The sequence below is a fragment of the Canis aureus genome, chromosome 38 (genome assembly GCF_053574225.1).
Source record: "Canis aureus isolate CA01 chromosome 38, VMU_Caureus_v.1.0, whole genome shotgun sequence".
NCBI lineage: Eukaryota > Metazoa > Chordata > Mammalia > Carnivora > Canidae > Canis > Canis aureus.
The window spans coordinates 24,183,442-24,471,799 of NC_135648.1; positions in this window are offsets into that span (position 1 = coordinate 24,183,442).

Below are 288,358 nucleotides of genomic sequence, written 5' to 3' on the forward strand. Positions count from 1 at the left end.
AATTGAATCAAATCGAAAAGAATCCAATCGAATCGAAAAGAATCGAACTGAATGGAATCAAATCGAAAAGAATCGAATCGAATCGAAAAGAATCGAATCAAATTTAATGGAATCGAAAAGAATCGAATTGAATCGAAAAGAATCGAAATGAAACAAATCAGATCAAATGGAAAAGCATCAAATCGAATTGAAATGAATCGAATCGAATCGAAATGAATCGAATCAAAAAGACTCGAATCGAAAAGAATCGAATCGAATCGAAAAGACTCGAATCGAATTAAAAATATCAAATCGAATCGAATCGAAAAGAATCGAATTGAAAAGACTCGAATTGAAACGAATCGATTTGAAACGAAAAGAATCGAATCTAATCGAATCGAATGAAAGAATTGAATTGAATAGAAAAAAATCGAATAGAAAAGAATCGAACCGAAAAGTAAAGAATCAAATTGAATCAGTCGATTAAATTCTAGTCGAATCGAATCAAAAAGCATGAAATCGAGTCGAATCGAATCGAAAAGAATCGAATCGAATCGAAAAGATTCGAATTGTATCTAATCAAAAAGAATCGAATCGTATCGACTCGAATCGAAAAGAATCCAATTGCATCATCGAATGGAAAGTAATCGAATTGAATAGAATAGAAAAGAATCGAATCGAATCAAATCGAAAACAATCAAATTGAATTGATCGAAAAGAATCGAATTGAATCAAATCGAATCGAAATGAAAAGAATCGAATCGATTCAAGTGGAAAAGAATCGAATCAAAAGAATCAAATCGACACGAAAAGAATCGAATCGAATCAAAAAGTATCGAATTGATTCGAAAACATTCGAATCGAAAAGAATCGAATTGAAATGAATCCGATCGAAATGAAAAGAATCTACTCGATTCGAATCCAAAAGAATCGAATCCAAAAGAATCGAATCGAATCCAAAAGAATCGAATTGATTTGAATCAAAAGAAGTGAATTGAATTGAATCCAAAAGGAACTAATCGAATCAAATCGAAAAAACTCGAATAGAATCAAATCGAATCAAAAAGAATCGAATAGATTCGAATCAAAAAGAATCGAATTGAGGGATCCCTGGGTGGCGCAGCGGTTTAGCGCCTGCCTTTGGCCCAGGGCGCGATCCTGGAGACCCGGGATCGAATCCCACATCGGGCTCCTGGTGCATGGAGCCTGCTTCTCCCTCTGCCTGTGTCTCTGCCTCTCTGTCTCTCTCTGTGACTATCATAAAAAAAAGAATCGAATTGAATCGTGTTGAAAAAAATCATAAAGAATCAAATCGAAAAGAATCGAATTCCATGTAACGAAAAGATTCGAATTGAAAAGAATCGAATCGAAACAAAAGAATCGAATCGAATCGACATGAATCAAAAAGAATCGAATCAAAACGAATCGAAAAGAAACAAATCAAGTAGAATCTAAAAGAATCGAATCGAATCCAATCGAAAAAATTCGAATAGAATTGAATCGAAAAGAATCAAAACGAATCGAACCGAAGAGAATCGATTCGAATCAAAATAAAAAGTATCGTATCAAATCGAATCGAAAAGAATCATATCAAATAGAATCGAAAGAATGGAATCAAATCTAAAACAATCGAATGGAATCGAAAAGAATCGCATTGAATGGAATAGAATCGAAAAGAATAGAATAGAATCGAAAGAAATCGAATAGAATCAAATCAAATCAAAAAGAATCGAATTGAATTGATCCTAACCAAAAGAAGCGAAATGAATCGACTCGAACCGAAAAAAACAAATCGAAAAGAATCTAATCTCAACGAAAATCATCGAAATGAATAGAATCGAAAAGAATCGAATTGAATCAAATCGAAAAGAATCGAATGGAATCCAATCGAAAAGAATCAAATTGAGTCGAATCGAAACAAATTGAATCCAATCGAAAAGAATCTAATTGAATCGAATCGAAAAGAATCGAATTCAATCAAAACGAATCGATTCGAATGGAATAGAAAAGAATAGAATCGAATCGAATCGAAAAGAATCAAATCGAATCGAAAAGAATCGAATCAAAACGAATTGAATCGAATCGAAAAGAAACGAATCGAACCGAATCAAAAAGAAAACAATCGAATCGAATCAAATACAAAAGAATCGCTTTGAATAGCATAGAATTGAAAAGAATCGAATCAATCGAATTGAAAACAATTGAATCGAAAAGAATCGAATCAAAAAAAGTCGAATCGAAACGAAAACAATCGAATCGAATCGAATCTAAAAGAATCGTATTGAATTGAATCGAGTCGAAAAGACTCGAATCAAAAAGACTCGAATCGAATTGAATCAAATCGAAAAGAATCTAATAGAAACCACTCGAACAGAATCAAATCGAAATGATTCAAATGAATCGAATAGAATAGAATCGAAAAAAATCGAATAGAATCGAAACGAACCGAAACGAAATGAATCGAAGAGAATCGATTAGAATCGAAATGAAAAGAATCGTATTGAATCGAATCGAAAAGAATCAAATCAAATCGAATCGAAAGAATTGAATCAAATCGAAAAGAATCCAATCGAATCGAAAAGAATCGAACTGAATGGAATCAAATCGAAAAGAATCGAAACGAATCGAAAAGAATCGAATCAAATTTAATGGAATCGAAAAGAATCGAATTGAATCGAAAAGAATCGAAATGAAACAAATCAGATCAAATGGAAAAGCATCAAATCGAATTGAAAAGAATCGAATTGAATCGAAATGAATCGAATCAAAAAGACTCGAATCGAAAAGAATCGAATCGAATCGAAAAGACTCGAATCGAATTAAAAATATCAAATCGAATCTAATTGAAAAAAATCGAAAAATCGAATTGAAAAGACTCGAATTGAAACGAATCGATTTGAAACGAAAAGAATCGAATCTAATCGAATCGAATGAAAGAATTGAATTGAATAGAAAAAAATCGAATAGAAAAGAATCGAACCGAAAAGTAAAGAATCAAATTGAATCAGTCGATTAAATTCTAGTCGAATCGAATCAAAAAGCATGAAATCGAGTCGAATCGAATCGAAAAGAATCGAATCGAAACGAAAAGATTCGAATTGTATCTAATCAAAAAGAATCGAATCGTATCGACTCGAATCGAAAAGAATCCAATTGCATCATCGAATGGAAAGTAATCGAATTGAATAGAATAGAAAAGAATCGAATCGAATCAAATCGAAAACAATCAAATTGAATTGATCGAAAAGAATCGAATTGAATCAAATCGAATCGAAATGAAAAGAATCGAATCGATTCAAGTGGAAAAGAATCGAATCAAAAGAATCAAATCGACACGAAAAGAATCGAATCGAATCAAAAAGTATCGAATTGATTCGAAAACATTCGAATCGAAAAGAATCGAATTGAAATGAATCCGATCGAAATGAAAAGAATCTACTCGATTCGAATCCAAAAGAATCGAATCCAAAAGAATCAAATCGAATCCAAAAGAATCGAATTGATTTGAATCAAAAGAAGTGAATTGAATTGAATCCAAAAGGAACTAATCGAATCAAATCGAAAAAACTCGAATAGAATCAAATCGAATCAAAAAGAATCGAATAGATTCGAATCAAAAAGAATCGAATTGAGGGATCCCTGGGTGGCGCAGCGGTTTAGCGCCTGCCTTTGGCCCAGGGCGCGATCCTGGAGACCCGGGATCGAATCCCACATCGGGCTCCTGGTGCATGGAGCCTGCTTCTCCCTCTGCCTGTGTCTCTGCCTCTCTGTCTCTCTCTGTGACTATCATAAAAAAAAGAATCGAATTGAATCGTGTTGAAAAAAATCATAAAGAATCAAATCGAAAAGAATCGAATTCCATGTAACGAAAAGATTCGAATTGAAAAGAATCGAATCGAAACAAAAGAATCGAATCGAATCGACATGAATCAAAAAGAATCGAATCAAAACGAATCGAAAAGAAACAAATCAAGTAGAATCTAAAAGAATCGAATCGAATCCAATCGAAAAAATTCGAATAGAATTGAATCGAAAAGAATCAAAACGAATCGAACCGAAGAGAATCGATTCGAATCAAAATAAAAAGTATCGTATCAAATCGAATCGAAAAGAATCATATCAAATAGAATCGAAAGAATGGAATCAAATCTAAAACAATCGAATGGAATCGAAAAGAATCGCATTGAATGGAATAGAATCGAAAAGAATAGAATAGAATCGAAAGAAATCGAATAGAATCAAATCAAACCAAAAAGAATCGAATTGAATTGATCCTAACCAAAAGAAGCGAAATGAATCGACTCGAACCGAAAAAAACAAATCGAAAAGAATCTAATCTCAACGAAAATCATCGAAATGAATAGAATCGAAAAGAATCGAATTGAATCAAATCGAAAAGAATCGAATGGAATCCAATCGAAAAGAATCAAATTGAGTCGAATCGAAACAAATTGAATCCAATCGAAAAGAATCTAATTGAATCGAATCGAAAAGAATCGAATTCAATCAAAACGAATCGATTCGAATGGAATAGAAAAGAATAGAATAGAATCGAATCGAAAAGAATCAAATCGAATCGAAAAGAATCGAATCAAAACGAATTGAATCGAATCGAAAAGAAACGAATCGAACCGAATCAAAAAGAAAACAATCGAATCGAATCAAATACAAAAGAATCGCTTTGAATAGCATAGAATTGAAAAGAATCGAATCAATCGAATTGAAAACAATTGAATCGAAAAGAATCGAATCAAAAAAAGTCGAATCGAAACGAAAACAATCGAATCGAATCGAATCTAAAAGAATCGTATTGAATTGAATCGAGTCGAAAAGACTCGAATCAAAAAGACTCGAATCGAATTGAATCAAATCGAAAAGAATCTAATAGAAACCACTCGAACAGAATCAAATCGAAATGATTCAAATGAATCGAATAGAATAGAATCGAAAAAAATCGAAACGAATCGAAACGAACCGAAACGAAATGAATCGAAGAGAATCGATTAGAATCGAAATGAAAAGAATCGTATTGAATCGAATCGAAAAGAATCAAATCAAATCGAATCGAAAGAATTGAATCAAATCGAAAAGAATCCAATCGAATCGAAAAGAATCGAACTGAATGGAATCAAATCGAAAAGAATCGAATCGAATCGAAAAGAATCGAATCAAATTTAATGGAATCGAAAAGAATCGAATGGAATCGAAAAGAATCAAAATGAAACAAATCACATCAAATGGAAAAGCATCAAATCGAATTGAAAAGAATCGAATCGAATCGAAAAGACTCGAATCGAATAAATATATCAAATCGAATCGAATCGGAAAGAATCGAATTGAAAAGACTCGAATTGAAACGAATCGATTTGAAACGAAAAGAATAGAATCTAATCGAATCGAATTGAAAGAATCGAATTGAATAGAAAAAAATCGAATAGAAAAGAATCGAACCGAAAAGTAAAGAATCAAATTGAATCAGTCGATTAAATTCTAGTCGAATCGAATCAAAAAGCATGAAATCGAGTCGAATCGAATCGAAAAGAATCGAATCGAATCGAAAAGATTCGAATTGTATCTAATCAAAAAGAATCGAATCGTATCGACTCGAATCGAAAAGAATCCAATTGCATCATCGAATGGAAACTAATCGAATTGAATAGAATAGAAAAGAATCGAATCGAATCAAATCGAAAACAATCAAATTGAATTGATCGAAAAGAATCGAATTGAATCAAATCGAATCGAAATGAAAAGAATCGAATCGATTCAAATGGAAAAGAATCGAATCGAAAAGAATCAAATCGACACGAAAAGAATCGAATCGAATCAAAAAGTATCGAATTGATTCGAAAACATTCGAATCGAAAAGAATCGAATTGAAATGAATCCGATCGAAATGAAAAGAATCTACTTGATTCGAATCCAAAAGAATCGAATCCAAAAGAATCGAATCGAATCCAAAAGAATCGAATTGATTTGAATCAAAAGAAGTGAATTGAATTGAATCCAAAAGGAACTAATCGAATCAAATCGAAAAAACTCGAATAGAATCAAATCGAATCAAAAAGAATCGAATAGATTCGAATCAAAAAGAATCGAATTGAGGGATCCCTGGGTGGCGCAGCGGTTTAGCGCCTGCCTTTGGCCCAGGGCGCGATCCTGGAGACCCGGGATCGAATCCCACATCGGGCTCCTGGTGCATGGAGCCTGCTTCTCCCTCTGCCTGTGTCTCTGCCTCTCTGTCTCTCTCTGTGACTATCATAAAAAAAAGAATCGAATTGAATCGTGTTGAAAAAAATCATAAAGAATCAAATCGAAAAGAATCGAATTCCATGTAACGAAAAGATTCGAATTGAAAAGAATCGAATCGAAACAAAAGAATCGAATCGAATCGACATGAATCAAAAAGAATCGAATCAAAACGAATCGAAAAGAAACAAATCAAGTAGAATCTAAAAGAATCGAATCGAATCCAATCGAAAAAATTCGAATAGAATTGAATCGAAAAGAATCAAAACGAATCGAACCGAAGAGAATCGATTCGAATCAAAATAAAAAGTATCGTATCAAATCGAATCGAAAAGAATCATATCAAATAGAATCGAAAGAATGGAATCAAATCTAAAACAATCGAATCGAATCGAAAAGAATCGCATTGAATGGAATAGAATCGAAAAGAATAGAATAGAATAGAAAGAAATCGAATAGAATCAAATCAAATCAAAAAGAATCGAATTGAATTGATCCTAACCAAAAGAAGCGAAATGAATCGACTCGAACCGAAAAAAACAAATCGAAAAGAATCTAATCTCAACGAAAATCATCGAAATGAATAGAATCGAAAAGAATCGAATTGAATCAAATCGAAAAGAATCGAATGGAATCCAATCGAAAAGAATCAAATTGATTCGAATCGAAACAAATTGAATCCAATCGAAAAGAATCTAATTGAATCGAATCGAAAAGAATCGAATTCAATCAAAACGAATCGATTCGAATGGAATAGAAAAGAATAGAATAGAATCGAATCGAAAAGAATCAAATCGAATCGAAAAGAATCGAATCAAAACGAATTGAATCGAATCGAAAAGAAACGAATCGAACCGAATCAAAAAGAAAACAATCGAATCGAATCAAATACAAAAGAATCGCTTTGAATAGCATAGAATTGAAAAGAATCGAATCAATCGAATTGAAAACAATCGAATCGAAAAGAATCGAATCAAAAAAAGTCGAATCGAAACGAAAACAATCGAATCGAATCGAATCTAAAAGAATCGTATTGAATTGAATCGAGTCGAAAAGACGCGAATCAAAAAGACTCGAATCGAATTGAAACAAATCGAAAAGAATCTAATAGAAACCACTCGAACAGAATCAAATCGAAATGATTCAAAATGAATCGAATAGAATAGAATCGAAAAAAATCGAAACGAATCGAAACGAAATGAATCGAAGAGAATCGATTAGAATCGAAATGAAAAGAATCGTATTGAATCGAATCGAAAGAATCAAATCAAATTGAATCGAAAGAATTGAATCAAATCGAAAAGAATCCAATCGAATCGAAAAGAATCGAACTGAATGGAATCAAATCGAAAAGAATCGAATCGAATCGAAAAGAATCGAATCAAATTTAATGGAATCGAAAAGAATCGAATGGAATCGAAAAGAATCGAAATGAAACAAATCAGATCATATGGAAAAGCATCAAATCGAATTGAAAAGAATCGAATCGAATCGAAATGAATCGAATCAAAAAGACTCGAATCGAAAAGAATCGTATTGAAAAGAATCGAATCGAATCGAAAAGACTCGAATCGAATTAAAAATATCAAATCGAATCGAATCGAAAAGAATCGAATTGAAAAGACTCGAATTGAAACGAATCGATTTGAAACGAAAAGAATCGAATCGAATCGAATCGAATTGAAAGAATCGAATTGAATAGAAAAAAATCGAATAGAAAAGAATCGAACCGAAAAGAAAAGAATCAAATTGAATCAGTCGATTAAATTCTAGTCGAATCGAATCAAAAAGAATGAAATCGAGTCGAATCGAATCGAAAAGAATCGAATCGAATCGAAAAGAATCGAATTGTATCTAATCAAAAAGAATCGAATCGTATCGACTCGAATCGAAAAGAATCCAATTGCATCATCGAATGGAAACTAATCCAATTGAATACAATCGAAAAGAATCGAATCGAATCAAATCGAAATCAATCAAATTGAATTGATCGAAAAGAATCGAATTGAATCAAATCGAATCGAAATGAAAAGAATCGAATCGATTCAAATAGAAAAGAATCGAATCGAAACGAATCAAATCGACACGAAAAGAATCGAATCGAATCAAAAAGTATCGAATTGATTCGAAAACATTCGCATCGAAAAGAATCGAATTGAAATGAATCCGATCGAAATGAAAAGAATCTACTCGATTCGAATCCAAAAGAATCGAATCCAAAAGAATCGAATTGAATTGAATCAAAAGAAATGAATTGAATTGAATCAAAAAGGAACTAATCGCATCAAATCGAAAAAACTCGAATAGAATCAAATCGAATCAAAAAGAATCGAATAGATTCGAATCAAAAAGAATCGAATTGAGGGATCCCTGGGTGGCGCAGCGGTTTAGCGCCTGCCTTTGGCCCAGGGCGCGATCCTGGAGACACGGGATCGAATCCCACATCGGGCTCCTGGTGCATGGAGCCTGCTTCTCCCTCTGCCTGTGTCTCTGCCTATCTGTCTCTCTCTGTGACTATCATAAAAAAAAAGAATCGAATTGAATCGTGTTGAAAAAAATCATAAAGAATCAAATCGAAAAGAATCGAATTCCATGTAACGAAAAGATTCGAATTGAAAAGAATCGAATCGAAACAAAAGAATCGAATCGACATGAATCAAAAAGAATCGAAACAAAACGAATCGAAAAGAAACAAATCAAGTAGAATCTAAAAGAATCGAATCGAATCAAGTCGAAAAAATTCAAATAGAATTGAATCGAAAAGAATCAAAACGAATCGAACCGAAGAGAATCGATTCGAATCAAAATAAAAAGTATCGTAACAAATCGAATCGAAAAGAATCATATCAAATAGAATCGAAAGAATGGAATCAAATCTAAAACAATCGAATCGAATCGAAAAGAATCGAATTGAACGGAATGGAATCGAAAAGAATACAATGGAATAGAATCGAAAGAAATCGAATAGAATCAAATCAAACCAAAAAGAATCGAATTGAATTGATCCTAACCAAAATAAGCGAAATGAATCGACTCGAACCGAAAAAAACAAATCGAAAAGAATCTAATCTCAACGAAAATCATCGAAATGAATAGAATCGAAAAGAATCGAATTGAATCAAATCGAAAAGAATCGAATGGAATCCAATCGAAAAGAATCAAATTGAGTCGAATCGAAACAAATTGAATCCAATCGAAAAGAATCTAATTGAATCGAATCGAAAAGAATCGAATTCAATCAAAACGAATCGATTCGAATGGAATAGAAAAGAATAGAATCGAATCGAATCGAAAAGAATCAAATCGAATCGAAAAGAATCGAATCAAAACGAATTGAATCGAATCGAAAAGAAACGAATCGAACCGAATCAAAAAGAAAACAATCGAATCGAATCAAATACAAAAGAATCGCTTTGAATAGCATAGAATGGAAAAGAATCGAATCAATCGAATTGGAAACAATCGAATCGAAAAGAATCGAATCAAAAAAAGTCGAATCGAAACGAAAACAATCGAATCGAATCGAATCTAAAAGAATCGTATTGAATTGAATCGAGTCGAAAAGACGCGAATCAAAAAGACTCGAATCGAATTGAAACAAATCGAAAAGAATCTAATAGAAACCACTCGAACAGAATCAAATCGAAATGATTCAAAATGAATCGAATAGAATAGAATCGAAAAAAATCGAAACGAATCGAAACGAAATGAATCGAAGAGAATCGATTAGAATCGAAATGAAAAGAATCATATTGAATCGAATCGAAAGAATCAAATCAAATTGAATCGAAAGAATTGAATCAAATCGAAAAGAATCCAATCGAATCGAAAAGAATCGAACTGAATGGAATCAAATCGAAAAGAATCGAATCGAATCGAAAAGAATCGAATCAAATTTAATGGAATCGAAAAGAATCGAATGGAATCGAAAAGAATCGAAATGAAACAAATCAGATCATATGGAAAAGCATCAAATCGAATTGAAAAGAATCGAATCGAATCGAAATGAATCGAATCAAAAAGACTCGAATCGAAAAGAATCGTATTGAAAAGAATCGAATCGAATCGAAAAGACTCGAATCGAATTAAAAATATCAAATCGAATCGAATCGAAAAGAATCGAATTGAAAAGACTCGAATTGAAACGAATCGATTTGAAACGAAAAGAATCGAATCGAATCGAATCGAATTGAAAGAATCGAATTGAATAGAAAAAAATCGAATAGAAAAGAATCGAACCGAAAAGAAAAGAATCAAATTGAATCAGTCGATTAAATTCTAGTCGAATCGAATCAAAAAGAATGAAATCGAGTCGAATCGAATCGAAAAGAATCGAATCGAATCGAAAAGAATCGAATTGTATCTAATCAAAAAGAATCGAATCGTATCGACTCGAATCGAAAAGAATCCAATTGCATCATCGAATGGAAACTAATCCAATTGAATATAATCGAAAAGAATCGAATCGAATCAAATTGAAATCAATCAAATTGAATTGATCGAAAAGAATCGAATTGAATCAAATCGAATCGAAATGAAAAGAATCGAATCGATTCAAATGGAAAAGAATCGAATCGAAAAGAATCAAATCGACACGAAAAGAATCGAATCGAATCAAAAAGTATCGAATTGATTCGAAAAATTTTGCATCGAAAAGAATCGAATTGAAATGAATCCGATCGAAATGAAAAGAATCTACTCGATTCGAATCCAAAAGAATCGAATCCCAAAGAATCGAATCGAATCCAAAAGAATCGAATTGATTTGAATCAAAAGAAGTGAATTGAATTGAATCCAAAAGGAACTAATCGAATCAAATCGAAGAAACTCGAATAGAATCAAATCGAATCAAAAAGAATCGAATAGATTCGAATCAAAAAGAATCGAATTGAGGGATCCCTGGGTGGCGCAGCGGTTTAGCGCCTGCCTTTGGCCCAGGGCGCGATCCTGGAGACCCGGGATCGAATCCCACATCGGGCTCCTGGTGCATGGAGCCTGCTTCTCCCTCTGCCTGTGTCTCTGCCTCTCTGTCTCTCTCTGTGACTATCATTAAAAAAAGAATCGAATTGAATCGCGTTGAAAAAAATCATAAAGAATCAAATCGAAAAGAATCGAATTCCATGTAACGAAAAGATTCGAATTGAAAAGAATCGAATCGAAACAAAAGAATCGAATCGAATCGACATGAATCAAAAAGAATCGAATCAAAACGAATCGAAAAGAAACAAATCAAGTAGAATCTAAAAGAATCGAATCGAATCCAATCGAAAAAATTCGAATAGAATTGAATCGAAAAGAATCAAAACGAATCGAACCGAAGAGAATCGATTCGAATCAAAATAAAAAGTATCGTATCAAATCGAATCGAAAAGAATCATATCAAATAGAATCGAAAGAATGGAATCAAATCTAAAACAATCGAATCGAATCGAAAAGAATCGCATTGAATGGAATAGAATCGAAAAGAATAGAATAGAATCGAAAGAAATCGAATAGAATCAAATCAAATCAAAAAGAATCGAATTGAATTGATCCTAACCAAAAGAAGCGAAATGAATCGACTCGAACCGAAAAAAACAAATCGAAAAGAATCTAATCTCAACGAAAATCATCGAAATGAATAGAATCGAAAAGAATCGAATTGAATCAAATCGAAAAGATCGAATGGAATCCAATCGAAAAGAATCAAATTGAGTCGAATCGAAACAAATTGAATCCAATCGAAAAGAATCTAATTGAATCGAATCGAAAAGAATCGAATTCAATCAAAACGAATCGATTCGAATGGAATAGAAAAGAATAGAATAGAATCGAATCGAAAAGAATCAAATCGAATCGAAAAGAATCGAATCAAAACGAATTGAATCGAATCGAAAAGAAACGAATCGAACCGAATCAAAAAGAAAACAATCGAATCGAATCAAATACAAAAGAATCGCTTTGAATAGCATAGAATTGAAAAGAATCGAATCAATCGAATTGAAAACAATCGAATCGAAAAGAATCGAATCAAAAAAAGTCGAATCGAAACGAAAACAATCGAATCGAATCGAATCTAAAAGAATCGTATTGAATTGAATCGAGTCGAAAAGACGCGAATCAAAAAGACTCGAATCGAATTGAAACAAATCGAAAAGAATCTAATAGAAACCACTCGAACAGAATCAAATCGAAATGATTCAAAATGAATCGAATAGAATAGAATCGAAAAAAATCGAAACGAATCGAAACGAAATGAATCGAAGAGAATCGATTAGAATCGAAATGAAAAGAATCGTATTGAATCGAATCGAAAGAATCAAATCAAATTGAATCGAAAGAATTGAATCAAATCGAAAAGAATCCAATCGAATCGAAAAGAATCGAACTGAATGGAATCAAATCGAAAAGAATCGAATCGAATCGAAAAGAATCGAATCAAATTTAATGGAATCGAAAAGAATCGAATGGAATCGAAAAGAATCGAAATGAAACAAATCAGATCATATGGAAAAGCATCAAATCGAATTGAAAAGAATCGAATCGAATCGAAATGAATCGAATCAAAAAGACTCGAATCGAAAAGAATCGTATTGAAAAGAATCGAATCGAATCGAAAAGACTCGAATCGAATTAAAAATATCAAATCGAATCGAATCGAAAAGAATCGAATTGAAAAGACTCGAATTGAAACGAATCGATTTGAAACGAAAAGAATCGAATCGAATCGAATTGAAAGAATCGAATTGAATAGAAAAAAATCGAATAGAAAAGAATCGAACCGAAAAGAAAAGAATCAAATTGAATCAGTCGATTAAATTCTAGTCGAATCGAATCAAAAAGAATGAAATCGAGTCGAATCGAATCGAAAAGAATCGAATCGAATCGAAAAGAATCGAATTGTATCTAATCAAAAAGAATCGAATCGTATCGACTCGAATCGAAAAGAATCCAATTGCATCATCGAATGGAAACTAATCCAATTGAATACAATCGAAAAGAATCGAATCGAATCAAATCGAAATCAATCAAATTGAATTGATCGAAAAGAATCGAATTGAATCAAATCGAATCGAAATGAAAAGAATCGAATCGATTCAAATAGAAAAGAATCGAATCGAAACGAATCAAATCGACACGAAAAGAATCGAATCGAATCAAAAAGTATCGAATTGATTCGAAAACATTCGCATCGAAAAGAATCGAATTGAAATGAATCCGATCGAAATGAAAAGAATCTACTCGATTCGAATCCAAAAGAATCGAATCCCAAAGAATCGAATCCAAAAGAATCGAATTGATTTGAATCAAAAGAAGTGAATTGAATTGAATCCAAAAGGAACTAATCGAATCAAATCGAAGAAACTCGAATAGAATCAAATCGAATCAAAAAGAATCGAATAGATTCGAATCAAAAAGAATCGAATTGAGGGATCCCTGGGTGGCGCAGCGGTTTAGCGCCTGCCTTTGGCCCAGGGCGCGATCCTGGAGACCCGGGATCGAATCCCACATCGGGCTCCTGGTGCATGGAGCCTGCTTCTCCCTCTGCCTGTGTCTCTGCCTCTCTGTCTCTCTCTGTGACTATCATTAAAAAAAGAATCGAATTGAATCGCGTTGAAAAAAATCATAAAGAATCAAATCGAAAAGAATCGAATTCCATGTAACGAAAAGATTCGAATTGAAAAGAATCGAATCGAAACAAAAGAATCGAATCGAATCGACATGAATCAAAAAGAATCGAATCAAAACGAATCGAAAAGAAACAAATCAAGTAGAATCTAAAAGAATCGAATCGAATCCAATCGAAAAAATTCGAATAGAATTGAATCGAAAAGAATCAAAATGAATCGAACCGAAGAGAATCGATTCGAATCAAAATAAAAAGTATCGTATCAAATCGAATCGAAAAGAATCATATCAAATAGAATCGAAAGAATGGAATCAAATCTAAAACAATCGAATCGAATCGAAAAGAATCGCATTGAATGGAATAGAATCGAAAAGAATAGAATAGAATCGAAAGAAATCGAATAGAATCAAATCAAATCAAAAAGAATCGAATTGAATTGATCCTAACCAAAAGAAGCGAAATGAATCGACTCGAACCGAAAAAAACAAATCGAAAAGAATCTAATCTCAACGAAAATCATCGAAATGAATAGAATCGAAAAGAATCGAATTGAATCAAATCGAAAAGATCGAATGGAATCCAATCGAAAAGAATCAAATTGAGTCGAATCGAAACAAATTGAATCCAATCGAAAAGAATCTAATTGAATCGAATCGAAAAGAATCGAATTCAATCAAAACGAATCGATTCGAATGGAATAGAAAAGAATAGAATAGAATCGAATCGAAAAGAATCAAATCGAATCGAAAAGAATCGAATCAAAACGAATTGAATCGAATCGAAAAGAAACGAATCGAACCGAATCTAAAAGAAAACAATCGAATCGAATCAAATACAAAAGAATCGCTTTGAATAGCATAGAATTGAAAAGAATCGAATCAATCGAATTGAAAACAATCGAATCGAAAAGAATCGAATCAAAAAAAGTCGAATCGAAACGAAAACAATCGAATCGAATCGAATCTAAAAGAATCGTATTGAATTGAATCGAGTCGAAAAGACGCGAATCAAAAAGACTCGAATCGAATTGAAACAAATCGAAAAGAATCTAATAGAAACCACTCGAACAGAATCAAATCGAAATGATTCAAAATGAATCGAATAGAATAGAATCGAAAAAAATCGAAACGAATCGAAACGAAATGAATCGAAGAGAATCGATTAGAATCGAAATGAAAAGAATCGTATTGAATCGAATCGAAAGAATCAAATCAAATTGAATCGAAAGAATTGAATCAAATCGAAAAGAATCCAATCGAATCGAAAAGAATCGAACTGAATGGAATCAAATCGAAAAGAATCGAATCGAATCGAAAAGAATCGAATCAAATTTAATGGAATCGAAAAGAATCGAATGGAATCGAAAAGAATCGAAATGAAACAAATCAGATCATATGGAAAAGCATCAAATCGAATTGAAAAGAATCGAATCGAATCGAAATGAATCGAATCAAAAAGACTCGAATCGAAAAGAATCGTATTGAAAAGAATCGAATCGAATCGAAAAGACTCGAATCGAATTAAAAATATCAAATCGAATCGAATCGAAAAGAATCGAATTGAAAAGACTCGAATTGAAACGAATCGATTTGAAACGAAAAGAATCGAATCGAATCGAATCGAATTGAAAGAATCGAATTGAATAGAAAAAAATCGAATAGAAAAGAATCGAACCGAAAAGAAAAGAATCAAATTGAATCAGTCGATTAAATTCTAGTCGAATCGAATCAAAAAGAATGAAATCGAGTCGAATCGAATCGAAAAGAATCGAATCGAATCGAAAAGAATCGAATTGTATCTAATCAAAAAGAATCGAATCGTATCGACTCGAATCGAAAAGAATCCAATTGCATCATCGAATGGAAACTAATCCAATTGAATACAATCGAAAAGAATCGAATCGAATCAAATCGAAATCAATCAAATTGAATTGATCGAAAAGAATCGAATTGAATCAAATCGAATCGAAATGAAAAGAATCGAATCGATTCAAATAGAAAAGAATCGAATCGAAACGAATCAAATCGACACGAAAAGAATCTAATCGAATCAAAAAGTATCGAATTGATTCGAAAACATTCGCATCGAAAAGAATCGAATTGAAATGAATCCGATCGAAATGAAAAGAATCTACTCGATTCGAATCCAAAAGAATCGAATCCCAAAGAATCGAATCCAAAAGAATCGAATTGATTTGAATCAAAAGAAGTGAATTGAATTGAATCCAAAAGGAACTAATCGAATCAAATCGAAGAAACTCGAATAGAATCAAATCGAATCAAAAAGAATCGAATAGATTCGAATCAAAAAGAATCGAATTGAGGGATCCCTGGGTGGCGCAGCGGTTTAGCGCCTGCCTTTGGCCCAGGGCGCGATCCTGGAGACCCGGGATCGAATCCCACATCGGGCTCCTGGTGCATGGAGCCTGCTTCTCCCTCTGCCTGTGTCTCTGCCTCTCTGTCTCTCTCTGTGACTATCATTAAAAAAAGAATCGAATTGAATCGCGTTGAAAAAAATCATAAAGAATCAAATCGAAAAGAATCGAATTCCATGTAACGAAAAGATTCGAATTGAAAAGAATCGAATCGAAACAAAAGAATCGAATCGAATCGACATGAATCAAAAAGAATCGAATCAAAACGAATCGAAAAGAAACAAATCAAGTAGAATCTAAAAGAATCGAATCGAATCCAATCGAAAAAATTCGAATAGAATTGAATCGAAAAGAATCAAAACGAATCGAACCGAAGAGAATCGATTCGAATCAAAATAAAAAGTATCGTATCAAATCGAATCGAAAAGAATCATATCAAATAGAATCGAAAGAATGGAATCAAATCTAAAACAATCGAATCGAATCGAAAAGAATCGCATTGAATGGAATAGAATCGAAAAGAATAGAATAGAATCGAAAGAAATCGAATAGAATCAAATCAAATCAAAAAGAATCGAATTGAATTGATCCTAACCAAAAGAAGCGAAATGAATCGACTCGAACCGAAAAAAACAAATCGAAAAGAATCTAATCTCAACGAAAATCATCGAAATGAATAGAATCGAAAAGAATCGAATTGAATCAAATCGAAAAGAATCGAATGGAATCCAATTGAAAAGAATCAAATTGAGTCGAATCGAAACAAATTGAATCCAATCGAAAAGAATCTAATTGAATCGAATCGAAAAGAATCGAATTCAATCAAAACGAATCGATTCGAATGGAATAGAAAAGAATAGAATAGAATCGAATCGAAAAGAATCAAATCGAATCGAAAAGAATCGAATCAAAACGAATTGAATCGAATCGAAAAGAAATGAATCGAACCGAATCAAAAAGAAAACAATCGAATCGAATCAAATACAAAAGAATCGCTTTGAATAGCATAGAATTGAAAAGAATCGAATCAATCGAATTGGAAACAATCGAATCGAAAAGAATCGAATCAAAAAAAGTCGAATCGAAACGAAAACAATCGAATCGAATCGAATCTAAAAGAATCGTATTGAATTGAATCGAGTCGAAAAGACGCGAATCAAAAAGACTCGAATCGAATTGAAACAAATCGAAAAGAATCTAATAGAAACCACTCGAACAGAATCAAATCAAATGATTCAAAATGAATCGAATAGAATAGAATCGAAAAAAATCGAAACGAATCGAAACGAAATGAATCGAAGAGAATCGATTAGAATCGAAATGAAAAGAATCGTATTGAATCGAATCGAAAGAATCAAATCAAATTGAATCGAAAGAATTGAATCAAATCGAAAAGAATCCAATCGAATCGAAAAGAATCGAACTGAATGGAATCAAATCGAAAAGAATCGAATCGAATCGAAAAGAATCGAAACAAATTTAATGGAATCGAAAAGAATCGAATGGAATCGAAAAGAATCGAAATGAAACAAATCAGATCATATGGAAAAGCATCAAATCGAATTGAAAAGAATCGAATCGAATCGAAATGAATCGAATCAAAAAGACTCGAATCGAAAAGAATCGTATTGAAAAGAATCGAATCGAATCGAAAAGACTCGAATCGAATTAAAAATATCAAATCGAATCGAATCGAAAAGAATCGAATTGAAAAGACTCGAATTGAAACGAATCGATTTGAAACGAAAAGAATCGAATCGAATCGAATCGAATTGAAAGAATCGAATTGAATAGAAAAAAATCGAATAGAAAAGAATCGAACCGAAAAGAAAAGAATCAAATTGAATCAGTCGATTAAATTCTAGTCGAATCGAATCAAAAAGAATGAAATCGAGTCGAATCGAATCGAAAAGAATCGAATCGAAAAGAATCGAATTGTATCTAATCAAAAAGAATCGAATCGTATCGACTCGAATCGAAAAGAATCCAATTGCATCATCGAATGGAAACTAATCCAATTGAATACAATCGAAAAGAATCGAATCGAATCAAATTGAAATCAATCAAATTGAATTGATCGAAAAGAATCGAATTGAATCAAATCGAATCGAAATGAAAAGAATCGAATCGATTCAAATAGAAAAGAATCGAATCGAAAAGAATCAAATCGACACGAAAAGAATCGAATCGAATCAAAAAGTATCGAATTGATTCGAAAACATTTGCATCGAAAAGAATCGAATTGAAATGAATCCGATCGAAATGAAAAGAATCTACTCGATTCGAATCCAAAAGAATCGAATCCAAAAGAATCGAATCGAATCCAAAAGAATCGAATTGATTTGAATCAAAAGAAGTGAATTGAATTGAATCCAAAAGGAACTAATCGAATCAAATCGAAAAAACTCGAATAGAATCAAATCGAATCAAAAAGAATCGAATAGATTCGAATCAAAAAGAATCGGATTGAGGGATCCCTGGGTGGCGCAGCGGTTTAGCGCCTGCCTTTGGCCCAGGGCGCGATCCTGGAGACCCGGGATCGAATCCCACATCGGGCTCCTGGTGCATGGAGCCTGCTTCTCCCTCTGCCTGTGTCTCTGCCTCTCTGTCTCTCTCTGTGACTATCATAAAAAAAGAATCGAATTGAATCGCGTTGAAAAAAATCATAAAGAATCAAATCGAAAAGAATCGAATTCCATGTAACGAAAAGATTCGAATTGAAAAGAATCGAATCGAAACAAAAGAATCGAATCGAATCGACATGAATCAAAAAGAATCGAATCAAAACGAATCGAAAAGAAACAAATCAAGTAGAATCTAAAAGAATCGAATCGAATCCAATTGAAAAAATTCGAATAGAATTGAATCGAAAAGAATCAAAACGAATCGAACTGAAGAGAATCGATTCGAATCAAAATAAAAAGTATCGTATCAAATCGAATCGAAAAGAATCATATCAAAGAGAATCGAAAGAATGGAATCAAATCTAAAACAATCGAATCGAATTGAAAAGAATCGCATTGAATGGAATAGAATCGAAAAGAATAGAATAGAATCGAAAGAAATCGAATAGAATCAAATCAAATCAAAAAGAATCGAATTGAATTGATCCTAACCAAAAGAAGCGAAATGAATCGACTCGAACCGAAAAAAACAAATCGAAAAGAATCTAATCTCAACGAAAATCATCGAAATGAATAGAATCGAAAAGAATCGAATTGAATCAAATCGAAAAGAATCGAATGGAATCCAATCGAAAAGAATCAAATTGAGTCGAATCGAAACAAATTGAATCCAATCGGAAAGAATCTAATTGAATTGAATCGAAAAGAATCGAATTCAGTCAAAACGAATCGATTCAAATGGAATAGAAAAGAATAGAATAGAATCGAATCGAAAAGAATGAAATCGAATCGAAAAGAATCGAATCAAAACGAATTTAATCGAATCGAAAAGAAACGAATCGAACCGAATCAAAAAGAAAACAATTGAATCGAATCAAATACAAAAGAATCGCTTTGAATAGCATAGAATTGAAAAGAATCGAATCAATCGAATTGAAAACAATCGAATCGAAAAGAATCGAATCAAAAAAAGTCGAATCGAAACGAAAACAATCTAATCGAATCGAATCTAAAAGAATCGTATTGAATTGCATCGAGTCGAAAAGACTCGAATCAAAAAGACTCGAATCGAAGTGAATCAAATCGAAAAGAATCTAATAGAAACCACTCGAACAGAATCAAATCGAAATGATTCAAATGAATCGAATAGAATAGAATCGAAAAAAATCGAAACGAATCGAAATGAACCGAAACGAAATGAATCGAAGAGAATCGATTAGAATCGAAATGAAAAGAATCGTATTGAATCGAATCGAAAAGAATCAAATCAAATCGAATCGAAAGAATTGAATCAAATCGAAAAGAATCCAATCGAATCGAAAAGAATCGAACTGAATGGAATCAAATCGAAAAGAATCGAAACGAATCGAAAAGAATCGAATCAAATTTAATGGAATCGAAAAGAATCGATTTGAATCGAAAGGAATCGAAATGAAACAAATCAGATCAAATGGAAAAGCATCAAATCGAATTGAAAAGAATCGAATCGAATCGAAATGAATCGAATCAAAAAGACTCGAATCGAAAAGAATCGAATCGAATCGCAAAGACTCGAATCGAATTAAAAATATCAAATCGAATCGAATCGAAAAGAATCGAATTGAAAAGACTCGAATTAAAACGAATCGATTTGAAACGAAAAGAATCGAATCTAATCGAATCGAATTGAAAGAATCGAATTGAATAGAAAAAAATCGAATAGAAAAGAATCGAACCGAAAAGAAAAGAATCAAATTGAATCAGTCGATTAAATTCTAGTCGAATCGAATCAAAAAGCATGAAATCGAGTCGAATCGAATAGAAAAGAATCGAATCGAATCGAAAAGATTCGAATTGTATCTAATCAAAAAGAATCGAATCGTATCGACTCGAATCGAAAAGAATCCAATTGCATCATCGAATGGAAAGTAATCGAATTGAATAGAATCGAAAAGAATCGAATCGTATCAAATCGAAAACAATCAAATTGAATTGATCGAAAAGAATCGAATTGAATCAAATCGAATCGAAATGAAAAGAATCGAATCGATTCAAATAGAAAAGAATCGAATCGAAAAAAATCAAATCGACACGAAAAGAACCGAATCGAATCAAAAAGTATCGAATTGATTCGAAAACATTCGCATCGAAAAGAATCGAATTGAAATGAATCCGATCGAAATGAAAAGAATCTACTCGATTCGAATCCAAAAGAATCGAATCCAAAAGAATCGAATTGAATTGAATCAAAAGAAATGAATTGAATTGAATCAAAAAGGAACTAATCGCATCAAATCGAAAAAACTCGAAGAGAATCAAATCGAATCAAAAAGAATCGAATAGATTCGAATAAAAAAGAATCGAATTGAGGGATCCCTGGGTGGCGCAGCGGTTTAGCGCCTGCCTTTGGCCCAGGGCGCGATCCTGGAGACACGGGATCGAATCCCACATCGGGCTCCTGGTGCATGGAGCCTGCTTCTCCCTCTGCCTGTGTCTCTGCCTCTCTGTCTCTCTCTGTGACTATCATAAAAAAAAGAATCGAATTGAATCGTGTTGAAAAAAATCATAAAGAATCAAATCGAAAAGAATCGAATTCCATGTAACGAAAAGATTCGAATTGAAAAGAATCGAATCGAAACAAAAGAATCGAATCGACATGAATCAAAAAGAATCGAAACAAAACGAATCGAAAAGAAACAAATCAAGTAGAATCTAAAAGAATCGAATCGAATCAAATCGAAAAAATTCAAACAGAATTGAATCGAAAAGAATCAAAACGAATCGAACCGAAGAGAATCGATTCGAATCAAAATAAAAAGTATCGTAACAAATCGAATCGAAAAGAATCATATCAAATAGAATCGAAAGAATGGAATCAAATCTAAAACAATCGAATCGAATCGAAAAGAATCTCATTGAATGGAATGGAATCGAAAAGAATACAATGGAATAGAATCGAAAGAAATCGAATAGAATCAAATCAAACCAAAAAGAATCGAATTGAATTGATCCTAACCAAAATAAGCGAAATGAATCGACTCGAACCGAAAAAAACAAATCGAAAAGAATCTAATCTCAACGAAAATCATCGAAATGAATAGAATCGAAAAGAATCGAATTGAATCAAATCGAAAAGAATCGAATGGAATCCAATCGAAAAGAATCAAATTGAGTCGAATCGAAACAAATTGAATCCAATCGAAAAGAATCTAATTGAATCGAATCGAAAAGAATCGAATTCAATCAAAACGAATCGATTCGAATGGAATAGAAAAGAATAGAATAGAATCGAATCGAAAAGAATCAAATCGAATCGAAAAGAATCGAATCAAAACGAATTGAATCGAATCGAAAAGAAACGAATCGAACCGAATCAAAAAGAAAACAATCGAATCGAATCAAATACAAAAGAATCGCTTTGAAATGCATAGAATTGAAAAGAATCGAATCAATCAAATTGAAAACAATCGAATCGAAAAGAATCGAATCAAAAAAAGTCGAATCGAAACGAAAACAATCGAATCGAATCGAATATAAAAGAATCGTATTGAATTGAATCGAGTCGAAAAGACTCGAATCAAAAAGACTCGAATCGAATTGAATCAAATCGAAAAGAATCTAATAGAAACCACTCGAACAGAATCAAATCGAAATGATTCAAAATGAATCGAATAGAATAGAATCGAAAAAAATCGAAACGAATCGAAAAAAACCGAAACGAAATGAATCGAAGAGAATCGATTAGAATCGAAATGAAAAGAATCGTATTGAATCGAATCGAAAAGAATCAAATCAAATCGAATCGAAAGAATTGAATCAAATCGAAAAGAATCCAATCGAATCGAAAAGAATCGAACTGAATGGAATCAAATCGAAAAGAATCGAATCGAATCGAAAAGAATCGAATCAAATTTAATGGAATCGAAAAGAATCGAATTGAATCGAAAAGAATCGAAATGAAACAAATCAGATCAAATGGAAAAGCATCAAATCGAATTGAAAAGAATCGAATCGAATCGAAATGAATCGAATCAAAAAGACTCGAATCGAAAAGAATCGAATCGAATCGAAAAGACTCGAATCGAATTAAAAATATCAAATCGAATCGAATCGAAAAGAATCGAATTGAAAAGACTCGAATTGAAACGAATCGATTTGAAACGAAAAGAATCGAATCTAATCGAATCGAATTGAAAGAATCGAATTGAATAGAAAAAAATCGAATAGAAAAGAATCGAACCGAAAAGAAAAGAATCAAATTGAATCAGTCGATTAAATTCTAGTCGAATCGAATCAAAAAGCATGAAATCGAGTCGAATCGAATCGAAAAGAATCGAATCGAATCCAAAAGAATCGAATCGAATCCAAAAGAATCGAATTGATTTGAATCAAAAGAGGTGAGTTGAATTGAATCCAAAAGGAACTAATCGAATCAAATCGAAAAAACTCGAATAGAATCAAATCGAATCAAAAACAATCGAATAGATTCGAATAAAAAAGAATCGAATTGAGGGATCCCTGGGTGGCGCACCGGTTTAGCGCCTGCCTTTGGCCCAGGGCGCGATCCTGGAGACCCGGGATCGAATCCCACATCGGGCTCCTGGTGCATGGAGCCTGCTTCTCCCTCTGCCTGTGTCTCTGCCTCTCTGTCTCTCTCTGTGACTATCATAAAAAAAAGAATCGAATTGAATCGCGTTGAAAAAATCATAAAGAATCAAATCGAAAAGAATCGAATTCCATGTAACGAAAAGATTCGAATTGAAAAGAATCGAATCGAAACAAAAGAATCGAATCGAATCGACATGAATCAAAAAGAATCGAATCAAAACAAATCGAAAAGAAACAAATCAAGTAGAATCTAAAAGAATCGAATCGAATCCAATCGAAAAAATTCGAATAGAATTGAATCGAAAAGAATCAAAACGAATCGAACCGAAGAGAATCGATTCGAATCAAAATAAAAAGTATCGTATCAAATCGAATCGAAAAGAATCATATCAAATAGAATCGAAAGAATGGAATCAAATCTAAAACAATCGAATCGAATCGAAAAGAATCGCATTGAATGGAATAGAATCGAAAAGAATAGAATAGAATCGAAAGAAATCGAATAGAATCAAATCAAATCAAAAAGAATCGAATTGAATTGATCCTAACCAAAAGAAGCGAAATGAATCGACTCGAACCGAAAAAAACAAATCGAAAAGAATCTAATCTCAACGAAAATCATCGAAATGAATAGAATCGACAAGAATCGAATTGAATCAAATCGAAAAGAATCGAATGGAATCCAATCGAAAAGAATCAAATTGAGTCGAATCGAAACAAATTGAATCCAATCGAAAAGAATCTAATTGAATCGAATCGAAAAGAATCGAATTCAATCAAAACGAATCGATTCGAATGGAATAGAAAAGAATAGAATAGAATCGAATCGAAAAGAATCAAATCGAATCGAAAAGAATCGAATCAAAACGAATTGAATCGAATCGAAAAGAAACGAATCGAACCGAATCAAAAAGAAAACAATCGAATCGAATCAAATACAAAAGAATCGCTTTGAATAGCATAGAATGGAAAAGAATCGAATCAATCGAATTGGAAACAATCGAATCGAAAAGAATCGAATCAAAAAAAGTCGAATCGAAACGAAAACAATCGAATCGAATCGAATCTAAAAGAATCGTATTGAATTGAATCGAGTCGAAAAGACGCGAATCAAAAAGACTCGAATCGAATTGAAACAAATCGAAAAGAATCTAATAGAAACCACTCGAACAGAATCAAATCGAAATGATTCAAAATGAATCGAATAGAATAGAATCGAAAAAAATCGAAACGAATCGAAACGAAATGAATCGAAGAGAATCGATTAGAATCGAAATGAAAAGAATCGTATTGAATCGAATCGAAAGAATCAAATCAAATTGAATCGAAAGAATTGAATCAAATCGAAAAGAATCCAATCGAATCGAAAAGAATCGAACTGAATGGAATCAAATCGAAAAGAATCGAATCGAATCGAAAAGAATCGAATCAAATTTAATGGAATCGAAAAGAATCGAATGGAATCGAAAAGAATCGAAATGAAACAAATCAGATCATATGGAAAAGCATCAAATCGAATTGAAAAGAATCGAATCGAATCGAAATGAATCGAATCAAAAAGACTCGAATCGAAAAGAATCGTATTGAAAAGAATCGAATCGAATCGAAAAGACTCGAATCGAATTAAAAATATCAAATCGAATCGAATCGAAAAGAATCGAATTGAAAAGACTCGAATTGAAACGAATCGATTTGAAACGAAAAGAATCGAATCGAATCGAATCGAATTGAAAGAATCGAATTGAATAGAAAAAAATCGAATAGAAAAGAATCGAACCGAAAAGAAAAGAATCAAATTGAATCAGTCGATTAAATTCTAGTCGAATCGAATCAAAAAGAATGAAATCGAGTCGAATCGAATCGAAAAGAATCGAATCGAATCGAAAAGAATCGAATTGTATCTAACCAAAAAGAATCGAATCGTATCGACTCGAATCGAAAAGAATCCAATTGCATCATCGAATGGAAACTAATCCAATTGAATACAATCGAAAAGAATCGAATCGAATCAAATCGAAATCAATCAAATTGAATTGATCGAAAAGAATCGAATTGAATCAAATCGAATCGAAATGAAAAGAATCGAATCGATTCAAATAGAAAAGAATCGAATCGAAACGAATCAAATCGACACGAAAAGAATCGAATCGAATCAAAAAGTATCGAATTGATTCGAAAACATTCGCATCGAAAAGAATCGAATTGAAATGAATCCGATCGAAATGAAAAGAATCTACTCGATTCGAATCCAAAAGAATCGAATCCAAAAGAATCGAATTGAATTGAATCAAAAGAAATGAATTGAATTGAATCAAAAAGGAACTAATCGCATCAAATCGAAAAAACTCGAATAGAATCAAATCGAATCAAAAAGAATCGAATAGATTCGAATAAAAAAGAATCGAATTGAGGGATCCCTGGGTGGCGCAGCGGTTTAGCGCCTGCCTTTGGCCCAGGGCGCGATCCTGGAGACACGGGATCGAATCCCACATCGGGCTCCTGGTGCATGGAGCCTGCTTCTCCCTCTGCCTGTGTCTCTGCCTATCTGTCTCTCTCTGTGACTATCATAAAAAAAGAATCGAATTGAATCGTGTTGAAAAAAATCATAAAGAATCAAATCGAAAAGAATCGAATTCCATGTAACGAAAAGATTCGAATTGAAAAGAATCGAATCGAAACAAAAGAATCGAATCGACATGAATCAAAAAGAATCGAAACAAAACGAATCGAAAAGAAACAAATCAAGTAGAATCTAAAAGAACCGAATCGAATCAAATCGAAAAAATTCAAACAGAATTGAATCGAAAAGAATCAAAACGAATCGAACCGAAGAGAATCGATTCGATTCAAAATAAAAAGTATCGTAACAAATCGAATCGAAAAGAATCATATCAAATAGAATCGAAAGAATGGAATCAAATCTAAAACAATCGAATCGAATCGAAAAGAATCTCATTGAATGGAATGGAATCGAAAAGAATACAATGGAATAGAATCGAAAGAAATCGAATAGAATCAAATCAAACCAAAAAGAATCGAATTGAATTGATCCTAACCAAAATAAGCGAAATGAATCGACTCGAACCGAAAAAAACAAATCGAAAAGAATCTAATCTCAACGAAAATCATCGAAATGAATAGAATCGAAAAGAATCGAATTGAATCAAATCGAAAAGAATCGAATGGAATCCAATCGAAAAGAATCAAATTGAGTCGAATCGAAACAAATTGAATCCAATCGAAAAGAATCTAATTGAATCGAATCGAAAAGAATCGAATTCAATCAAAACGAATCGATTCGAATGGAATAGAAAAGAATAGAATAGAATCGAATCGAAAAGAATCAAATCGAATCGAAAAGAATCGAATCAAAACGAATTGAATCGAATCGAAAAGAAACGAATCGAACCGAATCAAAAAGAAAACAATCGAATCGAATCAAATACAAAAGAATCGCTTTGAAATGCATAGAATTGAAAAGAATCGAATCAATCAAATTGAAAACAATCGAATCGAAAAGAATCGAATCAAAAAAAGTCGAATCGAAACGAAAACAATCGAATCGAATCGAATCTAAAAGAATCGTATTGAATTGAATCGAGTCGAAAAGACTCGAATCAAAAAGACTCGAATCGAATTGAATCAAATCGAAAAGAATCTAATAGAAACCACTCGAACAGAATCAAATCGAAATGATTCAAAATGAATCGAATAGAATAGAATCGAAAAAAATCGAAACGAATCGAAAAAAACCGAAACGAAATGAATCGAAGAGAATCGATTAGAATCGAAATGAAAAGAATCGTATTGAATCGAATCGAAAAGAATCAAATCAAATCGAATCGAAAGAATTGAATCAAATCGAAAAGAATCCAATCGAATCGAAAAGAATCGAACTGAATGGAATCAAATCGAAAAGAATCGAATCGAATCGAAAAGAATCGAATCAAATTTAATGGAATCGAAAAGAATCGAATGGAATCGAAAAGAATCGAAATGAAACAAATCAGATGAAATGGAAAAGCATCAAATCGAATTGAAAAGAATCGAACCGAATCGAAATGAATCGAATCAAAAAGACTCGAATCGAAAAGAATCGAATCGAATCGAAAAGACTCGAATCGAATTAAAAATATCAAATCGAATCGAATCGAAAAGAATCGAATTGAAAAGACTCGAATTGAAACGAATCGATTTGAAACGAAAAGAATCGAATCGAATCGAATCGAATTGAAAGAATCGAATTGAATAGAAAAAAATCGAATAGAAAAGAATCGAACCGAAAAGAAAAGAATCAAATTGAATCAGTCGATTAAATTCTAGTCGAATCGAATCAAAAAGCATGAAATCGAGTCGAATCGAATCGAAAAGAATCGAATCGAATCCAAAAGAATCGAATCGAATCCAAAAGAATCGAATTGATTTGAATCAAAAGAGGTGAGTTGAATTGAATCCAAAAGGAACTAATCGAATCAAATCGAAAAAACTCGAATAGAATCAAATCGAATCAAAAAGAATCGAATAGATTCGAATCAAAAAGAATCGAATTGAGGGATCCCTGGGTGGCGCAGCGGTTTAGCGCCTGCCTTTGGCCCAGGGCGCGATCCTGGAGACCCGGGATCGAATCCCACATCGGGCTCCTGGTGCATGGAGCCTGCTTCTCCCTCTGCCTGTGTCTCTGCCTCTCTGTCTCTCTCTGTGACTATCATTAAAAAAAGAATCGAATTGAATCGCGTTGAAAAAATCATAAAGAATCAAATCGAAAAGAATCGAATTCCATGTAACGAAAAGATTCGAATTGAAAAGAATCGAATCGAAACAAAAGAATCGAATCGAATCGACATGAATCAAAAAGAATCGAATCAAAACGAATCGAAAAGAAACAAATCAAGTAGAATCTAAAAGAATCGAATCGAATCCAATCGAAAACATTCGAATAGAATTGAATCGAAAAGAATCAAAACGAATCGAACCGAAGAGAATCGATTCGAATCAAAATAAAAAGTATCGTATCAAATCGAATCGAAAAGAATCATATCAAATAGAATCGAAAGAATGGAATCAAATCTAAAACAATCGAATCGAATCGAAAAGAATCGCATTGAATGGAATAGAATCGAAAAGAATAGAATAGAATCGAAAGAAATCGAATAGAATCAAATCAAATCAAAAAGAATCGAATTGAATTGATCCTAACCAAAAGAAGCGAAATGAATCGACTCGAACCGAAAAAAACAAATCGAAAAGAATCTAATCTCAACGAAAATCATCGAAATGAATAGAATCGACAAGAATCGAATTGAATCAAATCGAAAAGAATCGAATGGAATCCAATCGAAAAGAATCAAATTGAGTCGAATCGAAACAAATTGAATCCAATCGAAAAGAATCTAATTGAATCGAATCGAAAAGAATCGAATTCAATCAAAACGAATCGATTCGAATGGAATAGAAAAGAATAGAATCGAATCGAATCGAAAAGAATCAAATCGAATCGAAAAGAATCGAATCAAAACGAATTGAATCGAATCGAAAAGAAACGAATCGAACCGAATCAAAAAGAAAACAATCGAATCGAATCAAATACAAAAGAATCGCTTTGAATAGCATAGAATTGAAAAGAATCGAATCAATCGAATTGAAAACAATCGAATCGAAAAGAATCGAATCAAAAAAAGTCGAATCGAAACGAAAACAATCGAATCGAATCGAATCTAAAAGAATCGTATTGAATTGAATCGAGTCGAAAAGACGCGAATCAAAAAGACTCGAATCGAATTGAAACAAATCGAAAAGAATCTAATAGAAACCACTCGAACAGAATCAAATCGAAATGATTCAAAATGAATCGAATAGAATAGAATCGAAAAAAATCGAAACGAATCGAAAAAAACCGAAACGAAATGAATCGAAGAGAATCGATTAGAATCGAAATGAAAAGAATCGTATTGAATCGAATCGAAAAGAATCAAATCAAATCGAATCGAAAGAATTGAATCAAATCGAAAAGAATCCAATCGAATCGAAAAGAATCGAACTGAATGGAATCAAATCGAAAAGAATCGAATCGAATCGAAAAGAATCGAATCAAATTTAATGGAATCGAAAAGAATCGAATTGAATCGAAAAGAATCGAAATGAAACAAATCAGATCAAATGGAAAAGCATCAAATCGAATTGAAAAGAATCGAATCGAATCGAAATGAATCGAATCAAAAAGACTCGAATCGAAAAGAATCGAATCGAATCGAAAAGACTCGAATCGAATTAAAAATATCAAATCGAATCGAATCGAAAAGAATCGAATTGAAAAGACTCGAATTGAAACGAATCGATTTGAAACGAAAAGAATCGAATCTAATCGAATCGAATTGAAAGAATCGAATTGAATAGAAAAAAATCGAATAGAAAAGAATCGAACCGAAAAGAAAAGAATCAAATTGAATCAGTCGATTAAATTCTAGTCGAATCGAATCAAAAAGCATGAAATCGAGTCGAATCGAATCGAAAAGAATCGAATCGAATCCAAAAGAATCGAATCGAATCCAAAAGAATCGAATTGATTTGAATCAAAAGAGGTGAGTTGAATTGAATCCAAAAGGAACTAATCGAATCAAATCGAAAAAACTCGAATAGAATCAAATCGAATCAAAAACAATCGAATAGATTCGAATAAAAAAGAATCGAATTGAGGGATCCCTGGGTGGCGCACCGGTTTAGCGCCTGCCTTTGGCCCAGGGCGCGATCCTGGAGACCCGGGATCGAATCCCACATCGGGCTCCTGGTGCATGGAGCCTGCTTCTCCCTCTGCCTGTGTCTCTGCCTCTCTGTCTCTCTCTGTGACTATCATAAAAAAAAGAATCGAATTGAATCGCGTTGAAAAAATCATAAAGAATCAAATCGAAAAGAATCGAATTCCATGTAACGAAAAGATTCGAATTGAAAAGAATCGAATCGAAACAAAAGAATCGAATCGAATCGACATGAATCAAAAAGAATCGAATCAAAACAAATCGAAAAGAAACAAATCAAGTAGAATCTAAAAGAATCGAATCGAATCCAATCGAAAAAATTCGAATAGAATTGAATCGAAAAGAATCAAAACGAATCGAACCGAAGAGAATCGATTCGAATCAAAATAAAAAGTATCGTATCAAATCGAATCGAAAAGAATCATATCAAATAGAATCGAAAGAATGGAATCAAATCTAAAACAATCGAATCGAATCGAAAAGAATCGCATTGAATGGAATAGAATCGAAAAGAATAGAATAGAATCGAAAGAAATCGAATAGAATCAAATCAAATCAAAAAGAATCGAATTGAATTGATCCTAACCAAAAGAAGCGAAATGAATCGACTCGAACCGAAAAAAACAAATCGAAAAGAATCTAATCTCAACGAAAATCATCGAAATGAATAGAATCGACAAGAATCGAATTGAATCAAATCGAAAAGAATCGAATGGAATCCAATCGAAAAGAATCAAATTGAGTCGAATCGAAACAAATTGAATCCAATCGAAAAGAATCTAATTGAATCGAATCGAAAAGAATCGAATTCAATCAAAACGAATCGATTCGAATGGAATAGAAAAGAATAGAATAGAATCGAATCGAAAAGAATCAAATCGAATCGAAAAGAATCGAATCAAAACGAATTGAATCGAATCGAAAAGAAACGAATCGAACCGAATCAAAAAGAAAACAATCGAATCGAATCAAATACAAAAGAATCGCTTTGAATAGCATAGAATGGAAAAGAATCGAATCAATCGAATTGGAAACAATCGAATCGAAAAGAATCGAATCAAAAAAAGTCGAATCGAAACGAAAACAATCGAATCGAATCGAATCTAAAAGAATCGTATTGAATTGAATCGAGTCGAAAAGACGCGAATCAAAAAGACTCGAATCGAATTGAAACAAATCGAAAAGAATCTAATAGAAACCACTCGAACAGAATCAAATCGAAATGATTCAAAATGAATCGAATAGAATAGAATCGAAAAAAATCGAAACGAATCGAAACGAAATGAATCGAAGAGAATCGATTAGAATCGAAATGAAAAGAATCGTATTGAATCGAATCGAAAGAATCAAATCAAATTGAATCGAAAGAATTGAATCAAATCGAAAAGAATCCAATCGAATCGAAAAGAATCGAACTGAATGGAATCAAATCGAAAAGAATCGAATCGAATCGAAAAGAATCGAATCAAATTTAATGGAATCGAAAAGAATCGAATGGAATCGAAAAGAATCGAAATGAAACAAATCAGATCATATGGAAAAGCATCAAATCGAATTGAAAAGAATCGAATCGAATCGAAATGAATCGAATCAAAAAGACTCGAATCGAAAAGAATCGTATTGAAAAGAATCGAATCGAATCGAAAAGACTCGAATCGAATTAAAAATATCAAATCGAATCGAATCGAAAAGAATCGAATTGAAAAGACTCGAATTGAAACGAATCGATTTGAAACGAAAAGAATCGAATCGAATCGAATCGAATTGAAAGAATCGAATTGAATAGAAAAAAATCGAATAGAAAAGAATCGAACCGAAAAGAAAAGAATCAAATTGAATCAGTCGATTAAATTCTAGTCGAATCGAATCAAAAAGAATGAAATCGAGTCGAATCGAATCGAAAAGAATCGAATCGAATCGAAAAGAATCGAATTGTATCTAACCAAAAAGAATCGAATCGTATCGACTCGAATCGAAAAGAATCCAATTGCATCATCGAATGGAAACTAATCCAATTGAATACAATCGAAAAGAATCGAATCGAATCAAATCGAAATCAATCAAATTGAATTGATCGAAAAGAATCGAATTGAATCAAATCGAATCGAAATGAAAAGAATCGAATCGATTCAAATAGAAAAGAATCGAATCGAAACGAATCAAATCGACACGAAAAGAATCGAATCGAATCAAAAAGTATCGAATTGATTCGAAAACATTCGCATCGAAAAGAATCGAATTGAAATGAATCCGATCGAAATGAAAAGAATCTACTCGATTCGAATCCAAAAGAATCGAATCCAAAAGAATCGAATTGAATTGAATCAAAAGAAATGAATTGAATTGAATCAAAAAGGAACTAATCGCATCAAATCGAAAAAACTCGAATAGAATCAAATCGAATCAAAAAGAATCGAATAGATTCGAATAAAAAAGAATCGAATTGAGGGATCCCTGGGTGGCGCAGCGGTTTAGCGCCTGCCTTTGGCCCAGGGCGCGATCCTGGAGACACGGGATCGAATCCCACATCGGGCTCCTGGTGCATGGAGCCTGCTTCTCCCTCTGCCTGTGTCTCTGCCTATCTGTCTCTCTCTGTGACTATCATAAAAAAAGAATCGAATTGAATCGTGTTGAAAAAAATCATAAAGAATCAAATCGAAAAGAATCGAATTCCATGTAACGAAAAGATTCGAATTGAAAAGAATCGAATCGAAACAAAAGAATCGAATCGACATGAATCAAAAAGAATCGAAACAAAACGAATCGAAAAGAAACAAATCAAGTAGAATCTAAAAGAACCGAATCGAATCAAATCGAAAAAATTCAAACAGAATTGAATCGAAAAGAATCAAAACGAATCGAACCGAAGAGAATCGATTCGATTCAAAATAAAAAGTATCGTAACAAATCGAATCGAAAAGAATCATATCAAATAGAATCGAAAGAATGGAATCAAATCTAAAACAATCGAATCGAATCGAAAAGAATCTCATTGAATGGAATGGAATCGAAAAGAATACAATGGAATAGAATCGAAAGAAATCGAATAGAATCAAATCAAACCAAAAAGAATCGAATTGAATTGATCCTAACCAAAATAAGCGAAATGAATCGACTCGAACCGAAAAAAACAAATCGAAAAGAATCTAATCTCAACGAAAATCATCGAAATGAATAGAATCGAAAAGAATCGAATTGAATCAAATCGAAAAGAATCGAATGGAATCCAATCGAAAAGAATCAAATTGAGTCGAATCGAAACAAATTGAATCCAATCGAAAAGAATCTAATTGAATCGAATCGAAAAGAATCGAATTCAATCAAAACGAATCGATTCGAATGGAATAGAAAAGAATAGAATAGAATCGAATCGAAAAGAATCAAATCGAATCGAAAAGAATCGAATCAAAACGAATTGAATCGAATCGAAAAGAAACGAATCGAACCGAATCAAAAAGAAAACAATCGAATCGAATCAAATACAAAAGAATCGCTTTGAAATGCATAGAATTGAAAAGAATCGAATCAATCAAATTGAAAACAATCGAATCGAAAAGAATCGAATCAAAAAAAGTCGAATCGAAACGAAAACAATCGAATCGAATCGAATCTAAAAGAATCGTATTGAATTGAATCGAGTCGAAAAGACTCGAATCAAAAAGACTCGAATCGAATTGAATCAAATCGAAAAGAATCTAATAGAAACCACTCGAACAGAATCAAATCGAAATGATTCAAAATGAATCGAATAGAATAGAATCGAAAAAAATCGAAACGAATCGAAAAAAACCGAAACGAAATGAATCGAAGAGAATCGATTAGAATCGAAATGAAAAGAATCGTATTGAATCGAATCGAAAAGAATCAAATCAAATCGAATCGAAAGAATTGAATCAAATCGAAAAGAATCCAATCGAATCGAAAAGAATCGAACTGAATGGAATCAAATCGAAAAGAATCGAATCGAATCGAAAAGAATCGAATCAAATTTAATGGAATCGAAAAGAATCGAATGGAATCGAAAAGAATCGAAATGAAACAAATCAGATGAAATGGAAAAGCATCAAATCGAATTGAAAAGAATCGAACCGAATCGAAATGAATCGAATCAAAAAGACTCGAATCGAAAAGAATCGAATCGAATCGAAAAGACTCGAATCGAATTAAAAATATCAAATCGAATCGAATCGAAAAGAATCGAATTGAAAAGACTCGAATTGAAACGAATCGATTTGAAACGAAAAGAATCGAATCGAATCGAATCGAATTGAAAGAATCGAATTGAATAGAAAAAAATCGAATAGAAAAGAATCGAACCGAAAAGAAAAGAATCAAATTGAATCAGTCGATTAAATTCTAGTCGAATCGAATCAAAAAGCATGAAATCGAGTCGAATCGAATCGAAAAGAATCGAATCGAATCCAAAAGAATCGAATCGAATCCAAAAGAATCGAATTGATTTGAATCAAAAGAGGTGAGTTGAATTGAATCCAAAAGGAACTAATCGAATCAAATCGAAAAAACTCGAATAGAATCAAATCGAATCAAAAAGAATCGAATAGATTCGAATCAAAAAGAATCGAATTGAGGGATCCCTGGGTGGCGCAGCGGTTTAGCGCCTGCCTTTGGCCCAGGGCGCGATCCTGGAGACCCGGGATCGAATCCCACATCGGGCTCCTGGTGCATGGAGCCTGCTTCTCCCTCTGCCTGTGTCTCTGCCTCTCTGTCTCTCTCTGTGACTATCATTAAAAAAAGAATCGAATTGAATCGCGTTGAAAAAATCATAAAGAATCAAATCGAAAAGAATCGAATTCCATGTAACGAAAAGATTCGAATTGAAAAGAATCGAATCGAAACAAAAGAATCGAATCGAATCGACATGAATCAAAAAGAATCGAATCAAAACGAATCGAAAAGAAACAAATCAAGTAGAATCTAAAAGAATCGAATCGAATCCAATCGAAAACATTCGAATAGAATTGAATCGAAAAGAATCAAAACGAATCGAACCGAAGAGAATCGATTCGAATCAAAATAAAAAGTATCGTATCAAATCGAATCGAAAAGAATCATATCAAATAGAATCGAAAGAATGGAATCAAATCTAAAACAATCGAATCGAATCGAAAAGAATCGCATTGAATGGAATAGAATCGAAAAGAATAGAATAGAATCGAAAGAAATCGAATAGAATCAAATCAAATCAAAAAGAATCGAATTGAATTGATCCTAACCAAAAGAAGCGAAATGAATCGACTCGAACCGAAAAAAACAAATCGAAAAGAATCTAATCTCAACGAAAATCATCGAAATGAATAGAATCGACAAGAATCGAATTGAATCAAATCGAAAAGAATCGAATGGAATCCAATCGAAAAGAATCAAATTGAGTCGAATCGAAACAAATTGAATCCAATCGAAAAGAATCTAATTGAATCGAATCGAAAAGAATCGAATTCAATCAAAACGAATCGATTCGAATGGAATAGAAAAGAATAGAATCGAATCGAATCGAAAAGAATCAAATCGAATCGAAAAGAATCGAATCAAAACGAATTGAATCGAATCGAAAAGAAACGAATCGAACCGAATCAAAAAGAAAACAATCGAATCGAATCAAATACAAAAGAATCGCTTTGAATAGCATAGAATTGAAAAGAATCGAATCAATCGAATTGAAAACAATCGAATCGAAAAGAATCGAATCAAAAAAAGTCGAATCGAAACGAAAACAATCGAATCGAATCGAATCTAAAAGAATCGTATTGAATTGAATCGAGTCGAAAAGACGCGAATCAAAAAGACTCGAATCGAATTGAAACAAATCGAAAAGAATCTAATAGAAACCACTCGAACAGAATCAAATCGAAATGATTCAAAATGAATCGAATAGAATAGAATCGAAAAAAATCGAAACGAATCGAAACGAAATGAATCGAAGAGAATCGATTAGAATCGAAATGAAAAGAATCGTATTGAATCGAATCGAAAGAATCAAATCAAATTGAATCGAAAGAATTGAATCAAATCGAAAAGAATCCAATCGAATCGAAAAGAATCGAACTGAATGGAATCAAATCGAAAAGAATCGAATCGAATCGAAAAGAATCGAATCAAATTTAATGGAATCGAAAAGAATCGAATGGAATCGAAAAGAATCGAAATGAAACAAATCAGATCATATGGAAAAGCATCAAATCGAATTGAAAAGAATCGAATCGAATCGAAATGAATCGAATCAAAAAGACTCGAATCGAAAAGAATCGTATTGAAAAGAATCGAATCGAATCGAAAAGACTCGAATCGAATTAAAAATATCAAATCGAATCGAATCGAAAAGAATCGAATTGAAAAGACTCGAATTGAAACGAATCGATTTGAAACGAAAAGAATCGAATCGAATCGAATCGAATTGAAAGAATCGAATTGAATAGAAAAAAATCGAATAGAAAAGAATCGAACCGAAAAGAAAAGAATCAAATTGAATCAGTCGATTAAATTCTAGTCGAATCGAATCAAAAAGCATGAAATCGAGTCGAATCGAATCGAAAAGAATCGAATCGAATCGAAAAGAATCGAATTGTATCTAATCAAAAAGAATCGAATCGTATCGACTCGAATCGAAAAGAATCCAATTGCATCATCGAATGGAAACTAATCCAATTGAATACAATCGAAAAGAATCGAATCGAATCAAATCGAAAACAATCAAATTGAATTGATCGAAAAGAATCGAATTGAATCAAATCGAATCGAAATGAAAAGAATCGAATCGATTCAAATAGAAAAGAATCGAATCGAAACGAATCAAATCGACACGAAAAGAATCGAATCGAATCAAAAAGTATCGAATTGATTCGAAAACATTCGCATCGAAAAGAATCGAATTGAAATGAATCCGATCGAAATGAAAAGAATCTACTCGATTCGAATCCAAAAGAATCGAATCCAAAAGAATCGAATTGAATTGAATCAAAAGAAATGAATTGAATTGAATCAAAAAGGAACTAATCGCATCAAATCGAAAAAACTCGAATAGAATCAAATCGAATCAAAAAGAATCGAATAGATTCGAATAAAAAAGAATTGAATTGAGGGATCCCTGGGTGGCGCAGCGGTTTAGCGCCTGCCTTTGGCCCAGGGCGCGATCCTGGAGACACGGGATCGAATCCCACATCGGGCTCCTGGTGCATGGAGCCTGCTTCTCCCTCTGCCTGTGTCTCTGCCTATCTGTCTCTCTCTGTGACTATCATAAAAAAAAGAATCGAATTGAATCGTGTTGAAAAAAATCATAAAGAATCAAATCGAAAAGAATCGAATTCCATGTAACGAAAAGATTCGAATTGAAAAGAATCGAATCGAAACAAAAGAATCGAATCGACATGAATCAAAAAGAATCGAAACAAAACGAATCGAAAAGAAACAAATCAAGTAGAATCTAAAAGAATCGAATCGAATCAAATCGAAAAAATTCAAACAGAATTGAATCGAAAAGAATCAAAACGAATCGAACCGAAGAGAATCGATTCGAATCAAAATAAAAAGTATCGTAACAAATCGAATCGAAAAGAATCATATCAAATAGAATCGAAAGAATGGAATCAAATCTAAAACAATCGAATCGAATCGAAAAGAATCTCATTGAATGGAATGGAATCGAAAAGAATACAATGGAATAGAATCGAAAGAAATCGAATAGAATCAAATCAAACCAAAAAGAATCGAATTGAATTGATCCTAACCAAAAGAAGCGAAATGAATCGACTCGAACCGAAAAAAACAAATCGAAAAGAATCTAATCTCAACGAAAATCATCGAAATGAATAGAATCGAAAAGAATCGAATTGAATCAAATCAAAAAGAATCGAATGGAATCCAATCGAAAAGAATCAAATTGAGTCGAATCGAAACAAATTGAATCCAATCGAAAAGAATCTAATTGAATCGAATCGAAGAGAATCGAATTCAATCAAAACGAATCGATTCGAATGGAATAGAAAAGAATAGAATAGAATCGAATCGAAAAGAATCAAATCGAATCGAAAAGAATCGAATCAAAACGAATTGAATCGAATCGAAAAGAAACGAATCGAACTGAATCAAAAAGAAAACAATCGAATCGAATCAAATACAAAAGAATCGCTTTGAAATGCATAGAATTGAAAAGAATCGAATCAATCGAATTGAAAACAATCGAATCGAAAAGAATCGAATCAAAAAAAGTCGAATCGAAACGAAAACAATCGAATCGAATCGAATCTAAAAGAATCGTATTGAATTGAATCGAGTCGAAAAGACTCGAATCAAAAAGACTCGAATCGAATTGAATCAAATCGAAAAGAATCTAATAGAAACCACTCGAACAGAATCAAATCGAAATGATTCAAAATGAATCGAATAGAATAGAATCGAAAAAAATCGAAACGAATCGAAAAAAACCGAAACGAAATGAATCGAAGAGAATCGATTAGAATCGAAATGAAAAGAATCGTATTGAATCGAATCGAAAAGAATCAAATCAAATCGAATCGAAAGAATTGAATCAAATCGAAAAGAATCCAATCGAATCGAAAAGAATCGAACTGAATGGAATCAAATCGAAAAGAATCGAATCGAATCGAAAAGAATCGAATCAAATTTAATGGAATCGAAAAGAATCGAATTGAATCGAAAAGAATCGAAATGAAACAAATCAGATCAAATGGAAAAGCATCAAATCGAATTGAAAAGAATCGAATCGAATCGAAATGAATCGAATCAAAAAGACTCGAATCGAAAAGAATCGAATCGAATCGAAAAGACTCGAATCGAATTAAAAATATCAAATCGAATCGAATCGAAAAGAATCGAATTGAAAAGACTCGAATTGAAACGAATCGATTTGAAACGAAAAGAATCGAATCGAATCAAATCGAATTGAAAGAATCGAATTGAATAGAAAAAAATCGAATAGAAAAGAATCGAACCGAAAAGAAAAGAATCAAATTGAATCAGTCGATTAAATTCTAGTCGAATCGAATCAAAAAGCATGAAATCGAGTCGAATAGAATCGAAAAGAATCGAATCGAATCCAAAAGAATCGAATCGAATCCAAAAGAATCGAATTGATTTGAATCAAAAGAGGTGAGTTGAATTGAATCCAAAAGGAACTAATCGAATCAAATCGAAAAAACTCGAATAGAATCAAGTCGAATCAAAAAGAATCGAATAGATTCGAATCAAAAAGAATCGAATTGAGGGATCCCTGGGTGGCGCAGCGGTTTAGCGCCTGCCTTTGGCCCAGGGCGCGATCCTGGAGACCCGGGATCGAATCCCACATCGGGCTCCTGGTGCATGGAGCCTGCTTCTCCCTCTGCCTGTGTCTCTGCCTCTCTGTCTCTCTCTGTGACTATCATTAAAAAAAGAATCGAATTGAATCGCGTTGAAAAAATCATAAAGAATCAAATCGAAAAGAATCGAATTCCATGTAACGAAAAGATTCGAATTGAAAAGAATCGAATCGAAACAAAAGAATCGAATCGAATCGACATGAATCAAAAAGAATCGAATCAAAACGAATCGAAAAGAAACAAATCAAGTAGAATCTAAAAGAATCGAATCGAATCCAATCGAAAACATTCGAATAGAATTGAATCGAAAAGAATCAAAACGAATCGAACCGAAGAGAATCGATTCGAATCAAAATAAAAAGTATCGTATCAAATCGAATCGAAAAGAATCATATCAAATAGAATCGAAAGAATGGAATCAAATCTAAAACAATCGAATCGAATCGAAAAGAATCGCATTGAATGGAATAGAATCGAAAAGAATAGAATAGAATCGAAAGAAATCGAATAGAATCAAATCAAATCAAAAAGAATCGAATTGAATTGATCCTAACCAAAAGAAGCGAAATGAATCGACTCGAACCGAAAAAAACAAATCGAAAAGAATCTAATCTCAACGAAAATCATCGAAATGAATAGAATCGACAAGAATCGAATTGAATCAAATCGAAAAGAATCGAATGGAATCCAATCGAAAAGAATCAAATTGAGTCGAATCGAAACAAATTGAATCCAATCGAAAAGAATCTAATTGAATCGAATCGAAAAGAATCGAATTCAATCAAAACGAATCGATTCGAATGGAATAGAAAAGAATAGAATAGAATCGAATCGAAAAGAATCAAATCGAATCGAAAAGAATCGAATCAAAACGAATTGAATCGAATCGAAAAGAAACGAATCGAACCGAATCAAAAAGAAAACAATCGAATCGAATCAAATACAAAAGAATCGCTTTGAATAGCATATAATTGAAAAGAATCGAATCAATCGAATTGGAAACAATCGAATCGAAAAGAATCGAATCAAAAAATGTCGAATCGAAACGAAAACAATCGAATCGAATCGAATCTAAAAGAATCGTATTGAATTGAATCCAGTCGAAAAGACGCGAATCAAAAAGACTCGAATCGAATTGAAACAAATCGAAAAGAATCTAATAGAAACCACTCGAACAGAATCAAATCGAAATGATTCAAAATGAATCGAATAGAATAGAATCGAAAAAAATCGAAACGAATCGAAACGAAATGAATCGAAGAGAATCGATTAGAATCGAAATGAAAAGAATCGTATTGAATCGAATCGAAAGAATCAAATCAAATTGAATCGAAAGAATTGAATCAAATCGAAAAGAATCCAATCGAATCGAAAAGAATCGAACTGAATGGAATCAAATCGAAAAGAATCGAATCGAATCGAAAAGAATCGAATCAAATTTAATGGAATCGAAAAGAATCGAATGGAATCGAAAAGAATCGAAATGAAACAAATCAGATCATATGGAAAAGCATCAAATCGAATTGAAAAGAATCGAATCGAATCGAAATGAATCGAATCAAAAAGACTCGAATCGAAAAGAATCGTATTGAAAAGAATCGAATCGAATCGAAAAGACTCGAATCGAATTAAAAATATCAAATCGAATCGAATCGAAAAGAATCGAATTGAAAAGACTCGAATTGAAACGAATCGATTTGAAACGAAAAGAATCGAATCGAATCGAATCGAATTGAAAGAATCGAATTGAATAGAAAAAAATCGAATAGAAAAGAATCGAACCGAAGAGAAAAGAATCAAATTGAATCAGTCGATTAAATTCTAGTCGAATCGAATCAAAAAGAATGAAATCGAGTCGAATCGAATCGAAAAGAATCGAATCGAATCGAAAAGAATCGAATTGTATCTAATCAAAAAGAATCGAATCGTATCGACTCGAATCGAAAAGAATCCAATTGCATCATCGAATGGAAACTAATCCAATTGAATACAATCGAAAAGAATCGAATCGAATCAAATCGAAATCAATCAAATTGAATTGATCGAAAAGAATCGAATTGAATCAAATCGAATCGAAATGAAAAGAATCGAATCGATTCAAATAGAAAAGAATCGAATCGAAACGAATCAAATCGACACGAAAAGAATCGAATCGAATCAAAAAGTATCGAATTGATTCGAAAACATTCGCATCGAAAAGAATCGAATTGAAATGAATCCGATCGAAATGAAAAGAATTTACTCGATTCGAATCCAAAAGAATCGAATCCAAAAGAATCGAATCGAATCCAAAAGAATCGAATTGAATTGAATCAAAAGAAATGAATTGAATTGAATCAAAAAGGAACTAATCGCATCAAATCGAAAAAACTCGAATAGAATCAAATCGAATCAAAAAGAATCGAATAGATTCGAATCAAAAAGAATCGAATTGAGGGATCCCTGGGTGGCGCAGCGGTTTAGCGCCTGCCTTTGGCCCAGGGCGCGATCCTGGAGACCCGGGATCGAATCCCACATCGGGCTCCTGGTGCATGGAGCCTGCTTCTCCCTCTGCCTGTGTCTCTGCCTCTCTGTCTCTCTCTGTGACTATCATAAAAAAAAGAATCGAATGGAATCGTGTTGAAAAAAATCATAAAGAATCAAATCGAAAAGAATCGAATTCCATGTAACGAAAAGATTCGAATTGAAAAGAATCGAATCGAAAGAAAAGAATCGAATCGACATGAATCAAAAAGAATCGAAACAAAATGAATCGAAAAGAAACAAATCAAGTAGAATCTAAAAGAATCGAATCGAATCAAATCGAAAAAATTCAAATAGAATTGAATCGAAAAGAATCAAAACGAATCGAACCGAAGAGAATCGATTCGAATCAAAATAAAAAGTATCGTAACAAATCGAATCGAAAAGAATCATATCAAATAGAATCGAAAGAATGGAATCAAATCTAAAACAATCGAATCGAATCGAAAAGAATCGAATTGAACGGAATGGAATCTAAAAGAATCCAATGGAATAGAATCGAAAGAAATCGAATAGAATCAAATCAAACCAAAAAGAATCGAATTGAATTGATCCTAACCAAAAGAAGCGAAATGAATCGACTCGAACCGAAAAAAACAAATCGAAAAGAATCTAATCTCAACGAAAATCATCGAAATGAATAGAATCGAAAAGAATCGAATTGAATCAAATCGAAAAGAATCGAATGGAATCCAATCGAAAAGAATCAAATTGAGTCGAATCGAAACAAATTGAATCCAATCGAAAAGAATCTAATTGAATCGAATCGAAAAGAATCGAATTCAATCAAAACGAATCGATTCGAATGGAATAGAAAAGAATAGAATAGAATAGAATCGAAAAGAATCAAATCGAATCGAAAAGAATCGAATCAAAACGAATTGAATCGAATCGAAAAGAAACGAATCGAACCGAATCAAAAAGAAAACAATCGAATCGAATCAAATACAAAAGAATCGCTTTGAATAGCATAGAATTGAAAAGAATCGAATCAATCGAATTGAAAACAATCGAATCGAAAAGAATCGAATCAAAAAAAGTCGAATCGAAACGAAAACAATCGAATCGAATCGAATCTAAAAGAATCGTATTGAATTGAATCGAGTCGAAAAGACTCGAATCAAAAAGACTCGAATCGAATTGAATCAAATCGAAAAGAATCTAATAGAAACCACTCGAACAGAATCAAATCGAAATGATTCAAATGAATCGAATAGAATAGAATCGAAAAAAATCGAATAGAATCGAAACGAACCGAAACGAAATGAATCGAAGAGAATCGATTAGAATCGAAATGAAAAGAATCGTATTGAATCGAATCGAAAAGAATCAAATCAAATCGAATCGAAAGAATTGAATCAAATCGAAAAGAATCCAATCGAATCGAAAAGAATCGAACTGAATGGAATCAAATCGAAAAGAATCGAATCGAATCGAAAAGAATCGAATCAAATTTAATGGAATCGAAAAGAATCGAATGGAATCGAAAAGAATCAAAATGAAACAAATCACATCAAATGGAAAAGCATCAAATCGAATTGAAAAGAATCGAATCGAATCGAAATGAATCGAATCAAAAAGACTCGAATCGAAAAGAATCGAATCGAATCGAAAAGACTCGAATCGAATTAAAAATATCAAATCGAATCGAATCGAAAGAATCGAATTGAAAAGACTCGAATTGAAACGAATCGATTTGAAACGAAAAGAAACGAATCTAATCGAATCGAATTGAAAGAATCGAATTGAATAGAAAATAATCGAATAGAAAAGAATCGAACCGAAAAGTAAAGAATCAAATTGAATCAGTCGATTAAATTCTAGTCGAATCGAATCAAAAAGAATGAAATCGAGTCGAATCGAATCGAAAAGAATCGAATCGAATCGAAAAGATTCGAATTGTATCTAATCAAAAAGAATCGAATCGTATCGACTCGAATCGAAAAGAATCCAATTGCATCATGGAATGGAAAGTAATCGAATTGAATAGAATAGAAAAGAATCGAATCGAATCAAATCGAAAACAATCAAATTGAATTGATCGAAAAGAATCTAATTGAATCAAATCGAATCGAAATGAAAAGAATCGAATCGATTCAAATAGAAAAGAATCGAATCGAAAAGAATCAAATCGACACGAAAAGAATCGAATCGAATCAAAAAGTATCGAATTGATTCGAAAACATTCGAATCGAAAAGAATCGAATTGAAATGAATCCGATCGAAATGAAAAGAATCTACTCGATTCGAATCCAGAAGAATCGAATCCAAAAGAATCGAATCGAATCCAAAAGAATCGAATTGATTTGAATCAAAAGAAGTGAATTGAATTGAATCCAAAAGGAACTAATCGAATCAAATCGAAAAAACTCGAATAGAATCAAATCGAATCAAAAAGAATCGAATAGATTCGAATCAAAAAGAATCGAATTGAGGGATCCCTGGGTGGCGCAGCGGTTTAGCGCCTGCCTTTGGCCCAGGGCGCGATCCTGGAGACACGGGATCGAATCCCACATCGGGCTCCTGGTGCATGGAGCCTGCTTCTCCCTCTGCCTGTGTCTCTGCCTCTCTGTCTCTCTCTGTGACTATCATAAAAAAAAGAATCGAATTGAATCGTGTTGAAAAAAATCATAAAGAATCAAATCGAAAAGAATCGAATTCCATGTAACGAACAGATTCGAATTGAAAAGAATCGAATCGAAACAAAAGAATCGAATCGAATCGACATGAATCAAAAAGAATCGAATCAAAACGAATCGAAAAGAAACAAATCAAGTAGAATCTAAAAGAATCGAATCGAATCCAATCGAAAAAATTCGAATAGAATTGAATCGAAAAGAATCAAAACGAATCGAACCGAAGAGAATCGATTCGAATCAAAATAAAAAGTATCGTATCAAATCGAATCGAAAAGAATCATATCAAATAGAATCGAAAGAATGGAATCAAATCTAAAACAATCGAATCGAATCGAAAAGAATCGCATTGAATGGAATAGAATCGAAAAGAATAGAATAGAATCGAAAGAAATCGAATAGAATCAAATCAAATCAAAAAGAATCGAATTGAATTGATCCTAACCAAAATAAGCGAAATGAATCGACTCGAACCGAAAAAAACAAATCGAAAAGAATCTAATCTCAACGAAAATCATCGAAATGAATAGAATCGAAAAGAATCGAATTGAATCAAATCGAAAAGAATCGAATGGAATCCAATCGAAAAGAATCAAATTGAATCGAATCGAAACAAATTGAATCCAATCGAAAAGAATCTAATTGAATCGAATCGAAAAGAATCGAATTCAATCAAAACGAATCGATTCGAATGGAATAGAAAAGAATAGAATAGAATCGAATCGAAAAGAATCAAATCGAATCGAAAAGAATCGAATCAAAACGAATTTAATCGAATCGAAAAGAAACGAATCGAACCGAATCAAAAAGAAAACAATCGAATCGAATCAAATATAAAAGAATCGCTTTGAATAGCATAGAATTGAAAAGAATCGAATCAATCGAATTGAAAACAATCGAATCGAAAAGAATCGAATCAAAAAAAGTCGAATCGAAACGAAAACAATCGAATCGAATCGAATCTAAAAGAATCGTATTGAATTGAATCGAGTTGAAAAGACGCGAATCAAAAAGACTCGAATCGAATTGAAACAAAACGAAAAGAATCTAATAGAAACCACTCGAACAGAATCAAATCGAAATGATTCAAAATGAATCGAATAGAATAGAATCGAAAAAAATCGAAACGAATCGAAACGAAATGAATCGAAGAGAATCGATTAGAATCGAAATGAAAAGAATCGTATTGAATCGAATCGAAAGAATCAAATCAAATTGAATCGAAAGAATTGAATCAAATCGAAAAGAATCCAATCGAATCGAAAAGAATCGAACTGAATGGAATCAAATCGAAAAGAATCGAATCGAATCGAAAAGAATCGAATCAAATTTAATGGAATCGAAAAGAATCGAATGGAATCGAAAAGAATCGAAATGAAACAAATCAGATCATATGGAAAAGCATCAAATCGAATTGAAAAGAATCGAATCGAATCGAAATGAATCGAATCAAAAAGACTCGAATCGAAAAGAATCGTATTGAAAAGAATCGAATCGAATCGAAAAGACTCGAATCGAATTAAAAATATCAAATCGAATCGAATCGAAAAGAATCGAATTGAAAAGACTCGAATTGAAACGAATCGATTTGAAACGAAAAGAATCGAATCGAATCGAATCGAATTGAAAGAATCGAATTGAATAGAAAAAAATCGAATAGAAAAGAATCGAACCGAAAAGAAAAGAATCAAATTGAATCAGTCGATTAAATTCTAGTCGAATCGAATCAAAAAGAATGAAATCGAGTCGAATCGAATCGAAAAGAATCGAATCGAATCGAAAAGAATCGAATTGTATCTAATCAAAAAGAATCGAATCGTATCGACTCGAATCAAAAGAATCCAATTGCATCATCGAATGGAAACTAATCCAATTGAATACAATCGAAAAGAATCGAATCGAATCAAATCGAAATCAATCAAATTGAATTGATCGAAAAGAATCGAATTGAATCAAATCGAATCGAAATGAAAAGAATCGAATCGATTCAAATAGAAAAGAATCGAATCGAAAAGAATCAAATCGACACGAAAAGAATCGAATCGAATCAAAAAGTATCGAATTGATTCGAAAACATTCGCATCGAAAAGAATCGAATTGAAATGAATCCGATCGAAATGAAAAGAATCTACTCGATTCGAATCCAAAAGAATCGAATCCAAAAGAATCGAATTGAATTGAATCAAAAGAAATGAATTGAATTGAATCAAAAAGGAACTAATCGCATCAAATCGAAAAAACTCGAATAGAATCAAATCGAATCAAAAAGAATCGAATAGATTCGAATCAAAAAGAATCGAATTGAGGGATCCCTGGGTGGCGCAGCGGTTTAGCGCCTGCCTTTGGCCCAGGGCGCGATCCTGGAGACCCGGGATCGAATCCCACATCGGGCTCCTGGTGCATGGAGCCTGCTTCTCCCTCTGCCTGTGTCTCTGCCTATCTGTCTCTCTCTGTGACTATCATAAAAAAAAGAATCGAATTGAATCGTGTTGAAAAAAATCATAAAGAATCAAATCGAAAAGAATCGAATTCCATGTAACGAAAAGATTCGAATTGAAAAGAATCGAATCGAAAGAAAAGAATCGAATCGACATGAATCAAAAAGAATCGAAACAAAATGAATCGAAAAGAAACAAATCAAGTAGAATCTAAAAGAATCGAATCGAATCAAATCGAAAAAATTCAAATAGAATTGAATCGAAAAGAATCAAAACGAATCGAACCGAAGAGAATCGATTCGAATCAAAATAAAAAGTATCGTAACAAATCGAATCGAAAAGAATCATATCAAATAGAATCGAAAGAATGGAATCAAATCTAAAACAATCGAATCGAATCGAAAAGAATCGAATTGAACGGAATGGAATCGAAAAGAATCCAATGGAATAGAATCGAAAGAAATCGAATAGAATCAAATCAAACCAAAAAGAATCGAATTGAATTGATCCTAACCAAAAGAAGCGAAATGAATCGACTCGAACCGAAAAAAACAAATCGAAAAGAATCTAATCTCAACGAAAATCATCGAAATGAATAGAATCGAAAAGAATCGAATTGAATCAAATCGAAAAGAATCGAATGGAATCCAATCGAAAAGAATCAAATTGAGTCGAATCGAAACAAATTGAATCCAATCGAAAAGAATCTAATTGAATCGAATCGAAAAGAATCGAATTCAATCAAAACGAATCGATTCGAATGGAATAGAAAAGAATAGAATAGAATCGAAAAGAATCAAATCGAATCGAAAAGAATCGAATCGAAAAGTATTGAATCGAATCGAAAAGAAACGAATCGACCCGAATCAAAAAGAAAACAATCGAATCGAATCAAATACAAAAGAATTGCTTTGAATAGCATAGAATTGAAAAGAATCGAATCAATCGAATTGAAAACAATCGAATCGAAACGAATCGAATCAAAAAAAGTCGAATCGAAACGAAAACAATCGAATCGAATCGAATCTAAAAGAATCGTATTGAATTGAATCGAGTCGAAAAGACTCGAATCAAAAAGACTCGAATCGAATTGAATCAAATCGAAAAGAATCTAATAGAAACCACTCTAACAGAATCAAATCGAAATGATTCAAAATGAATCGAATAGAATAGAATCGAAAAAAATCGAAACGAATCGAAACGAACCGAAACGAAATGAATCGAAGAGAATCGATTAGAATCGAAATGAAAAGAATCGTATTGAATCGAATCGAAAGAATCAAATCAAATTGAATCGAAAGAATTGAATCAAATCGAAAAGAATCCAACCGAATCGAAAAGAATCGAACTGAATGGAATCAAATCGAAAAGAATCGAATCGAATCGAAAAGAATCGAATCAAATTTAATGGAATCGAAAAGAATCGAATGGAATCGAAAAGAATCGAAATGAAACAAATCAGAACATATGGAAAAGCATCAAATCGAATTGAAAAGAATCGAATCGAATCGAAATGAATCGAATCAAAAAGACTCGAATCGAAAAGAATCGAATCGAATCGAAAAGACTCGAATCGAATTAAAAATATCAAATCGAATCGAATCGAAAAGAATCGAATTGAAAAGACTCGAATTGAAACGAATCGATTTGAAACGAAAAGAATCGAATCGAATCGAATCGAATTGAAAGAATCGAATTGAATAGAAAAAAATCGAATAGAAAAGAATCGAACCGAAAAGAAAAGAATCAAATTGAATCAGTCGATTAAATTCTAGTCGAATCGAATCAAAAAGAATGAAATCGAGTCGAATCGAATCGAAAAGAATCGAATCGAATCGAAAAGATTCGAATTGTATCTAATCAAAAAGAATCGAATCGTATCGACTCGAATCGAAAAGAATCCAATTGCATCATCGAATGGAAAGTAATCGAATTGAATAGAATAGAAAAGAATCGAATCGAATCAAATCGAAAACAATCAAATTGAATTGATCGAAAAGAATCGAATTGAATCAAATCGAATCGAAATGAAAAGAATCGAATCGATTCAAATGGAAAAGAATCGAATCGAAAAGAATCAAATCGACACGAAAAGAATCGAATCGAATCAAAAAGTATCGAATTGATTCGAAAACATTCGAATCGAAAAGAATCGAATTGAAATGAATCCGATCGAAATGAAAAGAATCTACTCGATTCGAATCCAAAAGAATCGAATCCAAAAGAATCGAATCCAATCCAAAAGAATCGAATTGAATTGAATCAAAAGAAATGAATTGAATTGAATCCAAAAGGAACTAATCGAATCAAATCGAAAAAACTCGAATAGAATCAAATCGAATCAAAAAGAATCGAATAGATTCGAATCAAAAAGAATCGAATTGAGGGATCCCTGGGTGTCGCAGCGGTTTAGCGCCTGCCTTTGGCCCAGGGCGCGATTTTGGAGACACGGGATCGAATCCCACATCGGGCTCCTGGTGCATGGAGCCTGCTTCTCCCTCTGCCTGTGTCTCTGCCTCTCTGTCTCTCTCTGTGACTATCATAAAAAAAAGAATCGAATTGAATCGTGTTGAAAAAAATCATAAAGAATCAAATCGAAAAGAATCGAATTCCATGTAACGAAAAGATTCGAATTGAAAAGAATCGAATCGAAACAAAAGAATCGAATCGAATCGACATGAATCAAAAAGAATCGAATCAAAACGAATCGAAAAGAAACAAATCAAGTAGAATGTAAAACAATCGAATCGAATCCAATCGAAAAAATTCGAATAGAATTGATTCGAAAAGAATCAAAACGAATCGAACCGAAGAGAATCGATTCGAATCAAAATAAAAAGTATCGTATCAAATCGAATCGAAAAGAATCATATCAAATAGAATCGAAAGAATGGAATCAAATCTAAAACAATCGAATCGAATCGAAAAGAATCGCATTGAATGGAATAGAATCGAAAAGAATAGAATAGAATCGAAAGAAATCGAATAGAATCAAATCAAATCAAAAAGAATCGAATTGAATTGATCCTAACCAAAAGAAGCGAAATGAATCGACTCGAACCGAAAAAAACAAATCGAAAAGAATCTAATCTCAACGAAAATCATCGAAATGAATAGAATCGAAAAGAATCGAATTGAATCAAATCGAAAAGAATCAAATGGAATCCAATCGAAAAGAATCAAATTGAGTCGAATCGAAACAAATTGAATCCAATCGAAAAGAATCTAATTGAATCGAATCGAAAAGAATCGAATTCAATCAAAACGAATCGATTCGAATGGAATAGAAAAGAATAGAATAGAATCGAATCGAAAAGAATCAAATCGAATCGAAAAGAATCGAATCAAAACGAATTGAATCGAATCGAAAAGAAAGGAATCGAACCGAATCAAAAAGAAAACAATCGAATCGAAACAAATACAAAAGAATCGCTTTGAATAGCATAGAATTGAAAAGAATCGAATCAATCGAATTGAAAACAATCGAATCGAAAAGAATCGAATCAAAAAAAGTCGAATCGAAACGAAAACAATCGAATCGAATCGAATCTAAAAGAATCGTATTGAATTGAATCGAGTCGAAAAGACTGGAATCAAAAAGACTCGAATCGAATTGAATCAAATCGAAAAGAATCTAATAGAAACCACTCAAATAGAATCAAATCGAAATGATTCAAATGAATCGAATAGAATAGAATCGAAAAAAATCGAATAGAATCGAAACGAACCGAAACGAAATGAATCGAAGAGAATCGATTAGAATCGAAATGAAAAGAATCGTATTGAATCGAATCGAAAAGAATCAAATCAAATCGAATCGAAAGAATTGAATCAAATCGAAAAGAATCCAATCGAATCGAAAAGAATCGAACTGAATGGAATCAAATCGAAAAGAATCAAATCGAATCGAAAAGAATCGAATCAAATTTAATGGAATCGAAAAGAATCGAATGGAATCGTAAAGAATCAAAATGAAACAAATCACATCAAATGGAAAAGCATCAAATCGAATTGAAAAGAATCGAATCGAATCGAAATGAATCGAATCAAAAAGACTCGAATCGAAAAGAATCGAATCGAATCGAAAAGACTCGAATCGAATTAAAAATATCAAATCGAATCGAATCGAAAGAATCGAATTGAAAAGACTCGAATTGAAACGAATCGATTTGAAACGAAAAGAAACGAATCTAATCGAATCGAATTGAAAGAATCGAATTGAATAGAAAATAATCGAATAGAAAAGAATTGAACCGAAAAGTAAAGAATCAAATTGAATCAGTCGATTAAATTCTAGTCGAATCGAATCAAAAAGCATGAAATCGAGTCGAATCGAATCGAAAAGAATCGAATCGAATCGAAAAGATTCGAATTGTATCTAATCAAAAAGAATCGAATCGTATCGACTCGAATCGAAAAGAATCCAATTGCATCATCGAATGGAAAGTAATCGAATTGAATAGAATAGAAAAGAATCGAATCGAATGAAATCGAAAACAATCAAATTGAATTGATCGAAAAGAATCTAATTGAATCAAATCGAATCGAAATGAAAAGAATCGAATCGATTCAAATAGAAAAGAATCGAATCGAAAAGAATCAAATCGACACGAAAAGAATCGAATCGAATCAAAAAGTATCGAATTGATTCGAAAACATTCGAATCGAAAAGAATCGAATTGAAATGAATCCGATCGAAATGAAAAGAATCTACTCGATTCGAATCCAGAAGAATCGAATCCAAAAGAATCGAATCGAATCCAAAAGAATCGAATTGATTTGAATCAAAAGAAGTGAATTGAATTGAATCCAAAAGGAACTAATCGAATCAAATCGAAAAAACTCGAATAGAATCAAATCGAATCAAAAAGAATCGAATAGATTCGAATCAAAAAGAATCGAATTGAGGGATCCCTGGGTGGCGCAGCGGTTTAGCGCCTGCCTTTGGCCCAGGGCGCGATCCTGGAGACCCGGGATCGAATCCCACATCGGGCTCCTGGTGCATGGAGCCTGCTTCTCCCTCTGCCTGTGTCTCTGCCTCTCTGTCTCTCTCTGTGACTATCATAAAAAAAAGAATCGAATTGAATCGTGTTGAAAAAAATCATAAAGAATCAAATCGAAAAGAATCGAATTCCATGTAACGAAAAGATTCGAATTGAAAAGAATCGAATCGAAACAAAAGAATCGAATCGAATCGACATGAATCAAAAAGAATCGAATCAAAACGAATCGAAAAGAAACAAATCAAGTAGAATCTAAAAGAATCGAATCGAATCCAATCGAAAAAATTCGAATAGAATTGAATCGAAAAGAATCAAAACGAATCGAACCGAAGAGAATCGATTCGAATCAAAATAAAAAGTATCGTATCAAATCGAATCGAAAAGAATCATATCAAATAGAATCGAAAGAATGGAATCAAATCTAAAACAATCGAATGGAATCGAAAAGAATCGCATTGAATGGAATAGAATCGAAAAGAATAGAATAGAATCGAAAGAAATCGAATAGAATCAAATCAAATCAAAAAGAATCGAATTGAATTGATCCTAACCAAAAGAAGCGAAATGAATCGACTCGAACCGAAAAAAACAAATCGAAAAGAATCTAATCTCAACGAAAATCATCGAAATGAATAGAATCGAAAAGAATCGAATTGAATCAAATCGAAAAGAATCGAATGGAATCCAATCGAAAAGAATCAAATTGAGTCGAATCGAAACAAATTGAATCCAATCGAAAAGAATCTAATTGAATCGAATCGAAAAGAATCGAATTCAATCAAAACGAATCGATTCGAATGGAATAGAAAAGAATAGAATAGAATCGAATCGAAAAGAATCAAATCGAATCGAAAAGAATCGAATCAAAAAGAATTGAATCGAATCGAAAAGAAACGAATCGAACCGAATCAAAAAGAAAACAATCGAATCGAATCAAATACAAAAGAATCGCTTTGAATAGCATAGAATTGAAAAGAATCGAATCAATCGAATTGAAAACAATCGAATCGAAAAGAATCGAATCAAAAAAAGTCGAATCGAAACGAAAACAATCGAATCGAATCGAATCTAAAAGAATCGTATTGAATTGAATCGAGTCGAAAAGACGCGAATCAAAAAGACTCGAATCGAATTGAAACAAATCGAAAAGAATCTAATAGAAACCACTCGAACAGAATCAAATCGAAATGATTCAAAATGAATCGAATAGAATAGAATCGAAAAAAATCGAAACGAACCGAAACGAAATGAATCGAAGAGAATCGATTAGAATCGAAATGAAAAGAATCGTATTGAATCGAATCGAAAGAATCAAATCAAATCGAATCGAAAGAATTGAATCAAGTCGAAAAGAATCCAATCGAATCGAAAGAATCGAACTGAATGGAATCAAATCGAAAAGAATCGAATCGAATCGAAAAGAATCGAATCAAATTTAATGGAATCGAAAAGAATCGAATGGAATCGAAAAGAATCGAAATGAAACAAATCAGATCATATGGAAAAGCATCAAATCGAATTGAAAAGAATCGAATCGAATCGAAATGAATCGAATCAAAAAGACTCGAATCGAAAAGAATCGTATTGAAAAGAATCGAATCGAATCGAAAAGACTCGAATCGAATTAAAAATATCAAATCGAATCGAATCGAAAAGAATCGAATTGAAAAGACTCGAATTGAAACGAATCGATTTGAAACGAAAAGAATCGAATCGAATCGAATCGAATTGAAAGAATCGAATTGAATAGAAAAAAATCGAATAGAAAAGAATCGAACCGAAAAGAAAAGAATCAAATTGAATCAGTCGATTAAATTCTAGTCGAATCGAATCAAAAAGAATGAAATCGAGTCGAATCGAATCGAAAAGAATCGAATCGAATCGAAAAGAATCGAATTGTATCTAATCAAAAAGAATCGAATCGTATCGACTCGAATCGAAAAGAATCCAATTGCATCATCGAATGGAAACTAATCCAATTGAATACAATCGAAAAGAATCGAATCGAATGAAATCGAAAACAATCAAATTGAATTGATCGAAAAGAATCGAATTGAATCAAATCGAATCGAAATGAAAAGAATCGAATCGATTCAAATAGAAAAGAATCGAATCGAAAAGAATCAAATCGACACGAAAAGAATCGAATCGAATCAAAAAGTATCGAATTGATTCGAAAACATTCGCATCGAAAAGAATCGAATTGAAATGAATCCGATCGAAATGAAAAGAATCTACTCGATTCGAATCCAAAAGAATCGAATCCAAAAGAATCGAATCGAATCCAAAAGAATCGAATTGATTTGAATCAAAAGAGGTGAATTGAATTGAATCCAAAAGGAACTAATCGAATCAAATCGAAAAAACTCGAATAGAATCAAATCGAATCAAAAAGAATCGAATAGATTCGAATCAAAAAGAATCGAATTGAGGGATCCCTGGGTGGCGCAGCGGTTTAGCGCCTGCCTTTGGCCCAGGGCGCGATCCTGGAGACCCGGGATCGAATCCCACATCGGGCTCCTGGTGCATGGAGCCTGCTTCTCCCTCTGCCTGTGTCTCTGCCTCTCTGTCTCTCTCTGTGACTATCATAAAAAAAAGAATCGAATTGAATCGTGTTGAAAAAAATCATAAAGAATCAAATCGAAAAGAATCGAATTCCATGTAACGAAAAGATTCGAATTGAAAAGAATCGAATCGAAACAAAAGAATCGAATCGAATCGACATGAATCAAAAAGAATCGAATCAAAACGAATCGAAAAGAAACAAATCAAGTAGAATCTAAAAGAATCGAATCGAATCCAATCGAAAAAATTCGAATAGAATTGAATCGAAAAGAATCAAAACGAATCGAACCGAAGAGAATCGATTCGAATCAAAATAAAAAGTATCGTATCAAATCGAATCGAAAAGAATCATATCAAATAGAATCGAAAGAATGGAATCAAATCTAAAACAATCGAATCGAATCGAAAAGAATCGCATTGAATGGAATAGAATCGAAAAGAATAGAATAGAATCGAAAGAAATCGAATAGAATCAAATCAAATCAAAAAGAATCGAATTGAATTGATCCTAACCAAAAGAAGCGGAATGAATCGACTCGAACCGAAAAAAACAAATCGAAAAGAATCTAATCTCAACGAAAATCATCGAAATGAATAGAATCGAAAAGAATCGAATTGAATCAAATCAAAAAGAATCGAATGGAATCCAATCGAAAAGAATCAAATTGAGTCGAATCGAAACAAATTGAATCCAATCGAAAAGAATCTAATTGAATCGAATCGAAAAGAATCGAATTCAATCAAAACGAATCGATTCGAATGGAATAGAAAAGAATAGAATAGAATCGAATCGAAAAGAATCAAATCGAATCGAAAAGAATCGAATCAAAACGAATTGAATCGAATCGAAAAGAAACGAATCGAACCGAATCAAAAAGAAAACAATCGAATCGAATCAAATACAAAAGAATCGCTTTGAATAGCATAGAATTGAAAAGAATCGAATCAATCGAATTGAAAACAATCGAATCGAAAAGAATCGAATCAAAAAAAGTCGAATCGAAACGAAAACAATCGAATCGAATCGAATCTAAAAGAATCGTATTGAATTGAATCGAGTCGAAAAGACTCGAATCAAAAAGACTCGAATCGAATTGAATCAAATCGAAAAGAATCTAATAGAAACCACTCGAACAGAATCAAATCGAAATGATTCAAATGAATCGAATAGAATAGAATCGAAAAAAATCGAATAGAATCGAAACGAACCGAAACGAAATGAATCGAAGAGAATCGATTAGAATCGAAATGAAAAGAATCGTATTGAATCGAATCGAAAAGAATCAAATCAAATCGAATCGAAAGAATTGAATCAAATCGAAAAGAATCCAATCGAATCGAAAAGAATCGAACTGAATGGAATCAAATCGAAAAGAATCGAATCGAATCGAAAAAAATCGAATCAAATTTAATGGAATCGAAAAGAATCGAATGGAATCGAAAAGAATCGAAATGAAACAAATCACATCAAATGGAAAAGCATCAAATCGAATAGAAAAGAATCGAATCGAATCGAAATGAATCGAATCAAAAAGACTCGAATCGAAAAGAATCGAATTGAAAAGAATCGAATCGAATCGAAAAGAATCGAATCAAATTTAATGGAATCGAAAAGAATCGAATGGAATCGAAAAGAATCGAAATGAAACAAATCACATCAAATGGAAAAGCATCAAATCGAATTGAAAAGAATCGAATCGAATCGAAATGAATCGAATCAAAAAGACTCGAATCGAAAAGAATCGAATCGAATCGAAAAGACTCGAATCGAATTAAAAATATCAAATCGAATCGAATCGAAAGAATCGAATTGAAAAGACTCGAATTGAAACGAATCGATTTGAAACGAAAAGAAACGAATCTAATCGAATCGAATTGAAAGAATCGAATTGAATAGAAAATAATCGAATAGAAAAGAATCGAACCGAAAAGTAAAGAATCAAATTGAATCAGTCGATTAAATTCTAGTCGAATCGAATCAAAACGCATGAAATCGAGTCGAATCGAATCGAAAAGAATCGAATTGAATCGAAAAGATTCGAATTGTATCTAATCAAAAAGAATCGAATCGTATCGACTCGAATCGAAAAGAATCCAATTGCATCATCGAATGGAAACTAATCCAATTGAATACAATCGAAAAGAATCGAATCGAATCAAATCGAAAACAATCAAATTGAATTGATCGAAAAGAATCTAATTGAATCAAATCGAATCGAAATGAAAAGAATCGAATCGATTCAAATAGAAAAGAATCGAATCGAAAAGAATCAAATCGACACGAAAAGAATCGAATCGAATCAAAAAGTATCGAATTGATTCGAAAACATTCGAATCGAAAAGAATCGAATTGAAATGAATCCGATCGAAATGAAAAGAATCTACTCGATTCGAATCCAGAAGAATCGAATCCAAAAGAATCGAATCGAATCCAAAAGAATCGAATTGATTTGAATCAAAAGAGGTGAATTGAATTGAATCCAAAAGGAACTAATCGAATCAAATCGAAAAAACTCGAATAGAATCAAATCGAATCAAAAAGAATCGAATAGATTCGAATCAAAAAGAATCGAATTGAGGGATCCCTGGGTGGCGCAGCGGTTTAGCGCCTGCCTTTGGCCCAGGGCGCGATCCTGGAGACCCGGGATCGAATCCCACATCGGGCTCCTGGTGCATGGAGCCTGCTTCTCCCTCTGCCTGTGTCTCTGCCTCTCTGTCTCTCTCTGTGACTATCATAAAAAAAAGAATCGAATTGAATCGTGTTGAAAAAAATCATAAAGAATCAAATCGAAAAGAATCGAATTCCATGTAACGAAAAGATTCGAATTGAAAAGAATCGAATCGAAACAAAAGAATCGAATCGAATCGACATGAATCAAAAAGAATCGAATCAAAACGAATCGAAAAGAAACAAATCAAGTAGAATCTAAAAGAATCGAATCGAATCCAATCGAAAAAATTCGAATAGAATTGAATCGAAAAGAATCAAAACGAATCGAACCGAAGAGAATCGATTCGAATCAAAATAAAAAGTATCGTATCAAATCGAATCGAAAAGAATCATATCAAATAGAATCGAAAGAATGGAATCAAATCTAAAACAATCGAATGGAATCGAAAAGAATCGCATTGAATGGAATAGAATCGAAAAGAATAGAATAGAATCGAAAGAAATCGAATAGAATCAAATCAAATCAAAAAGAATCGAATTGAATTGATCCTAACCAAAAGAAGCGAAATGAATCGACTCGAACCGAAAAAAACAAATCGAAAAGAATCTAATCTCAACGAAAATCATCGAAATGAATAGAATCGAAAAGAATCGAATTGAATCAAATCGAAAAGAATCGAATGGAATCCAATCGAAAAGAATCAAATTGAGTCGAATCGAAACAAATTGAATCCAATCGAAAAGAATCTAATTGAATCGAATCGAAAAGAATCGAATTCAATCAAAACGAATCGATTCGAATGGAATAGAAAAGAATAGAATAGAATCGAATCGAAAAGAATCAAATCGAATCGAAAAGAATCGAATCAAAAAGAATTGAATCGAATCGAAAAGAAACGAATCGAACCGAATCAAAAAGAAAACAATCGAATCGAATCAAATACAAAAGAATCGCTTTGAATAGCATAGAATTGAAAAGAATCGAATCAATCGAATTGAAAACAATCGAATCGAAAAGAATCGAATCAAAAAAAGTCGAATCGAAACGAAAACAATCGAATCGAATCGAATCTAAAAGAATCGTATTGAATTGAATCGAGTCGAAAAGACTCGAATCAAAAAGACTCGAATCGAATTGAATCAAATCGAAAAGAATCTAATAGAAACCACTCGAACAGAATCAAATCGAAATGATTCAAAATGAATCGAATAGAATAGAATCGAAAAAAATCGAAACGAACCGAAACGAAATGAATCGAAGAGAATCGATTAGAATCGAAATGAAAAGAATCGTATTGAATCGAATCGAAAGAATCAAATCAAATCGAATCGAAAGAATTGAATCAAGTCGAAAAGAATCCAATCGAATCGAAAAGAATCGAACTGAATGGAATCAAATCGAAAAGAATCGAATCGAATCGAAAAGAATCGAATCAAATTTAATGGAATCGAAAAGAATCGAATGGAATCGAAAAGAATCGAAATGAAACAAATCAGATCATATGGAAAAGCATCAAATCGAATTGAAAAGAATCGAATCGAATCGAAATGAATCGAATCAAAAAGACTCGAATCGAAAAGAATCGTATTGAAAAGAATCGAATCGAATCGAAAAGACTCGAATCGAATTAAAAATATCAAATCGAATCGAATCGAAAAGAATCGAATTGAAAAGACTCGAATTGAAACGAATCGATTTGAAACGAAAAGAATCGAATCGAATCGAATCGAATTGAAAGAATCGAATTGAATAGAAAAAAATCGAATAGAAAAGAATCGAACCGAAAAGAAAAGAATCAAATTGAATCAGTCGATTAAATTCTAGTCGAATCGAATCAAAAAGAATGAAATCGAGTCGAATCGAATCGAAAAGAATCGAATCGAATCGAAAAGAATCGAATTGTATCTAATCAAAAAGAATCGAATCGTATCGACTCGAATCGAAAAGAATCCAATTGCATCATCGAATGGAAACTAATCCAATTGAATACAATCGAAAAGAATCGAATCGAATCAAATCGAAAACAATCAAATTGAATTGATCGAAAAGAATCGAATTGAATCAAATCGAATCGAAATGAAAAGAATCGAATCGATTCAAATAGAAAAGAATCGAATCGAAAAGAATCAAATCGACACGAAAAGAATCGAATCGAATCAAAAAGTATCGAATTGATTCGAAAACATTCGCATCGAAAAGAATCGAATTGAAATGAATCCGATCGAAATGAAAAGAATCTACTCGATTCGAATCCAAAAGAATCGAATCCAAAAGAATCGAATTGAATTGAATCAAAAGAAATGAATTGAATTGAATCAAAAAGGAACTAATCGCATCAAATCGAAAAAACTCGAATAGAATCAAATCGAATCAAATAGATTCGAATCAAAAAGAATCGAATTGAGGGATCCCTGGGTGGCGCAGCGGTTTAGCGCCTGCCTTTGGCCCAGGGCGCGATCCTGGAGACACGGGATCGAATCCCACATCGGGCTCCTGGTGCATGGAGCCTGCTTCTCCCTCTGCCTGTGTCTCTGCCTCTCTGTCTCTCTCTGTGACTATCATAAAAAAAAGAATCGAATTGAATCGCGTTGAAAAAAATCATAAAGAATCAAATCGAAAAGAATCGAATTCCATGTAACGAAAAGATTCGAATTGAAAAGAATCGAATCGAAAGAAAAGAATCGAATCGAATCGACATGAATCAAAAAGAATCGAATCAAAACGAATCGAAAAGAAACAAATCAAGTAGAATCTAAAAGAATCGAATCATATCCAATCGAAAAAAATTCGAATAGAATTGAATCGAAAAGAATCAAAACGAATCGAACCGAAGAGAATCGATTCGAATCAAAATAAAAAGTATCGTATCAAATCGAATCGAAAAGAATCATATCAAATAGAATCGAAAGAATGGAATCAAATCTAAAACAATCGAATCGAATCGAAAAGAATCGCATTGAATGGAATAGAATCGAAAAGAATAGAATAGAATCGAAAGAAATCGAATAGAATCAAATCAAATCAAAAAGAATCGAATTGAATTGATCCTAACCAAAAGAAGCGAAATGAATCGACTCGAACCGAAAAAAACAAATCGAAAAGAATCTAATCTCAACGAAAATCATCGAAATGAATAGAATCGAAAAGAATCGAATTGAATCAAATCGAAAAGAATCGAATGGAATCCAATCGAAAAGAATCAAATTGAGTCGAATCGAAACAAATTGAATCCAATCGAAAAGAATCTAATTGAATCGAATCGAAAAGAATCGAATTCAATCAAAACGAATCGATTCGAATGGAATAGAAAAGAATAGAATAGAATCGAATCGAAAAGAATCAAATCGAATCGAAAAGAATCGAATCAAAACGAATTGAATCGAATCGAATCAAATACAAAAGAAGCGCTTTGAATAGCATAGAATTGAAAAGAATCGAATCAATCGAATTGAAAACAATCGAATCGAAAAGATTCGAATAAAAAAAAGTCGAATTGAAACGAAAACAATCGAATCGAATCGAATCTAAAAGAATCGTATTGAATTGAATCGAGTCGAAAAGACTCGAATCAAAAAGACTCGAATCGAATTGAATCAAATCGAAAAGAATCTAATAGAAACCACTCGAACAGAATCAAATCGAAATGATTCAAAATGAATCGAATAGAATAGAATCGAAAAAAATCGAAACGAATCGAAATGAAATGAATCGAAGAGAATCGATTAGAATCGAAATGAAAAGAATCGAATTGAATCGAATCGAAAGAATCCAATCAAATCGAATCGAAAGAATTGAATCAAATCGAAAAGAATCCAATAGAATCGAAAAGAATCGAACTGAATGGAATCAAATCGAAAAGAATCGAATCGAATCGAAAAGAATCGAATCAAATTTAATGGAATCGAAAAGAATCGAATTGAATCGAATGAATCAAAATGAAACAAATCACATCAAATGGAAAAGCATCAAATCGAATTGAAAAGAATCGAATCGAATCGAAATGAATCGAATCAAAAAGACTCGAATCGAAAAGAATCGAATCGAATCGAAAAGACTCGAATCGAATTAAAAATATCAAATCGAATCGAATCGAAAAGAATCGAATTGAAAAGACTCGAATTGAAACGAATCGATTTGAAACGAAAAGAATCGAATCGAATCGAATCGAATGGAAAGAATCGAATTGAATAGAAAAAAATCGAATAGAAAAGAATCGAACCGAAAAGTAAAGAATCAAATTGAATCAGTCGATTTAATTCTAGTCGAATCGAATCAAAAAGCATGAAATCGAGTCGAATCGAATCGAAAAGAATCGAATCGAATCGAAAAGATTCGAATTGTATCTAATCAAAAAGAATCGAATCGTATCGACTCGAATCGAAAAGAATCCAATTGCATCATCGAATGGAAAGTAATCGAATTGAATAGAATAGAAAAGAATCGAATCGAATCAAATCGAAATCAATCAAATTGAATTGATCGAAAAGAATCGAATTGAATCAAATCGAATCGAAATGAAAAGAATCGAATCGATTCAAATAGAAAAGAATCGAATCGAAAAGAATCAAATCGACACGAAAAGAATCGAATCGAATCAAAAAGTATCGAATTGATTCGAAAACATTCGCATCGAAAAGAATCGAATTGAAATGAATCCGATCGAAATGAAAAGAATCTACTCGATTCGAATCCAAAAGAATCGAATCCAAAAGAATCGAATTGAATTGAATCAAAAGAAATGAATTGAATTGAATCAAAAAGGAACTAATCGCATCAAATCGAAAAAACTCGAATAGAATCAAATCGAATCAAAAAGAATCGAATAGATTCGAATCAAAAAGAATCGAATTGAGGGATCCCTGGGTGGCGCAGCGGTTTAGCGCCTGCCTTTGGCCCAGGGCGCGATCCTGGAGACCCGGGATCGAATCCCACATCGGGCTCCTGGTGCATGGAGCCTGCTTCTCCCTCTGCCTGTGTCTCTGCCTCTCTGTCTCTCTCTGTGACTATCATAAAAAAAAGAATCGAATTGAATCGTGTTGAAAAAAATCATAAAGAATCAAATCGAAAAGAATCGAATTCCATGTAACGAAAAGATTCGAATTGAAAAGAATCGAATCGAAACAAATGAATCGAATCGAATCGACATGAATCAAAAAGAATCGAATCAAAACGAATCGAAAAGAAACAAATCAAGTAGAATCTAAAAGAATCGAATCGAATCCAATCGAAAAAATTCGAATAGAATTGAATCGAAAAGAATCAAAACGAATCGAACCGAAGAGAATCGATTCGAATCAAAATAAAAAGTATCGTATCAATTCGAATCGAAAAGAATCATATCAAATAGAATCGAAAGAATGGAATCAAATCTAAAACAATCGAATGGAATCGAAAAGAATCGCATTGAATGGAATAGAATCGAAAAGAATAGAATAGAATCGAAAGAAATCGAATAGAATCAAATCAAATCAAAAAGAATCGAATTGAATTGATCCTAACCAAATAAGCGAAATGAATCGACTCGAAGCGAAAAAAACAAATCGAAAAGAATCTAATCTCAACGAAAATCATCGAAATGAATAGAATCGAAAAGAATCGAATTGAATCAAATCGAAAAGAATCGAATGGAACCCAATCGAAAAGAATCAAATTGATTCGAATCGAAACAAATTGAATCCAATCGAAAAGAATCTAATTGAATCGAATCAAAAAGAATCGAATTCGATCAAAACGAATCGATTCGAATGGAATAGAAAAGAATAGGATAGAATCGAATCGAAAAGAATCGAATCGAATCGAAAAGAATCGAATTGTATCTAATCAAAAAGAATCGAATCGTATCGACTCGAATCAAAAAGAATCCAATTGCATCATCGAATGGAAACTAATCGAATTGAATAGAATCGAAAAGAATCGAATCGAATCAAATCGAAATCAATCAAATTGAATTGATCGAAAAGAATCGAATTGAATCAAATCGAATCGAAATGAAAAGAATCGAATCGATTCAAATACAAAAGAATCGAATCGAAAAGAATCAACTCGACACGAAAAGAATCGAATCGAATCAAAAAGTATCGAATTGATTCGAAAACATTCGCATCGAAAAGAATCGAATTGAAATGAATCCGATCGAAATGAAAAGAATCTACTCGATTCGAATCCAAAAGAATCGAATCCAAAAGAATCGAATCGAATCCAAAAGAATCGAATTGATTTGAATCAAAAGAAATGAATTGAATTGAATCCAAAAGGAACTAATCGCATCAAATCGAAAAAACTCGAATAGAATCAAATCGAATCAAAAACAATCGAATAGATTCGACTAAAAAAGAATCGAATTGAGGGATCCCTGGGTGGCGCAGCGGTTTAGCGCCTGCCTTTGGCCCAGGGCGCGATCCTGGAGACCCGGGATCGAATCCCACATCGGGCTCCTGGTGCATGGAGCCTGCTTCTCCCTCTGCCTGTGTCTCTGCCTCTCTGTCTCTCTCTGTGACTATCATAAAAAAAAGAATCGAATTGAATCGTGTTGAAAAAAATCATAAAGAATCAAATCGAAAAGAATCGAATTCCATGTAACGAAAAGATTCGAATTGAAAAGAATCGAATCGAAACAAAAGAATCGAATCGAATCGACATGAATCAAAAAGAATCGAATCAAAACGAATCGAAAAGAAACAAATCAAGTAGAATCTAAAAGAATCGAATCGAATCCAATCGAAAAAATTCGAATAGAATTGAATCGAAAAGAATCAAAACGAATCGAACCGAAGAGAATCGATTCGAATCAAAATAAAAAGTATCGTATCAAATCGAATCGAAAAGAATCATATCAAATAGAATCGAAAGAATGGAATCAAATCTAAAACAATCGAATCGAATCGAAAAGAATCGCATTGAATGGAATAGAATCGAAAAGAATAGAATAGAATCGAAAGAAATCGAATAGAATCAAATCAAATCAAAAAGAATCGAATTGAATTGATCCTAACCAAAATAAGCGAAATGAATCGACTCGAACCGAAAAAAACAAATCGAAAAGAATCTAATCTCAACGAAAATCATCGAAATGAATAGAATCGAAAAGAATCGAATTGAATCAAATCGAAAAGAATCGAATGGAATCCAATCGAAAAGAATCAAATTGAGTCGAATCGAAACAAATTGAATCCAATCGAAAAGAATCTAATTGAATCGAATCGAAAAGAATCGAATTCAATCAAAACGAATCGATTCGAATGGAATAGAAAAGAATAGAATAGAATCGAATCGAAAAGAATCAAATCGAATCGAAAAGAATCGAATCAAAACGAATTTATTCGAATCGAAAAGAAACGAATCGAACCGAATCAAAAAGAAAAAAATCGAATCGAATCAAATACAAAAGAATCGCTTTGAGTAGCATAGAATTGAAAAGAATCGAATCAATCGAATTGAAAACAATCGAATCGAAAAGAATCGAATCAAAAAAAGTCGAATCGAAACGAAAACAATCGAATCGAATCGAATCTAAAAGAATCGTATTGAATTGAATCGAGTCGAAAAGACTCGAATCAAAAAGACTCGAATCGAATTGAATCAAATCGAAAAGAATCTAATAGAAACCACTCGAACAGAATCAAATCGAAATGATTCAAAATGAATCGAATAGAATAGAATCGAAAAAAATCGAAACGAATCGAAATGAAATGAATCGAAGAGAATCGATTAGAATCGAAATGAAAAGAATCGTATTGAATCGAATCGAAAGAATCCAATCAAATCGAATCGAAAGAATTGAATCAAATCGAAAAGAATACAATCGAATCGAAAAGAATCGAACTGAATGGAATCAAATCGAAAAGAATCGAATCGAATCGAAAAGAATCGAATCAAATTTAATGGAATCGAAAAGAATCGAATGGAATCGAAAAGAATCGAAATGAAACAAATCAGATCAAATGGAAAAGCATCAAATCGAATTGAAAAGAATCGAATCGAATCGAAATGAATCGAATCAAAAAGACTCGAATCGAAAAGTATCGAATTGAAAAGAATCGAATCGAATCGAAAAGACTCGAATCGAATTAAAAATATCAAATCGAATCGAATCGGAAAGAATCGAATTGAAAAGACTCGAATTGAAACGAATCGATTTGAAACGAAAAGAATCCAATCGAATTGAATCGAATTGAAAGAATCGAATTGAATAGAAAAAAATCGAATAGAAAAGAATCGAACCGAAAAGAAAAGAATCAAATTGAATCAGTCGATTAAATTCTAGTCGAATCGAATCAAAAAGCATGAAATCGAGTCGAATCGAATCGAAAAGAATCGAATCGAATCGAAAAGATTCGAATTGTATCTAATCAAAAAGAATCGAATCGTATCGACTCGAATCGAAAAGAATCCAATTGCATCATCGAATGGAAAGTAATCGAATTGAATAGAATAGAAAAGAATCGAATCGAATCAAATCGAAAACAATCAAATTGAATTGATCGAAAAGAATCGAATTGAATCAAATCGAATCGAAATGAAAAGAATCGAATCGATTCAAATAGAAAAGAATCGAATCGAAAAGAATCAAATCGACACGAAAAGAATCGAATCGAATCAAAAAGTATCGAATTGATACGAAACATTCGAATCGAAAAGAATCGAATTGAAATGAATCCGATCGAAATGAAAAGAATCTACTCGATTCGAATCCAAAAGAATCGAATCCAAAAGAATCAAATCGCATCCAAAAGAATCGAATTGAAATGAATCCGATCGAAATGAAAAGAATCTACTCGATTCGAATCCAAAAGAATCGAATCCAAAAGAATCGAATTGAATTGAATCAAAAGAAATGAATTGAATTGAATCAAAAAGGAACTAATCGCATCAAATCGAAAAAACTCGAATAGAATCAAATCGAATCAAAAAGAATTGAATAGATTCGAATAAAAAAGAATCGAATTGAGGGATCCCTGGGTGGCGCAGCGGTTTAGCGCCTGCCTTTGGCCCAGGGCGCGATCCTGGAGACACGGGATCGAATCCCACATCGGGCTCCTGGTGCATGGAGCCTGCTTCTCCCTCTGCCTGTGTCTCTGCCTCTCTGTCTCTCTCTGTGACTATCATAAAAAAAAGAATCGAATTGAATCGTGTTGAAAAAAATCATAAAGAATCAAATCGAAAAGAATCGAATTCCATGTAACGAAAAGATTCGAATTGAAAAGAATCGAATCGAAACAAAAGAATCGAATCGAATCGACATGAATCAAAAAGAATCGAATCAAAACGAATCGAAAAGAAACAAATCAAGTAGAATCTAAAAGAATCGAATCGAATCCAATCGAAAACATTCGAATAGAATTGAATCGAAAAGAATCAAAACGAATCGAACCGAAGAGAATCGATTCGAATCAAAATAAAAAGTATCGTATCAAATCGAATCGAAAAGAATCATATCAAATAGAATCGAAAGAATGGAATCAAATCTAAAACAATCGAATGGAATCGAAAAGAATCGCATTGAATGGAATAGAATCGAAAAGAATAGAATAGAATCGAAAGAAATCGAATAGAATCAAATCAAATCAAAAAGAATCGAATTGAATTGATCCTAACCAAAAGAAGCGAAATGAATCGACTCGAACCGAAAAAAACAAATCGAAAAGAATCTAATCTCAACGAAAATCATCGAAATGAATAGAATCGAAAAGAATCGAATTGAATCAAATCGAAAAGAATCGAATGGAACCCAATCGAAAAGAATCAAATTGATTCGAATCGAAACAAATTGAATCCAATCGAAAAGAATCTAATTGAATCGAATCAAAAAGAATCGAATTCGATCAAAACGAATCGATTCGAATGGAATAGAAAAGAATAGGATAGAATCGAATCGAAAAGAATCGAATCGAATCGAAAAGAATCGAATTGTATCTAATCAAAAAGAATCGAATCGTATCGACTCGAATCGAAAAGAATCCAATTGCATCATCGAATGGAAACTAATCGAATTGAATAGAATCGAAAAGAATCGAATCGAATCAAATCGAAATCAATCAAATTGAATTGATCGAAAAGAATCGAATTGAATCAAATCGAATCGAAATGAAAAGAATCGAATCGATTCAAATACAAAAGAATCGAATCGAAAAGAATCAACTCGACACGAAAAGAATCGAATCGAATCAAAAAGTATCGAATTGATTCGAAAACATTCGCATCGAAAAGAATCGAATTGAAATGAATCCGATCGAAATGAAAAGAATCTACTCGATTCGAATCCAAAAGAATCGAATCCAAAAGAATCGAATCGAATCCAAAAGAATCGAATTGATTTGAATCAAAAGAAATGAATTGAATTGAATCCAAAAGGAACTAATCGCATCAAATCGAAAAAACTCGAATAGAATCAAATCGAATCAAAAACAATCGAATAGATTCGACTAAAAAAGAATCGAATTGAGGGATCCCTGGGTGGCGCAGCGGTTTAGCGCCTGCCTTTGGCCCAGGGCGCGATCCTGGAGACACGGGATCGAATCCCACATCGGGCTCCTGGTGCATGGAGCCTGCTTCTCCCTCTGCCTGTGTCTCTGCCTCTCTGTCTCTCTCTGTGACTATCATAAAAAAAAGAATCGAATTGAATCGTGTTGAAAAAAATCATAAAGAATCAAATCGAAAAGAATCGAATTCCATGTAACGAAAAGATTCGAATTGAAAAGAATCGAATCGAAACAAAAGAATCGAATCGAATCGACATGAATCAAAAAGAATCGAATCAAAACGAAACGAAAAGAAACAAATCAAGTAGAATCTAAAAGAATCGAATCGAATCCAATCGAAAAAATTCGAATAGAATTGAATCGAAAAGAATCAAAACGAATCGAACCGAAGAGAATCGATTCGAATCAAAATAAAAAGTATCGTATCAAATCGAATCGAAAAGAATCATATCAAATAGAATCGAAAGAATGGAATCAAATCTAAAACAATCGAATCGAATCGAAAAGAATCGCATTGAATGGAATAGAATCGAAAAGAATAGAATAGAATCGAAAGAAATCGAATAGAATCAAATCAAATCAAAAAGAATCGAATTGAATTGATCCTAACCAAAATAAGCGAAATGAATCGACTCGAACCGAAAAAAACAAATCGAAAAGAATCTAATCTCAACGAAAATCATCGAAATGAATAGAATCGAAAAGAATCGAATTGAATCAAATCGAAAAGAATCGAATGGAATCCAATCGAAAAGAATCAAATTGAGTCGAATCGAAACAAATTGAATCCAATCGAAAAGAATCTAATTGAATCGAATCGAAAAGAATCGAATTCAATCAAAACGAATCGATTCGAATGGAATAGAAAAGAATAGAATAGAATCGAATCGAAAAGAATCAAATCGAATCGAAAAGAATCGAATCAAAACGAATTTATTCGAATCGAAAAGAAACGAATCGAACCGAATCAAAAAGAAAAAAATCGAATCGAATCAAATACAAAAGAATCGCTTTGAGTAGCATAGAATTGAAAAGAATCGAATCAATCGAATTGAAAACAATCGAATCGAAAAGAATCGAATCAAAAAAAGTCGAATCGAAACGAAAACAATCGAATCGAATCGAATCTAAAAGAATCGTATTGAATTGAATCGAGTCGAAAAGACTCGAATCAAAAAGACTCGAATCGAATTGAATCAAATCGAAAAGAATCTAATAGAAACCACTCGAACAGAATCAAATCGAAATGATTCAAAATGAATCGAATAGAATAGAATCGAAAAAAATCGAAACGAATCGAAATGAAATGAATCGAAGAGAATCGATTAGAATCGAAATGAAAAGAATCGTATTGAATCGAATCGAAAGAATCCAATCAAATCGAATCGAAAGAATTGAATCAAATCGAAAAGAATACAATCGAATCGAAAAGAATCGAACTGAATGGAATCAAATCGAAAAGAATCGAATCGAATCGAAAAGAATCGAATCAAATTTAATGGAATCGAAAAGAATCGAATGGAATCGAAAAGAATCGAAATGAAACAAATCAGATCAAATGGAAAAGCATCAAATCGAATTGAAAAGAATCGAATCGAATCGAAATGAATCGAATCAAAAAGACTCGAATCGAAAAGTATCGAATTGAAAAGAATCGAATCGAATCGAAAAGACTCGAATCGAATTAAAAATATCAAATCGAATCGAATCGGAAAGAATCGAATTGAAAAGACTCGAATTGAAACGAATCGATTTGAAACGAAAAGAATCCAATCGAATTGAATCGAATTGAAAGAATCGAATTGAATAGAAAAAAATCGAATAGAAAAGAATCGAACCGAAAAGAAAAGAATCAAATTGAATCAGTCGATTAAATTCTAGTCGAATCGAATCAAAAAGCATGAAATCGAGTCGAATCGAATCGAAAAGAATCGAATCGAATCGAAAAGATTCGAATTGTATCTAATCAAAAAGAATCGAATCGTATCGACTCGAATCGAAAAGAATCCAATTGCATCATCGAATGGAAAGTAATCGAATTGAATAGAATAGAAAAGAATCGAATCGAATCAAATCGAAAACAATCAAATTGAATTGATCGAAAAGAATCGAATTGAATCAAATCGAATCGAAATGAAAAGAATCGAATCGATTCAAATAGAAAAGAATCGAATCGAAAAGAATCAAATCGACACGAAAAGAATCGAATCGAATCAAAAAGTATCGAATTGATACGAAACATTCGAATCGAAAAGAATCGAATTGAAATGAATCCGATCGAAATGAAAAGAATCTACTCGATTCGAATCCAAAAGAATCGAATCCAAAAGAATCAAATCGCATCCAAAAGAATCGAATTGAAATGAATCCGATCGAAATGAAAAGAATCTACTCGATTCGAATCCAAAAGAATCGAATCCAAAAGAATCGAATTGAATTGAATCAAAAGAAATGAATTGAATTGAATCAAAAAGGAACTAATCGCATCAAATCGAAAAAACTCGAATAGAATCAAATCGAATCAAAAAGAATTGAATAGATTCGAATAAAAAAGAATCGAATTGAGGGATCCCTGGGTGGCGCAGCGGTTTAGCGCCTGCCTTTGGCCCAGGGCGCGATCCTGGAGACACGGGATCGAATCCCACATCGGGCTCCTGGTGCATGGAGCCTGCTTCTCCCTCTGCCTGTGTCTCTGCCTCTCTGTCTCTCTCTGTGACTATCATAAAAAAAAGAATCGAATTGAATCGTGTTGAAAAAAATCATAAAGAATCAAATCGAAAAGAATCGAATTCCATGTAACGAAAAGATTCGAATTGAAAAGAATCGAATCGAAACAAAAGAATCGAATCGAATCGACATGAATCAAAAAGAATCGAATCAAAACGAATCGAAAAGAAACAAATCAAGTAGAATCTAAAAGAATCGAATCGAATCCAATCGAAAACATTCGAATAGAATTGAATCGAAAAGAATCAAAACGAATCGAACCGAAGAGAATCGATTCGAATCAAAATAAAAAGTATCGTATCAAATCGAATCGAAAAGAATCATATCAAATAGAATCGAAAGAATGGAATCAAATCTAAAACAATCGAATGGAATCGAAAAGAATCGCATTGAATGGAATAGAATCGAAAAGAATAGAATAGAATCGAAAGAAATCGAATAGAATCAAATCAAATCAAAAAGAATCGAATTGAATTGATCCTAACCAAAAGAAGCGAAATGAATCGACTCGAACCGAAAAAAACAAATCGAAAAGAATCTAATCTCAACGAAAATCATCGAAATGAATAGAATCGAAAAGAATCGAATTGAATCAAATCGAAAAGAATCGAATGGAATCCAATCGAAAAGAATCAAATTGAGTCGAATCGAAACAAATTGAATCCAATCGAAAAGAATCTAATTGAATCGAATCAAAAAGAATCGAATTCGATCAAAACGAATCGATTCGAATGGAATAGAAAATAATAGAATAGAATCGAATCGAAAAGAATCGAATCGAATCGAAAAGAATCGAATTGTATCTAATCAAAAAGAATCGAATCGTATCGACTCGAATCGAAAAGAATCCAATTGCATCATCGAATGGAAACTAATCGAATTGAATAGAATCGAAAAGAATCGAATCGAATCAAATCGAAATCAATCAAATTGAATTGATCGAAAAGAATCGAATTGAATCAAATCGAATCGAAATGAAAAGAATCGAATCGATTCAAATACAAAAGAATCGAATCGAAAAGAATCAACTCGACACGAAAAGAATCGAATCGAATCAAAAAGTATCGAATTGATTCGAAAACATTCGCATCGAAAAGAATCGAATTGAAATGAATCCGATCGAAATGAAAAGAATCTACTCGATTCGAATCCAAAAGAATCGAATCCAAAAGAATCGAATCGAATCCAAAAGAATCGAATTGATTTGAATCAAAAGAAATGAATTGAATTGAATCCAAAAGGAACTAATCGCATCAAATCGAAAAAACTCGAATAGAATCAAATCGAATCAAAAACAATCGAATAGATTCGACTAAAAAAGAATCGAATTGAGGGATCCCTGGGTGGCGCAGCGGTTTAGCGCCTGCCTTTGGCCCAGGGCGCGATCCTGGAGACCCGGGATCGAATCCCACATCGGGCTCCTGGTGCATGGAGCCTGCTTCTCCCTCTGCCTGTGTCTCTGCCTCTCTGTCTCTCTCTGTGACTATCATAAAAAAAAGAATCGAATTGAATCGTGTTGAAAAAAATCATAAAGAATCAAATCGAAAAGAATCGAATTCCATGTAACGAAAAGATTCGAATTGAAAAGAATCGAATCGAAACAAAAGAATCGAATCGAATCGACATGAATCAAAAAGAATCGAATCAAAACGAATCGAAAAGAAACAAATCAAGTAGAATCTAAAAGAATCGAATCGAATCCAATCGAAAACATTCGAATAGAATTGAATCGAAAAGAATCAAAACGAATCGAACCGAAGAGAATCGATTCGAATCAAAATAAAAAGTATCGTATCAATTCGAATCGAAAAGAATCATATCAAATAGAATCGAAAGAATGGAATCAAATCTAAAACAATCGAATGGAATCGAAAAGAATCGCATTGAATGGAATAGAATCGAAAAGAATAGAATAGAATCGAAAGAAATCGAATAGAATCAAATCAAATCAAAAAGAATCGAATTGAATTGATCCTAACCAAATAAGCGAAATGAATCGACTCGAAGCGAAAAAAACAAATCGAAAAGAATCTAATCTCAACGAAAATCATCGAAATGAATAGAATCGAAAAGAATCGAATTGAATCAAATCGAAAAGAATCGAATGGAACCCAATCGAAAAGAATCAAATTGATTCGAATCGAAACAAATTGAATCCAATCGAAAAGAATCTAATTGAATCGAATCAAAAAGAATCGAATTCGATCAAAACGAATCGATTCGAATGGAATAGAAAAGAATAGGATAGAATCGAATCGAAAAGAATCGAATCGAATCGAAAAGAATCGAATTGTATCTAATCAAAAAGAATCGAATCGTATCGACTCGAATCAAAAAGAATCCAATTGCATCATCGAATGGAAACTAATCGAATTGAATAGAATCGAAAAGAATCGAATCGAATCAAATCGAAATCAATCAAATTGAATTGATCGAAAAGAATCGAATTGAATCAAATCGAATCGAAATGAAAAGAATCGAATCGATTCAAATACAAAAGAATCGAATCGAAAAGAATCAACTCGACACGAAAAGAATCGAATCGAATCAAAAAGTATCGAATTGATTCGAAAACATTCGCATCGAAAAGAATCGAATTGAAATGAATCCGATCGAAATGAAAAGAATCTACTCGATTCGAATCCAAAAGAATCGAATCCAAAAGAATCGAATCGAATCCAAAAGAATCGAATTGATTTGAATCAAAAGAAATGAATTGAATTGAATCCAAAAGGAACTAATCGCATCAAATCGAAAAAACTCGAATAGAATCAAATCGAATCAAAAACAATCGAATAGATTCGACTAAAAAAGAATCGAATTGAGGGATCCCTGGGTGGCGCAGCGGTTTAGCGCCTGCCTTTGGCCCAGGGCGCGATCCTGGAGACCCGGGATCGAATCCCACATCGGGCTCCTGGTGCATGGAGCCTGCTTCTCCCTCTGCCTGTGTCTCTGCCTCTCTGTCTCTCTCTGTGACTATCATAAAAAAAAGAATCGAATTGAATCGTGTTGAAAAAAATCATAAAGAATCAAATCGAAAAGAATCGAATTCCATGTAACGAAAAGATTCGAATTGAAAAGAATCGAATCGAAACAAAAGAATCGAATCGAATCGACATGAATCAAAAAGAATCGAATCAAAACGAATCGAAAAGAAACAAATCAAGTAGAATCTAAAAGAATCGAATCGAATCCAATCGAAAACATTCGAATAGAATTGAATCGAAAAGAATCAAAACGAATCGAACCGAAGAGAATCGATTCGAATCAAAATAAAAAGTATCGTATCAAATCGAATCGAAAAGAATCATATCAAATAGAATCGAAAGAATGGAATCAAATCTAAAACAATCGAATCGAATCGAAAAGAATCGCATTGAATGGAATAGAATCGAAAAGAATAGAATAGAATCGAAAGAAATCGAATAGAATCAAATCAAATCAAAAAGAATCGAATTGAATTGATCCTAACCAAAATAAGCGAAATGAATCGACTCGAACCGAAAAAAACAAATCGAAAAGAATCTAATCTCAACGAAAATCATCGAAATGAATAGAATCGAAAAGAATCGAATTGAATCAAATCGAAAAGAATCGAATGGAATCCAATCGAAAAGAATCAAATTGAGTCGAATCGAAACAAATTGAATCCAATCGAAAAGAATCTAATTGAATCGAATCGAAAAGAATCGAATTCAATCAAAACGAATCGATTCGAATGGAATAGAAAAGAATAGAATAGAATCGAATCGAAAAGAATCAAATCGAATCGAAAAGAATCGAATCAAAACGAATTTATTCGAATCGAAAAGAAACGAATCGAACCGAATCAAAAAGAAAAAAATCGAATCGAATCAAATACAAAAGAATCGCTTTGAGTAGCATAGAATTGAAAAGAATCGAATCAATCGAATTGAAAACAATCGAATCGAAAAGAATCGAATCAAAAAAAGTCGAATCGAAACGAAAACAATCGAATCGAATCGAATCTAAAAGAATCGTATTGAATTGAATCGAGTCGAAAAGACTCGAATCAAAAAGACTCGAATCGAATTGAATCAAATCGAAAAGAATCTAATAGAAACCACTCGAACAGAATCAAATCGAAATGATTCAAAATGAATCGAATAGAATAGAATCGAAAAAAATCGAAACGAATCGAAATGAAATGAATCGAAGAGAATCGATTAGAATCGAAATGAAAAGAATCGTATTGAATCGAATCGAAAGAATCCAATCAAATCGAATCGAAAGAATTGAATCAAATCGAAAAGAATACAATCGAATCGAAAAGAATCGAACTGAATGGAATCAAATCGAAAAGAATCGAATCGAATCGAAAAGAATCGAATCAAATTTAATGGAATCGAAAAGAATCGAATGGAATCGAAAAGAATCGAAATGAAACAAATCAGATCAAATGGAAAAGCATCAAATCGAATTGAAAAGAATCGAATCGAATCGAAATGAATCGAATCAAAAAGACTCGAATCGAAAAGTATCGAATTGAAAAGAATCGAATCGAATCGAAAAGACTCGAATCGAATTAAAAATATCAAATCGAATCGAATCGGAAAGAATCGAATTGAAAAGACTCGAATTGAAACGAATCGATTTGAAACGAAAAGAATCCAATCGAATTGAATCGAATTGAAAGAATCGAATTGAATAGAAAAAAATCGAATAGAAAAGAATCGAACCGAAAAGAAAAGAATCAAATTGAATCAGTCGATTAAATTCTAGTCGAATCGAATCAAAAAGCATGAAATCGAGTCGAATCGAATCGAAAAGAATCGAATCGAATCGAAAAGATTCGAATTGTATCTAATCAAAAAGAATCGAATCGTATCGACTCGAATCGAAAAGAATCCAATTGCATCATCGAATGGAAAGTAATCGAATTGAATAGAATAGAAAAGAATCGAATCGAATCAAATCGAAAACAATCAAATTGAATTGATCGAAAAGAATCGAATTGAATCAAATCGAATCGAAATGAAAAGAATCGAATCGATTCAAATAGAAAAGAATCGAATCGAAAAGAATCAAATCGACACGAAAAGAATCGAATCGAATCAAAAAGTATCGAATTGATACGAAACATTCGAATCGAAAAGAATCGAATTGAAATGAATCCGATCGAAATGAAAAGAATCTACTCGATTCGAATCCAAAAGAATCGAATCCAAAAGAATCAAATCGCATCCAAAAGAATCGAATTGAAATGAATCCGATCGAAATGAAAAGAATCTACTCGATTCGAATCCAAAAGAATCGAATCCAAAAGAATCGAATTGAATTGAATCAAAAGAAATGAATTGAATTGAATCAAAAAGGAACTAATCGCATCAAATCGAAAAAACTCGAATAGAATCAAATCGAATCAAAAAGAATTGAATAGATTCGAATAAAAAAGAATCGAATTGAGGGATCCCTGGGTGGCGCAGCGGTTTAGCGCCTGCCTTTGGCCCAGGGCGCGATCCTGGAGACACGGGATCGAATCCCACATCGGGCTCCTGGTGCATGGAGCCTGCTTCTCCCTCTGCCTGTGTCTCTGCCTCTCTGTCTCTCTCTGTGACTATCATAAAAAAAAGAATCGAATTGAATCGTGTTGAAAAAAATCATAAAGAATCAAATCGAAAAGAATCGAATTCCATGTAACGAAAAGATTCGAATTGAAAAGAATCGAATCGAAACAAAAGAATCGAATCGAATCGAAATGAATCAAAAAGAATCGAATCAAAACGAATCGAAAAGAAACAAATCAAGTAGAATCTAAAAGAATCGAATCGAATCCAATCGAAAACATTCGAATAGAATTGAATCGAAAAGAATCAAAACGAATCGAACCGAAGAGAATCGATTCGAATCAAAATAAAAAGTATCGTATCAAATCGAATCGAAAAGAATCATATCAAATAGAATCGAAAGAATGGAATCAAATCTAAAACAATCGAATGGAATCGAAAAGAATCGCATTGAATGGAATAGAATCGAAAAGAATAGAATAGAATCGAAAGAAATCGAATAGAATCAAATCAAATCAAAAAGAATCGAATTGAATTGATCCTAACCAAAAGAAGCGAAATGAATCGACTCGAACCGAAAAAAACAAATCGAAAAGAATCAAATCTCAACGAAAATCATCGAAATGAATAGAATCGAAAAGAATCGAATTGAATCAAATCGAAAAGAATCGAATGGAACCCAATCGAAAAGAATCAAATTGATTCGAATCGAAACAAATTGAATCCAATCGAAAAGAATCTAATTGAATCGAATCAAAAAGAATCGAATTCGATCAAAACGAATCGATTCGAATGGAATAGAAAAGAATAGGATAGAATCGAATCGAAAAGAATCGAATCGAATCGAAAAGAATCGAATTGTATCTAATCAAAAAGAATCGAATCGTATCGACTCGAATCAAAAAGAATCCAATTGCATCATCGAATGGAAACTAATCGAATTGAATAGAATCGAAAAGAATCGAATCGAATCAAATCGAAATCAATCAAATTGAATTGATCGAAAAGAATCGAATTGAATCAAATCGAATCGAAATGAAAAGAATCGAATCGATTCAAATACAAAAGAATCGAATCGAAAAGAATCAACTCGACACGAAAAGAATCGAATCGAATCAAAAAGTATCGAATTGATTCGAAAACATTCGCATCGAAAAGAATCGAATTGAAATGAATCCGATCGAAATGAAAAGAATCTACTCGATTCGAATCCAAAAGAATCGAATCCAAAAGAATCGAATCGAATCCAAAAGAATCGAATTGATTTGAATCAAAAGAAATGAATTGAATTGAATCCAAAAGGAACTAATCGCATCAAATCGAAAAAACTCGAATAGAATCAAATCGAATCAAAAACAATCGAATAGATTCGACTAAAAAAGAATCGAATTGAGGGATCCCTGGGTGGCGCAGCGGTTTAGCGCCTGCCTTTGGCCCAGGGCGCGATCCTGGAGACACGGGATCGAATCCCACATCGGGCTCCTGGTGCATGGAGCCTGCTTCTCCCTCTGCCTGTGTCTCTGCCTCTCTGTCTCTCTCTGTGACTATCATAAAAAAAAGAATCGAATTGAATCGTGTTGAAAAAAATCATAAAGAATCAAATCGAAAAGAATCGAATTCCATGTAACGAAAAGATTCGAATTGAAAAGAATCGAATCGAAACAAAAGAATCGAATCGAATCGACATGAATCAAAAAGAATCGAATCAAAACGAAACGAAAAGAAACAAATCAAGTAGAATCTAAAAGAATCGAATCGAATCCAATCGAAAAAATTCGAATAGAATTGAATCGAAAAGAATCAAAACGAATCGAACCGAAGAGAATCGATTCGAATCAAAATAAAAAGTATCGTATCAAATCGAATCGAAAAGAATCATATCAAATAGAATCGAAAGAATGGAATCAAATCTAAAACAATCGAATCGAATCGAAAAGAATCGCATTGAATGGAATAGAATCGAAAAGAATAGAATAGAATCGAAAGAAATCGAATAGAATCAAATCAAATCAAAAAGAATCGAATTGAATTGATCCTAACCAAAATAAGCGAAATGAATCGACTCGAACCGAAAAAAACAAATCGAAAAGAATCTAATCTCAACGAAAATCATCGAAATGAATAGAATCGAAAAGAATCGAATTGAATCAAATCGAAAAGAATCGAATGGAATCCAATCGAAAAGAATCAAATTGAGTCGAATCGAAACAAATTGAATCCAATCGAAAAGAATCTAATTGAATCGAATCGAAAAGAATCGAATTCAATCAAAACGAATCGATTCGAATGGAATAGAAAAGAATAGAATAGAATCGAATCGAAAAGAATCAAATCGAATCGAAAAGAATCGAATCAAAACGAATTGAATCGAATCGAAAAGAAACGAATCGAACCGAATCAAAAAGAAAAAAATCGAATCGAATCAAATACAAAAGAATCGCTTTGAGTAGCATAGAATTGAAAAGAATCGAATCAATCGAATTGAAAACAATCGAATCGAAAAGAATCGAATCAAAAAAAGTCGAATCGAAACGAAAACAATCGAATCGAATCGAATCTAAAAGAATCGTATTGAATTGAATCGAGTCGAAAAGACTCGAATCAAAAAGACTCGAATCGAATTGAATCAAATCGAAAAGAATCTAATAGAAACCACTCGAACAGAATCAAATCGAAATGATTCAAAATGAATCGAATAGAATAGAATCGAAAAAAATCGAAACGAATCGAAATGAAATGAATCGAAGAGAATCGATTAGAATCGAAATGAAAAGAATCGTATTGAATCGAATCGAAAGAATCCAATCAAATCGAATCGAAAGAATTGAATCAAATCGAAAAGAATACAATCGAATCGAAAAGAATCGAACTGAATGGAATCAAATCGAAAAGAATCGAATCGAATCGAAAAGAATCGAATCAAATTTAATGGAATCGAAAAGAATCGAATGGAATCGAAAAGAATCGAAATGAAACAAATCAGATCAAATGGAAAAGCATCAAATCGAATTGAAAAGAATCGAATCGAATCGAAATGAATCGAATCAAAAAGACTCGAATCGAAAAGTATCGAATTGAAAAGAATCGAATCGAATCGAAAAGACTCGAATCGAATTAAAAATATCAAATCGAATCGAATCGGAAAGAATCGAATTGAAAAGACTCGAATTGAAACGAATCGATTTGAAACGAAAAGAATCCAATCGAATTGAATCGAATTGAAAGAATCGAATTGAATAGAAAAAAATCGAATAGAAAAGAATCGAACCGAAAAGAAAAGAATCAAATTGAATCAGTCGATTAAATTCTAGTCGAATCGAATCAAAAAGCATGAAATCGAGTCGAATCGAATCGAAAAGAATCGAATCGAATCGAAAAGATTCGAATTGTATCTAATCAAAAAGAATCGAATCGTATCGACTCGAATCGAAAAGAATCCAATTGCATCATCGAATGGAAAGTAATCGAATTGAATAGAATAGAAAAGAATCGAATCGAATCAAATCGAAAACAATCAAATTGAATTGATCGAAAAGAATCGAATTGAATCAAATCGAATCGAAATGAAAAGAATCGAATCGATTCAAATAGAAAAGAATCGAATCGAAAAGAATCAAATCGACACGAAAAGAATCGAATCGAATCAAAAAGTATCGAATTGATACGAAACATTCGAATCGAAAAGAATCGAATTGAAATGAATCCGATCGAAATGAAAAGAATCTACTCGATTCGAATCCAAAAGAATCGAATCCAAAAGAATCAAATCGCATCCAAAAGAATCGAATTGAAATGAATCCGATCGAAATGAAAAGAATCTACTCGATTCGAATCCAAAAGAATCGAATCCAAAAGAATCGAATTGAATTGAATCAAAAGAAATGAATTGAATTGAATCAAAAAGGAACTAATCGCATCAAATCGAAAAAACTCGAATAGAATCAAATCGAATCAAAAAGAATTGAATAGATTCGAATAAAAAAGAATCGAATTGAGGGATCCCTGGGTGGCGCAGCGGTTTAGCGCCTGCCTTTGGCCCAGGGCGCGATCCTGGAGACACGGGATCGAATCCCACATCGGGCTCCTGGTGCATGGAGCCTGCTTCTCCCTCTGCCTGTGTCTCTGCCTCTCTGTCTCTCTCTGTGACTATCATAAAAAAAAGAATCGAATTGAATCGTGTTGAAAAAAATCATAAAGAATCAAATCGAAAAGAATCGAATTCCATGTAACGAAAAGATTCGAATTGAAAAGAATCGAATCGAAACAAAAGAATCGAATCGAATCGACATGAATCAAAAAGAATCGAATCAAAACGAATCGAAAAGAAACAAATCAAGTAGAATCTAAAAGAATCGAATCGAATCCAATCGAAAACATTCGAATAGAATTGAATCGAAAAGAATCAAAACGAATCGAACCGAAGAGAATCGATTCGAATCAAAATAAAAAGTATCGTATCAAATCGAATCGAAAAGAATCATATCAAATAGAATCGAAAGAATGGAATCAAATCTAAAACAATCGAATGGAATCGAAAAGAATCGCATTGAATGGAATAGAATCGAAAAGAATAGAATAGAATCGAAAGAAATCGAATAGAATCAAATCAAATCAAAAAGAATCGAATTGAATTGATCCTAACCAAAAGAAGCGAAATGAATCGACTCGAACCGAAAAAAACAAATCGAAAAGAATCTAATCTCAACGAAAATCATCGAAATGAATAGAATCGAAAAGAATCGAATTGAATCAAATCGAAAAGAATCGAATGGAATCCAATCGAAAAGAATCAAATTGAGTCGAATCGAAACAAATTGAATCCAATCGAAAAGAATCTAATTGAATCGAATCAAAAAGAATCGAATTCGATCAAAACGAATCGATTCGAATGGAATAGAAAATAATAGAATAGAATCGAATCGAAAAGAATCGAATCGAATCGAAAAGAATCGAATTGTATCTAATCAAAAAGAATCGAATCGTATCGACTCGAATCGAAAAGAATCCAATTGCATCATCGAATGGAAACTAATCGAATTGAATAGAATCGAAAAGAATCGAATCGAATCAAATCGAAATCAATCAAATTGAATTGATCGAAAAGAATCGAATTGAATCAAATCGAATCGAAATGAAAAGAATCGAATCGATTCAAATACAAAAGAATCGAATCGAAAAGAATCAACTCGACACGAAAAGAATCGAATCGAATCAAAAAGTATCGAATTGATTCGAAAACATTCGCATCGAAAAGAATCGAATTGAAATGAATCCGATCGAAATGAAAAGAATCTACTCGATTCGAATCCAAAAGAATCGAATCCAAAAGAATCGAATCGAATCCAAAAGAATCGAATTGATTTGAATCAAAAGAAATGAATTGAATTGAATCCAAAAGGAACTAATCGCATCAAATCGAAAAAACTCGAATAGAATCAAATCGAATCAAAAACAATCGAATAGATTCGACTAAAAAAGAATCGAATTGAGGGATCCCTGGGTGGCGCAGCGGTTTAGCGCCTGCCTTTGGCCCAGGGCGCGATCCTGGAGACCCGGGATCGAATCCCACATCGGGCTCCTGGTGCATGGAGCCTGCTTCTCCCTCTGCCTGTGTCTCTGCCTCTCTGTCTCTCTCTGTGACTATCATAAAAAAAAGAATCGAATTGAATCGTGTTGAAAAAAATCATAAAGAATCAAATCGAAAAGAATCGAATTCCATGTAACGAAAAGATTCGAATTGAAAAGAATCGAATCGAAACAAAAGAATCGAATCGAATCGACATGAATCAAAAAGAATCGAATCAAAACGAAACGAAAAGAAACAAATCAAGTAGAATCTAAAAGAATCGAATCGAATCCAATCGAAAAAATTCGAATAGAATTGAATCGAAAAGAATCAAAACGAATCGAACCGAAGAGAATCGATTCGAATCAAAATAAAAAGTATCGTATCAAATCGAATCGAAAAGAATCATATCAAATAGAATCGAAAGAATGGAATCAAATCTAAAACAATCGAATCGAATCGAAAAGAATCGCATTGAATGGAATAGAATCGAAAAGAATAGAATAGAATCGAAAGAAATCGAATAGAATCAAATCAAATCAAAAAGAATCGAATTGAATTGATCCTAACCAAAATAAGCGAAATGAATCGACTCGAACCGAAAAAAACAAATCGAAAAGAATCTAATCTCAACGAAAATCATCGAAATGAATAGAATCGAAAAGAATCGAATTGAATCAAATCGAAAAGAATCGAATGGAATCCAATCGAAAAGAATCAAATTGAGTCGAATCGAAACAAATTGAATCCAATCGAAAAGAATCTAATTGAATCGAATCGAAAAGAATCGAATTCAATCAAAATGAATCGATTCGAATGGAATAGAAAAGAATAGAATAGAATCGAATCGAAAAGAATCAAATCGAATCGAAAAGAATCGAATCAAAACGAATTGAATCGAATCGAAAAGAAACGAATCGAACCGAATCAAAAAGAAAAAAATCGAATCGAATCAAATACAAAAGAATCGCTTTGAGTAGCATAGAATTGAAAAGAATCGAATCAATCGAATTGAAAACAATCGAATCGAAAAGAATCGAATCAAAAAAAGTCGAATCGAAACGAAAACAATCGAATCGAATCGAATCTAAAAGAATCGTATTGAATTGAATCGAGTCGAAAAGACTCGAATCAAAAAGACTCGAATCGAATTGAATCAAATCGAAAAGAATCTAATAGAAACCACTCGAACAGAATCAAATCGAAATGATTCAAAATGAATCGAATAGAATAGAATCGAAAAAAATCGAAACGAATCGAAATGAAATGAATCGAAGAGAATCGATTAGAATCGAAATGAAAAGAATCGTATTGAATCGAATCGAAAGAATCCAATCAAATCGAATCGAAAGAATTGAATCAAATCGAAAAGAATACAATCGAATCGAAAAGAATCGAACTGAATGGAATCAAATCGAAAAGAATCGAATCGAATCGAAAAGAATCGAATCAAATTTAATGGAATCGAAAAGAATCGAATGGAATCGAAAAGAATCGAAATGAAACAAATCAGATCAAATGGAAAAGCATCAAATCGAATTGAAAAGAATCGAATCGAATCGAAATGAATCGAATCAAAAAGACTCGAATCGAAAAGTATCGAATTGAAAAGAATCGAATCGAATCGAAAAGACTCGAATCGAATTAAAAATATCAAATCGAATCGAATCGGAAAGAATCGAATTGAAAAGACTCGAATTGAAACGAATCGATTTGAAACGAAAAGAATCCAATCGAATTGAATCGAATTGAAAGAATCGAATTGAATAGAAAAAAATCGAATAGAAAAGAATCGAACCGAAAAGAAAAGAATCAAATTGAATCAGTCGATTAAATTCTAGTCGAATCGAATCAAAAAGCATGAAATCGAGTCGAATCGAATCGAAAAGAATCGAATCGAATCGAAAAGATTCGAATTGTATCTAATCAAAAAGAATCGAATCGTATCGACTCGAATCGAAAAGAATCCAATTGCATCATCGAATGGAAAGTAATCGAATTGAATAGAATAGAAAAGAATCGAATCGAATCAAATCGAAAACAATCAAATTGAATTGATCGAAAAGAATCGAATTGAATCAAATCGAATCGAAATGAAAAGAATCGAATCGATTCAAATAGAAAAGAATCGAATCGAAAAGAATCAAATCGACACGAAAAGAATCGAATCGAATCAAAAAGTATCGAATTGATTCGAAAACATTCGAATCGAAAAGAATCGAATTGAAATGAATCCGATCGAAATGAAAAGAATCTACTCGATTCGAATCCAAAAGAATCGAATCCAAAAGAATCAAATCGCATCCAAAAGAATCGAATTGAAATGAATCCGATCGAAATGAAAAGAATCTACTCGATTCGAATCCAAAAGAATCGAATCCAAAAGAATCGAATTGAATTGAATCAAAAGAAATGAATTGAATTGAATCAAAAAGGAACTAATCGAATCAAATCGAAAAAACTCGAATAGAATCAAATCGAATCAAAAAGAATTGAATAGATTCGAATAAAAAAGAATCGAATTGAGGGATCCCTGGGTGGCGCAGCGGTTTAGCGCCTGCCTTTGGCCCAGGGCGCGATCCTGGAGACACGGGATCGAATCCCACATCGGGCTCCTGGTGCATGGAGCCTGCTTCTCCCTCTGCCTGTGTCTCTGCCTCTCTGTCTCTCTCTGTGACTATCATAAAAAAAAGAATCGAATTGAATCGTGTTGAAAAAAATCATAAAGAATCAAATCGAAAAGAATCGAATTCCATGTAACGAAAAGATTCGAATTGAAAAGAATCGAATCGAAACAAAAGAATCGAATCGAATCGACATGAATCAAAAAGAATCGAATCAAAACGAATCGAAAAGAAACAAATCAAGTAGAATCTAAAAGAATCGAATCGAATCCAATCGAAAAAATTCGAATAGAATTGAATCGAAAAGAATCAAAACGAATCGAACCGAAGAGAATCGATTCGAATCAAAATAAAAAGTATCGTATCAAATCGAATCGAAAAGAATCATATCAAATAGAATCGAAAAAATGGAATCAAATCTAAAACAATCGAATGGAATCGAAAAGAATCGCATTGAATGGAATAGAATCGAAAAGAATAGAATAGAATCGAAAGAAATCGAATAGAATCAAATCAAATCAAAAAGAATCGAATTGAATTGATCCTAACCAAAAGAAGCGAAATGAATGGACTCGAACCGAAAAAAACAAATCGAAAAGAATCTAATCTCAACGAAAATCATCGAAATGAATAGAATCGAAAAGAATCGAATTGAATCAAATCGAAAAGAATCGAATGGAATCCAATCGAAAAGAATCAAATTGAGTCGAATCGAAACAAATTGAATCCAATCGAAAAGAATCTAATTGAATCGAATCGAAAAGAATCGAATTCAATCAAAACGAATCGATTCGAATGGAATAGAAAAGAATAGAATAGAATAGAATCGAAAAGAATTAAATCGAATCGAAAAGAATCGAATCAAAAAGAATTGAATCGAATCGAAAAGAAACGAATCGAACCGAATCAAAAAGAAAACAATCGAATCGAATCAAATACAAAAGAATCGCTTTGAATAGCATAGAATTGAAAAGAATCGAATCAATCGAATTGAAAACAATCGAATCGAAAAGAATCGAATCAAAAAAAGTCGAATCGAAACGAAAACAATCGAATCGAATCGAATCTAAAAGAATCGTATTGAATTGAATCGAGTCGAAAAGACGCGAATCAAAAAGACTCGAATCGAATTGAAACAAATCGAAAAGAATCTAATAGAAACCACTCGAACAGAATCAACTCGAAATGATTCAAAATGAATCGAATAGAATAGAATCGAAAAAAATCGAAACGAATCGAAACGAAATGAATCGAAGACAATCGATTAGAATCGAAATGAAAAGAATCGTATTGAATCGAATCGAAAGAATCAAATCAAATTGAATCGAAAGAATTGAATCAAATCGAAAACAATCCAATCGAATCGAAAAGAATCGAACTGAATGGAATCAAATCGAAAAGAATCGAATCGAATCGAAAAGAATCGAATCAAATTTAATGGAATCGAAAAGAATCGAATGGAATCGAAAAGAATCGAAATGAAACAAATCAGATCATATGGAAAAGCATCAAATCGAATTGAAAAGAATCGAATCGAATCGAAATGAATCGAATCAAAAAGACTCGAATCGAAAAGAATCGAATTGAAAAGAATCGAATCGAATCAAAAAGACTCGAATCGAATTAAAAATATCAAATCGAATCGAATCGAAAAGAATCGAATTGAAAAGACTCGAATTGAAACGAATCGATTTGAAACGAAAAGAATCGAATCGAATCGAATCGAATTGAAAGAATCGAATTGAATAGAAAAAAATCGAATAGAAAAGAATCGAACCGAAAAGAAAAGAATCAAATTGAATCAGTCGATTAAATTCTAGTCGAATCGAATCAAAAAGCATGAAATCGAGTCGAATCGAATCGAAAAGAATCGAATCGAATCGAAAAGATTCGAATTGTATCTAATCAAAAAGAATCGAATCGTATCGACTCGAATCGAAAAGAATCCAATTGCATCATCGAATGGAAAGTAATCGAATTGAATAGAATAGAAAAGAATCGAATCGAATCAAATCGAAAACAATCAAATTGAATTGATCGAAAAGAATCGAATTGAATCAAATCGAATCGAAATGAAAAGAATCGAATCGATTCAAGTGGAAAAGAATCGAATCAAAAGAATCAAATCGACACGAAAAGAATCGAATCGAATCAAAAAGTATCGAATTGATTCGAAAACATTCGCATCGAAAAGAATCGAATTGAAATGAATCCGATCGAAATGAAAAGAATCTACTCGATTCGAATCCAAAAGAATCGAATCCAAAAGAATCAAATCGAATCCAAAAGAATCGAATTGATTTGAATCAAAAGAAGTGAATTGAATTGAATCCAAAAGGAACTAATCGAATCAAATCGAAAAAACTCGAATAGAATCAAATCGAATCAAAAAGAATCGAATAGATTCGAATCAAAAAGAATCGAATTGAGGGATCCCTGGGTGGCGCAGCGGTTTAGCGCCTGCCATTGGCCCAGGGCGCGATCCTGGAGACACGGGATCGAATCCCACATCGGGCTCCTGGTGCATGGAGCCTGCTTCTCCCTCTGCCTGTGTCTCTGCCTCTCTGTCTCTCTCTGTGACTATCATTAAAAAAAGAATCGAATTGAATCGCGTTGAAAAAAATCATAAAGAATCAAATCGAAAAGAATCGAATTCCATGTAACGAAAAGATTCGAATTGAAAAGAATCGAATCGAAACAAAAGAATCGAATCGAATCGACATGAATCAAAAAGAATCGAATCAAAACGAATCGAAAAGAAACAAATCAAGTAGAATTTAAAAGAATCGAATCGAATCCAATCGAAAAAATTCGAATAGAATTGAATCGAAAAGAATCAAAACGAATCGAACCGAAGAGAATCGATTCGAATCAAAATAAAAAGTATCGTATCAAATCGAATCGAAAAGAATCATATCAAATAGAATCGAAAGAATGGAATCAAATCTAAAACAATCGAATCGAATCGAAAAGAATCGCATTGAATGGAATAGAATCGAAAAGAATAGAATAGAATCGAAAGAAATCGAATAGAATCAAATCAAATCAAAAAGAATCGAATTGAATTGATCCTAACCAAAAGAAGCGAAATGAATCGACTCGAACCGAAAAAAACAAATCGAAAAGAATCTAATCTCAACGAAAATCATCGAAATGAATAGAATCGAAAAGAATCGAATTGAATCAAATCGAAAAGAATCGAATGGAATCCAATCGAAAAGAATCAAATTGAGTCGAATCGAAACAAATTGAATCCAATCGAAAAGAATCTAATTGAATCGAATCGAAAAGAATCGAATTCAATCAAAACGAATCGATTCGAATGGAATAGAAAAGAATAGAATAGAATCGAATCGAAAAGAATTAAATCGAATCGAAAAGAATCGAATCAAAAAGAATTGAATCGAATCGAAAAGAAACGAATCTAACCGAATCAAAAAGAAAACAATCGAATCGAATCAAATACAAAAGAATCGCTTTGAATAGCATAGAATTGAAAAGAATCGAATCAATCGAATTGAAAACAATCGAATCGAAAAGAATCGAATCAAAAAAAGTCGAATCGAAACGAAAACAATCGAATCGAATCGAATCTAAAAGAATCGTATTGAATTGAATCGAGTCGAAAAGACTCGAATCAAAAAGACTCGAATCGAATTGAAACAAATCGAAAAGAATCTAATAGAAACCACTCGAACAGAATCAAATCGAAATGATTCAAAATGAATCGAATAGAATAGAATCGAAAAAAATCGAAACGAATCGAAACGAAATGAATCGAAGAGAATCGATTAGAATCGAAATGAAAAGAATCGTATTGAATCGAATCGAAAGAATCAAATCAAATTGAATCGAAAGAATTGAATCAAATCGAAAAGAATCCAATCGAATCGAAAAGAATCGAACTGAATGGAATCAAATCGAAAAGAATCGAATCGAATCGAAAAGAATCGAATCAAATTTAATGGAATCGAAAAGAATCGAATGGAATCGAAAAGAATCGAAATGAAACAAATCAGATCATATGGAAAAGCATCAAATCGAATTGAAAAGAATTGAATCGAATCGAAATGAATCGAATCAAAAAGACTCGAATCGAAAAGAATCGAATTGAAAAGAATCGAATCGAATCAAAAAGACTCGAATCGAATTAAAAATATCAAATCGAATCGAATCGAAAAGAATCGAATTGAAAAGACTCGAATTGAAACGAATCGATTTGAAACGAAAAGAATCGAATCGAATCGAATCGAATTGAAAGAATCGAATTGAATAGAAAAAAATCGAATAGAAAAGAATCGAACCGAAAAGAAAAGAATCAAATTGAATCAGTCGATTAAATTCTAGTCGAATCGAATCAAAAAGCATGAAATCGAGTCGAATCGAATCGAAAAGAATCGAATCGAATCGAAAAGATTCGAATTGTATCTAATCAAAAAGAATCGAATCGTATCGACTCGAATCGAAAAGAATCCAATTGCATCATCGAATGGAAAGTAATCGAATTGAATAGAATAGAAAAGAATCGAATCGAATCAAATCGAAAACAATCAAATTGAATTGATCGAAAAGAATCGAATTGAATCAAATCGAATCGAAATGAAAAGAATCGAATCGATTCATGTGGAAAAGAATCGAATCAAAAGAATCAAATCGACACGAAAAGAATCGAATCGAATCAAATAGTATCGAATTGATTCGAAAACATTCGAATCGAAAAGAATCGAATTGAAATGAATCCGATCGAAATGAAAAGAATCTACTCGATTCGAATCCAAAAGAATCGAATCCAAAAGAATCAAATCGCATCCAAAAGAATCGAATTGAAATGAATCCGATCGAAATGAAAAGAATCTACTCGATTCGAATCCAAAAGAATCGAATCCAAAAGAATCGAATTGAATTGAATCAAAAGAAATGAATTGAATTGAATCAAAAAGGAACTAATCGCATCAAATCGAAAAAACTCGAATAGAATCAAATCGAATCAAAAAGAATCGAATAGATTCGAATCAAAAAGAATCGAATTGAGGGATCCCTGGGTGGCGCAGCGGTTTATCGCCTGCCTTTGGCCCAGGGCGCGATCCTGGAGACACGGGATCGAATCCCACATCGGGCTCCTGGTGCATGGAGCCTGCTTCTCCCTCTGCCTGTGTCTCTGCCTCTCTGTCTCTCTCTGTGACTATCATAAAAAAAAGAATCGAATTGAATCGTGTTGAAAAAAATCATAAAGACTCAAATCGAAAAGAATCGAATTCCATGTAACGAAAAGATTCGAATTGAAAAGAATCGAATCGAAACAAAAGAATCGAATCGACATGAATCAAAAAGAATCGAAACAAAACGAATCGAAAAGAAACAAATCAAGTAGAATCTAAAAGAATCGAATCGAATCAAATCGAAAAAATTCAAATAGAATTGAATCGAAAAGAATCAAAACGAATCGAACCGAAGAGAATCGATTCGAATCAAAATAAAAAGTATCGTAACAAATCGAATCGAAAAGAATCATATCAAATAGAATCGAAAGAATGGAATCAAATCTAAAACAATCGAATCGAATCGAAAAGAATCGAATTGAACGGAATGGAATCGAAAAGAATCCAATGGAATAGAATCGAAAGAAATCGAATAGAATCAAATCAAACCAAAAAGAATCGAATTGAATTGATCCTAACCAAAAGAAGCGAAATGAATCGACTCGAACCGAAAAAAACAAATCGAAAAGAATCTAATCTCAACGAAAATCATCGAAATGAATAGAATCGAAAAGAATCGAATTGAATCAAATCGAAAAGGATCGAATGGAATCCAATCGAAAAGAATCAAATTGAGTCGAATCGAAACAAATTGAATCCAATCGAAAAGAATCTAATTGAATCGAATCGAAAAGAATCGAATTCAATCAAAACGAATCGATTCGAATGGAATAGAAAAGAATAGAATAGAATCGAATCGAAAAGAATCAAATCGAATCGAAAAGAATCGAATCAAAACGAATTTAATCGAATCGAAAAGAAACGAATCGAACCGAATCAAAAAGAAAACAATCGAATCGAATCAAATACAAAAGAAGCGCTTTGAATAGCATATAATTGAAAAGAATCGAATCAATCGAATTGAAAACAATCGAATCGAAAAGAATCGAATCAAAAAAAGTCGAATCGAAACGAAAACAATCGAATCGAATCGAATCTAAAAGAATCGTATTGAATTGAATCGAGTCGAAAAGACGCGAATCAAAAAGACTCGAATCGAATTGAAACAAATCGAAAAGAATCTAATAGAAACCACTCGAACAGAATCAAATCGAAATGATTCAAAATGAATCGAATAGAATAGAATCGAAAAAAATCGAAACGAATCGAAACGAAATGAATCGAAGAGAATCGATTAGAATCGAAATGAAAAGAATCGTATTGAATCGAATCGAAAGAATCAAATGAAATTGAATCGAAAGAATTGAATCAAGTCGAAAAGAATCCAATCGAATCGAAAAGAATCGAACTGAATGGAATCAAATCGAAAAGAATTGAATCGAATCGAAAAGAATCGAATCAAATTTAATGGAATCGAAAAGAATCGAATGGAATCGAAAAGAATCGAAATGAAACAAATCAGATCATATGGAAAAGCATCAAATCGAATTGAAAAGAATCGAATCGAATCGAAATGAATCGAATCAAAAAGACTCGAATCGAATTAAAAATATCAAATCGAATCGAATCGGAAAGAATCGAATTGAAAAGACTCGAATTGAAACGAATCGATTTGAAACGAAAAGAATCCAATCGAATCGAATCGAATTGAAAGAATCGAATTGAATAGAAAAAAATCGAATAGAAAAGAATCGAACCGAAAAGAAAAGAATCAAATTGAATCAGTCGATTAAATTCTAGTCGAATAGAATCAAAAAGAATGAAATCGAGTCGAATCGAATCGAAAAGAATCGAATCGAATCGAAAAGAATCGAATTGTATCTAATCAAAAAGAATCGGATCGTATCGACTCGAATCGAAAAGAATCCAATTGCATCATCGAATGGAAACTAATCCAATTGAATACAATCGAAAAGAATCGAATCGAATCAAATCGAAATCAATCAAATTGAATTGATCGAAAAGAATCGAATTGAATCAAATCGAATCGAAATGAAAAGAATCTACTCGATTCGAATCCAAAAGAATCGAATCCAAAAGAATCGAATTGAATTGAATCAAAAGAAATGAATTGAATTGAATCAAAAAGGAACTAATCGCATCAAATCGAAAAAACTCGAATAGAATCAAATCGAATCAAAAAGAATCGAATAGATTCGAATCAAAAAGAATCGAATTGAGGGATCCCTGGGTGGCGCAGCGGTTTAGCGCCTGCCTTTGGCCCAGGGCGCGATCCTGGAGACCCGGGATCGAATCCCACATCGGGCTCCTGGTGCATGGAGCCTGCTTCTCCCTCTGCCTGTGTCTCTGCCTCTCTGTCTCTCTCTGTGACTATCATAAAAAAAGAATCGAATTGAATCGCGTTAAAAAAATCATAAAGAATCAAATCGAAAAGAATCGAATAGAATTGAATCGAAAAGAATCAAAACGAATCGACCCGAAGAGAATCGATTCGAATCAAAATAAAAAGTATCGTATCAAATCCAATCGAAAAGAATCATATCAAATAGAATCGAAAGAATGGAATCAAATCTAAAACAATCGAATCGAATCGAAAAGAATCGAATTGAACGGAATGGAATCGAAAAGAATCCAATGGAATAGAATCGAAAGAAATCGAATAGAATCAAATCAAACCAAAAAGAATCGAATTGAATTGATCCTAACCAAAAGAAGCGAAATGAATCGACTCGAACCGAAAAAAACAAATCGAAAAGAATCTAATCTCAACGAAAATCATCGAAATGAATAGAATCGAAAAGAATCGAATTGAATCAAATCGAAAAGAATCGAATGGAATCCAATCGAAAAGAATCAAATTGAGTCGAATCGAAACAAAATGAATCCAATCGAAGAGAATCTAATTGAATCGAATCGAAAAGAATCGAATTCAATCAAAACGAATCGATTCGAATGGAATAGAATAGAATAGAATAGAATCGAAAAGAATCAAATCGAATCGAAAAGAATCGAATCAAAACGAATTTATTCGAATCGAAAAGAAACGAATCGAACCGAATCAAAAAGAAAACAATCGAATCGAATCAAATACAAAAGAATCGCTTTGAATAGCATAGAATTGAAAAGAATCGAATCAATCGAATTGAAAACAATCGAATCGAAACGAATCGAATCAAAAAAAGTCGAATCGAAACGAAAACAATCGAATCGAATCGAATCTAAAAGAATCGTATTGAATTGAATCGAGTCGAAAAGACTCGAATCAAAAAGACTCGAATCGAATTGAATCAAATCGAAAAGAATCTAATAGAAACCACTCGAACAGAATCAAATCGAAATGATTCAAAATGAATCGAATAGAATAGAATCGAAAAAAATCGAATAGAATCGAAACGAATCGAAACGAAATGAATCGAAGAGAATCGATTAGAATCGAAATGAAAAGAATCGTATTGAATCGAATCGAAAAGAATCCAATCAAATCGAATCGAAAGAATTGAATCAAATCGAAAAGAATCCAATCGAATCGAAAAGAATCGAACTGAATGGAATCAAATCGAAAAGAATCGAATCGAATCGAAAAGAATCGAATCAAATTTAATGGAATCGAAAAGAATCGAATGGAATCGTAAAGAATCGAAATGAAACAAATCAGATGAAATGGAAAAGCATCAAATCGAATTGAAAAGAATCGAATCGAAATGAATCGAATCAAAAAGACTCGAATCGAAAAGAATCGAATTGAAACAATCGAATCGAATCGAAAAGACTCGAATCGAATTAAAAATATCAAATCTAATCGAATCGAAAAGAATCGAATTGAAAAGACTCGAATTGAAACGAATCGATTTGAAACGAAAAGAATCGAATCGAATCGAATCGAATTGAAAGAATCGAATTGAATAGAAAAAAATCGAATAGAAAGAATCGAACCGAAAAGAAAAGAATCAAATTGAATCTGTCGATTAAATTCTAGTCGAATCGAATCAAAAAGAATGAAATCGAATCGAATCGAATCGAAAAGAATCGAATCGAATCGAAAAGAATCTAATTGTGTCTAATCAAAAAGAATCGAATCGTATCGACTCGAATCGAAAAGAATCCAATTGCATCATCGAATGGAAACTAATCGAATTGAATAGAATCGAAAAGAATCGAATCGAATCAAATCGAAAACAATCAAATTGAATTGATCGAAAAGAATCGAATTGAATCAAATCGAATCGAAATGAAAAGAATCGAATCGATTCAAATAGAAAAGAATCGAATCGAAAAGAATCAAATCGACACGAAAAGAATCGAATCGAATCAAAAAGTATCGAATTGATTCGAAAACATTCGAATCGAAAAGAATCGAATTGAAATGAATCCGATCGAAATGAAAAGAATCTACTCGATTCGAATCCAAAAGAAACGAATCCAAAAGAATCGAATCGAATCCAAAAGAATCGAATTGAATTGAATCAAAAGAAATGAATTGAATTGAATCCAAAAGGAACTAATCGAAAAAACTCGAATAGAATCAAATCGAATCAAAAAGAATCGAATAGATTCGAATAAAAAAGAATCGAATTGAGGGATCCCTGGGTGGACAGCGGTTTAGCGCCTGCCTTTGGCCCAGGGCGCGATCCTGGAGACACGGGATCGAATCCCACATCGGGCTCCTGGTGCATGGAGCCTGCTTCTCCCTCTGCCTGTGTCTCTGCCTCTCTATCTCTCTCTGTCACTATCATAAAAAAAGAATCGAATTGAATCGTGTTGAAAAAAATCATAAAGAATCAAATCGAAAAGAATCGAATAGAATTGAATTGAAAAGAATCAAAACGAATCGAACCGAAGAGAATCGATTCGAATCAAAATAAAAAGTATCGTAACAAATCGAATCGAAAAGAATCATATCAAATAGAATCGAAAGAATGGAATCAAATCTAAAACAATCGAATCGAATCGAAAATAATCGAATTGAACGGAATGGAATCGAAAAGAATCCAATGGAATAGAATCGAAAGAAATCGAATAGAATCAAATCAAACCAAAAAGAATCGAATTGAATTGATCCTAACCAAAAGAAGCGAAATGAATCGACTCGAACCGAAAAAAACAAATTGAAAAGAATCTAATCTCAACGAAAATCATCGAAATGAATAGAATCGAAAAGAATCGAATTGAATCAAATCGAAAAGAATCGAATGGAATCCAATCGAAAAGAATCAAATTGAGTCGAATCGAAACAAATTGAATCCAATCGAAAAGAATCTAATTGAATCGAATCGAAAAGAATCGAATTCAATCAAAACGAATCGATTCGAATGGAATAGAAAAGAATAGAATAGATTGGAAAGAATCAAATCGAATCGAAAAGAATGGAATGGAAAAGAATTGAATCGAATCGAAAAGAAACGAATCGACCCGAATCAAAAAGAAAACAATCGAATCGAATCAAATACAAAAGAATCGCTTTGAATAGCATAGAATTGAAAAGAATCGAATCAATCGAATTGAAAACAATCGAATCGAAACGAATCGAATCAAAAAAAGTCGAATCGAAACGAAAACAATCGAATCGAATCGAATCTAAAAGAATCGTATTGAATTGACTCGAATCGAAAAGACTCGAATCGAATTGAATCAAATCGAAAAGAATCTAATAGAAACCAATCGAACAGAATCAAATCGAAATGATTCAAAATGAATCGAATAGAATAGAATCGAAAAAAATCGAAACGAATCGAAATGAAATGAATCGAAGAGAATCGATTAGAATCGAAATGAAAAGAATCGTATTGAATCAAATCGAAAGAATCAAATCAAATCGAATGAAAGAATTGAATCAAATCGAAAAGAATCCAATCGAATCGAAAAGAATCGAACTGAATGGAATCAAATCGAAAAGAATCGAATCGAATCGAAAAGAATCGAATCAAATTTAATGGAATCGAATGGAATCGAAAAGAATCGAAATGAAACAAATCAGATCAAATGGAAAAGCATCAAATCGAATTGAAAAGAATCGAATCGAATCGAAATGAATCGAATCAAAAAGACTCGAATCGAAAAGAATCGAATTGAAAAGAATCGAATCGAATCGAAAAGACTCGAATCGAATTAAAAATATCAAATCGAATCGAATCGGAAAGAATCGAATTGAAAAGACTCGAATGGAAACGAATCGATTTGAAACGAAAAGAATCCAATCGAATCGAATCGAATTGAAAGAATCGAATTGAATAGAAAAAAATCGAATAGAAAAGAATCGAACCGAAAAGAAAAGAATCAAATTGAATCAGTCGATTAAATTCTAGTCGAATCGAATCAAAAAGAATGAAATCGAGTCGAATCGAATCGAAAAGAATCGAATCGAATCGAAAAGATTCGAATTGTATCTAATCAAAAAGAATCGGATCGTATCGACTCGAATCGAAAAGAATCCAATTGCATCATCGAATGGAAACTAATCCAATTGAATACAATCGAAAAGAATCGAATCGAATCAAATCGAAATCAATCAAATTGAATTGATCGAAAAGAATCGAATTGAATCAAATCGAATCGAAATGAAAAGAATCGAATCGATTCAAATAGAAAAGAATCGAATCGAAAAGAATCAAATCGACACGAAAAGAATCGAATCGAATCAAAAAGTATCGAATTGATTCGAAAACATTCGCATCGAAAAGAATCGAATTGAAATGAATCCGATCGAAATGAAAAGAATCTACTCGATTCGAATCCAAAAGAATCGAATCCAAAAGAATCGAATTGAATTGAATCAAAAGAAATGAATTGAATTGAATCCAAAAGGAACTAATCGCATCAAATCGAAAAAACTCGAATAGAATCAAATCGAATCAAAAAGAATCGAATAGATTCGAATCAAAAAGAATCGAATTGAGGGATCCCTGGGTGGCGCAGCGGTTTAGCGCCTGCCTTTGGCCCAGGGCGCGATCCTGGAGACACGGGATCGAATCCCACATCGGGCTCCTGGTGCATGGAGCCTGCTTCTCCCTCTGCCTGTGTCTCTGCCTCTCTGTCTCTCTCTGTGACTATCATAAAAAAAAGAATCGAATTGAATCGTGTTGAAAAAAATCATAAAGAATCAAATCGAAAAGAATCGAATTCCATGTAACGAAAAGATTCGAATTGAAAAGAATCGAATCGAAAGAAAAGAATCGAATCGACATGAATCAAAAAGAATCGAAACAAAACGAATCGAAAAGAAACAAATCAAGTAGAATCTAAAAGAATCGAATCGAATCAAATCGAAAAAATTCAAATAGAATTGAATCGAAAGGAATCAAAAAGAATCGAACCGAAGAGAATCGATTCGAATCAAAATAAAAAGTATCGTAACAAATCGAATCGAAAAGAATCATATCAAATAGAATCGAAAGAATGGAATCAAATCTAAAACAATCGAATCGAATCGAAAAGAATCGAATTGAACGGAATGGAATCGAAAAGAATACAATAGAATAGAATCGAAAGAAATCGAATAGAATCAAATCAAACCAAAAAGAATAGAATGGAATTGATCCTAACCAAAGTAAGCGAAATGAATCGACTCGAACCGAAAAAAACAAATCGAAAAGAATCTAATCTCAACGAAAATCATCGAAATGAATAGAATTGAAAAGAATCGAATTGAATCAAATCGAAAAGAATCGAATGGAATCCAATCGAAAAGAATCAAATTGAGTCGAATCGAAACAAATTGAATCCAATCGAAAAGAATCTAATTGAATCGAATCGAAAAGAATCGAATTCAATCAAAACGAATCGATTCGAATGGAATAGAAAAGAATAGAATAGAATCGAATCGAAAAGAATCAAATCGAATCGAAAAGAATCGAATCAAAACGAATTGAATCGAATCGAATCAAATACAAAAGAATCGCTTTGAATAGCATAGAATTGAAAAGAATCGAATCAATCGAATTGAAAACAATCGAATCGAAAAGAATCGAATCAAAAAAAGTCGAATCGAAACGAAAACAATCGAATCGAATCGAATCTAAAAGAATCGTATTGAATTGAATCGAGTCGAAAAGACTCGAATCAAAAAGACTCGAATCGAATTGAATCAAATCGAAAAGAATCTAATAGAAACCACTCGAACAGAATCAAATCGAAATGATTCAAAATGAACCGAATAGAATAGAATCGAAAAAAATCGAAACGAATCGAAATGAAATGAATCGAAGAGAATCGATTAGAATCGAAATGAAAAGAATCGAATTGAATCGAATCGAAAGAATCAAATCAAATCGAATCGAAAGAATTGAATCAAATCGAAAAGAATCCAATCGAATCGAAAAGAATCGAACTGAATGGAATCAAATCGAAAAGAATCGAATCGAATCGAAAAGAATCGAATCAAATTTAATGGAATCGAAAAGAATCGAATTGAATCGAATGAATCGAAATGAAACAAATCAGATCAAATGGAAAAGCATCAAATCGAATTGAAAAGAATCGAATCGAATCGAAATGAATCGAATCAAAAAGACTCGAATCGAAAAGAATCGAATTGAAAAGAATCGAATCGAATCGAAAAGACTCGAATCGAATTAAAAATATCAAATCGAATCGAATCGGAAAGAATCGAATTGAAAAGACTCGAATTGAAACGAATCGATTTGAAACGAAAAGAATCGAATCGAATCGAATCGAATTGAAAGAATCGAATTGAATAGAAAAAAATCGAATAGAAAAGAATCGAACCGAAAAGAATCAAATTGAATCAGTCGATTAAATTCTAGTCGAATCGAATCAAAAAGAATGAAATCGAGTCGAATCGAATCGAAAAGAATCGAATCGAATCGAAAAGAATCGAATTGTATCTAATCAAAAAGAATCGAATCGTATCGACTCGAATCGAAAAGAATCCAATTGCATCATCGAATGGAAACTAATCCAATTGAATACAATCGAAAAGAATCGAATCGAATCAAATCGAAATCAATCAAATTGAATTGATCGAAAAGAATCGAATTGAATCAAATCGAATCGAAATGAAAAGAATCGAATCGATTCAAATAGAAAAGAATCGAATCGAAAAGAATCAAATCGACACGAAAAGAATCGAATCGAATCAAAAAGTATCGAATTGATTCGAAAACATTCGCATCGAAAAGAATCGAATTGAAATGAATCCGATCGAAATGAAAAGAATCTACTCGATTCGAATCCAAAAGAATCGAATCCAAAAGAATCGAATCGAATCCAAAAGAATCGAATTGATTTGAATCAAAAGAAATGAATTGAATTGAATCCAAAAGGAACTAATCGAATCAAATCGAAAAAACTCGAATAGAATCAAATCGAATCAAAAAGAATCGCATAGATTCGACTAAAAAAGAATCGAATTGAGGGATCCCTGGGTGGAGCAGCGGTTTAGCGCCTGCCTTTGGCCCAGGGCGCGATCCTGGAGACCCGGGATCGAATCCCACATCGGGCTCCTGGTGCATGGAGCCTGCTTCTCCCTCTGCCTGTGTCTCTGCCTCTCTGTCTCTCTCTGTGACTATCATAAAAAAAAGAATCGAATTGAATCGTGTTGAAAAAAATCATAAAGAATCAAATCGAAAAGAATCGAATTCCATGTAACGAAAAGATTCGAATTGAAAAGAATCGAATCGAAACAAAAGAATCGAATCGAATCGACATGAATCAAAAAGAATCGAATCAAAACGAATCGAAAAGAAACAAATCAAGTAGAATCTAAAAGAATCGAATCGAATCCAATCGAAAACATTCGAATAGAATTGAATCGAAAAGAATCAAAACGAATCGAACCGAAGAGAATCGATTCGAATCAAAATAAAAAGTATCGTATCAAATCGAATCGAAAAGAATCATATCAAATAGAATCGAAAGAATGGAATCAAATCTAAAACAATCGAATGGAATCGAAAAGAATCGCATTGAATGGAATAGAATCGAAAAGAATAGAATAGAATCGAAAGAAATCGAATAGAATCAAATCAAATCAAAAAGAATCGAATTGAATTGATCCTAACCAAAAGAAGCGAAATGAATCGACTCGAACCGAAAAAAACAAATCGAAAAGAATCTAATCTCAACGAAAATCATCGAAATGAATAGAATCGAAAAGAATCGAATTGAATCAAATCGAAAAGAATCGAATGGAATCCAATCGAAAAGAATCAAATTGAGTCGAATCGAAACAAATTGAATCCAATCGAAAAGAATCTAATTGAATCGAATCGAAAAGAATCGAATTCAATCAAAACGAATCGATTCGAATGGAATAGAAAAGAATAGAATAGAATAGAATCGAAAAGAATCGAATCAAAACGAATTGAATCGAATCGAAAAGAAACGAATCGAACCGAATCAAAAAGAAAACAATCGAATCGAATCAAATACAAAAGAATCGCTTTGAATAGCATAGAATTGAAAAGAATCGAATCAATCGAATTGAAAACAATCGAATCGAAAAGAATCGAATCAAAAAAAGTCGAATCGAAACGAAAACAATCGAATCGAATCGAATCTAAAAGAATCGTATTGAATTGAATCGAGTCGAAAAGACTCGAATCAAAAAGACTCGAATCGAATTGAATCAAATCGAAAAGAATCTAATAGAAACCACTCGAACAGAATCAAATCGAAATGATTCAAAATGAATCGAATAGAATAGAATCGAAAAAAATCGAAACGAATCGAAACGAACCGAAACGAAATGAATCGAAGAGAATCGATTAGAATCGAAATGAAAAGAATCGTATTGAATCGAATCGAAAAGAATCAAATCAAATCGAATCGAAAGAATTGAATCAAATCGAAAAGAATCCAATCGAATCGAAAAGAATCGAACTGAATGGAATCAAATCGAAAAGAATCGAATCGACTCGAAAAGAATCGAATCAAATTTAATGGAATCGAAAAGAATCGAATTGAATCGAAAAGAATCGAAATGAAAACAATCAGATCAAATGGAAAAGCATCAAATCGAATTGAAAAGAATCGAACCGAATCGAAATGAATGAATCAAAAAGACTCGAATCGAAAAGAATCGAATCGAATCGAAAAGACACGAATCGAATTAAAAATATCAAATCGAATCGAATCGAAAGGAATCGAATTGAAAAGACTCGAATTGAAACGAATCGATTTGAAACGAAAAGAATCCAATCGAATCGAATCGAATTGAAAGAATCGAATTGAATAGAAAAAAATCGAATAGAAAAGAATCGAACCGAAAAGAAAAGAATCAAATTGAATCAGTCGATTAAATTCTAGTCGAATCGAATCAAAAAGCATGAAATCGAGTCGAATCGAATCGAAAAGAATCGAATCGAATCGAAAAGATTCGAATTGTATCTAATCAAAAAGAATCGAATCGTATCGACTCGAATCGAAAAGAATCCAATTGCATCATCGAATGGAAACTAATCGAATTGAATAGAATCGAAAAGAATCGAATCGAATCAAATCGAAATCAATCAAATTGAATTGATCGAAAAGAATCGAATTGAATCAAATCGAATCGAAATGAAAAGAATCGAATCGATTCAAATAGAAAAGAATCGAATCGAAAAGAATCAAATCGACACGAAAAGATTCGAATCGAATCAAAAAGTATCGAATTGATTCGAAAACATTCGCATCGAAAAGAATCGAATTGAAATGAATCCGATCGAAATGAAAAGAATCTACTCGATTCGAATCCAAAAAAATCGAATCCAAAAGATTCGAATTGAATTGAATCAAAAGAAATGAATTGAATTGAATCAAAAAGGAACTAATCGAATCAAATCGAAAAAACTCGAATAGAATCAAATCGAATCAAAAAGAATCGCATAGATTCGACTAAAAAAGAATCGATTTGAGGGATCCCTGGGTGGCGCAGCGGTTTAGCGCCTGCCTTTGTCCCAGGGCACGATCCTGGAGATCGAATCCCACATCGGGCTCCTGGTGCATGGAGCCTGCTTCTCCCTCTGCCTGTGTCTCTGCCTCTCTGTCTCTCTCTGTGACTATCATAAAAAAAAGAATCGAATTGAATCGTGTTGAAAAAAATCATAAAGAATCAAATCGAAAAGAATCGAATTCCATGTAACGAAAAGATTCGAATTGAAAAGAATCGAATCGAAACAAAAGAATCGAATCGAATCGACATGAATCAAAAAGAATCGAATCAAAACGAATCGAAAAGAAACAAATCAAGTAGAATCTAAAAGAATCGAATCGAATCCAATCGAAAACATTCGAATAGAATTGAATCGAAAAGAATCAAAACGAATCGAACCGAAGAGAATCGATTCGAATCAAAATAAAAAGTATCGTATCAAATCGAATCGAAAAGAATCATATCAAATAGAATCGAAAGAATGGAATCAAATCTAAAACAATCGAATCGAATCGAAAAGAATCGCATTGAATGGAATAGAATCGAAAAGAATAGAATAGAATCGAAAGAAATCGAATAGAATCAAATCAAATCAAAAAGAATCGAATTGAATTGATCCTAACCAAAAGAAGCGAAATGAATCGACTCGAACCGAAAAAAACAAATCGAAAAGAATCTAATCTCAACGAAAATCATCGAAATGAATAGAATCGAAAAGAATCGAATTGAATCAAATCGAAAAGAATCGAATGGAATCCAATCGAAAAGAATCAAATTGAGTCGAATCGAAACAAATTGAATCCAATCGAAAAGAATCTAATTGAATCGAATCGAAAAGAATCGAATTCAATCAAAACGAATCGAATCGAATGGAATAGAAAAGAATAGAATCGAATCGAATCGAAAAGAATTGAATCGAATCGAAAAGAATCGAATTGTATCTAATCAAAAAGAATCGAATCGTATCGACTCGAATCGAAAAGAATCCAATTGCATCATCGAATGGAAAGTAATCGAAATTAATAGAATCGAAAAGAATCGAATCGAATCAAATCGAAATCAATCAAATTGAATTGATCGAAAAGAATCGAATTGAATCAAATCGAATCGAAATGAAAAGAATCGAATCGATTGAAATAGAAAAGAATCGAATCGAAAAGAATCAAATCGACACGAAAAGATTCGAATCGAATCAAAAAGTATCGAATTGATTCAAAAACATTCGCATCGAAAAGAATCGAATTGAAATGAATCCGAACGAAATGAAAAGAATCTACTCGATTCGAATCCAAAAGAATCGAATCCAAAAGATTCGAATGAATTGAATCAAAAGAAATGAATTGAATTGAATCCAAAAGGAACTAATCGAATCAAATCGAAAAAACTCGAATAGAATCAAATCGAATCAAAAAGAATCGCATAGATTCGACTAAAAAAGAATCGAATTGAGGGATCCCTGGGTGGCGCAGCGGTTTAGCGCCTGCCTTTGGCCCAGGGCGCGATCCTGGAGACCCGGGATCGAATCCCACATCGGGCTCCTGGTGCATGGAGCTTGCTTCTCCCTCTGCCTGTGTCTCTGCCTCTCTGTCTCTCTCTGTGATTATCATAAAAAAAAGAATCGAATTGAATCGTGTTGAAAAAAATCATAAAGAATCAAATCGAAAAGAATCGAATTCCATGTAACGAAAAGATTCGAATTGAAAAGAATCGAATCGAAACAAAAGAATCGAATCGAATCGACATGAATCAAAAAGAATCGAATCAAAACGAATCGAAAAGAAACAAATCAAGTAGAATCTAAAAGAATCGAATCGAATCAAATCGAAAAAATTCGAATAGAATTGAATCGAAAATAATCAAAACGAATCGAACCGAAGAGAATCGATTCGAATCAAAATAAAAAGTATCGTATCAAATCGAATCGAAAAGAATCATATCAAATAGAATCGAAAGAATGGAATCAAATCTACAACAATCGAATCGAATCGAAAAGAATCGCATTGAATGGAATAGAATCGAAAAGAATAGAATAGAATCGAAAGAAATCGAATAGAATCAAATCAAATCAAAAAGAATCGAATTGAATTGATCCTAACCAAAATAAGCGAAATGAATCGACTCGAACCGAAAAAAACAAATTGAAAAGAATCTAATCTCAACGAAAATCATCGAAATGAATAGAATCGAAAAGAATCGAATTGAATCCAATCGAAAAGAATCGAATGGAATCCAATCGAAAAGAATCAAATTGAGTCGAATCGAAAGAAATTGAATCCAATCGAAAAGAATCTAATTGAATCGAATCGAAAAGAATCGATTTCAATCAAAACGAATCGATTCGAATGGAATAGAAAAGAATAGAATAGAATCGAATCGAAAAGAATCAAATCTAATCGAAAAGAATCGAATCAAAACGAATTTATTCGAATCGAAAAGAAACGAATCGAACCGAATCAAAAAGAAAACAATCGAATCGAATCAAATACAAAAGAATCGCTTTGAATAGCATAGAATTGAAAAGAATCGAATCAATCGAATTGAAAACAATCGAATCGAAAAGAATCGAATCAAAATGTCGAATCGAATCGAAAACAATCGAATCGAATCGAATCTAAAAGAATCGTATTGAATTGAATCGAGTCGAAAAGACTCGAATCAAAAAGACTCGAATCGAATTGAATCAAATCGAAAAGAATCTAATAGAAACCACTCGAACAGAATCAAATCGAAATGATTCAAAATGAATCGAATAGAATAGAATCGAAAAAAATCGAAACGAATCGAAACGAAATGAATCGAAGAGAATCGATTAGAATCGAAATGAAAAGAATCGTATTGAATCGAATCGAAAGAATCAAATCAAATCGAATCGAAAGAATTGAATCAAATCGAAAAGAATCCAATCGAATCGAAAAGAATCGAACTGAATGGAATCAAATCGAAAAGAATCGAATCGAATCGAAAAGAATCGAATCAAATTTAATGGAATCGAAAAGAATCGAATTGAATCGAAAAGAATCGAAATGAAACAAATCAGATCAAATGGAAAAGCATCAAATCGAATTGAAAAGAATCGAATCGAATCGAAATGAATCGAATCAAAAAGACTCGAATCGAAAAGAATCGAATTGAAAAGAATCGAATCGAATCGAAAAGACTCGAATCGAATTAAAAATATCAAATCGAATCGAATCGGAAAGAATCGAATTGAAAAGACTCGAATTGAAACGAATCGATTTGAAACGAAAAGAATCCAATCGAATCGAATCGAATTGAAAGAATCGAATTGAATAGAAAAAAATCGAATAGAAAAGAATCGAACCGAAAAGAAAAGAATCAAATTGAATCAGTCGATTAAATTCTAGTCGAATCGAATCAAAAACAATGAAATCGAGTCGAATCGAATCGAAAAGAATCGAATCGAATCGAAAATATCGAATTGTATCTAATCAAAAAGAATCGAATCGTATCGACTCGAATGGAAAAGAATCCAATTGCATCATCGAATGGAAACTAATCCAATTGAATACAATCGAAAAGAATCGAATCGAATCAAATCGAAATCAATCAAATTGAATTGATCGAAAAGAATCGAATTGAATCAAATCGAATCGAAATGAAAAGAATCGAATCGATTCAAATAGAAAAGAATCGAATCGAAAAGAATCAAATCGACACGAAAAGAATCGAATCGAATCAAAAAGTATCGAATTGATTCGAAAACATTCGCATCGAAAAGAATCGAATTGAAATGAATCCGATCGAAATGAAAAGAATCTACTCGATTCGAATCCAAAAGAATCGAATCCAAAAGAATCGAATCGAATCCAAAAGAATCGAATTGATTTGAATCAAAAGAAATGAATTGAATTGAATCCAAAAGGAACTAATCGCATCAAATCGAAAAAACTCGAATAGAATCAAATCGAATCAAAAAGAATCGAATAGATTCGACTAAAAAAGAATCGAATTGAGGGATCCCTGGGTGGCGCAGCGGTTTAGCGCCTGCCTTTGGCCCAGGGCGCGATCCTGGAGACCCGGGATCGAATCCCACATCGGGCTCCTGGTGCATGGAGCCTGCTTCTCCCTCTGCCTGTGTCTCTGCCTCTCTGTCTCTCTCTGTGACTATCATAAAAAAAAGAATCGAATTGAATCGTGTTGAAAAAAATCATAAAGAATCAAATCGAAAAGAATCGAATTCCATGTAACGAAAAGATTCGAATTGAAAAGAATCGAATCGAAACAAAAGAATCGAATCGAATCGACATGAATCAAAAAGAATCGAATCAAAACGAATCGAAAAGAAACAAATCAAGTAGAATCTAAAAGAATCGAATCGAATCAAATCGAAAAAATTCAAATAGAATTGAATCGAAAAGAATCAAAACGAATCGAACCGAAGAGAATCGATTCGAATCAAAATAAAAAGTATCGTATCAAATCGAATCGAAAAGAATCATATCAAAGAGAATCGAAAGAATGGAATCAAATCTAAAACAATCGAATGGAATCGAAAAGAATCGCATTGAATGGAATAGAATCGAAAAGAATAGAATAGAATCGAAAGAAATCGAATAGAATCAAATCAAATCAAAAAGAATCGAATTGAATTGATCCTAACCAAAATAAGCGAAATGAATCGACTCGAACCTAAAAAAACAAATCGAAAAGAATCTAATCTCAACGAAAATCATCGAAATGAATAGAATCGAAAAGAATCGAATTGAATCAAATCGAAAAGAATCGAATGGAATCCAATTGAAAAGAATCAAATTGAGTCGAATCGAAACAAATTGAATCCAATCGAAAAGAATCTAATTGAATCGAATCGAAAAGAATCGAATTCAATCAAAACGAATCGATTCGAATGGAATAGAAAAGAATAGAATCGAATCGAATCGAAAAGAATTGAATCGAATCGAAAAGAATCGAATTGTATCTAATCAAAAAGAATCGAATCGTATCGACTCGAATCGAAAAGAATCCAATTGCATCATCGAATGGAAAGTAATCGAAATTAATAATTAATAATCGCTTTGAATAGCATAGAATTGAAAAGAATCGAATCAATCGAATTGAAAACAATCGAATCGAAATGAATCGAATCAAAATGTCGAATCGAATCGAAAACAATCGAATCGAATCGAATCTAAAAGAATCGTATTGAATTGAATCGAGTCGAAAAGACTCGAATCAAAAAGACTCGAATCGAATTGAATCAAATCGAAAAGAATCTAATAGAAACCACTCGAACAGAATCAAATCGAAATGATTCAAAATGAATCGAATAGAATAGAATCGAAAAAAATCGAAACGAATCGAAACGAAATGAATCGAAGAGAATCGATTAGAATCGAAATGAAAAGAATCGTATTGAATCGAATCGAAAGAATCAAATCAAATCGAATCGAAAGAATTGAATCAAATCGAAAAGAATCCAATCGAATCGAAAAGAATCGAACTGAATGGAATCAAATCGAAAAGAATCGAATCGAATCGAAAAGAATCGAATCAAATTTAATGGAATCGAAAAGAATCGAATTGAATCGAAAAGAATCGAAATGAAACAAATCAGATCAAATGGAAAAGCATCAAATCGAATTGAAAAGAATCGAATCGAATCGAAATGAATCGAATCAAAAAGACTCGAATCGAAAAGAATCGAATTGAAAAGAATCGAATCGAATCGAAAAGACTCGAATCGAATTAAAAATATCAAATCGAATCGAATCGGAAAGAATCGAATTGAAAAGACTCGAATTGAAACGAATCGATTTGAAACGAAAAGAATCCAATCGAATCGAATCGAATTGAAAGAATCGAATTGAATAGAAAAAAATCGAATAGAAAAGAATCGAACCGAAAAGAATCAAATTGAATCAGTCGATTAAATTCTAGTCGAATCGAATCAAAAACAATGAAATCGAGTCGAATCGAATCGAAAAGAATCGAATCGAATCGAAAATATCGAATTGTATCTAATCAAAAAGAATCGAATCGTATCGACTCGAATGGAAAAGAATCCAATTGCATCATCGAATGGAAACTAATCCAATTGAATACAATCGAAAAGAATCGAATCGAATCAAATCGAAATCAATCAAATTGAATTGATCGAAAAGAATCGAATTGAATCAAATCGAATCGAAATGAAAAGAATCGAATCGATTCAAATAGAAAAGAATCGAATCGAAAAGAATCAAATCGACACGAAAAGAATCGAATCGAATCAAAAAGTATCCAATTGATTCGAAAACATTCGCATCGAAAAGAATCGAATTGAAATGAATCCGATCGAAATGAAAAGAATCTACTCGATTCGAATCCAAAAGAATCGAATCCAAAAGAATCGAATCGAATCCAAAAGAATCGAATTGATTTGAATCAAAAGAAATGAATTGAATTGAATCCAAAAGGAACTAATCGCATCAAATCGAAAAAACTCGAATAGAATCAAATCGAATCAAAAACAATCGAATAGATTCGACTAAAAAAGAATCGAATTGAGGGATCCCTGGGTGGCGCAGCGGTTTAGCGCCTGCCTTTGGCCCAGGGCGCGATCCTGGAGACCCGGGATCGAATCCCACATCGGGCTCCTGGTGCATGGAGCCTGCTTCTTCCTCTGCCTGTGTCTCTGCCTCTCTGTCTCTCTCTGTGACTATCATAAAAAAAAGAATCGAATTGAATCGTGTTGAAAAAAATCATAAAGAATCAAATCGAAAAGAATCGAATTCCATGTAACGAAAAGATTCGAATTGAAAAGAATCGAATCGAAACAAAAGAATCGAATCGAATCGACATGAATCAAAAAGAATCGAATCAAAACGAATCGAAAAGAAACAAATCAAGTAGAATCTAAAAGAATCGAATCGAATCCAATCGAAAAAATTCGAATAGAATTGAATCGAAAAGAATCAAAACGAATCGAACCGAAGAGAATCGATTCGAATCAAAATAAAAAGTATCGTATCAAATCGAATCGAAAAGAATCATATCAAATAGAATCGAAAGAATGGAATCAAATCTAAAACAATCGAATGGAATCGAAAAGAATCGCATTGAATGGAATAGAATCGAAAAGAATAGAATAGAATCGAAAGAAATCGAATAGAATCAAATCAAATAAAAAAGAATCGAATTGAATTGATCCTAACCAAAAGAAGCGAAATGAATCGACTCGAACCGAAAAAAACAAATCGAAAAGAATCTAATCTCAACGAAAATCATCGAAATGAATAGAATCGAAAAGAATCGAATTGAATCAAATCGAAAAGAATCGAATGGAATCCAATCGAAAAGAATCAAATTGAGTCGAATCGAAACAAATTGAATCCAATCGAAAAGAATCTAATTGAATCGAATCGAAAAGAATCGAATTCAATCAAAACGAATCGATTCGAATGGAATAGAAAAGAATAGAATACAATCGAAAAGAATCAAATCGAATCGAAAAGAATCGAATCAAAACGAATTGAATCGAATCGAAAAGAAACGAATAGAACCGAATCAAAAAGAAAACAATCGAATCGAATCAAATACAAAAGAATCGCTTTGAATAGCATAGAATTGAAAAGAATCGAATCAATCGAATTGAAAACAATCGAATCGAAAAGAATCGAATCAAAAAAAGTCGAATCGAAACGAAAACAATCGAATCGAATCGAATCTAAAAGAATCGTATTGAATTGAATCGAGTCGAAAAGACTCGAATCAAAAAGACTCGAATCGAATTGAAACAAATCGAAAAGAATCTAATAGAAACCACTCGAACAGAATCAAATCGAAATGATTCAAAATGAATCGAATAGAATAGAATCGAAAAAAATCGAAACGAATCGAAACGAACCGAAACGAAATGAATCGAAGAGAATCGATTAGAATCGAAATGAAAAGAATCGTATTGAATCGAATCGAAAAGAATCAAATCAAATCGAATCGAAAGAATTGAATCAAATCGAAAAGAATCCAATCGAATCGAAAAGAATCGAACTGAATGGAATCAAATAGAAAAGAATCGAATCGAATCGAATCGAAAAGAATCGAATCAAATTTAATGGAATCGAAAAGAATCGAATTGAATCGAATGAATCAAAATGAAACAAATCACATCAAATGGAAAAGCATCAAATCGAATTGAAAAGAATCGAATCGAATCGAAATGAATCGAATCAAAAAGACTCGAATCGAAAAGAATCGAATTGAAAAGAATCGAATCGAATCGAAAAGACTCGAATCGAATAAATATATCAAATCGAATCGAATCGGAAAGAATCGAATTGAAAAGACTCGAATTGAAACGAATCGATTTGAAACGAAAAGAATAGAATCTAATCGAATCGAATTGAAAGAATCGAATTGAATAGAAAAAAATCGAATAGAAAAGAATCGAACCGAAAAGTAAAGAATCAAATTGAATCACTCGATTAAATTCTAGTCGAATCGAATCAAAAAGCATGAAATCGAGTCGAATCGAATCGAAAAGAATCGAATCGAATCGAAAAGATTTGAATTGTATCTAATCAAAAAGAATCGAATCGTATCGACTCGAATCGAAAAGAATCCAATTGCATCATCGAATGGAAAGTAATCGAATTGAATAGAATAGAAAAGAATCGAATCGAATCAAATCGAAAACAATCAAATTGAATTGATCGAAAAGAATCGAATTGAATCAAATCGAATCAAAATGAAAAGAATCGAATCGATTCAAATGGAAAAGAATCGAATCGAAAAGAATCAAATCGACACGAAAAGAATCGAATCGAATCAAAAAGTATCGAATTGATTCGAAAACATTCGAATCGGAAAGAATCGAATTGAAATGAATCCGATCGAAATGAAAAGAATCTACTCGATTCGAATCCAAAAGAATCGAATCCCAAAGAATCGAATCGAATCCAAAAGAATCGAATTGATTTGAATCAAAAGAAGTGAATTGAATTGAATCCAAAAGGAACTAATCGAATCAAATCGAAGAAACTCGAATAGAATCAAATCGAATCAAAAAGAATCGAATAGATTCGACTAAAAAAGAATCGAATTGAGGGATCCCTGGGTGGCGCAGCGGTTTAGCGCCTGCCTTTGGCCCAGGGCGCGATCCTGGAGACCCGGGATCGAATCCCACATCGGGCTCCTGGTGCATGGAGCCTGCTTCTCACTCTGCCTGTGTCTCTGCCTCTCTGTCTCTCTCTGTGACTATCATAAAAAAAAGAATCGAATTGAATCGTGTTGAAAAAAATCATAAAGAATCAAATCGAAAAGAATCGAATTCCATGTAACGAAAAGATTCGAATTGAAAAGAATCGAATCGAAACAAAAGAATCGAATCGACATGAATCAAAAAGAATCGAAACAAAACGAATCGAAAAGAAACAAATCAAGTAGAATCTAAAAGAATCGAATCGAATCAAATCGAAAAAATTCAAATAGAATTGAATCGAAAAGAATCAAAACGAATCGAACCGAAGAGAATCGATTCGAATCAAAATAAAAAGTATCGTAACAAATCGAATCGAAAAGAATCATATCAAATAGAATCGAAAGAATGGAATCAAATCTAAAACAATCGAATCGAATCGAAAAGAATCGAATTGAACGGAATGGAATCGAAAAGAATACAATGGAATAGAATCGAAAGAAATCGAATAGAATCAAATCAAACCAAAAAGAATCGAATTGAATTGATCCTAACCAAAATAAGCGAAATGAATCGACTCGAAGCGAAAAAAACAAATCGAAAAGAATCTAATCTCAACGAAAATCATCGAAATGAATAGAATCGAAAAGAATCGAATTGAATCAAATCGAAAAGAATCGAATGGAATCCAATCGAAAAGAATCAAATTGAGTCGAATCGAAACAAATTGAATCCAATCGAAAAGAATCTAATTGAATCGAATCGAAAAGAATCGAATTCAATCAAAACGAATCGATTCGAATGGAATAGAAAAGAATAGAATAGAATCGAATCGAAAAGAATCAAATCGAATCGAAAAGAATCGAATCAAAACGAATTGAATCGAATCGAAAAGAAACGAATCGAACCGAATCAAAAAGAAAACAATCGAATCGAATCAAATACAAAAGAATCGCTTTGAATAGCATAGAATTGAAAAGAATCGAATCAATCGAATTGGAAACAATCGAATCGAAAAGAATCGAATCAAAAAAAGTCGAATCGAAACGAAAACAATCGAATCGAATCGAATCTAAAAGAATCGTATTGAATTGAATCGAGTCGAAAAGACTCGAATCAAAAAGACTCGAATCGAATTGAATCAAATCGAAAAGAATCTAATAGAAACCACTCGAACAGAATCAAATCGAAATGATTCAAAATGAATCGAATAGAATAGAATCGAAAAAAATCGAAACGAATCGAAAAAAACCGAAACCAAATGAATCGAAGAGAATCGATTAGAATCGAAATGAAAAGAATCGTATTGAATCGAATCGAAAAGAATCAAATCAAATCGAATCGAAAGAATTGAATCAAATCGAAAAGAATCCAATCGAATCGAAAAGAATCGAACTGAATGGAATCAAATCGAAAAGAATCGAATCGACTCGAAAAGAATCGAATCAAATTTAATGGAATCGAAAAGAATCGAATTGAATCGAAAAGAATCGAAATGAAACAAATCACATCAAATGGAGAAGCATCAAATCGAATTGAAAAGAATCGAATCGAATCGAAATGAATCGAATCAAAAAGACTCGAATCGAAAAGAATCGAATCGAATCGAAAAGACTCGAATCGAATTAAAAATATCAAATCGAATCGAATCGAAAAGAATCGAATTGAAAAGACTCGAATTGAAACGAATCGATTTGAAACGAAAAGAATCGAATCGAATCGAATCGAATTGAAAGAATCGAATTGAATAGAAAAAAGTCGAATAGAAAAGAATCGAACCGAAAAGAAAAGAATCAAATTGAATCAGTCGATTAAATTCTAGTCGAATCGAATCAAAAAGAATGAAATCGAGTCGAATCGAATCGAAAAGAATCGAATTGTATCTAATCAAAAAGAATCGAATCGTATCGACTCGAATCGAAAAGAATCCAATTGCATCATCGAATGGAAACTAATCCAATTGAATACAATCGAAAAGAATCGAATCGAATCAAATTGAAATCAATCAAATTGAATTGATCGAAAAGAATCGAATTGAATCAAATCGAATCGAAATGAAAAGAATCGAATCGATTCAAATGGAAAAGAATCGAATCGAAAAGAATCAAATCGACACGAAAAGAATCGAATCGAATCAAAAAGTATCGAATTGATTCGAAAACATTCGCATCGAAAAGAATCGAATTGAAATGAATCCGATCGAAATGAAAAGAATCTACTCGATTCGAATCCAAAAGAATCGAATCCAAAAGAATCGAATCGAATCCAAAAGAATCGAATTGATTTGAATCAAAAGAAGTGAATTGAATTGAATCCAAAAGGAACTAATCGAATCAAATCGTAGAAACTCGAATAGAATCAAATCGAATCAAAAACAATCGAATAGATTCGAATCAAAAAGAATCGAATTGAGGGATCCCTGGGTGGCGCAGCGGTTTAGCGCCTGCCTTTGGCCCAGGGCGCGATCCTGGAGACCCGGGATCGAATCCCACATCGGGCTCCTGGTGCATGGAGCCTGCTTCTCCCTCTGCCTGTGTCTCTGCCTCTCTGTCTCTCTCTGTGACTATCATAAAAAAAGAATCGAATTGAATCGCGTTGAAAAAAATCATAAAGACTCAAATCGAAAAGAATCGAATTCCATGTAACGAAAAGATTCGAATTGAAAAGAATCGAATCGAAACAAAAGAATCGAATCGAATCGACATGAATCAAAAAGAATCGAATCAAAACGAATCGAAAAGAAACAAATCAAGTAGAATCTAAAAGAATCGAATCGAATCCAATCGAAAAAATTCGAATAGAATTGAATCGAAAAGAATCAAAACGAATCGAACCGAAGAGAATCGATTCGAATCAAAATAAAAAGTATCGTATCAAATCGAATCAAAAAGAATCATATCAAATAGAATCGAAAGAATGGAATCAAATCTAAAACAATCGAATGGAATCGAAAAGAATCGCATTGAATGGAATAGAATCGAAAAGAATAGAATAGAATCGAAAGAAATCGAATAGAATCAAATCAAACCAAAAAGAATCGAATTGAATTGATCCTAACCAAAAGAAGCGAAATGAATCGACTCGAACCGAAAAAAACAAATCGAAAAGAATCTAATCTCAACGAAAATCATCGAAATGAATAGAATCGAAAAGAATCGAATTGAATCAAATCGAAAAGAATCGAATGGAATCCAATCGAAAAGAATCAAATTGAGTCGAATCGAAACAAATTGAATCCAATCGAAAAGAATCTAATTGAATCGAATCGAAAAGAATCGAATTCAATCAAAACGAATCGATTCGAATGGAATAGAAAAGAATAGAATAGAATCGAATCGAAAAGAATCAAATCGAATCGAAAAGAATCGAATCAAAACGAATTGAATCGAATCGAAAAGAAACGAATCGAACCGAATCAAAAAGAAAACAATCGAATCGAATCAAATACAAAAGAATCGCTTTGAATAGCATAGAATTGAAAAGAATCGAATCAATCGAATTGAAAACAATCGAATCGAAAAGAATCGAATCAAAAAAAGTCGAATCGAAACGAAAACAATCGAATCGAATCGAATCTAAAAGAATCGTATTGAATTGAATCGAGTCGAAAAGACGCGAATCAAAAAGACTCGAATCGAATTGAAACAAATCGAAAAGAATCTAATAGAAACCACTCGAACAGAATCAAATCGAAATGATTCAAAATGAATCGAATAGAATAGAATCGAAAAAAATCGAAATGAATCGAAAGGAAATGAATCGAAGAGAATCGATTAGAATCGAAATGAAAAGAATCGTATTGAATCGAATCGAAAGAATCAAATCAAATCGAATCGAAAGAATTGAATCAAGTCGAAAAGAATCCAATCGAATCGAAAAGAATCGAACTGAATGGAATCAAATCGAAAAGAATCGAATCGAATCGAAAAGAATCGAATCAAATTTAATGGAATCGAAAAGAATCGAATGGAATCGAAAAGAATCGAAATGAAACAAATCAGATCATATGGAAAAGCATCAAATCGAATTGAAAAGAATAGAATCGAATCAAAAAGACTCGAATCGAAAAGAATCGTATTGAAAAGAATCGAATCGAATCGAAAAGACTCGAATCGAATTAAAAATATCAAATCGAATCGAATCCAAAAGAATCGAATTGAAAAGACTCGAATTGAAACGAATCGATTTGAAACGAAAAGAATCGAATCGAATCGAATTGAAAGAATCGAATTGAATAGAAAAAAATCGAATAGAAAAGAATCGAACCGAAAAGTAAAGAATCAAATTGAATCAGTCGATTAAATTCTAGTCGAATCGAATCAAAAAGCATGAAATCGAGTCGAATCGAATCGAGAAGAATCGAAACGAATCGAAAAGATTCGAATTGTATCTAATCAAAAAGAATCGAATCGTATCGACTCGAATCGAAAAGAATCCAATTGCATCATCGAATGGAAACTAATCCAATTGAATACAATCGAAAAGAATCGAATCGAATCAAATCGAAAACAATCAAATTGAATTGATCGAAAAGAATCGAATTGAATCAAATCGAATCGAAATGAAAAGAATCGAATCGATTCAAATGGAAAAGAATCGAATCGAAAAGAATCAAATCGACACGAAAAGAATCGAATCGAATCAAAAAGTATCGAATTGATTCGAAAACATTCGCATCGAAAAGAATCGAATTGAAATGAATCCGATCGAAAGAAAAGAATCTACTCGATTCGAATCCAAAAGAATCGAATCCAAAAGAATCGAATCGAATCCAAAAGAATCGAATTGATTTGAATCAAAAGAAGTGAATTGAATTGAATCCAAAAGGAACTAATCGAATCAAATCGAAAAAACTCGAATAGAATCAAATCGAATCAAAAAGAATCGAATAGATTCGAATCAAAAAGAATCGAATTGAGGGATCCCTGGGTGGCGCAGCGGTTTAGCGCCTGCCTTTGGCCCAGGGCGCGATCCTGGAGACCCGGGATCGAATCCCACATCGGGCTCCTGGTGCATGGAGCCTGCTTCTCCCTCTGCCTGTGTCTCTGCCTCTCTGTCTCTCTCTGTGACTATCATAAAAAAAGAATCGAATTGAATCGCGTTGAAAAAAATCATAAAGAATCAAATCGAAAAGAATCGAATTCCATGTAACGAAAAGATTCGAATTGAAAAGAATCGAATCGAAACAAAAGAATCGAATCGAATCGACATGAATCAAAAAGAATCGAATCAAAACGAATCGAAAAGAAACAATTCAAGTAGAATCTAAAAGAATCGAATCGAATCCAATCGAAAAAATTCGAATAGAATTGAATCGAAAAGAATCAAAACGAATCGAACCGAAGAGAATCGATTCGAATCAAAATAAAAAGTATCGTATCAAATCGAATCGAAAAGAATCATATCAAATAGAATCGAAAGAATGGAATCAAATCTAAAACAATCGAATGGAATCGAAAAGAATCGCATTGAATGGAATAGAATCGAAAAGAATAGAATAGAATCGAAAGAAATCGAATAGAATCAAATCAAATCAAAAAGAATCGAATTGAATTGATCCTAACCAAAAGAAGCGAAATGAATCGACTCGAACCGAAAAAAACAAATCGAAAAGAATCTAATCTCAACGAAAATCATCGAAATGAATAGAATCGAAAAGAATCGAATTGAATCAAATCGAAAAGAATCGAATGGAATCCAATCGAAAAGAATCAAATTGAGTCGAATCGAAACAAACTGAATCCAATCGAAAAGAATCTAATTGAATCGAATCGAAAAGAATCGAATTCAATCAAAACGAATCGATTCGAATGGAATAGAAAAGAATAGAATAGAATCGAATCGAAAAGAATCAAATCGAATCGAAAAGAATCGAATCAAAAAGAATTTAATCGAATCGAAAAGAAACGAATCGAACCGAATCAAAAAGAAAACAATCGAATCGAATCAAATACAAAAGAATCGCTTTGAATAGCATAGAATTGAAAAGAATCGAATCAATCGAATTGAAAACAATCGAATCGAAAAGAATCGAATCAAAAAAAGTCGAATCGAAACGAAAACAATCGAATCGAATCGAATCTAAAAGAATCGTATTGAATTGAATCGAGTCGAAAAGACGCGAATCAAAAAGACTCGAATCGAATTGAAACAAATCGAAAAGAATCTAATAGAAACCACTCGAACAGAATCAAATCGAAATGATTCAAAATGAATCGAATAGAATAGAATCGAAAAAAATCGAAACGAATCGAAACGAAATGAATCGAAGAGAATCGATTAGAATCAAAATGAAAAGAATCGTATTGAATCGAATCGAAAGAATCAAATCAAATTGAATCGAAAGAATTGAATCAAATCGAAAAGAATCCAATCGAATCGAAAAGAATCGAACTGAATGGAATCAAATCGAAAAGAATCGAATCGAATCGAAAAGAATCGAATCAAATTTAATGGAATCGAAAAGAATCGAATGGAATCGAAAAGAATCGAAATGAAACAAATCAGATCATATGGAAAAGCATCAAATCGAATTGAAAAGAATAGAATCGAATCAAAAAGACTCGAATCGAAAAGAATCGAATTGAAAAGAATCGAATCGAATCGAAAAGACTCGAATCGAATTAAAAATATCAAATCGAATCGAATCGGAAAGAATCGAATTGAAAAGACTCGAATTGAAACGAATAGATTTGAAACGAAAAGAATCCAATCGAATCGAATCGAATTGAAAGAATCGAATTGAATAGAAAAAAATCGAATAGAAAAGAATCGAACCGAAAAGAATCAAATTGAATCAGTCGATTAAATTCTAGTCGAATCGAATCAAAAACAATGAAATCGAGTCGAATCGAATCGAAAAGAATCGAATCGAATCGAAAATATCGAATTGTATCTAATCAAAAAGAATCGAATCGTATCGACTCGAATGGAAAAGAATCCAATTGCATCATCGAATGGAAACTAATCCAATTGAATACAATCGAAAAGAATCGAATCGAATCAAATCGAAATCAATCAAATTGAATTGATCGAAAAGAATCGAATTGAATCAAATCGAATCGAAATGAAAAGAATCGAATCGATTCAAATAGAAAAGAATCGAATCGAAAAGAATCAAATCGACACGAAAAGAATCGAATCGAATCAAAAAGTATCGAATTGATTCGAAAACATTCGCATCGAAAAGAATCGAATTGAAATGAATCCGATCGAAATGAAAAGAATCTACTCGATTCGAATCCAAAAGAATCGAATCCAAAAGAATCGAATCGAATCCAAAAGAATCGAATTGATTTGAATCAAAAGAAATGAATTGAATTGAATCCAAAAGGAACTAATCGCATCAAATCGAAAAAACTCGAATAGAATCAAATCGAATCAAAAACAATCGAATAGATTCGACTAAAAAAGAATCGAATTGAGGGATCCCTGGGTGGCGCAGCGGTTTAGCGCCTGCCTTTGGCCCAGGGCGCGATCCTGGAGACCCGGGATCGAATCCCACATCGGGCTCCTGGTGCATGGAGCCTGCTTCTTCCTCTGCCTGTGTCTCTGCCTCTCTGTCTCTCTCTGTGACTATCATAAAAAAAAGAATCGAATTGAATCGTGTTGAAAAAAATCATAAAGAATCAAATCGAAAAGAATCGAATTCCATGTAACGAAAAGATTCGAATTGAAAAGAATCGAATCGAAACAAAAGAATCGAATCGAATCGACATGAATCAAAAAGAATCGAATCAAAACGAATCGAAAAGAAACAAATCAAGTAGAATCTAAAAGAATCGAATCGAATCCAATCGAAAAAATTCGAATAGAATTGAATCGAAAAGAATCAAAACGAATCGAACCGAAGAGAATCGATTCGAATCAAAATAAAAAGTATCGTATCAAATCGAATCGAAAAGAATCATATCAAATAGAATCGAAAGAATGGAATCAAATCTAAAACAATCGAATGGAATCGAAAAGAATCGCATTGAATGGAATAGAATCGAAAAGAATAGAATAGAATCGAAAGAAATCGAATAGAATCAAATCAAATCAAAAAGAATCGAATTGAATTGATCCTAACCAAAAGAAGCGAAATGAATCGACTCGAACCGAAAAAAACAAATCGAAAAGAATCTAATCTCAACGAAAATCATCGAAATGAATAGAATCGAAAAGAATCGAATTGAATCAAATCGAAAAGAATCGAATGGAATCCAATCGAAAAGAATCAAATTGAGTCGAATCGAAACAAATTGAATCCAATCGAAAAGAATCTAATTGAATCGAATCGAAAAGAATCGAATTCAATCAAAACGAATCGATTCGAATGGAATAGAAAAGAATAGAATAGAATCGAATCGAAAAGAATCAAATCGAATCGAAAAGAATCGAATCAAAACGAATTTAATCGAATCGAAAAGAAACGAATCGAACCGAATCAAAAAGAAACAATCGAATCGAATCAAATACAAAAGAATCGCTTTGAATAGCATAGAATTGAAAAGAATCGAATCAATCGAATTGAAAACAATCGAATCGAAAAGAATCGAATCAAAAAAAGTCGAATCGAAACGAAAACAATCGAATCGAATCGAATCTAAAAGAATCGTATTGAATTGAATCGAGTCGAAAAGACTCGAATCAAAAAGACTCGAATCGAATTGAATCAAATCGAAAAGAATCTAATAGAAACCACTCGAACAGAATCAAATCGAAATGATTCAAAATGAATCGAATAGAATAGAATCGAAAAAAATCGAAACGAATCGAAACGAACCGAAACGAAATGAATCGAAGAGAATCGATTAGAATCGAAATGAAAAGAATCGTATTGAATCGAATCGAAAAGAATCAAATCAAATCGAATCGAAAGAATTGAATCAAATCGAAAAGAATCCAATCGAATCGAAAAGAATCGAACTGAATGGAATCAAATAGAAAAGAATCGAATCGAATCGAATCGAAAAGAATCGAATCAAATTTAATGGAATCGAAAAGAATCGAATTGAATCGAATGAATCAAAATGAAACAAATCACATCAAATGGAAAAGCATCAAATCGAATTGAAAAGAATCGAATCGAATCGAAATGAATCGAATCAAAAAGACTCGAATCGAAAAGAATCGAATTGAAAAGAATCGAATCGAATCGAAAAGACTCGAATCGAATAAATATATCAAATCGAATCGAATCGGAAAGAATCGAATTGAAAAGACTCGAATTGAAACGAATCGATTTGAAACGAAAAGAATAGAATCTAATCGAATCGAATTGAAAGAATCGAATTGAATAGAAAAAAATCGAATAGAAAAGAATCGAACCGAAAAGTAAAGAATCAAATTGAATCACTCGATTAAATTCTAGTCGAATCGAATCAAAAAGCATGAAATCGAGTCGAATCGAATCGAAAAGAATCGAATCGAATCGAAAAGATTTGAATTGTATCTAATCAAAAAGAATCGAATCGTATCGACTCGAATCGAAAAGAATCCAATTGCATCATCGAATGGAAAGTAATCGAATTGAATAGAATAGAAAAGAATCGAATCGAATCAAATCGAAAACAATCAAATTGAATTGATCGAAAAGAATCGAATTGAATCAAATCGAATCAAAATGAAAAGAATCGAATCGATTCAAATGGAAAAGAATCGAATCGAAAAGAATCAAATCGACACGAAAAGAATCGAATCGAATCAAAAAGTATCGAATTGATTCGAAAACATTCGAATCGGAAAGAATCGAATTGAAATGAATCCGATCGAAATGAAAAGAATCTACTCGATTCGAATCCAAAAGAATCGAATCCCAAAGAATCGAATCGAATCCAAAAGAATCGAATTGATTTGAATCAAAAGAAGTGAATTGAATTGAATCCAAAAGGAACTAATCGAATCAAATCGAAGAAACTCGAATAGAATCAAATCGAATCAAAAAGAATCGAATAGATTCGACTAAAAAAGAATCGAATTGAGGGATCCCTGGGTGGCGCAGCGGTTTAGCGCCTGCCTTTGGCCCAGGGCGCGATCCTGGAGACCCGGGATCGAATCCCACATCGGGCTCCTGGTGCATGGAGCCTGCTTCTCCCTCTGCCTGTGTCTCTGCCTCTCTGTCTCTCTCTGTGACTATCATAAAAAAAAGAATCGAATTGAATCGTGTTGAAAAAAATCATAAAGAATCAAATCGAAAAGAATCGAATTCCATGTAACGAAAAGATTCGAATTGAAAAGAATCGAATCGAAACAAAAGAATCCAATCGACATGAATCAAAAAGAATCGAAACAAAACGAATCGAAAAGAAACAAATCAAGTAGAATCTAAAAGAATCGAATCGAATCAAATCGAAAAAATTCAAATAGAATTGAATCGAAAAGAATCAAAATGAATCGAACCGAAGAGAATCGATTCGAATCAAAATAAAAAGTATCGTAACAAATCGAATCGAAAAGAATCATATCAAATAGAATCGAAAGAATGGAATCAAATCTAAAACAATCGAATCGAATCGAAAAGAATCGAATTGAACAGAATGGAATCGAAAAGAATACAATGGAATAGAATCGAAAGAAATCGAATAGAATCAAATCAAACCAAAAAGAATCGAATTGAATTGATCCTAACCAAAATAAGCGAAATGAATCGACTCGAAGCGAAAAAAACAAATCGAAAAGAATCTAATCTCAACGAAAATCATCGAAATGAATAGAATCGAAAAGAATCGAATTGAATCAAATCGAAAAGAATCGAATGGAATCCAATCGAAAAGAATCAAATTGAGTCGAATCGAAACAAATTGAATCCAATCGAAAAGAATCTAATTGAATCGAATCGAAAAGAATCGAATTCAATCAAAACGAATCGATTCGAATGGAATAGAAAAGAATAGAATAGAATCGAATCGAAAAGAATCAAATCGAATCGAAAAGAATCGAATCAAAACGAATTGAATCGAATCGAAAAGAAACGAATCGAACCGAATCAAAAAGAAAACAATCGAATCGAATCAAATACAAAAGAATCGCTTTGAATAGCATAGAATTGAAAAGAATCGAATCAATCGAATTGGAAACAATCGAATCGAAAAGAATCGAATCAAAAAAAGTCGAATCGAAACGAAAACAATCGAATCGAATCGAATCTAAAAGAATCGTATTGAATTGAATCGAGTCGAAAAGACTCGAATCAAAAAGACTCGAATCGAATTGAATCAAATCGAAAAGAATCTAATAGAAACCACTCGAACAGAATCAAATCGAAATGATTCAAAATGAATCGAAAAGAATAGAATCGAAAAAAATCGAAACGAATCGAAAAAAACCGAAACCAAATGAATCGAAGAGAATCGATTAGAATCGAAATGAAAAGAATCGTATTGAATCGAATCGAAAAGAATCAAATCAAATCGAATCGAAAGAATTGAATCAAATCGAAAAGAATCCAATCGAATCGAAAAGAATCGAACTGAATGGAATCAAATCGAAAAGAATCGAATCGACTCGAAAAGAATCGAATCAAATTTAATGGAATCGAAAAGAATCGAATTGAATCGAAAAGAATCGAAATGAAACAAATCACATCAAATGGAGAAGCATCAAATCGAATTGAAAAGAATCGAATCGAATCGAAATGAATCGAATCAAAAAGACTCGAATCGAAAAGAATCGAATCGAATCGAAAAGACTCGAATCGAATTAAAAATATCAAATCGAATCGAATCGAAAAGAATCGAATTGAAAAGACTCGAATTGAAACGAATCGATTTGAAACGAAAAGAATCGAATCGAATCGAATCGAATTGAAAGAATCGAATTGAATAGAAAAAAGTCGAATAGAAAAGAATCGAACCGAAAAGAAAAGAATCAAATTGAATCAGTCGATTAAATTCTAGTCGAATCGAATCAAAAAGAATGAAATCGAGTCGAATCGAATCGAAAAGAATCGAATTGTATCTAATCAAAAAGAATCGAATCGTATCGACTCGAATCGAAAAGAATCCAATTGCATCATCGAATGGAAACTAATCCACTTGAATACAATCGAAAAGAATCGAATCGAATCAAATTGAAATCAATCAAATTGAATTGATCGAAAAGAATCGAATTGAATCAAATCGAATCGAAATGAAAAGAATCGAATCGATTCAAATGGAAAAGAATCGAATCGAAAAGAATCAAATCGACACGAAAAGAATCGAATCGAATCAAAAAGTATCGAATTGATTCGAAAACATTCGCATCGAAAAGAATCGAATTGAAATGAATCCGATCGAAATGAAAAGAATCTACTCGATTCGAATCCAAAAGAATCGAATCCAAAAGAATCGAATCGAATCCAAAAGAATCGAATTGATTTGAATCAAAAGAAGTGAATTGAATTGAATCCAAAAGGAACTAATCGAATCAAATCGTAGAAACTCGAATAGAATCAAATCGAATCAAAAACAATCGAATAGATTCGAATCAAAAAGAATCGAATTGAGGGATCCCTGGGTGGCGCAGCGGTTTAGCGCCTGCCTTTGGCCCAGGGCGCGATCCTGGAGACCCGGGATCGAATCCCACATCGGGCTCCTGGTGCATGGAGCCTGCTTCTCCCTCTGCCTGTGTCTCTGCCTCTCTGTCTCTCTCTGTGACTATCATAAAAAAAGAATCGAATTGAATCGCGTTGAAAAAAATCATAAAGACTCAAATCGAAAAGAATCGAATTCCATGTAACGAAAAGATTCGAATTGAAAAGAATCGAATCGAAACAAAAGAATCGAATCGAATCGACATGAATCAAAAAGAATCGAATCAAAACGAATCGAAAAGAAACAAATCAAGTAGAATCTAAAAGAATCGAATCGAATCCAATCGAAAAAATTCGAATAGAATTGAATCGAAAAGAATCAAAACGAATCGAACCGAAGAGAATCGATTCGAATCAAAATAAAAAGTATCGTATCAAATCGAATCAAAAAGAATCATACCAAATAGAATCGAAAGAATGGAATCAAATCTAAAACAATCGAATGGAATCGAAAAGAATCGCATTGAATGGAATAGAATCGAAAAGAATAGAATAGAATCGAAAGAAATCGAATAGAATCAAATCAAACCAAAAAGAATCGAATTGAATTGATCCTAACCAAAAGAAGCGAAATGAATCGACTCGAACCGAAAAAAACAAATCGAAAAGAATCTAATCTCAACGAAAATCATCGAAATGAATAGAATCGAAAAGAATCGAATTGAATCAAATCGAAAAGAATCGAATGGAATCCAATCGAAAAGAATCAAATTGAGTCGAATCGAAACAAATTGAATCCAATCGAAAAGAATCTAATTGAATCGAATCGAAAAGAATCGAATTCAATCAAAACGAATCGATTCGAATGGAATAGAAAAGAATAGAATAGAATCGAATCGAAAAGAATCAAATCGAATCGAAAAGAATCGAATCAAAACGAATTGAATCGAATCGAAAAGAAACGAATCGAACCGAATCAAAAAGAAAACAATCGAATCGAATCAAATACAAAAGAATCGCTTTGAATAGCATAGAATTGAAAAGAATCGAATCAATCGAATTGAAAACAATCGAATCGAAAAGAATCGAATCAAAAAAAGTCGAATCGAAACGAAAACAATCGAATCGAATCGAATCTAAAAGAATCGTATTGAATTGAATCGAGTCGAAAAGACGCGAATCAAAAAGACTCGAATCGAATTGAAACAAATCGAAAAGAATCTAATAGAAACCACTCGAACAGAATCAAATCGAAATGATTCAAAATGAATCGAATAGAATAGAATCGAAAAAAATCGAAATGAATCGAAAGGAAATGAATCGAAGAGAATCGATTAGAATCGAAATGAAAAGAATCGTATTGAATCGAATCGAAAGAATCAAATCAAATCGAATCGAAAGAATTGAATCAAGTCGAAAAGAATCCAATCGAATCGAAAAGAATCGAACTGAATGGAATCAAATCGAAAAGAATCGAATCGAATCGAAAAGAATCGAATCAAATTTAATGGAATCGAAAAGAATCGAATGGAATCGAAAAGAATCGAAATGAAACAAATCAGATCATATGGAAAAGCATCAAATCGAATTGAAAAGAATAGAATCGAATCAAAAAGACTCGAATCGAAAAGAATCGTATTGAAAAGAATCGAATCGAATCGAAAAGACTCGAATTGAATTAAAAATATCAAATCGAATCGAATCGAAAAGAATCGAATTGAAAAGACTCGAATTGAAACGAATCGATTTGAAACGAAAAGAATCGAATCGAATCGAATTGAAAGAATCGAATTGAATAGAAAAAAATCGAATAGAAAAGAATCGAACCGAAAAGTAAAGAATCAAATTGAATCAGTCGATTAAATTCTAGTCGAATCGAATCAAAAAGCATGAAATCGAGTCGAATCGAATCGAGAAGAATCGAAACGAATCGAAAAGATTCGAATTGTATCTAATCAAAAAGAATCGAATCGTATCGACTCGAATCGAAAAGAATCCAATTGCATCATCGAATGGAAACTAATCCAATTGAATACAATCGAAAAGAATCGAATCGAATCAAATCGAAAACAATCAAATTGAATTGATCGAAAAGAATCGAATTTAATCAAATCGAATCGAAATGAAAAGAATCGAATCGATTCAAATGGAAAAGAATCGAATCGAAAAGAATCAAATCGACACGAAAAGAATCGAATCGAATCAAAAAGTATCGAATTGATTCGAAAACATTCGAATCGAAAAGAATCGAATTGAAATGAATCCGATCGAAAGAAAAGAATCTACTCGATTCGAATCCAAAAGAATCGAATCCAAAAGAATCGAATCGAATCCAAAAGAATCGAATTGATTTGAATCAAAAGAAGTGAATTGAATTGAATCCAAAAGGAACTAATCGAATCAAATCGAAAAAACTCGAATAGAATCAAATCGAATCAAAAAGAATCGAATAGATTCGAATCAAAAAGAATCGAATTGAGGGATCCCTGGGTGGCGCAGCGGTTTAGCACCTGCCTTTGGCCCAGGGCGCGATCCTGGAGACCCGGGATCGAATCCCACATCGGGCTCCTGGTGCATGGAGCCTGCTTCTCCCTCTGCCTGTGTCTCTGCCTCTCTGTCTCTCTCTGTGACTATCATAAAAAAAGAATCGAATTGAATCGCGTTGAAAAAAATCATAAAGAATCAAATCGAAAAGAATCGAATTCCATGTAACGAAAAGATTCGAATTGAAAAGAATCGAATCGAAACAAAAGAATCGAATCGAATCGACATGAATCAAAAAGAATCGAATCAAAACGAATCGAAAAGAAACAATTCAAGTAGAATCTAAAAGAATCGAATCGAATCCAATCGAAAAAATTCGAATAGAATTGAATCGAAAAGAATCAAAACGAATCGAACCGAAGAGAATCGATTCGAATCAAAATAAAAAGTATCGTATCAAATCGAATCGAAAAGAATCATATCAAATAGAATCGAAAGAATGGAATCAAATCTAAAACAATCGAATGGAATCGAAAAGAATCGCATTGAATGGAATAGAATCGAAAAGAATAGAATAGAATCGAAAGAAATCGAATAGAATCAAATCAAATCAAAAAGAATCGAATTGAATTGATCCTAACCAAAAGAAGCGAAATGAATCGACTCGAACCGAAAAAAACAAATCGAAAAGAATCTAATCTCAACGAAAATCATCGAAATGAATAGAATCGAAAAGAATCGAATTGAATCAAATCGAAAAGAATCGAATGGAATCCAATCGAAAAGAATCAAATTGAGTCGAATCGAAACAAACTGAATCCAATCGAAAAGAATCTAATTGAATCGAATCGAAAAGAATCGAATTCAATCAAAACGAATCGATTCGAATGGAATAGAAAAGAATAGAATAGAATCGAATCGAAAAGAATCAAATCGAATCGAAAAGAATCGAATCAAACGAATTGAATCGAATCGAAAAGAAACGAATCGAACCGAATCAAAAAGAAAACAATCGAATCGAATCAAATACAAAAGAATCGCTTTGAATAGCATAGAATTGAAAAGAATCGAATCAATCGAATTGAAAACAATCGAATCGAAAAGAATCGAATCAAAAAAAGTCGAATCGAAACGAAAACAATCGAATCGAATCGAATCTAAAAGAATCGTATTGAATTGAATCGAGTCGAAAAGACGCGAATCAAAAAGACTCGAATCGAATTGAAACAAATCGAAAAGAATCTAATAGAAACCACTCGAACAGAATCAAATCGAAATGATTCAAAATGAATCGAATAGAATAGAATCGAAAAAAATCGAAACGAATCGAAACGAAATGAATCGAAGAGAATCGATTAGAATCAAAATGAAAAGAATCGTATTGAATCGAATCGAAAGAATCAAATCAAATTGAATCGAAAGAATTGAATCAAATCGAAAAGAATCCAATCGAATCGAAAAGAATCGAACTGAATGGAATCAAATCGAAAAGAATCGAATCGAATCGAAAAGAATCGAATCAAATTTAATGGAATCGAAAAGAATCGAATGGAATCGAAAAGAATCGAAATGAAACAAATCAGATCATATGGAAAAGCATCAAATCGAATTGAAAAGAATCGAATCGAATCGAAATGAATCGAATCAAAAAGACTCGAACCGAAAAGAATCGTATTGAAAAGAATCGAATCGAATCGAAAAGACTCGATTCGAATTAAAAATATCAAATCGAATCGAATCGAAAAGAATCGAATTGAAAAGACTCAAATTGAAACGAATCGATTTGAAACGAAAAGAATCGAATCGAATCGAATCGAATTGAAAGAATCGAATTGAATAGAAAAAAATCGAATACAAAAGAATCGAACCGAAAAGAAAAGAATCAAATTGAATCAGTCGATTAAATTCTAGTCGAATCGAATCAAAAAGAATGAAAACGAGTCGAATCGAATCGAAAAGAATCGAATCGAATCGAAAAGAATCGAATTGTATCTAATCAAAAAGAATCGAATCGTATCGACTCGAATCGAAAAGAATCCAATTGCATCATCGAATGGAAACTAATCCAATTGAATACAATCGAAAAGAATCGAATCGAATCAAATCGAAATCAATCAAATTGAATTGATCGAAAAGAATCGAATTGAATCAAATCGAATCGAAATGAAAAGAATCGAATCGATTCAAATAGAAAAGAATCGAATCGAAACGAATCAAATCGACACGAAAAGAATCGAATCGAATCAAAAAGTATCGAATTGATTCGAAAACATTTGCATCGAAAAGAATCGAATTGAAATGAATCCGATCGAAATGAAAAGAATCTACTCGATTCGAATCCAAAAGAATCGAATCCAAAAGAATCGAATTGAATTGAATCAAAAGAAATGAATTGAATTGAATCAAAAAGGAACTAATCGCATCAAATCGAAAAAACTCGAATAGAATCAAATCGAATCAAAAAGAATCGGATAGATTCGACTAAAAAAGAATCGAATTGAGGGATCCCTGGGTGGCGCAGCGGTTTAGCGCCTGCCTTTGGCCCAGGGCGCGATCCTGGAGACCCGGGATCGAATCCCACATCGGGCTCCTGGTGCATGGAGCCTGCTTCTCCCTCTGCCTGTGTCTCTGCCTATCTGTCTCTCTCTGTGACTATCATAAAAAAAAGAATCGAATTGAATCGTGTTGAAAAAAATCATAAAGAATCAAATCGAAAAGAATCGAATTCCATGTAACGAAAAGATTCGAATTGAAAAGAATCGAATCGAAACAAAAGAATCGAATCGACATGAATCAAAAAGAATCGAAACAAAACGAATCGAAAAGAAACAAATCATGTAGAATCTAAAAGAATCGAATCGAATCAAATCGAAAAAATTCAAATAGAATTGAATCGAAAAGAATCAAAACGAATCGAACCGAAGAGAATCGATTCGAATCAAAATAAAAAGTATCGTAACAAATCGAATCGAAAAGAATCATATCAAATAGAATCGAAAGAATGGAATCAAATCTAAAACAATCGAATCGAATCGAAAAGAATCGAATTGAACGGAATAGAATCGAAAAGAATACAATGGAATAGAATCGAAAGAAATCGAATAGAATCAAATCAAACCAAAAAGAATCGAATTGAATTGATCCTAACCAAAAGAAGCGAAATGAATCGACTCGAACCGAAAAAAACAAATCGAAAAGAATCTAATCTCAACGAAAATCATCGAAATGAATAGAATCGAAAAGAATCGAATTGAATCAAATCGAAAAGAATCGAATGGAATCCAATCGAAAAGAATCAAATTGAGTCGAATCGAAACAAATTGAATCCAATCGAAAAGAATCTAATTGAATCGAATCGAAAAGAATCGAATTCAATCAAAACGAATCGATTCGAATGGAATAGAAAAGAATAGAATGGAATCGAATCGAAAAGAATCAAACCGAATCGAAAAGAATCGAATCAAAAAGAATTGAATCGAATCGAAAAGAAACGAATCGAACCGAATCAAAAAGAAAACAATCGAATCGAATCAAATACAAAAGAATCGCTTTGAATAGCATAGAATTGAAAAGAATCGAATCAATCGAATTGAAAACAATCGAATCGAAAAGAATCGAATCAAAAAAAGTCGAATCGAAACGAAAACAATCGAATCGAATCGAATCTAAAAGAATCGTATTGAATTGAATCGAGTCGAAAAGACGCGAATCAAAAAGACTCGAATCGAATTGAAACAAATCGAAAAGAATCTAATAGAAACCACTCGAACAGAATCAAATCGAAATGATTCAAAATGAATCGAATAGAATAGAATCGAAAAAAATCGAAACGAATCGAAACGAAATGAATCGAAGAGAATCGATTAGAATCGAAATGAAAAGAATCGTATTGAATCGAATCGAAAGAATCAAATCAAATTGAATCGAAAGAATTGAATCAAATCGAAAAGAATCCAATCGAATCGAAAAGAATCGAACTGAATGGAATCAAATCGAAAAGAATCGAATCGAATCGAAAAGAATCGAATCAAATTTAATGGAATCGAAAAGAATCGAATGGAATCGAAAAGAATCGAAATGAAACAAATCAGATCATATGGAAAAGCATCAAATCGAATTGAAAAGAATCGAATCGAATCGAAATGAATCGAATCAAAAAGACTCGAATCGAAAAGAATCGTATTGAAAAGAATCGAATCGAATCGAAAAGACTCGAATCGAATTAAAAATATCAAATCGAATCGAATCGAAAAGAATCGAATTGAAAAGACTCGAATTGAAACGAATCGATTTGAAACGAAAAGAATCGAATCGAATCGAATCGAATTGAAAGAATCGAATTGAATAGAAAAAAATCGAATAGAAAAGAATCGAACCGAAAAGAAAAGAATCAAATTGAATCAGTCGATTAAATTCTAGTCGAATCGAATCAAAAAGAATGAAATCGAGTCGAATCGAATCGAAAAGAATCGAATCGAATCGAAAAGATTCGAATTGTATCTAATCAAAAAGAATCGAATCGTATCGACTCGAATCGAAAAGAATCCAATTGCATCATCGAATGGAAACTAATCCAATTGAATACAATCGAAAAGAATCGAATCGAATCAAATCGAAATCAATCAAATTGAATTGATCGAAAAGAATCGAATTGAATCAAATCGAATCGAAATGAAAAGAATCGAATCGATTCAAATAGAAAAGAATTGAATCGAAACGAATCAAATCGACACGAAAAGAATCGAATCGAATCAAAAAGTATCGAATTGATTCGAAAACATTCGCATCGAAAAGAATCGAATTGAAATGAATCCGATCGAAATGAAAAGAATCTACTCGATTCGAATCCAAAAGAATCGAATCCAAAAGAATCGAATTGAATTGAATCAAAAGAAATGAATTGAATTGAATCAAAAAGGAACTAATCGCATCAAATCGAAAAAACTCGAATAGAATCAAATCGAATCAAAAAGAATCGGATAGATTCGAATAAAAAAGAATCGAATTGAGGGATCCCTGGGTGGAGCAGCGGTTTAGCGCCTGCCTTTGGCCCAGGGCGCGATCCTGGAGACCCGGGATCGAATCCCACATCGGGCTCCTGGTGCATGGAGCCTGCTTCTCCCTCTGCCTGTGTCTCTGCCTATCTGTCTCTCTCTGTGACTATCATAAAAAAAGAATCGAATTGAATCGCGTTGAAAAAAATCATAAAGAATCAAATCGAAAAGAATCGAATTCCATGTAACGAAAAGATTCGAATTGAAAAGAATCGAATCGAAACAAAAGAATCGAATCGACATGAATCAAAAAGAATCGAAACAAAACGAATCGAAAAGAAACAAATCATGTAGAATCTAAAAGAATCGAATCGAATCAAATCGAAAAAATTCAAATAGAATTGAATCGAAAAGAATCAAAACGAATCGAACCGAAGAGAATCGATTCGAATCAAAATAAAAAGTATCGTAACAAATCGAATCGAAAAGAATCATATCAAATAGAATCGAAAGAATGGAATCAAATCTAAAACAATCGAATCGAATCGAAAAGAATCGAATTGTACGGAATGGAATCGAAAAGAATCCAATGGAATAGAATCGAAAGAAATCGAATAGAATCAAATCAAACCAAAAAGAATCGAATTGAATTGATCCTAACCAAAAGAAGCGAAATGAATCGACTCGAACCGAAAAAAACAAATCGAAAAGAATCTAATCTCAACGAAAATCATCGAAATGAATAGAATCGAAAAGAATCGAATTGAATCAAATCGAAAAGAATCGAATGGAATCCAATCGAAAAGAATCAAATTGAGTCGAATCGAAACAAATTGAATCCAATCGAAAAGAATCTAATTGAATCGAATCGAAAAGAATCGAATTCAATCAAAACGAATCGATTCGAATGGAATAGAAAAGAATAGAATAGAATTGAATCGAAAAGAATCAAATCGAATCGAAAAGAATCGAATCAAAACGAATTGAATCGAATCGAAAAGAAACGAATCGAACCGAATCAAAAAGAAAACAATCGAATCGAATCAAATACAAAAGAATCGCTTTGAATAGCATAGAATTGAAAAGAATCGAATCAATCGAATTGAAAACAATCGAATCGAAAAGAATCGAATCAAAAAAAGTCGAATCGAAACGAAAACAATCGAATCGAATCGAATCTAAAAGAATCGTATTGAATTGAATCGAGTCGAAAAGACTCGAATCAAAAAGACTCGAATCAAATTGAATCAAATGAAAACAATCTAATAGAAACCACTCGAACAGAATCAAATCGAAATGATTCAAATGAATCGAATAGAATAGAATCGAAAAAATTCGAATAGAATCGAAACGAACCGAAACGAAATGAATCGAAGAGAATCGATTAGAATCGAAATGAAAAGAATCGTATTGAATCGAATCGAAAAGAATCAAATCAAATCGAATCGAAAGAATTGAATCAAATCGAAAAGAATCCAATCGAATCGAAAAGAATCGAACTGAATGGAATCAAATCGAAAAGAATCGAATCGAATCGAAAAGAATCGAATCAAATTTAATGGAATCGAAAAGAATCGAATGGAATCGAAAAGAATCGAAATGAAACAAATCAGATCATATGGAAAAGCATCAAATCGAATTGAAAAGAATCGAATCGAATCGAAATGAATCGAATCAAAAAGACTCGAATCGAAAAGAATCGTATTGAAAAGAATCGAATCGAATCGAAAAGACTCGAATCGAATTAAAAATATCAAATCGAATCGAATCGAAAAGAATCGAATTGAAAAGACTCGAATTGAAACGAATCGATTTGAAACGAAAAGAATCGAATCGAATCGAATTGAAAGAATCGAATTGAATAGAAAAAAATCGAATAGAAAAGAATCGAACCGAAAAGAAAAGAATCAAATTGAATCAGTCGATTAAATTCTAGTCGAATCGAATCAAAAAGAATGAAATCGAGTCGAATCGAATCGAAAAGAATCGAATCGAATCGAAAAGATTCGAATTGTATCTAATCAAAAAGAATCGAATCGTATCGACTCGAATCGAAAAGAATCCAATTGCATCATCGAATGGAAACTAATCCAATTGAATACAATCGAAAAGAATCGAATCGAATCAAATCGAAATCAATCAAATTGAATTGATCGAAAAGAATCGAATTGAATCAAATCGAATCGAAATGAAAAGAATCGAATCGATTCAAATAGAAAAGAATCGAATCGAAAAGAATCAAATCGACACGAAAAGAATCGAATCGAATCAAAAAGTATCGAATTGATTTGAAAACATTCGCATCGAAAAGAATCGAATTCAAATGAATCCGATTGAAATGAAAAGAATCTACTCGATTCGAATCCAAAAGAATCGAATCCAAAAGAATCGAATTGAATTGAATCAAAAGAAATGAATTGAATTGAATCAAAAAGGAACTAATCGCATCAAATCGAAAAAACTCGAATAGAATCAAATCGAATCAAAAAGAATCGAATAGATTCGAATCAAAAAGAATCGAATTGAGGGATCCCTGGGTGGAGCAGCGGTTTAGCGCCTGCCTTTGGCCCAGGGCGCGATCCTGGAGACACGGGATCGAATCCCACATCGGGCTCCTGGTGCATGGAGCCTGCTTCTCCCTCTGCCTGTGTCTCTGCCTCTCTGTCTCTCTCTGTGACTATCATAAAAAAAGAATCGAATTGAATCGCGTTGAAAAAAATCATAAAGAATAAAATCGAAAAGAATCGAATAGAATTGAATCGAAAAGAATCAAAACGAATCGAACCGAAGAGAATCGATTCGAATCAAAATAAAAAGTATCGTATCAAATCGAATCGAAAAGAATCATATCAAATAGAATCGAAAGAATGGAATCAAATCTAAAACAATCGAATCGAATCGAAAAGAATCGCATTGAATGGAATAGAATCGAAAAGAATAGAATAGAATCGAAAGAAATCGAATAGAATAAAATCAAATCAAAAAGAATCGAATTGAATTGATCCTAACCAAAATAAGCGAAATGAATCGACTCGAACCGAAAAAAACAAATCGAAAAGAATCTAATCTCAACGAAAATCATCGAAATGAATAGAATCGAAAAGAATCGAATTGAATCAAATCGAAAAGAATCGAATGGAATCCAATCGAAAAGAATCAAATTGAGTCGATTCGAAACAAAATGAATCCAATCGAAGAGAATCTAATTGAATCGAATCGAAAAGAATCGAATTCAATCAAAACGAATCGATTCGAATGGAATAGAATAGAATAGAATAGAATAGAATCGAAAAGAATCAAATCGAATCGAAAAGAATCGAATCAAAAAGAATTGAATCGAATCGAAAAGAAACGAATCGAACCGAATCAAAAAGAAAACAATCGAATCAAATACAAAAGAATCGCTTTGAATAGCATAGAATTGAAAAGAATCGAATCAATCGAATTGAAAACAATCGAATCGAAACGAATCGAATCAAAAAAAGTCGTATCGAAACGAAAACAATCGAATCGAATCGAATCTAAAAGAATCGTATTGAATTGAATCGAGTCGAAAAGACTCGAATCAAAAAGACTCGAATCGAATTGAATCAAATCGAAAAGAATCTAATAGAAACCACTCGAACAGAATCAAATCGAAATGATTCAAAATGAATCGAATAGAATAGAATCGAAAAAAATCGAATAGAATCGAAACGAATCGAAACGAAATGAATCGAAGAGAATCGATTAGAATCGAAATGAAAAGAATCGTATTGAATCGAATCGAAAAGAATCCAATCAAATTGAATCGAAAGAATTGAATCAAATCGAAAAGAATCCAATCGAATCGAAAAGAATCGAACTGAATGGAATCAAATCGAAAAGAATCGAATCGAATCGAAAAGAATCGAATCAAATTTAATGGAATCGAAAAGAATCGAATGGAATCGTAAAGAATCGAAATGAAACAAATCAGATGAAATGGAAAAGCATCAAATCGAATTGAAAAGAATCGAATCGAATCGAAATGAATCGAATCAAAAAGACTCGAATCGAAAAGAATCGAATTGAAAAGAATCGAATCGAATCGAAAAGACTCGAATCGAATTAAAAATATCAAATCGAATCGAATCGGAAAGAATCGAATTGAAAAGACTCGAATTGAAACGATTCGATTTGAAACGAAAAGAATCGAATCGAATCGAATCGAATTGAAAGAATCGAATTGAATAGAAAAAAATCGAATAGAAAAGAATCGAACCGAAAAGAAAAGAATCAAATTGAATCAGTCGATTAAATTCTAGTCGAATCGAATCAAAAAGAATGAAATCGAGTCGAATCGAATCGAAAAGAATCGAATCGAATCGAAAAGAATCGAATTGTATCTAATCAAAAAGAATCGAATCGTATCGACTCGAATCGAAAAGAATCCAATTGCATCATCGAATGGAAACTAATCCAATTGAATACAATCGAAAAGAATCGAATCGAATCAAATCGAAATCAATCAAATTGAATTGATCGAAAAGAATCGAATTGAATCAAATCGAATCGAAATGAAAAGAATCGAATCGATTCAAATAGAAAAGAATCGAATCGAAAAGAATCAAATCGACACGAAAAGAATCGAATCGAATCAAAAAGTATCGAATTGATTCGAAAACATTCGCATCAAAAAGAATCGAATTGAAATGAATCCGATCGAAATGAAAAGAATCTACTCGATTCGAATCCAAAAGAATCGAATCCAAAAGAATCGAATTGAATTGAATCAAAAGAAATGAATTGAATTGAATCAAAAAGGAACTAATCGCATCAAATCAAAAAAACTCGAATAGAATCAAATCGAATCAAAAAGAATCGAATAGATTCGAATCAAAAAGAATCGAATTGAGGGATCCCTGGGTGGAGCAGCGGTTTAGCGCCTGCCTTTGGCCCAGGGCGCGATCCTGGAGACACGGGATCGAATCCCACATCGGGCTCCTGGTGCATGGAGCCTGCTTCTCCCTCTGCCTGTGTCTCTGCCTCTCTGTCTCTCTCTGTGACTATCATAAAAAAAGAATCGAATTGAATCGCGTTGAAAAAAATCATAAAGAATAAAATCGAAAAGAATCGAATAGAATTGAATCGAAAAGAATCAAAACGAATCGAACCGAAGAGAATCGATTCGAATCAAAATAAAAAGTATCGTATCAAATCGAATCGAAAAGAATCATATCAAATAGAATCGAAAGAATGGAATCAAATCTAAAACAATCGAATCGAATCGAAAAGAATCGCATTGAATGGAATAGAATCGAAAAGAATAGAATAGAATCGAAAGAAATCGAATAGAATAAAATCAAATCAAAAAGAATCGAATTGAATTGATCCTAACCAAAATAAGCGAAATGAATCGACTCGAACCGAAAAAAACAAATCGAAAAGAATTTAATCTCAACGAAAATCATCGAAATGAATAGAATCGAAAAGAATCGAATTGAATCCAATCGAAAAGAATCAAATTGAGTCGAATCGAAACAAAATGAATCCAATCGAAGAGAATCTAATTGAATCGAATCGAAAAGAATCGAAATCAATCAAAACGAATCGATTCGAATGGAATAGAATAGAATAGAATAGAATAGAATAGAATCGAAAAGAATCAAATCGAATCGAAAAGAATCGAATCAAAAAGAATTTAATCGAAACGAAAAGAAACGAATCGAACCGAATCAAAAAGAAAACAATCGAATCGAATCAAATACAAAAGAATCGCTTTGAATAGCATAGAATTGAAAAGAATCGAATCAATCGAATTGAAAACAATCGAATCGAAAAGAATCGAATCAAAAAAAGTCGAATCGAAACGAAAACAATCGAATCGAATCGAATCTAAAAGAATCGTATTGAATTGAATCGAGTCGAAAAGACTCGAATCAAAAAGACTCGAATCGAATTGAATCAAATCGAAAAGAATCTAATAGAAACCACTCGAACAGAATCAAATCGAAATGATTCAAATGAATCGAATAGAATAGAATCGAAAAAAATCGAATAGAATCGAAACGAACCGAAACGAAATGAATCGAAGAGAATCGATTAGAATCGAAATGAAAAGAATCGTATTGAATCGAATCGAAAAGAATCAAATCAAATCGAATCGAAAGAATTGAATCAAATCGAAAAGAATCCAATCGAATCGAAAAGAATCGAACTGAATGGAATCAAATCGAAAAGAATCGAATCGAATCGAAAAGAATCGAATCAAATTTAATGGAATCGAAAAGAATCGAATGGAATCGAAAAGAATCAAAATGAAACAAATCACATCAAATGGAAAAGCATCAAATCGAATTGAAAAGAATCGAATCGAATCGAAATGAATCGAATCAAAAAGACTCGAATCGAAAAGAATCGAATTGAAAAGAATCGAATCGAATCGAAGACTCGAATCGAATTAAAAATATCAAATCGAATCGAATCGGAAAGAATCGAATTGAAAAGACTCGAATTGAAACGATTCAATTTGAAACGAAAAGAATCCAATCCAATCGAATCGAATTGAAAGAACCGAATTGAATAGAAAAAAATCGAATAGAAAAGAATCGAACCGAAAAGAAAAGAATCAAATTGAATCTGTCGATTAAATTCTAGTCGAATCGAATCAAAAAGAATGAAATCGAATCGAATCGAAAAGAATCGAATCGAATCGAAAAGAATCGAATTGTGTCTAATCAAAAAGAATCGAATCGTATCGACTCGAATCGAAAAGAATCCAATTGCATCATCGAATGGAAACTAATCGAATTGAATAGAATCGAAAAGAATCGAATCGAATCAAATCGAAAACAATCAAATTGAATTGATCGAAAAGAATCGAATTGAATCAAATCGAATCGAAATGAAAAGAATCGAATCGATTCAAATAGAAAAGAATCGAATCGAAAAGAATCAAATCGACACGAAAAGAATCGAATCGAATCAAAAAGTATCGAATTGATTCGAAAACATTCGAATCGAAAAGAATCGAATTGAAATGAATCCGATCGAAATGAAAAGAATCTACTCGATTCGAATCCAAAAGAAACGAATCCAAAAGAATAGAATCGAATCCAAAAGAATCGAATTGAATTGAATCAAAAGAAATGAATTGAATTGAATCCAAAAGGAACTAATCGAATCAAATCGAAAAAACTCGAATAGAATCAAATCGAATCAAAAAGAATCGAATAGATTCGAATCAAAAAGAATCGAATTGAGGGATCCCTGGGTGGAGCAGCGGTTTAGCGCCTGCCTTTGGCCCAGGGCGCGATCCTGGTGACCCGGGATCGAATGCCACATCGGGCTCCTGGTGCATGGAGCCTGCTTCTCCCTCTGCCTGTGTCTCTGCCTCTCTGTCTCTCTCTGTCACTATCATAAAAAAAGAATCGAATTGAATCGTGTTGAAAAAAATCATAAAGAATCAAATCGAAAAGAATCGAATAGAATTGAATCGAAAAGAATCAAAACGAATCGAACCGAAGAGAATCGATTCGAATCAAAATAAAAAGTATCGTATCAAATCGAATCGAAAAGAATCATATCAAATAGAATCGAAAGAATGGAATCAAATCTAAAACAATCGAATCGAATCGAAAAGAATCGGATTGAATGGAATAGAATCGAAAAGAATAGAATAGAATCGAAAGAAATCGAATAGAATCAAATCAAATCAAAAAGAATCGAATTGAATTGATCCTAACCAAAAGAAGCGAAATGAATCGACTCGAACCGAAAAAAACAAATCGAAAAGAATCTAATCTCAACGAAAATCATCGAAATGAATAGAATCGAAAAGAATCGAATTGAATCAAATCGAAAAGAATCGAATGGAATCCAATCGAAAAGAATCAAATTGAGTCGAATCGAAACAAATTGAATCCAATCGAAAAGAATCTAATTGAATCGAATCGAAAAGAATCGAATTCAATCAAAACGAATCGATTCGAATGGAATAGAAAAGAATAGAATAGAATCGAAAAGAATCAAATCGAATCGAAAAGAATCGAATCGAAAAGAATTGAATCGAATCGAAAAGAAACGAATCGACCCGAATCAAAAAGAAAACAATCGAATCGAATCAAATACAAAAGAATCGCTTTGAATAGCATAGAATTGAAAAGAATCGAATCAATCGAATTGAAAACAATCGAATCGAAACGAATCGAATCAAAAAAAGTCGAATCGAAACGAAAACAATCGAATCGAATCGAATCTAAAAGAATCGTATTGAATTGACTCGAATCGAAAAGACTCGAATCGAATTGAATCAAATCGAAAAGAATCTAATAGAAACCACTCGAACAGAATCAAATCGAAATGATTCAAAATGAATCGAATAGAATAGAATCGAAAAAAATCGAAACGAATCGAAATGAAATGAATCGAAGAGAATCGATTAGAATCGAAATGAAAAGAATCGTATTGAATCAAATCGAAAGAATCAAATCAAATCGAATGAAAGAATTGAATCAAATCGAAAAGAATCCAATCGAATCGAAAAGAATCGAACTGAATGGAATCAAATCGAAAAGAATCGAATCGAATCGAAAAGAATCGAATCAAATTTAATGGAATCGAATGGAATCGAAAAGAATCGAAATGAAACAAATCAGATCAAATGGAAAAGCATCAAATCGAATTGAAAAGAATCGAATCGAATCGAAATGAATCGAATCAAAAAGACTCGAATCGAAAAGAATCGAATTGAAAAGAATCGAATCGAATCGAAAAGACTCGAATCGAATTAAAAATATCAAATCGAATCGAATCGAAAAGAATCGAATTGAAAAGACTCGAATTGAAACGAATCGATTTGAAACGAAAAGAATCCAATCCAATCGAATCGAATTGAAAGAATCGAATTGAATAGAAAAAAATCGAATAGAAAAGAATCGAACCGAAAAGAAAAGAATCAAATTGAATCAGTCGATTAAATTCTAGTCGAATCGAATCAAAAAGAATGAAATCGAGTCGAATCGAATCGAAAAGAATCGAATCGAATCGAAAAGATTCGAATTGTATCTAATCAAAAAGAATCGAATCGTATCGACTCGAATCGAAAAGAATCCAATTGCGTCATCGAATGGAAACTAATCCAATTGAATACAATCGAAAAGAATCGAATCGAATCAAATCGAAATCAATCAAATTGAATTGATCGAAAAGAATCGAATTGAATCAAATCGAATCGAAATGAAAAGAATCGAATCGATTCAAATAGAAAAGAATCGAATCGAAAAGAATCAAATCGACACGAAAAGAATCGAATCGAATCAAAAAGTATCGAATTGATTCGAAAACATTCGCATCGAAAAGAATCGAATTGAAATGAATCCGATCGAAATGAAAAGAATCTACTCGATTCGAATCCAAAAGAATCGAATCCAAAAGAATCGAATTGAATTGAATCAAAAGAAATGAATTGAATTGAATCAAAAAGGAACTAATCGCATCAAATCGAAAAAACTCGAATAGAATCAAATCGAATCAAAAAGAATCGAATAGATTCGAATCAAAAAGAATCGAATTGAGGGATCCCTGGGTGGCGCAGCGGTTTAGCGCCTGCCTTTGGCCCAGGGCGCGATCCTGGAGACACGGGATCGAATCCCACATCGGGCTCCTGGTGCATGGAGCCTGCTTCTCCCTCTGCCTGTGTCTCTGCCTCTCTGTCTCTCTCTGTGACTATCATAAAAAAAAGAATCGAATTGAATCGTGTTGAAAAAAATCATAAAGAATCAAATCGAAAAGAATCGAATTCCATGTAACGAAAAGATTCGAATTGAAAAGAATCGAATCGAAAGAAAAGAATCGAATCGACATGAATCAAAAAGAATCGAAACAAAATGAATCGAAAAGAAACAAATCAAGTAGAATCTAAAAGAATCGAATCGAATCAAATCGAAAAAATTCAAATAGAATTGAATCGAAAAGAATCAAAACGAATCGAACCGAAGAGAATCGATTCGAATCAAAATAAAAAGTATCGTAACAAATCGAATCGAAAAGAATCATATCAAATAGAATCGAAAGAATGGAATCAAATCTAAAACAATCGAATCGAATCGAAAAGAATCGAATTGAACGGAATGGAATCGAAAAGAATCCAATGGAATAGAATCGAAAGAAATCGAATAGAATCAAATCAAACCAAAAAGAATCGAATTGAATTGATCCTAACCAAAAGAAGCGAAATGAATCGACTCGAACCGAAAAAAACAAATCGAAAAGAATCTAATCTCAACGAAAATCATCGAAATGAATAGAATCGAAAAGAATCGAATTGAATCAAATCGAAAAGAATCGAATGGAATCCAATCGAAAAGAATCAAATTGAGTCGAATCGAAACAAATTGAATCCAATCGAAAGGAATCTAATTGAATCGAATCGAAAAGAATCGAATTCAATCAAAACGAATCGATTCGAATGGAATAGAAAAGAATAGAATAGAATCGAAAAGAATCAAATCGAATCGAAAAGAATCGAATCGAAAAGTATTGAATCGAATCGAAAAGAAACGAATCGACCCGAATCAAAAAGAAAACAATCGAATCGAATCAAATACAAAAGAATTGCTTTGAATAGCATAGAATTGAAAAGAATCGAATCAATCGAATTGAAAACAATCGAATCGAAACGAATCGAATCAAAAAAAGTCGAATCGAAACGAAAACAATCGAATCGAATCGAATCTAAAAGAATCGTATTGAATTGAATCGAGTCGAAAAGACTCGAATCAAAAAGACTCGAATCGAATTGAATCAAATCGAAAAGAATCTAATAGAAACCACTCTAACAGAATCAAATCGAAATGATTCAAAATGAATCGAATAGAATAGAATCGAAAAAAATCGAAACGAATCGAAACGAACCGAAACGAAATGAATCGAAGAGAATCGATTAGAATCGAAATGAAAAGAATCGTATTGAATCGAATCGAAAGAATCAAATCAAATTGAATCGAAAGAATTGAATCAAATCGAAAAGAATCCAATCGAATCGAAAAGAATCGAACTGAATGGAATCAAATCGAAAAGAATCGAATCGAATCGAAAAGAATCGAATCAAATTTAATGGAATCGAAAAGAATCGAATGGAATCGAAAAGAATCGAAATGAAACAAATCAGAACATATGGAAAAGCATCAAATCGAATTGAAAAGAATCGAATCGAATCGAAATGAATCGAATCAAAAAGACTCGAATCGAAAAGAATCGTATTGAAAAGAATCGAATCGAATCGAAAAGACTCGAATCGAATTAAAAATATCAAATCGAATCGAATCGAAAAGAATCGAATTGAAAAGACTCGAATTGAAACGAATCGATTTGAAACGAAAAGAAACGAATCTAATCGAATCGAATTGAAAGAATCGAATTGAATAGAAAAAAATCGAATAGAAAAGAATCGAACCGAAAAGAAAAGAATCAAATTGAATCAGTCGATTAAATTCTAGTCGAATCGAATCAAAAAGAATGAAATCGAGTCGAATCGAATCGAAAAGAATCGAATCGAATCGAAAAGATTCGAATTGTATCTAATCAAAAAGAATCGAATCGTATCGACTCGAATCGAAAAGAATCCAATTGCATCATCGAATGGAAAGTAATCGAATTGAATAGAATAGAAAAGAATCGAATCGAATGAAATCGAAAACAATCAAATTGAATTGATCGAAAAGAATCTAATTGAATCAAATCGAATCGAAATGAAAAGAATCGAATCGATTCAAATAGAAAAGAATCGAATCGAAAAGAATCAAATCGACACGAAAAGAATCGAATCGAATCAAAAAGTATCGAATTGATTCGAAAACATTCGAATCGAAAAGAATCGAATTGAAATGAATCCGATCGAAATGAAAAGAATCTACTCGATTCGAATCCAGAAGAATCGAATCCAAAAGAATCGAATCGAATCCAAAAGAATCGAATTGATTTGAATCAAAAGAAGTGAATTGAATTGAATCCAAAAGGAACTAATCGAATCAAATCGAAAAAACTCGAATAGAATCAAATCGAATCAAAAAGAATCGAATAGATTCGAATCAAAAAGAATCGAATTGAGGGATCCCTGGGTGGCGCAGCGGTTTAGCGCCTGCCTTTGGCCCAGGGCGCGATCCTGGAGACCCGGGATCGAATCCCACATCGGGCTCCTGGTGCATGGAGCCTGCTTCTCCCTCTGCCTGTGTCTCTGCCTCTCTGTCTCTCTCTGTGACTATCATAAAAAAAAGAATCGAATTGAATCGTGTTGAAAAAAATCATAAAGAATCAAATCGAAAAGAATCGAATTCCATGTAACGAAAAGATTCGAATTGAAAAGAATCGAATCGAAACAAAAGAATCGAATCGAATCGACATGAATCAAAAAGAATCGAATCAAAACGAATCGAAAAGAAACAAATCAAGTAGAATCTAAAAGAATCGAATCGAATCCAATCGAAAAAATTCGAATAGAATTGAATCGAAAAGAATCAAAACGAATCGAACCGAAGAGAATCGATTCGAATCAAAATAAAAAGTATCGTATCAAATCGAATCGAAAAGAATCATATCAAATAGAATCGAAAGAATGGAATCAAATCTAAAACAATCGAATGGAATCGAAAAGAATCGCATTGAATGGAATAGAATCGAAAAGAATAGAATAGAATCGAAAGAAATCGAATAGAATCAAATCAAATCAAAAAGAATCGAATTGAATTGATCCTAACCAAAAGAAGCGAAATGAATCGACTCGAACCGAAAAAAACAAATCGAAAAGAATCTAATCTCAACGAAAATCATCGAAATGAATAGAATCGAAAAGAATCGAATTGAATCAAATCGAAAAGAATCGAATGGAATCCAATCGAAAAGAATCAAATTGAGTCGAATCGAAACAAATTGAATCCAATCGAAAAGAATCTAATTGAATCGAATCGAAAAGAATCGAATTCAATCAAAACGAATCGATTCGAATGGAATAGAAAAGAATAGAATAGAATCGAATCGAAAAGAATCAAATCGAATCGAAAAGAATCGAATCAAAAAGAATTGAATCGAATCGAAAAGAAAGGAATCGAACCGAATCAAAAAGAAAACAATCGAATCGAAACAAATACAAAAGAATCGCTTTGAATAGCATAGAATTGAAAAGAATCGAATCAATCGAATTGAAAACAATCGAATCGAAAAGAATCGAATCAAAAAAAGTCGAATCGAAACGAAAACAATCGAATCGAATCGAATCTAAAAGAATCGTATTGAATTGAATCGAGTCGAAAAGACTCGAATCAAAAAGACTCGAATCGAATTGAATCAAATCGAAAAGAATCTAATAGAAACCACTCGAACAGAATCAAATCGAAATGATTCAAAATGAATCGAATAGAATAGAATCGAAAAAAATCGAAACGAATCGAAACGAAATGAATCGAAGAGAATCGATTAGAATCGAAATGAAAAGAATCGTATTGAATCGAATCGAAAGAATCAAATCAAATTGAATCGAAAGAATTGAATCAAATCGAAAAGAATCCAATCGAATCGAAAAGAATCGAACTGAATGGAATCAAATCGAAAAGAATCGAATCGAATCGAAAAGAATCGAATCAAATTTAATGGAATCGAAAAGAATCGAATGGAATCGAAAAGAATCGAAATGAAACAAATCAGAACATATGGAAAAGCATCAAATCGAATTGAAAAGAATCGAATCGAATCGAAATGAATCGAATCAAAAAGACTCGAATCGAAAAGAATCGTATTGAAAAGAATCGAATCGAATCGAAAAGACTCGAATCGAATTAAAAATATCAAATCGAATCGAATCGAAAAGAATCGAATTGAAAAGACTCGAATTGAAACGAATCGATTTGAAACGAAAAGAATCGAATCGAATCGAATCGAATTGAAAGAATCGAATTGAATAGAAAAAAATCGAATAGAAAAGAATCGAACCGAAAAGAAAAGAATCAAATTGAATCAGTCGATTAAATTCTAGTCGAATCGAATCAAAAAGAATGAAATCGAGTCGAATCGAATCGAAAAGGATCGAATCGAATCGAAAAGAATCGAATTGTATCTAATCAAAAAGAATCGAATCGTATCGACTCGAATCGAAAAGAATCCAATTGCATCATCGAATGGAAACTAATCCAATTGAATACAATCGAAAAGAATCGAATCGAATCAAATCGAAATCAATCAAATTGAATTGATCGAAAAGAATCGAATTGAATCAAATCGAATCGAAATGAAAAGAATCGAATCGATTCAAATAGAAAAGAATCGCATCGAAACGAATCAAATCGACACGAAAAGAATCGAATCGAATCAAAAAGTATCGAATTCATTCGAAAACATTCGCATCGAAAAGAATCGAATTGAAATGAATCCGATCGAAATGAAAAGAATCTACTCGATTCGAATCCAAAAGAATCGAATCCAAAAGAATCGAATTGAATTGAATCAAAAGAAATGAATTGAATTGAATCGAAAAGGAACTAATCGCATCAAATCGAAAAAACTCGAATAGAATCAAATCGAATCAAAAAGAATCGAATAGATTCGAATAAAAAAGAATCGAATTGAGGGATCCCTGGGTGGCGCAGCGGTTTAGCGCCTGCCTTTGGCCCAGGGCGCGATCCTGGAGACACGGGATCGAATCCCACATCGGGCTCCTGGTGCATGGAGCCTGCTTCTCCCTCTGCCTGTGTCTCTGCCTCTCTGTCTCTCTCTGTGACTATCATAAAAAAAAGAATCGAATTGAATCGTGTTGAAAAAAATCATAAAGAATCAAATCGAAAAGAATCGAATTCCATGTAACGAAAAGATTCGAATTGAAAAGAATCGAATCGAAACAAAAGAATCGAATCGAATCGACATGAATCAAAAAGAATCGAATCAAAACGAATCGAAAAGAAACAAATCAAGTAGAATGTAAAAGAATCGAATCGAATCCAATCGAAAAAATTCGAATAGAATTGATTCGAAAAGAATCAAAACGAATCGAACCGAAGAGAATCGATTCGAATCAAAATAAAAAGTATCGTATCAAATCGAATCGAAAAGAATCATATCAAATAGAATCGAAAGAATGGAATCAAATCTAAAACAATCGAATCGAATCGAAAAGAATCGCATTGAATGGAATAGAATCGAAAAGAATAGAATAGAATCGAAAGAAATCGAATAGAATCAAATCAAATCAAAAAGAATCGAATTGAATTGATCCTAACCAAAAGAAGCGAAATGAATCGACTCGAACCGAAAAAAACAAATCGAAAAGAATCTAATCTCAACGAAAATCATCGAAATGAATAGAATCGAAAAGAATCGAATTGAATCAAATCGAAAAGAATCGAATGGAATCCAATCGAAAAGAATCAAATTGAGTCGAATCGAAACAAATTGAATCCAATCGAAAAGAATCTAATTGAATCGAATCGAAAAGATTCGAATTCAATCAAAACGAATCGATTCGAATGGAATAGAAAAGAATAGAATAGAATCGAATCGAAAAGAATCAAATCGAATCGAAAAGAATCGAATCAAAAAGAATTGAATCGAATCGAAAAGAAAGGAATCGAACCGAATCAAAAAGAAAACAATCGAATCGAAACAAATACAAAAGAATCGCTTTGAATAGCATAGAATTGAAAAGAATCGAATCAATCGAATTGAAAACAATCGAATCGAAAAGAATCGAATCAAAAAAAGTCGAATCGAAACGAAAACAATCGAATCGAATCGAATCTAAAAGAATCGTATTGAATTGAATCGAGTCGAAAAGACTCGAATCAAAAAGACTCGAATCGAATTGAATCAAATCGAAAAGAATCTAATAGAAACCACTCGAACAGAATCAAATCGAAATGATTCAAATGAATCGAATAGAATAGAATCGAAAAAAATCGAATAGAATCGAAACGAACCGAAACGAAATGAATCGAAGAGAATCGATTAGAATCGAAATGAAAAGAATCGTATTGAATCGAATCGAAAAGAATCAAATCAAATCGAATCGAAAGAATTGAATCAAATCGAAAAGAATCCAATCGAATCGAAAAGAATCGAACTGAATGGAATCAAATCGAAAAGAATCAAATCGAATCGAAAAGAATCGAATCAAATTTAATGGAATCGAAAAGAATCGAATGGAATCGTAAAGAATCAAAATGAAACAAATCACATCAAATGGAAAAGCATCAAATCGAATTGAAAAGAATCGAATCGAATCGAAATGAATCGAATCAAAAAGACTCGAATCGAAAAGAATCGAATCGAATCGAAAAGACTCGAATCGAATTAAAAATATCAAATCGAATCGAATCGAAAGAATCGAATTGAAAAGACTCGAATTGAAACGAATCGATTTGAAACGAAAAGAAACGAATCTAATCGAATCGAATTGAAAGAATCGAATTGAATAGAAAATAATCGAATAGAAAAGAATCGAACCGAAAAGTAAAGAATCAAATTGAATCAGTCGATTAAATTCTAGTCGAATCGAATCAAAAAGCATGAAATCGAGTCGAATCGAATCGAAAAGAATCGAATCGAATCGAAAAGATTCGAATTGTATCTAATCAAAAAGAATCGAATCGTATCGACTCGAATCGAAAAGAATCCAATTGCATCATCGAATGGAAAGTAATCGAATTGAATAGAATAGAAAAGAATCGAATCGAATGAAATCGAAAACAATCAAATTGAATTGATCGAAAAGAATCGAATTGAATCAAAATGAATCGAAATGAAAAGAATCGAATCGATTCAAATAGAAAAGAATCGAATCGAAAAGAATCAAATCGACACGAAAAGAATCGAATCGAATCAAAAAGTATCGAATTGATTCGAAAACATTCGAATCGAAAAGAATCGAATTGAAATGAATCCGATCGAAATGAAAAGAATCTACTCGATTCGAATCCAGAAGAATCGAATCCAAAAGAATCGAATCGAATCCAAAAGAATCGAATTGATTTGAATCAAAAGAAGTGAATTGAATTGAATCCAAAAGGAACTAATCGAATCAAATCGAAAAAACTCGAATAGAATCAAATCGAATCAAAAAGAATCGAATAGATTCGAATCAAAAAGAATCGAATTGAGGGATCCCTGGGTGGCGCAGCGGTTTAGCGCCTGCCTTTGGCCCAGGGCGCGATCCTGGAGACCCGGGATCGAATCCCACATCGGGCTCCTGGTGCATGGAGCATGCTTCTCCCTCTGCCTGTGTCTCTGCCTCTCTGTCTCTCTCTGTGACTATCATAAAAAAAAAGAATCGAACTGAATCGTGTTGAAAAAAATCATAAAGAATCAAATCGAAAAGAATCGAATTCCATGTAACGAAAAGATTCGAATTGAAAAGAATCGAATCGAAACAAAAGAATCGAATCGAATCGACATGAATCAAAAAGAATCGAATCAAAACGAATCGAAAAGAAACAAATCAAGTAGAATCTAAAAGAATCGAATCGAATCCAATCGAAAAAATTCGAATAGAATTGAATCGAAAAGAATCAAAACGAATCGAACCGAAGAGAATCGATTCGAATCAAAATAAAAAGTATCGTATCAAATCGAATCGAAAAGAATCATATCAAATAGAATCGAAAGAATGGAATCAAATCTAAAACAATCGAATCGAATCGAAAAGAATCGCATTGAATGGAATAGAATCGAAAAGAATAGAATAGAATCGAAAGAAATCGAATAGAATCAAATCAAATCAAAAAGAATCGAATTGAATTGATCCTAACCAAAAGAAGCGAAATGAATCGACTCGAACCGAAAAAAACAAATCGAAAAGAATCTAATCTCAACGAAAATCATCGAAATGAATAGAATCGAAAAGAATCGAATTGAATCAAATCGAAAAGAATCGAATGGAATCCAATCGAAAAGAATCAAATTGAGTCGAATCGAAACAAATTGAATCCAATCGAAAAGAATCTAATTGAATCGAATCGAAAAGAATCGAATTCAATCAAAACGAATCGATTCGAATGGAATAGAAAAGAATAGAATAGAATCGAATCGAAAAGAATCAAATCGAATCGAAAAGAATCGAATCAAAAAGAATTGAATCGAATCGAAAAGAAACGAATCGAACCGAATCAAAAAGAAAACAATCGAATCGAATCAAATACAAAAGAATCGCTTTGAATAGCATAGAATTGAAAAGAATCGAATCAATCGAATTGAAAACAATCGAATCGAAAAGAATCGAATCAAAAAAAGTCGAATCGAAACGAAAACAATCGAATCGAATCGAATCTAAAAGAATCGTATTGAATTGAATCGAGTCGAAAAGACGCGAATCAAAAAGACTCGAATCGAATTGAAACAAATCGAAAAGAATCTAATAGAAACCACTCGAACAGAATCAAATCGAAATGATTCAAAATGAATCGAATAGAATAGAATCGAAAAAAATCGAAACGAATCGAAACGAAATGAATCGAAGAGAATCGATTAGAATCGAAATGAAAAGAATCGTATTGAATCGAATCGAAAGAATCAAATCAAATCGAATCGAAAGAATTGAATCAAGTCGAAAAGAATCCAATCGAATCGAAAAGAATCGAACTGAATGGAATCAAATCGAAAAGAATCGAATCGAATCGAAAAGAATCGAATCAAATTTAATGGAATCGAAAAGAATCGAATGGAATCGAAAAGAATCGAAATGAAACAAATCAGATCATATGGAAAAGCATCAAATCGAATTGAAAAGAATCGAATCGAATCGAAATGAATCGAATCAAAAAGACTCGAATCGAAAAGAATCGTATTGAAAAGAATCGAATCGAATCGAAAAGACTCGAATCGAATTAAAAATATCAAATCGAATCGAATCGAAAAGAATCGAATTGAAAAGACTCGAATTGAAACGAATCGATTTGAAACGAAAAGAATCGAATCGAATCGAATCGAATTGAAAGAATCGAATTGAATAGAAAAAGATCGAATAGAAAAGAATCGAACCGAAAAGAAAAGAATCAAATTGAATCAGTCGATTAAATTCTAGTCGAATCGAATCAAAAAGAATGAAATCGAGTCGAATCGAATCGAAAAGAATCGAATCGAATCGAAAAGAATCGAATTGTATCTAATCAAAAAGAATCGAATCGTATCGACTCGAATCGAAAAGAATCCAATTGCATCATCGAATGGAAACTAATCCAATTGAATACAATCGAAAAGAATCGAATCGAATCAAATCGAAATCAATCAAATTGAATTGATCGAAAAGAATCGAAATGAATCAAATCGAATCGAAATGAAAAGAATCGAATCGATTCAAATAGAAAAGAATCGAATCGAAAAGAATCAAATCGACACGAAAAGAATCGAATCGAACCAAAAAGTATCGAATTGATTCGAAAACATTCGCATCGAAAAGAATCGAATTGAAATGAATCCGATCGAAATGAAAAGAATCTACTCGATTCGAATCCAAAAGAATCGAATCCAAAAGAATCGAATTGAATTGAATCAAAAGAAATGAATTGAATTGAATCAAAAAGGAACTAATCGCATCAAATCGAAAAAACTCGAATAGAATCAAATCGAATCAAAAAGAATCGAATAGATTCGAATAAAAAAGAATCGAATTGAGGGATCCCTGGGTGGCGCAGCGGTTTAGCGCCTGCCTTTGGCCCAGGGCGCGATCCTGGAGACACGGGATCGAATCCCACATCGGGCTCCTGGTGCATGGAGCCTGCTTCTCCCTCTGCCTGTGTCTCTGCCTATCTGTCTCTTTCTGTGACTATCATAAAAAAAAGAATCGAATTGAATCGTGTTGAAAAAAATCATAAAGAATCAAATCGAAAAGAATCGAATTCCATGTAACGAAAAGATTCGAATTGAAAAGAATCGAATCGAAAGAAAAGAATCGAATCGACATGAATCAAAAAGAATCGAAACAAAATGAATCGAAAAGAAACAAATCAAGTAGAATCTAAAAGAATCGAATCGAATCAAATCGAAAAAATTCAAATAGAATTGAATCGAAAAGAATCAAAACGAATCGAACCGAAGAGAATCGATTCGAATCAAAATAAAAAGTATCGTAACAAATCGAATCGAAAAGAATCATATCAAATAGAATCGAAAGAATGGAATCAAATCTAAAACAATCGAATCGAAAAGAATCGAATTGAACGGAATGGAATCGAAAAGAATCCAATGGAATAGAATCGAAAGAAATCGAATAGAATCAAATCAAACCAAAAAGAATCGAATTGAATTGATCCTAACCAAAAGAAGCGAAATGAATCGACTCGAACCGAAAAAAACAAATCGAAAAGAATCTAATCTCAACGAAAATCATCGAAATGAATAGAATCGAAAAGAATCAAATTGAATCAAATCGAAAAGAATCGAATGGAATCCAATCGAAAAGAATCAAATTGAGTCGAATCGAAACAAATTGAATCCAATCGAAAAGAATCTAATTGAATCGAATCGAAAAGAATCGAATTCAATCAAAACGAATCGATTCGAATGGAATAGAAAAGAATATAATAGAATCGAAAAGAATCAAATCGAATCGAAAAGAATCGAATCGAAAAGTATTGAATCGAATCGAAAAGAAACGAATCGACCCGAATCAAAAAGAAAACAATCGAATCGAATCAAATACAAAAGAATTGCTTTGAATAGCATAGAATTGAAAAGAATCGAATCAATCGAATTGAAAACAATCGAATCGAAAAGAATCGAATCAAAAAAAGTCGAATCGAAACGAAAACAATCGAATCGAATCGAATCTAAAAGAATCGTATTGAATTGAATCGAGTCGAAAAGACTCGAATCAAAAAGACTCGAATCGAATTGAATCAAATCGAAAAGAATCTAATAGAAACCACTCGAACAGAATCAAATCGAAATGATTCAAAATGAATCGAATAGAATAGAATCGAAAAAAATCGAAACGAATCGAAACGAACCGAAACGAAATGAATCGAAGAGAATCGATTAGAATCGAAATGAAAAGAATCGTATTGAATCGAATCGAAAGAATCAAATCAAATTGAATCGAAAGAATTGAATCAAATCGAAAAGAATCCAATCGAATCGAAAAGAATCGAACTGAATGGAATCAAATCGAAAAGAATCGAATCGAATCGAAAAGAATCGAATCAAATTTAATGGAATCGAAAAGAATCGAATGGAATCGAAAAGAATCGAAATGAAACAAATCAGAACATATGGAAAAGCATCAAATCGAATTGAAAAGAATCGAATCGAATCGAAATGAATCGAATCAAAAAGACTCGAATCGAAAAGAATCGTATTGAAAAGAATCGAATCGAATCGAAAAGACTCGAATCGAATTAAAAATATCAAATCGAATCGAATCGGAAAGAATCGAATTGAAAAGACTCGAATTGAAACGAATCGATTTGAAATGAAAAGAATCCAATCCAATCGAATCGAATTGAAAGAATCGAATTGAATAGAAAAAAATCGAATAGAAAAGAATCGAACCGAAAAGAAAAGAATCAAATTGAATCAGTCGATTAAATTCTAGTCGAATCGAATCAAAAAGAATGAAATCGAGTCGAATCGAATCGAAAAGAATCGAATCGAATCGAAAAGATTCGAATTGTATCTAATCAAAAAGAATCGAATCGTATCGACTCGAATCGAAAAGAATCCAATTGCATCATCGAATGGAAAGTAATCGAATTGAATAGAATAGAAAAGAATCGAATCGAATCAAATCGAAAACACTCAAATTGAATTGATCGGAAAGAATCTAATTGAATCAAATCGAATCGAAATGAAAAGAATCGAATCGATTCAAATAGAAAAGAATCGAATCGAAAAGAATCAAATCGACACGAAAAGAATCGAATCGAATCAAAAAGTATCGAATTGATTCGAAAACATTCGCATCGAAAAGAATCGAATTGAAATGAATCCGATCGAAATGAAAAGAATCTACTCGATTCGAATCCAAAAGAATCGAATCCAAAAGAATCGAATCCAATCCAAAAGAATCGAATTGAATTGAATCAAAAGAAATGAATTGAATTGAATCCAAAAGGAACTAATCGAATCAAATCGAAAAAACTCGAATAGAATCAAATCGAATCAAAAACAATCGAATAGATTCGAATCAAAAAGAATCGAATTGAGGGATCCCTGGGTGGCGCAGCGGTTTAGCGCCTGCCTTTGGCCCAGGGCGCGATCCTGGAGACCCGGGATCGAATCCCACATCGGGCTCCTGGTGCATGGAGCCTGCTTCTCCCTCTGCCTGTGTCTCTGCCTCTCTGTCTCTCTCTGTGACTATCATTAAAAAAAGAATCGAATTGAATCGTGTTGAAAAAAATCATAAAGAATCAAATGGAAAAGAATCGAATTCCATGTAACGAAAAGATTCGAATTGAAAAGAATCGAATCGAAACAAAAGAATCGAATCGAATCGACATGAATCAAAAAGAATCGAATCAAAACGAATCGAAAAGAAACAAATCAAGTAGAATGTAAAAGAATCGAATCGAATCCAATCGAAAAAATTCGAATAGAATTGATTCGAAAAGAATCAAAACGAATCGAACCGAAGAGAATCGATTCGAATCAAAATAAAAAGTATCGTATCAAATCGAATCGAAAAGAATCATATCAAATAGAATCGAAAGAATGGAATCAAATCTAAAACAATCGAATCGAATCGAAAAGAATCGCATTGAATGGAATAGAATCGAAAAGAATAGAATAGAATCGAAAGAAATCGAATAGAATCAAATCAAATCAAAAAGAATCGAATTGAATTGATCCTAACCAAAAGAAGCGAAATGAATCGACTCGAACCGAAAAAAACAAATCGAAAAGAATCTAATCTCAACGAAAATCATCGAAATGAATAGAATCGAAAAGAATCGAATTGAATCAAATCGAAAAGAATCGAATGGAATCCAATCGAAAAGAATCAAATTGAGTCAAATCGAAACAAATTGAATCCAATCGAAAAGAATCTAATTGAATCGAATCGAAAAGAATCGAATTCAATCAAAACGAATCGATTCGAATGGAATAGAAAAGAATAGAATAGAATCGAATCGAAAAGAATCAAATCGAATCGAAAAGAATCGAATCAAAAAGAATTGAATCGAATCGAAAAGAAAGGAATCGAACCGAATCAAAAAGAAAACAATCGAATCGAAACAAATACAAAAGAATCGCTTTGAATAGCATAGAATTGAAAAGAATCGAATCAATCGAATTGAAAACAATCGAATCGAAAAGAATCGAATCATAAAAAGTCGAATCGAAACGAAAACAATCGAATCGAATCGAATCTAAAAGAATCGTATTGAATTGAATCGAGTCGAAAAGACTCGAATCAAAAAGACTCGAATCGAATTGAATCAAATCGAAAAGAATCTAATAGAAACCACTCGAACAGAATCAAATCGAAATGATTCAAATGAATCGAATAGAATAGAATCGAAAAAAATCGAATAGAATCGAAACGAACCGAAACGAAATGAATCGAAGAGAATCGATTAGAATCGAAATGAAAAGAATCGTATTGAATCGAATCGAAAAGAATCAAATCAAATCGAATCGAAAGAATTGAATCAAATCGAAAAGAATCCAATCGAATCGAAAAGAATCGAACTGAATGGAATCAAATCGAAAAGAATCGAATCGAATCGAAAAGAATCGAATCAAATTTAATGGAATCGAAAAGAATCGAATTGAATCGAAAAGAATCAAAATGAAACAAATCACATCAAATGGAAAAGCATCAAATCGAATTGAAAAGAATCGAATCGAATCGAAATGAATCGAATCAAAAAGACTCGAATCGAAAAGAATCGAATCGAATCGAAAAGACTCGAATCGAATTAAAAATATCAAATCGAATCGAATCGAAAGAATCGAATTGAAAAGACTCGAATTGAAACGAATCGATTTGAAACGAAAAGAAACGAATCTAATCGAATCGAATTGAAAGAATCGAATTGAATAGAAAATAATCGAATAGAAAAGAATCGAACCGAAAAGTAAAGAATCAAATTGAATCAGTCGATTAAATTCTAGTCGAATCGAATCAAAAAGCATGAAATCGAGTCGAATCGAATCGAAAAGAATCGAATCGAATCGAAAAGATTCGAATTGTATCTAATCAAAAAGAATCGAATCGTATCGACTCGAATCGAAAAGAATCCAATTGCATCATCGAATGGAAAGTAATCGAATTGAATAGAATAGAAAAGAATCGAATCGAATCAAATCGAAAACAATCAAATTGAATTGATCGAAAAGAATCTAATTGAATCAAATCGAATCGAAATGAAAAGAATCGAATCGATTCAAATAGAAAAGAATCGAATCGAAAAGAATCAAATCGACACGAAAGGAATCGAATCGAATCAAAAAGTATCGAATTGATTCGAAAACATTCGAATCGAAAAGAATCGAATTGAAATGAATCCGATCGAAATGAAAAGAATCTACTCGATTCGAATCCAGAAGAATCGAATCCAAAAGAATCGAATCGAATCCAAAAGAATCGAATTGATTTGAATCAAAAGAAGTGAATTGAATTGAATCCAAAAGGAACTAATCAAATCAAATCGAAAAAACTCGAATAGAATCAAATCGAATCAAAAAGAATCGAATAGATTCGACTAAAAAAGAATCGAATTGAGGGATCCCTGGGTGGCGCAGCGGTTTAGCGCCTGCCTTTGGCCCAGGGCGCGATCCTGGAGACCCGGGATCGAATCCCACATCGGGCTCCTGGTGCATGGAGCCTGCTTCTCCCTCTGCCTGTGTCTCTGCCTCTCTGTCTCTCTCTGTGACTATCATAAAAAAAAGAATCGAATTGAATCGCGTTGAAAAAAATCATAAAGAATCAAATCGAAAAGAATCGAATTCCATGTAACGAAAAGATTCGAATTGAAAAGAATCGAATCGAAACAAAAGAATCGAATCGAATCGACATGAATCAAAAAGAATCGAATCAAAACGAATCGAAAAGAAACAAATCAAGTAGAATCTAAAAGAATCGAATCGAATCCAATCGAAAAAATTCGAATAGAATTGAATCGAAAAGAATCAAAACGAATCGAACCGAAGAGAATCGATTCGAATCAAAATAAAAAGTATCGTATCAAATCGAATCGAAAAGAATCATATCAAATAGAATCGAAAGAATGGAATCAAATCTAAAACAATCGAATCCAATCGAAAAGAATCGCATTGAATGGAATAGAATCGAAAAGAATAGAATAGAATCGAAAGAAATCGAATAGAATCAAATCAAATCAAAAAGAATCGAATTGAATTGATCCTAACCAAAAGAAGCGAAATGAATCGACTCGAACCGAAAAAAACAAATCGAAAAGAATCTAATCTCAACGAAAATCATCGAAATGAATAGAATCGAAAAGAATCGAATTGAATCAAATCGAAAAGAATCGAATGGAATCCAATCGAAAAGAATCAAATTGAGTCGAATCGAAACAAATTGAATCCAATCGAAAAGAATCTAATTGAATCGAATCGAAAAGAATCGAATTCAATCAAAACGAATCGATTCGAATGGAATAGAAAAGAATAGAATAGAATCGAATCGAAAAGAATCAAATCGAATCGAAAAGAATCGAATCAAAACGAATTGAATCGAATCGAAAAGAAACGAATCGAACCGAATCAAAAAGAAAACAATCGAATCGAATCAAATACAAAAGAATCGCTTTGAATACCATAGAATTGAAAAGAATCGAATCAATCGAATTGAAAACAATCGAATCGAAAAGAATCGAATCAAAAAAAGTCGAATCGAAACGAAAACAATCGAATCGAATCGAATCTAAAAGAATCGTATTGAATTGAATCGAGTTGAAAAGACGCGAATCAAAAAGACTCGAATCGAATTGAAACAAAACGAAAAGAATCTAATAGAAACCACTCGAACAGAATCAAATCGAAATGATTCAAAATGAATCGAATAGAATAGAATCGAAAAAAATCGAAACGAATCGAAACGAAATGATTCGAAGAGAATCGATTAGAATCGAAATGAAAAGAATCGTATTGAATCGAATCGAAAGAATCAAATCAAATTGAATCGAAAGAATTGAATCAAATCGAAAAGAATCCAATCGAATCGAAAAGAATCGAACTGAATGGAATCAAATCGAAAAGAATCGAATCGAATCGAAAAGAATCGAATCAAATTTAATGGAATCGAAAAGAATCGAATGGAATCGAAAAGAATCGAAATGAAACAAATCAGATCATATGGAAAAGCATCAAATCGAATTGAAAAGAATCGAATCGAATCGAAATGAATCGAATCAAAAAGACTCGAATCGAAAAGAATCGTATTGAAAAGAATCGAATCGAATCGAAAAGACTCGAATCGAATTAAAAATATCAAATCGAATCGAATCGAAAAGAATCGAATTGAAAAGACTCGAATTGAAACGAATCGATTTGAAACGAAAAGAATCGAATCGAATCGAATCGAATTGAAAGAATCGAATTGAATAGAAAAAAATCGAATAGAAAAGAATCGAACCGAAAAGTAAAGAATCAAATTGAATCAGTCGATTAAATTCTAGTCGAATCGAATCAAAAAGAATGAAATCGAGTCGAATCGAATCGAAAAGAATCGAATCGAATCGAAAAGAATCGAATTGTATCTAATCAAAAAGAATCGAATCGTATCGACTCGAATCGAAAAGAATCCAATTGCATCATCGAATGGAAACTAATCCAATTGAATACAATCGAAAAGAATCGAATCGAATCAAATCGAAATCAATCAAATTGAATTGATCGAAAAGAATCGAATTGAATCAAATCGAATCGAAATGAAAAGAATCGAATCGATTCAAATAGAAAAGAATCGAATCGAAAAGAATCAAATCGACACGAAAAGAATCGAATCGAATCAAAAAGTATCGAATTGATTCGAAAACATTCGCATCGAAAAGAATCGAATTGAAATGAATCCGATCGAAATGAAAAGAATCTACTCGATTCGAATCCAAAAGAATCGAATCCAAAAGAATCGAATTGAATTGAATCAAAAGAAATGAATTGAATTGAATCAAAAAGGAACTAATCGCATCAAATCGAAAAAACTCGAATAGAATCAAATCGAATCAAAAAGAATCGAATAGATTCGAATCAAAAAGAATCGAATTGAGGGATCCATGGGTGGCGCAGCGGTTTAGCGCCTGCCTTTGGCCCAGGGCGCGATCCTGGAGACACGGGATCGAATCCCACATCGGGCTCCTGGTGCATGGAGCCTGCTTCTCCCTCTGCCTGTGTCTCTGCCTATCTGTCTCTCTCTGTGACTATCATAAAAAAAAGAATCGAATTGAATCGTGTTGAAAAAAATCATAAAGAATCAAATCGAAAAGAATCGAATTCCATGTAACGAAAAGATTCGAATTGAAAAGAATCGAATCGAAAGAAAAGAATCGAATCGACATGAATCAAAAAGAATCGAAACAAAATGAATCGAAAAGAAACAAATCAAGTAGAATCTAAAAGAATCGAATCGAATCAAATCGAAAAAATTCAAATAGAATTGAATCGAAAAGAATCAAAACGAATCGAACCGAAGAGAATTGATTCGAATCAAAATAAAAAGTATCGTAACAAATCGAATCGAAAAGAATCATTTCAAATAGAATCGAAAGAATGGAATCAAATCTAAAACAATCGAATCGAATCGAAAACAATCGAATTGAACGGAATGGAATCGAAAAGAATCCAATGGAATAGAATCGAAAGAAATCGAATAGAATCAAATCAAACCAAAAAGAATCGAATTGAATTGATCCTAACCAAAAGAAGCGAAATGAATCGACTCGAACCGAAAAAAACAAATCGAAAAGAATCTAATCTCAACGAAAATCATCGAAATGAATAGAATCGAAAAGAATCGAATTGAATCAAATCGAAAAGAATCGAATGGAATCCAATCGAAAAGAATCAAATTGAGTCGAATCGAAACAAATTGAATCCAATCGAAAAGAATCTAATTGAATCGAATCGAAAAGAATCGAATTCAATCAAAACGAATCGATTCGAATGGAATAGAAAAGAATAGAATAGAATCGAATCGAAAAGAATCAAATCGAATCGAAAAGAATCGAATCAAAAAGAATTGAATCGAATCGAAAAGAAACGAATCGAACCGAATCAAAAAGAAAACAATCGAATCGAATCAAATACAAAAGAATCGCTTTGAATAGCATAGAATTGAAAAGAATCGAATCAATCGAATTGAAAACAATCGAATCGAAAAGAATCGAATCAAAAAAAGTCGAATCGAAACGAAAACAATCGAATCGAATCGAATCTAAAAGAATCGTATTGAATTGAATCGAGTCGAAAAGACGCGAATCAAAAAGACTCGAATCGAATTGAAACAAATCGAAAAGAATCTAATAGAAACCACTCGAACAGAATCAAATCGAAATGATTCAAAATGAATCGAATAGAATAGAATCGAAAAAAATCGAATAGAATCGAAACGAATCGAAACGAAATGAATCGAAGAGAATCGATTAGAATCGAAATGAAAAGAATCTTATTGAATCGAATCGAAAAGAATCCAATCAAATCGAATCGAAAGAATTGAATCAAATCGAAAAGAATCCAATCGAATCGAAAAGAATCGAACTGAATGGAATCAAATCGAAAAGAATCGAATCGAATCGAAAAGAATCGAATCAAATTTAATGGAATCGAAAAGAATCGAATGGAATCGTAAAGAATCGAAATGAAACAAATCAGATGAAATGGAAAAGCATCAAATCGAATTGAAAAGAATCGAATCGAATCGAAATGAATCGAATCAAAAAGACTCGAATCGAAAAGAATCGAATTGAAAAGAATCGAATCGAATCGAAAAGACTCGAATCGAATTAAAAATATCAAATCGAATCGAATCGGAAAGAATCGAATTGAAAAGACTCGAATTGAAACGATTCGATTTGAAACGAAAAGAATCCAATCCAATCGAATCGAATTGAAAGAATCGAATTGAATAGAAAAAAATCGAATAGAAAAGAATCGAACCGAAAAGAAAAGAATCAAATTGAATCTGTCGATTAAATTCTAGTCGAATCGAATCAAAAAGAATGAAATCGAATCGAATCGAAAAGAATCGAATCGAATCGAAAAGAATCGAATTGTGTCTAATCAAAAAGAATCGAATCGTATCGACTCGAATCGAAAAGAATCCAATTGCATCATCGAATGGAAACTAATCGAATTGAATAGAATCGAAAAGAATCGAATCGAATCAAATCGAAATCAATCAAATTGAATTGATCGAAAAGAATCGAATTGAATCAAATCGAATCGAAATGAAAAGAATCGAATCGATTCAAATAGAAAAGAATCGAATCGAAAAGAATCAAATCGACACGAAAAGAATCGAATCGAATCAAAAAGTATCGAATTGATTCGAAAACATTCGAATCGAAAAGAATCGAATTGAAATGAATCCGATCGAAATGAAAAGAATCTACTCGTTTCGAATCCAAAAGAAACGAATCCAAAAGAATAGAATCGAATCCAAAAGAATCGAATTGAATTGAATCAAAAGAAATGAATTGAATTGAATCCAAAAGGAACTAATCGAATCAAATCGAAAAAACTCGAATAGAATCAAATCGAATCAAAAAGAATCGAATAGATTCGAATAAAAAAGAATCGAATTGAGGGATCCCTGGGTGGAGCAGCGGTTTAGCGCCTGCCTTTGGCCCAGGGCGCGATCCTGGAGACCCGGGATCGAATCCCACATCGGGCTCCTGGTGCATGGAGCCTGCTTCTCCCTCTGCCTGTGTCTCTGCCTCTCTGTCTCTCTCTGTCACTATCATAAAAAAAGAATCGAATTGAATCGTGTTGAAAAAAATCATAAAGAATCAAATCGAAAAGAATCGAATAGAATTGAATTGAAAAGAATCAAAACGAATCGAACCGAAGAGAATCGATTCGAATCAAAATAAAAAGTATCGTATCAAATCGAATCGAAAAGAATCATATCAAATAGAATCGAAAGAATGGAATCAAATCTAAAACAATCGAATCGAATCGAAAAGAATCGGATTGAATGGAATAGAATCGAAAAGAATAGAATAGAATCGAAAGAAATCGAATAGAATCAAATCAAATCAAAAAGAATCGAATTGAATTGATCCTAACCAAAAGAAGCGAAATGAATCGACTCGAACCGAAAAAAACAAATCGAAAAGAATCTAATCTCAACGAAAATCATCGAAATGAATAGAATCGAAAAGAATCGAATTGAATCAAATCGAAAAGAATCGAATGGAATCCAATCGAAAAGAATCAAATTGAGTCGAATCGAAACAAATTGAATCCAATCGAAAAGAATCTAATTGAATCGAATCGAAAAGAATCGAATTCAATCAAAACGAATCGATTCGAATGGAATAGAAAAGAATAGAATAGAATCGAAAAGAATCAAATCGAATCGAAAAGAATCGAATCGAAAAGAATTGAATCGAATCGAAAAGAAACGAATCGACCCGAATCAAAAAGAAAACAATCGAATCGAATCAAATACAAAAGAATCGCTTTGAATAGCATAGAATTGAAAAGAATCGAATCAATCGAATTGAAAACAATCGAATCGAAACGAATCGAATCAAAAAAAGTCGAATCGAAACGAAAACAATCGAATCGAATCGAATCTAAAAGAATCGTATTGAATTGACTTGAATCGAAAAGACTCGAATCGAATTGAATCAAATCGAAAAGAATCTAATAGAAACCACTCGAACAGAATCAAATCGAAATGATTCAAAATGAATCGAATAGAATAGAATCGAAAAAAATCGAAACGAATCGAAATGAAATGAATCGAAGAGAATCGATTAGAATCGAAATGAAAAGAATCGTATTGAATCAAATCGAAAGAATCAAATCAAATCGAATGAAAGAATTGAATCAAATCGAAAAGAATCCAATCGAATCGAAAAGAATCGAACTGAATGGAATCAAATCGAAAAGAATCGAATCGAATCGAAAAGAATCGAATCAAATTTAATGGAATCGAATGGAATCGAAAAGAATCGAAATGAAACAAATCAGATCAAATGGAAAAGCATCAAATCGAATTGAAAAGAATCGAATCGAATCGAAATGAATCGAATCAAAAAGACTCGAATCGAAAAGAATCGAATTGAAAAGAATCGAATCGAATCGAAAAGACTCGAATCGAATTAAAAATATCAAATCGAATCGAATCGAAAAGAATCGAATTGAAAAGACTCGAATTGAAACGAATCGATTTGAAACGAAAAGAATCCAATCCAATCGAATCGAATTGAAAGAATCGAATTGAATAGAAAAAAATCGAATAGAAAAGAATCGAACCGAAAAGAAAAGAATCAAATTGAATCAGTCGATTAAATTCTAGTCGAATCGAATCAAAAAGAATGAAATCGAGTCGAATCGAATCGAAAAGAATCGAATCGAATCGAAAAGATTCGAATTGTATCTAATCAAAAAGAATCGAATCGTATCGACTCGAATCGAAAAGAATCCAATTGCATCATCGAATGGAAAGTAATCGAATTGAATAGAATAGAAAAGAATCGAATCGAATCAAATCGAAATCAATCAAATTGAATTGATCGAAAAGAATCGAATTGAATCAAATCGAATCGAAATGAAAAGAATCGAATCGATTCAAATAGAAAAGAATCGAATCGAAAAGAATCAAATCGACACGAAAAGAATCGAATCGAATCAAAAAGTATCGAATTGATTCGAAAACATTCGCATCGAAAAGAATCGAATTGAAATGAATCCGATCGAAATGAAAAGAATCTACTCGATTCGAATCCAAAAGAATCGAATCCAAAAGAATCGAATTGAATTGAATCAAAAGAAATGAATTGAATTGAATCGAAAAGGAACTAATCGCATCAAATCGAAAAAACTCGAATAGAATCAAATCGAATCAAAAAGAATCGAATAGATTCGAATCAAAAAGAATCGAATTGAGGGATCCCTGGGTGGAGCAGCGGTTTAGCGCCTGCCTTTGGCCCAGGGCGCGATCCTGGAGACACGGGATCGAATCCCACATCGGGCTCCTGGTGCATGGAGCCTGCTTCTCCCTCTGCCTGTGTCTCTGCCTCTCTGTCTCTCTCTGTGACTATCATAAAAAAAGAATCGAATTGAATCGCGTTGAAAAAAATCATAAAGAATCAAATCGAAAAGAATCGAATAGAATTGAATCGAAAAGAATCAAAACGAATCGAACCGAAGAGAATCGATTCGAATCAAAATAAAAAGTATCGTATGAAATCGAATCGAAAAGAATCATATCAAATAGAATCGAAAGAATGGAATCAAATCTAAAACAATCGAATCGAATCGAAAAGAATCGCATTGAATGGAATAGAATCGAAAAGAATAGAATAGAATCGAAAGAAATCGAATAGAATCAAATCAAATCAAAAAGAATCGAATTGAATTGATCCTAACAAAAATAAGCGAAATGAATCGACTCGAACCGAAAAAAACAAATAGAAAAGAATCTAATCTCAACGAAAATCATCGAAATGAATAGAATCGAAAAGAATCGAATTGAATCAAATCGAAAAGAATCGAATGGAATCCAATCGAAAAGAATGAAATTGAGTCGAATCGAAACAAAATGAATCCAATCGAAGAGAATCTAATTGAATCGAATCGAAAAGAATCGAATTCAATCAAAACGAATCGATTCGAATGGAATAGAAAAGAATAGAATAGAATAGAATCGAAAAGAATCAAATCGAATCGAAAAGAATCGAATCAAAAAGAATTTAATCGAATCGAAAAGAAACGAATCGAACCGAATCAAAAAGAAAACAATCGAATCGAATCAAATACAAAAGAATCGCTTTGAATAGCATAGAATTGAAAAGAATCGAATCAATCGAATTGAAAACAATCGAATCGAAACGAATCAAATCAAAAAAAGTCGAATCGAAACGAAAACAATCGAATCGAATCGAATCTAAAAGAATCGTATTGAATTGAATCGAGTCGAAAAGACTCGAATCAAAAAGACTCGAATCGAATTGAATCAAATCGAAAAGAATCTAATAGAAACCACTCGAACAGAATCAAATCGAAATGATTCAAAATTAATCGAATAGAATAGAATCGAAAAAAATCGAATAGAATCGAAACGAATCGAAACGAAATGAATCGAAGAGAATCGATTAGAATCGAAATGAAAAGAATCGTATTGAATCGAATCGAAAAGAATCCAATCAAATCGAATCGAAAGAATTGAATCAAATCGAAAAGAATCCAATCGAATCGAAAAGAATCGAACTGAATGGAATCAAATCGAAAAGAATCGAATCGAATCGAAAAGAATCGAATCAAATTTAATGGAATCGAAAAGAATCGAATGGAATCGTAAAGAATCGAAATGAAACAAATCAGATGAAATGGAAAAGCATCAAATCGAATTGAAAAGAATCGAATCGAATCGAAATGAATCGAATCAAAAAGACTCGAATCGAAAAGAATCGTATTGAAAAGAATCGAATCGAATCGAAAAGACTCGAATCGAATTAAAAATATCAAATCGAATCGAATCGAAAAGAATCGAATTGAAAAGACTCGAATTGAAACGAATCGATTTGAAACGAAAAGAATCGAATCGAATCGAATTGAAAGAATCGAATTGAATAGAAAAAAATCGAATAGAAAAGAATCGAACCGAAAAGAAAAGAATCAAATTGAATCAGTCGATTAAATTCTAGTCGAATCGAATCAAAAAGAATGAAATCGAGTCGAATCGAATCGAAAAGAATCGAATCGAATCGAAAAGAATCGAATTGTATCTAATCAAAAAGAATCGAATCGTATCGACTCGAATCGAAAAGAATCCAATTGCATCATCGAATGGAAACTAATCCAATTGAATACAATCGAAAAGAATCGAATCGAATCAAATCGAAATCAATCAAATTGAATTGATCGAAAAGAATCGAATTGAATCAAATCGAATCGAAATGAAAAGAATCGAATCGATTCAAATAGAAAAGAATCGAATCGAAAAGAATCAAATCGACACGAAAAGAATCGAATCGAATCAAAAAGTATCGAATTGATTCGAAAACATTCGCATCGAAAAGAATCGAATTGAAATGAATCCGATCGAAATGAAAAGAATCTACTCGATTCGAATCCAAAAGAATCGAATCCAAAAGAATCGAATTGAATTGAATCAAAAGAAATGAATTGAATTGAATCGAAAAGGAACTAATCGCATCAAATCGAAAAAACTCGAATAGAATCAAATCGAATCAAAAAGAATCGAATAGATTCGAATCAAAAAGAATCGAATTGAGGGATCCCTGGGTGGAGCAGCGGTTTAGCGCCTGCCTTTGGCCCAGGGCGCGATCCTGGAGACACGGGATCGAATCCCACATCGGGCTCCTGGTGCATGGAGCCTGCTTCTCCCTCTGCCTGTGTCTCTGCCTCTCTGTCTCTCTCTGTGACTATCATAAAAAAAGAATCGAATTGAATCGCGTTGAAAAAAATCATAAAGAATCAAATCGAAAAGAATCGAATAGAATTGAATCGAAAAGAATCAAAACGAATCGAACCGAAGAGAATCGATTCGAATCAAAATAAAAAGTATCGTATCAAATCGAATCGAAAAGAATCATATCAAATAGAATCGAAAGAATGGAATCAAATCTAAAACAATCGAATCCAATCGAAAAGAATCGCATTGAATGGAATAGAATCGAAAAGAATAGAATAGAATCGAAAGAAATCGAATAGAATCAAATCAAATCAAAAAGAATCGAATTGAATTGATCCTAACCAAAAGAAGCGAAATGAATCGACTCGAACCGAAAAAAACAAATCGAAAAGAATCTAATCTCAACGAAAATCATCGAAATGAATAGAATCGAAAAGAATCGAATTGAATCAAATCGAAAAGAATCGAATGGAATCCAATCGAAAAGAATGAAATTGAGTCGAATCGAAACAAAATGAATCCAATCGAAGAGAATCTAATTGAATCGAATCGAAAAGAATCGAATTCAATCAAAACGAATCGATTCGAATGGAATAGAAAAGAATAGAATAGAATAGAATCGAAAAGAATCAAATCGAATCGAAAAGAATCGAATCAAAAAGAATTGAATCGAATCGAAAAGAAACGAATCGACCCGAATCAAAAAGAAAACAATCGAATCGAATCAAATACAAAAGAATCGCTTTGAATAGCATAGAATTGAAAAGAATCGAATCAATCGAATTGAAAACAATCGAATCGAAACGAATCGAATCAAAAAAAGTCGAATCGAAACGAAAACAATCGAATCGAATCGAATCTAAAAGAATCGTATTGAATTGAATCGAGTCGAAAAGACTCGAATCAAAAAGACTCGAATCGAATTGAATCAAATAGAAAAGAATCTAATAGAAACCACTCGAACAGAATCAAATCGAAATGATTCAAAATGAATCGAATAGAATAGAATCGAAAAAAATCGAATAGAATCGAAACGAATCGAAACGAAATGAATCGAAGAGAATCGATTAGAATCGAAATGAAAAGAATCGTATTGAATCGAATCGAAAAGAATCCAATCAAATCGAATCGAAAGAATTGAATCAAATCGAAAAGAATCCAATCGAATCGAAAAGAATCGAACTGAATGGAATCAAATCGAAAAGAATCGAATCGAATCGAAAAGAATCGAATCAAATTTAATGGAATCGAAAAGAATCGAATGGAATCGTAAAGAATCGAAATGAAACAAATCAGATGAAATGGAAAAGCATCAAATCGAATTGAAAAGAATCGAATAGAATCGAAATGAATCGAATCAAAAAGACTCGAATCGAAAAGAATCGTATTGAAAAGAATCGAATCGAATCGAAAAGACTCGAATCGAATTAAAAATATCAAATCGAATCGAATCGAAAAGAATCGAATTGAAAAGACTCGAATTGAAACGAATCGATTTGAAACGAAAAGAATCGAATCGAATCGAATTGAAAGAATCGAATTGAATAGAAAAAAATCGAATAGAAAAGAATCGAACCGAAAAGAAAAGAATCAAATTGAATCAGTCGATTAAATTCTAGTCGAATCGAATCAAAAAGAATGAAATCGAGTCGAATCGAATCGAAAAGAATCGAATCGAATCGAAAAGATTCGAATTGTATCTAATCAAAAAGAATCGAATCGTATCGACTCGAATCGAAAAGAATCCAATTGCATCATCGAATGGAAACTAATCCAATTGAATACAATCGAAAAGAATCGAATCGAATCAAATCGAAATCAATCAAATTGAATTGATCGAAAAGAATCGAATTGAATCAAATCGAATCGAAATGAAAAGAATCGAATCGATTCAAATAGAAAAGAATCGAATCGAAAAGAATCAAATCGACACGAAAAGAATCGAATCGAATCAAAAAGTATCGAATTGATTTGAAAACATTCGCATCGAAAAGAATCGAATTCAAATGAATCCGATTGAAATGAAAAGAATCTACTCGATTCGAATCCAAAAGAATCGAATCCAAAAGAATCGAATTGAATTGAATCAAAAGAAATGAATTGAATTGAATCAAAAAGGAACTAATCGCATCAAATCGAAAAAACTCGAATAGAATCAAATCGAATCAAAAAGAATCGAATAGATTCGAATCAAAAAGAATCGAATTGAGGGATCCCTGGGTGGAGCAGCGGTTTAGCGCCTGCCTTTGGCCCAGGGCGCGATCCTGGAGACACGGGATCGAATCCCACATCGGGCTCCTGGTGCATGGAGCCTGCTTCTCCCTCTGCCTGTGTCTCTGCCTCTCTGTCTCTCTCTGTGACTATCATAAAAAAAGAATCGAATTGAATCGCGTTGAAAAAAATCATAAAGAATCAAATCGAAAAGAATCGAATAGAATTGAATCGAAAAGAATCAAAACGAATCGAACCGAAGAGAATCGATTCGAATCAAAATAAAAAGTATCGTATGAAATCGAATCAAAAAGAATCATATCAAATAGAATCGAAAGAATGGAATCAAATCTAAAACAATCGAATCCAATCGAAAAGAATCGCATTGAATGGAATAGAATCGAAAAGAATAGAATAGAATCGAAAGAAATCGAATAGAATCAAATCAAATCAAAAAGAATCGAATTGAATTGATCCTAACCAAAATAAGCGAAATGAATCGACTCGAACCGAAAAAAACAAATAGAAAAGAATCTAATCTCAACGAAAATCATCGAAATGAATAGAATCGAAAAGAATCGAATTGAATCAAATCGAAAAGAATCGAATGGAATCCAATCGAAAAGAATGAAATTGAGTCGAATCGAAACAAAATGAATCCAATCGAAGAGAATCTAATTGAATCGAATCGAAAAGAATCGAATTCAATCAAAACGAATCGATTCGAATGGAATAGAAAAGAATAGAATAGAATAGAATCGAAAAGAATCAAATCGAATCGAAAAGAATCGAATCAAAAAGAATTTAATCGAATCGAAAAGAAACGAATCGAACCGAATCAAAAAGAAAACAATCGAATCGAATCAAATACAAAAGAATCGCTTTGAATAGCATAGAATTGAAAAGAATCGAATCAATCGAATTGAAAACAATCGAATCGAAATGAATCGAATCAAAAAAAGTCGAATCGAAACGAAAACAATCGAATCGAATCGAATCTAAAAGAATCGTATTGAATTGAATCGAGTCGAAAAGACTCGAATCAAAAAGACTCGAATCGAATTGAATCAAATCGAAAAGAATCTAATAGAAACCACTCGAACAGAATCAAATCGAAATGATTCAAAATGAATCGAATAGAATAGAATCGAAAAAAATCGAATAGAATCGAAACGAATCGAAACGAAATGAATCGAAGAGAATCGATTAGAATCGAAATGAAAAGAATCGTATTGAATCGAATCGAAAAGAATCCAATCAAATCGAATCGAAAGAATTGAATCAAATCGAAAAGAATCCAATCGAATCGAAAAGAATCGAACTGAATGGAATCAAATCGAAAAGAATCGAATCGAATCGAAAAGAATCGAATCAAATTTAATGGAATCGAAAAGAATCGAATGGAATCGTAAAGAATCGAAATGAAACAAATCAGATGAAATGGAAAAGCATCAAATCGAATTGAAAAGAATCGAATCGAATCGAAATGAATCGAATCAAAAAGACTCGAATCGAAAAGAATCGTATTGAAAAGAATCGAATCGAATCGAAAAGACTCGAATCGAATTAAAAATATCAAATCGAATCGAATCGAAAAGAATCGAATTGAAAAGACTCGAATTGAAACGAATCGATTTGAAACGAAAAGAATCGAATCGAATCGAATTGAAAGAATCGAATTGAATAGAAAAAAATCGAATAGAAAAGAATCGAACCGAAAAGAAAAGAATCAAATTGAATCAGTCGATTAAATTCTAGTCGAATCGAATCAAAAAGAATGAAATCGAGTCGAATCGAATCGAAAAGAATCGAATCGAATCGAAAAGATTCGAATTGTATCTAATCAAAAAGAATCGAATCGTATCGACTCGAATCGAAAAGAATCCAATTGCATCATCGAATGGAAACTAATCCAATTGAATACAATCGAAAAGAATCGAATCGAATCAAATCGAAATCAATCAAATTGAATTGATCGAAAAGAATCGAATTGAATCAAATCGAATCGAAATGAAAAGAATCGAATCGATTCAAATAGAAAAGAATCGAATCGAAAAGAATCAAATCGACACGAAAAGAATCGAATCGAATCAAAAAGTATCGAATTGATTTGAAAACATTCGCATCGAAAAGAATCGAATTCAAATGAATCCGATTGAAATGAAAAGAATCTACTCGATTCGAATCCAAAAGAATCGAATCCAAAAGAATCGAATTGAATTGAATCAAAAGAAATGAATTGAATTGAATCAAAAAGGAACTAATCGCATCAAATCGAAAAAACTCGAATAGAATCAAATCGAATCAAAAAGAATCGAATAGATTCGAATCAAAAAGAATCGAATTGAGGGATCCCTGGGTGGAGCAGCGGTTTAGCGCCTGCCTTTGGCCCAGGGCGCGATCCTGGAGACACGGGATCGAATCCCACATCGGGCTCCTGGTGCATGGAGCCTGCTTCTCCCTCTGCCTGTGTCTCTGCCTCTCTGTCTCTCTCTGTGACTATCATAAAAAAAGAATCGAATTGAATCGCGTTGAAAAAAATCATAAAGAATCAAATCGAAAAGAATCGAATAGAATTGAATCGAAAAGAATCAAAACGAATCGAACCGAAGAGAATCGATTCGAATCAAAATAAAAAGTATCGTATGAAATCGAATCGAAAAGAATCATATCAAATAGAATCGAAAGAATGGAATCAAATCTAAAACAATCGAATCGAATCGAAAAGAATCGCATTGAATGGAATAGAATCGAAAAGAATAGAATAGAATCGAAAGAAATCGAATAGAATCAAATCAAATCAAAAAGAATCGAATTGAATTGATCCTAACCAAAATAAGCGAAATGAATCGACTCGAACCGAAAAAAACAAATCGAAAAGAATCTAATCTCAACGAAAATCATCGAAATGAATAGAATCGAAAAGAATCGAATTGAATCAAATCGAAAAGAATCGAATGGAATCCAATCGAAAAGAATGAAATTGAGTCGAATCGAAACAAAATGAATCCAATCGAAGAGAATCTAATTGAATCGAATCGAAAAGAATCGAATTCAATCAAAACGAATCGATTCGAATGGAATAGAAAAGAATAGAATAGAATAGAATCGAAAAGAATCAAATCGAATCGAAAAGAATCGAATCAAAAAGAATTGAATCGAATCGAAAAGAAACGAATCGAACCGAATCAAAAAGAAAACAATCGAATCGAATCAAATACAAAAGAATCGCTTTGAATAGCATAGAATTGAAAAGAATCGAATCAATCGAATTGAAAACAATCGAATCGAAACGAATCGAATCAAAAAAAGTCGAATCGAAACGAAAACAATCGAATCGAATCGAATCTAAAAGAATCGTATTGAATTGAATCGAGTCGAAAAGACTCGAATCAAAAAGACTCGAATCGAATTGAATCAAATCGAAAAGAATCTAATAGAAACCACTCGAACAGAATCAAATCGAAATGATTCAAAATTAATCGAATAGAATAGAATCGAAAAAAATCGAATAGAATCGAAACGAATCGAAACGAAATGAATCGAAGAGAATCGATTAGAATCGAAATGAAAAGAATCGTATTGAATCGAATCGAAAAGAATCCAATCAAATCGAATCGAAAGAATTGAATCAAATCGAAAAGAATCCAATCGAATCGAAAAGAATCGAACTGAATGGAATCAAATCGAAAAGAATCGAATCGAATCGAAAAGAATCGAATCAAATTTAATGGAATCGAAAAGAATCGAATGGAATCGTAAAGAATCGAAATGAAACAAATCAGATGAAATGGAAAAGCATCAAATCGAATTGAAAAGAATCGAATCGAATCGGAATGAATCGAATCAAAAAGACTCGAATCGAAAAGAATCGTATTGAAAAGAATCGAATCGAATCGAAAAGACTCGAATCGAATTAAAAATATCAAATCGAATCGAATCGAAAAGAATCGAATTGAAAAGACTCGAATTGAAACGAATCGATTTGAAACGAAAAGAATCGAATCGAATCGAATTGAAAGAATCGAATTGAATAGAAAAAAATCGAATAGAAAAGAATCGAACCGAAAAGAAAAGAATCAAATTGAATCAGTCGATTAAATTCTAGTCGAATCGAATCAAAAAGAATGAAATCGAGTCGAATCGAATCGAAAAGAATCGAATCGAATCGAAAAGATTCGAATTGTATCTAATCAAAAAGAATCGAATCGTATCGACTCGAATCGAAAAGAATCCAATTGCATCATCGAATGGAAACTAATCCAATTGAATACAATCGAAAAGAATCGAATCGAATCAAATCGAAATCAATCAAATTGAATTGATCGAAAAGAATCGAATTGAATCAAATCGAATCGAAATGAAAAGAATCGAATCGATTCAAATAGAAAAGAATCGAATCGAAAAGAATCAAATCGACACGAAAAGAATCGAATCGAATCAAAAAGTATCGAATTGATTTGAAAACATTCGCATCGAAAAGAATCGAATTCAAATGAATCCGATTGAAATGAAAAGAATCTACTCGATTCGAATCCAAAAGAATCGAATCCAAAAGAATCGAATTGAATTGAATCAAAAGAAATGAATTGAATTGAATCAAAAAGGAACTAATCGCATCAAATCGAAAAAACTCGAATAGAATCAAATCGAATCAAAAAGAATCGAATAGATTCGAATCAAAAAGAATCGAATTGAGGGATCCCTGGGTGGAGCAGCGGTTTAGCGCCTGCCTTTGGCCCAGGGCGCGATCCTGGAGACACGGGATCGAATCCCACATCGGGCTCCTGGTGCATGGAGCCTGCTTCTCCCTCTGCCTGTGTCTCTGCCTCTCTGTCTCTCTCTGTGACTATCATAAAAAAAGAATCGAATTGAATCGCGTTGAAAAAAATCATAAAGAATCAAATCGAAAAGAATCGAATAGAATTGAATCGAAAAGAATCAAAACGAATCGAACCGAAGAGAATCGATTCGAATCAAAATAAAAAGTATCGTATGAAATCGAATCGAAAAGAATCATATCAAATAGAATCGAAAGAATGGAATCAAATCTAAAACAATCGAATCCAATCGAAAAGAATCGCATTGAATGGAATAGAATCGAAAAGAATAGAATAGAATCGAAAGAAATCGAATAGAATCAAATCAAATCAAAAAGAATCGAATTGAATTGATCCTAACCAAAATAAGCGAAATGAATCGACTCGAACCGAAAAAAACAAATAGAAAAGAATCTAATCTCAACGAAAATCATCGAAATGAATAGAATCGAAAAGAATCGAATTGAATCAAATCGAAAAGAATCGAATGGAATCCAATCGAAAAGAATGAAATTGAGTCGAATCGAAACAAAATGAATCCAATCGAAGAGAATCTAATTGAATCGAATCGAAAAGAATCGAATTCAATCAAAACGAATCGATTCGAATGGAATAGAAAAGAATAGAATAGAATCGAATCGAAAAGAATCAAATCGAATCGAAAAGAATCGAATCAAAAAGAATTGAATCGAATCGAAAAGAAACGAATCGAACCGAATCAAAAAGAAAACAATCGAATCGAATCAAATACAAAAGAATCGCTTTGAATAGCATAGAATTGAAAAGAATCGAATCAATCGAATTGAAAACAATCGAATCGAAACGAATCGAATCAAAAAAAGTCGAATCGAAACGAAAACAATCGAATCGAATCGAATCTAAAAGAATCGTATTGAATTGAATCGAGTCGAAAAGACTCGAATCAAAAAGACTCGAATCGAATTGAATCAAATCGAAAAGAATCTAATAGAAACCACTCGAACAGAATCAAATCGAAATGATTCAAAATTAATCGAATAGAATAGAATCGAAAAAAATCGAATAGAATCGAAACGAATCGAAACGAAATGAATCGAAGAGAATCGATTAGAATCGAAATGAAAAGAATCGTATTGAATCGAATCGAAAAGAATCCAATAAAATCGAATCGAAAGAATTGAATCAAATCGAAAAGAATCCAATCGAATCGAAAAGAATCGAACTGAATGGAATCAAATCGAAAAGAATCGAATCGAATCGAAAAGAATCGAATCAAATTTAATGGAATCGAAAAGAATCGAATGGAATCGTAAAGAATCGAAATGAAACAAATCAGATGAAATGGAAAAGCATCAAATCGAATTGAAAAGAATCGAATCGAATCGAAATGAATCGAATCAAAAAGACTCGAATCGAAAAGAATCGTATTGAAAAGAATCGAATCGAATCGAAAAGACTCGAATCGAATTAAAAATATCAAATCGAATCGAATCGAAAAGAATCGAATTGAAAAGACTCGAATTGAAACGAATCGATTTGAAACGAAAAGAATCGAATCGAATCGAATTGAAAGAATCGAATTGAATAGAAAAAAATCGAATAGAAAAGAATCGAACCGAAAAGAAAAGAATCAAATTGAATCAGTCGATTAAATTCTAGTCGAATCGAATCAAAAAGAATGAAATCGAGTCGAATCGAATCGAAAAGAATCGAATCGAATCGAAAAGATTCGAATTGTATCTAATCAAAAAGAATCGAATCGTATCGACTCGAATCGAAAAGAATCCAATTGCATCATCGAATGGAAACTAATCCAATTGAATACAATCGAAAAGAATCGAATCGAATCAAATCGAAATCAATCAAATTGAATTGATCGAAAAGAATCGAATTGAATCAAATCGAATCGAAATGAAAAGAATCGAATCGATTCAAATAGAAAAGAATCGAATCGAAAAGAATCAAATCGACACGAAAAGAATCGAATCGAATCAAAAAGTATCGAATTGATTTGAAAACATTCGCATCGAAAAGAATCGAATTCAAATGAATCCGATTGAAATGAAAAGAATCTACTCGATTCGAATCCAAAAGAATCGAATCCAAAAGAATCGAATTGAATTGAATCAAAAGAAATGAATTGAATTGAATCAAAAAGGAACTAATCGCATCAAATCGAAAAAACTCGAATAGAATCAAATCGAATCAAAAAGAATCGAATAGATTCGAATCAAAAAGAATCGAATTGAGGGATCCCTGGGTGGAGCAGCGGTTTAGCGCCTGCCTTTGGCCCAGGGCGCGATCCTGGAGACACGGGATCGAATCCCACATCGGGCTCCTGGTGCATGGAGCCTGCTTCTCCCTCTGCCTGTGTCTCTGCCTCTCTGTCTCTCTCTGTGACTATCATAAAAAAAGAATCGAATTGAATCGCGTTGAAAAAAATCATAAAGAATCAAATCGAAAAGAATCGAATAGAATTGAATCGAAAAGAATAAAAACGAATCGAACCGAAGAGAATCGATTCGAATCAAAATAAAAAGTATCGTATCAAATCGAATCGAAAAGAATCATATCAAATAGAATCGAAAGAATGGAATCAAATCTAAAACAATCGAATCCAATCGAAAAGAATCGCATTGAATGGAATAGAATCGAAAAGAATAGAATAGAATCGAAAGAAATCGAATAGAATCAAATCAAATCAAAAAGAATCGAATTGAATTGATCCTAACCAAAATAAGCGAAATGAATCGACTCGAACCGAAAAAAACAAATCGAAAAGAATCTAATCTCAACGAAAATCATCGAAATGAATAGAATCGAAAAGAATCGAATTGAATCAAATCGAAAAGAATCGAATGGAATCCAATCGAAAAGAATCAAATTGAGTCGATTCGAAACAAAATGAATCCAATCGAAGAGAATCTAATTGAATCGAATCGAAAAGAATCGAATTCAATCAAAACGAATCGATTCGAATGGAATGGAATAGAATAGAATAGAATAGAATCAAAAAGAATCAAATCGAATCGAAAAGAATCGAATCAAAAAGAATTGAATCGAATCGAAAAGAAACGAATCGAACCGAATCAAAAAGAAAACAATCGAATCAAATACAAAAGAATCGCTTTGAATAGCATAGAATTGAAAAGAATCGAATCAATCGAATTGAAAACAATCGAATCGAAAAGAATCGAATCAAAAAAAGTCGAATCGAAACGAAAACAATCGAATCGAATCGAATCTAAAAGAATCGTATTGAATTGAATCGAGTCGAAAAGACGCGAATCAAAAAGACTCGAATCGAATTGAAACAAATCGAAAAGAATCTAATAGAAACCACTCGAACAGAATCAAATCGAAATGATTCAAAATGAATCGAATAGAATAGAATCGAAAAAAATCGAAACGAATCGAAACGAAATGAATCGAAGAGAATCGATTAGAATCGAAATGAAAAGAATCGTATTGAATCGAATCGAAAGAATCAAATCAAATCGAATCGAAAGAATTGAATCAAGTCGAAAAGAATCCAATCGAATCGAAAAGAATCGAACTGAATGGAATCAAATCGAAAAGAATCGAATCGAATCGAAAAGAATCGAATCAAATTTAATGGAATCGAAAAGAATCGAATGGAATCGAAAAGAATCGAAATGAAACAAATCAGATCATATGGAAAAGCATCAAATCGAATTGAAAAGAATCGAATCGAATCGAAATGAATCGAATCAAAAAGACTCGAATCGAAAAGAATCGTATTGAAAAGAATCGAATCGAATCGAAAAGACTCGAATCGAATTAAAAATATCAAATCGAATCGAATCGAAAAGAATCGAATTGAAAAGACTCGAATTGAAACGAATCGATTTGAAACGAAAAGAATCGAATCGAATCGAATCGAATTGAAAGAATCGAATTGAATAGAAAAAAATCGAATAGAAAAGAATCGAACCGAAAAGAAAAGAATCAAATTGAATCAGTCGATTAAATTCTAGTCGAATCGAATCAAAAAGAATGAAATCGAGTCGAATCGAATCGAAAAGAATCGAATCGAATCGAAAAGAATCGAATTGTATCTAATCAAAAAGAATCGAATCGTATCGACTCGAATCGAAAAGAATCCAATTGCATCATCGAATGGAAACTAATCCAATTGAATACAATCGAAAAGAATCGAATCGAATCAAATCGAAATCAATCAAATTGAATTGATCGAAAAGAATCGAATTGAATCAAATCGAATCGAAATGAAAAGAATCGAATCGATTCAAATAGAAAAGAATCGAATCGAAAAGAATCAAATCGACACGAAAAGAATCGAATCGAATCAAAAAGTATCGAATTGATTCGAAAACATTCGCATCGAAAAGAATCGAATTGAAATGAATCCGATCGAAATGAAAAGAATCTACTCGATTCGAATCCAAAAGAATCGAATCCAAAAGAATCGAATTGAATTGAATCAAAAGAAATGAATTGAATTGAATCAAAAAGGAACTAATCGCATCAAATCGAAAAAACTCGAATAGAATCAAATCGAATCAAAAAGAATCGAATAGATTCGAATCAAAAAGAATCGAATTGAGGGATCCCTGGGTGGCGCAGCGGTTTAGCGCCTGCCTTTGGCCCAGGGCGCGATCCTGGAGACACGGGATCGAATCCCACATCGGGCTCCTGGTGCATGGAGCCTGCTTCTCCCTCTGCCTGTGTCTCTGCCTATCTGTCTCTCTCTGTGACTATCATAAAAAAAAGAATCGAATTGAATCGTGTTGAAAAAAATCATAAAGAATCAAATCGAAAAGAATCGAATTCCATGTAACGAAAAGATTCGAATTGAAAAGAATCGAATCGAAAGAAAAGAATCGAATCGACATGAATCAAAAAGAATCGAAACAAAATGAATCGAAAAGAAACAAATCAAGTAGAATCTAAAAGAATCGAATCGAATCAAATCGAAAAAATTCAAATAGAATTGAATCGAAAAGAATCAAAACGAATCGAACCGAAGAGAATCGATTCGAATCAAAATAAAAAGTATCGTAACAAATCGAATCGAAAAGAATCATATCAAATAGAATCGAAAGAATGGAATCAAATCTAAAACAATCGAATCGAATCGAAAAGAATCGAATTGAACGGAATGGAATCGAAAAGAATCCAATGGAATAGAATCGAAAGAAATCGAATAGAATCAAATCAAACCAAAAAGAATCGAATTGAATTGATCCTAACCAAAAGAAGCGAAATGAATCGACTCGAACCGAAAAAAACAAATCGAAAAGAATCTAATCTCAACGAAAATCATCGAAATGAATAGAATCGAAAAGAATCGAATTGAATCAAATCGAAAAGAATCGAATGGAATCCAATCGAAAAGAATCAAATTGAGTCGAATCGAAACAAATTGAATCCAATCGAAAAGAATCTAATTGAATCGAATCGAAAAGAATCGAATTCAATCAAAACGAATCGATTCGAATGGAATAGAAAAGAATAGAATAGAATCGAAAAGAATCAAATCGAATCGAAAAGAATCGAATCGAAAAGTATTGAATCGAATCGAAAAGAAACGAATCGACCCGAATCAAAAAGAAAACAATCGAATCGAATCAAATACAAAAGAATTGCTTTGAATAGCATAGAATTGAAAAGAATCGAATCAATCGAATTGAAAACAATCGAATCGAAACGAATCGAATCAAAAAAAGTCGAATCGAAACGAAAACAATCGAATCGAATCGAATCTAAAAGAATCGTATTGAATTGAATCGAGTCGAAAAGACTCGAATCAAAAAGACTCGAATCGAATTGAATCAAATCGAAAAGAATCTAATAGAAACCACTCGAACAGAATCAAATCGAAATGATTCAAAATGAATCGAATAGAATAGAATCGAAAAAAATCGAAACGAATCGAAACGAACCGAAACGAAATGAATCGAAGAGAATCGATTAGAATCGAAATGAAAAGAATCGTATTGAATCGAATCGAAAGAATCAAATCAAATTGAATCGAAAGAATTGAATCAAATCGAAAAGAATCCAATCGAATCGAAAAGAATCGAACTGAATGGAATCAAATCGAAAAGAATCGAATCGAATCGAAAAGAATCGAATCAAATTTAATGGAATCGAAAAGAATCGAATGGAATCGAAAAGAATCGAAATGAAACAAATCAGAACATATGGAAAAGCATCAAATCGAATTGAAAAGAATCGAATCGAATCGAAATGAATCGAATCAAAAAGACTCGAATCGAAAAGAATCGTATTGAAAAGAATCGAATCGAATCGAAAAGACTCGAATCGAATTAAAAATATCAAATCGAATCGAATCGAAAAGAATCGAATTGAAAAGACTCGAATTGAAACGAATCGATTTGAAACGAAAAGAAACGAATCTAATCGAATCGAATTGAAAGAATCGAATTGAATAGAAAAAAATCGAATAGAAAAGAATCGAACCGAAAAGAAAAGAATCAAATTGAATCAGTCGATTAAATTCTAGTCGAATCGAATCAAAAAGAATGAAATCGAGTCGAATCGAATCGAAAAGAATCGAATCGAATCGAAAAGAATCGAATTGTATCTAATCAAAAAGAATCGAATCGTATCGACTCGAATCGAAAAGAATCCAATTGCATCATCGAATGGAAACTAATCCAATTGAATACAATCGAAAAGAATCGAATCGAATCAAATCGAAATCAATCAAATTGAATTGATCGAAAAGAATCGAATTGAATCAAATCGAATCGAAATGAAAAGAATCGAATCGATTCAAATAGAAAAGAATCGCATCGAAACGAATCAAATCGACACGAAAAGAATCGAATCGAATCAAAAAGTATCGAATTGATTCGAAAACATTCGCATCGAAAAGAATCGAATTGAAATGAATCCGATCGAAATGAAAAGAATCTACTCGATTCGAATCCAAAAGAATCGAATCCAAAAGAATCGAATTGAATTGAATCAAAAGAAATGAATTGAATTGAATCGAAAAGGAACTAATCGCATCAAATCGAAAAAACTCGAATAGAATCAAATCGAATCAAAAAGAATCGAATAGATTCGAATCAAAAAGAATCGAATTGAGGGATCCCTGGGTGGCGCAGCGGTTTAGCGCCTGCCTTTGGCCCAGGGCGCGATCCTGGAGACACGGGATCGAATCCCACATCGGGCTCCTGGTGCATGGAGCCTGCTTCTCCCTCTGCCTGTGTCTCTGCCTCTCTGTCTCTCTCTGTGACTATCATAAAAAAAAGAATCGAATTGAATCGTGTTGAAAAAAATCATAAAGAATCAAATCGAAAAGAATCGAATTCCATGTAACGAAAAGATTCGAATTGAAAAGAATCGAATCGAAAGAAAAGAATCGAATCGACATGAATCAAAAAGAATCGAAACAAAATGAATCGAAAAGAAACAAATCAAGTAGAATCTAAAAGAATCGAATCGAATCAAATCGAAAAAATTCGAATAGAATTGAATCGAAAAGAATCAAAACGAATCGAACCGAAGAGAATCGATTCGAATCAAAATAAAAAGTATCGTAACAAATCGAATCGAAAAGAATCATATCAAATAGAATCGAAAGAATGGAATCAAATCTAAAACAATCGAATCGAATCGAAAAGAATCGAATAGAACGGAATGGAATCGAAAAGAATCCAATGGAATAGAATCGAAAGAAATCGAATAGAATCAAATCAAACCAAAAAGAATCGAATTGAATTGATCCTAACCAAAAGAAGCGAAATGAATCGACTCGAACCGAAAAAAACAAATCGAAAAGAATCTAATCTCAACGAAAATCATCGAAATGAATAGAATCGAAAAGAATCGAATTGAATCAAATCGAAAAGAATCGAATGGAATCCAATCGAAAAGAATCAAATTGAGTCGAATCGAAACAAATTGAATCCAATCGAAAAGAATCTAATTGAATCGAATCGAAAAGAATCGAATTCAATCAAAACGAATCGATTCGAATGGAATAGAAAAGAATAGAATAGAATCGAAAAGAATCAAATCGAATCGAAAAGAATCGAATCGAAAAGTATTGAATCGAATCGAAAAGAAACGAATCGACCCGAATCAAAAAGAAAACAATCGAATCGAATCAAATACAAAAGAATCGCTTTGAATAGCATAGAATTGAAAAGAATCGAATCAATCGAATTGAAAACAATCGAATCGAAAAGAATCGAATCAAAAAAAGTCGAATCGAAACGAAAACAATCGAATCGAATCGAATCTAAAAGAATCGTATTGAATTGAATCGAGTCGAAAAGACGCGAATCAAAAAGACTCGAATCGAATTGAATCAAATCGAAAAGAATCTAATAGAAACCACTCGAACAGAATCAAATCGAAATGATTCAAAATGAATCGAATAAAATAGAATCGAAAAAAATCGAAACGAATCGAAACGAAATGAATCGAAGAGGATCGATTAGAATCGAAATGAAAAGAATCGTATTGAATCGAATCGAAAGAATCAAATCAAATTGAATCGAAAGAATTGAATCAAATCGAAAAGAATCCAATCGAATTGAAAAGAATCGAACTGAATGGAATCAAATCGAAAAGAATCTAATCGAATCGAAAAGAATCGAATCAAATTTAATGGAATCGAAAAGAATCGAATGGAATCGAAAAGAATCGAAATGAAACAAATCAGAACATATGGAAAAGCATCAAATCGAATTGAAAAGAATCGAATCGAATCGAAATGAATCGAATCAAAAAGACTCGAATCGAAAAGAATCGAATTGAAAATAATCGAATCGAATCAAAAAGACTCGAATCGAATTAAAAATATCAAATCGAATCGAATCGAAAAGAATCGAATTGAAAAGACTCGAATTGAAACGAATCGATTTGAAACGAAAAGAATCGAATCGAATCGAATCGAATTGAAAGAATCGAATTGAATAGAAAAAAATCGAATAGAAAAGAATCGAACCGAAAAGAAAAGAATCAAATTGAATCAGTCGATTAAATTCTAGTCGAATCGAATCAAAAAGCATGAAATCGAGTCGAATCGAATCGAAAAGAATCGAATCGAATCGAAAAGATTCGAATTGTATCTAATCAAAAAGAATCGAATCGTATCGACTCGAATCGAAAAGAATCCAATTGCATCATCGAATGGAAACTAATCCAATTGAATAGAATAGAAAAGAATCGAATCGAATCAAATCGAAATCAAATTGAATTGATCGAAAAGAATCGAATTGAATCAAATCGAATCGAAATGAAAAGAATCGAATCGATTCAAGTGGAAAAGAATCGAATCAAAAGAATCAAATCGACACGAAAAGAATCGAATCGAATCAAAAAGTATCGAATTGATTCGAAAACATTCGAATCGAAAAGAATCGAATTGAAATAAATCCGATCGAAATGAAAAGAATCTACTCGATTCGAATCCAAAAGAATCGAATCCAAAAGAATCAAATCGAATCCAAAAGAATCGAATTGATTTGAATCAAAAGAAGTGAATTGAATTGAATCCAAAAGGAACTAATCGAATCAAATCGAAAAAACTCGAATAGAATCAAATCGAATCAAAAAGAATCGAATAGATTCGAATCAAAAAGAATCGAATTGAGGGATCCCTGGGTGGCGCAGCGGTTTAGCGCCTGCCTTTGGCCCAGGGCGCGATCCTGGAGACCCGGGATCGAATCCCACATCGGGCTCCTGGTGCATGGAGCCTGCTTCTCCCTCTGCCTGTGTCTCTGCCTCTCTGTCTCTCTCTGTGACTATCATAAAAAAAAGAATCGAATTGAATCGTGTTGAAAAAAATCATAAAGAATCAAATCGAAAAGAATCGAATTCCATGTAACGAAAAGATTCGAATTGAAAAGAATCGAATCGAAACAAAAGAATCGAATCGAATCGACATGAATCAAAAAGAATCGAATCAAAACGAATCGAAAAGAAACAAATCAAGTAGAATCTAAAAGAATCGAATCGAATCCAATCGAAAAAATTCGAATAGAATTGAATCGAAAAGAATCAAAACGAATCGAACCGAAGAGAATCGATTCGAATCAAAATAAAAAGTATCGTATCAAATCGAATCGAAAAGAATCATATCAAATAGAATCGAAAGAATGGAATCAAATCTAAAACAATCGAATCGAATCGAAAAGAATCGCATTGAATGGAATAGAATCGAAAAGAATAGAATAGAATCGAAAGAAATCGAATAGAATCAAATCAAATCAAAAAGAATCGAATTGAATTGATCCTAACCAAAAGAAGCGAAATGAATCGACTCGAACCGAAAAAAACAAATCGAAAAGAATCTAATCTCAACGAAAATCATCGAAATGAATAGAATCGAAAAGAATCGAATTGAATCAAATCGAAAAGAATCGAATGGAATCCAATCGAAAAGAATCAAATTGAGTCGAATCGAAACAAATTGAATCCAATCGAAAAGAATCTAATTGAATCGAATCGAAAAGAATCGAATTCAATCAAAACGAATCGATTCGAATGGAATAGAAAAGAATAGAATAGAATCGAATCGAAAAGAATCAAATCGAATCGAAAAGAATCGAATCAAAAAGAATTGAATCGAATCGAAAAGAAACGAATCGAACCGAATCAAAAAGAAAACAATCGAATCGAATCAAATACAAAAGAATCGCTTTGAATAGCATAGAATTGAAAAGAATCGAATCAATCGAATTGAAAACAATCGAATCGAAAAGAATCGAATCAAAAAAAGTCGAATCGAAACGAAAACAATCGAATCGAATCGAATCTAAAAGAATCGTATTGAATTGAATCGAGTCGAAAAGACGCGAATCAAAAAGACTCGAATCGAATTGAATCAAATCGAAAAGAATCTAATAGAAACCACTCAAACAGATTCAAATCGAAATGATTCAATTTAATCGAATAGAATAGAATCGAAAAAAATCGAATAGAATCGAAACGAACCGAAACGAAATGAATCGAAGAGAATCGATTAGAATCGAAATGAAAAGAATCGTATTGAATCGAATCGAAAAGAATCAAATCAAATCGAATCGAATGAATTGAATCAAATCGAAAAGAATCCAATCGAATCGAAAAGAATCGAACTGAATGGAATCAAATCGAAAAGAATCGAATCGAATCGAAAAGAATCGAATCAAATTTAATGGAATCGAAAAGAATCGAATTGAATCGAAAAGAATCAAAATGAAACAAATCACATCAAATGGAAAAGCATCAAATCGAATTGAAAAGAATCGAATCGAATCGAAATGAATCGAATCAAAAAGACTCGAATCGAAAAGAATCGAATCGAATCGAAAAGACTCGAATCGAATTAAAAATATCAAATCGAATCGAATCGAAAAGAATCGAATTGAAAAGACTCGAATTGAAACGAATCGATTTGAAACGAAAAGAATCGAATCGAATCGAATCGAATTGAAAGAATCGAATTGAATAGAAAAAAATCGAATAGAAAAGAATCGAACCGAAAAGAAAAGAATCAAATTGAATCAGTCGATTAAATTCTAGTCGAATCGAATCAAAAAGAATGAAATCGAGTCGAATCGAATCGAAAAGAATCGAATCGAATCGAAAAGATTCGAATTGTATCTAATCAAAAAGAATCGAATCGTATCGACTCGAATCGAAAAGAATCCAATTGCGTCATCGAATGGAAACTAATCCAATTGAATAGAATAGAAAAGAATCGAATCGAATCAAATCGAAAACAATCAAATTGAATTGATCGAAAAGAATCGAATTGAATCAAATCGAATCGAAATGAAAAGAATCGAATCGATTCAAATAGAAAAGAATCGAAGCGAAAAGAATCAAATCGACACGAAAAGAATCGAATCGAATCAAAAAGTATCGAATTGATTCGAAAACATTCGCATCGAAAAGAATCGAATTGAAATGAATCCGATCGAAATGAAAAGAATCTACTCGATTCGAATCCAAAAGAATCGAATCCAAAAGAATCGAATTGAATTGAATCAAAAGAAATGAATTGAATTGAATCAAAAAGGAACTAATCGCATCAAATCGAAAAAACTCGAATAGAATCAAATCGAATCAAAAAGAATCGGATAGATTCGAATAAAAAAGAATCGAATTGAGGGATCCCTGGGTGGCGCAGCGGTTTAGCGCCTGCCTTTGGCCCAGGGCGCGATCCTGGAGACCCGGGATCGAATCCCACATCGGGCTCCTGGTGCATGGAGCCTGCTTCTCCCTCTGCCTGTGTCTCTGCCTATCTGTCTCTCTCTGTGACTATCATAAAAAAAGAATCGAATTGAATCACGTTGAAAAAAATCATAAAGAATCAAATCGAAAAGAATCGAATTCCATGTAACGAAAAGATTCGAATTGAAAAGAATCGAATCTAAACAAAAGAATCGAATCGACATGAATCAAAAAGAATCGAAACAAAACGAATCGAAAAGAAACAAATCATGTAGAATCTAAAAGAATCGAATCGAATCAAATCGAAAAAATTCAAATAGAATTGAATCGAAAAGAATCAAAACGAATCGAACCGAAGAGAATCGATTCGAATCAAAATAAAAAGTATCGTAACAAATCGAATCGAAAAGAATCATATCCAATAGAATCGAAAGAATGGAATCAAATCTAAAACAATCGAATCGAATCGAAAAGAATCGAATTGAACGGAATGGAATCGAAAAGAATCCAATGGAATAGAATCGAAAGAAATCGAATAGAATCAAATCAAATCAAAAAGAATCGAATTGAATTGATCCTAACCAAAAGAAGCGAAATGAATCGACTCGAACCGAAAAAAACAAATCGAAAAGAATCTAATCTCAACGAAAATCATCGAAATGAATAGAATCGAAAAGAATCAAATTGAATCAAATCGAAAAGAATCGAATGGAATCCAATCGAAAAGAATCAAATTGAGTCGAATCGAAACAAATTGAATCCAATCGAAAAGAATCTAATTGAATCGAATCGAAAAGAATCGAATTCAATCAAAACGAATCGATTCGAATGGAATAGAAAAGAATATAATAGAATCGAAAAGAATCAAATCGAATCGAAAAGAATCGAATCGAAAAGTATTGAATCGAATCGAAAAGAAACGAATCGACCCGAATCAAAAAGAAAACAATCGAATCGAATCAAATACAAAAGAATTGCTTTGAATAGCATAGAATTGAAAAGAATCGAATCAATCGAATTGAAAACAATCGAATCGAAACGAATCGAATCAAAAAAAGTCGAATCGAAACGAAAACAATCGAATCGAATCGAATCTAAAAGAATCGTATTGAATTGAATCGAGTCGAAAAGACTCGAATCAAAAAGACTCGAATCGAATTGAATCAAATCGAAAAGAATCTAATAGAAACCACTCGAACAGAATCAAATCGAAATGATTCAAAATGAATCGAATAGAATAGAATCGAAAAAAATCGAAATGAATCGAAACGAACCGAAACGAAATGAATCGAAGAGAATCGATTAGAATCGAAATGAAAAGAATCGTATTGAATCGAATCGAAAGAATCAAATCAAATCGAATCGAAAGAATTGAATCAATTCGAAAAGAATCCAATCGAATCGAAAAGAATCGAACTGAATGGAATCAAATCGAAAAGAATCGAATCGAATCGAAAAGAATCGAATCAAATTTAATGGAATCGAAAAGAATCGAATGGAATCGAAAAGAATCGAAATGAAACAAATCAGAACATATGGAAAAGCATCAAATCGAATTGAAAAGAATCGAATCGAATCGAAATGAATCGAATCAAAAAGACTCGAATCGAAAAGAATCGTATTGAAAAGAATCGAATCGAATCGAAAAGACTCGAATCGAATTAAAAATATCAAATCGAATCGAATCGGAAAGAATCGAATTGAAAAGACTCGAATTGAAACGAATCAATTTGAAACGAAAAGAATCCAATCCAATCGAATCGAATTGAAAGAATCGAATTGAATAGAAAAAAATCGAATAGAAAAGAATCGAACCGAAAAGAAAAGAATCAAATTGAATCAGTCGAATAAATTCTAGTCGAATCGAATCAAAAAGAATGAAATCGAGTCGAATCGAATCGAAAAGAATCGAATCGAATCGAAAAGATTCGAATTGTATCTAATCAAAAAGAATCGAATCGTATCGACTCGAATCGAAAAGAATCCAATTGCATCATCGAATGGAAAGTAATCGAATTGAATAGAATAGAAAAGAATCGAATCGAATCAAATCGAAAACAATCAAATTGAATTGATCGGAAAGAATCTAATTGAATCAAATCGAATCGAAATGAAAAGAATCGAATCGATTCAAATAGAAAAGAATCGAATCGAAAAGAATCAAATCGACACGAAAAGAATCGAATCGAATCAAAAAGTATCGAATTGATTCGAAAACATTCGCATCGAAAAGAATCGAATTGAAATGAATCCGATCGAAATGAAAAGAATCTACTCGATTCGAATCCAAAAGAATCGAATCCAAAAGAATCGAATCCAATCCAAAAGAATCGAATTGAATTGAATCAAAAGAAATGAATTGAATTGAATCCAAAAGGAACTAATCGAATCAAATCGAAAAAACTCGAATAGAATCAAATCGAATCAAAAACAATCGAATAGATTCGAATCAAAAAGAATCGAATTGAGGGATCCCTGGGTGGCGCAGCGGTTTAGCGCCTGCCTTTGGCCCAGGGCGCGATCCTGGAGACCCGGGATCGAATCCCACATCGGGCTCCTGGTGCATGGAGCCTGCTTCTCCCTCTGCCTGTGTCTCTGCCTCTCTGTCTCTCTCTGTGACTATCATAAAAAAAAGAATCGAATTGAATCGTGTTGAAAAAAATCATAAAGAATCAAATCGAAAAGAATCGAATTCCATGTAACGAAAAGATTCGAATTGAAAAGAATCGAATCGAAACAAAAGAATCGAATCGAATCGACATGAATCAAAAAGAATCGAATCAAAACGAATCGAAAAGAAACAAATCAAGTAGAATGTAAAAGAATCGAATCGAATCCAATCGAAAAAATTCGAATAGAATTGATTCGAAAAGAATCAAAACGAATCGAACCGAAGAGAATCGATTCGAATCAAAATAAAAAGTATCGTATCAAATCGAATCGAAAAGAATCATATCAAATAGAATCGAAAGAATGGAATCAAATCTAAAACAATCGAATCGAATCGAAAAGAATCGCATTGAATGGAATAGAATCGAAAAGAATAGAATAGAATCGAAAGAAATCGAATAGAATCAAATCAAATCAAAAAGAATCGAATTGAATTGATCCTAACCAAAAGAAGCGAAATGAATCGACTCGAACCGAAAAAAACAAATCGAAAAGAATCTAATCTCAACGAAAATCATCGAAATGAATAGAATCGAAAAGAATCGAATTGAATCAAATCGAAAAGAATCGAATGGAATCCAATCGAAAAGAATCAAATTGAGTCGAATCGAAACAAATTGAATCCAATCGAAAAGAATCTAATTGAATCGAATCGAAAAGAATCGAATTCAATCAAAACGAATCGATTCGAATGGAATAGAAAAGAATAGAATAGAATCGAATCGAAAAGAATCAAATCGAATCGAAAAGAATCGAATCAAAAAGAATTGAATCGAATCGAAAAGAAAGGAATCGAACCGAATCAAAAAGAAAACAATCGAATCGAAACAAATACAAAAGAATCGCTTTGAATAGCATAGAATTGAAAAGAATCGAATCAATCGAATTGAAAACAATCGAATCGAAAAGAATCGAATCAAAAAAAGTCGAATCGAAACGAAAACAATCGAATCGAATCGAATCTAAAAGAATCGTATTGAATTGAATCGAGTCGAAAAGACTCGAATCAAAAAGACTCGAATCGAATTGAATCAAATCGAAAAGAATCTAATAGAAACCACTCGAACAGAATCAAATCGAAATGATTCAAATGAATCGAATAGAATAGAATCGAAAAAAATCGAATAGAATCGAAACGAACCGAAACGAAATGAATCGAAGAGAATCGATTAGAATCGAAATGAAAAGAATCGTATTGAATCGAATCGAAAAGAATCAAATCAAATCGAATCGAAAGAATTGAATCAAATCGAAAAGAATCCAATCGAATCGAAAAGAATCGAACTGAATGGAATCAAATCGAAAAGAATCGAATCGAATCGAAAAGAATCGAATCAAATTTAATGGAATCGAAAAGAATCGAATGGAATCGAAAAGAATCAAAATGAAACAAATCACATCAAATGGAAAAGCATCAAATCGAATTGAAAAGAATCGAATCGAATCGAAATGAATCGAATCAAAAAGACTCGAATCGAAAAGAATCGAATCGAATCGAAAAGACTCGAATCGAATTAAAAATATCAAATCGAATCGAATCGAAAGAATCGAATTGAAAAGACTCGAATTGAAACGAATCGATTTGAAACGAAAAGAAACGAATCTAATCGAATCGAATTGAAAGAATCGAATTGAATAGAAAATAATCGAATAGAAAAGAATCGAACCGAAAAGTAAAGAATCAAATTGAATCAGTCGATTAAATTCTAGTCGAATCGAATCAAAAAGCATGAAATCGAGTCGAATCGAATCGAAAAGAATCGAATCGAATCGAAAAGATTCGAATTGTATCTAATCAAAAAGAATCGAATCGTATCGACTCGAATCGAAAAGAATCCAATTGCATCATCGAATGGAAAGTAATCGAATTGAATAGAATAGAAAAGAATCGAATCGAATCAAATCGAAAACAATCAAATTGAATTGATCGAAAAGAATCTAATTGAATCAAATCGAATCGAAATGAAAAGAATCGAATCGATTCAAATAGAAAAGAATCGAATCGAAAAGAATCAAATCGACACGAAAGGAATCGAATCGAATCAAAAAGTATCGAATTGATTCGAAAACATTCGAATCGAAAAGAATCGAATTGAAATGAATCCGATCGAAATGAAAAGAATCTACTCGATTCGAATCCAGAAGAATCGAATCCAAAAGAATCGAATCGAATCCAAAAGAATCGAATTGATTTGAATCAAAAGAAGTGAATTGAATTGAATCCAAAAGGAACTAATCAAATCAAATCGAAAAAACTCGAATAGAATCAAATCGAATCAAAAAGAATCGAATAGATTCGAATCAAAAAGAATCGAATTGAGGGATCCCTGGGTGGCGCAGCGGTTTAGCGCCTGCCTTTGGCCCAGGGCGCGATCCTGGAGACCCGGGATCGAATCCCACATCGGGCTCCTGGTGCATGGAGCCTGCTTCTCCCTCTGCCTGTGTCTCTGCCTCTCTGTCTCTCTCTGTGACTATCATAAAAAAAGAATCGAATTGAATCGCGTTGAAAAAAATCATAAAGAATCAAATCGAAAAGAATCGAATAGAATTGAATCGAAAAGAATCAAAACGAATCGAACCGAAGAGAATCGATTCGAATCAAAATAAAAAGTATCGTATGAAATCGAATCAAAAAGAATCATATCAAATAGAATCGAAAGAATGGAATCAAATCTAAAACAATCGAATCCAATCGAAAAGAATCGCATTGAATGGAATAGAATCGAAAAGAATAGAATAGAATCGAAAGAAATCGAATAGAATCAAATCAAATCAAAAAGAATCGAATTGAATTGATCCTAACCAAAATAAGCGAAATGAATCGACTCGAACCGAAAAAAACAAATAGAAAAGAATCTAATCTCAACGAAAATCATCGAAATGAATAGAATCGAAAAGAATCGAATTGAATCAAATCGAAAAGAATCGAATGGAATCCAATCGAAAAGAATGAAATTGAGTCGAATCGAAACAAAATGAATCCAATCGAAGAGAATCTAATTGAATCGAATCGAAAAGAATCGAATTCAATCAAAACGAATCGATTCGAATGGAATAGAAAAGAATAGAATAGAATAGAATCGAAAAGAATCAAATCGAATCGAAAAGAATCGAATCAAAAAGAATTTAATCGAATCGAAAAGAAACGAATCGAACCGAATCAAAAAGAAAACAATCGAATCGAATCAAATACAAAAGAATCGCTTTGAATAGCATAGAATTGAAAAGAATCGAATCAATCGAATTGAAAACAATCGAATCGAAATGAATCGAATCAAAAAAAGTCGAATCGAAACGAAAACAATCGAATCGAATCGAATCTAAAAGAATCGTATTGAATTGAATCGAGTCGAAAAGACTCGAATCAAAAAGACTCGAATCGAATTGAATCAAATCGAAAAGAATCTAATAGAAACCACTCGAACAGAATCAAATCGAAATGATTCAAAATGAATCGAATAGAATAGAATCGAAAAAAATCGAATAGAATCGAAACGAATCGAAACGAAATGAATCGAAGAGAATCGATTAGAATCGAAATGAAAAGAATCGTATTGAATCGAATCGAAAAGAATCCAATCAAATCGAATCGAAAGAATTGAATCAAATCGAAAAGAATCCAATCGAATCGAAAAGAATCGAACTGAATGGAATCAAATCGAAAAGAATCGAATCGAATCGAAAAGAATCGAATCAAATTTAATGGAATCGAAAAGAATCGAATGGAATCGTAAAGAATCGAAATGAAACAAATCAGATGAAATGGAAAAGCATCAAATCGAATTGAAAAGAATCGAATCGAATCGAAATGAATCGAATCAAAAAGACTCGAATCGAAAAGAATCGTATTGAAAAGAATCGAATCGAATCGAAAAGACTCGAATCGAATTAAAAATATCAAATCGAATCGAATCGAAAAGAATCGAATTGAAAAGACTCGAATTGAAACGAATCGATTTGAAACGAAAAGAATCGAATCGAATCGAATTGAAAGAATCGAATTGAATAGAAAAAAATCGAATAGAAAAGAATCGAACCGAAAAGAAAAGAATCAAATTGAATCAGTCGATTAAATTCTAGTCGAATCGAATCAAAAAGAATGAAATCGAGTCGAATCGAATCGAAAAGAATCGAATCGAATCGAAAAGATTCGAATTGTATCTAATCAAAAAGAATCGAATCGTATCGACTCGAATCGAAAAGAATCCAATTGCATCATCGAATGGAAACTAATCCAATTGAATACAATCGAAAAGAATCGAATCGAATCAAATCGAAATCAATCAAATTGAATTGATCGAAAAGAATCGAATTGAATCAAATCGAATCGAAATGAAAAGAATCGAATCGATTCAAATAGAAAAGAATCGAATCGAAAAGAATCAAATCGACACGAAAAGAATCGAATCGAATCAAAAAGTATCAAATTGATTTGAAAACATTCGCATCGAAAAGAATCGAATTCAAATGAATCCGATTGAAATGAAAAGAATCTACTCGATTCGAATCCAAAAGAATCGAATCCAAAAGAATTGAATTGAATTGAATCAAAAGAAATGAATTGAATTGAATCAAAAAGGAACTAATCGCATCAAATCGAAAAAACTCGAATAGAATCAAATCGAATCAAAAAGAATCGAATAGATTCGAATCAAAAAGAATCGAATTGAGGGATCCCTGGGTGGAGCAGCGGTTTAGCGCCTGCCTTTGGCCCAGGGCGCGATCCTGGAGACACGGGATCGAATCCCACATCGGGCTCCTGGTGCATGGAGCCTGCTTCTCCCTCTGCCTGTGTCTCTGCCTCTCTGTCTCTCTCTGTGACTATCATAAAAAAAGAATCGAATTGAATCGCGTTGAAAAAAATCATAAAGAATCAAATCGAAAAGAATCGAATAGAATTGAATCGAAAAGAATCAAAACGAATCGAACCGAAGAGAATCGATTCGAATCAAAATAAAAAGTATCGTATGAAATCGAATCGAAAAGAATCATATCAAATAGAATCGAAAGAATGGAATCAAATCTAAAACAATCGAATCGAATCGAAAAGAATCGCATTGAATGGAATAGAATCGAAAAGAATAGAATAGAATCGAAAGAAATCGAATAGAATCAAATCAAATCAAAAAGAATCGAATTGAATTGATCCTAACCAAAATAAGCGAAATGAATCGACTCGAACCGAAAAAAACAAATCGAAAAGAATCTAATCTCAACGAAAATCATCGAAATGAATAGAATCGAAAAGAATCGAATTGAATCAAATCGAAAAGAATCGAATGGAATCCAATCGAAAAGAATGAAATTGAGTCGAATCGAAACAAAATGAATCCAATCGAAGAGAATCTAATTGAATCGAATCGAAAAGAATCGAATTCAATCAAAACGAATCGATTCGAATGGAATAGAAAAGAATAGAATAGAATAGAATCGAAAAGAATCAAATCGAATCGAAAAGAATCGAATCAAAAAGAATTGAATCGAATCGAAAAGAAACGAATCGAACCGAATCAAAAAGAAAACAATCGAATCGAATCAAATACAAAAGAATCGCTTTGAATAGCATAGAATTGAAAAGAATCGAATCAATCGAATTGAAAACAATCGAATCGAAACGAATCGAATCAAAAAAAGTCGAATCGAAACGAAAACAATCGAATCGAATCGAATCTAAAAGAATCGTATTGAATTGAATCGAGTCGAAAAGACTCGAATCAAAAAGACTCGAATCGAATTGAATCAAATCGAAAAGAATCTAATAGAAACCACTCGAACAGAATCAAATCGAAATGATTCAAAATTAATCGAATAGAATAGAATCGAAAAAAATCGAATAGAATCGAAACGAATCGAAACGAAATGAATCGAAGAGAATCGATTAGAATCGAAATGAAAAGAATCGTATTGAATCGAATCGAAAAGAATCCAATCAAATCGAATCGAAAGAATTGAATCAAATCGAAAAGAATCCAATCGAATCGAAAAGAATCGAACTGAATGGAATCAAATCGAAAAGAATCGAATCGAATCGAAAAGAATCGAATCAAATTTAATGGAATCGAAAAGAATCGAATGGAATCGTAAAGAATCGAAATGAAACAAATCAGATGAAATGGAAAAGCATCAAATCGAATTGAAAAGAATCGAATCGAATCGGAATGAATCGAATCAAAAAGACTCGAATCGAAAAGAATCGTATTGAAAAGAATCGAATCGAATCGAAAAGACTCGAATCGAATTAAAAATATCAAATCGAATCGAATCGAAAAGAATCGAATTGAAAAGACTCGAATTGAAACGAATCGATTTGAAACGAAAAGAATCGAATCGAATCGAATTGAAAGAATCGAATTGAATAGAAAAAAATCGAATAGAAAAGAATCGAACCGAAAAGAAAAGAATCAAATTGAATCAGTCGATTAAATTCTAGTCGAATCGAATCAAAAAGAATGAAATCGAGTCGAATCGAATCGAAAAGAATCGAATCGAATCGAAAAGATTCGAATTGTATCTAATCAAAAAGAATCGAATCGTATCGACTCGAATCGAAAAGAATCCAATTGCATCATCGAATGGAAACTAATCCAATTGAATACAATCGAAAAGAATCGAATCGAATCAAATCGAAATCAATCAAATTGAATTGATCGAAAAGAATCGAATTGAATCAAATCGAATCGAAATGAAAAGAATCGAATCGATTCAAATAGAAAAGAATCGAATCGAAAAGAATCAAATCGACACGAAAAGAATCGAATCGAATCAAAAAGTATCGAATTGATTTGAAAACATTCGCATCGAAAAGAATCGAATTCAAATGAATCCGATTGAAATGAAAAGAATCTACTCGATTCGAATCCAAAAGAATCGAATCCAAAAGAATCGAATTGAATTGAATCAAAAGAAATGAATTGAATTGAATCAAAAAGGAACTAATCGCATCAAATCGAAAAAACTCGAATAGAATCAAATCGAATCAAAAAGAATCGAATAGATTCGAATCAAAAAGAATCGAATTGAGGGATCCCTGGGTGGAGCAGCGGTTTAGCGCCTGCCTTTGGCCCAGGGCGCGATCCTGGAGACACGGGATCGAATCCCACATCGGGCTCCTGGTGCATGGAGCCTGCTTCTCCCTCTGCCTGTGTCTCTGCCTCTCTGTCTCTCTCTGTGACTATCATAAAAAAAGAATCGAATTGAATCGCGTTGAAAAAAATCATAAAGAATCAAATCGAAAAGAATCGAATAGAATTGAATCGAAAAGAATCAAAACGAATCGAACCGAAGAGAATCGATTCGAATCAAAATAAAAAGTATCGTATGAAATCGAATCGAAAAGAATCATATCAAATAGAATCGAAAGAATGGAATCAAATCTAAAACAATCGAATCCAATCGAAAAGAATCGCATTGAATGGAATAGAATCGAAAAGAATAGAATAGAATCGAAAGAAATCGAATAGAATCAAATCAAATCAAAAAGAATCGAATTGAATTGATCCTAACCAAAATAAGCGAAATGAATCGACTCGAACCGAAAAAAACAAATAGAAAAGAATCTAATCTCAACGAAAATCATCGAAATGAATAGAATCGAAAAGAATCGAATTGAATCAAATCGAAAAGAATCGAATGGAATCCAATCGAAAAGAATGAAATTGAGTCGAATCGAAACAAAATGAATCCAATCGAAGAGAATCTAATTGAATCGAATCGAAAAGAATCGAATTCAATCAAAACGAATCGATTCGAATGGAATAGAAAAGAATAGAATAGAATCGAATCGAAAAGAATCAAATCGAATCGAAAAGAATCGAATCAAAAAGAATTGAATCGAATCGAAAAGAAACGAATCGAACCGAATCAAAAAGAAAACAATCGAATCGAATCAAATACAAAAGAATCGCTTTGAATAGCATAGAATTGAAAAGAATCGAATCAATCGAATTGAAAACAATCGAATCGAAACGAATCGAATCAAAAAAAGTCGAATCGAAACGAAAACAATCGAATCGAATCGAATCTAAAAGAATCGTATTGAATTGAATCGAGTCGAAAAGACTCGAATCAAAAAGACTCGAATCGAATTGAATCAAATCGAAAAGAATCTAATAGAAACCACTCGAACAGAATCAAATCGAAATGATTCAAAATTAATCGAATAGAATAGAATCGAAAAAAATCGAATAGAATCGAAACGAATCGAAACGAAATGAATCGAAGAGAATCGATTAGAATCGAAATGAAAAGAATCGTATTGAATCGAATCGAAAAGAATCCAATCAAATCGAATCGAAAGAATTGAATCAAATCGAAAAGAATCCAATCGAATCGAAAAGAATCGAACTGAATGGAATCAAATCGAAAAGAATCGAATCGAATCGAAAAGAATCGAATCAAATTTAATGGAATCGAAAAGAATCGAATGGAATCGTAAAGAATCGAAATGAAACAAATCAGATGAAATGGAAAAGCATCAAATCGAATTGAAAAGAATCGAATCGAATCGAAATGAATCGAATCAAAAAGACTCGAATCGAAAAGAATCGTATTGAAAAGAATCGAATCGAATCGAAAAGACTCGAATCGAATTAAAAATATCAAATCGAATCGAATCGAAAAGAATCGAATTGAAAAGACTCGAATTGAAACGAATCGATTTGAAACGAAAAGAATCGAATCGAATCGAATTGAAAGAATCGAATTGAATAGAAAAAAATCGAATAGAAAAGAATCGAACCGAAAAGAAAAGAATCAAATTGAATCAGTCGATTAAATTCTAGTCGAATCGAATCAAAAAGAATGAAATCGAGTCGAATCGAATCGAAAAGAATCGAATCGAATCGAAAAGATTCGAATTGTATCTAATCAAAAAGAATCGAATCGTATCGACTCGAATCGAAAAGAATCCAATTGCATCATCGAATGGAAACTAATCCAATTGAATACAATCGAAAAGAATCGAATCGAATCAAATCGAAATCAATCAAATTGAATTGATCGAAAAGAATCGAATTGAATCAAATCGAATCGAAATGAAAAGAATCGAATCGATTCAAATAGAAAAGAATCGAATCGAAAAGAATCAAATCGACACGAAAAGAATCGAATCGAATCAAAAAGTATCGAATTGATTTGAAAACATTCGCATCGAAAAGAATCGAATTCAAATGAATCCGATTGAAATGAAAAGAATCTACTCGATTCGAATCCAAAAGAATCGAATCCAAAAGAATCGAATTGAATTGAATCAAAAGAAATGAATTGAATTGAATCAAAAAGGAACTAATCGCATCAAATCGAAAAAACTCGAATAGAATCAAATCGAATCAAAAAGAATCGAATAGATTCGAATCAAAAAGAATCGAATTGAGGGATCCCTGGGTGGAGCAGCGGTTTAGCGCCTGCCTTTGGCCCAGGGCGCGATCCTGGAGACACGGGATCGAATCCCACATCGGGCTCCTGGTGCATGGAGCCTGCTTCTCCCTCTGCCTGTGTCTCTGCCTCTCTGTCTCTCTCTGTGACTATCATAAAAAAAGAATCGAATTGAATCGCGTTGAAAAAAATCATAAAGAATCAAATCGAAAAGAATCGAATAGAATTGAATCGAAAAGAATAAAAACGAATCGAACCGAAGAGAATCGATTCGAATCAAAATAAAAAGTATCGTATCAAATCGAATCGAAAAGAATCATATCAAATAGAATCGAAAGAATGGAATCAAATCTAAAACAATCGAATCCAATCGAAAAGAATCGCATTGAATGGAATAGAATCGAAAAGAATAGAATAGAATCGAAAGAAATCGAATAGAATCAAATCAAATCAAAAAGAATCGAATTGAATTGATCCTAACCAAAATAAGCGAAATGAATCGACTCGAACCGAAAAAAACAAATCGAAAAGAATCTAATCTCAACGAAAATCATCGAAATGAATAGAATCGAAAAGAATCGAATTGAATCAAATCGAAAAGAATCGAATGGAATCCAATCGAAAAGAATCAAATTGAGTCGATTCGAAACAAAATGAATCCAATCGAAGAGAATCTAATTGAATCGAATCGAAAAGAATCGAATTCAATCAAAACGAATCGATTCGAATGGAATGGAATAGAATAGAATAGAATAGAATCAAAAAGAATCAAATCGAATCGAAAAGAATCGAATCAAAAAGAATTGAATCGAATCGAAAAGAAACGAATCGAACCGAATCAAAAAGAAAACAATCGAATCAAATACAAAAGAATCGCTTTGAATAGCATAGAATTGAAAAGAATCGAATCAATCGAATTGAAAACAATCGAATCGAAAAGAATCGAATCAAAAAAAGTCGAATCGAAACGAAAACAATCGAATCGAATCGAATCTAAAAGAATCGTATTGAATTGAATCGAGTCGAAAAGACGCGAATCAAAAAGACTCGAATCGAATTGAAACAAATCGAAAAGAATCTAATAGAAACCACTCGAACAGAATCAAATCGAAATGATTCAAAATGAATCGAATAGAATAGAATCGAAAAAAATCGAAACGAATCGAAACGAAATGAATCGAAGAGAATCGATTAGAATCGAAATGAAAAGAATCGTATTGAATCGAATCGAAAGAATCAAATCAAATCGAATCGAAAGAATTGAATCAAGTCGAAAAGAATCCAATCGAATCGAAAAGAATCGAACTGAATGGAATCAAATCGAAAAGAATCGAATCGAATCGAAAAGAATCGAATCAAATTTAATGGAATCGAAAAGAATCGAATGGAATCGAAAAGAATCGAAATGAAACAAATCAGATCATATGGAAAAGCATCAAATCGAATTGAAAAGAATCGAATCGAATCGAAATGAATCGAATCAAAAAGACTCGAATCGAAAAGAATCGTATTGAAAAGAATCGAATCGAATCGAAAAGACTCGAATCGAATTAAAAATATCAAATCGAATCGAATCGAAAAGAATCGAATTGAAAAGACTCGAATTGAAACGAATCGATTTGAAACGAAAAGAATCGAATCGAATCGAATCGAATTGAAAGAATCGAATTGAATAGAAAAAAATCGAATAGAAAAGAATCGAACCGAAAAGAAAAGAATCAAATTGAATCAGTCGATTAAATTCTAGTCGAATCGAATCAAAAAGAATGAAATCGAGTCGAATCGAATCGAAAAGAATCGAATCGAATCGAAAAGAATCGAATTGTATCTAATCAAAAAGAATCGAATCGTATCGACTCGAATCGAAAAGAATCCAATTGCATCATCGAATGGAAACTAATCCAATTGAATACAATCGAAAAGAATCGAATCGAATCAAATCGAAATCAATCAAATTGAATTGATCGAAAAGAATCGAATTGAATCAAATCGAATCGAAATGAAAAGAATCGAATCGATTCAAATAGAAAAGAATCGAATCGAAAAGAATCAAATCGACACGAAAAGAATCGAATCGAATCAAAAAGTATCGAATTGATTCGAAAACATTCGCATCGAAAAGAATCGAATTGAAATGAATCCGATCGAAATGAAAAGAATCTACTCGATTCGAATCCAAAAGAATCGAATCCAAAAGAATCGAATTGAATTGAATCAAAAGAAATGAATTGAATTGAATCAAAAAGGAACTAATCGCATCAAATCGAAAAAACTCGAATAGAATCAAATCGAATCAAAAAGAATCGAATAGATTCGAATCAAAAAGAATCGAATTGAGGGATCCCTGGGTGGCGCAGCGGTTTAGCGCCTGCCTTTGGCCCAGGGCGCGATCCTGGAGACACGGGATCGAATCCCACATCGGGCTCCTGGTGCATGGAGCCTGCTTCTCCCTCTGCCTGTGTCTCTGCCTATCTGTCTCTCTCTGTGACTATCATAAAAAAAAGAATCGAATTGAATCGTGTTGAAAAAAATCATAAAGAATCAAATCGAAAAGAATCGAATTCCATGTAACGAAAAGATTCGAATTGAAAAGAATCGAATCGAAAGAAAAGAATCGAATCGACATGAATCAAAAAGAATCGAAACAAAATGAATCGAAAAGAAACAAATCAAGTAGAATCTAAAAGAATCGAATCGAATCAAATCGAAAAAATTCAAATAGAATTGAATCGAAAAGAATCAAAACGAATCGAACCGAAGAGAATCGATTCGAATCAAAATAAAAAGTATCGTAACAAATCGAATCGAAAAGAATCATATCAAATAGAATCGAAAGAATGGAATCAAATCTAAAACAATCGAATCGAATCGAAAAGAATCGAATTGAACGGAATGGAATCGAAAAGAATCCAATGGAATAGAATCGAAAGAAATCGAATAGAATCAAATCAAACCAAAAAGAATCGAATTGAATTGATCCTAACCAAAAGAAGCGAAATGAATCGACTCGAACCGAAAAAAACAAATCGAAAAGAATCTAATCTCAACGAAAATCATCGAAATGAATAGAATCGAAAAGAATCGAATTGAATCAAATCGAAAAGAATCGAATGGAATCCAATCGAAAAGAATCAAATTGAGTCGAATCGAAACAAATTGAATCCAATCGAAAAGAATCTAATTGAATCGAATCGAAAAGAATCGAATTCAATCAAAACGAATCGATTCGAATGGAATAGAAAAGAATAGAATAGAATCGAAAAGAATCAAATCGAATCGAAAAGAATCGAATCGAAAAGTATTGAATCGAATCGAAAAGAAACGAATCGACCCGAATCAAAAAGAAAACAATCGAATCGAATCAAATACAAAAGAATTGCTTTGAATAGCATAGAATTGAAAAGAATCGAATCAATCGAATTGAAAACAATCGAATCGAAACGAATCGAATCAAAAAAAGTCGAATCGAAACGAAAACAATCGAATCGAATCGAATCTAAAAGAATCGTATTGAATTGAATCGAGTCGAAAAGACTCGAATCAAAAAGACTCGAATCGAATTGAATCAAATCGAAAAGAATCTAATAGAAACCACTCGAACAGAATCAAATCGAAATGATTCAAAATGAATCGAATAGAATAGAATCGAAAAAAATCGAAACGAATCGAAACGAACCGAAACGAAATGAATCGAAGAGAATCGATTAGAATCGAAATGAAAAGAATCGTATTGAATCGAATCGAAAGAATCAAATCAAATTGAATCGAAAGAATTGAATCAAATCGAAAAGAATCCAATCGAATCGAAAAGAATCGAACTGAATGGAATCAAATCGAAAAGAATCGAATCGAATCGAAAAGAATCGAATCAAATTTAATGGAATCGAAAAGAATCGAATGGAATCGAAAAGAATCGAAATGAAACAAATCAGAACATATGGAAAAGCATCAAATCGAATTGAAAAGAATCGAATCGAATCGAAATGAATCGAATCAAAAAGACTCGAATCGAAAAGAATCGTATTGAAAAGAATCGAATCGAATCGAAAAGACTCGAATCGAATTAAAAATATCAAATCGAATCGAATCGAAAAGAATCGAATTGAAAAGACTCGAATTGAAACGAATCGATTTGAAACGAAAAGAAACGAATCTAATCGAATCGAATTGAAAGAATCGAATTGAATAGAAAAAAATCGAATAGAAAAGAATCGAACCGAAAAGAAAAGAATCAAATTGAATCAGTCGATTAAATTCTAGTCGAATCGAATCAAAAAGAATGAAATCGAGTCGAATCGAATCGAAAAGAATCGAATCGAATCGAAAAGAATCGAATTGTATCTAATCAAAAAGAATCGAATCGTATCGACTCGAATCGAAAAGAATCCAATTGCATCATCGAATGGAAACTAATCCAATTGAATACAATCGAAAAGAATCGAATCGAATCAAATCGAAATCAATCAAATTGAATTGATCGAAAAGAATCGAATTGAATCAAATCGAATCGAAATGAAAAGAATCGAATCGATTCAAATAGAAAAGAATCGCATCGAAACGAATCAAATCGACACGAAAAGAATCGAATCGAATCAAAAAGTATCGAATTGATTCGAAAACATTCGCATCGAAAAGAATCGAATTGAAATGAATCCGATCGAAATGAAAAGAATCTACTCGATTCGAATCCAAAAGAATCGAATCCAAAAGAATCGAATTGAATTGAATCAAAAGAAATGAATTGAATTGAATCGAAAAGGAACTAATCGCATCAAATCGAAAAAACTCGAATAGAATCAAATCGAATCAAAAAGAATCGAATAGATTCGAATCAAAAAGAATCGAATTGAGGGATCCCTGGGTGGCGCAGCGGTTTAGCGCCTGCCTTTGGCCCAGGGCGCGATCCTGGAGACACGGGATCGAATCCCACATCGGGCTCCTGGTGCATGGAGCCTGCTTCTCCCTCTGCCTGTGTCTCTGCCTCTCTGTCTCTCTCTGTGACTATCATAAAAAAAAGAATCGAATTGAATCGTGTTGAAAAAAATCATAAAGAATCAAATCGAAAAGAATCGAATTCCATGTAACGAAAAGATTCGAATTGAAAAGAATCGAATCGAAAGAAAAGAATCGAATCGACATGAATCAAAAAGAATCGAAACAAAATGAATCGAAAAGAAACAAATCAAGTAGAATCTAAAAGAATCGAATCGAATCAAATCGAAAAAATTCGAATAGAATTGAATCGAAAAGAATCAAAACGAATCGAACCGAAGAGAATCGATTCGAATCAAAATAAAAAGTATCGTAACAAATCGAATCGAAAAGAATCATATCAAATAGAATCGAAAGAATGGAATCAAATCTAAAACAATCGAATCGAATCGAAAAGAATCGAATAGAACGGAATGGAATCGAAAAGAATCCAATGGAATAGAATCGAAAGAAATCGAATAGAATCAAATCAAACCAAAAAGAATCGAATTGAATTGATCCTAACCAAAAGAAGCGAAATGAATCGACTCGAACCGAAAAAAACAAATCGAAAAGAATCTAATCTCAACGAAAATCATCGAAATGAATAGAATCGAAAAGAATCGAATTGAATCAAATCGAAAAGAATCGAATGGAATCCAATCGAAAAGAATCAAATTGAGTCGAATCGAAACAAATTGAATCCAATCGAAAAGAATCTAATTGAATCGAATCGAAAAGAATCGAATTCAATCAAAACGAATCGATTCGAATGGAATAGAAAAGAATAGAATAGAATCGAAAAGAATCAAATCGAATCGAAAAGAATCGAATCGAAAAGTATTGAATCGAATCGAAAAGAAACGAATCGACCCGAATCAAAAAGAAAACAATCGAATCGAATCAAATACAAAAGAATCGCTTTGAATAGCATAGAATTGAAAAGAATCGAATCAATCGAATTGAAAACAATCGAATCGAAAAGAATCGAATCAAAAAAAGTCGAATCGAAACGAAAACAATCGAATCGAATCGAATCTAAAAGAATCGTATTGAATTGAATCGAGTCGAAAAGACGCGAATCAAAAAGACTCGAATCGAATTGAATCAAATCGAAAAGAATCTAATAGAAACCACTCGAACAGAATCAAATCGAAATGATTCAAAATGAATCGAATAAAATAGAATCGAAAAAAATCGAAACGAATCGAAACGAAATGAATCGAAGAGGATCGATTAGAATCGAAATGAAAAGAATCGTATTGAATCGAATCGAAAGAATCAAATCAAATTGAATCGAAAGAATTGAATCAAATCGAAAAGAATCCAATCGAATTGAAAAGAATCGAACTGAATGGAATCAAATCGAAAAGAATCTAATCGAATCGAAAAGAATCGAATCAAATTTAATGGAATCGAAAAGAATCGAATGGAATCGAAAAGAATCGAAATGAAACAAATCAGAACATATGGAAAAGCATCAAATCGAATTGAAAAGAATCGAATCGAATCGAAATGAATCGAATCAAAAAGACTCGAATCGAAAAGAATCGAATTGAAAATAATCGAATCGAATCAAAAAGACTCGAATCGAATTAAAAATATCAAATCGAATCGAATCGAAAAGAATCGAATTGAAAAGACTCGAATTGAAACGAATCGATTTGAAACGAAAAGAATCGAATCGAATCGAATCGAATTGAAAGAATCGAATTGAATAGAAAAAAATCGAATAGAAAAGAATCGAACCGAAAAGAAAAGAATCAAATTGAATCAGTCGATTAAATTCTAGTCGAATCGAATCAAAAAGCATGAAATCGAGTCGAATCGAATCGAAAAGAATCGAATCGAATCGAAAAGATTCGAATTGTATCTAATCAAAAAGAATCGAATCGTATCGACTCGAATCGAAAAGAATCCAATTGCATCATCGAATGGAAACTAATCCAATTGAATAGAATAGAAAAGAATCGAATCGAATCAAATCGAAATCAAATTGAATTGATCGAAAAGAATCGAATTGAATCAAATCGAATCGAAATGAAAAGAATCGAATCGATTCAAGTGGAAAAGAATCGAATCAAAAGAATCAAATCGACACGAAAAGAATCGAATCGAATCAAAAAGTATCGAATTGATTCGAAAACATTCGAATCGAAAAGAATCGAATTGAAATAAATCCGATCGAAATGAAAAGAATCTACTCGATTCGAATCCAAAAGAATCGAATCCAAAAGAATCAAATCGAATCCAAAAGAATCGAATTGATTTGAATCAAAAGAAGTGAATTGAATTGAATCCAAAAGGAACTAATCGAATCAAATCGAAAAAACTCGAATAGAATCAAATCGAATCAAAAAGAATCGAATAGATTCGAATCAAAAAGAATCGAATTGAGGGATCCCTGGGTGGCGCAGCGGTTTAGCGCCTGCCTTTGGCCCAGGGCGCGATCCTGGAGACCCGGGATCGAATCCCACATCGGGCTCCTGGTGCATGGAGCCTGCTTCTCCCTCTGCCTGTGTCTCTGCCTCTCTGTCTCTCTCTGTGACTATCATAAAAAAAAGAATCGAATTGAATCGTGTTGAAAAAAATCATAAAGAATCAAATCGAAAAGAATCGAATTCCATGTAACGAAAAGATTCGAATTGAAAAGAATCGAATCGAAACAAAAGAATCGAATCGAATCGACATGAATCAAAAAGAATCGAATCAAAACGAATCGAAAAGAAACAAATCAAGTAGAATCTAAAAGAATCGAATCGAATCCAATCGAAAAAATTCGAATAGAATTGAATCGAAAAGAATCAAAACGAATCGAACCGAAGAGAATCGATTCGAATCAAAATAAAAAGTATCGTATCAAATCGAATCGAAAAGAATCATATCAAATAGAATCGAAAGAATGGAATCAAATCTAAAACAATCGAATCGAATCGAAAAGAATCGCATTGAATGGAATAGAATCGAAAAGAATAGAATAGAATCGAAAGAAATCGAATAGAATCAAATCAAATCAAAAAGAATCGAATTGAATTGATCCTAACCAAAAGAAGCGAAATGAATCGACTCGAACCGAAAAAAACAAATCGAAAAGAATCTAATCTCAACGAAAATCATCGAAATGAATAGAATCGAAAAGAATCGAATTGAATCAAATCGAAAAGAATCGAATGGAATCCAATCGAAAAGAATCAAATTGAGTCGAATCGAAACAAATTGAATCCAATCGAAAAGAATCTAATTGAATCGAATCGAAAAGAATCGAATTCAATCAAAACGAATCGATTCGAATGGAATAGAAAAGAATAGAATAGAATCGAATCGAAAAGAATCAAATCGAATCGAAAAGAATCGAATCAAAAAGAATTGAATCGAATCGAAAAGAAACGAATCGAACCGAATCAAAAAGAAAACAATCGAATCGAATCAAATACAAAAGAATCGCTTTGAATAGCATAGAATTGAAAAGAATCGAATCAATCGAATTGAAAACAATCGAATCGAAAAGAATCGAATCAAAAAAAGTCGAATCGAAACGAAAACAATCGAATCGAATCGAATCTAAAAGAATCGTATTGAATTGAATCGAGTCGAAAAGACGCGAATCAAAAAGACTCGAATCGAATTGAATCAAATCGAAAAGAATCTAATAGAAACCACTCAAACAGATTCAAATCGAAATGATTCAATTTAATCGAATAGAATAGAATCGAAAAAAATCGAATAGAATCGAAACGAACCGAAACGAAATGAATCGAAGAGAATCGATTAGAATCGAAATGAAAAGAATCGTATTGAATCGAATCGAAAAGAATCAAATCAAATCGAATCGAATGAATTGAATCAAATCGAAAAGAATCCAATCGAATCGAAAAGAATCGAACTGAATGGAATCAAATCGAAAAGAATCGAATCGAATCGAAAAGAATCGAATCAAATTTAATGGAATCGAAAAGAATCGAATTGAATCGAAAAGAATCAAAATGAAACAAATCACATCAAATGGAAAAGCATCAAATCGAATTGAAAAGAATCGAATCGAATCGAAATGAATCGAATCAAAAAGACTCGAATCGAAAAGAATCGAATCGAATCGAAAAGACTCGAATCGAATTAAAAATATCAAATCGAATCGAATCGAAAAGAATCGAATTGAAAAGACTCGAATTGAAACGAATCGATTTGAAACGAAAAGAATCGAATCGAATCGAATCGAATTGAAAGAATCGAATTGAATAGAAAAAAATCGAATAGAAAAGAATCGAACCGAAAAGAAAAGAATCAAATTGAATCAGTCGATTAAATTCTAGTCGAATCGAATCAAAAAGAATGAAATCGAGTCGAATCGAATCGAAAAGAATCGAATCGAATCGAAAAGATTCGAATTGTATCTAATCAAAAAGAATCGAATCGTATCGACTCGAATCGAAAAGAATCCAATTGCGTCATCGAATGGAAACTAATCCAATTGAATAGAATAGAAAAGAATCGAATCGAATCAAATCGAAAACAATCAAATTGAATTGATCGAAAAGAATCGAATTGAATCAAATCGAATCGAAATGAAAAGAATCGAATCGATTCAAATAGAAAAGAATCGAAGCGAAAAGAATCAAATCGACACGAAAAGAATCGAATCGAATCAAAAAGTATCGAATTGATTCGAAAACATTCGCATCGAAAAGAATCGAATTGAAATGAATCCGATCGAAATGAAAAGAATCTACTCGATTCGAATCCAAAAGAATCGAATCCAAAAGAATCGAATTGAATTGAATCAAAAGAAATGAATTGAATTGAATCAAAAAGGAACTAATCGCATCAAATCGAAAAAACTCGAATAGAATCAAATCGAATCAAAAAGAATCGGATAGATTCGAATAAAAAAGAATCGAATTGAGGGATCCCTGGGTGGCGCAGCGGTTTAGCGCCTGCCTTTGGCCCAGGGCGCGATCCTGGAGACCCGGGATCGAATCCCACATCGGGCTCCTGGTGCATGGAGCCTGCTTCTCCCTCTGCCTGTGTCTCTGCCTATCTGTCTCTCTCTGTGACTATCATAAAAAAAGAATCGAATTGAATCACGTTGAAAAAAATCATAAAGAATCAAATCGAAAAGAATCGAATTCCATGTAACGAAAAGATTCGAATTGAAAAGAATCGAATCTAAACAAAAGAATCGAATCGACATGAATCAAAAAGAATCGAAACAAAACGAATCGAAAAGAAACAAATCATGTAGAATCTAAAAGAATCGAATCGAATCAAATCGAAAAAATTCAAATAGAATTGAATCGAAAAGAATCAAAACGAATCGAACCGAAGAGAATCGATTCGAATCAAAATAAAAAGTATCGTAACAAATCGAATCGAAAAGAATCATATCCAATAGAATCGAAAGAATGGAATCAAATCTAAAACAATCGAATCGAATCGAAAAGAATCGAATTGAACGGAATGGAATCGAAAAGAATCCAATGGAATAGAATCGAAAGAAATCGAATAGAATCAAATCAAATCAAAAAGAATCGAATTGAATTGATCCTAACCAAAAGAAGCGAAATGAATCGACTCGAACCGAAAAAAACAAATCGAAAAGAATCTAATCTCAACGAAAATCATCGAAATGAATAGAATCGAAAAGAATCAAATTGAATCAAATCGAAAAGAATCGAATGGAATCCAATCGAAAAGAATCAAATTGAGTCGAATCGAAACAAATTGAATCCAATCGAAAAGAATCTAATTGAATCGAATCGAAAAGAATCGAATTCAATCAAAACGAATCGATTCGAATGGAATAGAAAAGAATATAATAGAATCGAAAAGAATCAAATCGAATCGAAAAGAATCGAATCGAAAAGTATTGAATCGAATCGAAAAGAAACGAATCGACCCGAATCAAAAAGAAAACAATCGAATCGAATCAAATACAAAAGAATTGCTTTGAATAGCATAGAATTGAAAAGAATCGAATCAATCGAATTGAAAACAATCGAATCGAAACGAATCGAATCAAAAAAAGTCGAATCGAAACGAAAACAATCGAATCGAATCGAATCTAAAAGAATCGTATTGAATTGAATCGAGTCGAAAAGACTCGAATCAAAAAGACTCGAATCGAATTGAATCAAATCGAAAAGAATCTAATAGAAACCACTCGAACAGAATCAAATCGAAATGATTCAAAATGAATCGAATAGAATAGAATCGAAAAAAATCGAAATGAATCGAAACGAACCGAAACGAAATGAATCGAAGAGAATCGATTAGAATCGAAATGAAAAGAATCGTATTGAATCGAATCGAAAGAATCAAATCAAATCGAATCGAAAGAATTGAATCAATTCGAAAAGAATCCAATCGAATCGAAAAGAATCGAACTGAATGGAATCAAATCGAAAAGAATCGAATCGAATCGAAAAGAATCGAATCAAATTTAATGGAATCGAAAAGAATCGAATGGAATCGAAAAGAATCGAAATGAAACAAATCAGAACATATGGAAAAGCATCAAATCGAATTGAAAAGAATCGAATCGAATCGAAATGAATCGAATCAAAAAGACTCGAATCGAAAAGAATCGTATTGAAAAGAATCGAATCGAATCGAAAAGACTCGAATCGAATTAAAAATATCAAATCGAATCGAATCGGAAAGAATCGAATTGAAAAGACTCGAATTGAAACGAATCAATTTGAAACGAAAAGAATCCAATCCAATCGAATCGAATTGAAAGAATCGAATTGAATAGAAAAAAATCGAATAGAAAAGAATCGAACCGAAAAGAAAAGAATCAAATTGAATCAGTCGAATAAATTCTAGTCGAATCGAATCAAAAAGAATGAAATCGAGTCGAATCGAATCGAAAAGAATCGAATCGAATCGAAAAGATTCGAATTGTATCTAATCAAAAAGAATCGAATCGTATCGACTCGAATCGAAAAGAATCCAATTGCATCATCGAATGGAAAGTAATCGAATTGAATAGAATAGAAAAGAATCGAATCGAATCAAATCGAAAACAATCAAATTGAATTGATCGGAAAGAATCTAATTGAATCAAATCGAATCGAAATGAAAAGAATCGAATCGATTCAAATAGAAAAGAATCGAATCGAAAAGAATCAAATCGACACGAAAAGAATCGAATCGAATCAAAAAGTATCGAATTGATTCGAAAACATTCGCATCGAAAAGAATCGAATTGAAATGAATCCGATCGAAATGAAAAGAATCTACTCGATTCGAATCCAAAAGAATCGAATCCAAAAGAATCGAATCCAATCCAAAAGAATCGAATTGAATTGAATCAAAAGAAATGAATTGAATTGAATCCAAAAGGAACTAATCGAATCAAATCGAAAAAACTCGAATAGAATCAAATCGAATCAAAAACAATCGAATAGATTCGAATCAAAAAGAATCGAATTGAGGGATCCCTGGGTGGCGCAGCGGTTTAGCGCCTGCCTTTGGCCCAGGGCGCGATCCTGGAGACCCGGGATCGAATCCCACATCGGGCTCCTGGTGCATGGAGCCTGCTTCTCCCTCTGCCTGTGTCTCTGCCTCTCTGTCTCTCTCTGTGACTATCATAAAAAAAAGAATCGAATTGAATCGTGTTGAAAAAAATCATAAAGAATCAAATCGAAAAGAATCGAATTCCATGTAACGAAAAGATTCGAATTGAAAAGAATCGAATCGAAACAAAAGAATCGAATCGAATCGACATGAATCAAAAAGAATCGAATCAAAACGAATCGAAAAGAAACAAATCAAGTAGAATGTAAAAGAATCGAATCGAATCCAATCGAAAAAATTCGAATAGAATTGATTCGAAAAGAATCAAAACGAATCGAACCGAAGAGAATCGATTCGAATCAAAATAAAAAGTATCGTATCAAATCGAATCGAAAAGAATCATATCAAATAGAATCGAAAGAATGGAATCAAATCTAAAACAATCGAATCGAATCGAAAAGAATCGCATTGAATGGAATAGAATCGAAAAGAATAGAATAGAATCGAAAGAAATCGAATAGAATCAAATCAAATCAAAAAGAATCGAATTGAATTGATCCTAACCAAAAGAAGCGAAATGAATCGACTCGAACCGAAAAAAACAAATCGAAAAGAATCTAATCTCAACGAAAATCATCGAAATGAATAGAATCGAAAAGAATCGAATTGAATCAAATCGAAAAGAATCGAATGGAATCCAATCGAAAAGAATCAAATTGAGTCGAATCGAAACAAATTGAATCCAATCGAAAAGAATCTAATTGAATCGAATCGAAAAGAATCGAATTCAATCAAAACGAATCGATTCGAATGGAATAGAAAAGAATAGAATAGAATCGAATCGAAAAGAATCAAATCGAATCGAAAAGAATCGAATCAAAAAGAATTGAATCGAATCGAAAAGAAAGGAATCGAACCGAATCAAAAAGAAAACAATCGAATCGAAACAAATACAAAAGAATCGCTTTGAATAGCATAGAATTGAAAAGAATCGAATCAATCGAATTGAAAACAATCGAATCGAAAAGAATCGAATCAAAAAAAGTCGAATCGAAACGAAAACAATCGAATCGAATCGAATCTAAAAGAATCGTATTGAATTGAATCGAGTCGAAAAGACTCGAATCAAAAAGACTCGAATCGAATTGAATCAAATCGAAAAGAATCTAATAGAAACCACTCGAACAGAATCAAATCGAAATGATTCAAATGAATCGAATAGAATAGAATCGAAAAAAATCGAATAGAATCGAAACGAACCGAAACGAAATGAATCGAAGAGAATCGATTAGAATCGAAATGAAAAGAATCGTATTGAATCGAATCGAAAAGAATCAAATCAAATCGAATCGAAAGAATTGAATCAAATCGAAAAGAATCCAATCGAATCGAAAAGAATCGAACTGAATGGAATCAAATCGAAAAGAATCGAATCGAATCGAAAAGAATCGAATCAAATTTAATGGAATCGAAAAGAATCGAATGGAATCGAAAAGAATCAAAATGAAACAAATCACATCAAATGGAAAAGCATCAAATCGAATTGAAAAGAATCGAATCGAATCGAAATGAATCGAATCAAAAAGACTCGAATCGAAAAGAATCGTATTGAAAAGAATCGAATCGAATCGAAAAGACTCGAATCGAATTAAAAATATCAAATCGAATCGAATCGAAAAGAATCGAATTGAAACGACTCGAATTGAAACGAATCGATTTGAAACGAAAAGAATCGAATCGAATCGAATCGAATTGAAAGAATCGAATTGAATAGAAAAAAATCGAATAGAAAAGAATCGAACCGAAAAGAAAAGAATCAAATTGAATCAGTCGATTAAATTCTAGTCGAATCGAATCAAAAAGAATGAAATCGAGTCGAATCGAATCGAAAAGAATCGAATCGAATCGAAAAGAATCGAATTGTATCTAATCAAAAAGAATCGAATCGTATCGACTCGAATCGAAAAGAATCCAATTGCATCATCGAATGGAAACTAATCCAATTGAATACAATCGAAAAGAATCGAATCGAATCAAATCGAAATCAATCAAATTGAATTGATCGAAAAGAATCGAATTGAATCAAATCGAATCGAAATGAAAAGAATCGAATCGATTCAAATAGAAAAGAATCGAATCGAAAAGAATCAAATCGACACGAAAAGAATCGAATCGAATCAAAAAGTATCGAATTGATTCGAAAACATTCGAATCGAAAAGAATCGAATTGAAATGAATCCGATCGAAATGAAAAGAATCTACTCGATTCGAATCCAAAAGAATCGAATCCAAAAGAATCAAATCGAATCCAAAAGAATCGAATTGATTTGAATCAAAAGAAGTGAATTGAATTGAATCCAAAAGGAACTAATCGAATCAAATCGAAAAAACTCGAATAGAATCAAATCGAATCAAAAAGAATCGAATAGATTCGAATCAAAAAGAATCGAATTGAGGGATCCCTGGGTGGCGCAGCGGTTTAGCGCCTGCCTTTGGCCCAGGGCGCGATCCTGGAGACCCGGGATCGAATCCCACATCGGGCTCCTGGTGCATGGAGCCTGCTTCTCCCTCTGCCTGTGTCTCTGCCTCTCTGTCTCTCTCTGTGACTATCATAAAAAAAAGAATCGAATTGAATCGTGTTGAAAAAAATCATAAAGAATCAAATCGAAAAGAATCGAATTCCATGTAACGAAAAGATTCGAATTGAAAAGAATCGAATCGAAACAAAAGAATCGAATCGAATCGACATGAATCAAAAAGAATCGAATCAAAACGAATCGAAAAGAAACAAATCAAGTAGAATCTAAAAGAATCGAATCGAATCCAATCGAAAAAATTCGAATAGAATTGAATCGAAAAGAATCAAAACGAATCGAACCGAAGAGAATCGATTCGAATCAAAATAAAAAGTATCGTATCAAATCGAATCGAAAAGAATCATATCAAATAGAATCGAAAGAATGGAATCAAATCTAAAACAATCGAATCGAATCGAAAAGAATCGCATTGAATGGAATAGAATCGAAAAGAATAGAATAGAATCGAAAGAAATCGAATAGAATCAAATCAAACCAAAAAGAATCGAATTGAATTGATCCTAACCAAAAGAAGCGAAATGAATCGACTCGAACCGAAAAAAACAAATCGAAAAGAATCTAATCTCAACGAAAATCATCGAAATGAATAGAATCGAAAAGAATCGAATTGAATCAAATCGAAAAGAATCGAATGGAATCCAATCGAAAAGAATCAAATTGAGTCGAATCGAAACAAATTGAATCCAATCGAAAAGAATCTAATTGAATCGAATCGAAAAGAATCGAATTCAATCAAAACGAATCGATTCGAATGGAATAGAAAAGAATAGAATAGAATCGAATCGAAAAGAATCAAATCGAATCGAAAAGAATCGAATCAAAACGAATTGAATCGAATCGAAAAGAAACGAATCGAACCGAATCAAAAAGAAAACAATCGAATCGAATCAAATACAAAAGAATCGCTTTGAATAGCATAGAATTGAAAAGAATCGAATCAATCGAATTGAAAACAATCGAATCGAAAAGAATCGAATCAAAAAAAGTCGAATCGAAACGAAAACAATCGAATCGAATCGAATCTAAAAGAATCGTATTGAATTGAATCGAGTCGAAAAGACGCGAATCAAAAAGACTCGAATCGAATTGAAACAAATCGAAAAGAATCTAATAGAAACCACTCGAACAGAATCAAATCGAAATGATTCAAAATGAATCGAAGAGAATAGAATCGAAAAAAATCGAAACGAATCGAAACGAAATGAATCGAAGAGAATCGATTAGAATCGAAATGAAAAGAATCGTATTGAATCGAATCGAAAGAATCAAATCAAATTGAATCGAAAGAGTTGAATCAAATCGAAAAGAATCCAATCGAATCGAAAAGAATCGAACTGAATGGAATCAAATCGAAAAGAATCCAATCGAATCGAAAAGAATCGAATCAAATTTAATGGAATCGAAAAGAATCGAATGGAATCGAAAAGAATCGAAATGAAACAAATCAGATCAAATGGAAAAGCATCAAATCGAATTGAAAAGAATCGAATCGAATCGAAATGAATCGAATCAAAAAGACTCGAATCGAAAAGAATCGTATTGAAAAGAATCGAATCGAATCGAAAAGACTCGAATCGAATTAAAAATATCAAATCGAATCGAATCGAAAAGAATCGAATTGAAACGACTCGAATTGAAACGAATCGATTTGAAACGAAAAGAATCGAATCGAATCGAATCGAATTGAAAGAATCGAATTGAATAGAAAAAAATCGAATAGAAAAGAATCGAACCGAAAAGAAAAGAATCAAATTGAATCAGTCGATTAAATTCTAGTCGAATCGAATCAAAAAGAATGAAATCGAGTCGAATCGAATCGAAAAGAATCGAATCGAATCGAAAAGAATCGAATTGTATCTAATCAAAAAGAATCGAATCGTATCGACTCGAATCGAAAAGAATCCAATTGCATCATCGAATGGAAACTAATCCAATTGAATACAATCGAAAAGAATCGAATCGAATCAAATCGAAATCAATCAAATTGAATTGATCGAAAAGAATCGAATTGAATCAAATCGAATCGAAATGAAAAGAATCGAATCGATTCAAATAGAAAAGAATCGAATCGAAAAGAATCAAATCGACACGAAAAGAATCGAATCGAATCAAAAAGTATCGAATTGATTCGAAAACATTCGAATCGAAAAGAATCGAATTGAAATGAATCCGATCGAAATGAAAAGAATCTACTCGATTCGAATCCAAAAGAATCGAATCCAAAAGAATCAAATCGAATCCAAAAGAATCGAATTGATTTGAATCAAAAGAAGTGAATTGAATTGAATCCAAAAGGAACTAATCGAATCAAATCGAAAAAACTCGAATAGAATCAAATCGAATCAAAAAGAATCGAATAGATTCGAATCAAAAAGAATCGAATTGAGGGATCCCTGGGTGGCGCAGCGGTTTAGCGCCTGCCTTTGGCCCAGGGCGCGATCCTGGAGACCCGGGATCGAATCCCACATCGGGCTCCTGGTGCATGGAGCCTGCTTCTCCCTCTGCCTGTGTCTCTGCCTCTCTGTCTCTCTCTGTGACTATCATAAAAAAAAGAATCGAATTGAATCGTGTTGAAAAAAATCATAAAGAATCAAATCGAAAAGAATCGAATTCCATGTAACGAAAAGATTCGAATTGAAAAGAATCGAATCGAAACAAAAGAATCGAATCGAATCGACATGAATCAAAAAGAATCGAATCAAAACGAATCGAAAAGAAACAAATCAAGTAGAATCTAAAAGAATCGAATCGAATCCAATCGAAAAAATTCGAATAGAATTGAATCGAAAAGAATCAAAACGAATCGAACCGAAGAGAATCGATTCGAATCAAAATAAAAAGTATCGTATCAAATCGAATCGAAAAGAATCATATCAAATAGAATCGAAAGAATGGAATCAAATCTAAAACAATCGAATGGAATCGAAAAGAATCGCATTGAATGGAATAGAATCGAAAAGAATAGAATAGAATCGAAAGAAATCGAATAGAATCAAATCAAATCAAAAAGAATCGAATTGAATTGATCCTAACCAAAATAAGCGAAATGAATCGACTCGAACCGAAAAAAACAAATCGAAAAGAATCTAATCTCAACGAAAATCATCGAAATGAATAGAATCGAAAAGAATCGAATTGAATCAAATCGAAAAGAATCGAAAGGAATCCAATCGAAAAGAATCAAATTGAGTCGAATCGAAACAAATTGAATCCAATCGAAAAGAATCTAATTGAATCGAATCGAAAAGAATCGAATTCAATCAAAATGAATCGATTCGAATGGAATAGAAAAGAATAGAATAGAATCGAAAAGAATCAAATCGAATCGAAAAGAATCCAATGGAAAAGAATTGAATCGAATCGAAAAGAAACGAATCGACCCGAATCAAAAAGAAAACAATCGAATCGAATCAAATACAAAAGAATCGCTTTGAATAGCATAGAATTGAAAAGAATCGAATCAATCGAATTGAAAACAATCGAATCGAAACGAATCGAATCAAAAAAAGTCGAATCGAAAGGAAAACAATCGAATCGAATCTAATCTAAAAGAATCGTATTGAATTGACTCGAATCGAAAAGACTCGAATCGAATTGAATCAAATCGAAAAGAATCTAATAGAAACCACTCGAACAGAATCAAATCGAAATGATTCAAAATGAATCGAATAGAATAGAATCGAAAAAAATCGAAACGAATCGAAATGAAATGAATCGAAGAGAATCGATTAGAATGGAAATGAAAAGAATCGTATTGAATCAAATCGAAAAAATCAAATCAAATCGAATGAAAGAATTGAATCAAATCGAAAAGAATCCAATCGAATCGAAAAGAATCCAACTGAATGGAATCAAATCGAAAAGAATCTAATCGAATCGAAAAGAATCGAATCAAATTTAATGGAATCGAATGGAATCGAAAAGAATCGAAATGAAACAAATCAGATCATATGGAAAAGCATCAAATCGAATTGAAAAGAATCGAATCGAATCGAAATGAATCGAATCAAAAAGACTCGAATCGAAAAGAATCGAATCGAATCGAAAAGACTCGAATCGAATTAAAAATATCAAATCGAATCGAATCGAAAGAATCGAATTGAAAAGACTCGAATTGAAACGAATCGATTTGAAACGAAAAGAAACGAATCTAATCGAATCGAATTGAAAGAATCGAATTGAATAGAAAATAATCGAATAGAAAAGAATCGAACCGAAAAGTAAAGAATCAAATTGAATCAGTCGATTAAATTCTAGTCGAATCGAATCAAAAAGCATGAAATCGAGTCGAATCGAATCGAAAAGAATCGAATTGAATCGAAAAGATTCGAATTGTATCTAATCAAAAAGAATCGAATCGTATCGACTCGAATCGAAAAGAATCCAATTGCATCATCGAATGGAAAGTAATCGAATTGAATAGAATAGAAAAGAATCGAATCGAATCAAATCGAAAACAATCAAATTGAATTGATCGAAAAGAATCTAATTGAATCAAATCGAATCGAAATGAAAAGAATCGAATCGATTCAAATAGAAAAGAATCGAATCGAAAAGAATCAAATCGACACGAAAAGAATCGAATCGAATCAAAAAGTATCGAATTGATTCGAAAACATTCGAATCGAAAAGAATCGAATTGAAATGAATCCGATCGAAATGAAAAGAATCTACTCGATTCGAATCCAGATGAATCGAATCCAAAAGAATCGAATCGAATCCAAAAGAATCGAATTGATTTGAATCAAAAGAGGTGAATTGAATTGAATCCAAAAGGAACTAATCGAATCAAATCGAAAAAACTCGAATAGAATCAAATCGAATCAAAAAGAATCGAATAGATTCGAATCAAAAAGAATCGAATTGAGGGATCCCTGGGTGGCGCAGCGGTTTAGCGCCTGCCTTTGGCCCAGGGCGCGATCCTGGAGACCCGGGATCGAATCCCACATCGGGCTCCTGGTGCATGGAGCCTGCTTCTCCCTCTGCCTGTGTCTCTGCCTCTCTGTCTCTCTCTGTGACTATCATAAAAAAAAGAATCGAATTGAATCGTGTTGAAAAAAATCATAAAGAATCAAATCGAAAAGAATCGAATTCCATGTAACGAAAAGATTCGAATTGAAAAGAATCGAATCGAAACAAAAGAATCGAATCGAATCGAAATGAATCAAAAAGAATCGAATCAAAACGAATCGAAAAGAAACAAATCAAGTAGAATCTAAAAGAATCGAATCGAATCCAATCGAAAAAATTCGAATAGAATTGAATCGAAAAGAATCAAAACGAATCGAACCGAAGAGAATCGATTCGAATCAAAATAAAAAGTATCGTATCAAATCGAATCGAAAAGAATCATATCAAATAGAATCGAAAGAATGGAATCAAATCTAAAACAATCGAATCGAATCGAAAAGAATCGCATTGAATGGAATAGAATCGAAAAGAATAGAATAGAATCGAAAGAAATCGAATAGAATCAAATCAAATCAAAAAGAATCGAATTGAATTGATCCTAACCAAAAGAAGCGAAATGAATCGACTCGAACCGAAAAAAACAAATCGAAAAGAATCTAATCTCAACGAAAATCATCGAAATGAATAGAATCGAAAAGAATCGAATTGAATCAAATCGAAAAGAATCGAATGGAATCCAATCGAAAAGAATCAAATTGAGTCGAATCGAAACAAATTGAATCCAATCGAAAAGAATCTAATTGAATCGAATCGAAAAGAATCGAATTCAATCAAAACGAATCGATTCGAATGGAATAGAAAAGAATAGAATAGAATCGAATCGAAAAGAATCAAATCGAATCGAAAAGAATCGAATCAAAACGAATTGAATCGAATCGAAAAGAAACGAATCGAACCGAATCAAAAAGAAAACAATCGAATCGAATCAAATACAAAAGAATCGCTTTGAATAGCATAGAATTGAAAAGAATCGAATCAATCGAATTGAAAACAATCGAATCGAAAAGAATCGAATCAAAAAAAGTCGAATCGAAACGAAAACAATCGAATCGAATCGAATCTAAAAGAATCGTATTGAATTGAATCGAGTCGAAAAGACTCGAATCAAAAAGACTCGAATCGAATTGAATCAAATCGAAAAGAATCTAATAGAAACCACTCGAACAGAATCAAATCGAAATGATTCAAATGAATCGAATAGAATAGAATCGAAAAAAATCGAAACGAATCGAAACGAACCGAAACGAAATGAATCGAAGAGAATCGATTAGAATCGAAATGAAAAGAATCGTATTGAATTGAATCGAAAAGAATCAAATCAAATAGAATCGAAAGAATTGAATCAAATCGAAAAGAATCCAATCGAATCGAAAAGAATCGAACTGAATGGAATCAAATCGAAAAGAATCGAATCGAATCGAAAAGAATCGAATCAAATTTAATGGAATCGAAAAGAATCGAATTGAATCGAAAAGAATCAAAATGAAACAAATCACATCAAATGGAAAAGCATCAAATCGAATTGAAAAGAATCGAATCGAATCGAAATGAATCGAATCAAAAAGACTCGAATCGAAAAGAATCGAATGGAATCGAAAAGACTCGAATCGAATTAAAAATATCAAATCGAATCGAATCGGAAAGAATCGAATTGAAAAGACACGAATTGAAACGAATCGATTTGAAACGATAAGAATCCAATCCAATCGAATCGAATTGAAAGAATCGAATTGAATAGAAAAAAATCGAATAGAAAAGAATCGAACCGAAAAGAAAAGAATCAAATTGAATCAGTCGATTAAATTCTAGTCGAATCGAATCAAAAAGAATGAAATCGAGTCGAATCGAATCGAAAAGAATCGAATCGAATCGAAAAGATTCGAATTGTATCTAATCAAAAAGAATCGAATCGTATCGACTCGAATCGAAAAGAATCCAATTGCATCATCGAATGGAAAGTAATCGAATTGAATAGAATAGAAAAGAATCGAATCGAATCAAATCGAAAACAATCAAATTGAATTGATCGAAAAGAATCGAATTGAATCAAATCGAATCGAAATGAAAAGAATCGAATCGATTCAAATAGAAAAGAATCGAATCGAAAAGAATCAAATCGACACGAAAAGAATCGAATCGAATCAAAAAGTATCGAATTGATTCGAAAACATTCGCATGGAAAAGAATCGAATTGAAATGAATCCGATCGAAATGAAAAGAATCTACTCGATTCGAATCCAGAAGAATCGAATCCAAAAGAATCGAATCGAATCCAAAAGAATCGAATTGATTTGAATCAAAAGAAGTGAATTGAATTGAATCCAAAAGGAACTAATCGAATCAAATCGAAGAAACTCGAATAGAATCAAATCGAATCAAAAAGAATCGAATAGATTCGAATCAAAAAGAATCGAATTGAGGGATCCCTGGGTGGCGCAGCGGTTTAGCGCCTGCCTTTGGCCCAGGGCGCGATCCTGGAGACCCGGGATCGAATCCCACATCGGGCTCCTGGTGCATGGAGCCTGCTTCTCCCTCTGCCTGTGTCTCTGCCTCTCTGTCTCTCTCTGTGACTATCATTAAAAAAAGAATCGAATTGAATCGCGTTGAAAAAAATCATAAAGAATCAAATCGAAAAGAATCGAATTCCATGTAACGAAAAGATTCGAATTGAAAAGAATCGAATCGAAACAAAAGAATCGAATCGAATCGACATGAATCAAAAAGAATCGAATCAAACCGAATCGAAAAGAAACAAATCAAGTAGAATCTAAAAGAATCGAATCGAATCCAATCGAAAAAATTCGAATAGAATTGAATCGAAAAGAATCAAAACGAATCGAACCGAAGAGAATCGATTCGAATCAAAATAAAAAGTATCGTATCAAATCGAATCGAAAAGAATCATATCAAATAGAATCGAAAGAATGGAATCAAATCTAAAATTATCGAATCGAATCGGAAAGAATCGGATTGAATGGAATAGAATCGAAAAGAATAGAATAGAATCGAAAGAAATCGAATAGAATCAAATCAAATCAAAAAGAATCGAATTGAATTGATCCTAACCAAAATAAGCGAAATGAATCGACTCGAACCGAAAAAAACAAATCGAAAAGAATCTAATCTCAACGAAAATCATCGAAATGAATAGAATCGAAAAGAATCGAATTGAATCAAATCAAAAAGAATCGAATGGAATCCAATCGAAAAGAATCAAATTGAGTCGAATCGAAACAAATTGAATCCAATCGAAAAGAATCTAATTGAATCGAATCAAAAAGAATCAAATTCAATCAAAACGAATCGATTCGAATGGAATAGAAAAGAATAGAATAGAATCGAATCGAAAAGAATCAAATCGAATCGAAAAGAATCGAATCAAAAAGAATTGAATCGAATCGAAAAGAAACGAATCTAACCGAATCAAAAAGAAAACAATCGAATCGAATCAAATACAAAAGAATCACTTTGAATAGCATAGAATTGAAAAGAATCGAATCAATCGAATTGAAAACAATCGAATCGAAAAGAATCGAATCAAAAAAAGTCGAATCGAAACGAAAACAATCGAATCTAATCGAATCTAAAAGAATCGTATTGAATTGAATCGAGTCGAAAAGACGCGAATCAAAAAGACTCGAATCGAATTGAAACAAATCGAAAAGAATCTAATAGAAACCACTCGAACAGAATCAAATCGAAATGATTCAAAATGAATCGAATAGAATAGAATCGAAAAAAATCGAAACATATCGAAACGAAATGAATCGAAGAGAATCGATTAGAATCGAAATGAAAAGAATCGTATTGAATCAAATCGAAAGAATCAAATCAAATTGAATCGAAAGAATTGAATCAAATCGAAAAGAATCCAATCGAATCGAAAAGAATCGAACTGAATGGAATCAAATCTAAAAGAATCGAAAAGAATCGAATCGAATCGAAAAGAATCGAATCAAATTTAATGGAATCGAAAAGAATCGAATGGAATCGAAAAGAATCGAAATGAAACAAATCAGATCATATGGAAAAGCATCAAATTGAATTGAAAAGAATCGAATCGAATCGAAATGAATCGAATCAAAAAGACTCGAATCGAAAAGAATCGAATTGAAAAGAATCGAATCGAATCGAAAAGACTCGAATCGAATTAAAAATATCAAATCGAATCGAATCGAAAAGAATCGAATTGAAAAGACTCGAATTGAAAAGAATCGATTTGAAACGAAAAGAATCGAATCGAATCGAATTGAAAGAATCGAATTGAATAGAAAAAAATCGAATAGAAAAGAATCGAACCGAAAAGAAAAGAATCAAATTGAATCAGTCGATTAAATTCTAGTCGAATCGAATCAAAAAGCATGAAATCGAGTCGAATCGAATCGAAAAGAATCGAATTGTATCTAATCAAAAAGAATCGAATCGTATCGACTCGAATCGAAAAGAATCCAATTGCATCATCGAATGGAAAGTAATCGAATTGAATAGAATAGAAAAGAATCGAATCGAATCAAATCGAAAACAATCAAATTGAATTGATCGAAAAGAATCGAATTGAATCAAATCGAATCGAAATGAAAAGAATCGAATCGATTCAAGTGGAAAAGAATCGAATCAAAAGAATCAAATCGACACGAAAAGAATCGAATCGAATCAAAAAGTATCGAATTGATTCGAAAACATTCGAATCGAAAAGAATCGAATTGAAATGAATCCGATCGAAATGAAAAGAATCTACTCGATTCGAATCCAAAAGAATCGAATCCAAAAGAATCAAATCGAATCCAAAAGAATCGAATTGATTTGAATCAAAAGAAGTGAATTGAATTGAATCCAAAAGGAACTAATCGAATCAAATCGAAAAAACTCGAATAGAATCAAATCGAATCAAAAAGAATCGAATAGATTCGAATCAAAAAGAATCGAATTGAGGGATCCCTGGGTGGCGCAGCGGTTTAGCGCCTGCCATTGGCCCAGGGCGCGATCCTGGAGACCCGGGATCGAATCCCACATCGGGCTCCTGGTGCATGGAGCCTGCTTCTCCCTCTGCCTGTGTCTCTGCCTCTCTGTCTCTCTCTGTGACTATCATTAAAAAAAGAATCGAATTGAATCGCGTTGAAAAAAATCATAAAGAATCAAATCGAAAAGAATCGAATTCCATGTAACGAAAAGATTCGAATTGAAAAGAATCGAATCGAAACAAAAGAATCGAATCGAATCGACATGAATCAAAAAGAATCGAATCAAAACGAATCGAAAAGAAACAAATCAAGTAGAATCTAAAAGAATCGAATCGAATCCAATCGAAAAAATTCGAATAGAATTGAATCGAAAAGAATCAAAACGAATCGAACCGAAGAGAATCGATTCGAATCAAAATAAAAAGTATCGTATCAAATCGAATCGAAAAGAATCATATCAAATAGAATCGAAAGAATGGAATCAAATCTAAAACAATCGAATCGAATCGAAAAGAATCGGATTGAATGGAATAGAATCGAAAAGAATAGAATAGAATCGAAAGAAATCGAATAGAATCAAATCAAATCAAAAAGAATCGAATTGAATTGATCCTAACCAAAATAAGCGAAATGAATCGACTCGAACCGAAAAAAACAAATCGAAAAGAATCTAATCTCAACGAAAATCATCGAAATGAATAGAATCGAAAAGAATCGAATTGAATCAAATCAAAAAGAATCGAATGGAATCCAATCGAAAAGAATCAAATTGAGTCGAATCGAAACAAATTGAATCCAATCGAAAAGAATCTAATTGAATCGAATCAAAAAGAATCGAATTCAATCAAAACGAATCGATTCGAATGGAATAGAAAAGAATAGAATAGAATCGAATCGAAAAGAATTAAATCGAATCGAAAAGAATCGAATCAAAACGAATTTAATCGAATCGAAAAGAAACGAATCTAACCGAATCAAAAAGAAAACAATCGAATCGAATCAAATACAAAAGAATCGCTTTGAATAGCATAGAATTGAAAAGAATCGAATCAATCGAATTGAAAACAATCGAATCGAAAAGAATCGAATCAAAAAAAGTCGAATCGAAACGAAAACAATCGAATCGAATCGAATCTAAAAGAATCGTATTGAATTGAATCGAGTCGAAAAGACGCGAATCAAAAAGACTCGAATCGAATTGAAACAAATCGAAAAGAATCTAATAGAAACCACTCGAACAGAATCAAATCGAAATGATTCAAAATGAATCGAATAGAATAGAATCGAAAAAAATCGAAACGAATCGAAACGAAATGAATCGAAGAGAATCGATTAGAATCGAAATGAAAAGAATCGTATTGAATCGAATCGAAAGAATCAAATCAAATTGAATCGAAAGAATTGAATCAAATCGAAAAGAATCCAATCGAATCGAAAAGAATCGAACTGAATGGAATCAAATCGAAAAGAATCGAATCGAATCGAAAAGAATCGAATCAAATTTAATGGAATCGAAAAGAATCGAATGGAATCGAAAAGAATCGAAATGAAACAAATCAGATCATATGGAAAAGCATCAAATCGAATTGAAAAGAATCGAATCGAATCGAAATGTATCGAATCAAAAAGACTCGAATCGAAAAGAATCGAATTGAAAAGAATCGAATCGAATCAAAAAGACTCGAATCGAATTAAAAATATCAAATCGAATCAAATGAAAAGAATCGAATTGAAAAGACTCGAATTGAAAAGAATCGATTTGAAACGAAAAGAATCGAATCGAATCGAATCGAATTGAAAGAATCGAATTGAATAGAAAAAAATCGAATAGAAAAGAATCGAACCGAAAAGAAAAGAATCAAATTGAATCAGTCGATTAAATTCTAGTCGAATCGAATCAAAAAGCATGAAATCGAGTCGAATCGAATCGAAAAGAATCGAATTGTATCTAATCAAAAAGAATCGAATCGTATCGACTCGAATCGAAAAGAATCCAATTGCATCATCGAATGGAAAGTAATCGAATTGAATAGAATAGAAAAGAATCGAATCGAATCAAATCGAAAACAATCAAATTGAATTGATCGAAAAGAATCGAATTGAATCAAATCGAATCGAAATGAAAAGAATCGAATCGATTCAAGTGGAAAAGAATCGAATCAAAATAATCAAATCGACACGAAAAGAATCGAATCGAATCAAAAAGTATCGAATTGATTCGAAAACATTCGAATCGAAAAGAATCGAATTGAAATGAATCCGATCGAAATGAAAAGAATCTACTCGATTCGAATCCAAAAGAATCGAATCCAAAAGAATCAAATCGAATCCAAAAGAATCGAATTGATTTGAATCAAAAGAAGTGAATTGAATTGAATCCAAAAGGAACTAATCGAATCAAATCGAAAAAACTCGAATAGAATCAAATCGAATCAAAAAGAATCGAATAGATTCGAATCAAAAAGAATCGAATTGAGGGATCCCTGGGTGGCGCAGCCGTTTAGCGCCTGCCATTGGCCCAGGGCGCGATCCTGGAGACCCGGGATCGAATCCCACATCGGGCTCCTGGTGCATGGAGCCTGCTTCTCCCTCTGCCTGTGTCTCTGCCTCTCTGTCTCTCTCTGTGACTATCATTAAAAAAAGAATCGAATTGAATCGCGTTGAAAAAAATCATAAAGAATCAAATCGAAAAGAATCGAATTCCATGTAACGAAAAGATTCGAATTGAAAAGAATCGAATCGAAACAAAAGAATCGAATCGAATCGACATGAATCAAAAAGAATCGAATCAAAACGAATCGAAAAGAAACAAATCAAGTAGAATCTAAAAGAATCGAATCGAATCCAATCGAAAAAATTCGAATAGAATTGAATCGAAAAGAATCAAAACGAATCGAACCGAAGAGAATCGATTCGAATCAAAATAAAAAGTATCGTATCAAATCGAATCGAAAAGAATCATATCAAATAGAATCGAAAGAATGGAATCAAATCTAAAACAATCGAATCGAATCGAAAAGAATCGGATTGAATGGAATAGAATCGAAAAGAATAGAATAGAATCGAAAGAAATCGAATAGAATCAAATCAAATCAAAAAGAATCGAATTGAATTGATCCTAACCAAAATAAGCGAAATGAATCGACTCGAACCGAAAAAAACAAATCGAAAAGAATCTAATCTCAACGAAAATCATCGAAATGAATAGAATCGAAAAGAATCGAATTGAATCAAATCAAAAAGAATCGAATGGAATCCAATCGAAAAGAATCAAATTGAGTCGAATCGAAACAAATTGAATCCAATCGAAAAGAATCTAATTGAATCGAATCAAAAAGAATCGAATTCAATCAAAACGAATCGATTCGAATGGAATAGAAAAGAATAGAATAGAATCGAATCGAAAAGAATTAAATCGAATCGAAAAGAATCGAATCAAAACGAATTTAATCGAATCGAAAAGAAACGAATCTAACCGAATCAAAAAGAAAACAATCGAATCGAATCAAATACAAAAGAATCGCTTTGAATAGCATAGAATTGAAAAGAATCGAATCAATCGAATTGAAAACAATCGAATCGAAAAGAATCGAATCAAAAAAAGTCGAATCGAAACGAAAACAATCGAATCGAATCGAATCTAAAAGAATCGTATTGAATTGAATCGAGTCGAAAAGACGCGAATCAAAAAGACTCGAATCGAATTGAATCAAATCGAAAAGAATCTAATAGAAACCACTCGAACAGAATCAAATCGAAATGATTCAAAATGAATCGAATAGAATAGAATCGAAAAAAATCGAAACGAATCGAAACGAAATGAATCGAAGAGAATCGATTAGAATCGAAATGAAAAGAATCGTATTGAATCGAATCGAAAGAATCAAATCAAATTGAATCGAAAGAATTGAATCAAATCGAAAAGAATCCAATCGAATCGAAAAGAATCGAACTGAATGGAATCAAATCGAAAAGAATCGAATCGAATCGAAAAGAATCGAATCAAATTTAATGGAATCGAAAAGAATCGAATGGAATCGAAAAGAATCGAAATGAAACAAATCAGATCATATGGAAAAGCATCAAATCGAATTGAAAAGAATCGAATCGAATCGAAATGTATCGAATCAAAAAGACTCGAATCGAAAAGAATCGAATTGAAAAGAATCGAATCGAATCAAAAAGACTCGAATCGAATTAAAAATATCAAATCGAATCAAATGAAAAGAATCGAATTGAAAAGACTCGAATTGAAAAGAATCGATTTGAAACGAAAAGAATCGAATCGAATCGAATCGAATTGAAAGAATCGAATTGAATAGAAAAAAATCGAATAGAAAAGAATCGAACCGAAAAGAAAAGAATCAAATTGAATCAGTCGATTAAATTCTAGTCGAATCGAATCAAAAAGCATGAAATCGAGTCGAATCGAATCGAAAAGAATCGAATTGTATCTAATCAAAAAGAATCGAATCGTATCGACTCGAATCGAAAAGAATCCAATTGCATCATCGAATGGAAAGTAATCGAATTGAATAGAATAGAAAAGAATCGAATCGAATCAAATCGAAAACAATCAAATTGAATTGATCGAAAAGAATCGAATTGAATCAAATCGAATCGAAATGAAAAGAATCGAATCGATTCAAGTGGAAAAGAATCGAATCAAAATAATCAAATCGACACGAAAAGAATCGAATCGAATCAAAAAGTATCGAATTGATTCGAAAACATTCGAATCGAAAAGAATCGAATTGAAATGAATCCGATCGAAATGAAAAGAATCTACTCGATTCGAATCCAAAAGAATCGAATCCAAAAGAATCAAATCGAATCCAAAAGAATCGAATTGATTTGAATCAAAAGAAGTGAATTGAATTGAATCCAAAAGGAACTAATCGAATCAAATCGAAAAAACTCGAATAGAATCAAATCGAATCAAAAAGAATCGAATAGATTCGAATCAAAAAGAATCGAATTGAGGGATCCCTGGGTGGCGCAGCGGTTTAGCGCCTGCCATTGGCCCAGGGCGCGATCCTGGAGACCCGGGATCGAATCCCACATCGGGCTCCTGGTGCATGGAGCCTGCTTCTCCCTCTGCCTGTGTCTCTGCCTCTCTGTCTCTCTCTGTGACTATCATTAAAAAAAGAATCGAATTGAATCGCGTTGAAAAAAATCATAAAGAATCAAATCGAAAAGAATCGAATTCCATGTAACGAAAAGATTCGAATTGAAAAGAATCGAATCGAAACAAAAGAATCGAATCGACATGAATCAAAAAGAATCGAAACAAAACGAATCGAAAAGAAACAAATCAAGTAGAATCTAAAAGAATCGAATCGAATCAAATCGAAAAAATTCAAATAGAATTGAATCGAAAAGAATCAAAACGAATCGAACCGAAGAGAATCGATTCGAATCAAAATAAAAAGTATCGTAACAAATCGAATCGATAAGAATCATATCAAATAGAATCGAAAGAATGGAATCAAATCTAAAACAATCGAATCGAATCGAAAAGAATCGAATTGAACGGAATGGAATCGAAAAGAATCCAATGGAATAGAATCGAAAGAAATCGAATAGAATCAAATCAAACCAAAAAGAATCGAATTGAATTGATCCTAACCAAAAGAAGCGAAATGAATCGACTCGAACCGAAAAAAACAAATCGAAAAGAATCTAATCTCAACGAAAATCATCGAAATGAATAGAATCGAAAAGAATCGAATTGAATCAAATCGAAAAGAATCGAATGGAATCCAATCGAAAAGAATCAAATTGAGTTGAATCGAAACAAATTGAATCCAATCGAAAAGAATCTAATTGAATCGAATCGAAAAGAATCGAATTCAATCAAAACGAATCGATTCGAATGGAATAGAAAAGAATAGAATAGAATCGAATCGAAAAGAATCAAATCGAATCGAAAAGAATCGAATCAAAAAGAATTGAATCGAATCGAAAAGAAACGAATCGAACCGAATCAAAAAGAAAACAATCGAATCGAATCAAATACAAAAGAATCGCTTTGAATAGCATAGAATTGAAAAGAATCGAATCAATCGAATTGAAAACAATCGAATCGAAAAGAATCGAGTAAAAAAAAGTCGAATCGAAACGAAAACAATCGAATCGAATCGAATCTAAAAGAATCGTATTGAATTGAATCGAGTCGAAAAGACGCGAATCAAAAAGACTCGAATCGAATTGAAACAAATCGAAAAGAATCTAATAGAAACCACTCGAACAGAATCAAATCGAAATGATTCAAAATGAATCGAATAGAATAGAATCGAAAAAAATCGAAACGAATCGAAACGAAATGAATCGAAGAGAATCGATTAGAATCGAAATGAAAAGAATCGTATTGAATCGAATCGAAAGAATCAAATCAAATTGAATCAAGTCGAAAAGAATCCAATCGAATCGAAAAGAATCGAACTGAATGGAATCAAATCGAAAAGAATCGAATCGAATCGAAAAGAATCGAATCAAATTTAATGGAATCGAAAAGAATCGAATGGAATCGAAAAGAATCGAAATGAAACAAATCAGATCATATGGAAAAGCATCAGATCGAATTGAAAAGAATCGAATCGAATCGAAATGAATCGAATCAAAAAGACTCGAATCGAAAAGAATCGTATTGAAAAGAATCGAATCGAATCGAAAAGACTCGAATCGAATTAAAAATATCAAATCGAATCGAATCGAAAAGAATCGAATTGAAACGACTCGAATTGAAACGAATCGATTTGAAACGAAAAGAATCGAATCGAATCGAATCGAATTGAAAGAATCGAATTGAATAGAAAAAAATCGAATAGAAAAGAATCGAACCGAAAAGAAAAGAATCAAATTGAATCAGTCGATTAAATTCTAGTCGAATCGAATCAAAAAGAATGAAATCGAGTCGAATCGAATCGAAAAGAATCGAATCGAATCGAAAAGAATCGAATTGTATCTAATCAAAAAGAATCGGATCGTATCGACTCGAATCGAAAAGAATCCAATTGCATCATCGAATGGAAACTAATCCAATTGAATACAATCGAAAAGAATCGAATCGAATCAAATCGAAATCAATCAAATTGAATTGATCGAAAAGAATCGAATTGAATCAAATCGAATCGAAATGAAAAGAATCGAATCGATTCAAATAGAAAACAATCGAATCGAAAACGAATCAAATCGACACGAAAAGAATCGAATCGAATCAAAAAGTATCGAATTGATTCGAAAACATTCGAATCGAAAAGAATCGAATTGAAATGAATCCGATCGAAATGAAAAGAATCTACTCGATTCGAATCCAGAAGAATCGAATCCAAAAGTATCGAATCGAATCCAAAAGAATCGAATTGATTTGAATCAAAAGAAGTGAATTGAATTGAATCCAAAAGGAACTAATCGAATCAAATCGAAAAAACTCGAATAGAATCAAATCGAATCAAAAAGAATCGAATAGATTCGAATCAAAAAGAATCGAATTGAGGGATCCCTGGGTGGCGCAGCGGTTTAGCGCCTGCCTTTGGCCCAGGGCGCGATCCTGGAGACCCGGGATCGAATCCCACATCGGGCTCCTGGTGCATGGAGCCTGCTTCTCCCTCTGCCTGTGTCTCTGCCTCTCTGTCTCTCTCTGTGACTATCATAAAAAAAAGAATCGAATTGAATCGTGTTGAAAAAAATCATAAAGAATCAAATCGAAAAGAATCGAATTCCATGTAACGAAAAGATTCGAATTGAAAAGAATCGAATCGAAACAAAAGAATCGAATCGACATGAATCAAAAAGAATCGAATCAAAACGAATCGAAAAGAAACAAATCAAGTAGAATCTAAAAGAATCGAATCGAATCAAATCGAAAAAATTCAAATAGAATTGAATCGAAAAGAATCAAAACGAATCGAACCGAAGAGAATCGATTCGAATCAAAATAAAAAGTATCGTAACAAATCGAATCGATAAGAATCATATCAAATAGAATCGAAAGAATGGAATCAAATCTAAAACAATCGAATCGAATCGAAAAGAATCGAATTGAACGGAATGGAATCGAAAAGAATCCAATGGAATAGAATCGAAAGAAATCGAATAGAATCAAATCAAACCAAAAAGAATCGAATTGAATTGATCCTAACCAAAAGAAGCGAAATGAATCGACTCGAACCGAAAAAAACAAATCGAAAAGAATCTAATCTCAACGAAAATCATCGAAATGAATAGAATCGAAAAGAATCGAATTGAATCAAATCGAAAAGAATCGAATGGAATCCAATCGAAAAGAATCAAATTGAGTTGAATCGAAACAAATTGAATCCAATCGAAAAGAATCTAATTGAATCGAATCGAAAAGAATCGAATTCAATCAAAACGAATCGATTCGAATGGAATAGAAAAGAATAGAATAGAATCGAATCGAAAAGAATCAAATCGAATCGAAAAGAATCGAATCAAAAAGAATTGAATCGAATCGAAAAGAAACGAATCGAACCGAATCAAAAAGAAAACAATCGAATCGAATCAAATACAAAAGAATCGCTTTGAATAGCATAGAATTGAAAAGAATCGAATCAATCGAATTGAAAACAATCGAATCGAAAAGAATCGAGTAAAAAAAAGTCGAATCGAAACGAAAACAATCGAATCGAATCGAATCTAAAAGAATCGTATTGAATTGAATCGAGTCGAAAAGACGCGAATCAAAAAGACTCGAATCGAATTGAAACAAATCGAAAAGAATCTAATAGAAACCACTCGAACAGAATCAAATCGAAATGATTCAAAATGAATCGAATAGAATAGAATCGAAAAAAATCGAAACGAATCGAAACGAAATGAATCGAAGAGAATCGATTAGAATCGAAATGAAAAGAATCATATTGAATCGAATCGAAAGAATCAAATCAAATTGAATCGAAAGAATTGAATCAAGTCGAAAAGAATCCAATCGAATCGAAAAGAATCGAACTGAATGGAATCAAATCGAAAAGAATCGAATCGAATCGAAAAGAATCGAATCAAATTTAATGGAATCGAAAAGAATCGAATGGAATCGAAAAGAATCGAAATGAAACAAATCAGATCATATGGAAAAGCATCAAATCGAATTGAAAAGAATCGAATCGAATCGAAATGAATCGAATCAAAAAGACTCGAATCGAAAAGAATCGTATTGAAAAGAATCGAATCGAATCGAAAAGACTCGAATCGAATTAAAAATATCAAATCGAATCGAATCGAAAAGAATCGAATTGAAAAGACTCGAATTGAAACGAATCGATTTGAAACGAAAAGAATCGAATCGAATCGAATCGAATTGAAAGAATCGAATTGAATAGAAAAAAAATCGAATAGAAAAGAATCGAACCGAAAAGAAAAGAATCAAATTGAATCAGTCGATTAAATTCTAGTCGAATCGAATCAAAAAGCATGAAATCGAGTCGAATTGAATCGAAAAGAATCGAATCGAATCGAAAAGAATCGAATTGTATCTAATCAAAAAGAATCGAATCGTATCGACTCGAATCGAAAAGAATCCAATTGCATCATCGAATGGAAAGTAATCGAATTGAATAGAATAGAAAAGAATCGAATCGAATCAAATCGAAAACAATCAAATTGAATTGATCGAAAAGAATCGAATTGAATCAAATCGAATCGAAATGAAAAGAATCGAATCGATTCAAGTGGAAAAGAATCGAATCAAAAGAATCAAATCGACACGAAAAGAATCGAATCGAATCAAAAAGTATCGAATTGATTCGAAAACATTCGAATCGAAAAGAATCGAATTGAAATGAATCCGATCGAAATGAAAAGAATCTACTCGATTCGAATCCAAAAGAATCGAATCCAAAAGAATCAAATCGAATCCAAAAGAATCGAATTGATTTGAATCAAAAGAAGTGAATTGAATTGAATCCAAAAGGAACTAATCGAATCAAATCGAAAAAACTCGAATAGAATCAAATCGAATCAAAAAGAATCGAATAGATTCGAATCAAAAAGAATCGAATTGAGGGATCCCTGGGTGGCGCAGCGGTTTAGCGCTGCCTTTAGCCCAGGGCGCGATCCTGGACACCCGGGATCGAATCCCACATCGGGCTCCTGGTGCATGGAGCCTGCTTCTCCCTCTGCCTGTGTCTCTGCCTCTCTGTCTCTCTCTGTGACTATCATAAAAAAAAGAATCGAATTGAATCGTGTTGAAAAAAATCATAAAGAATCAAATCGAAAAGAATCGAATTCCATGTAACGAAAAGATTCGAATTGAAAAGAATCGAATCGAAACAAAAGAATCGAATCGAATCGACATGAATCAAAAAGAATCGAATCAAAACGAATCGAAAAGAAACAAATCAAGTAGAATCTAAAAGAATCGAATCGAATCCAATCGAAAAAATTCGAATAGAATTGAATCGAAAAGAATCAAAACGAATCGAACCGAAGAGAATCGATTCGAATCAAAATAAAAAGTATCGTATCAAATCGAATCGAAAAGAATCATATCAAATAGAATCGAAAGAATGGAATCAAATCTAAAACAATCGAATCGAATCGAAAAGAATCGCATTGAATGGAATAGAATCGAAAAGAATAGAATAGAATCGAAAGAAATCGAATAGAATCAAATCAAATCAAAAAGAATCGAATTGAATTGATCCTAACCAAAATAAGCGAAATGAATCGACTCGAACCGAAAAAAACAAATCGAAAAGAATCTAATCTCAACGAAAATCATCGAAATGAATAGAATCGAAAAGAATCGAATTGAATCAAATCGAAAAGAATCGAATGGAATCCAATCGAAAAGAATCAAATTGAGTCGAATCGAAACAAATGGAATCCAATCGAAAAGAATCTAATTGAATCGAATCAAAAAGAATTGAATTCAATCAAAACGAATCGATTCGAATGGAATAGAAAAGAATAGAATCGAATCGAATCGAAAAGAATCAAATCGAATCGAAAAGAATCGAATCAAAAAGAATTGAATCGAATCGAAAAGAAACGAATCGAACCGAATCAAAAAGAAAACAATCGAATCGAATCAAATACAAAAGAATCGCTTTGAATAGCATAGAATTGAAAAGAATCGAATCAATCGAATTGAAAACAATCGAATCGAAAAGAATCGAATCAAAAAAAGTCGAATCGAAACGAAAACAATCGAATCGAATCGAATCTAAAAGAATCGTATTGAATTGAATCGAGTCGAAAAGACGCGAATCAAAAAGACTCGAATCGAATTGAAACAAATCGAAAAGAATCTAATAGAAACCACTCGAACAGAATCAAATCGAAATGATTCAAAATGAATCGAATAGAATAGAATCGAAAAAAATCGAAACGAATCGAAACGAAATGAATCGAAGAGAATCGATTAGAATCGAAATGAAAAGAATCGTATTGAATCGAATCGAAAGAATCAAATCAAATTGAATCGAAAGAATTGAATCAAGTCGAAAAGAATCCAATCGAATCGAAAAGAATCGAACTGAATGGAATCAAATCGAAAAGAATCGAATCGAATCGAAAAGAATCGAATCAAATTTAATGGAATCGAAAAGAATCGAATGGAATCGAAAAGAATCGAAATGAAACAAATCAGATCATATGGAAAAGCATCAAATCGAATTGAAAAGAATCGAATCGAATCGAAATGAATCGAATCAAAAAGACTCGAATCGAAAAGAATCGTATAGAAAAGAATCGAATCGAATCGAAAAGACTCGAATCGAATTAAAAATATCAAATCGAATCGAATCGAAAAGAATCGAATTGAAACGACTCGAATTGAAACGAATCGATTTGAAACGAAAAGAATCGAATCGAATCGAATCGAATTGAAAGAATCGAATTGAATAGAAAAAAATCGAATAGAAAAGAATCGAACCGAAAAGAAAAGAATCAAATTGAATCAGTCGATTAAATTCTAGTCGAATCGAATCAAAAAGAATGAAATCGAGTCGAATCGAATCGAAAAGAATCGAATCGAATCGAAAAGAATCGAATTGTATCTAATCAAAAAGAATCGAATCGTATCGACTCGAATCGAAAAGAATCCAATTGCATCATCGAATGGAAACTAATCCAATTGAATACAATCGAAAAGAATCGAATCGAATCAAATCGAAATCAATCAAATTGAATTGATCGAAAAGAATCGAATTGAATCAAATCGAATCGAAATGAAAAGAATCGAATCGATTCAAATAGAAAACAATCGAATCGAAAACGAATCAAATCGACACGAAAAGAATCGAATCGAATCAAAAAGTATCGAATTGATTCGAAAACATTCGAATCGAAAAGAATCGAATTGAAATGAATCCGATCGAAATGAAAAGAATCTACTCGATTCGAATCCAGAAGAATCGAATCCAAAAGTATCGAATCGAATCCAAAAGAATCGAATTGATTTGAATCAAAAGAAGTGAATTGAATTGAATCCAAAAGGAACTAATCGAATCAAATCGAAAAAACTCGAATAGAATCAAATCGAATCAAAAAGAATCGAATAGATTCGAATCAAAAAGAATCGAATTGAGGGATCCCTGGGTGGCGCAGCGGTTTAGCGCCTGCCTTTGGCCCAGGGCGCGATCCTGGAGACCCGGGATCGAATCCCACATCGGGCTCCTGGTGCATGGAGCCTGCTTCTCCCTCTGCCTGTGTCTCTGCCTCTCTGTCTCTCTCTGTGACTATCATAAAAAAAAGAATCGAATTGAATCGTGTTGAAAAAAATCATAAAGAATCAAATCGAAAAGAATCGAATTCCATGTAACGAAAAGATTCGAATTGAAAAGAATCGAATCGAAACAAAAGAATCGAATCGACATGAATCAAAAAGAATCGAAACAAAACGAATCGAAAAGAAACAAATCAAGTAGAATCTAAAAGAATCGAATCGAATCAAATCGAAAAAATTCAAATAGAATTGAATCGAAAAGAATCAAAACGAATCGAACCGAAGAGAATCGATTCGAATCAAAATAAAAAGTATCGTAACAAATCGAATCGATAAGAATCATATCAAATAGAATCGAAAGAATGGAATCAAATCTAAAACAATCGAATCGAATCGAAAAGAATCGAATTGAACGGAATGGAATCGAAAAGAATCCAATGGAATAGAATCGAAAGAAATCGAATAGAATCAAATCAAACCAAAAAGAATCGAATTGAATTGATCCTAACCAAAATAAGCGAAATGAATCGACTCGAACCGAAAAAAACAAATCGAAAAGAATCTAATCTCAACGAAAATCATCGAAATGAATAGAATCGAAAAGAATCGAATTGAATCAAATCGAAAAGAATCGAATGGAATCCAATCGAAAAGAATCAAATTGAGTCGAATCGAAACAAATTGAATCCAATCGAAAAGAATCTAATTGCATCGAATCGAAAAGAATCGAATTCAATCAAAACGAATCGATTCGAATGGAATAGAAAAGAATAGAATAGAATCGAAAAGAATCAAATCGAATCGAAAAGAATCGAATCGAAAAGAATTGAATCGAATCGAAAAGAAACGAATCGACCCGAATCAAAAAGAAAACAATCGAATCGAATCAAATACAAAAGAATCGCTTTGAATAGCATAGAATTGAAAAGAATCGAATCAATCGAATTGAAAACAATCGAATCGAAACGAATCGAATCAAAAAAAGTCGAATCGAAACGAAAACAATCGAATCGAATCGAATCTAAAAGAATCGTATTGAATTGACTCGAATCGAAAAGACTCGAATCGAATTGAATCAAATCGAAAAGAATCTAATAGAAACCAATCGAACAGAATCAAATCGAAATGATTCAAAATGAATCGAATAGAATAGAATCGAAAAAAATCGAAACGAATCGAAATGAAATGAATCGAAGAGAATCGATTAGAATCGAAATGAAAAGAATCGTATTGAATCAAATCGAAAGAATCAAATCAAATCGAATGAAAGAATTGAATCAAATCGAAAAGAATCCAATCGAATCGAAAAGAATCGAACTGAATGGAATCAAATCGAAAAGAATCGAATCGAAAAGAATCGAATCAAATTTAATGGAATCGAATGGAATCGAAAAGAATCGAAATGAAACAAATCAGATCAAATGGAAAAGCATCAAATCGAATTGAAAAGAATCGAATCGAATCGAAATGAATCGAATCAAAAAGACTCGAATCGAAAAGAATCGAATTGAAAAGAATCGAATCGAATCGAAAAGACTCGAATCGAATTAAAAATATCAAATCGAATCGAATCGAAAAGAATCGAATTGAAAAGACTCGAATTGAAACGAATCGATTTGAAACGAAAAGAATCCAATCGAATCGAATCGAATTGAAAGAATCGAATTGAATAGAAAAAAATCGAATAGAAAAGAATCGAACCGAAAAGAAAAGAATCAAATTGAATCAGTCGATTAAATTCTAGTCGAATCGAATCAAAAAGAATGAAATCGAGTCGAATCGAATCGAAAAGAATCGAATCGAATCGAAAAGATTCGAATTGTGTCTAATCAAAAAGAATCGAATCGTATCGACTCGAATCGAAAAGAATCCAATTGCATCATCGAATGGAAAGTAATCGAATTGAATAGAATAGAAAAGAATCGAATCGAATCAAATCGAAATCAATCAAATTGAATTGATCGAAAAGAATCGAATTGAATCAAATCGAATCGAAATGAAAAGAATCGAATCGATTCAAATAGAAAAGAATCGAATCGAAAAGAATCAAATCGACACGAAAAGAATCGAATCGAATCAAAAAGTATCGAATTGATTCGAAAACATTCGCATCGAAAAGAATCGAATTGAAATGAATCCGATCGAAATGAAAAGAATCTACTCGATTCGAATCCAAAAGAATCCAATCCAAAAGAATCGAATTGAATTGAATCAAAAGAAATGAATTGAATTGAATCAAAAAGGAACTAATCGCATCAAATCGAAAAAACTCGAATAGAATCAAATCGAATCAAAAAGAATCGAATAGATTCGAATCAAAAAGAATCGAATTGAGGGATCCCTGGGTGGCGCAGCGGTTTAGCGCCTGCCTTTGGCCCAGGGCGCGATCCTGGAGACCCGGGATCGAATCCCACATCGGGCTCCTGGTGCATGGAGCCTGCTTCTCCCTCTGCCTGTGTCTCTGCCTCTCTGTCTCTCTCTGTGACTATCATAAAAAAAGAATCGAATTGAATCGCGTTGAAAAAAATCATAAAGAATCAAATCGAAAAGAATCGAATAGAATTGAATCGAAAAGAATCAAAACGAATCGAACCGAAGAGAATCGATTCGAATCAAAATAAAAAGTATCGTATGAAATCGAATCGAAAAGAATCATATCAAATAGAATCGAAAGAATGGAATCAAATCTAAAACAATCGAATCGAATCGAAAAGAATCGCATTGAATGGAATAGAATCGAAAAGAATAGAATAGAATCGAAAGAAATCGAATAGAATCAAATCAAATCAAAAAGAATCGAATTGAATTGATCCTAACCAAAATAAGCGAAATGAATCGACTCGAACCGAAAAAAACAAATAGAAAAGAATCTAATCTCAACGAAAATCATCGAAATGAATAGAATCGAAAAGAATCGAATTGAATCAAATCGAAAAGAATCGAATGGAATCCAATCGAAAAGAATGAAATTGAGTCGAATCGAAACAAAATGAATCCAATCGAAGAGAATCTAATTGAATCGAATCGAAAAGAATCGAATTCAATCAAAACGAATCGATTCGAATGGAATAGAATAGAATAGAATAGAATAGAATCGAAAAGAATCAAATCGAATCGAAAAGAATCGAATCAAAAAGAATTGAATCGAATCGAAAAGAAACGAATCGAACCGAATCAAAAAGAAAACAATCGAATCGAATCAAATACAAAAGAATCGCTTTGAATAGCATAGTTTTGAAAAGAATCGAATCAATCGAATTGAAAACAATCGAATCGAAACGAATCGAATCAAAAAAAGTCGAATCGAAACGAAAACAATCGAATCGAATCGAATCTAAAAGAATCGTATTGAATTGAATCGAGTCGAAAAGACTCGAATCAAAAAGACTCGAATCGAATTGAATCAAATCGAAAAGAATCTAATAGAAACCACTCGAACAGAATCAAATCGAAATGATTCAAAATGAATCGAATAGAATAGAATCGAAAAAAATCGAAACGAATCGAAACGAATCGAAACGAAATGAATCGAAGAGAATCGATTAGAATCGAAATGAAAAGAATCGTATTGAATCGAATCGAAAAGAATCAAATCAAATCGAATCGAAAGAATTGAATCAAATCGAAAAGAATCCAATCGAATCGAAAAGAATCGAACTGAATGGAATCAAATCGAAAAGAATCGAATCGAATCGAAAAGAATCGAATCAATTTAATGGAATCGAAAAGAATCGAATGGAATCGTAAAGAATCGAAATGAAACAAATCAGATGAAATGGAAAAGCATCAAATCGAATTGAAAAGAATCGAATCGAATCGAAATGAATCGAATCAAAAAGACTCGAATCGAAAAGAATCGAATTGAAAAGAATCGAATCGAATCGAAAAGACTCGAATCGAATTAAAAATATCAAATCGAATCGAATCGGAAAGAATCGAATTGAAAAGACTCGAATTGAAACGATTCGATTTGAAACGAAAAGAATCCAATCGAATCGAATCGAATTGAAAGAATCGAATTGAATAGAAAAAAATCGAATAGAAAAGAATCGAACCGAAAAGAAAAGAATCAAATTGAATCTGTCGATTAAATTCTAGTCGAATCGAATCAAAAAGAATGAAATCGAATCGAATCGAAAAGAATCGAATCGAATCGAAAAGAATCGAATTGTGTCCAATCAAAAAGAATCGAATCGTATCGACTCGAATCGAAAAGAATCCAATTGCATCATCGAATGGAAACTAATCGAATTGAATAGAATCGAAAAGAATCGAATCGAATCAAATCGAAAACAATCAAATTGAATTGATCGAAAAGAATCGAATTGAATCAAACCGAATCGAAATGAAAAGAATCGAATCGATTCAAATAGAAAAGAATCGAATCGAAAAGAATCAAATCGACACGAAAAGAATCGGATCGAATCAAAAAGTATCGAATTGATTCGAAAACATTCGCATCGAAAAGAATCGAATTGAAATGAATCCGATCGAAATGAAAAGAATCTACTCGATTCGAATCCAAAAGAAACGAATCCAAAAGAATCGAATCGAATCCAAAAGAATCGAATTGAATTGAATCAAAAGAAATGAATTGAATTGAATCCAAAAGGAACTAATCGAATCAAATCGAAAAAACTCGAATAGAATCAAATCGAATCAAAAAGAATCGAATAGATTCGAATAAAAAAGAATCGAATTGAGGGATCCCTGGGTGGAGCAGCGGTTTAGCGCCTGCCTTTGGCCCAGGGCGCGATCCTGGAGACCCGGGATCGAATCCCACATCGGGCTCCTGGTGCATGGAGCCTGCTTCTCCCTCTGCCTGTGTCTCTGCCTCTCTGTCTCTCTCTGTCACTATCATAAAAAAAGAATCGAATTGAATCGTGTTGAAAAAAATCATAAAGAATCAAATCGAAAAGAATCGAATTCCATGTAACGAAAAGATTCGAATTGAAAAGAATCGAATCGAAACAAAAGAATCGAATCGAATCGACATGAATCAAAAAGAATCGAATCAAAACGAATCGAAAAGAAACAAATCAAGTAGAATCTAAAAGAATCGAATCGAATCCAATCGAAAAAATTCGAATAGAATTGAATCGAAAAGAATCAAAACGAATCGAACCGAAGAGAATCGATTCGAATCAAAATAAAAAGTATCGTATCAAATCGAATCGAAAAGAATCATATCAAATAGAATCGAAAGAATGGAATCAAATCTAAAACAATCGAATGGAATCGAAAAGAATCGCATTGAATGGAATAGAATCGAAAAGAATAGAATAGAATCGAAAGAAATCGAATAGAATAAAATCAAATCAAAAAGAATCGAATTGAATTGATCCTAACCAAAAGAAGCGAAATGAATCGACTCGAACATAAAAAAAACAAATCGAAAAGAATCTAATCTCAACGAAAATCATCGAAATGAATAGAATCGAAAAGAATCGTATTGAATCGAATCGAAAGAATCAAATCAAATCGAATCGAAAGAATTGAATCAAGTCGAAAAGAATCCAATCGAATCGAAAAGAATCGAACTGAATGGAATCAAATCGAAAAGAATCGAATCGAATCGAAAAGAATCGAATCAAATTTAATGGAATCGAAAAGAATCGAATGGAATCGAAAAGAATCGAAATGAAACAAATCAGATCATATGGAAAAGCATCAAATCGAATTGAAAAGAATCGAATCGAATCGAAATGAATCGAATCAAAAAGACTCGAATCGAAAAGAATCGTATTGAAAAGAATCGAATCGAATCGAAAAGACTCGAATCGAATTAAAAATATCAAATCGAATCGAATCGGAAAGAATCGAATTGAAAAGACTCGAATTGAAACGAATCGATTTGAAACGAAAAGAATCGAATCGAATCGAATCGAATTGAAAGAATCGAATTGAATAGAAAAAAATCGAATAGAAAAGAATCGAACCGAAAAGAAAAGAATCAAATTGAATCAGTCGATTAAATTCTAGTCGAATCGAATCAAAAAGAATGAAATCGAAAAGAATCGAATCGAAAAGAATCGAATCGAATCGAAAAGAATCGAATTGTATCTAATCAAAAAGAATCGAATCGTATCGACTCGAATCGAAAAGAATCCAATTGCATCATCGAATGGAAACTAATCCAATTGAATACAATCGAAAAGAATTGAATGGAATCAAATCGAAATCAATCAAATTGAATTGATCGAAAAGAATCGAATTGAATCAAATCGAATCGAAATGAAAAGAATCGAATCGATTCAAATAGAAAAGAATCGAATCGAAACGAATCAAATCGACACGAAAAGAATCGAATCGAATCAAAAAGTATCGAATTGATTCGAAAACATTCGCATCGAAAAGAATCGAATTGAAATGAATCCGATCGAAATGAAAAGAATCTACTCGATTCGAATCCAGAAGAATCGAATCCAAAAGAATCGAATCGAATCCAAAAGAATCGAATTGATTTGAATCAAAAGAAGTGAATTGAATTGAATCCAAAAGGAACTAATCGAATCAAATCGAAAAAACTCGAATAGAATCAAATCGAATCAAAAAGAATCGAATAGATTCGAATCAAAAAGAATCGAATTGAGGGATCCCTGGGTGGCGCAGCGGTTTAGCGCCTGCCTTTGGCCCAGGGCGCGATCCTGGAGACCCGGGATCGAATCCCACATCGGGCTCCTGGTGCATGGAGCCTGCTTCTCCCTCTGCCTGTGTCTCTGCCTCTCTGTCTCTCTCTGTGACTATCATAAAAAAAAGAATCGAATTGAATCGTGTTGAAAAAAATCATAAAGAATCAAATCGAAAAGAATCGAATTCCATGTAACGAAAAGATTCGAATTGAAAAGAATCGAATCGAAACAAAAGAATCTAATCGAATCGACATGAATCAAAAAGAATCGAATCAAACGAATCGAAAAGAAACAAATCAAGTAGAATCTAAAAGAATCGAATCGAATCCAATCGAAAAAATTCGAATAGAATTGAATCGAAAAGAATCAAAACGAATCGAACCGAAGAGAATCGATTCGAATCAAAATAAAAAGTATCGTATCAAATCGAATCGAAAAGAATCATATCAAATAGAATCGAAAGAATGGAATCAAATCTAAAACAATCGAATCGAATCGAAAAGAATCGCATTGAATGGAATAGAATCGAAAAGAATAGAATAGAATCGAAAGAAATCGAATAGAATCAAATCAAATCAAAAAGAATCGAATTGAATTGATCCTAACCAAAAGAAGCGAAATGAATCGACTCGAACCGAAAAAAACAAATCGAAAAGAATCTAATCTCAACGAAAATCATCGAAATGAATAGAATCGAAAAGAATCGAATTGAATCAAATCGAAAAGAATCGAATGGAATCCAATCGAAAAGAATCAAATTGAGTCGAATCGAAACAAATTGAATCCAATCGAAAAGAATCTAATTGAATCGAATCGAAAAGAATCGAATTCAATCAAAACGAATCGATTCGAATGGAATAGAAAAGAATAGAATAGAATCGAATCGAAAAGAATCAAATCGAATCGAAAAGAATCGAATCAAAAAGAATTGAATCGAATCGAAAAGAAACGAATCGAACCGAATCAAAAAGAAAACAATCGAATCGAATCAAATACAAAAGAATCGCTTTGAATAGCATAGAATTGAAAAGAATCGAATCAATCGAATTGAAAACAATCGAATCGAAAAGAATCGAATCAAAAAAAGTCGAATCGAAACGAAAACAATCGAATCGAATCGAATCTTAAAGAATCGTATTGAATTGAATCGAGTCGAAAAGACGCGAATCAAAAAGACTCGAATCGAATTGAAACAAATCGAAAAGAATCTAATAGAAACCACTCGAACAGAATCAAATCGAAATGATTCAAAATGAATCGAATAGAATAGAATCGAAAAAAATCGAAACGAATCGAAACGAAATGAATCGAAGAGAATCGATTAGAATCGAAATGAAAAGAATCGTATTGAATCGAATCGAAAGAATCAAATCAAATCGAATGAAAGAATTGAATCAAATCGAAAAGAATCCAATCGAATCGAAAAGAATCGAACTGAATGGAATCAAATCGAAAAGAATCGAATCGAATCGAAAAGAATCGAATCAAATTTAATGGAATCGAAAAGAATCGAATGGAATCGAAAAGAATCGAAATGAAACAAATCAGATCATATGGAAAAGCATCAAATCGAATTGAAAAGAATCGAATCGAATCGAAATGAATCGAATCAAAAAGACTCGAATCGAAAAGAATCGTATTGAAAAGAATCGAATCGAATCGAAAAGACTCGAATCGAATTAAAAATATCAAATCGAATCGAATCGAAAAGAATCGAATTGAAAAGACTCGAATTGAAACGAAAAGAATCGAATCGAATCGAATCGAATTGAAAGAATCGATTGAATAGAAGAAAATCGAATAGAAAAGAATCGAACCGAAAAGAAAAGAATCAAATTGAATCAGTCGATTAAATTCTAGTCGAATCGAATCAAAAAGAAGGAAATCGAGTCGAATCGAATCGAAAAGAATCGAATTGTATCTAATCAAAAAGAATCGAATCGTATCGACTCGAATCGAAAAGAATCCAATTGCATCATCGAATGGAAACTAATCCAATTGAATACAATCGAAAAGAATCGAATCGAATCAAATCGAAATCAATCAAATTGAATTGATCGAAAAGAATCGAATTGAATCAAATCGAATCGAAATGAAAAGAATCGAATCGATTCAAATAGAAAAGAATCGAATCGAAAAGAATCAACTCGACACGAAAAGAATCGAATCGAATCAAAAAGTATCGAATTGATTCGAAAACATTCGCATCGAAAAGAATCGAATTGAAATGAATCCGATCGAAATGAAAAGAATCTACTCGATTCGAATCCAAAAGAATAGAATCCAAAAGAATCGAATTGAATTGAATCAAAAGAAATGAATTGAATTGAATCCAAAAGGAACTAATCGCATCAAATCGAAAAAACTCGAATAGAATCAAATCGAATCAAAAAGAATCGAATAGATTCGAATCAAAAAGAATCGAATTGAGGGATCCCTGGGTGGCGCAGCGGTTTAGCGCCTGCCTTTGGCCCAGGGCGCGATCCTGGAGACCCGGGATCGAATCCCACATCGGACTCCTGGTGCATGGAGCCTGCTTCTCCCTCTGCCTGTGTCTCTGCCTCTCTGTCTCTCTCTGTGACTATCATAAAAAAAAGAATCGAATTGAATCGCGTTGAAAAAAATCATAAAGAATCAAATCGAAAAGAATCGAATTCCATGTAACGAAAAGATTCGAATTGAAAAGAATCGAATCGAAACAAAAGAATCGAATCGAATCGACATGAATCAAAAAGAATCGAATCAAAACGAATCGAAAAGAAACAAATCAAGTAGAATCTAAAAGAATCGAATCGAATCCAATCGAAAAAATTCGAATAGAATTGAATCGAAAAGAATCAAAACGAATCGAACCGAAGAGAATCGATTCGAATCAAAATAAAAAGTATCGTATCAAATCGAATCGAAAAGAATCATATCAAATAGAATCGAAAGAATGGAATCAAATCTAAAACAATCGAATGGAATCGAAAAGAATCGCATTGAATGGAATAGAATCGAAAAGAATAGAATAGAATCGAAAGAAATCGAATAGAATCAAATCAAATCAAAAAGAATCGAATTGAATTGATCCTAACCAAAATAAGCGAAATGAATCGACTCGAACCGAAAAAAACAAATCGAAAAGAATCTAATCTCAACGAAAATCATCGAAATGAATAGAATCGAAAAGAATCGAATTGAATCAAATCGAAAAGAATCGAATGGAATCCAATCGAAAAGAATCAAATTGAGTCGAATCGAAACAAATTGAATCCAATCGAAAAGAATCTAATTGAATCGAATCGAAAAGAATCGAATTCAATCAAAACGAATCGATTCGAATGGAATAGAAAAGAATAGAATAGAATCGAATCGAAAAGAATCAAATCGAATCGAAAAGAATCGAATCAAAACGAATTTAATCGAATCGAAAAGAAACGAATCGAACCGAATCAAAAAGAAAACAATCGAATCAAATCAAATACAAAAGAATCGCTTTGAATAGCATAGAATTGAAAAGAATCGAATCAATCGAATTGAAAACAATCGAATCGAAACGAATCGAATCAAAAAAAGTCGAATCGAAACGAAAACAATCGAATCGAATCGAATCTAAAAGAATCGTATTGAATTGAATCGAGTCGAAAAGACGCGAATCAAAAAGACTCGAATCGATTTGAAACAAATCGAAAAGAATCTAATAGAAACCACTCGAACAGAATCAAATCGAAATGATTCAAAATGAATCGAACAGAATAGAATCGAAAAAAATCGAAACGAATCGAAACGAAATGAATCGAAGAGAATCGATTAGAATCGAAATGAAAAGAATCGTATTGAATCGAATCGAAAGAATCAAATCAAATTGAATCGAAAGAATTGAATCAAATCGAAAAGAATCCAATCGAATCGAAAAGAATCGAACTGAATGGAATCAAATCGAAAAGAATCTAATCGAATCGAAAAGAATCGAACCAAATTTAATGGAATCGAAAAGAATCGAATGGAATCGAAAAGAATCGAAATGAAACAAATCAGATCATATGGAAAAGCATCAAATCGAATTGAAAAGAATCGAATCGAATTAAAAATATCAATTCGAATCGAATCGAAAAGAATCGAATTGAAAAGACTCGAATTAAAACGAATCGATTTGAAAAGAAAAGAATCGAATCGAATCGAATCGAATTGAAAGAATCGAATTGAATAGAAAAAAATCGAATAGAAAAGAATCGAACCGAAAAGAAAAGAATCAAATTGAATCAGTCGATTAAATTCTAGTCGAATCGAATCAAAAAGCATGAAATCGAGTCGAATCGAATCGAAAAGAATCGAATCGAATCGAAAAGATTCGAATTGTATCTAATCAAAAAGATTCGAAACATATCGACTTGAATCGAAAAGAATCCAATTGCATCATCGAATGGAAAGTAATCGAATTGAATAGAATAGAAAAGAATCGAATCGAATCAAATCGAAAACAATCAAATTGAATTGATCTAAAAGAATCTAATTGAATCAAATCGAATCGAAATGAAAAGAATCGAATCGATTCAAATAGAAAAGAATCGAATCGAAAAGAATCAAATCGACACGAAAAGAATCGAATCGAATCAAAAAGTATCGAATTGATTTGAAAACATTCGATCCGAAAAGAATCGAATTGAAATGAATCCGATCGAAATGAAAAGAATCTACTCGATTCGAATCCAAAAGAATCGAATCCAAAAGAATCGAATCGAATCCAAAAGAATCGAATTGAATTGAATCAAAAGAAGTGAATTGAATTGAATCCAAAAGGAACTAATCGAATCAAATCGAAAAAACTCGAATAGAATCAAATCGAATCAAAAAGAATCGAATAGATTCGAATCAAAAAGAATCGAATTGAGGGATCCCTGGGTGGCGCAGCGGTTTAGCGCCTGCCTTTGGCCCAGGGCGCGATCCTGGAGACCCGGGATCGAATCCCATATCGGGCTCCTGGTGCATGGAGCCTGCTTCTCCCTCTGCCTGTGTCTCTGCCTCTCTGTCTCTCTCTGTGACTATCATAAAAAAAAGAATCGAATTGAATCGCGTTGAAAAAAATCATAAAGAATCAAATCGAAAAGAATCGAATTCCATGTAACGAAAAGATTCGAATTGAAAAGAATCGAATCGAAACAAAAGAATCGAATCGAATCGACATGAATCAAAAAGAATCGAATCAAAACGAATCGAAAAGAAACAAATCAAGTAGAATCTAAAAGAATCGAATCGAATCCAATCGAAAAAATTCGAATAGAATTGAATCGAAAAGAATCAAAACGAATCGAACCGAAGAGAATCGATTCGAATCAAAATAAAAAGTATCGTATCAAATCGAATCGAAAAGAATCATATCAAATAGAATCGAAAGAATGGAATCAAATCTAAAACAATCGAATCGAATCGAAAAGAATCGCATTGAATGGAATAGAATCGAAAAGAATAGAATAGAATCGAAAGAAATCGAATAGAATCAAATCAAATCAAAAAGAATCGAATTGAATTGATCCTAACCAAAATAAGCGAAATGAATCGACTCGAACCGAAAAAAACAAATCGAAAAGAATCTAATCTCAACGAAAATCATCGAAATGAATAGAATCGAAAAGAATCGAATTGAATCAAATCGAAAAGAATCGAATGGAATCCAATCGAAAAGAATCAAATTGAGTCGAATCGAAACAAATTGAATCCAATCGAAAAGAATCTAATTGAATCGAATCGAAAAGAATCGAATTCAATCAAAACGAATCGATTCGAATGGAATAGAAAAGAATAGAATAGAATCGAATCGAAAAGAATCAAATCGAATCGAAAAGAATCGAATCAAAACGAATTGAATCGAATCGAAAAGAAACGAATCGAACCGAATCAAAAAGAAAACAATCGAATCGAATCAAATACAAAAGAATCGCTTTGAGTAGCATAGATTTGAAAAGAATCGAATCAATCGAATTGAAAACAATCGAATCGAAAAGAATCAAATCAAAAAAAGTCGAATCGAAACGAAAACAATCGAATCGAATCGAATCTAAAAGAATCGTATTGAATTGCATCGAGTCGAAAAGACTCGAATCAAAAAGACTCGAATCGAATTGAATCAAATCGAAAAGAATCTAATAGAAACCACTCGAACAGAATCAAATCGAAATGATTCAAAATGAATCGAATAGAATAGAATCGAAAAAAATCGAAACGAATCGAAATGAAATGATCGAAGAGAATTGATTAGAATCGAAATGAAAAGAATCGTATTGAATCGAATCGAAAGAATCAAATCAAATCGAATCGAAAGAATTGAATCAAATCGAAAAGAATACAATCGAATCGAAAAGAATCGAACTGAATGGAATCAAATCGAAAAGAATCGAATCGAATCGAAAAGAATCGAATCAAATTTAATGGAATCGAAAAGAATCGAATGGAATCGAAAAGAATCGAAATGAAACAAATCAGATCAAATGGAAAAGCATCAAATCGAATTGAAAAGAATCGAATCGAATCGAAATGAATCGAATCAAAAAGACTCGAATCGAAAAGTATCGAATTGAAAAGAATCGAATCGAATCGAAAAGACTCGAATCGAATTAAAAATATCAAATCGAATCGAATCGGAAAGAATCGAATTGAAAAGACTCGAATTGAAACGAATCGATTTGAAACGAAAAGAATCCAATCGAATTGAATCGAATTGAAAGAATCGAATTGAATAGAAAAAAATCGAATAGAAAAGAATCGAACCGAAAAGAAAAGAATCAAATTGAATCAGTCGATTAAATTCTAGTCGAATCGAATCAAAAAGCATGAAATCGAGTCGAATCGAATCGAAAAGAATCGAATCGAATCGAAAAGATTCGAATTGTATCTAATCAAAAAGAATCGAATCGTATCGACTCGAATCGAAAAGAATCCAATTGCATCATCGAATGGAAAGTAATCGAATTGAATAGAATAGAAAAGAATCGAATCGAATCAAATCGAAAACAATCAAATTGAATTGATCGAAAAGAATCGAATTGAATCAAATCGAATCGAAATGAAAAGAATCGAATCGATTCAAATAGAAAAGAATCGAATCGAAAAGAATCAAATCGACACGAAAAGAATCGAATCGAATCAAAAAGTATCGAATTGATTCGAAAACATTCGAATCGAAAAGAATCGAATTGAAATGAATCCGATCGAAATGAAAAGAATCTACTCGATTCGAATCCAAAAGAATCGAATCCAAAAGAATCAAATCGCATCCAAAAGAATCGAATTGAAATGAATCCGATCGAAATGAAAAGAATCTACTCGATTCGAATCCAAAAGAATCGAATCCAAAAGAATCGAATTGAATTGAATCAAAAGAAATGAATTGAATTGAATCAAAAAGGAACTAATCGCATCAAATCGAAAAAACTCGAATAGAATCAAATCGAATCAAAAAGAATTGAATAGATTCGAATAAAAAAGAATCGAATTGAGGGATCCCTGGGTGGCGCAGCGGTTTAGCGCCTGCCTTTGGCCCAGGGCGCGATCCTGGAGACACGGGATCGAATCCCACATCGGGCTCCTGGTGCATGGAGCCTGCTTCTCCCTCTGCCTGTGTCTCTGCCTCTCTGTCTCTCTCTGTGACTATCATAAAAAAAAGAATCGAATTGAATCGTGTTGAAAAAAATCATAAAGAATCAAATCGAAAAGAATCGAATTCCATGTAACGAAAAGATTCGAATTGAAAAGAATCGAATCGAAACAAAAGAATCGAATCGAATCGACATGAATCAAAAAGAATCGAATCAAAACGAATCGAAAAGAAACAAATCAAGTAGAATCTAAAAGAATCGAATCGAATCCAATCGAAAAAATTCGAATAGAATTGAATCGAAAAAAATCAAAACGAATCGAACCGAAGAGAATCGATTCGAATGAAAATAAAAAGTATCGTATCAAATCGAATCGAAAAGAATCATATCAAATAGAATCGAAAAAATGGAATCAAATCTAAAACAATCGAATGGAATCGAAAAGAATCGCATTGAATGGAATAGAATCGAAAAGAATAGAATAGAATCGAAAGAAATCGAATAGAATCAAATCAAACCAAAAAGAATCGAATTGAATTGATCCTAACCAAAAGAAGCGAAATGAATCGACTCGAACCGAAAAAAACAAATCGAAAAGAATCTAATCTCAACGAAAATCATCGAAATGAATAGAATCGAAAAGAATCGAATTGAATCAAATCGAAAAGAATCGAATGGAATCCAATCGAAAAGAATCAAATTGAGTCGAATCGAAACAAATTGAATCCAATCGAAAAGAATCTAATTGAATCGAATCGAAAAGAATCGAATTCAATCAAAACGAATCGATTCGAATGGAATAGAAAAGAATAGAATAGAATCGAATCGAAAAGAATTAAATCGAATCGAAAAGAATCGAATCAAAAAGAATTGAATCGAATCGAAAAGAAGCGAATCTAACCGAATCAAAAAAAAAACAATCGAATCGAATCAAATACAAAAGAATCGCTTTGAATAGCATAGAATTGAAAAGAATCGAATCAATCGAATTGAAAACAATCGAATCGAAAAGAATCGAATCAAAAAAAGTCGAATCGAAACGAAAACAATCGAATCGAATCGAATCTAAAAGAATCGTATTGAATTGAATCGAGTCGAAAAGACGCGAATCAAAAACTCTAGAATCGAATTGAAACAAATCGAAAAGAAACTAATAGAAACCACTCGAACAGAATCAAATCGAAATGATTCAAAATGAATCGAATAGAATAGAATCGAAAAAAATCGAAACGAATCGAAACGAACCGAAACGAAATGAATCGAAGAGAATCGATTAGAATCGAAATGAAAAGAATCGTATTGAATCGAATCGAAAAGAATCAAATCAAATCGAATCGAAAGAATTGAATCAAATCGAAAAGAATCCAATCGAATCGAAAAGAATCGAACTGAATGGAATCAAATCGAAAAGAATCGAATCGAATCGAAAAGAATCGAATCAAATTTAATGGAATCGAAAAGAATCGAATTGAATCGAAAAGAATCGAAATGAAACAAATCAGATCAAATGGAAAAGCATCAAATCGAATTGAAAAGAATCGAATCGAATCGAAATGAATCGAATCAAAAAGACTCGAATCGAAAAGAATCGAATCGAATCGAAAAGACTCGAATCGAATTAAAAATATCAAATCGAATCGAATCGAAAAGAATCGAATTGAAAAGACTCGGATTAAAACGAATCGATTTGAAACGAAAAGAATCGAATCGAATCGAATCGAATTGAAAGAATCGAATTGAATAGAAAAAAATCGAATAGAAAAGAATCGAACCGAAAAGAAAAGAATCAAATTGAATCAGTCGATTAAATTCTAGTCGAATCGAATCAAAAAGCATGAAATCGAGTCGAATCGAATCGAAAAGAATCGAATCGAATCGAAAAGATTCGAATTGTATCTAATCAAAAAGAATCGAATCGTATCGACTCGAATCGAAAAGAATCCAATTGCATCATCGAATGGAAACTAATCCAATTGAATAGAATCGAAAAGAATCGAATCGAATCAAATCGAAATCAATCAAATTGAATTGATCGAAAAGAATCGAATTGAATCAAATCGAATCGAAATGAAAAGAATCGAATCGATTCAAATAGAAAAGAATCGAATCGAAAAGAATCAAATCGACACGAAAAGAATCGAATCGAATCAAAAAGTATCGAATTGATTCGAAAACATTCGAATCGAAAAGAATCGAATTGAAATGAATCCGATCGAAATGAAAAGAATCGACTCGATTCGAATCTAAAAGAATCGAATCCAAAAGAATCGAATCCAAAAGAATCGAATTGAATTGAATCAAAAGAAATGAATTCAATTGAATCCAAAAGGAACTAATCGAATCAAATCGAAAAAACTCGAATAGAATCAAATCGAATCAAAAAGAATCGAATAGATTCGAATCAAAAAGAATCGAATTGAGGGATCCCTGGGTGGCGCAGCGGTTTAGCGCCTGCCTTTGGCCCAGGGCGCGATCCTGGAGACCCGGGATCGAATCCCACATCGGGCTCCTGGTGCATGGAGCCTGCTTCTCCCTCTGCCTGTGTCTCTGCCTCTCTGTCTCTCTCTGTGACTATCATAAAAAAAGAATCGAATTGAATCGTGTTGAAAAAAATCATAAAGAATCAAATCGAAAAGAATCGAATTCCATGTAACGAAAAGATTCGAATTGAAAAGAATCGAATCGAAACAAAAGAATCGAATCGAATCGACATGAATCAAAAAGAATCGAATCAAAACGAATCGAAAAGAAACAAATCAAGTAGAATCTAAAAGAATCGAATCGAATCCAATCGAAAAAATTCGAATAGAATTGAATCGAAAAGAATCAAAACGAATCGAACCGAAGAGAATCGATTCGAATCAAAATAAAAAGTATCGTATCAAATCGAATCGAAAAGAATCATATCAAATAGAATCGAAAGAATGGAATCAAATCTAAAACAATCGAATCGAATCGAAAAGAATCGCATTGAATGGAATAGAATCGAAAAGAATAGAATAGAATCGAAAGAAATCGAATAGAATCAAATCAAATCAAAAAGAATCGAATTGAATTGATCCTAACCAAAATAAGCGAAATGAATCGACTCGAACCGAAAAAAACAAATCGAAAAGAATCTAATCTCAACGAAAATCATCGAAATGAATAGAATCGAAAAGAATCGAATTGAATCAAATCGAAAAGAATCGAATGGAATCCAATCGAAAAGAATCAAATTGAGTCGAATCGAAACAAATTGAATCCAATCGAAAAGAATCTAATTGAATCGAATCGAAAAGAATCGAATTCAATCAAAACGAATCGATTCGAATGGAATAGAAAAGAATAGAATAGAATCGAATCGAAAAGAATCAAATCGAATCGAAAAGAATTGAATCGAAAAGAATTTAATCGAATCGAAAAGAAACGAATCGAACTGAATCAAAAAGAAAACAATCGAATCGAATCAAATACAAAAGAATCGCTTTGAATAGCATAGAATTGAAAAGAATCGAATCAATCGAATTGAAAACAATCGAATCGAAAAGAATCGAATCAAAAAAAGTCGAATCGAAACGAAAACAATCGAATCGAATCGAATCTAAAAGAATCGTATTGAATTGAATCGAGTCGAAAAGACTCGAACCAAAAAGACTCGAATCGAATTGAATCAAATCGAAAAGAATCTAATAGAAACCACTCTAACAGAATCAAATCGAAATGATTCAAAATGAATCGAATAGAATAGAATCGAAAAAAATCGAAACGAATCGAAACGAACCGAAACGAAATGAATCGAAGAGAATCGATTAGAATCGAAATGAAAAGAATCGTATTGAATCGAATCGAAAAGAATCAAATCAAATCGAATCGAAAGAATTGAATCAAATCGAAAAGAATCCAATCGAATCGAAAAGAATCGAACTGAATGGAATCAAATCGAAAAGAATCGAATCGAATCAAAAAGAATGGAATCAAATTTAATGGAATCGAAAAGAATCGAATTGAATCGAAAAGAATCGAAATGAAACAAATCAGATCAAATGGAAAAGCATCAAATCGAATTGAAAAGAATCGAATCGAATCGAAATGAATCGAATCAAAAAGACTCGAATCGAAAAGAATCGAATTGAAAAGAATCGAATCGAATCGAAAAGACTCGAATCGAATTAAAAATATCAAATCGAATCGAATCGAAAAGAATCGAATTGAAAAGACTCGAATTGAAACGAATCGATTTGAAACGAAAAGAATCCAATCCAATCGAATCTAATTGAAAGAATCGAATTGAATAGAAAAAAATCGAATAGAAAAGAATCGAACCGAAAAGAAAAGAATCAAATTGAATCAGTCGATTAAATTCTAGTCGAATCGAATCAAAAAGAATGAAATCGAGTCGAATCGAATCGAAAAGAATCGAATCGAATCGAAAAGATTCGAATTGTATCTAATCAAAAAGAATCGGATCGTATCGACTCGAATCGAAAAGAATCCAATTGCATCATCGAATGGAAACTAATCCAATTGAATACAATCGAAAAGAATCGAATCGAATCAAATCGAAATCAATCAAATTGAATTGATCGAAAAGAATCGAATTGAATCAAATCGAATCGAAATGAAAAGAATCGAATCGATTCAAATAGAAAAGAATCGAATCGAAAAGAATCAAATCGACACGAAAAGAATCGAATCGAATCAAAAAGTATCGAATTGATTCGAAAACATTCGCATCGAAAAGAATCGAATTGAAATGAATCCGATCGAAATGAAAAGAATCTACTCGATTCGAATCCAAAAGAATCGAATCCAAAAGAATCGAATTGAATTGAATCAAAAGAAATGAATTGAATTGAATCAAAAAGGAACTAATCGCATCAAATCGAAAAAACTCGAATAGAATCAAATCGAATCAAAAAGAATCGAATAGATTCGAATCAAAAAGAATCGAATTGAGGGATCCCTGGGTGGAGCAGCGGTTTAGCGCCTGCCTTTGGCCCAGGGCGCGATCCTGGAGACCCGGGATCGAATCCCACATCGGGCTCCTGGTGCATGGAGCCTGCTTCTCCCTCTGCCTGTGTCTCTGCCTCTCTGTCTCTCTCTGTGACTATCATAAAAAAAGAATCGAATTGAATCGCGTTGAAAAAAATCATAAAGAATCAAATCGAAAAGAATCGAATAGAATTGAATCGAAAAGAATCAAAACGAATCGAACCAAAGAGAATCGATTCGAATCAAAATAAAAAGTATCGTATCAAATCGAATCGAAAAGAATCATATCAAATAGAATCGAAAGAATGGAATCAAATCTAAAACAATCGAATCGAATCGAAAAGAATCGCATTGAATGGAATAGAATCGAAAAGAATAGAATAGAATCGAAAGAAATCGAATAGAATCAAATCAAATCAAAAAGAATCGAATTGAATTGATCCTAACCAAAATAAGCGAAATGAATCGACTCGAACCGAAAAAAACAAATAGAAAAGAATCTAATCTCAACGAAAATCATCGAAATGAATAGAATCGAAAAGAATCGAATTGAATCAAATCGAAAAGAATCGAATGGAATCCAATCGAAAAGAATGAAATTGAGTCGAATCGAAACAAAATGAATCCAATCGAAGAGAATCTAATTGAATCGAATCGAAAAGAATCGAATTCAATCAAAACGAATCGATTCGAATGGAATAGAATAGAATAGAATCGAAAAGAATCAAATCGAATCGAAAAGAATCGAATCAAAAAGAATTTAATCGAATCGAAAAGAAACGAATCGAACCGAATCAAAAAGAAAACAATCGAATCGAATCAAATACAAAAGAATCGCTTTGAATAGCATAGAATTGAAAAGAATCGAATCAATCGAATTGAAAACAATCGAATCGAAACGAATCGAATCAAAAAAAGTCGATCTAAACGAAAACAATCGAATCGAATCGAATCTAAAAGAATCGTATTGAATTGAATCGAGTCGAAAAGACTCGAATCAAAAAGACTCGAATCGAATTGAATCAAATCGAAAAGAATCTAATAGAAACCACTCGAACAGAATCAAATCGAAATGATTCAAAATGAATCGAATAGAATAGAATCGAAAAAAATCGAATAGAATCGAAACGAATCGAAACGAAATGAATCGAAGAGAATCGATTAGAATCGAAATGAAAAGAATCGTATTGAATCGAATCGAAAAGAATCAAATCAAATCGAATCGAAAGAATTGAATCAAATCGAAAAGATTCCAATCGAATCGAAAAGAATCGAACTGAATGGAATCAAATCGAAAAGAATCGAATCGAATCGAAAAGAATCGAATCAAATTTAATGGAATCGAAAAGAATCGAATGGAATCGTAAAGAATCGAAATGAAACAAATCAGATGAAATGGAAAAGCATCAAATCGAATTGAAAAGAATCGAATCGAATCGAAATGAATCGAATCAAAAAGACTCGAATCGAAAAGAATCGAATTGAAAAGAATCGAATCGAATCGAAAAGACTCGAATCGAATTAAAAATATCAAATCGAATCGAATCGAAAAGAATCGAATTGAAAAGACTCGAATTGAAACGATTCGATTTGAAACGAAAAGAATCCAATCCAATCGAATCGAATTGAAAGAATCGAATTGAATAGAAAATAATCGAATAGAAAAGAATCGAACCGAAAAGAAAAGAATCAAATTGAATCTGTCGATTAAATTCTAGTCGAATCGAATCAAAAAGAATGAAATCGAATCGAATCGAAAAGAATCGAATCGAATCGAAAAGAATCGAATTGTGTCTAATCAAAAAGAATCGAATCGTATCGACTCGAATCGAAAAGAATCCAATTGCATCATCGAATGGAAACTAATCGAATTGAATAGAATCGAAAAGAATCGAATCGAATCAAATCGAAAACAATCAAATTGAATTGATCGAAAAGAATCGAATTGAATCAAATCGAATCGAAATGAAAAGAATCGAATCGATTCAAATAGAAAAGAATCGAATCGAAAAGAATCAAATCGACACGAAAAGAATCGAATCGAATCAAAAAGTATCGAATTGATTCGAAAACATTCGAATCGAAAAGAATCGAATTGAAATGAATCCGATCGAAATGAAAAGAATCTACTCGATTCGAATCCAAAAGAAACGAATCCAAAAGAATAGAATCGAATCCAAAAGAATCGAATTGAATTGAATCAAAAGAAATGAATTGAATTGAATCAAAAAGGAACTAATCGCATCAAATCGAAAAAACTCGAATAGAATCAAATCGAATCAAAAAGAATCGAATAGATTCGAATCAAAAAGAATCGAATTGAGGGATCCCTGGGTGGAGCAGCGGTTTAGCGCCTGCCTTTGGCCCAGGGCGCGATCCTGGAGACCCGGGATCGAATCCCACATCGGGCTCCTGGTGCATGGAGCCTGCTTCTCCCTCTGCCTGTGTCTCTGCCTCTCTGTCTCTCTCTGTGACTATCATAAAAAAAGAATCGAATTGAATCGCGTTGAAAAAAATCATAAAGAATCAAATCGAAAAGAATCGAATAGAATTGAATCGAAAAGAATCAAAACGAATCGAACCGAAGAGAATCGATTCGAATCAAAATAAAAAGTATCGTATCAAATCGAATCGAAAAGAATCATATCAAATAGAATCGAAAGAATGGAATCAAATCTAAAACAATCGAATCGAATCGAAAAGAATCGCATTGAATGGAATAGAATCGAAAAGAATAGAATAGAATCGAAAGAAATCGAATAGAATCAAATCAAATCAAAAAGAATCGAATTGAATTGATCCTAACCAAAATAAGCGAAATGAATCGACTCGAACCGAAAAAAACAAATAGAAAAGAATCTAATCTCAACGAAAATCATCGAAATGAATAGAATCGAAAAGAATCGAATTGAATCAAATCGAAAAGAATCGAATGGAATCCAATCGAAAAGAATGAAATTGAGTCGAATCGAAACAAAATGAATCCAATCGAAGAGAATCTAATTGAATCGAATCGAAAAGAATCGAATTCAATCAAAACGAATCGATTCGAATGGAATAGAATAGAATAGAATCGAAAAGAATCAAATCGAATCGAAAAGAATCGAATCAAAAAGAATTTAATCGAATCGAAAAGAAACGAATCGAACCGAATCAAAAAGAAAACAATCGAATCGAATCAAATACAAAAGAATCGCTTTGAATAGCATAGAATTGAAAAGAATCGAATCAATCGAATTGAAAACAATCGAATCGAAACGAATCGAATCAAAAAAAGTCGATCTAAACGAAAACAATCGAATCGAATCGAATCTAAAAGAATCGTATTGAATTGAATCGAGTCGAAAAGACTCGAATCAAAAAGACTCGAATCGAATTGAATCAAATCGAAAAGAATCTAATAGAAACCACTCGAACAGAATCAAATCGAAATGATTCAAAATGAATCGAATAGAATAGAATCGAAAAAAATCGAATAGAATCGAAACGAATCGAAACGAAATGAATCGAAGATAATCGATTAGAATCGAAATGAAAAGAATCGTATTGAATCGAATCGAAAAGAATCAAATCAAATCGAATCGAAAGAATTGAATCAAATCGAAAAGATTCCAATCGAATCGAAAAGAATCGAACTGAATGGAATCAAATCGAAAAGAATCGAATCGAATCGAAAAGAATCGAATCAAATTTAATGGAATCGAAAAGAATCGAATGGAATCATAAAGAATCGAAATGAAACAAATCAGATGAAATGGAAAAGCATCAAATCGAATTGAAAAGAATCGAATCGAATCGAAATGAATCGAATCAAAAAGACTCGAATCGAAAAGAATCGAATTGAAAAGAATCGAATCGAATCGAAAAGACTCGAATCGAATTAAAAATATCAAATCGAATCGAATCGAAAAGAATCGAATTGAAAAGACTCGAATTGAAACGATTCGATTTGAAACGAAAAGAATCCAATCCAATCGAATCGAATTGAAAGAATCGAATTGAATAGAAAATAATCGAATAGAAAAGAATCGAACCGAAAAGAAAAGAATCAAATTGAATCTGTCGATTAAATTCTAGTCGAATCGAATCAAAAAGAATGAAATCGAATCGAATCGAAAAGAATCGAATCGAATCGAAAAGAATCGAATTGTGTCTAATCAAAAAGAATCGAATCGTATCGACTCGAATCGAAAAGAATCCAATTGCATCATCGAATGGAAACTAATCGAATTGAAATGAATCGAAAAGAATCGAATCGAATCAAATCGAAAACAATCAAATTGAATTGATCGAAAAGAATCGAATTGAATCAAATCGAATCGAAATGAAAAGAATCGAATCGATTCAAATAGAAAAGAATCGAATCGAAAAGAATCAAATCGACACGAAAAGAATCGAATCGAATCAAAAAGTATCGAATTGATTCGAAAACATTCGAATCGAAAAGAATCGAATTGAAATGAATCCGATCGAAATGAAAAGAATCTACTCGATTCGAATCCAAAAGAAACGAATCCAAAAGAATCGAATCGAATCCAAAAGAATCGAATTGAATTGAATCAAAAGAAATGAATTGAATTGAATCCAAAAGGAACTAATCGAATCAAATCGAAAAAACTCGAATAGAATCAAATTGAATCAAAAAGAATCGAATAGATTCGAATAAAAAAGAATCGAATTGAGGGATCCCTGGGTGGAGCAGCGGTTTAGCGCCTGCCTTTGGCCCAGGGCGCGATCCTGGAGACACGGGATCGATTCCCACATCGGGCTCCTGGTGCATGGAGCCTGCTTCTCCCTCTGCCTGTGTCTCTGCCTCTCTGTCTCTCTCTGTCACTATCATAAAAAAAGAATCGAATTGAATCGCGTTGAAAAAAATCATAAAGAATCAAATCGAAAAGAATCGAATAGAATTGAATTGAAAGGAATCAAAACGAATCGAACCGAAGAGAATCGATTCGAATCAAAATAAAAAGTATCGTATGAAATCGAATCGAAAAGAATCATATCAAATAGAATCGAAAGAATGGAATCAAATCTAAAACAATCGAATCCAATCGAAAAGAATCGCATTGAATGGAATAGAATCGAAAAGAATAGAATAGAATCGAAAGAAATCGAATAGAATCAAATCAAATCAAAAAGAATCGAATTGAATTGATCCTAACCAAAATAAGCGAAATGAATCGACTCGAACCGAAAAAAACAAATCGAAAAGAATCTAATCTCAACGAAAATCATCGAAATGAATAGAATCGAAAAGAATCGAATTGAATCAAATCGAAAAGAATCGAATGGAATCCAATCGAAAAGAATCAAATTGAGTCGAATCGAAACAAATTGAATCCAATCGAAAAGAATCTAATTGAATCGAATCGAAAAGAATCGAATTCAATCAAAACGAATCGATTCGAATGGAATAGAAAAGAATAGAATAGAATCGAAAAGAATCAAATCGAATCGAAAAGAATCGAATGGAAAAGAATTGAATCGAATCGAAAAGAAACGAATCGACCCGAATCAAAAAGAAAACAATAGAATCGAATCAAATACAAAAGAATCGCTTTGAATAGCATAGAATTGAAAAGAATCGAATCAATCGAATTGAAAACAATCGAATCGAAACGAATCGAATCAAAAAAAGTCGAATCGAAACGAAAACAATCGAATCGAATCGAATCTAAAAGAATCGTATTGAATTGACTCGAATCGAAAAGACTCGAATCGAATTGAATCAAATCGAAAAGAATCTAATAGAAACCACTCGAACAGAATCAAATCGAAATGATTCAAAATGAATCGAATAGAATAGAATCGAAAAAAATCGAAACGAATCGAAATGAAATGAATCGAAGAGAATCGATTAGAATCGAAATGAAAAGAATCGTATTGAATCAAATCGAAAGAATCAAATCAAATCGAATGAAAGAATTGAATCAAATCGAAAAGAATCCAATCGAATCGAAAAGAATCGAACTGAATGGAATCAAATCGAAAAGAATCGAATCGAATCGAAAAGAATCGAATCAAATTTAATGGAATCGAATGGAATCGAAAAGAATCGAAATGAAACAAATCAGATCAAATGGAAAAGCATCAAATCGAATTGAAAAGAATCGAATCGAATCGAAATGAATCGAATCAAAAAGACTCGAATCGAAAAGAATCGTATTGAAAAGAATCGAATCGAATCGAAAAGACTCGAATCGAATTAAAAATATCAAATCGAATCGAATCGAAAAGAATCGAATTGAAAAGACTCGAATTGAAACGAATCGATTTGAAACGAAAAGAATCCAATCCAATCGAATCGAATTGAAAGAATCGAATTGAATAGAAAAAAATCGAATAGAAAAGAATCGAACCGAAAAGAAAAGAATCAAATTGAATCAGTCGATTAAATTCTAGTCGAATCGAATCAAAAAGAATGAAATCGAGTCGAATCGAATCGAAAAGAATCGAATCGAATCGAAAAGATTCGAATTGTATCTAATCAAAAAGAATCGAATCGTATCGACTCGAATCGAAAAGAATCCAATTGCATCATCGAATGGAAAGTAATCGAATTGAATAGAATAGAAAAGAATCGAATCGAATCAAATCGAAATCAATCAAATTGAATTGATCGAAAAGAATCGAATTGAATCAAATCGAATCGAAATGAAAAGAATCGAATCGATTCAAATAGAAAAGAATCGAATCGAAAAGAATCAAATCGACACGAAAAGAATCGAATCGAATCAAAAAGTATCGAATTGATTCGAAAACATTCGCATCGAAAAGAATCGAATTGAAATGAATCCGATCGAAATGAAAAGAATCTACTCGATTCGAATCCAAAAGAATCGAATCCAAAAGAATCGAATTGAATTGAATCAAAAGAAATGAATTGAATTGAATCAAAAAGGAACTAATCGCATCAAATCGAAAAAACTCGAATAGAATCAAATCGAATCAAAAAGAATCGAATAGATTCGAATCAAAAAGAATCGAATTGAGGGATCCCTGGGTGGAGCAGCGGTTTAGCGCCTGCCTTTGGCCCAGGGCGCGATCCTGGAGACCCGGGATCGAATCCCACATCGGGCTCCTGGTGCATGGAGCCTGCTTCTCCCTCTGCCTGTGTCTCTGCCTCTCTGTCTCTCTCTGTGACTATCATAAAAAAAAGAATCGAATTGAATCGTGTTGAAAAAAATCATAAAGAATCAAATCGAAAAGAATCGAATTCCATGTAACGAAAAGATTCGAATTGAAAAGAATCGAATCGGAACAAAAGAATCGAATCGACATGAATCAAAAAGAATCGAATCAAAACAAATCGAAAAGAAACAAATCAAGTAGAATCTAAAAGAATCGAATCGAATCAAATCGAAAAAATTCAAATAGAATTGAATCGAAAGGAATCAAAACGAATCGAACCGAAGAGAATCGATTCGAATCAAAATAAAAAGTATCGTAACAAATCGAATCGAAAAGAATCATATCAAATAGAATCGAAAGAATGGAATCAAATCTGAAACAATCGAATCGAATCGAAAAGAATCGAATTGAACGGAATGGAATCGAAAAGAATACAATGGAATAGAATCGAAAGAAATCGAATAGAATCAAATCAAACCAAATAGAATCGAATTGAATTGATCCTAACCAAAATAAGCGAAATGAATCGACTGAACCGAAAAAAACAAATCGAAAAGAATCTAATCTCAACGAAAAACATCGAAATGAATAGAATCGAAAAGAATCGAATTGAATCAAATCGAAAAGAATCGAATGGAATCCAATCGAAAAGAATCAAATTGAGTCGAATCGAAACAAATTGAATCCAATCGAAAAGAATCTAATTGAATCGAATCGAAAAGAATCGAATTCAATCAAAACGAATCGATTCGAATGGAATAGAAAAGAATAGAATAGAATCGAAAAGAATCAAATCGAATCGAAAAGAATCGAATCAAAAAGAATTGAATCGAATCGAAAAGAAACGAATCGACCCGAATAAAAAAGAAAACAATCGAATCGAATCAAATACAAAAGAATCGCTTTGAATAGCATAGAATTGAAAAGAATCGAATCAATCGAATTGAAAACAATCGAATCGAAAAGAATCGAATCAAAAAATGTCGAATCGAAACGAAAACAATCGAATCGAATCGAATCTAAAAGAATCGTATTGAATTGAATCGAGTCGAAAAGACGCGAATCAAAAAGACTCGAATCGAATTGAAACAAATCGAAAAGAATCTAATAGAAACCACTCGAACAGAATCAAATCGAAATGATTCAAAATGAATCGAATAGAATAGAATCGAAAAAAATCGAAACGAATCGAAACGAAATGAATCGAAGAGAATCGATTAGAATCGAAATGAAAAGAATCGTATTGAATCGAATCGAAAGAATCAAATCAAATCGATTCGAAAGAATTGAATCAAGTCGAAAAGAATCCAATCGAATCGAAAAGAATCGAACTGAATGGAAACAAATCGAAAAGAATCGAATCGAATCGAAAAGAATCGAATCAAATTTAATGGAATCGAAAAGAATCGAATGGAATCGAAAAGAATCGAAATGAAACAAATCAGATCATATGGAAAAGCATCAAATCGAATTGAAAAGAATCGAATCGAATCGAAATGAATCGAATCAAAAAGACTCGAATTGAAAAGAATCGTATTGAAAAGAATCGAATCGAATCGAAAAGACTCGAATCGAATTAAAAATATCAAATCGAATCGAATCGAAAAGAATCGAATTGAAAAGACTCGAATTGAAACGAATCGATTTGAAACGAAAAGAATCGAATCGAATCGAATCGAATTGAAAGAATCGAATTGAATAGAAAAAAATCGAATAGAAAAGAATCGAACCGAAAAGAAAAGAATCAAATTGAATCAGTCGATTAAATTCTAGTCGAATCGAATCAAAAAGAATGAAATCGAGTCGAATCGAATCGAAAAGAATCGAATCGAATCGAAAAGAATCGAATTGTATCTAATCAAAAAGAATCGAATCGTATCGACTCGAATCGAAAAGAATCCAATTGCATCATCGAATGGAAACTAATCCAATTGAATACAATCGAAAAGAATCGAATCGAATCAAATCGAAATCAATCAAATTGAATTGATCGAAAAGAATCGAATTGAATCAAATCGAATCGAAATGAAAAGAATCGAATCGATTCAAATAGAAAAGAATCGAATCGAAAAGAATCAAATCGACACGAAAAGAATCGAATCGAATCAAAAAGTATCGAATTGATTCGAAAACATTCGCATCGAAAAGAATCGAATTGAAATGAATCCGATCGAAATGAAAAGAATCTACTCGATTCGAATCCAAAAGAATCGAATCCAAAAGAATCGAATGGAATTGAATCAAAAGAAATGAATTGAATTGAATCAAAAAGGAACTAATCGCATCAAATCGAAAAAACTCGAATAGAATCAAATCGAATCAAAAAGAATCGAATAGATTCGAATAAAAAAGAATCGAATTGAGGGATCCCTGGGTGGCGCAGCGGTTTAGCGCCTGCCTTTGGCCCAGGGCGCGATCCTGGAGACCCGGGATCGAATCCCACATCGGGCTCCTGGTGCATGGAGCCTGCTTCTCCCTCTGCCTGTGTCTCTGCCTCTCTGTCTCTCTCTGTGACTATCATAAAAAAAGTATCGAATTGAATCGTGTTGAAAAAAATCATAAAGAATCAAATCGAAAAGAATCGAATTCCATGTAACGAAAAGATTCGAATTGAAAAGAATCGAATCGAAAAGAATCGAATCAAAAAAAGTCGAATCGAAACGAAAACAATCGAATCGAATCGAATCTAAAAGAATCGTATTGAATTGAATCGAGTCGAAAAGACTCGAATCAAAAAGACTCGAATCGAATTGAATCAAATCGAAAAGAATCTAATAGAAACCACTCGAACAGAATCAAATCGAAATGATTCAAATGAATCGAATAGAATAGAATCGAAAAAAATCGAATAGAATCGAAACGAACCGAAACGAAATGAATCGAAGAGAATCGATTAGAATCGAAATGAAAAGAATCGTATTGAATCGAATCGAAAAGAATCAAATCAAATCGAATCGAAAGAATTGAATCAAATCGAAAAGAATCCAATCGAATCGAAAAGAATCGAACTGAATGGAATCAAATCGAAAAGAATCGAATCGAATCGAAAAGAATCGAATCAAATTTAATGGAATCGAAAAGAATCGAATGGAATCGAAAAGAATCAAAATGAAACAAATCACATCAAATGGAAAAGCATCAAATCGAATTGAAAAGAATCGAATCGAATCGAAATGAATCGAATCAAAAAGACTCGAATCGAAAAGAATCGAATCGAATCGAAAAGACTCGAATCGAATTAAAAATATCAAATCGAATCGAATCGAAAAGAATCGAATTGAAAAGACTCGAATTGAAACGAATCGATTTGAAACGAAAAGAAACGAATCTAATCGAATCGAATTGAAAGAATCGAATTGAATAGAAAATAATCGAATAGAAAAGAATCGAACCGAAAAGTAAAGAATCAAATTGAATCAGTCGATTAAATTCTAGTCGAATCGAATCAAAAAGCATGAAATCGAGTCGAATCGAATCGAAAAGAATCGAATCGAATCGAAAAGATTCGAATTGTATCTAATCAAAAAGAATCGAATCGTATCGACTCGAATCGAAAAGAATCCAATTGCATCATCGAATGGAAACTAATCCAATTGAATAGAATAGAAAAGAATCGAATCGAATCAAATCGAAAACAATCAAATTGAATTGATCGAAAAGAATCGAATTGAATCAAATCGAATCGAAATGAAAAGAATCGAATCGATTCAAATAGAAAAGAATCGAATCGAAAAGAATCAAATCGACACGAAAAGAATCGAATCGAATCAAAAAGTATCGAATTGATTCGAAAACATTCGAATCGAAAAGAATCGAATTGAAATGAATCCGATCGAAATGAAAAGAATCTACTCGATTCGAATCCAGAAGAATCGAATCCAAAAGAATCGAATCGAATCCAAAAGAATCGAATTGATTTGAATCAAAAGAAGTGAATTGAATTGAATCCAAAAGGAACTAATCGAATCAAATCGAAAAAACTCGAATAGAATCAAATCGAATCAAAAAGAATCGAATAGATTCGAATCAAAAAGAATGGAATTGAGGGATCCCTGGGTGGCGCAGCGGTTTAGCGCCTGCCTTTGGCCCAGGGCGCGATCCTGGAGACCCGGGATCGAATCCCACATCGGGCTCCTGGTGCATGGAGCCTGCTTCTCCCTCTGCCTGTGTCTCTGCCTCTCTGTCTCTCTCTGTGACTATCATAAAAAAAAGAATCGAATTGAATCGTGTTGAAAAAAATCATAAAGAATCAAATCGAAAAGAATCGAATTCCATGTAACGAAAAGATTCGAATTGAAAAGAATCGAATCGAAACAAAAGAATCGAATCGAATCGACATGAATCAAAAAGAATCGAATCAAAACGAATCGAAAAGAAACAAATCAAGTAGAATCTAAAAGAATCGAATCGAATCCAATCGAAAAAATTCGAATAGAATTGAATCGAAAAGAATCAAAACGAATCGAACCGAAGAGAATCGATTCGAATCAAAATAAAAAGTATCGTATCAAATCGAATCGAAAAGAATCATATCAAATAGAATCGAAAGAATGGAATCAAATCTAAAACAATCGAATGGAATCGAAAAGAATCGCATTGAATGGAATAGAATCGAAAAGAATAGAATAGAATCGAAAGAAATCGAATAGAATCAAATCAAATCAAAAAGAATCGAATTGAATTGATCCTAACCAAAATAAGCGAAATGAATCGACTCGAACCGAAAAAAACAAATCGAAAAGAATCTAATCTCAACGAAAATCATCGAAATGAATAGAATCGAAAAGAATCGTATTGAATCGAATCGAAGGAATCAAATCAAATCGAATCGAAAGAATTGAATCAAGTCGAAAAGAATCCAATCGAATCGAAAAGAATCGAACTGAATGGAATCAAATCGAAAAGAATCGAATCAAATCGAAAAGAATCGAATCAAATTTAATGGAATCGAAAAGAATCGAATGGAATCGAAAAGAATCGAAATGAAACAAATCAGGTCATATGGAAAAGCATCAAATCGAATTGAAAAGAATCGAATCGAATCGAAATGAATCGAATCAAAAAGACTCGAATCGAAAAGAATCGTATTGAAAAGAATCGAATCGAATCGAAAAGACTCGAATCGAATTAAAAATATCAAATCGAATCGAATCGAAAAGAATCGAATTGAAAAGACTCGAATTGAAACGAATCGATTTGAAACGAAAAGAATCGAATCGAATCGAATCGAATTGAAAGAATCGAATTGAATAGAAAAAAATCGAATAGAAAAGAATCGAACCGAAAAGAAAAGAATCAAATTGAATCAGTCGATTAAATTCTAGTCGAATCGAATCAAAAAGAATGAAATCGAAAAGAATCGAATCGAAAAGAATCGAATTGAATCGAAAAGAATCGAATTGTATCTAATCAAAAAGAATCGAATCGTATCGACTCGAATCGAAAAGAATCCAATTGCATCATCGAATGGAAACTAATCCAATTGAATACAATCGAAAAGAATCGAATCGAATCAAATCGAAATCAATCAAATTGAATTGATCGAAAAGAATCGAATTGAATCAAATCGAATCGAAATGAAAAGAATCGAATTGATTCAAATAGAAAAGAATCGAATCGAAACGAATCAAATCGACACGAAAAGAATCGAATCGAATCAAAAAGTATCGAATTGATTCGAAAACATTCGCATCGAAAAGAATCGAATTGAAATGAATCCGATCGAAATGAAAAGAATCTACTCGATTCGAATCCAAAAGAATCGAATCCAAAAGAATCGAATCCAAAAGAATCGAATTGAATTGAATCAAAAGAAATGAATTGAATTGAATCAAAAAGGAACTAATCGCATCAAATCGAAAAAACTCGAATAGAATCAAATCGAATCAAAAAGAATCGAATAGATTCGAATCAAAAAGAATCGAATTGAGGGATCCCTGGGTGGAGCAGGGGTTTAGCGCCTGCCTTTGGCCCAGGGCGCGATCCTGGAGACACGGGATCGAATCCCACATCGGGCTCCTGGTGCATGGAGCCTGCTTCTCCCTCTGCCTGTGTCTCTGCCTCTCTCTCTCTCTCTGTGACTATCATAAATAAAAAAAAAAAAAAAAAAAAAAAAAAAAGAATCGAATTGAGGGATCCCTGGGTGGCGCAGCGGTTTAGCGCCTGCCTTTGGCCCAGGGCGCGATCCTGGAGACCCGGGATCGAATCCCACATCGGGCTCCTGGTGCATGGAGCCTGCTTCTCCCTCTGCCTGTGTCTCTGCCTATCTGTCTCTCTCTGTGACTATCATAAAAAAAAGAATCGAATTGAATCGCGTTGAAAAAAATCATAAAGAATCAAATCGAAAAGAATCGAATTCCATGTAACGAAAAGATTCGAATTGAAAAGAATCGAATCGAAACAAAAGAATCGAATCGAATCGACATGAATCAAAAAGAATCGAATCAAAACGAATCGAAAAGAAACAAATCAAGTAGAATCTAAAAGAATCGAATCGAATCCAATCGAAAAAATTCGAATAGAATTGAATCGAAAAGAATCAAAACGAATCGAACCGAAGAGAATCGATTCGAATCAAAATAAAAAGTATCGTATCAAATCGAATCGAAAAGAATCATATCAAATAGAATCGAAAGAATGGAATCAAATCTAAAACAATCGAATCGAATCGAAAAGAATCGCATTGAATGGAATAGAATCGAAAAGAATACAATAGAATCGAAAGAAATCGAATAGAATCAAATCAAATCAAAAAGAATCGAATTGAATTGATCCTAACCAAAAGAAGCGAAATGAATCGACTCGAACCGAAAAAAACAAATCGAAAAGAATCTAATCTCAACGAAAATCATCGAAATGAATAGAATCGAAAAGAATCGAATTGAATCAAATCGAAAAGAATCGAATGGAATCCAATCGAAAAGAATCAAATTGAGTCGAATCGAAACAAATTGAATCCAATCGAAAAGAATCTAATTGAATCGAATCGAAAAGAATCGAATTCAATCAAAACGAATCGATTCGAATGGAATAGAAAAGAATAGAATAGAATCGAATCGAAAAGAATCGATCGAATCGAAAAGAATCGAATCAAATTTAATGGAATCGAAAAGAATCGAATTGAATCGAAAAGAATCAAAATGAAACAAATCACATCAAATGGAAAAGCATCAAATCGAATTGAAAAGATTCGAATCGAATCGAAAAAACTCAAATCAAATTAAAAATATCAAATCGAATCGAATCGCAAAAAATCGAATTGAAAAGAATTGAATCGAATCGAAAAGAATCGAATTCAATCAAAACGAATCGATTCGAATGGAATAGAAAAGAATAGAATAGAATAGAATCGAAAAGAATCAAATCGAATCGAAAAGAATCGAATGGAAAAGAATTGAATCGAATCGAAAAGAAACGAATCGACCCGAATCAAAAAGAAAACAATCGAATCGAATCAAATACAAAAGAATCGCTTTGAATAGCATAGAATTGAAAAGAATCGAATCAATCGAATTAAAACAATCGAATCGAAAAGAATCGAATCAAAAAAAGTCGAATCGAAACGAAAACAATCGAATCGAATCGAATCTAAAAGAATCGTATTGAATTGACTCGAATCGAAAAGACTCGAATCGAATTGAATCAAATCGAAAAGAATCTAATAGAAACCACTCGAACAGAATCAAATCGAAATGATTCAAAATGAATCGAATAGAATAGAATCGAAAAAAATCGAAACGAATCGAAATGAAATGAATCGAAGAGAATCGATTAGAATCGAAATGAAAAGAATCGTATTGAATCAAATCGAAAGAATCCAATCAAATCGAATGAAAGAATTGAATCAAATCGAAAAGAATCCAATCGAATCGAAAAGAATCGAACTGAATGGAATCAAATCGAAAAGAATCGAATCGAATCGAAAAGAATCGAATCAAATTTAATGGAATCGAATGGAATAGAAAAGAATCGAAATGAAACAAATCAGATCAAATGGAAAATCGTCAAATCGAATTGAAAAGAATCGAATCGAATCGAAATGAATCGAATCAAAAAGACTCGAATCGAAAAGAATCGAATTGAAAAGAATCGAATCGAATCGAAAAGACTCGAATCGAATTAAAAATATCAAATCGAATCGAATCGGAAAGAATCGAATTGAAAAGACTCGAATGGAAACGAATCGATTTGAAACGAAAAGAATCCAATCCAATCGAATCGAATTGAAAGAATCGAATTGAATAGAAAAAAATCGAATAGAAAAGAATCGAACCGAAAAGAAAAGAATCAAATTGAATCAGTCGATTAAATTGTAGTCGAATCGAATCAAAAAGAATGAAATCGAGTCGAATCGAATCGAAAAGAATCGAATCGAATCGAAAAGATTCGAATTGTATCTAATCAAAAAGATTCGAATCGTATCGACTCGAATCGAAAAGAATCCAATTGCATCATCGAATGGAAAGTAATCGAATTGAATAGAATAGAAAAGAATCGAAACGAATGAAATCGAAAACAATCAAACTGAATTGATCGAAAAGAATTGAATTGAATCAAATCGAATCGAAATGAAAAGAATCGAATCGATTCAAATACAAAAGAATCGAATTGAAAAGAATCAAATCGACACGAAAAGAATCGAATCGAATCAAAAAGTATCGAATTGATTCGAAAACATTCGCATCGAAAAGAATCGAATTGAAATGAATCCGATCGAAATGAAAAGAATCTACTCGATTCGAATCCAGAAGAATCGAATCCAAAAGAATCGAATCGAATCCAAAAGAATCGAATTGATTTGAATCAAAAGAAGTGAATTGAATTGAATCCAAAAGGAACTAATCGAATCAAATCGAAAAAAATTCGAATAGAATCAAATCGAATCAAAAAGAATCGAATAGATTCGAATCAAAAAGAATCGAATTGAGGGATCCCTGGGTGGCGCAGCGGTTTAGCGCCTGCCTTTGGCCCAGGGCGCGATCCTGGAGACCCGGGATCGAATCCCACATCGGGCTCCTGGTGCATGGAGCCTGCTTCTCCCTCTGCCTGTGTCTCTGCCTATCTGTCTCTCTCTGTGACTATCATAAAAAAAAGAATCGAATTGAATCGTGTTGAAAAAAATCATAAAGAATCAAATCGAAAAGAATCGAATTCCATGTAACGAAAAGATTCGAATTGAAAAGAATCGAATCGAAACAAAAGAATCGAATCGAATCGACATGAATCAAAAAGAATCGAATCAAAACGAATCGAAAAGAAACAAATCAAGTAGAATCTAAAAGAATCGAATCGAATCCAATCGAAAAAATTCGAATAGAATTGAATCGAAAAGAATCAAAACGAATCGAACCGAAGAGAATCGATTCGAATCAAAATAAAAAGTATCGTATCAAATCGAATCGAAAAGAATCATATCAAATAGAATCGAAAGAATGGAATCAAATCTAAAACAATCGAATCGAATCGAAAAGAATCGCATTGAATGGAATAGAATCGAAAAGAATAGAATAGAATCGAAAGAAATCGAATAGAATCAAATCAAACCAAAAAGAATCGAATTGAATTGATCCTAACCAAAAGAAGCGAAATGAATCGACTCGAACCGAAAAAAACAAATCGAAAAGAATCTAATCTCAACGAAAATCATCGAAATGAATAGAATCGAAAAGAATCGAATTGAATCAAATCAAAAAGAATCGAATGGAATCCAATCGAAAAGAATCAAATTGAGTCGAATCGAAACAAATTGAATCCAATCGAAAAGAATCTAATTGAATCGAATCGAAAAGAATCGAATTCAATCAAAACGAATCGATTCGAATGGAATAGAAAAGAATAGAATAGAATCGAATCGAAAAGAATCAAATCGAATCGAAAAGAATCGAATCAAAACGAATTTAATCGAATCGAAAAGAAACGAATCGAACCGAATCAAAAAGAAAACAATCGAATCGAATCAACTACAAAAGAATCGCTTTGAATAGCATAGAATTGAAAAGAATCGAATCAATCGAATTGAAAACAATCGAATCGAAAAGAATCGAATCAAAAAAAGTCGAATCGAAACGAAAACAATCGAATCGAATCGAATCTAAAAGAATCGTATTGAATTGAATCGAGTCGAAAAGACGCGAATCAAAAAGACTCGAATCGAATTGAAACAAATCGAAAAGAATCTAATAGAAACCACTCGAACAGAATCAAATCGAAATGATTCAAAATGAATCGAATAGAATAGAATCGAAAAAAATCGAAACGAATCGAAACGAAATGAATCGAAGAGAATCGATTAGAATCGAAATGAAAAGAATCGTATTGAATCGAATCGAAAGAATCAAATCAAATTGAATCGAAAGAATTGAATCAAATCGAAAAGAATCCAATCGAATCGAAAAGAATCGAACTGAATGGAATCAAATCGAAAAGAATCGAATCGAATCGAAAAGAATCGAATCAAATTTAATGGAATCGAAAAGAATCGAATGGAATCGAAAAGAATCGAAATGAAACAAATCAGATCATATGGAAAAGCATCAAATCGAATTGAAAAGAATCGAATCGAATCGAAATGAATCGAATCAAAAAGACTCGAATCGAAAAGAATCGTATTGAAAAGAATCGAATCGAATCGAAAAGACTCGAATCGAATTAAAAATATCAAATCGAATCGAATCGAAAAGAATCGAATTGAAAAGACTCGAATTGAAACGAATCGATTTGAAACGAAAAGAATCGAATCGAATCGAATCGAATTGAAAGAATCGAATTGAATAGAAAAAAATCGAATAGAAAAGAATCGAACCGAAAAGAAAAGAATCAAATTGAATCAGTCGATTAAATTCTAGTCGAATCGAATCAAAAAGAATGAAATCGAGTCGAATCGAATCGAAAAGAATCGAATCGAATCGAAAAGAATCGAATTGTATCTAATCAAAAAGAATCGAATCGTATCGACTCGAATCGAAAAGAATCCAATTGCATCATCGAATGGAAACTAATCCAATTGAATACAATCGAAAAGAATCGAATCGAATCAAATCGAAATCAATCAAATTGAATTGATCGAAAAGAATCGAATTGAATCAAATCGAATCGAAATGAAAAGAATCGAATCGATTCAAATAGAAAAGAATCGAATCGAAAAGAATCAAATCGACACGAAAAGAATCGAATCGAATCAAAAAGTATCGAATTGATTCGAAAACATTCGCATCGAAAAGAATCGAATTGAAATGAATCCGATCGAAATGAAAAGAATCTACTCGATTCGAATCCAAAAGAATCGAATCCAAAAGAATCGAATTGAATTGAATCAAAAGAAATGAATTGAATTGAATCAAAAAGGAACTAATCGCATCAAATCGAAAAAACTCGAATAGAATCAAATCGAATCAAAAAGAATCGAATAGATTCGAATCAAAAAGAATCGAATTGAGGGATCCCTGGGTGGAGCAGCGGTTTAGCGCCTGCCTTTGGCCCAGGGCGCGATCCTGGAGACACGGGATCGAATCCCACATCGGGCTCCTGGTGCATGGAGCCTGCTTCTCCCTCTGCCTGTGTCTCTGCCTATCTGTCTCTCTCTGTGACTATCATAAAAAAAAGAATCGAATTGAATCGTGTTGAAAAAAATCATAAAGAATCAAATCGAAAAGAATCGAATTCCATGTAACGAAAAGATTCGAATTGAAAAGAATCGAATCGAAAGAAAAGAATCGAATCGACATGAATCAAAAAGAATCGAAACAAAATGAATCGAAAAGAAACAAATCAAGTAGAATCTAAAAGAATCGAATCGAATCAAATCGAAAAAATTCGAATAGAATTGAATCGAAAAGAATCAAAACGAATCGAACCGAAGAGAACCGATTCGAATCAAAATAAAAAGTATCGTAACAAATCGAATCGAAAAGAATCATATCAAATAGAATCGAAAGAATGGAATCAAATCTAAAACAATCGAATCGAATCGAAAAGAATCGAATTGAACGGAATGGAATCGAAAAGAATCCAATGGAATAGAATCGAAAGAAATCGAATAGAATCAAATCAAACCAAAAAGAATCGAATTGAATTGATCCTAACCAAAAGAAGCAAAATGAATCGACTCGAACCGAAAAAAACAAATCGAAAAGAATCTAATCTCAACGAAAATCATCGAAATGAATAGAATCGAAAAGAATCGAATTGAATCAAATCGAAAAGAATCGAATGGAATCCAATCGAAAAGAATCAAATTGAGTCGAATCGAAACAAATTGAATCCAATCGAAAAGAATCTAATTGAATCGAATCGAAAAGAATCGAATTCAATCAAAACGAATCGATTCGAATGGAATAGAAAAGAATAGAATAGAATCGAATCGAAAAGAATCAAATCGAATCGAAAAGAATCGAATCAAAACGAATTTAATCGAATCGAAAAGAAACGAATCGAACCGAATCAAAAAGAAAACAATCGAATCGAATCAAATACAAAAGAATCGCTTTGAATAGCATAGAATTGAAAAGAATCGAATCAATCGAATTGAAAACAATCGAATCGAAAAGAATCGAATCAAAAAAAGTCGAATCGAAACGAAAACAATCGAATCGAATCGAATCTAAAAGAATCGTATTGAATTGAATCGAGTCGAAAAGACGCGAATCAAAAAGACTCGAATCGAATTGAAACAAATCGAAAAGAATCTAATAGAAACCACTCGAACAGAATCAAATCGAAATGATTCAAAATGAATCGAATAGAATAGAATCGAAAAAAATCGAAACGAATCGAAACGAAATGAATCGAAGAGAATCGATTAGAATCGAAATGAAAAGAATCGTATTGAATCGAATCGAAAGAATCAAATCAAATTGAATCGAAAGAATTGAATCAAATCGAAAAGAATCCAATCGAATCGAAAAGAATCGAACTGAATGGAATCAAATCGAAAAGAATCGAATCGAATCGAAAAGAATCGAATCAAATTTAATGGAATCGAAAAGAATCGAATGGAATCGAAAAGAATCGAAATGAAACAAATCAGATCATATGGAAAAGCATCAAATCGAATTGAAAAGAATCGAATCGAATCGAAATGAATCGAATCAAAAAGACTCGAATCGAAAAGAATCGTATTGAAAAGAATCGAATCGAATCGAAAAGACTCGAATCGAATTAAAAATATCAAATCGAATCGAATCGAAAAGAATCGAATTGAAAAGACTCGAATTGAAACGAATCGATTTGAAACGAAAAGAATCGAATCGAATCGAATCGAATTGAAAGAATCGAATTGAATAGAAAAAAAACGAATAGAAAAGAATCGAACCGAAAAGAAAAGAATCAAATTGAATCAGTCGATTAAATTCTAGTCGAATCGAATCAAAAAGAATGAAATCGAGTCGAATCGAATCGAAAAGAATCGAATCGAATCGAAAAGAATCGAATTGTATCTAATCAAAAAGAATCGAATCGTATCGACTCGAATCGAAAAGAATCCAATTGCATCATCGAATGGAAACTAATCCAATTGAATACAATCGAAAAGAATCGAATCGAATCAAATCGAAATCAATCAAATTGAATTGATCGAAAAGAATCGAATTGAATCAAATCGAATCGAAATGAAAAGAATCGAATCGATTCAAATAGAAAAGAATCGAATCGAAAAGAATCAAATCGACACGAAAAGAATCGAATCGAATCAAAAAGTATCGAATTGATTCGAAAACATTCGCATCGAAAAGAATCGAATTGAAATGAATCCGATCGAAATGAAAAGAATCTACTCGATTCGAATCCAAAAGAATCGAATCCAAAAGAATCGAATTGAATTGAATCAAAAGAAATGAATTGAATTGAATCAAAAAGGAACTAATCGCATCAAATCGAAAAAACTCGAATAGAATCAAATCGAATCAAAAAGAATCGAATAGATTCGAATCAAAAAGAATCGAATTGAGGGATCCCTGGGTGGAGCAGCGGTTTAGCGCCTGCCTTTGGCCCAGGGCGCGATCCTGGAGACACGGGATCGAATCCCACATCGGGCTCCTGGTGCATGGAGCCTGCTTCTCCCTCTGCCTGTGTCTCTGCCTCTCTGTCTCTCTCTGTGATTATCATAAAAAAAGAATCGAATTGAATCGTGTTGAAAAAAATCATAAAGAATCAAATCGAAAAGAATCGAATTCCATGTAACGAAAAGATTCGAATTGAAAAGAATCGAATCGAAAAGAATCGAATCAAAAAAAGTCGAATCGAAACGAAAACAATCGAATCGAATCGAATCTAAAAGAATCGTATTGAATTGAATCGAGTCGAAAAGACTCGAATCAAAAAGACTCGAATCGAATTGAATCAAATCGAAAAGAATCTAATAGAAACCACTCGAACAGAATCAAATCGAAATGATTCAAATGAATCGAATAGAATAGAATCGAAAAAAATCGAATAGAATCGAAAAGAACCGAAACGAAATGAATCGAAGAGAATCAATTAGAATCGAAATAAAAAGAATCGTATTGAATCGAATCGAAAAGAATCAAATCAAATCGAATCGAAAGAATTGAATCAAATCGAAAAGAATCCAATCGAATCGAAAAGAATCGAACTGAATGGAATCAAATCGAAAAGAATCGAATCGAATCGAAAAGAATCGAATCAAATTTAATGGAATCGAAAAGAATCGAATTGAATCGAAAAGAATCAAAATGAAACAAATCACATCAAATGGAAAAGCATCAAATCGAATTGAAAAGAATCGAATCGAATCGAAATGAATCGAATCAAAAAGACTCGAATCGAAAAGAATCGAATCGAATCGAAAAGACTCGAATCGAATTAAAAATATCAAATCGAATCGAATCGAAAAGAATCGAATTGAAAAGACTCGAATTGAAACGAATCGATTTGAAACGAAAAGAAACGAATCTAATCGAATCGAATTGAAAGAATCGAATTGAATAGAAAATAATCGAATAGAAAAGAATCGAACCGAAAAGTAAAGAATCAAACTGAATCAGTCGATTAAATTCTAGTCGAATCGAATCAAAAAGCATGAAATCGAGTCGAATCGAATCGAAAAGAATCGAATCGAATCGAAAAGATTCGAATTGTATCTAATCAAAAAGAATCGAATCGTATCGACTCGAATCGAAAAGAATCCAATTGCATCATCGAATGGAAAGTAATCGAATTGAATAGAATAGAAAAGAATCGAATCGAATCAAATCGAAAACAATCAAATTGAATTGATCGAAAAGAATCTAATTGAATCAAATCGAATCGAAATGAAAAGAATCGAATCGATTCAAATAGAAAAGAATCGAATCGAAAAGAATCAAATCGACACGAAAAGAATCGAATCGAATCAAAAAGTATCGAATTGATTCGAAAACATTCGAATCGAAAGAATCGAATTGAAATGAATCTGATCGAAATGAAAAGAATCTACTCGATTCGAATCCAGAAGAATCGAATCCAAAAGAATCGAATCGAATCCAAAAGATTCGAATTGATTTGAATCAAAAGAAGTGAATTGAATTGAATCCAAAAGGAACTAATCGAATCAAATCGAAAAAACTCGAATAGAATCAAATCGAATCAAAAAGAATCGAATAGATTCGAATCAAAAAGAATCGAATTGAGGGATCCCTGGGTGGCGCAGCGGTTTAGCGCCTGCCTTTGGCCCAGGGCGCGATCCTGGAGACCCGGGATCGAATCCCACATCGGGCTCCTGGTGCATGGAGCCTGCTTCTCCCTCTGCCTGTGTCTCTGCCTCTCTGTCTCTCTCTGTGACTATCATAAAAAAAAGAATCGAATTGAATCGTGTTGAAAAAAATCATAAAGAATCAAATCGAAAAGAATCGAATTCCATGTAACGAAAAGATTCGAATTGAAAAGAATCGAATCGAAACAAAAGAATCGAATCGAATCGACATGAATCAAAAAGAATCGAATCAAAACGAATCGAAAAGAAACAAATCAAGTAGAATCTAAAAGAATCGAATCGAATCCAATCGAAAAAATTCGAATAGAATTGATTCGAAAAGAATCAAAACGAATCGAACCGAAGAGAATCGATTCGAATCAAAATAAAAAGTATCGTATCAAATCGAATCGAAAAGAATCATATCAAATAGAATCGAAAGAATGGAATCAAATCTAAAACAATCGAATCGAATCGAAAAGAATCGCATTGAATGGAATAGAATCGAAAAGAATAGAATAGAATCGAAAGAAATCGAATAGAATCAAATCAAACCAAAAAGAATCGAATTGAATTGATCCTAACCAAAAGAAGCGAAATGAATCGACTCGAACCGAAAAAAACAAATCGAAAAGAATCTAATCTCAACGAAAATCATCGAAATGAATAGAATCGAAAAGAATCGAATTGAATCAAATCGAAAAGAATCGAATGGAATCCAATCGAAAAGAATCAAATTGAGTCGAATCGAAACAAATTGAATCCAATCGAAGAGAATCTAATTGAATCGAATCGAAAAGAATCGAATTCAATCAAAACGAATCGATTCGAATGGAATAGAATAGAATAGAATAGAATCGAAAAGAATCAAATCGAATCGAAAAGAATCGAATCAAAAAGAATTTAATCGAATCGAAAAGAAACGAATCGAACCGAATCAAAAAGAAAACAATCGAATCGAATCAAATACAAAAGAATCGCTTTGAATAGCATAGAATTGAAAAGAATCGAATCAATCGAATTGAAAACAATCGAATCGAAAAGAATCGAATCAAAAAAAGTCGAATCGAAACGAAAACAATCGAATCGAATCGAATCTAAAAGAATCGTATTGAATTGATTCGAGTAGAAAAGACGCGAATCAAAAAGACTCGAATCGAATTGAAACAAATCGAAAAGAATCTAATAGAAACCACTCGAACAGAATCAAATCGAAATGATTCAAAATGAATCGAATAGAATAGAATCGAAAAAAATCGAAACGAATCGAAACGAAATGAATCGAAGAGAATCGATTAGAATCGAAATGAAAAGAATCGTATTGAATCGAATCGAAAGAATCAAATCAAATTGAATCGAAAGAATTGAATCAAGTCGAAAAGAATCCAATCGAATCGAAAAGAATCGAACTGAATGGAATCAAATCGAAAAGAATCGAATCGAATCGAAAAGAATCGAATCAAATTTAATGGTATCGAAAAGAATCGAATGGAATCGAAAAGAATCGAAATGAAACAAATCAGATCAAATGGAAAAGCATCAAATCGAATTGAAAAGAATCGAATCGAATCGAAATGAATCGAATCAAAAAGACTCGAATCGAAAAGAATCGTATTGAAAAGAATCGAATCGAATCGAAAAGACTCGAATCGAATTAAAAATATCAAATCGAATCGAATCGAAATGAATCGAATTGAAAAGACTCGAATTGAAACGAATCGATTTGAAACGAAAAGAATCGAATCGAATCGAATCGAATTGAAAGAATCGAATTGAATAGAAAAAAATCGAATAGAAAAGAATCGAACCGAAAAGAAAAGAATCAAATTGAATCAGTCGATTAAATTCTAGTCGAATCGAATCAAAAAGCATGAAATCGAGTCGAATCGAATCGAAAAGAATCGAATCGAATCGAAAAGAATCGAATTGTATCTAATCAAAAAGAATCGAATCGTATCGACTCGAATCGAAAAGAATCCAATTGCATCATCGAATGGAAACTAATCCAATTGAATACAATCGAAAAGAATCGAATCGAATCAAATCGAAATCAATCAAATTGAATTGATCGAAAAGAATCGAATTGAATCAAATCGAATCGAAATGAAAAGAATCGAATCGATTCAAATAGAAAAGAATCGAATCGAAAAGAATCAAATCGACACGAAAAGAATCGAATCGAATCAAAAAGTATCGAATTGATTCGAAAACATTCGCATCGAAAAGAATCGAATTGAAATGAATCCGATCGAAATGAAAAGAATCTACTCGATTCGAATCCAAAAGAATCGAATCCAAAAAAATCGAATTGAATTGAATCAAAAGAAATGAATTGAATTGAATCAAAAAGGAACTAATCGCATCAAATCAAAAAAACTCGAATAGAATCAAATCGAATCAAAAAGAATCGAATAGATTCGAATCAAAAAGAATCGAATTGAGGGATCCCTGGGTGGAGCAGCGGTTTAGCGCCTGCCTTTGGCCCAGGGCGCGATCCTGGAGACACGGGATCGAATCCCATATCGGGCTCCTGGTGCATGGAGCCTGCTTCTCCCTCTGCCTGTGTCTCTGCCGCTCTGTCTCTCTCTGTGACTATCATAAAAAAAGAATCAAATTGAATCGCGTTGAAAAAAATCATAAAGAATCAAATCGAAAAGAATCGAATAGAATTGAATCGAAAAGAATCAAAACGAATCGAACCGAAGAGAATCGATTCGAATCAAAATAAAAAGTATCGTATCAAATCGAATCGAAAAGAATCATATCAAATAGAATCGAAAGAATGGAATCAAATCTAAAACAATCGAATCGAATCGAAAAGAATCGCATTGAATGGAATAGAATCGAAAAGAATAGAATAGAATCGAAAGAAATCGAATAGAATCAAATCAAATCAAAAAGAATCGAATTGAATTGATCCTAACCAAAATAAGCGAAATGAATCGACTCGAACCGAAAAAAACAAATCGAAAAGAATCTAATCTCAACGAAAATCATCGAAATGAATAGAATCGAAAAGAATCGAAATGAATCAAATCGAAAAGAATCGAATGGAATCCAATCGAAAAGAATCAAATTGAGTCGAATCGAAACAAAATGAATCCAATCGAAGAGAATCTAATTGAATCGAATCGAAAAGAATCGAATTCAATCAAAACGAATCGATTCGAATGGAATAGGATAGAATAGAATAGAATAGAATCGAAAAGAATCAAATCGAATCGAAAAGAATCGAATCAAAAAGAATTTAATCGAATCGAAAAGAAACGAATCGAACCGAATCAAAAAGAAAACAATCGAATCGAATCAAATACAAAAGAATCGCTTTGAATAGCATAGAATTGAAAAGAATCGAATCAATCGAATTGAAAACAATCGAATCGAAACGAATCGAATCAAAAAAAGTCGAATCGAAACGAAAACAATCGAATCGAATCGAATCTAAAAGAATCGTATTGAATTGAATCGAGTCGAAAAGACTCGAATCAAAAAGACTCGAATCGAATTGAATCAAATCGAAAAGAATCTAATAGAAACCACTCGAACAGAATCAAATCGAAATGATTCAAAATGAATCGAATAGAATAGAATCGAAAAAAATCGAATAGAATCGAAACGAATCGAAACGAAATGAATCGAAGAGAATCGATTAGAATCGAAATGAAAAGAATCGTATTGAATCGAATCGAAAAGAATCAAATCAAATCGAATCGAAAGAATTGAATCAAATCGAAAAGAATCCAATCGAATCGAAAAGAATCGAACTGAATGGAATCAAATCGAAAAGAATCGAATCGAATCGAAAAGAATCGAATCAAATTTAATGGAATCGAAAAGAATCGAATGGAATCGAAAAGAATCGAAATGAAACAAATCAGATGAAATGGAAAAGCATCAAATCGAATTGAAAAGAATCGAATCGAATCGAAATGAATCGAATCAAAAAGACTCGAATCGAAAAGAATCGAATTGAAAAGAATCGAATCGAATCGAAAAGACTCGAATCGAATTAAAAATATCAAATCGAATCGAATCGGAAAGAATCGAATTGAAAAGACTCGAATTGAAACGATTCGAATTGAAACGAAAAGAATCCAATCGAATCGAATCGAATTGAAAGAATCGAATTGAATAGAAAAAAATCGAATAGAAAAGAATCGAACCGAAAAGAAAAGAATCAAATTGAATCTGTCGATTAAATTCTAGTCGAATCGAATCAAAAAGAATGAAATCGAATCGAATCGAATCGAAAAGAATCGAATCGAATCGAAAAGAATCGAATTGTGTCTAATCAAAAAGAATCGAATCATATCGACTCGAATCGAAAAGAATCCAATTGCATCATCGAATGGAAAGTAATCGAATTGAATAGAATAGAAAAGAATCGAATCGAATCAAATCGAAAACAATCAAATTGAATTGATCGAAAAGAATCGAATTGAATCAAATCGAATCGAAATGAAAAGAATCGAATCGATTCAAATAGAAAAGAATCGAATCGAAAAGAATCAAATCGACACGAAAAGAATCGAATCGAATCAAAAAGTATCGAATTGATTCGAAAACATTCGAATCGAAAAGAATCGAATTGAAATGAATCCGATCGAAATGAAAAGAATCTACTCGATTCGAATCCAAAAGAATCGAATCCAAAAGAATCGAATTGAATTGAATCAAAAGAAATGAATTGAATTGAATCAAAAAGGAACTAATCGCATCAAATCGAAAAAACTCGAATAGAATCAAATCGAATCAAAAAGAATCGGATAGATTCAAATAAAAAAGAATCGAATTGAGGGATCCCTGGGTGGCGCAGCGGTTTAGCGCCTGCCTTTGGCCCAGGGCGCGATCCTGGAGACCCGGGATCGAATCCCACATCGGGCTCCTGGTGCATGGAGCCTGCTTCTCCCTCTGCCTGTGTCTCTGCCTATCTGTCTCTCTCTGTGACTATCATAAAAAAAAGAATCGAATTGAATCGCGTTGAAAAAAATCATAAAGAATCAAATCGAAAAGAATCGAATTCCATGTAACGAAAAGATTCGAATTGAAAAGAATCGAATCGAAACAAAAGAATCGAATCGAATCGACATGAATCAAAAAGAATCGAATCAAAACGAATCGAAAAGAAACAAATCAAGTAGAATCTAAAAGAATCGAATCGAATCCAATCGAAAAAAATTCGAATAGAATTGAATCGAAAAGAATCAAAACGAATCGAACCGAAGAGAATCGATTCGAATCAAAATAAAAAGTATCGTATCAAATCGAATCGAAAAGAATCATATCAAATAGAATCGAAAGAATGGAATCAAATCTAAAACAATCGAATGGAATCGAAAAGAATCGCATTGAATGGAATAGAATCGAAAAGAATATAATAGAATCGAAAGAAATCGAATAGAATCAAATCAAATCAAAAAGAATCGAATTGAATTGATCCTAACCAAAAGAAGCGAAATGAATCGACTCGAACCGAAAAAAACAAATCGAAAAGAATCTAATCTCAACGAAAATCATCGAAATGAATAGAATCGAAAAGAATCGAATTGAATCAAATCGAAAAGAATCGAATGGAATCCAATCGAAAAGAATCAAATTGAGTCGAATCGAAACAAATTGAATCCAATCGAAAAGAATCTAATTGAATCGAATCGAAAAGAATCGAATTCAATCAAAACGAATCGATTCGAATGGAATAGAAAAGAATAGAATAGAATCGAATCGAAAAGAATCGAATCGAATCGAAAAGAATCGAATCAAATTTAATGGAATCGAAAAGAATCGAATTGAATCGAAAAGAATCAAAATGAAACAAATCACATCAAATGGAAAAGCATCAAATCGAATTGAAAAGATTCGAATCGAATCGAAAAAACTCAAATCAAATTAAAAATATCAAATCGAATCGAATCGCAAAGAATCGAATTGAAAAGAATTGAATCGAATCGAAAAGAATCGAATTCAATCAAAACGAATCGATTCGAATGGAATAGAAAAGAATAGAATAGAATAGAATCGAAAAGAATCAAATCGAATCGAAAAGAATCGAATGGAAAAGAATTGAATCGAATCGAAAAGAAACGAATCGACCCGAATCAAAAAGAAAACAATCGAATCGAATCAAATACAAAAGAATCGCTTTGAATAGCATAGAATTGAAAAGAATCGAATCAATCGAATTAAAACAATCGAATCGAAAAGAATCGAATCAAAAAAAGTCGAATCGAAACGAAAACAATCGAATCGAATCGAATCTAAAAGAATCGTATTGAATTGACTCGAATCGAAAAGACTCGAATCGAATTGAATCAAATCGAAAAGAATCTAATAGAAACCACTCGAACAGAATCAAATCGAAATGATTCAAAATGAATCGAATAGAATAGAATCGAAAAAAATCGAAACGAATCGAAATGAAATGAATCGAAGAGAATCGATTAGAATCGAAATGAAAAGAATCGTATTGAATCAAATCGAAAGAATCCAATCAAATCGAATGAAAGAATTGAATCAAATCGAAAAGAATCCAATCGAATCGAAAAGAATCGAACTGAATGGAATCAAATCGAAAAGAATCGAATCGAATCGAAAAGAATCGAATCAAATTTAATGGAATCGAATGGAATAGAAAAGAATCGAAATGAAACAAATCAGATCAAATGGAAAATCGTCAAATCGAATTGAAAAGAATCGAATCGAATCGAAATGAATCGAATCAAAAAGACTCGAATCGAAAAGAATCGAATTGAAAAGAATCGAATCGAATCGAAAAGACTCGAATCGAATTAAAAATATCAAATCGAATCGAATCGGAAAGAATCGAATTGAAAAGACTCGAATGGAAACGAATCGATTTGAAACGAAAAGAATCCAATCCAATCGAATCGAATTGAAAGAATCGAATTGAATAGAAAAAAATCGAATAGAAAAGAATCGAACCGAAAAGAAAAGAATCAAATTGAATCAGTCGATTAAATTGTAGTCGAATCGAATCAAAAAGAATGAAATCGAGTCGAATCGAATCGAAAAGAATCGAATCGAATCGAAAAGATTCGAATTGTATCTAATCAAAAAGATTCGAATCGTATCGACTCGAATCGAAAAGAATCCAATTGCATCATCGAATGGAAAGTAATCGAATTGAATAGAATAGAAAAGAATCGAAACGAATGAAATCGAAAACAATCAAACTGAATTGATCGAAAAGAATTGAATTGAATCAAATCGAATCGAAATGAAAAGAATCGAATCGATTCAAATACAAAAGAATCGAATTGAAAAGAATCAAATCGACACGAAAAGAATCGAATCGAATCAAAAAGTATCGAATTGATTCGAAAACATTCGCATCGAAAAGAATCGAATTGAAATGAATCCGATCGAAATGAAAAGAATCTACTCGATTCGAATCCAGAAGAATCGAATCCAAAAGAATCGAATCGAATCCAAAAGAATCGAATTGATTTGAATCAAAAGAAGTGAATTGAATTGAATCCAAAAGGAACTAATCGAATCAAATCGAAAAAACTCGAATAGAATCAAATCGAATCAAAAAGAATCGAATAGATTCGAATCAAAAAGAATCGAATTGAGGGATCCCTGGGTGGCGCAGCGGTTTAGCGCCTGCCTTTGGCCCAGGGCGCGATCCTGGAGACCCGGGATCGAATCCCACATCGGGCTCCTGGTGCATGGAGCCTGCTTCTCCCTCTGCCTGTGTCTCTGCCTCTCTGTCTCTCTCTGTGACTATCATAAAAAAAAGAATCGAATTGAATCGTGTTGAAAAAAATCATAAAGAATCAAATCGAAAAGAATCGAATTCCATGTAACGAAAAGATTCGAATTGAAAAGAATCGAATCGAAACAAAAGAATCGAATCGAATCGACATGAATCAAAAAGAATCGAATCAAAACGAATCGAAAAGAAACAAATCAAGTAGAATCTAAAAGAATCGAATCGAATCCAATCGAAAAAATTCGAATAGAATTGAATCGAAAAGAATCAAAACGAATCGAACCGAAGAGAATCGATTCGAATCAAAATAAAAAGTATCGTATCAAATCGAATCGAAAAGAATCATATCAAATAGAATCGAAAGAATGGAATCAAATCTAAAACAATCGAATCGAATCGAAAAGAATCGCATTGAATGGAATAGAATCGAAAAGAATAGAATAGAATCGAAAGAAATCGAATAGAATCAAATCAAACCAAAAAGAATCGAATTGAATTGATCCTAACCAAAAGAAGCGAAATGAATCGACTCGAACCGAAAAAAACAAATCGAAAAGAATCTAATCTCAACGAAAATCATCGAAATGAATAGAATCGAAAAGAATCGAATTGAATCAAATCAAAAAGAATCGAATGGAATCCAATCGAAAAGAATCAAATTGAGTCGAATCGAAACAAATTGAATCCAATCGAAAAGAATCTAATTGAATCGAATCGAAAAGAATCGAATTCAATCAAAACGAATCGATTCGAATGGAATAGAAAAGAATAGAATAGAATCGAATCGAAAAGAATCAAATCGAATCGAAAAGAATCGAATCAAAACGAATTTAATCGAATCGAAAAGAAACGAATCGAACCGAATCAAAAAGAAAACAATCGAATCGAATCAACTACAAAAGAATCGCTTTGAATAGCATAGAATTGAAAAGAATCGAATCAATCGAATTGAAAACAATCGAATCGAAAAGAATCGAATCAAAAAAAGTCGAATCGAAACGAAAACAATCGAATCGAATCGAATCTAAAAGAATCGTATTGAATTGAATCGAGTCGAAAAGACGCGAATCAAAAAGACTCGAATCGAATTGAAACAAATCGAAAAGAATCTAATAGAAACCACTCGAACAGAATCAAATCGAAATGATTCAAAATGAATCGAATAGAATAGAATCGAAAAAAATCGAAACGAATCGAAACGAAATGAATCGAAGAGAATCGATTAGAATCGAAATGAAAAGAATCGTATTGAATCGAATCGAAAGAATCAAATCAAATTGAATCGAAAGAATTGAATCAAATCGAAAAGAATCCAATCGAATCGAAAAGAATCGAACTGAATGGAATCAAATCGAAAAGAATCGAATCGAATCGAAAAGAATCGAATCAAATTTAATGGAATCGAAAAGAATCGAATGGAATCGAAAAGAATCGAAATGAAACAAATCAGAACATATGGAAAAGCATCAAATCGAATTGAAAAGAATCGAATCGAATCGAAATGAATCGAATCAAAAAGACTCGAATCGAAAAGAATCGAATTGAAAAGAATCGAATCGAATCAAAAAGACTCGAATCGAATTAAAAATATCAAATCGAATCGAATCGGAAAGAATCGAATTGAAAAGACTCGAATGGAAACGAATCGATTTGAAACGAAAAGAATCCAATCCAATCGAATCGAATTGAAAGAATCGAATTGAATAGAAAAAAATCGAATAGAAAAGAATCGAACCGAAACAAAAGAATCAAATTGAATCAGTCGATTAAATTCTAGTCGAATCGAATCAAAAAGCATGAAATCGAGTCGAATCGAATCGAAAAGAATCGAATCGAATCGAAAAGATTCGAATTGTATCTAATCAAAAAGAATCGAATCGTATCGACTCGAATCGAAAAGAATCCCATTACATCATCGAATGGAAAGTAATCGAATTGAATAGAATAGAAAAGAATCGAATCGAATCAAATCGAAAACAATCAAATTGAATTGATCGAAAAGAATCGAATTGAATCAAATCGAATCGAAATGAAAAGAATCGAATCGATTCAAAAAGAAAAGAATCGAATCGAAAAGAATCAAATCGACACGAAAAGAATCGAATCGAATCAAAAAGTATCGAATTGATTCGAAAACATTCGAATCGAAAAGAATCGAATTGAAATGAATCCGATCGAAATGAAAAGAATCTACTCGATTCGAATCCAAAAGAATCGAATCCAAAAGAATCGAATCCAATCCAAAAGAATCGAATTGAATTGAATCAAAAGAAATGAATTGAATTGAATCCAAAAGGAACTAATCGAATCAAATCGAAAAAACTCGAATAGAATCAAATCGAATCAAAAAGAATCGAATAGATTCGAATCAAAAAGAATCGAATTGAGGGATCCCTGGGTGGCGCAGCGGTTTAGCGCCTGCCTTTGGCCCAGGGCGCGATCCTGGAGACCCGGGATCGAATCCCACATCGGGCTCCTGGTGCATGGAGCCTGCTTCTCCCTCTGCCTGTGTCTCTGCCTCTCTGTCTCTCTCTGTGACTATCATAAAAAAAAGAATCGAATTGAATCGTGTTGAAAAAAATCATAAAGAATCAAATCGAAAAGAATCGAATTCCATGTAACGAAAAGATTCGAATTGAAAAGAATCGAATCGAAACAAAAGAATCGAATCGAATCGACATGAATCAAAAAGAATCGAATCAAAACGAATCGAAAAGAAACAAATCAAGTAGAATCTAAAAGAATCGAATCGAATCCAATCGAAAAAATTCGAATAGAATTGAATCGAAAAGAATCAAAACGAATCGAACCGAAGAGAATCGATTCGAATCAAAATAAAAAGTATCGTATCAAATCGAATCGAAAAGAATCATATCAAATAGAATCGAAAGAATGGAATCAAATCTAAAACAATCGAATCGAATCGAAAAGAATCGCATTGAATGGAATAGAATCGAAAAGAATAGAATAGAATCGAAAGAAATCGAATAGAATCAAATCAAATCAAAAAGAATCGAATTGAATTGATCCTAACCAAAATAAGCGAAATCAATCGACTCGAACCGAAAAAAACAAATCGAAAAGAATCTAATCTCAACGAAAATCATCGAAATGAATAGAATCGAAAAGAATCGAATTGACAAATCGAAAAGAATCGAATGGAATCCAATCGAAAAGAATCAAATTGAGTCAAATCGAAACAAATTGAATCCAATCGAAAAGAATCTAATTGAATCGAATCGAAAAGAATCGAATTCAATCAAAACGAATCGATTCGAATGGAATAGAAAAGAATAGAATCGAATCGAAAAGAATCAAATCGAATTGAAAAGAATCGAATGGAAAAGAATTGAATCGAATCGAAAAGAAACGAATCGACCCAAATCAAAAAGAAAACAATCGAATCGAATCAAATACAAAAGAATCGCTTTGAATAGCATAGAATTGAAAAGAATCGAATCAATCGAATTGAAAACAATCGAATCGAAACGAATCGAATCAAAAAAAGTCGAATCGAAACGAAAACAATCGAATCGAATCGAATCTAAAAGAATCGTATTGAATTGAATCGAGTCGAAAAGACGCGAATCAAAAAGACTCGAATCGAATTGAATCAAATCGAAAAGAATCTAATAGAAACCACTCGAACAGAATCAAATCGAAATGATTCAAATGAATCGAATAGAATAGAATCGAAAAAAATCGAATAGAATCGAAACGAACCGAAACGAAATGAATCGAAGAGAATCGATTAGAATCGAAATGAAAAGAATCGTATTGAATCGAATCGAAAAGAATCAAATCAAATCGAATCGAAAGAATTGAATCAAATCGAAAAGAATCCAATCGAAACGAAAAGAATCGAACTGAATGGAATCAAATCGAAAAGAATCGAATCGAATCGAAAAGAATCGAATCAAATTTAATGGAATCGAATGGAATCGAAAAGAATCGAAATGAAACAAATCAGATCAAATGGAAAAGCATCAAATCGAATTGAAAAGAATCGAATCGAATCGAAATGAATCGAATCAAAAAGACTCGAATCGAAAAGAATCGAATTGAAAAGAATCGAATCGAATCGAAAAGACTCGAATCGAATTAAAAATATCAAATCGAATCGAATCGGAAAGAATCGAATTGAAAAGACTCGAATGGAAACGAATCGATTTGAAACGAAAAGAATCCAATCCAATCCAATCGAATTGAAAGAATCGAATTGAATAGAAAAAAATCGAATAGAAAAGAATCGAACCGAAAAGAAAAGAATCAAATTGAATCAGTCGATTAAATTCTAGTCGAATCGAATCAAAAAGCATGAAATCGAGTCGAATCGAATCGAAAAGAATCGAATCGAATCGAAAAGAATCGAATTGTATCTAATCAAAAAGAATCGAATCGTATCGACTCGAATCGAAAAGAATCCAATTGCATCATCGAATGGAAACTAATCGAATTGAATAGAATAGAAAAGAATCGAATCGAACCAAATCGAAAACAATCAAATTGAATTGATCGAAAAGAATCGAATTGAATCAAATCGAATCGAAATGAAAAGAATCGAATCGATTCAAAAAGAAAAGAATCGAATCGAAAAGAATCAAATCGACACGAAAAGAATCGAATCGAATCAAAAAGTATCGAATTGATTCGAAAACATTCGAATCGAAAAGAATCGAATTGAAATGAATCCGATCGAAATGAAAAGAATCTACTCGATTCGAATCCAAAAGAATCGAATCCAAAAGAATCGAATCCAATCCAAAAGAATCGAATTGAATTGAATCAAAAGAAATGAATTGAATTGAATCCAAAAG